The sequence below is a fragment of the Sparus aurata genome, chromosome 24 (genome assembly GCF_900880675.1).
Source record: "Sparus aurata chromosome 24, fSpaAur1.1, whole genome shotgun sequence".
In the NCBI taxonomy this organism is placed as follows: domain Eukaryota; kingdom Metazoa; phylum Chordata; class Actinopteri; order Spariformes; family Sparidae; genus Sparus; species Sparus aurata.
The window spans coordinates 2,552,852-2,838,394 of NC_044210.1; the positions used below are offsets into that span (position 1 = coordinate 2,552,852).

The 285,543-nt window shown below is 41.8% G+C and overlaps 18 protein-coding genes, 1 long non-coding RNA gene and 2 other non-coding genes across 28 annotated transcripts; 8 read left to right on the forward strand and 13 right to left on the reverse strand.

The window, feature by feature from the left end:
- The first annotated feature begins 16,758 nt into the window (after positions 1-16,758).
- pnpla4 (patatin-like phospholipase domain containing 4) lies at positions 16,759-24,546 on the forward strand. Its single transcript, XM_030409315.1, has 7 exons — positions 16,759-16,956; positions 17,731-17,919; positions 19,637-19,731; positions 20,707-20,842; positions 21,209-21,274; positions 21,985-22,137; positions 23,203-24,546. The coding sequence occupies exons 2-7, from the start codon at positions 17,740-17,742 to the stop codon at positions 23,332-23,334; spliced, it is 762 nt and encodes a 253-aa protein (XP_030265175.1). The 5' UTR covers positions 16,759-16,956; positions 17,731-17,739; the 3' UTR covers positions 23,335-24,546.
- A 328-nt stretch (positions 24,547-24,874) lies between these two features.
- Positions 24,875-40,808, reverse strand: sts (steroid sulfatase (microsomal), isozyme S). The gene is made up of 10 exons (XM_030409084.1): positions 40,702-40,808; positions 38,646-38,815; positions 37,225-37,346; positions 36,330-36,452; positions 34,810-35,221; positions 34,445-34,581; positions 31,183-31,320; positions 28,859-29,018; positions 28,456-28,577; positions 24,875-27,736 (listed from the first exon to the last, which is right to left on the reverse strand). Exons 2-10 carry the CDS (start codon positions 38,795-38,797, stop codon positions 27,399-27,401), a joined length of 1,704 nt encoding a protein of 567 aa, XP_030264944.1. The 5' UTR covers positions 38,798-38,815; positions 40,702-40,808; the 3' UTR covers positions 24,875-27,398.
- Positions 40,809-61,405: 20,597 nt separating this feature from the next.
- Positions 61,406-90,056, reverse strand: anos1a (anosmin 1a). Of its 3 annotated transcripts, none has more exons than XM_030409327.1 (14): positions 89,651-90,056; positions 84,065-84,112; positions 74,706-74,771; positions 73,991-74,213; positions 70,693-70,877; positions 70,129-70,258; positions 69,213-69,418; positions 67,560-67,686; positions 66,954-67,061; positions 66,340-66,428; positions 65,925-66,096; positions 65,182-65,405; positions 63,978-64,119; positions 61,406-62,823 (listed from the first exon to the last, which is right to left on the reverse strand). In XM_030409327.1, the coding sequence occupies exons 1-14, from the start codon at positions 89,855-89,857 to the stop codon at positions 62,771-62,773; spliced, it is 1,980 nt and encodes a 659-aa protein (XP_030265187.1). In that variant the 5' UTR covers positions 89,858-90,056; the 3' UTR covers positions 61,406-62,770. The 3 variants fall into 3 exon arrangements, with proteins under 3 accessions (XP_030265187.1, XP_030265186.1, XP_030265188.1); XM_030409326.1 differs by having other exon boundaries at positions 65,182-65,408; XM_030409328.1 differs by lacking the exon at positions 89,651-90,056 and adding an exon at positions 85,318-85,481 and having other exon boundaries at positions 65,182-65,408.
- On the reverse strand, positions 87,088-87,159 carry trnaq-cug (transfer RNA glutamine (anticodon CUG)). Its single transcript has one exon. It is a non-coding gene; the product is annotated as a tRNA-Gln (tRNA).
- trnal-cag (transfer RNA leucine (anticodon CAG)) lies at positions 87,357-87,439 on the reverse strand. The gene has a single exon. It is a non-coding gene; the product is annotated as a tRNA-Leu (tRNA).
- An 11,714-nt stretch (positions 90,057-101,770) lies between the features above and the next one.
- LOC115576781 (uncharacterized) lies at positions 101,771-108,646 on the reverse strand. Its single transcript, XR_003982942.1, has 7 exons — positions 108,577-108,646; positions 107,239-107,329; positions 106,201-106,308; positions 104,446-105,756; positions 103,275-103,347; positions 102,335-102,422; positions 101,771-102,178 (listed from the first exon to the last, which is right to left on the reverse strand). It is a non-coding gene; the product is annotated as an uncharacterized LOC115576781 (long non-coding RNA).
- Positions 108,647-109,742: 1,096 nt separating this feature from the next.
- LOC115577213 (CD59 glycoprotein-like) lies at positions 109,743-119,372 on the reverse strand. The gene is made up of 4 exons (XM_030410166.1): positions 119,358-119,372; positions 119,156-119,225; positions 118,802-118,927; positions 109,743-109,924 (listed from the first exon to the last, which is right to left on the reverse strand). Exons 2-4 carry the CDS (start codon positions 119,202-119,204, stop codon positions 109,818-109,820), a joined length of 282 nt encoding a protein of 93 aa, XP_030266026.1. The 5' UTR covers positions 119,205-119,225; positions 119,358-119,372; the 3' UTR covers positions 109,743-109,817.
- Positions 119,373-122,457: 3,085 nt separating this feature from the next.
- LOC115576985 (rho GTPase-activating protein 1-like) lies at positions 122,458-143,432 on the reverse strand. The gene is made up of 13 exons (XM_030409724.1): positions 143,256-143,432; positions 135,728-135,984; positions 135,536-135,634; positions 134,097-134,184; positions 132,897-133,028; positions 131,867-131,953; positions 130,181-130,279; positions 129,936-130,043; positions 129,699-129,775; positions 129,490-129,567; positions 128,972-129,100; positions 127,746-127,849; positions 122,458-127,641 (listed from the first exon to the last, which is right to left on the reverse strand). The coding sequence occupies exons 2-13, from the start codon at positions 135,846-135,848 to the stop codon at positions 127,474-127,476; spliced, it is 1,290 nt and encodes a 429-aa protein (XP_030265584.1). The 5' UTR covers positions 135,849-135,984; positions 143,256-143,432; the 3' UTR covers positions 122,458-127,473.
- Positions 143,433-144,603: 1,171 nt separating this feature from the next.
- On the forward strand, positions 144,604-149,232 carry arl6ip6 (ADP-ribosylation factor-like 6 interacting protein 6). The gene is made up of 4 exons (XM_030409933.1): positions 144,604-145,132; positions 145,525-145,578; positions 147,014-147,143; positions 147,265-149,232. The coding sequence occupies exons 1-4, from the start codon at positions 144,862-144,864 to the stop codon at positions 147,356-147,358; spliced, it is 549 nt and encodes a 182-aa protein (XP_030265793.1). The 5' UTR covers positions 144,604-144,861; the 3' UTR covers positions 147,359-149,232.
- A 92-nt stretch (positions 149,233-149,324) lies between these two features.
- Positions 149,325-158,041, reverse strand: slc19a2 (solute carrier family 19 member 2). Its single transcript, XM_030409932.1, has 6 exons — positions 157,818-158,041; positions 154,536-155,075; positions 153,925-154,171; positions 153,622-153,814; positions 152,694-152,835; positions 149,325-152,577 (listed from the first exon to the last, which is right to left on the reverse strand). The coding sequence occupies exons 1-6, from the start codon at positions 157,956-157,958 to the stop codon at positions 152,410-152,412; spliced, it is 1,431 nt and encodes a 476-aa protein (XP_030265792.1). The 5' UTR covers positions 157,959-158,041; the 3' UTR covers positions 149,325-152,409.
- A 289-nt stretch (positions 158,042-158,330) lies between these two features.
- atg3 (autophagy related 3) lies at positions 158,331-168,472 on the reverse strand. The gene is made up of 12 exons (XM_030409681.1): positions 168,239-168,472; positions 167,953-167,994; positions 167,769-167,818; positions 166,027-166,097; positions 165,474-165,581; positions 164,294-164,346; positions 162,921-163,008; positions 162,805-162,839; positions 162,572-162,724; positions 162,273-162,400; positions 161,965-162,033; positions 158,331-160,745 (listed from the first exon to the last, which is right to left on the reverse strand). The coding sequence occupies exons 1-12, from the start codon at positions 168,308-168,310 to the stop codon at positions 160,664-160,666; spliced, it is 951 nt and encodes a 316-aa protein (XP_030265541.1). The 5' UTR covers positions 168,311-168,472; the 3' UTR covers positions 158,331-160,663.
- Positions 168,473-168,475: 3 nt separating this feature from the next.
- Positions 168,476-174,923, forward strand: cars2 (cysteinyl-tRNA synthetase 2, mitochondrial). The gene is made up of 15 exons (XM_030409680.1): positions 168,476-168,911; positions 169,519-169,569; positions 169,654-169,771; positions 169,854-169,925; positions 170,051-170,156; positions 170,259-170,339; positions 171,665-171,794; positions 171,957-172,090; positions 172,592-172,659; positions 172,770-172,836; positions 172,966-173,104; positions 173,355-173,478; positions 173,890-173,988; positions 174,109-174,333; positions 174,467-174,923. Exons 1-15 carry the CDS (start codon positions 168,679-168,681, stop codon positions 174,560-174,562), a joined length of 1,743 nt encoding a protein of 580 aa, XP_030265540.1. The 5' UTR covers positions 168,476-168,678; the 3' UTR covers positions 174,563-174,923.
- A 366-nt stretch (positions 174,924-175,289) lies between these two features.
- On the reverse strand, positions 175,290-178,917 carry ddrgk1 (DDRGK domain containing 1). Its single transcript, XM_030409682.1, has 8 exons — positions 178,705-178,917; positions 177,662-177,811; positions 177,121-177,260; positions 176,857-176,958; positions 176,642-176,764; positions 176,508-176,546; positions 176,316-176,421; positions 175,290-175,812 (listed from the first exon to the last, which is right to left on the reverse strand). Exons 1-8 carry the CDS (start codon positions 178,790-178,792, stop codon positions 175,652-175,654), a joined length of 909 nt encoding a protein of 302 aa, XP_030265542.1. The 5' UTR covers positions 178,793-178,917; the 3' UTR covers positions 175,290-175,651.
- An 18,547-nt stretch (positions 178,918-197,464) lies between these two features.
- Positions 197,465-205,227, forward strand: atp1b1b (ATPase Na+/K+ transporting subunit beta 1b). Its single transcript, XM_030409949.1, has 6 exons — positions 197,465-197,719; positions 200,488-200,616; positions 202,296-202,451; positions 202,550-202,734; positions 203,297-203,380; positions 203,513-205,227. Exons 1-6 carry the CDS (start codon positions 197,629-197,631, stop codon positions 203,771-203,773), a joined length of 906 nt encoding a protein of 301 aa, XP_030265809.1. The 5' UTR covers positions 197,465-197,628; the 3' UTR covers positions 203,774-205,227.
- A 10,832-nt stretch (positions 205,228-216,059) lies between these two features.
- Positions 216,060-223,339, forward strand: LOC115576808 (cyclic nucleotide-gated channel cone photoreceptor subunit alpha-like). The gene is made up of 8 exons (XM_030409382.1): positions 216,060-216,315; positions 218,809-218,856; positions 219,013-219,111; positions 219,617-219,673; positions 220,445-220,603; positions 221,021-221,122; positions 221,205-221,311; positions 221,407-223,339. The coding sequence occupies exons 2-8, from the start codon at positions 218,810-218,812 to the stop codon at positions 222,762-222,764; spliced, it is 1,929 nt and encodes a 642-aa protein (XP_030265242.1). The 5' UTR covers positions 216,060-216,315; position 218,809; the 3' UTR covers positions 222,765-223,339.
- Positions 223,340-224,241: 902 nt separating this feature from the next.
- Positions 224,242-238,916, reverse strand: LOC115576994 (ubiquitin-protein ligase E3A). Its single transcript, XM_030409732.1, has 11 exons — positions 238,610-238,916; positions 237,870-237,914; positions 236,068-236,372; positions 234,704-235,956; positions 234,455-234,599; positions 232,431-232,636; positions 232,058-232,222; positions 231,339-231,494; positions 231,167-231,240; positions 230,901-231,044; positions 224,242-229,092 (listed from the first exon to the last, which is right to left on the reverse strand). The coding sequence occupies exons 1-11, from the start codon at positions 238,684-238,686 to the stop codon at positions 228,972-228,974; spliced, it is 2,691 nt and encodes an 896-aa protein (XP_030265592.1). The 5' UTR covers positions 238,687-238,916; the 3' UTR covers positions 224,242-228,971.
- Positions 238,917-242,447: 3,531 nt separating this feature from the next.
- ddx4 (DEAD (Asp-Glu-Ala-Asp) box polypeptide 4) lies at positions 242,448-252,950 on the forward strand. Its single transcript, XM_030409061.1, has 23 exons — positions 242,448-242,591; positions 243,274-243,304; positions 243,416-243,461; positions 243,640-243,687; positions 243,759-243,809; positions 244,397-244,417; positions 244,503-244,565; positions 245,285-245,314; positions 245,418-245,444; positions 247,969-248,010; positions 248,145-248,180; positions 248,254-248,289; positions 248,373-248,411; positions 248,510-248,652; positions 249,092-249,244; positions 249,322-249,476; positions 249,605-249,734; positions 249,817-249,983; positions 250,073-250,218; positions 251,649-251,748; positions 251,821-252,091; positions 252,290-252,397; positions 252,503-252,950. The coding sequence occupies exons 2-23, from the start codon at positions 243,284-243,286 to the stop codon at positions 252,578-252,580; spliced, it is 1,911 nt and encodes a 636-aa protein (XP_030264921.1). The 5' UTR covers positions 242,448-242,591; positions 243,274-243,283; the 3' UTR covers positions 252,581-252,950.
- Positions 252,951-254,217: 1,267 nt separating this feature from the next.
- ccdc14 (coiled-coil domain containing 14) lies at positions 254,218-260,181 on the forward strand. Of its 3 annotated transcripts, none has more exons than XM_030409893.1 (11): positions 254,219-254,431; positions 255,191-255,246; positions 255,370-255,445; positions 255,812-255,884; positions 256,073-256,174; positions 256,340-256,915; positions 257,141-257,273; positions 257,682-257,758; positions 257,887-258,039; positions 259,243-259,345; positions 259,481-260,181. In XM_030409893.1, exons 1-11 carry the CDS (start codon positions 254,408-254,410, stop codon positions 260,031-260,033), a joined length of 1,926 nt encoding a protein of 641 aa, XP_030265753.1. In that variant the 5' UTR covers positions 254,219-254,407; the 3' UTR covers positions 260,034-260,181. The 3 variants fall into 3 exon arrangements, with proteins under 3 accessions (XP_030265755.1, XP_030265753.1, XP_030265754.1); XM_030409894.1 differs by having other exon boundaries at positions 257,685-257,758; XM_030409895.1 differs by lacking the exons at positions 257,141-257,273; positions 257,682-257,758 and having other exon boundaries at positions 254,218-254,431.
- Positions 260,182-260,575: 394 nt separating this feature from the next.
- Positions 260,576-271,341, reverse strand: LOC115577094 (ankyrin repeat domain-containing protein 10-like). Of its 2 annotated transcripts, none has more exons than XM_030409896.1 (6): positions 270,969-271,341; positions 269,797-269,949; positions 268,936-269,027; positions 263,629-263,855; positions 262,430-262,510; positions 260,576-262,307 (listed from the first exon to the last, which is right to left on the reverse strand). In XM_030409896.1, exons 1-6 carry the CDS (start codon positions 271,332-271,334, stop codon positions 261,901-261,903), a joined length of 1,326 nt encoding a protein of 441 aa, XP_030265756.1. In that variant the 5' UTR covers positions 271,335-271,341; the 3' UTR covers positions 260,576-261,900. The 2 variants fall into 2 exon arrangements, with proteins under 2 accessions (XP_030265756.1, XP_030265757.1); XM_030409897.1 differs by having other exon boundaries at positions 260,576-262,304; positions 270,969-271,339.
- On the forward strand, positions 271,276-278,024 carry hsf2bp (heat shock transcription factor 2 binding protein). Of its 3 annotated transcripts, none has more exons than XM_030409901.1 (10): positions 271,276-271,412; positions 271,548-271,656; positions 272,531-272,666; positions 272,906-273,009; positions 273,121-273,270; positions 273,673-273,817; positions 274,012-274,129; positions 274,765-274,868; positions 275,435-275,634; positions 277,782-278,024. In XM_030409901.1, exons 2-10 carry the CDS (start codon positions 271,597-271,599, stop codon positions 277,809-277,811), a joined length of 1,047 nt encoding a protein of 348 aa, XP_030265761.1. In that variant the 5' UTR covers positions 271,276-271,412; positions 271,548-271,596; the 3' UTR covers positions 277,812-278,024. The 3 variants fall into 3 exon arrangements, with proteins under 3 accessions (XP_030265761.1, XP_030265760.1, XP_030265758.1); XM_030409900.1 differs by having other exon boundaries at positions 271,281-271,419; XM_030409898.1 differs by lacking the exon at positions 271,276-271,412 and having other exon boundaries at positions 271,650-271,744.
- A 521-nt stretch (positions 278,025-278,545) lies between these two features.
- On the reverse strand, positions 278,546-281,076 carry cryaa (crystallin, alpha A). The gene is made up of 3 exons (XM_030409610.1): positions 280,544-281,076; positions 279,913-280,035; positions 278,546-279,328 (listed from the first exon to the last, which is right to left on the reverse strand). The coding sequence occupies exons 1-3, from the start codon at positions 280,739-280,741 to the stop codon at positions 279,119-279,121; spliced, it is 531 nt and encodes a 176-aa protein (XP_030265470.1). The 5' UTR covers positions 280,742-281,076; the 3' UTR covers positions 278,546-279,118.
- Between the last annotated feature and the right edge of the window lie 4,467 nt (positions 281,077-285,543).

Here is a 285,543-nt window from a genome sequence, read left to right on the forward strand (position 1 = left end):
GTCTGCAAATCCATCCACCTTGATAAAGCGTGCTCTGCGAGTGTGCAGGGGTCCGACTCGAGTTGTGGAGGATCACTATAGCAACAGCGACTATGGGATGTTTTATGTTGGCTGCAAAATCAGCCCCCTATCCACTGCAGAGATGGATATCGGTAACATCTCTTAGGTAAGTGATTGTATTACAGCGGTTGACGGAACTAAAGCACATCTATTTCAGAGCAAGGTTCTTTGGATTGTGTTAGAGAGCTGAATAACAAGCAGATCCAGGAGCAGCAGATCCAGCAGCTGTAGAGCAACTGCTCCCCCAAATGACAGCAGGTGGTACTACAAGTCTCCTCCCTTCAAGCTCACCCCCCCCCCCCCCCCCCCCCCCGGAGAAATGCTCGCCGTCTCAGAGGACACGCCTACGCATCAGATGTTATTCAGCATGCTCACACACACTCTGCACCTCGTACCCCCACAGACACACACTGAGAGAAACAGCTAACCTGCACAAACACAAACACTCACCCACACAGACAAATGTATGCACCTTACTCATGTCCACAGCTAGCTATATAAAAAAAAAATTACAAAAAAAAAAAAAAAACATGGCAACCAAAAAAAACAAAAACAGTCTTTCTCCTTCCCATCCTCCGATTTTAATGACTGCATGGTCTGGCCCTTTTTTAAGGATGAAGTACCAGCCATTGTCAGCAAACTGGCTGGCTCAATAGATGTTGCTGCCATTGCCTGTGTTCAAAAAGCTTCTTAGAATCAGCCGATGTGAGGGAGAGATTTCACAAAATCAAGTCGTGTTATTAAGTACGCCTAAACATCCTTGCATGGTAAACCTTTAACCTATGTTAGTACTGACAATGGATGTGTTCTGCTGAAATGTTTGATACAAGGGTTGTACACATTAAACTTGGTAAGCCTGCAGTTCACCTGTTTCGTCAAACTCCCTCCTCTACTGTCAGCCGTTCCATTGCACCATACACACACTACCAGACGTGCAGTTGGTGTGATCCCATCTGTGTTGCACAATGCACAATGGCCTGCAGAATGTGACGCTGCAACTTCTGTTTGCAGTTCGGTTCAAGGAAAATGTTCTATTTTTTGGTTCCAGCTAGAAACCAGCCTCTTGGCTGAACTTCTGAATCAATTTACTTTTGGTTGAAATGCTCAGGAAAAGGACTCGCACACACTGTCAACTTCACTTGCAATTAAATTTAATGATAACCACGTTTCGGTACGTCTGTCTGCAGTGTGGCCTGATTGCGTCCACTTGAGTCCTCAACCCTACTTAAGACAGCCTCCCCCCTTGTCGTGTAAGATAACCTGATGAAGGTCTAAGTAAGTTGTTGTCATTAAACTTAATTGCAAGTGAAGTGGACAGTGTGCGGGAGTCTTTATCCATATTTTGTTGGCCTTTGGGTCTTCTCCCACACAGCTGTTAATCTTAAGGTGTGCAAAAGCTGCACTCTGTGAATCCTCGGTTGAAATGCAGACACAGGTGATTTTCTTATGTAAACTAAAAGGGGAAGGTTAGGGTTAGGGTTAGGGTTAGGTTAGTTTCCAGTTAGCTGCACTTCTACTGTGAATATCACCGCAAAAACATCTTCCAAGCCTAAAACATACATATGCTTTTGTTTCTTCCATACATATGTATGGAAGAAACAAAAGTATTTGTATGTAGGAAAGCTCAAGAACTGAAGAATGATTCCTTCAGATTTGCAGGCATGGTAAGCAAAAGAGAATCAAAAAGGGTTTTTCATCAAATGAAACCAAGTTATGAATATTGTCCTGTGAAGTCCATCGCTCACTGCCAACTTCATTTATCAAAAACACAATTTGTTTGACAGAAGACAATATTTTCTATTATTCATGCTAAATGTTGTTGGGTACGCTTGATTTCATCATGTTGCCGCCTACAACATGAAAGTGGCCCCGTTGTTCTTTATTTAATTTCACAACAGGACAGCTACTGGAGTATAACAAGAACTCCCAGTTTGGACGGCCAACTGGCTCTGTCATGTATCTTCACTGCCATGACAGATGCAGCTGTTAATGGCTATCAACATATCAGTCACGATTGGAGCAGATTATTTTCTCTTTGCTAGTGTGTGTATTGATGGGAAGTTGGGTTGCAGGGGGGCCAACTGATTTCCATGGGTTGTGGGGCAAAGTCCAACCATGCAGACGGTTTTAGGCCCAGTCAGACAGAACGCAGTTTTTGCATTGAGAGGATGATGCGAGAGAAAAATGTTGATGAGTTTTGATGATAGAGGGTTTTATAGTCAAAAGAGATCAGATTAATCCTCTTCCATTTTATAGATACATACTGTAGATCCATAGATGAGCTTTATTAATGCCTGATTGCACATCTAATTTTCTTAAAGTAATATAAAGGTAGTGTCATTAATGACACATTATTCTCCAGAGATTGTGATATCATAAAGTAACATTACATTCTAATGATAGTAATTAGGACCATATTATACATTAGCTATATTTAGTCAGTTCACCCAAAACCATAAAGAAATATATTTATTTGTACCGCCTCGGTCATAGCTTTGGTTTATTCGCAGAGGTTTTGCTTTATGCATCTTCAGAGTTCTGTGGCCACCTAACAGTCCTTTTCACCTGCAGACATGATGACATGTGACAGTAGTAAAGCACAAGTTTAATTAATAAAGTGGATGAGGGCTGAGTTCCTTTTTGCTGCTTCAACTTCAGGGCTCTGGTAACTGTCACACTTGCCAGATCTTACTGGGAAAATAGAACAGAGCAGAGCCATTGATGATGTCATTGATAACACCCATGCTAGTCAAAATGTCTGCTGCTGCTGCTGTTACAGTTGAGGTCAATGGGATTGTGTTTGTGCTGCCAACAGCACTGAGAAATTCATGACATCTCCAAACAATATGACAAAATCGGTTCTTATTTCCTTCACCATCACAAAAGAAAGTTTGAATTGTCACTCATCCTGCCCAGATAAGTAAGAATCCAACCCAGTGAAACAGCCAGTCTTCTCACTGATGGTCCTGTTAACATAAGATGAAATAGAGGCACCAGTATTGAATTTAGACCTTAACTGATTTAAATAACCAGTGGAAAGCCAATTTCGGTGTGTTTTAAATTATTTCACTTTGCAGTCTGATTTTGACACGCAATTAAAAATGGTGACTGTCCGTGGAAAACATCTGGTCACCCTATTCTGACGAAAGTCATCAGAAACTCCAGTTACTTCCCTCACATCTTACCTCCTTCTTGGTTTTAAAAGTAGAGTCATAAAGCCTCAGCGTATCTGTGAATTTTTGTTCAGATTAAAACAACAGTATTAGGGCTAATCAGCATGTATTTGCGCCCACTTGTGTCTTGGGTTTATTCAGTCACGGCACCTCTAAGATTTGCTTTGCATTCATATTATTTGTGTATCATTTTAAAAGCTTTGGGCATCTATGATCCGAGCAATCACTTTGGTGAGTACAATGTTCAGAACTGACAGATCTAATAACAACTCAAGTTGTATTAAACATTAGTTTTCCTTGAATACAGAACTGTTGTTAACAGTTTTCATCTGAAGTACTTTAAAGAGAGCAATTTAATCCTGAATAAGGCCCTCACAAAAACAAACACAAATAACAAACACAAATACATAATAAATGTCAACTTCAGTAAACAGACAACAGTGAAACCAATTATACCAAACTCTGTGGCTTTTTATTGTTTTTTGCCTCTATGAGTTATTATAAGCCATGCAGTCCTTATTACACTGAACAGTTGCTGCTATTATAAATTTTGCTTTAAACACAATGATGTGACAGCTAATTAAAGAGAAAATCTCCCACACACAGAATATGTCACGAACTCTTCTGCGGTTAACAACAAGGTTTCTCGGTCAGTGTGTAGAAAAAAAGTCAGTTTTACATTTGTATCAAGCCCACTGACACACAGACACAGTGTAGAAATGCCAGTACTGTATATAAACTGCGAGAGTAAAAAAAAAAAACTCGTCAAGCCAAATGTCATTTTTTTAAAGAAAACTACAACGCTGAGCGGCGGCTTGACTTTTACGGAATAGTGGCCTAACCTTTTCAGGTCAGATTCACAGGGGAATAGAAATAAGTGAGAGAAAGGGTATCTGCATTCTGCTCAGTGTGCCAGTGAGAGGCTGTTCTGCTCTGACAGAGCAATGTCAAAGCTATGTGATGACTCTTAAACCACATCTAAAAATATACTCATTAGATTAGATTCAGCGGAGGAATAAATACAAGAGCAACTACTAGAATTTGACTTTTGGTACAAGCATCGTCATTGTCACACGACCAAGCCTAGCTGAGTTTCTCACCTCTCTTGATAACACAAGGCTAGGACAAAGGTAACATAAATTCCGGTTTCTACATGCTGTATCCCAGGCAACTGCACGTGTATCAGTTTCTTGAAGACGTTTCACCTCTCATCCAAGAGGCTTCTTCAGTTCTAACTAACTAACTGGAGGGGAGTTGCGGGCTTTTAAGCTCTGTGTGGGAGTGTCCTTACAGAGTCATTAAGGACACGTGTGAGCTCTGAGTTTCAGAGTCATGGGGGCCACTTGTGGGCCATTGAACCTAGCCCTAGCAGCCCACATGAAGGTCCAACCAGCCGAGAGCTAGGAGAGCCCAGGTGTGAATGGTTGATAAGCTGTGTGGGGAGGAATCTCAGAACTGCATTGTAGGTGGGTGATAAGTAATGTCGTAGGCCACCTCCTCTATTCAAAGAAGGTTGAATGACTGTTGACCACTCTGCTCTATATTTGGCTTTACATTTAAAATGAACAGTCACAGAGAGTGTAAATATTGTCTTAATCTTAATTTACCTATATCATATATCAGTGTTGTCTTTGAAAAGCTCTGTTTGATGGTGGACAGTAATGGAGAAAGACATGCTCTTCATCACCTGTAGGTTTGAATAAGAGTAGTAATGGTTCTCTTATCGATTGGTTAACTATGCAGGTGAGCCCATCTAGCTCCCAGTGTAAGCTGGGATAGGCTACAGTGAACCCCACAACCCTGTGCAGGCATATGTTGCAGCCTCTCAGGGGCAGCTAACCCTATTAGCACAAAGTTGTTTCAGAGCATCTTTGCAGTGTAATTGTATGCCGGTACATTGTCCAAATGGTGACATCACTTTTAGGAGATTTTCTGATGACAGCACTTTATATAGCCGGGATGTCGCACACCCTGTAACATAACAGTGGAAAGCTGCAAAGAATTATATGTGGCAATATAAAATAGTTTACTACTGACCCAATATTTAAAAAAAAAAAAGAAAAACTCCAACTGGCACCAGATGTCATCTTAAAATCAGAAAGACGTTGGACAGAAGTTACATTTTAGTCAGAAATTAATATCAGGTTAACGTCAAGATAGATTCATCAGACATGAATTCAGTTACATGAATAGAAAAAATAAGAGTGGAGGAGGATTGGCTATGAATGTAGACAAAAACCTGAATTAAATAGTGTTAGAACGTATGACAACTGTGGTGGACAACTTATTAAAGAGTGTAATCATTGAAATCTGCATAGAGAAAAACAAAAATATAATAATTGGTTGCATGTACAGGGCAGGAAACTTTCAGGGACTGGAGGGAGGAAATGTTTTACAAAAATAAGTCGGAAGGTACTTTTTCATTTGTGGGGATTTCAATATTGATCCACATAAACAAAAAATGACTGCTGAATTCATCCACACAATGTACAGAGGAATCAACGAACGTGCTGAAACATGATTTAGTGGCACGACATCGGGAATTATTCTATGAGAAAAAGGATAATGACATTCTTAAGAATCTTCAGATCATTATATGATTCAAATTGTCCCATAAAACAACAGAGCAGAAAACATGAATACAGGGATCATCCATGGATCACCAGGGGATTACAAAACGCCTACAAGAGGGAAAATACAGCATATGAAGATTTCATAAGACAGAGAATTGGAGGGACAGACAATAAATACAAAAAATATATATTTTTAAATATGTTAACTAATATTATAAGGGGATGTAGGAAGGACTACTACTGTGACTGTTGGGCTGCTTTGATTCTGGGCAGTGTTCATTTCTCAGATTCTTTCTCGCTCTATCAGATTTTACAATTACTTTAATTTCCACCTATGCTGGTCCATCATGAACAATATGTAAAATTGCAGGAAACTGGCTTTTAAGTTGCAAAATAATTGGGCAGGGGATGAAAGGCTGCCTGAGCAATGATAGAATAAGACTGACTAATCTTATCACAACAGTCTAATCTTAATGTGAACTATCTGTATGAACATTCTGTCCAGTCCCTTATGCACTGATAATATTTCTCGCATGTTCTCTGGTACAGTCAGAGTAAAGACAGAGAGGCCAACAGGGCAGGGAGAGCAGCTGGCACGGGGGTGATTGAGAAACTGAGCAAATGTCGATAATGACATCACCACCTTTGGTGGAGCTTGGCAGCCCTGCCTTTATGTTGCATGGTTTTCATGTATTCCAAGCTTAAGAAGATGGTATACAGCCCAAATTAGTTATGGGAACAAGAAACAGATTAAACCAATACTAAACCAATACTTCTCCAGCGGTGTAGATGAATGCAACCCTTCATGGCCGCTGCTAGCGACTGGGAGGATGACATGAGAAAGTGGCCAGAAACAACTGACATGTATATCCAATTATTTTGTGCTGTCCCTTCAAGTAGGTGGTGCCAATATAAAAAATAACAAGAGCGCTGAAGCGTACCAGTACCTTCAAAGTGCTAAAGGGGGCTGTAAGTTACTCCAGCAAGTGATAGATACGGTATTTTGGAAGGCTGATGTTCAGCTCCGTCAGTCCAGCCTCAGCAGATAATAAGAACAGAGATAAGAACTTCTCATCCCTCCTCTTATCATGATTCGAGTTTATGGTTCGGGTCTGTCCTCGTGTGTCATGTCTTGGTTTACATTTTCATTACCTCCCTTTGTCTTCTCACCCTTTTTCTGTGTCCCATCAGTTAATCACCCCCTGTGTGTTTAAGTCTGCCTGCTCCTTCCATCATGGTTGCTGGCTTTTGTGCTTGGACTTTGGACTTTATGGACTTTCGTTACAAGCTTTATTCAACAAAGCTCATTTTTTTATTCCTGTACCTGTCCACCTGTGTGTCCTGCGTTTGGCTCCCTTTGTGTTTAACCTTAACACTTATCTGTCTTGTCAACTAGAACATTTCATGCACCATTTGCAAAACATAAAAATAAGCTATTCTTCACCCAGCAGATTCCAAGACAATTTCAGAAGACCAATCCTAAATGAATTATTGAATCAAACTTCATGAATGATTTTGTGACAAAGTAGTACATGTTCTACACATTCCACTGCAGAAAAGTGAGAGCTGGAGAAGTGAATGGAAGTGAAGACTGCCATGATGCACATGTACTTCGTGTATGTGTGTGTAAACATTTGACAGCTGTATATTTAACAAAAAAATCTAATCAAGATGTACTTGTTAGCCTTTTCCAGGCCATTCAAAGTGGTCATATGACCACTCTTGATTACGATCCTCTGTCCTAAACCCAGAGTGTCTTAATGAAATCATTCTGAACTACCTCAGTACTTCAGAAGGAAGCAAATGAACAGATAATAATGTAAACTAGTAAAGAGGCATAGAGTTTGTCTAATCCGGTCTGAATATTGCTCCGGAGTACTGATCTTAAACTGTCCACTGCATGCACTTTAACACGTTCCATGAGCTCTAAGGTGAGTAATACGCTCTTCTTTTGTTTAAGGCCACTTCACCGTTGTAGCTTATTATACAGGCATCCCTGCTCAGCATTTTCAAGCCGACTTGCAATCAATAAAAATATCAGGAGAACGGCTCGCTTTGACTAGGGGCCTAAACAAAACAGTGGAATGGCTAATGTCAGTCTGTGGATGTCTTTCTTGGTATTGATCATTGTTTGTGCTCTGAGGGGACTTGCTACGTGCACTCCCGCTGTGATTGAGCATGGAAATGAAAACAGAGAGAGAGAGAGAGAGAATGCCTCGCGGCCGACTGTTTATAATCAGTTTGTATGTTGTTCAAATTAGTCAGGACATGACATCTGTCTCCTTAGAGACTTGCCTGCCCTGCAGCATACAAGCATGAAATGTTGCTCCCTGTGTTGTGCGTGAAAAGGATCCCCAGTGAATATTCTACGCAACCAGAGAAAATGTGACAGCAGCAGATTGGAAACAAGGCATTTCTCAATCCCCTGCTTTATTTTAAATAAGATTTAGCTCACCCAGACAGCAGCTTTTTACTGACGGAAAACGAATGACGCCGCCGCAATTGTTGAAAATCTCACCTGTAGCGAGGCAATCTTCCAAATGACAAGTCTGTGAGTTTTTCAAGATAAACCTCTCATCCCTGAAATGACTATTGGATTTCAGGGATCAACTTGTTTGTTTGAATCAGCGTAAGAGCATATTTGTAGGGCGAATTCTGAATCAGGTAAACATGATATATGAATGCAAAAACAATACTGAACGTGATCATATGATGGTCTCAAATGATCCCGGCATGCTGCTGGTGGCCGAAGCAACAAATCCCTTTAAAGTAAAAAAAAAAAAGGAAATCTACTATCTTCTCTAGGTGTAGCTTCATGATCACACTAAATGTATATGCCGTAAAGTCACCGATCAGTGTGACAGTGTCTTTCTGTTAAAAAAAAGGTCAATTTGCTCTAACCAAGCAGAAACAAATCTATCTGTCCCCTTCGCTTTAACTTTCAGTCGACACAGAAGCCAACGTAGCCGGACTAGGAGCAGTTGTAGAAGAAATGCAGTGATGAGTTTATTTCTGTAAATCAACCAAAGCTTCCATTATACTTTTCTTTAAGTTATATATGTAACGTTACTTAACTCCAGTACACAGTAAACAGTATAATTTAAATCTACTTAGCCTTCCTCGTCCGAAGACTAGACTGCAGTGGGCTGTCGTGCCCAGATTTTGTTCTTTCCAAGGATGAATTTGTGGAAGTCCCGCGCGGCTCATCTGTAAATTCATCTCAACTTTGATTTCAGCCAGGTTAAATGAGCCCCCGTCTCTCACATCACACCAGACACCTTCATGGTGGAAAAAAAAAAACATTTAGAGTTGGACTATTTCTCAAGATATTGCTCCCTGTGCTGCAGAAGCTCAGGAAGACTGGAAGGAACGGAGGAAGCGGCAAAAATATGGTCAACATTTTTCTGCGCTGCTGTAGTTCCAAAACACTCGACTGAGGTGAGACTACCACTCAGACCCAACATGGCATCAGAGAACCTCTTCTGAGTGTTTTGCACCTAGAATTCTGAGAATTGAAACCAGTGCAGAAGTAACAAAAAACGTTTCTTGAATGGCAACTTGAGGCTGGCTCCAAAAGTGAGACAATCTCTATAAGAGCTGTTGTTAAAATGCCCAGCTTTGCAGCAGAGATAAACCTGTTGGCAGCCTGCTTTAAAAAAACATTTTTGGCCTCTATTCAAGATATATCCCTTGTAACTGTAGGGGCATGAATCTTTATCTAACTCAGTATTTGCTGAACATTATTAGGGGCATTGCTGGTATGAGTAACAGGTACCCACGAGCCGGCTGCTCGGCTTCAGCTCAGCTGATTTCAGTCAGTGAACTTGATCTCCTTGATCTCCTGTGGCTCAGGGGCAGAGCCAGTGTCTTGTTATCAGAAGGTCGAAGGGGTTCCATTCCCCTGCATGTCGAAGTGTGCTTGGGCAAGTTTCTGAACACCAAACTGCTCCTGATGTGCTGGTCGGCAGCTTGCATGGCAGTCAATGCCATCAGTGTATGTATTACTGTAAGTCGCTTTGGACAAAAGCGCCTGCTAAATGTAAATCTCCTGGCTGGATTCATAGTGTGAATGCCTTTTGGTGAATTTTTATTGCAGATATCAGACAAATAATGTGACTTTCGGTGTGGTCAGTTGGATTAATGCCGGGATCAGACTACACGAATTCAGGCCAATCTGAACACATTTGGTCGTGGCTGACCAATTCTGAGCGTCCGATCCGATTTTGAGTGATGCTCCACAACACCCCGACGAAAAGTCTGACATGTCAGAATTTTTTCGTATCTTTTTGTGTAGTTTAAAATCTCCTACGACGTGTTCCCTGATGTGGACCAATAGGGTGACAGAGTGCTCTGATGTGTAAAAGTAGAGGAATGGTTCGTTTAGCTGTGGCAACAATTACCCTACCTTTCTGATGTTTCCTCAACCATGACCGAGTCAAAAAAGAAAAATGTTGATGACATCGATGACCTATAAACCCGGTTAATGGTCAGGGTCATACTTGTAGTGTTGCTAGTTTACGACCAAGACACGGCAACAATTTATGCCACTGTGATGGCTTAATCTGACATGGCGACCATCGTGAACTACATAAATATCAGGTAGTCTGATTCCAGCATAAAAGAGGGAGGGCCAGGCACCTGTGTTTTGCCTGCAAGCTCTGGAGGAGACCAATGTGGGCAGAGCCCAGAGCTGCTCCAGAATCTCGAGGAAAACACCAGGAGCTGAGGAGAGGATTTATGTATAGTAACTCTCTTAATTGACTGCTTAATGGTGAGGAAATGTTTTATTACTTTAGGTACTTAATGACAGTAGCGAAGAGAGGGGGAAAAGGAAGGAAAGGAAAATATTCTTCAGCCGTGATCCTATCACAATCACCACACATCACCACCCCAGTTAAAAAGGCACAGTAAAGGCTCGACTTCCTAAGGAAACTTAAGAGGGCTCAATTCCAGAGGCAAATTCTTGGCATCTTTTACAGAGGAGGGTGGAAACATCACACACATGCATAGGTCTTGCATGGCCCAGGACAGGACAGGTGATTAAAACAACTCATAACATCACTGGTAACCATCTGCAGGAAGAAGACGTCTGCAAACACCTACCAAGAGATACGCAAAAGATACAGAAGCATCCGTTTGCCACTGCAGTGAGACTCCTCGACTCATCCTCCCCGCCCCGTTGTATAAAATCATCTGTTTTTATTTTGTCCTGTTGTGTAGCATAAAGACTAAACTCAGTTACATTTTATAACCCCAGTGTTGTAAAAATGCCTATAAATTAACTTTTACCTTTTCTCTCTCTCTCGAGTCACCACAACTTTATGGAAGTGCTACACTAAAGTGCAATTTAAATGTCAGCTCCATTACCAACTGCGGGCACACAGCAACCCGGCTGCACATAATGCAGTAGAGGAAGTCGGTATGTTAATATTCAAGTTCTCAAAGAAAGTGGGATCTGAGGTTGGTCGATGGGGGCTACAAGAGTGGATCTTAAAAGACAGTAAAGTGGTGATCTTCATGCCGGTTGTACGGCAAGAAAAGTGAAAAGTGGTTGTAGCTGTTTAAGTCCATGTGTGAAAGCGAAAAACAGAAACAGCTCATATGAAGCCAATAGCCACCTTGAATATAGTTATTGACAAAAGCTGTAAGGCAAGCCTGGAGACTGTGTTCGAGTGGAATGTAATGTCATACGGACACGAAACAGAGGCAAAGATGAGAGAGCGCTTCGGAGCTAATAACGATACAAAAGCCCTGGTGTCTGTTCCTCCCAGTTCAGAGATGGATTTTCAGCTTTATTTTTGGAACAAAAGATAAATATTTAATCAGTCTGAAAAACCCACAGTGTGAGGACACAGTGTTGTAACTAGCTTCAAGGTTTTGGCAAGTAGCAATAATTCATAACCATTGCTATTTGATGTCTGTAATGTTATCAGTGAAAAGACGGGGTATTCTGTGCCTGGTAACGCGATGAATATCAGAATTAAACATAAAGTGTGTCCCCGATGAAAGGAGACCCAAAAAGTCTGGACTCTCAAAGAAACTATGTTTTTAATTGAACGGCCTCTGTTGTTTGAGTTACCTTCAGAGACCGACTGTCGAGGGACACTCCTTTTCTTTCTGGTAATAACATGTGGTCTGGTTCAGTTGAACAGTGCCACTGTATCGTATCAAAGCGCCAGATCCTAGCGCGCCTTGCTCTTAAAGGGAACGGGACAGTCTAAACACACCATGCGCCTACACAATTAATACTGAGATCCTATCACAATGTGGAGAGGGTAGGGTCTAATCTGCCTTAGATCGATGTCATTAGCCAGATAACGTGTCTAGAGACCGATCGCTGCTTATACTAGGCGGAGATGGGGGCATGGTTTTTAAACAACGGTTTCTTTCAGGGGTGATAACCTTACAGTGAACAGAAGGAGGGGTGTGCTTCACACTGAGGCTTACAAACTGCCCGGGGCTGTGTGTTGGTCATCTGTTGTGACACGTCCAAATCGAAGCGAAGATTCGGGATGCTGCAGTCTTGTTGTCGGTGGTGAAGTTGTCCAATTACACCAAGAACCCAAAAGTTTTAGCTCTATTCTTTCAAGCACTTGTCCCATTGTAGAAAGCGATTGAGTTTCGACTGGGCCTAAATGTGATACTGTTGGGCTTTTTTTTTTTTTTTTTTCTTCCTCCCCCGCCTGTGTATCCGTTCGAAGAATCACAATTACTGTTTTTCCTCCTTCCTCCTCCTGAAGGATATCCAATTTTCCCCTCCTTACGTAGTTTGTCCTCCATCTTCCAAAGGAGACACAGTAAGATTTCAGAAATTGCCAGAGACGAAACGGGAGTACTGCTCAATCCTGCGATCGATGCATTTGTCCTTCTTTGCACATGTGCCTCAGAATATTAACATATGAACACGGAGACAAAAGTGTGCTGTCACTTCAGCCTGAACTCAGCCTCTGCTCAGATTTAATTCAATCAAGGCCGCCTGTTGTGTATTTGTGCAGCACTCTTTGCTGTGCGTCAGTAACTAATCTTTAATTAGCCTCAAAGGGCCGGAGCTTTGCAAACAGAAATTCTTCAAATACTGAGCCGACATTATGATGAATCGTGTTCCAGTGGTGAGTAATCTCTCTCCTCTCCTCAGCGATATGACAGGTACATGTTTGCGCCGCGTTGATGTGATTGTCCTAATGGCCTTTCAGCGAGCCGTCACCTCTCCCCTCTCATCTGTCACATCCAGTCTGTTTCTGTTTTTCTTTTTCTTTTTTTTCTTTTTTTTTTTCTGTCCTCACACCCACATGCTATCCTTCCATCGCTCCCTCAGCCTCTCAGCTCTGCTTTCAATTTCACTTTGATTTCTCCCCACTATTGCTTCTGCTCCGCATTTCGTTTTTTTTTTTTTTTTTTCCCCCGATCTACAGGAACTATTTGATCTTTTAACAGATTTATTTTATCTGTGCGACCTTGTGATGTCTTTCCAGCACCACTTGTGTGGGGATATAGAGGGGAAAGGTGGAAGGGAGGGGGGGGTTGCCTTTTCCTCAATCTGCCCATAAAAAAAGCCTTTAAGACTTTATCAGCCGGCCCGAGCCCTGAGAAGCATAATTACCCCCACTGTTTCCAGCTAAACACAGAAACACACAGCCCACTCCTCACTGTGGATGTGACTCTGATAATGTTCCCTCCAGCAAGTGCCTCTTAATTATAACTTTGCTCTGGATAATGAGAATGATATCTGAAATTGGACTTCTTCATTTCTTTTATCCTTGAATTTCATGGATTCTGGGCTTACAGTATGTCCCACACATGCGCTTTCATTGCCACAGGCTTTTCCACTGACTAACCCACCAGCTCCTTTATAGAGGGGGATAATTAAATCACAGCTAAATATTAAAGAACGAATGAGTTTTGACCTCTGCTGGTACTTGGACAATGTTGAAGGAGTCGGGGTAAAGTTGCTGCGGTGCATGTGTCATCTGTCCTCGGCTTGTGATTGAAAAAGAAGCTCTGAATAAACCGGCGAGGTCACATCACAGCAGCTATAACATTTTATTTCAAGTGTGTTTCTGAAAAGCTGTCCTACTCTTTTATTTGTTTCATTTAACTCAATCGTATTACCTCCAAGTGTTGCTTCCCTTTAATGAGTTAGCTAGTATGGGTGTTTGGTTGATTGGGGATTTGAATGATATTGCAGCAGCACATTCACTCGTGGAAAAAAAAACAACAAAAAAAAACCCTGCTTTCTTCAATTAATGCGAGTATAACCACGGCTTGGCATACTGAGCTCACCTCAGATTCAACTGGTAATGTGAGAAATTAAGTAGAACTTTGCTTCTGGCAGACCACTCAACTCAAGCCCAGCTCACAATTTTCAGCTGATATCAGCTGATGGCTCAGCTGATTCCCTGTAGGCATCCAATTGGAAAATCTCCGACAGGACACATTATTTAAGCTGCTTTAGGCCCCGATCACACAGGGACTCGTTGTTAAAGGTGCAGTCACTTCAAAAATGATTTGGGGAAGCCTGCCACCCAGGTGAGAAGCAGCATACCCACGGAAAAGAATTGGTTTGTTCATTGCGTTGCCGGCGATGTGTCTCAGTGTGATCGGCGTCTTCTGCTCATTTTTGCTGCTTTCTCTGCTGCTTCCATTGCAGCCCACCTCCACCACAGGTCCTCCTCTCCATGCAGTGCCTGACTTAAGGCCTTTGCACACCAGGTAGATTCTCTTTTTGTCTGAAATGTTGTCACATGTCGTGTCAGTCACGTTTACACATTGACCACGAAACCTTTATCCATCATTCAATTTTTGTGGGACTGGTAGCTGGCAGCGTATCAAACTGGACCACTGACATCCTGACATATACCCGCAAGTTATCAGATGTCTGGATGGACGCGGTATTTCTTTTTGTCAGAGGACCACAAAATCATCTTCACTACTTGATGACGCTGTTTTGTCTTGTTTTGTGAACATTATCCTATCTTACATCATGCTTACATCACAATGACCAGTAGTGGACTGGCTTGAAACCTCTTCATCCTTGTACGGCCGACTGATCTGATAACATGTTGGTGTGCCACCGACAAACTGAAATCACTTTGGATAAAATCATATGCATACAGGGGTACCTTAGACATCATTATATATCACTGACATGAACTGCATGGCTGGATACTGTAAGTCTAGGGGAACTGACCCTTTAAATACTTGTTTTAGTAATCGTAGCACCTGTAAGCTGTTTTTTTCTCTATGCACTTCCTGAATTAAGAGCTGTATATGTTCTATTAGACTTTCTTTGACACCCGGTTGCCCAAAAGTGATCGATCAGAGAGGATCATTCTGGGAATAACAAGAAAAATGAATGTTTCGGGAATTTCACCTCAGTCAGAACATCATCAACAACTCGTCATCGCGAGAGCTCGTCGTGTCGTGACTCATCCCAGACGGTGAGACACTTCTGCCGCATCGAAACCATCAGTGGCGTCTTTGTTGACTCGTCACCAGACAAAATGCATTATCCTCCCTCCATTATTTCAGCAGCCCACAAACACCATTACCTCCTCTGATGGAGTTTCAGCTCTGCTCCTTCTCCACGGTGTGCATCCCACCTAAGCCACTTCGGGCGATGCATAATCATAAGCAACACTAAAGGAGCGGGAAATTTGTGCTGACGTGCCAGGAAAGCAAGGGAGAGCGAAACGCAGAGAATCTATGGGAAAGAAGTGCTGACTGAGGGGTTAGCAGAGGAAGAACTGCACTCCAGGGACACTGCTTTAGGTGGAAAAACGACATGGTAGCTAATAATAAAAGTGCACTCTGCTTTATTATTTTGGTTGTTGTATGCTATCCTGTGGGAGGAGATCCATTACAACTTTTTGGGTTCAAATTATAACCCCTTTGTTCAAACACTCTAAGTATTTAAGATGGTCAGGATCTTCATGCTGGAGAATGTGTGGCTTATTCCACACAAAGAGGCGTGATTTTTCTTGTGTTTTTCGAAGCGGCTGGGGATGAGTGGTGGGTTTTGTGTCAGACAGACCTCGAGTGTTACCTGACACATAAGCTGCCACAGCGACAGACTTTTAATTGGGCTCCCGGGTTTCTGTGAGTTAGTCGGGCACTTAGAGCTTACGTTCTGGATAAGTTGTAATGTATCATCAAGAGGCCGCAACAATTAAAACCCATTGGTCTGATATGTCAAAGGAAACAGGGGTCATTCTTCACATGTACGAAATGACACAGAAACATGTCTCTACTGTATTTGGGCCAACGAAACTGTGACCAAATCTGACACTTATCCTTATGATTAAAGTTAAAAACAGAGATTGCTAAGTAAAATATGCTGTAATCTTGAAAAGTATGTACATTACAGAAATGTCATCATGTACATACTTTATGCTAATGTTGAGAATGCAGCGCTGCAAAGTTTCTTAATAGAACAGAAACAGGCTATTCAGGACTCAGAAACTGGTCTATCACAAAATAGATATCAACAGCATTATGGAGATGTTAATAATCTATAAATCTCTATGGTTTAAAGGGCCAAAACTTAAAACACAAATCATGTCATTATAATCATACATAATTAAATAGTTATTATAACTTATACAATTATATAAAAACAGTTAATTATTTAGTTATTAGTAGTAATAATTATTATTTATTTAAGCATATTTCTATATAACTATATGTTAATATACTCAATTATGTAAACACTTGTGCATTTATATATTTACTTTTGGCACCTAAAAACCCTCCATATTTATAACATTGGACAGGCTGAACTAACACAATGGCTCATTTTCCTGTTAGGCCAGTTAGCCCTGTCCTGAGCCCTCCAGAAACGGAGTCGATACTGTACGTGGTAACAATGAACTGAATTCAGGATTGAAGTAAGGCAGCTCAGGTATTCAAGGGGGAGTTTTATTTTGAAAATCGTGAGCGGAAGCGGTATTGTTTACAGTCCCCGGCCGGCAGCCTCTGTGCTGAGCACTGAGAGGAGCAGCACCGACCGGACCCGGTGGTGCAGTTTAGTAACAAACCCTGACCCATATTTCCTTTTCTCGACCCCAGCTGCTTTACCTCTGTAGCTAACCGTAGACTAAACTCTCCACAATGAGCTGACGCCGGAGGTTTCCTTTGTTGAGACTGCAAACACGGTATGTCCCTTCTTCTCCTCAGCTTGACCAAAGGTTAAATCAGTCACGTTTGCTAGTTGTGTTTTTCTCTGCTGTCCTTCTTGTTTAAATGCTACCGACTGCTATTATTCAATAGCTATTATCGACCTATGTAATATCCACTAGTGTTATAAAAGTCCAGAGAAACCACGCTGTCAGCTCGGCCTGATGTCTCTCTCAGTACACACACACTTTCAGCCACCGGTGAATGTGAGCTGTAAGTACAAGAAGGACATGCTGTGTCTGTGTATGCTTCAGCTGAATCACACAGAACAGTGTGTGCAGAGGTATGATATATTTCATAGGCTTCTATTAAAAAAACACAACCTGAACAAATCATACAAAATGACATTTCACATAACCGTGCAAGGCCTTAAAAATCCTCCAGTATTAGGTAATGGGAGCATATATCATTGCCGCATCATTATTATCATGTTATTATTATTGCTGTTGTTGTCACTGTTATAAATGGTATGAGAGTTTTATCAGGACTAGTTGATTCATTTTGCAGAAACGAGCAGAGATGTTGGTCCCTTTTTTAAAAAACAGCCTCCGCTTCACACCAACGGGTGACAACATTAGGACTAAATGATGACGGCATGGACACAGGACCTCTGTGGGTGTCCTGTGCTCTCCTGGCAGTGGATTGTCCAGCCCTACATCATAATAGATACTCTGAAAGTAAAATGATTCATTGTTATCCAGACCTTTCCCATATGACTGCCGATCTGTGTCGTGTCTTGTGTGTCTGCGCAGGTGTCGAGGATGACAGTTGTGAACCTGTCCTTCGCAGCTTGTGGCTTTTTGGGGATCTACCACCTGGGTGCCATGGAGGCCTTTCTCCGCAATGGGGACAAGCTGCTGGGCTCCCTCAGGGCCTGTGCGGGGGCCTCAGCCGGGGCCCTGGTGGCTGCTGTAATGATCACAGCCCCTGACAAGTTAGAGGTAGAGTGTTCACCTGCTCTGTCAGCCTGCAGAGAGAACAGAAAAGAGTTTATACAGTAATACTGTGGTTAACAAAGTGGGGTCGGGTGAACCTTCAGGGGTCTTTGAGGCATTTTACAGAACGAAATAGGGATAAATTCTTTATATAATTTTGAGAAAAAAAAAATCAGAATGTAACAATTGTAGTCATATTTCACTGTTACCATTATTATCTCCTCTTCTGCAGTGCTGACACTTTTTTGTGAGTGTGGAATTAAAGAATTTGCCAGGCTGAAGTGCCATTCTCAGATATTCAGCATGAAGGATTTGACATCCCAGCTGGAGGACTGACTATCCTCTTACTGTAAGATTTGACACCCACTAGCAAAAAAAAAAATGTATGAAGCAAGATCATAATATTTGGAGAAGACAGGGATAACTTCAATTGAAGTCGAAGTTAAATAGAGATAGAGGATAGAAGAAGATTCTCACTCATCTTGGTCAAGTATGTCCGTCCAGCTGATACTAGAACATTTTAATTAACGTTGCTGCGGGACCTACTGACCAGTCGCGCTTTTTTTAAAGTAATAGCTCAGCGAAAAAGACTTGAAAAATAGGCACATGGGAGAAGTCAGTCTTTCAAAGGGGCTTTCATACCCAAACCATGTTTTCCTAACCCTAACCAAGTATTTCTGTTGCCTGAACTCAACCCAACTGTGACACAAAACTTTAGGAAACTGAAAATGATTAGTGACATTAGTAATGAATAAATAATGAGTGAATAGTGTAAAAATATTAGTGTTCTAAACAGGATACTAACTCTTGAGTGAGCATCATATATTTAACCCATTTAACTGCAGTGGCCTACCGTCCATCGCTGTTCTGATCGGGCACCAAACAGGACAGAAACCAACTACAGCAAACACAGTCCCTAGAATGAATTAGGGCAATTTATGTTTCTAAAAACCACAGAGATGTTGAGTTTTCCTTTTATTTAAGTTGAATTTTAGATTTTATGTTACAAATCAATGCGTTTATAGAGGTTTGAGTCGGGATACGATCATGTTTTGGCTTAAAGTGGCTTGGAATTGTCTCGACTGGTCTCCACAAACAAGGCTTGAAAATGGCGCGAGACGCATTGAAATGATCCAGTGGTGTCGCGCTTGCGGAATGTTGTAATGCCGCCTCGAACAGTGGTCTCTGGCTCGATAGCTGACTTCCAAAACAACCACACACAATAATAGAGGCCGTCACTCAGATGAACAGTCCGATCAGTCATACAGCAACAACCTTCCGTCTTTTTTCTTTTTCTTTTGTTTCTTTTTTATATAGTCTATAAGTAACAATACATATTATTATTATGCTATTATTAATATTTATGTAGTATTAACATCATTTGAATAAGCATCTTATAAGGACTTACGAGCTCACGCTTATTACATGGATGTAATGTGTTACCAACTTGGTATATTGGTGATCATTGTCGCTTTTTATATGTATTTATTTATTCAGCCATCTCTATACCTACTGGTATGTACTATACGTAATAGTTTTTATTTTGACCTATTTTTGTTCTGCTTTGTTGTCCTTGTTTCTCTCAATGGCTGAAAGTGATTTCTGTTGTGACCACACTATCAGTCATTCAAAAAACTGAACATAAAGCGGTTGTATTTGTGTGATATGAGAATGTGGGTGTAACTGAGGGAGGTGTGATTTGTTTTCTTACCTTCTCTTGCAGCACTGTAAAGAGTTCACCTACAGGTTTGCAAGCAACGTGAGGCAACAGAGGTTTGGAGCCGTCACACCAGGATACAACTTCATGCTCACGCTACGGTAATGACTGAGCAGATATCACTGAAACTTTTGTGTGGGTCTAAGCAGTCATGTATGATGCATCACAACTGTAGTGGAATATAAGTTTTGTATAAGAGGTGTCAAATACCACGGCACAAGATTGTGTGATGCAAAACCTTGCAACTGCTCACAAATGAAGTGCAATAACAACCAAATATTATTTGGTGAGCAGTGAAGAAAGTGTGGTACAGTAGGAGCTTGTTCTCTACACATCAGAGCATCACAGTTCTGTCTCATTCCAAGATGATGAGCAGGTTGCATTTAGATACAAGATGCAGTACGCACAAAGTGACATTTCTTAACAATCACTGGATGCATTGCCATCAAATTAAGCACAGACATTCATGTTGCCCTTAAGATGAATTGCAATAACTTTGGTGGTCCTCTGACATTTCATCAGGTCAGAATTTTCCAGGGTTACAGAGAACACAATGAACTATTGTAATATATATATATATATATATATATATATATATTTATATATATATATATATATATATATATATATATATATATATATATATATATATATATACATATATTATATTATATATTGTGTGTATTGCCTTTCAGTCTTAGTCCAGTTCATATATTTGTTTTTTGTCTTCATCAAGACATTCTGGTGTAGGTATTGTATAAACCAGATTAGTTTTCATGGGATTAGGATTTTGCACTTAAATCTACAAAAACACTGGTAAGTTTCATCATCCGCCGTTAACGGTCTTTTCTCTGTTTGTTCGGCCATGATCGTTAACAGTAACGTTAGCAGAGACCAGGACAAAACTATGAAACTAAAAAAAAACCCTAAACTTCATTAGTATTTTGGTGGTCCGGTCTATGTTCAACAGATTGAGTAATATAATTATTACATGTTGCTGTACAAAGCACTGTGTTTATGATGCCTCGTGGAGTTGTTATTATTAAAATGAACATCTGTGTGTGGATACTGTCCAGGGAGGGGATTGAAGAGATTCTGCCTAGCGAGGCTCACAGTCTGGCTACTGACCGCCTCTACGTCTCAATAACGCACTCCAAAAGTGGCAAGAACCACATCGTATCCAGGTTTACCTCCAGGGAGGAGCTCATAAAGGTACACACGTAGCACTGTTCCCTGAAACGTTTATGACTATTTTACATCCTTATTTTCCTTCATTCTACAAACACAGATTTTGTTTTTTATCGCTTTGACCAGAAAATGAGTATAACAAAGTCAACACTTGTGTAATGAATGTCAGTGTACTGTATATCAGCAGTGGCACATATAGGGTTTGACGGCCTAAAAATATAGTCACCGTCTCCCCTTTATGTGACATTTACAGAGGGGATTTGTCATGTTAGTTGTGGACAAGAGAATGAAAATTAATTAATTAAATTAATGAAGGTTCAGTATCCAACTGAATCCTGCTGAAGGGTTGAGTGTTAACTCATTGACTGTCCCCACTTGTAACATCTCCAGGCTCTACTGGCGAGCAGCTATGTGCCTGTCTATGCTGGACTGAAACCAGTGGAATTCAAAGGACAGGTAACGGGCTTATTCACTGTGTTGGAGATATTTACTGTCTAAATCTTTTGCCTAAAGTCAGACGACACACATGATACAATCTGACATGACACAGTAAAACGTTACTGTAAGTTTCCACTGGAAGCATCCTGAGGGAGTTCTGTCTTTTACGACGTTTACACACAAGTTACACACGAAGAGATACTGAATGCAAGTCTAGTATCTTTATAATATATCTGTATCCAAACATGCTTTCTTTTAAGGTCCACTGTGTTAGATTTATGGGGATTTAGTGGCATTAAGTAAATATGAAATTAGCCGAAAGAGAATATGTTATCCAAATGTATGTGTATGCTCACATTCTGCCATATATGTTTCTACAGTAGCCCAGGAAGCAACCAAACCATGGCACTAGAGAGGGCCTTTCAGATATGTGTGTGTCCGTGTGTTTTTTCATAGGGAAGGCTGAGATGAGGGGTGATGTTAGTCCGTCTGTAGTGAAAAATATCTCTTTGGAATCACACTGTGAAAGGAAATGAAAGAAGCTGATTTCACGTTGTCACTGTTGAACTTTTCATGTCAGTGATGAGAACACACTGCTCCGCTTTTCTTCAGAGTTCTCCCAAATGCAAACAGCAAAACTTCTGTGAAAGTCTAACAAAGCAAATCATTTCTAGACATTGTATGACGTGGAGGTCTGGCGGTATCATAGCTTGATTTGGTTTTATTAGAAATGGATCGATGGAGGGTTCACTGACAGCCTGCCCATACTGCCCGTGGGACGAACCATCACCGTGTCTCCCTTTGCTGGAATGCAGGATGTTTGTCCTGTCCACAGAGGGTCCTTCAACACTCAACTCCGACTGGCCAACATGAAAGTAATGGTGGGTGTTGGCACATAATGAATTCTTCCTTCTTTTAAAGGTGCACTATGTTGTTTTTGGAAAGTCATTTTCATCAGATGAGGAAAAATCTTGGATCTTGTAAATGGTAACTGGTGAATCTATATTTTTCTTCAACAAGTCCCATTTGCAGACCCAAACCAACAGTGAAGGCATCCCACTAACAAGTATTGTGTGTATCAGAGCCTGATAAAGCCTCAATCCTCAGTGCCACAGCGCTCCATTGTTGTCCAAAAACTATTCAGAACACATCAGTGAGTCACACTGTTTATTGCTGCGAACACACACTGAAGTTTATTTGACACATTCACTGTCCTGCTGCTGCAAATACTGTCAATCCACAATACACTTGTAATAATTAGTTCCAAGAAAAACTGTTGACAGTGTGCTCTGTGGATTACCCAGAGGAACATGGGAAACTGTTTCTCGAAAAACAAGTTGCTGTTGAAAAGAGTTATTACCAGCCCTGACAGCGTGACTGGTATTGTTATCACCTTCATCGTGTGTGTGTGTGTGTGTGTGTGTCATCATGGTAGAACGAATAGAACACCTATGTTTTAATCACAAATAAGCCTTTAAATGACAAAATAACCTCCCTTCTGTGGTGAGGAAGAGTATTTACAGCCGCTCCTGTGACCACTACACAAGCCAAGCACGTCATCAGTTAAAGGCACTTCAAGCCGGCAGCCCTGTTGTAATGGAAATGCATTTCCCCGGGCTGATGTGCCAAGTCAAACCAAATAGTGCCAGGCCGGCAGATGAAATCGGCGACCACAGAATGGGTTTCGAGTACTTTGCCATGTGTTTAAATGTCTGTATGTCTGTGTGATTTTTGTTAGGTGTGCAGTCAGATCAAAAGGTGAAAAAATACCAGCTGACTGTTGAGGCGACCTCACGAGATACGTTTTTTGTTTTCCATGTCTGCTACTCACTTCTTCAGGGGATTAAATACTTCATGTTGCTTTCTGTTGTTGTCACAGTTCATTTTCAGTCCCAGGTTTTCACGAAGACTTGACTTAAACGTCCTATTTTCTTGGGTTTCCTCAGTTCTCCATGGAGAACATCAAACGTCTCAACCAGGCTCTGTTCCCTCCATCCACCAGCAGCATGCAGTCTTTATGTGATGAAGGTTACAGTGACGCTGTGAGGTTCCTGAGGAGGGAGGCGTGGATGAGCTGACAGTCAGGCTCCCTCATGGAAAGAACTTAAGAAGTACCATTTACAGAAAGCATTTTATTAATTTTAATGTATTTATTTTCTGGTGTGATTTTAGTTTTTCTTCAATAAATAAAAAAAAAAAAAAAAATGAAGACCAAGTGTTCCCATGGAGTTATGTTGTTGAGAAACTTGGATGGAGCAGCTCTGTGTGCACTGACTTGCTGTGAACATCACCTGTGTTGGTTTGTGAAGCAAAAAGACGCTTTTTTTTCCGGGATCAAGGCCTCAGTGTGTATTCGTACAACAGAGCATGGAAGAGTGTGTGTATCATTGTGAGCCTCCATCAGATAAGCGTTATCACACACATTCTGGACCTTTTCCTGTGCTCTATGTGACAGCAGCTGGACATGATGAAAAGCCCTCATGTGAACATGGACTCTTCATCAATTTTCCAGGGAGGCATTTAATTTCCCCCCCACTTGAAGCAGTGGGGGGGAAAAAAAAATATTGGATATCGCAGCACTTCACAGGAAGTCCATGCTGCTGTCACGGATGTTGGAAGCTCCCCCAGGACATGAGGATGGAGAATCGTCTTTGAAGTGCTGGACGGGTTTCTCTGCTGCTGGGTTACTGTTTGATTTCCTCCAGCGTCAGGAGATGTGAGCAGGTTTTCCATCAGTTTTCAGCCAGTTGAACTGCTATGTGAGAGCTGCTCCTCCCGCAGGACAGACTCATATGTTCCAGGGAAACATACAGCCTGCTGCCTCACTGAGAAGAGGCAAATTGATTCAGTGGTACTATCTGCACGCAGCCAGGATGTTAATGCTTAAAAGGCACCAACTGGAACATTAAATAAGACCTTTGTTTAATAGACAGATGGCGGTGTTTTGGATTAATGAGAGACTCTATGAGCATTAACCGGCAGACGGCTGCTGGAGCTGGCGAGCTCTGGAGGAGACAGCAGCGGGCAGATCCGGGACTTCTGGAGCAATAAACACATGGAGTCGAGGAGAGCACAGAGTTTATCTGCTAAACTTTGGGGATTAAAATGTGGATTTATCTCCACTCTTAATTCCGTGCCTACTGAAATCTTATGTAACGTACTGTAATTCTCTCTTACTTGACTACTTAAATAACGGTAGGTACAAGTTGTTGCTCCGTATCTTGTTGCTAATGTATTCTGTCTGTTCGGGAATAAACCCGTGGTCAAACTCACACAAGTAAAAACACAAATGATCACGCGACCCAATTCATGCCAATAATGTGAGCTGAAATTAGCTTCTCTTAACTCACTAGCTTTGTAGCTTCCAGCTAAGTGGGCGTGCTTCAAAAAGTAGCAAAATCATCTTTTTGATGATGACAAACACTGGGAACTGGGGCCTAAGCCCAAATTGTGACACCACTGTTAAAAACCACGTACACCAGGAAAACAAATGATTGAAAAATATAAGCCAGGTTTCTGAAATTAACTGACAACAAAATGTGACTGTAGTCCAAGTGCAAGAATTAATATATATATGCATTCTTTAGAAATAAATCAAGGTTAATGAATGATGGTGGATGGATTTAAAAAAAAAGATTTTATTTGCATTAAGACTTCATAAATGTATTTTGTGCGTTTTTTTTCTGTTTGTGCTTTGAAGCCAACACAAGATGATAAGTCTCACATGGAGCTTGCATGGTACAATATTTATTGCCGTAACAATTAAGCGCTCCAGGCTTAGTTCAAGTCCAAGTGCAACCACAGAGGTAGACCACAGGGCATGGTTGGAAAAGCCATGGAAAAGTAGTACATCTTTGCTTCAGGTGTGTTATCAGCACTAACACCAGAGCATTTCAATTGATACCCAGCCCTTTTTTGACTCACAACAAATTGTGTTACAAAGCATTATACAGTCAAAAGCATCATTTACAAAGAAATATCAACAGTTTAACATCCAAAATTGTTCTTTGTATGTAAACCAAATAAACACAGACACACAAACAGATGTACCAAATTGTGATTCCCCTCTGGTATTACATAATCCCACCTGCTGGTTCTGGTTATGAGGCCCAATTAAGGCACCCCTTAAATTACAGTTTCCACCCGGGGTGAAAGATTCTCCAGCTTTTGTTTTGTTTCAGCTCATCTCGTTGGAAAATTCGCCCTCAGTCATGAAACACTTAAAAAACACTGGTCTGCTGTCTGGAAACAGGCCAGCTAAAAGAGCCCATTTATTAGTGTAATTATTTAAGCTGCTGACTTCACTGTACAGTACTGCCAAACTGCACGCACCTGCAATGTGTTACTACTGTGATAAGCACGTTGAACTCCACTGAATAGCAGAGTGTCAGCTCGTTAAAGTGGATGTTTGAGCTGCACCGAGTCGCTGCAGGAAGACGGTCCAAAGTGTAACCATGTAAAACACTGTAATCAAGGTTAGAGCACTCCTCTTGAATACACGCAGTAAAAGGTGAGTCCGTTGTGGTCCACTGAGGAAGTGAAATCCCCTCGGGCCTGTTTTGTGTAAGAGTCAAACGTGGATGTGTCGCGCTTCTGCCCATGTCTAAACTCATTTTGGGGGGCTGATTATGGCGTGTAACCACTTTACTATCGTAGACGTTCCTGCTGAGCCCAACAAGCTGCTGCACTGCAAAAACAAACCTTAAGGGTTCGGCGAGAAAATGATGTTTAACCCAACAGAATCATAGCTACGTTTTTAATTATTTTCTCCACTGTTTTATGTACGTGCTTTGTGTGGAGGGATGTTCATTGTCCATTAATCTTTAGAGAAAGTTTTAGAGAAAGACATGACTGACTGAGACAGCTGAGTAAAAAGGAGGGAAACCCTCATTGACAATCAGATTTTAGCACAACCTCTGAGCTAATTGTCATGTCGCTGTTAAAACTTCATGCTACTGATCTGACTCCAACTCCACCTGCAGTTTTCGTAAGAACCGGCTGTCTAATGGGCTCATCAGGAATCCCGGGAAGCCTCATTTATAAAAACAGTGTGTAGGATCCACGTTAGAAGTGAGCGGGCACGCAAAAGGCAAAAATGACGTTGCGCAAAAATGAATCGGATCTATAAAACCTCGCAAACGCACGCCTGCAGGCAGTGTTCCCTTTATAAATCACAGTCCACATGGAGATGTGTGCTCATGGACTGAGCGTCATATCCCGTCTCGCTAATCTCACATGATGTAGCTATGCAGAGGCTAGTTTAGTGGCTGAATAACAATAAGTTCTCCAGAGAAATAACGTCAAGCCTTAAAGGTGCACTATGTAGTTTTTGGGGAAGACATTTTCATCAGAAGAGGAACATTTTCATTGACTGACCTTTTTCTGCCTATACAAGCTAAATTAACAAACTCTCTTAATATTCATAACTGAATAAACAAGCTGAACTTCAAGGCTGCACCCATCTGCTGGTAGTATGAATTGGAGTCGGCCAAGTCCTACACATTGCATCTTTAACACCGATAGATAACATAAGGTCACCGCTGACATGACTGCTGAAATCACATGAATTAACAATTTGTTGCTTATTCATCAATCATCATTGTGACCCCTCAAAGTAATAAAAAAACCCAACTTCATTATCTTCCACGTCCGCGTCACAAAGCAGCCTACAATGGAGATATCTCCACACCCCAGGACCCGGGATCATCTTTAATTAATTTAAACATGTTTTACGCAATAATTACTCAAAGTCCTGGTACAAATTACCTCGCAGGCAGGACCTGGCCCCAGGACATCCAATTAAATAGTCGTGTCTTACACCATAAAGACTCAGACATGCTGAAAGTCTGCAGGGGATGAAAGCCCCTTTGAGAAGGTCAGCCATGATCAAGCCGTCGGCCGCACTTTCAGCAGCGATTCCCTTCATCTCCACTGTTACATTTCCTGCCTCTTGTGGAACCGACTACTTTTGCTTTATGACGCCCCCTCACTATAATGACCAGCCTTTAAAGGATTGCCAAAACGCCTCTGAAGATCCAACCTACTATTGAACAAGAGCTCAAACGAACATTTTCCCCCTGGTATTGTTAACCACTGAAATTACCTTCTGTTGTAGCCTAATGGTGCCCTATTCATCCTGCTGCTACTGACAGAGCTGGGTGAGTGTGGAGCGGCAGGGCTGCAGCCAGGGCTTCCACATCACGTTCCACGCGGATAGCTGGCTCTCCACAGGCTTCACCGACCTCTGATGGGTCTCCGCGGCCTCCTCCATCACAGCCAGGATGGCGTTAAAGTCCGGCTCGGTGTCAGGAGTCAGCGGCGTGGTCTCGGATGGGTCCCTCGAGAGATCGAAGAGCAGTGGAGGATGGTGGAAGGTCACGTAGTCCGGCGTGCAGAAGCAGACGTGTGTGTGGAAACAGGCTGTTTCATTCTCTGGGTAGAAGTCTGGTGTGAAGTAAAAGGCTTTCCACACAGAGCTACCTGAAGCAAATACAGGAAACAGATGAAAGCTGCAGCTTTTGTTCCTACAATTAAAAAAAAAGTACTGTTCAGATTTTATGAAGAGAGATAATCTACAATGGTGACATCTGCTATTATCTATTTCAGTGGACAGAAGTTTCACTACCAGAGCGTAATAAAATGCTGCTGCAATGAACCTGACAGGAGCAGAATCATTTTATGAAGTGAGTGTCAAAATCATTTCTGAAAAAATGAATAACAGGACATTTTTTTATTGTTATCTATTACTCTAATAATGAAATTATAGCCAATGAGTCCCCTGTTACAGTAGGTGCCGCTATGCTGCGTAAAGCCGATTTGCTATCCGCCGCAATCACAGCGAGGAGGAAGAGGCGAGGGAGCAGAGTGACAACAGGCACAGATCCAGAGGAAGACAACGCCATTACAATTTGCGATACATGCGGTACAAGTCTGTCTAACACAACAAATGATCATGGCAGCGTATCAAAGGAATACAGAACAGCAGCAGCTAGCTTTGCCACGCTAACAAGATGAGGGCCTATCTTCTATAGATAACCCAAACGCCAAAGCATTTACAGATAACCAGCTCTTTTCTGTGGTCCAAGACTGGCGATTTTGGATTTTGGTTAGAGCTTTGGAATATTAAATCATTCGTGCTCATACACAAGACGCTGTGGAGAGCTCTCCATGCACCCGTGCGGGTGACTGTTTGAACTTACTGTTTTGGGGATGCCATCTGACCGCATTCAGGTAGCTGTTGCAGTAATGGAACAGAAACTCGTGGCTCGACCTTTGAACTTTCTCCTGAAGCAAATCCATGAGGTCATGGCCGTCTATTTCCCTTCAGACAAGAGAGCAGGAATCAGCAGTCAATCACCTCTCTGACAAACACAGCTGCTCATTACTGTGACTGATGAAATCCTCTTATTAACTTTAATACCTCCCTCTTCATTAGCATGTGTCCTCTGATCAGATCCTGGATCTTGCTCACTGTGAGCCCAGATAAACACTCAGGCTCCCCCTGCCTCTCTCTCTCTTTTTAGAATGTGACCTAGATTTCAGGCTCGACTTGTTTTGACTGACATGTGGTAGAAGTGCTGCGTCACCGCTGTGCAGCCTCACCTGTCCTCTGGGACTGAAGCACCGCTCAGGTGTACCACTGTAGGAAACAGGTCCATGTTGCTGGTGGGCTCGTCTACCTGCCTGCCACCGGGGATGTTGCCGGGCCATCGGAGAATTCCTGGGACCCGGATCCCTCCCTCCCAGTTTGTGGACTTCCCTGCTGCTCAGGGGTAAGACAAAAAACACAGAGTCAAGACATTTTTCTCATCCAGCTACCGAATCTTGGCACATGTATGCTCTGGAAGCAGTGCTGCGTTGGTAGCTGAGGGAACAACTCGCTTCTTAGGACTGGTATCTCGCAGACATAAAAGAGCATAGAACACAGTGGCTGCTTTACAAAACTCTCACCGCTCTTTGAGTCCAAACAGAAAGATTACATCAAATCTGAATCCACACTGTAAGCTTTTGTCTGGCAGCCGTTCTCAAAGAGTCTGCTGCAGACTCTCTGAGGACAAACCTGTTCACACTAGTCCGAGGTGAATAAGACAAATAGTCTTATTTCGATTATTTAATAATTCATTTATTTCACTTTACATTATATTTTACTGGTAAACCATTCTTTATAGTTATCCCACTGGGAACTATGCAATTTGGTACTAAACTGATTTTGGTGCAGTTATTTGATTTCTGGAATAATGTCCTTGACAAAAAAAAAAAAAAAACCTGAATAAACATTCATTCATTTTTCAATTTATAATTGGAAACTTTGCCTGCAAATAATTTTCAGTTTTTAATTATCGACTGACCTGCTGTACTCCAACTAAAATTCTCTCAGGGCCCTATTTAAACTTATCCATCATGCATATGGCTCTAAAGTGCACGACGCAGGAGCACTCAAAGTGTGTCCAACTCTATATTGCAAGTTAAACGGTGCATAATCTGGCCGCGAAAAGGGAACACTGTGCAAATGGGTTGTATTCACTCGTAATCAGTCATTGGTGTGTTTTGACCATAACATGTATCAAACCAATCAGAGTGTAATACAGCCTCATCAGTCCTTGTGCTGTACCAAACTCTGCGGCAACAGCACTGACCTGCGTCTTTTTCACTGGTTGCTTGTTAAAGGCGCATTCTGTAGTTTGGGAGAAGAAATTCAAACTCGGAAATGTATTTTATTCATGATATTTATGAGGCATAAATACGTAATAAGTTTGCGTGTCTAGTTTGTTTAGGAATAAAAATTCAGTCACTGAACATCTTCCTCTTCTGATGATCATTTTTTTCCCCAAAGCTACAGGAGGCCCCTTTAAGTTTGTTTGTTGTTTTCAGAAATGTATTTACTGCAATTATATTGAGTTGTTCATGAAAAGTACAGCCTCCCACCTCTAAATCTATAATGTGGGAAAGTAGCCAAGAGCATCTTTTTAATGAAGGGGTGTGACAGTCAGATCTATATTGAGGCTACTGGCTAAAACATGATAATACATGTTTGTATAGATATCAGTTTGCATGACTTACAAATTCCTTGTCTTAATGTGGACTGTGTGCTTAGGTCACTGTGTGTCACTGTGTGAACAGGATCCCCTGGCACCTGAAACATGCAACAGAACTCCACACAGACAGAACCCAGCCACAGGTTCTGACGACCTTGCTGTGAGTTGATAGCGCTAACCGGTGTGAGAAGACACCGTGAGATTCCCTGACATCTTCATCAAAGCTGGCTGGATGCCAACTGCTACCTGGGGCACGAAGGAGCCGAGGCTCCACTAATTGGTGCGTGTAAACCAAGTCATGTGGGCTGCAGTATGGGCGTCGAGGGTGGAGCGTGGGAACGGCTGATTGTGCTTCTGCTGTGAGGATGCGGGTTTGCGAGCTCTGGGGACGAAGCTGTGAGGATGCACTGGTTGATTTATCGTATATGTTTATTTATGTTTCACGGAGGAGCTGGAGCAGAGTGTCTGTTGGAACCTGAAGACCCATGTCGCTATATTCACGGGTGTTTCTATTGACTTGTAAAAGCGTATGCATTTTAAATCGCGATGTGAACACACTCTGGGGCATTCGCATTTGTTGGGCACTGCTGTCTTTGCACATGTGGATACATATGCAAATATACATGTGCATATACATACATATAGGAGGATGCTTCACTGCACTAACTTACTTTTCAGCTGTCTTTTAAAACTATTCAGAGAACGGGCAGATGTTGTAAATGTTGTTTGGGATTTTATACATGCAACAGTTGTATTTGAATGCTCTTTAAATGTGTTAAATATGTATCGTTGCAATAAATGTTTAACACTTGACATACAGTAAGCGCCCTGAAGACGATGAACAGATCAGCATTAAATCTCAAAAGAATTCCCGCTCCTCACGTGCTGTACCTTTAAATATTCCATTCCATCCTCTGTGGACCTCCCCACTGGCGGAGATCTCCTCCAGGTGAGCTCCCTGGTCTGAGGTCAGATAAACCAGAGTGTTTTCGCTCAGTTGGAGTCTGTCCAGAGTCTCCAGGATCTGACCTGAGAACAGACGAAAGAATGCAGTTCAGTCTGTGAGGTTCACAGGCTTTTTGCATCCACATTACATCAGCACTCATCCTCATCCAACTGTGACTCATCCTCCTGTTAACACTGGCTGTGAAAAGAGCCTCTTTTGTGTAAAAAATGCATTCTATTATTTAAATATATCCAGCAAATAATTATCTCCGCCTGGGAGGTTATGTTTTCACATTTGTCAGTTTGTTGGTTGTATGCCAGAACATTCTTTTTTCGCACACCATGAACATTATACTGTCACAGTGAAGTCGATCTTTTGAATATAAAATGTCATCATCATTTCATCATATCCTATCCTAGAGCTTAGCGTAACATTGTGTTGTAATTATCATATGAATTATTGAGAAACGGACAGAGATGTGTTTTGTGAGTTCAGAGTGACCACCACAATCTCACCAGCTCACTCTCAAGTCGACATTCTTGCCTAATTTTAATATTTTTTTAAAAATCACGTTTCCATGAATTTGACGGACAGACAACCAGATAGATGCCTCCGGCCACGGCTATGTCTATGAGTGTGAGTATGAGCAGATTCATATATCTTGTTCATATATATTGGATTTGACTCAATTGTTCCTGAGAGGTGAAACTCCAGGCAGAAAAAAAAAAAAAGTCCTCACTGGCCGCTGCTGCTAAAGCATAATTGCTGTGAGCAGGAGGAAGCGGAGGAGACTCGGATGAGCATATTAACATTTTGATCATCTGAAAGCTTCTTACCTCACAGTAGGGGGACACTTACAAGGATTCAGCGGACTAATAAAGCGGTTTTCGCAATTTAGACTTCAATCCTGTAATGTCCGCAGAACTAAACATCTCAGCAGGAGTAACTCTGACTCTCACCCTTCAATCCTGAGCCCAATATCATGTTTGCATTACAGAGATTGCAGAAAGGGATCAGCTCGTGGTGGCTGTGCACTTCTACAGAGCCTGCGGCCAGCTGGAAATAACATGCCACACATCCACACACAGGAGCTGTGTTTTCCTCTAAAGCTAGCGGTCATCAAATTGTATTCTCATTTTAGTCTACATCCAAACCAACAGCATTAAACTGTGAAGGACAACGTAAAAAAAGGAAACAGTTGCACAAACATATATTTCCAAGCAGTAGTTCTACATCATTATCTAGGCATGATGGGTTTTGTTGTTTTCCCTCCGGGTTTAAATTTGCATATCATGAATCAATAAAGGAGTATGATTCAATCCTGACACTTGGGGCTCATTCAATTAATGGGGACTGTTTGGCCACGGCACATAATACACATCATTTATTATTGCATGCACAGCAATGGCAACCTTGTAGCTGAAACTGAACCAGGAAGTGTTCCTCTGAGTAATACCCCTTTCACACATGACGAAAGACTGACAAAAAAAACACTAATGTACGATCGGCAATTAGTCCCGTGTCAAATGACTCTGCAGTAGTCACAGGCTCCGGCTCTGATTGGCTGTGATGGAAACACAACACCTGGGTTGGTCAGGCGTGACGCTTTGACGCGTGTCGAAGGTTTGACGCGGCAGCTATCTGGCACTTTAGCTGAAATGCTCGGCTGTGTTCACCACCCGGTCGCTAACTGTGTGTGTGCTGGTGGATGCTGAGCAGGTGGTGTACGGGAGATGTACCATTGTTCTTTTCACTGCTGCCTGCTGCCGGTCAGTGAGGTCTCTGACCTTAACCACACAGTAAAGTTGTAGACCATACAACCAAAACAATGTGCTAAAGGAGGCTAAAATGCCCAGAGAGTTGATAGTGATTCTCTTTGGGTTCATCAATACAAGCAACACCTGCCACATCCATTGCTAATGTGAGAGAATAGATTGAGAGAATAGAATAGATTCACACTGAGTTTGCTATCAACCAGTTGCGGGGGGCATGATTGGGCCGCACTTCACATAATGTACACGTAGCATACAGCAACTGCTATTTGGCACATCAAGCAGGAGGTTAAGTCTGCTGTAGTCCCCATGTAGTCTGCATGTGATGTCGGCTGTGGGTCAAACTTAACCATCGGTGCAGCTCAGGATGATGCATCCAGACTGAAAGCTGCTCGATTAAAAAAAAAAAAGAAAACAAACAAAAAAAAAAAAAAGCCAGGAGGAAAAAGGAATTAACGATTCTTCTCCCATTCGGCATGAAACAAAGCAGTTATTGCCCTCTCCCTTTGTGCTGACAACATCCTCCTCAAGCTAAAATAATTGGGGTAATTACACATTCATTAGGAAAACAGCCGCCCACATTCAGACCATTGTGGGTTCTTGCTGCGCGGGAGCCGTCCTTGAGACTGAACAGCAATTAGAGCGGAGAGAAAGTGGCATATTTCAAATGATTTACACAAAAGTGTATAATACTGAAGGACAGGCTGTTATGTTATGTTATTCCAGTTCAGACAAGAAATGTTCACCAACATTGCACCTACACAAAATACCACTGCACTGGAGCCGTACAGGTTGTGTAGTACTAGATGTCTCTGGCCAGTCTTCTGCTGTAAATGTCGTTGCTTTATAAATATTTATTAATCAGAGCACTCACAATAATCACTCAGAAAACAGCTGTCCGTGTTGTGCGGCTCGCTCTCTCTTTCTCTCTCTCTAACTGAATGTCCCTTCACCATCCTGTCATTTTCCCCTCTGTCAGTGGATTGCTACAACAGAGGGAGAAATGAAAATTCAGGCTGAAAGCAGAGGGAACGGAAATTAAAACGATAAGCCCGTTAACTCCGCCTAAATGCATGTATTTGATCTCATTTCAATAAGACATTATCTCTTTGAAACGGCTGGTTTACCTATTCAGGATAGGATAGGAAGTTGGGTCATCTCGTCACGATGGTTTGTTATCGTCCTCACAGAATGAAATTGTATTAATTAATTAAAGCTACTGTGACAAAAAGGTCCATCCTCCTCTCTGCTTTGGCAAACATTTGATAAAACACCACGCCACCTGTTAAGGTCATTTAAGAAGCCTTTTTAAAAAATGCAACATTTAAAACATTGTTTTGTTTTAAGATGTCCCCTTTAGTAGGAACCAGCAGGCGTGGAGCTGATAAAAATGAGGAGGGCGATACTCTCAACCACCCTGGCTCTGCTGACCTACCGACACTCCAGTCCACTTCGTGCACAGCGTCTCCATAGATGCCGTGGCCGCTCGTACCTCTGAACGCTGCTGAAGCAAACATGGCTGTGTGCACTTGGAGGAAAGAGAAAAACAGCAGGAAAGGTCTTGCCGAGTTCCTGGAGAAACAGCAAAAACACTTTACGGGCACTGAAATAAATAAAGTGGAATAAATAATGTGACATTTCATATCAAAGCCTGACCTTCACTGCAGCTTCATGTTGTCATTTTAAGAAACAACTTGTTTTTTCTACTCTCTCAAAGTGCTATGTGTTGCACGGCATAAGAAAAGTTCGAGCATTAAACGAGACCATCAACCATTTCTGATGTGGATCAGGGACATGTACCTCTCTATGAAGTCTACCGCCTCATGAGTCATCCTCTGTGTCAGGTTTTCAGATGCGTACGGCTGCTCCACAACTGTGTGGTCCCTCATGAGAACGCAGTTGAAGTACGGGACAATCTGGATGAATCCTGCTATCAGACCTGCGACCACGCCCGCCAGAGACAGCAGGCTCGCAATCCACCCCCTGCGGATGGTGACGATGCCGCTGTAGTGGAGTAAGGCTGCGGTGACCAGGGCAACACCAAACGTCGTGTACGGTAAATATTTGTGGATCCTGAACACGGTGCCGTGTCCAGGCTGGCAGTCTCGAAGGTTGGTCAAGGGGATACCGAAGAAATAGTCAAAGCCGTGGCTGCTGGGGTGGTGACAGTGGTCGTCACTGCTCTCACAGTTCAGTCCAAGGTGCCATTTTCCTGGGAACAACAGGGAGTATACAAGAACGTACTGTGCTGAAACTGCTTAATGAAGAAGAGCTACTTTTACGACAACAGTACACCCCTTGTCCCTGTCCCTCGATTTTGCATCTAGGGGTAGGGTGCCCTGATTGACCCTCAAAACAGAGATTTTTCAGAGGCACACTTCAAGAGTTATGAGGACTGTCTGTTCTTTCAATAAGGGCATGAAACAATTGCTTCTTGTTTTCCGTTGTTCCGGCAGCTAGCTTGCAAGCTCGTTAGCATTACAATGGTTGGCTCTGATGGCATATGATGCCTGAAATTGAAGTCAGGCAGTGAAGATGCTGCAGGTGGTACCACTTCTAACATAAGTGCAGACTGGCTGGGTAGGAGCATGGATTGCCAATGTTAGCCACTAAGTGCCAAAATGTTACCGGTCAGGTAATGAAGCAAGGTTTTTTTTTTTCCTTGGTTTTTTTGGGTGATTTCAGTTTCATTGATAGTGTGAAGGTTTGAATGAATTGCGAGTGTCCATGTTTTTCCATCTCCATCAGATAAATGGCAAATGACACTAAGGCAATACAGAGTTACACATGAGAAAGTCACCACAGTGGAGGATGGCGTATTCGAAGTGTCCAATCACAACGTAAACACCACCAGCGTCAATTGATTTCATAGGGGGAGATTTCACCCACTACCACTTGTAACTCTGTTCCGAGGGGCAAGGGGATCACTTGATAACGAGTGGTGGGGGTAAAACTTTGAAATGGGATTGGGCCCTAATCTATCTTTTCAAACCCTGCTTCTTTACATCACATCAGAATGAAGGATTTTAAAAGGAGTCATAACTTTGTTCCTGACATACAATTTGCCACATTCAGTTAATAAATGCAGTTGGAAACCTTCAGGATATATCAGAAACATAAAGAACCCTATAAAGTTGCTATGTGCAATCAGAGTCACACTCCATAGCTCCATAACTCCATACATTTTACACATTAAAGTGTGTTCTTAGCTGCATTTTGGGTAATGCTGACGCCAGGTTTTGAAATGGAAGATCAATTTGAGGAGTACAACTAGCGGTGTTAACCTTTAACTCGTGAAATGAGGGATAATTGCTGTGTACCGATAAGAGCTGTCTCGTAGCCCTGTTGTTTGGCAATCTTGGCAAAGGTAACCTCTTGGCTGGGAAGACCTCCAGATGCTGCGGTAAATATAAAGACGCCGGGCCTGTTACTGCCAGCTACACCTGTTACAGAGGGAAAGAACAAAAAGAAAAGAAAGAGTTTAAAGCACATGAAAGTTTATGACTGAAACATGTGAGTGTGGATGTGTCGGCCTCGCTTTAACTCTTCTATCTTTTCTATTCTGCACGTCTCTTCCGACTTCCAGGAGTGCCAGTGCAAAGAGGGCCGTCAGAATTGATTGGCTGGCCCCCGGAGAGGGCGTGGCCAAAGGATTTTTAAAAAAAAGGCCCGCCATCCCTGACATGTTCTCTCTGATGCTGCATCTAAGATACTCTGCTTTTGTGTTAGTTTCCTGTGCTTCTACCAAACACACACACACACACACACACATTACTTATCCAACCAGTGGTGCCTAACATTCCCATTAATCATTGTGCCGTTGTTATGCTTAGTTTAATAAACTCTTTATCTTTCATTAGGGTGTGGACTCATTTGTTGCAAATCCTGAGCTCGGTTTGCTTCTCAGAAAAAAAGAAAAAAGAGACATCATAAACATGTGTCTGAATGCAAAACGACATGAATGTCCACGCCTTAAATAGTTAGGTGTGTGAATACAGTGTGCCGTGTGTGGACTGACCTCATCCAAATCCATCTGTTAAATAATTCAGTCGCTAAATAAATAGCCCGTCTGCCAGAGGTGGGGCAAAAGTCTGTTTGATGTGACAGTGTTTAACGGTTCTATTGGCTGTGGATGACGCCTGCAGGCTAACATAAAGCACCGTGTCAGTCAGTAAAGATTTTTTTATTTTTTTTGCGTAGATGTCTTGAACTGGCCTGATCGTATCGGGTACCGTCCCGTGAGAAACGCCGCCCTGCTGGGAGTGCAGAGGCTCGCTGCGGCGATGTGGTGGGTCAGCTTCACGCCCTCCTGAGCCAGCTGGTCAATATTGGGGGTCCTGCAAATCACATTCATCAGCAGTAAAGGGGTAGGTCCAACATCCAGAGAGACACATGTGAGACTTTTAATCGCAGCAAATGCAATCATTTGACAGGAATAACGTCACGCAAAAAAAACATTTGTAAGATCCATGTTAATATAAAGGCAGCATGTACTCCACGTCAATGAATTGTTTCCCTCGCCCTGGTGGCCTGACTGATCTTCTTAAAGATTGTCAAGAATGTAACTTATTCATGATTGAACGCGTTAGTTAATTATCACTGTTAATGATTACACAACAAGGTGGCGGTGCCAATTAATTTTTGAAAAAAAGTAGAGTTGAGAATGAATAATTGGAAGAATGAATGACAGCTGGCCACCCTTTAGCTAACACCCAGTCGAAGTAAACACCTACACTAATAGCTTGTTCGTCAATTCACATAGGCGTAAATCCCAGGGGGCACTTGGGGGCACGAGACACCCATCAAACAACTTTCTGCACACATGTGACCCCCACGCTGTTCCAACTCCATCCAAGTGGAAACACTGAAAATACATCTCTTTTTAGAGAGGATATGACAATGTTAGCGTATGGGCTCAGGGGTAGAGCCAGCGTCTTGTTATCGGAAGGTCGCTGGTTCGATTCAAAATGTCCTCGGGCAAGATACTGAACCCCGATCTGCCCCTGATGTGCTGGTCGGCACCTTGCATGGAAGCCACCACCATCAGTGTGTGACTGTATGTATGAATTACTGTAAGTCGCTTTGGACAAAAGCGTCTGCTAAATGTAAATGTAGTACATGCTCTCCAAATTGGAGAGTGTTTAAGAATACAATTATTATGGGGATGCCCAACATTTTTGAAAGGTAGTGGTACCTCTGGCTTGGTCATGCATTCATGGCGGACACTGGTGTGGCAGAAAAAGGCAGGTTTTATTCATTAGCTGTGACGATCAGATGTGTTTTTGCCTGCAGGGCCGGTCCAGCTGGAGTCAGGATGCCTGCCTGGAGGCATGAGTATCAGCTATGACTGCCTGAACCCTCCCTAGGCTGATGGTGTATTAAGTGGTGACAAGAACCACAGTCAAACCACAGTTGTTACTCCATATTGTAGAGGAAGGAGGGAAAGAAGATAGCAGGTAAAATAGAGACGGAAATCCAGCGCTTTCAGGTATTCAGCTCGGGAAGTAGCAGCCAGCAGGACTGCAGGTTGCTCTGTGTGAATGGCTGTTCCGTGCGAATCCTCGTCCTAACCCACGGCAGTGAAACTCAACCGCAAGCAATCCAGACTCAGAGAGAGAACGGCGCTACGCTCTTACCTCAGCGTTGTATTGCCGTAGCAGCCCAGGTCTCCAATTCCGAGGTCATCCACCATCATCAGGACAAAATTGGGCTTGCTGCTCTCCTGAAGAGTCACACAGCACACCTCCAAGAGCAGCAGCAGAGAGCGGGGCAGCCACGTAGACTTCATGTTGTCAGAACAAAAGCACTGGGGGGAGACATCACAGCAAATATCTGTGGAGTGTACAGACACGGCAGATTCTCCTATAGCTGCCAAACAGCTTCCACATATCCTGTCGCCTCCTCCCACTCACTGTTGATGCTTGTGAGGGTGGATTAGGTTATTGAACATGCAGGAGAGGTTGATAAAGTTTCCACTACTGGGATACAAAATGAAAACTGTCAATTAAAAATCACATAGAATCTATCCGAAATACAGTCTGGACCTTATTTATGTGATAAATGGCTATTTAGGCTGGAAATGGCTGATTTTTAATATCATTTTTCATCAGGTTTACAGAGTTCCATTTTCATTAGCCATCACTCTTGTGGTCCAATAGCACATTGTGTTAGCTAATCCAAGTTGGCCGTGTTGAAAGGTTAATTGATCATTAGAAACCCTTGTAGAACCACGTCAGCACGGCTGAAAACTGATGTGCTGATTAAAGAAACAATAAAATTGATCTTCCTTAGGCTGGTGGAGCGTCTGGAGCATCAGCATGTGTGGGCTCCACTTCAGCATTTTGAAACCCGTCAGTGTATTTCTGCTCAGAGAAATGAAGGCTATTCAATGTGGGGAATCAAATAGAGAAAGTAGTGTGTACCACTTCCTTTAAAGAACAGTGCAAACTGGTTCTAAGTAGAATACAGATAGAAGTAGGCTGCTCTGGAGTTAATGTCTACAGTCAAGACACAAATCCAGGATGCTGCATGAAATGTCCATAATATCTAATGGAATGTATGGAATATAAGTTTAGGCTTATGTATAGGAAGGTGAAACATAGGAGCCCCCTGCAGTAGTACAACATTACAGAGTGTAACAGTGATGGTAAGTGAGTACATTTACTCAAGTACTGTACAATTATGGAGTACCACTCCACTACATGTTGGCAGCAAATATTGTATTTTTTACTCCGATGTATTCATTTGATAACATTAGTTACTGGTTCCTTTAAGCACAAGTAGCACATTTTTTAATAGTTTTTTTCTGATCGTCTGCAGCCTCTGCGTTTGAACGGGTTTATTTGTAAAGAAACTGAGTTTGATAAATGTGCATGTCCTTCTCATACTAATGATGTGATCATAAGTAGAAATCTGTTTCCTGTTTTCACAGCTCAACAGCACAGTTTCCACACACCTGACCCGTCCTGAAAGCAAATTTCACAATCAAAAGGAAATAAAGAGACCGAGAACTTGATGTGAATTTTGCTTCGGTGATGTTTACACACAGTCAGATTATTAAAAGGGATTCTGATGATCAGACAAATGATTCATATGGTAATCTGATCATCGGCCATGTCAATAATCATTCAACCCATTGTATAAAGCACATATGTGTGAATGCATGTGTAACTTACTCTTACTTGTCCTCATGATACTTAAGTACATTTGTTGGTGGAAAATTTCATTTGAAACTTACGTACATTTAATTTCAGATTCTAGTACTCTTTGTACAAGTAACTTTCACTTTTACCACTGTAATATTTCAGCAGGTTATCTTTACTTTAACTGAAGTATGATGTGATTGTACTTTTTGCAACACAGCAATAGCATATTGTTATTTTGTATTATTATTTGTCACCTATAAATACAATAATGTGTAGTATGAGTACACTTTTTGACATCAATAGAAATAATAAGGATGATTATAATAAAAAAAATGTGTAAAGTCGTTTAATCACCTATCATCAGCCCACAGAACAGGTCTGACCTGATTGGCTGACAGCTTCAGTTGGACTTTGACTTACTGCAGTCACCTGGTTAACATATATAATATATAAAAGCACGGACACCAGGAAGTCATTGCTCTTCATTAGTCCCCAGTAATGGCGTGAGTCGTGTCACCACACTGGTTTAACATGTTCCGTCACTTACCTGAACGCAGACGACGCTCAGGTGTTTGGCTCTCACCTGCAGTCCTTCTCATGACAGGCGCAGCGAAACACATTCAAACTTTCCGGAACACTGAGCTCGTGTGTATGGAACTTGAAAATCTCGCGAGATGCAGTTTGATGCGTCAGGTTCGCCGGGATACAAAACGGCACTTCCGGTTGGGAGTTTCAAAACAAAATGTGAAGGACGGGTGTGACGTCCAGAAGACACATTTATCAAATATATCTATGAACTTAAGTAACTGTGAGGTTATTTGACCACAGGATCCATAAAGCCAAAATATATTATTCATTAAAGGTGGGATACAGCAGTTGCTATAAAAAATATGGCCACATCACAGTTGAGAGGTGGACTGGTTGCCTACATGAAGTTGAGATTAACACAGTATGTTTACTTTTTTTTAATTTTGATTTGATATTTCTATGAACTGTCATCATTCCATCGTTATGATGATCACCGTGAACATCTCTGTGTTTTAATCCCTCAAGGCAGTTCTGCAGCATCGCAGATTTATGGAACGTGTACATGAGACTCTGGGTCTTATCAAATTCACAGCGGGAGAAGCCTCGTGCCTCCGGGAATTAAAGGGGAAATCTATAAATCTGTATAGATTAAAATAAGCCTGCAGATCTAAGACTGCCGCTCTTCTTTGAAGGTGCAGTGTGTTAAGGTTGTAAAGAAAAGTGCAACAAGCTGCAACAGAGCAGAGACACAGACAGAGATGTTTGTACTCTCTCTCTCAGTTATATATATGGATGGATGGATGGATTGATGGATGGAAGGTTGCACCCCAACTCCAGCATCCAGAGGTTGTACACTAAGCGGAAGGAAGGAGGCCAAGGACTAGTCAAAGCCTCCATCCTGGATGACGTCCATGAGTACATAAGGAAGATGGACCAAAGTGATGAACTGCTGAGTGAATACCTCAGGCAACAGTAAGTCAGCGAGGAGAAGGAAAAGCAGGGGAAATATCGAGAAATCCTACCAGTGTCTGGGAACAGCTGGACAGAAAGACAGCACAGAGTCAGGATCATGGCAGAACGGAAACAGGAGCTCAGTACAAAATCGATTGAGGCTGTGGATCTCTTTTCCTCTTGTCTTTAAATGTGGTATTTAAAAAAAAAGATAATAATAAGCACTCAATCTTTCACATCTATCTAGACCTTGATAGTGCTGTAGCTTTTTAATTTCTCATTTATAGTCGTGTCATACTCAGCCTCACCATGTTTTCCATCCACACAAATGTTAGATGTCCTTGCTATTCAATTAGCTTTCTGAAACCTTTTTTTTTTTTTTTTCCTGCACCTGATGTTCTGATGAAATAAGGAGGCAGTGGAAGTGTTGGCAAATACTGGCATCTGTTGTTCGGGTCAAACATTGCAGGAAGATATGAATATCAAACACAAAATCCCTTTAAGACACGAGTGGGGTGGTGTGTGTGTGTGTGTGTGTGTGTGTGTGTGTGTGTGTGTGTGTGTGTGTGTGTGTGTGTGTGTGTAAAAGCCATATACCACGTTGTTGCACTGGCTGCCATGTTCTTTCATAACCGTGAACACACACTGTAGTTTTCTGCTCCACTAACACTCACTATAGCACCAAATGTCAATTAGCTTGCAGCTCAAAATATGACTGTAACGCCATCTTGTCACTTAAATGTTCATTTTAATAATGCAATAGCATAACACACAAACCAAAAAAAAATGAATCAAACAACGAAAAAAAAAAACATCTTCACAACCGACATCCGCACTGACCAGTGAGATCGCAGCTCCAGTGGCTGGCGCTCAGCTGTTCCCCCTGGGGCCGGAAGAGGAAGAATTTTTCTGATACAGCGTGAATGATGTACGGGTGTGTATCCAGATCATACTATGCACTGCTGCCTGTGTGTGTGTGTGTGTGTGTGTGTGCATCTGTTTCTTGAATGAGTGCACTGCGACAAGGCTGACCACTTGATAGCTTGCAGCGCACATAATAGACCATCCGCACTTGACTACACTGCTCTCCATCTGCCATGAATCTAACAGTGGGAAGCGTGTTGAGCAGCCAAGTCACATCCCTGCAGGTTTTCTGCAGCTCCCGTTGGGCATGGCTCTTAAAAACACTGCTCTCTTGTCTGTACTATCTGATGCTTTAAAGCCTTTTTCTTCTTTCAAGGCCTCTTCAAAGACCGCTTGGTTGTCAGCCTTCTCTAACACAAAGGCTGGAGGAGAGAGCCTCCTGCAGGTTGAGTTGTTAGAACACCTACCTGAGAGAAGACTGCATGCCGATAAGAGCCATTTGTTGTGGACCACTTTGAATTAAAACAGCACTATGGGCAACAGGGCATGGCAAATGGCAACACATCAGTCCGGTCATTGGCCTTTACGCTTCAAAGTTTGACGCTGTAGGTACCCATCAAGCATCACTTCTTCAAGCACCTCTCTAGTGCAGTAGAATAGAAGAGGGAGAAAAGACCAGATCCGAACCGACCATGGGGTGGTCGGTCCATGCACTGGACTTTTCTTCCAAAGAGTGTGATCAGTGTCCTGTTTGTGACCAACAATCATTTTGTAAATGTGACATACTTACATCACTTTCATTACATGACGTGATGTAGTTACAAGAGCTGAACATACAGTAGTTAGTTTTACCCAAAGTAGGATCTTTTCCTAAACCTACCCAAGTAGTTTGTGTGTCTGAACCAAACCAAGAACTGTTTGACAGCGTTAATAACTGTCCAAAAGGCGTAATATATCATAATATGTGAGCTGTTTTGAAAGACTAAATGGACATTACATATTACATGTTATTGCTTATTGCTTGGAGTTGACCTTTGATGAACTTTGAACCGCAAAAGTCGCAGCCACAACCAATACCAAAGACATGTCTGTGGTTGACCCCAAAGCAAACCAATTCCATATTCCACACTGGCAGGCAATTTAATTTGCCTTCACTCATGTATATGTGACTGCAGCCCAAGGCCACTGACCAATCTGCCATATTTGACGAGGTGTGAGTGAGAACATCTCTTTTTCTGGGGGACAACCCCCCAGACCCTCACTTGGCTTTCGAAAGCCTCCCTATTTTTTGAGGTCTCAGGTTGGCATGTAAGTTTTTACCTGGATTTCTCTATCTTACCAACCAATAGAGTGGTGTAGGGATGACGTGTTTCTGAAGGCCAACCTGGAAGTTAGCATTGCACTGGTTCCCCTCAATGAAAAGCCTGTTGGATGTTGGATTATTGATGAAAATCTCCGTGGCCAACACAAGATTATGATACTTACACGTTCTGTTCAGCATGTCCTCTTACCCTAACCCTCTCAGGCGAACGCCGCTTTTGTGATTTTTAAAGCGTAAGTTAAATAGCAAGAAGTAAAAAGCTAATTTAAGGCTATAAATGGACTACATTAGGGTTGCATCTCTTAAAAGTCAACCCCACTAAGCATCTTACTACACAATCACTGTACAGGTTTTCTGTAAATTAACCATCTACAAGTTGTAAAGTCAGAGTTAGAATAATTTGCACCTGAAGTGGGCCTGTGCAGATGAACCAGTAAGTAGATGAGTCTCATCCGTATTCAGTGTGATGAAGTTTAATGCCCGTGACAACCTCTGTAGTCTCATTTAGACGCCGCTGCTTTTAAGACACGTAAGCGTTTTATAATTATATTGTGGGACATTTAATGATGTGTTTTATTTTGTAGAACAAAACGTTTAAATATCCCCAGCCTGTGGTAACCGAGGACCTTATTTCAGGCATTTAACCGAAAACCAATTATAAAAACTAATTGACTTTGAGACTCATTTGGACAACACTTTATTATGAGCCTACAGCCAATGTCATTACATTTACTGATATATGATGGACAAAACTGCAAAAATAAGACCCAAGTGGTGAGGTAATGCTTTCAGTTCCTGTCATTCCAATCAGCTTTGCCATTTAAGTACAGAACGTAATACTGTTCAATTGGTGAGGAAACATAGCTTAATCCATTTTTAGAACTCTGAGAGACACTGGATCTGGATTCAGAATTTGATGGAAATAGATTATAATAGTTTTCACTGAAGGCATGAGATGAAATAAAAGGGTAAGGAGACAATCTTTTGACAGTTTGAGGATATTACGACGTATAAATGAACTTCAGCTGCACAGCAGTGATAAGTACATGGAGAGGTAGAGTCTGGGAATTCAGAAAAATACCTTTTTCCTTTCTTTAAGTCAAGAGTAGCTCCGACAGAAAATCCTGCACCATTTAGGGCTTCAGCAGTTCCATCTAAGTGAGGTCAGTGTGTTTGGAGGTCAAAGTTCAAGTGTACCTGGTGGACGAGCACAGCTGTGTACTTAGCTGAGGCAGCAGGTCAAAGCAGAGCATCCCACACAACCCTTCGTGTTTAGGATTCACCTTCACGTCTTCCCCCGGTGTCTTGGTCTCGCTCCACCCTGAAACAGAAGCACCCTAGGGAGGTTGGCATTCTGAACAGGTGCCCAAATCCCAGCGAATAAGTCAGTACAGAGGAGCAGCAGCTCAACACTGAGCTCCACAGATTCTCCTTGTCTCTGCTCAGTGACCGTGACAAACTCGCGGTCACAGGTGAGGATTGGAGGAAAATCAGCCGGTAAATGGAGGGCTTCGCCTCGTGTCTCCCAGCTCTGTTTTCACCAGCACAGACCACCAGCAGAGTTAAAGATGTAATGCGGTTGAGTCTAGCTTTCACTGGATGGAGACCTCACTGAATGTAGTTTATAGAGACTGCACCTTGCCCCCAGTACCTGTAGGCGGTTGTAGTAAGGTGAGCATGAATCAGGGAGCTTTAAATTCATTTCTCTCCCTCGTTTGTTTGTGCAAACAAACTTATTTGACACTCCTCAGTTGCATATGGTGGACCCCACCAACAGAAGATATGCAAATGAATAAACAAACAGAGACGGAGCTATTTTTCACAGCTGCTTATCATTTGTGTTATTTACAGTTCAGCAGTTTTTGATGAAATAACCTGAGAGGTAAATGTGAGGGTGCTGCAGTGCCACCAGCAGGGTGCAGTGTTGTTAAGCACTCCCAAAGGGAATTTAGAGCGTCAGTCACAGGGTCAGCAGGCAGTAATTTGATGTTGGGCAGTACTGCAGGAGTAATGCTTTGTTTGACCTAAAACAAAGGTCACTTCACAGTGTGATGTCATTAGGCAGCTCTTATTGTATTCATAGTCCTGGATTTAAACATTTACAATATAAATGAGGTAATAATAAAAAAAACTCAGAAATATGTGTTTCCATTACTGAATGGTCCCAAAAACACTGTTTAAAGCAAGAGAGGTGGCAGGATCCGCCACATTTAAACTACGTCAAACAGTGTAAATTGTGTTTAGAGTTTGTTTATTTAGTTTGTTTAGGCATTTAAAAGTCTATCAATAAAGACTTTTCTTTATGACCAAAACTACATAGTGCACCTTTAAAAAGCAATGTGTCCTCTCACCAGGGAGGTCCATGGACAGATTTCAGGTTTTTACATTGTACACTTTAGAGCGTTCAGCAGACACTTTTGTCCAAAGTGACTTAAGATGAAAATGATTTTTGTGCACCCAGTGAAGGAACGCTGAAATGCAAAGTTTAAGCTGTATCTTCATCGCTGGTGTTCCAGGTTCGTACCAGCAGTCAGCACTGAGTTGTATTTTTAATTGCATTGCTTGTTATTTGATCTCAGTGACACCAGCCACAGTGTTCACTCTTTTACAGCTGTGTCACATCTGTATTAAAGGGTAACGCCACTCATTTCTACACGCGTGTTAACAGCTCTTGGGGAGCACCACTGCATATGTGAAAAAATGTAGTATATAGACCTTTTACGGCTCCAGAAGAAGCTGCCTGAGATCTGATAAAACGCCTCCAGTCATGTCACTCAGCATCTAAGTTGCATTGTGGGTAATGTAGCAGTCCGCTGGTCTAACACTCCACTCCTATACCACAGTTTGAACTCAAAATCTATAAAGTAGAAACAGAGACATCACCTGTTGTTTTCTTCCTTTTCAAAACCTGGTGCCAAAAATCTTCTTTTTTTTTTCATTCACGCCTAATTCAGGAGACCCTTAAGCGCATGTGAAGGCATAATGGCAAGAAAGCAGGAAAAGCTGATGGCTTTGAGGTCGAGAGAGGAGAAGAGAGCGTGCATCCTGGAGAGTGAACAGCCTGTTAGATGAAGAGCTTGCGGGCGACACCGCACAACTCCTATAATGTTCCGATCTCTTTGAGGGAACAGTGTGTGTTCGTTACACCAGCTGCCTTTCTGTTGTACGTCAGAACATCACTGGCACCCATCAACCGGGCACCAGCACCACCCACCACAGCCACAGTCTGTTTACCCTATTGCCATCTGGCAAAAGTACAGACCACTGCCACTACCTTGAACAATTCGCTCAATCTCGTTCTGCAGTAAAAATGACTGATAAATGAACCTTTAACCTTTAACCGCGTAGTAAATATCCGTCTGATCTCAGCGGAAAACTAATATCCAGTGCAATCACGCTCAAACCTAAAACGTGAAAATATTTTGTTCTTGAAGTTTCATACACCTGAATAGTCAAACACCCACTCAGTATGAAAATCCAACCCCTGCTGACAACATTAAAGCACCAATGTTGCAGAAGGCATTTCACACACATTAGGATGCAAATTTCAGCCCAATAACACTGAGGACATCTATTCTTTGCACACAGCGTTTTATTGCAATCCAACACAGTCGGATCATAAAAATCATAACAACAGGTTATTACTTAAAGGAATCAGTACTTTTCAAATGTTCCTGGCACTTTTGGAGTCAACAAACACGGGGCGTAACAGGATAAGAACATAGCACACATACATGGAATACTTGAGTCGATACTTATACAGAACAAAGGCTACAAACATGATGCATATTATTTTCTGCTTTTTGCTTTGATGAACCACCAGCAGATGGCTGATGGCTTTGATTTCCCACAGAGCTAAATCAAACACTCTATTAAACCTTAATGGAGTTATGAGACAGCATTCCTGTGTGTATATACATTATAGAGTGTGTGCATGTGTGTGCGCTGTACACACACACACACACACACACACACAAACTCCAGGTCAGAGCCATGAAAGGCATCTGCCCCCTGAGGCAGTTTGGAAGATCTGTACGGCTCTGACGGCAGAATTGGGGCAGAGTGTGCATGTGACAGCGGGGAGATGCAGATGAACGTGCACGTGAGTCAATACAGCACTGCAGTAACATAAAAAGAACGCACACAAAAACACAAATACAAATGAAAGAGACTTGATCAAAACTCCTGACCCCCGGGTTTTCAGTCGTGCAGAGAGACACAGTTTGAATGCCGCTGTACAAAGAAACTTGACTGAAGAGAACAGATCTATTAGGACTGAAAATACATTGCTTTTGACTCCGAAATTAAAGACAGTAAATCTGCGCAATGATTTGTTTCCTCTGATCGCGGTGATGGCGTGTTTATTTGAATTTCATTCAGAGTTGTATCTGCGTGTGTCTGCTGATTGCGGAGATCACAGGAGGCAGCTGAAATCAAACTAATTAGCTGGATGTTCAGTACTGGCATTCTGACACGCTCCACATGTTGATTTCATTTGACTGTCGGAAGGACATGCAAAGGTTGGGAGCATTCATTTAGCGGCTCAGTTCTCTGGCCAGCACTCATGGAGTTCATTGTCTGCAGTGGATTTTCACGATGTAACCAGTTTTACAGTTATAGTGGTGATCCTGCAACACATCACTCCCTGTGCAGCCAAGGGCGGTTTTAAAGTGTTAGACATCAGCTGGCATCACTGATGTGTGGCATTTTATTGAGGGAATTAGTGATGCAGCCACAGATTTTCATTGTTGGTTGTAATATTCAAGAAACGAAAATGACACGCCTATTTAACGTATTCACCGTCTAGGATGTTTTCCCCTTTTATTCTTTTTTTTTTTTTTTTTAATGAATCATGGTTAACACACAAAAGATATACAAAACAAAAAATATATAAAAATAAGACTCTTTAATGTTAAATTGTGTTAAATATGTGATTACATAAGTATTCACCACCTTAAAGTCAGTATTTAATAGATGCACCTTTGGCTACAATTACAGCACTGAGTCTTTGTGGGTAGGTCTGGACGCTACAACTATACTTCTTTCTTCTCAGCTCTGTCAGGCTGCACAGGGATCGGGCATGAACTGCCCTTTTCACGTCCAGCAGTAATTTCTCTATTGAATGGAGGTCTGGGCTTCTACTGGGCCGCTCCAGAACATTCACCTTGCTGTTTTCAAACTATTTCTGTGCAGCTTTCGCTCTACGCTTCGGGTCATTGTCTTGCTTGACAATAAATCTTCTCCCAAGTCGTAGTTATCTTGCAGACTGAATCGGGTTGTCCTCCAGGACTTCCCTACATTTTGCTGCATTTATTTTACCCTCTACCTTTACAAGCCTTCTGCTGCTGAGAATCATCCCACAGCATGATGCTGCCACCACCATGCTTCACGGCTTCATGGTGTGTTTGTGGTGATGTGCAGTGTTTGGTGTCTGCAAAACATAGTGTCTTGTCTCATGGCCAAAAAGCTCAGTTTTTGTCTCATCAGACCAAAGAAACTGTCTTCCAGCTGACCTTGGAGTCTCCCTCATGTCTTTGGGTGAACACTAGTTGAGATTCTCTTCTTCAACAGTGGCTTTCTCTTTGTCACTCGCTCAAGAAGCTCTGACTGGTGAAGAACCCAGGCAACAGTTGTTGTGTTCATAGTTTCCCCCATCTCACCTACTGAAGATGTTAACTCCTTCAGAGTAGTCACAGGTGTCTTGGTGGCCTCCCTCACTAGTCTCCTTCTGGCACAGTCACTCAGTTTGTGAGGTCGGCCTGCTCTAGGCAGGTTTACACATGTGCCATATTCCTTCCATTCCTTAATGATGGATTTATCTAAACTCCAGGTGACGTTTAGTGACTTGGACATGTTTTTGTATCCATCCCCTGAATTATACCTGTTTCAATAACCTTTTCACAGAGTTGCTTGGAGTGTTAGAATCACTTGAGACACATTCACTGCACTCAGTTGATCTCCATTTTCAAACGGCTGGACCTCTGTTGAATTAGGTGGGTCCCTTTAAAGAGGGGGAATACTTACAAAATCACATATTTTACATCATATATTTTCAATGAATTAACATTACTTTATACATCTGTTTTCACTTTGACATTAAAGAGTTTTTTGTTTCTTTGTATTGTTTTTGTATATTGACCATGATTCTGTTTCTAAAAGGAATCAAAGGGGAAAATATCCGAGTGGGTGAATACTTTATATAGGCACTCTATGCATGCTGCTGCTGCTGTGCAGGGTGATGGTTACTATGAAAAGGCATCAGGACCAGTTGATATCAATATACAAACCTCAAACTTGCATCCATTTATTAGCTATACCTGCTTCTCCTTTGGGGGTTCCCATCAGTGCTGGAGCTCAGTCCAGCTAAAATTGGCCGGAAGCGAGATACTCTCTCGAGGGTCGCCAGTCAGTCACAGGGCTGACTCATAGACCCAAACAGCCATTTAAGGTACAAGGCAAAAGGTTCATTTTTAGATCTATTCTATTCTACTCACGTGTTTATTCACACTCACAGTCACACCTAGTGGCAATTAAGAGGTGCAAATTAACTAGCCTGCATGTGTTTGGACTGTTGGAGGAAGCTGGAGAACCCAGTGAAAACATTTTCTGACAGTTCCTCGCAAACTGTAATTACTATTGGAAAATTAGTATAAGGAATTTATAGGAGACAGGGTTATATAATAACATTATGTCTTGTTTGTTTGTTACTGTTAATCAGCCTAGTACCATCTGTGCTTGTTGCTTTGTCTTTTCCCCTAATTATTCTTCTTTCCATTTCTTCTTCTCGCCCATCCTGCCTCCTGCCCCTCCTTTTGCCTTTCTTTCTTCTGTCTTCTTCCTTCCTCCATACTATGTTTTTTCCGTCCTTTCACCACTGATCCGACTCTTAAAAACTAAACTTTCCTCTTACTTTTACGATTAATAAGTAAGTATTCTGCATTCAAATGACGACTAAACCTTGGTCATATATGTTGTTGAGTTGTGTACTGCCATTATCTCAAATGGTTCCAACAATGGTCAAACCCAGAAAAACCCATTTGTTTATTTAAGGTATGATGTGTTTCATTTGGTTGTGTCTCTCTATACCTCCAAGGGCAGACGTGCCCAGCCCTCACCACACAACCCTCGCCTAATGTCACAGTGACGTGACCTAAAGGAGCCTGCTACTGGAGGTTAACCATAACAAGATTTTCAGGGCATGTTCATTTGAAGCTTTCATGTTGTGCTATTTAGTACCTATATTTTTGTTCAGAGCAGATGTCTAACTTTTGCCAGTGCTCTCAGGTTGGATTAGATAGAGCCAGCATAACTCACAGCTTCACACATTGTTCAAAACTTATAAACGACTGCTGAGCCTGTCAAAATAGATGCTACTCCCTCAAGTGAGAAACTCATGGATTCATACTCTAGATTTAGTTTGATTTTCAATGTTACCCAAACTGAAGTTAAACAGTATGAATACAATAGTTTTGAGTTGCCTAACAGACACTCCACCAGCCATGCAAACACAATAATAAAAACGCCAGCCTCCTCCTGGTGCTACATCCCTCTATACAAGTTAATGTGTGTGAATAAATGCATGGAAGAAACGCCCTAAAAAACTGATGAAACAATGGGAATTATGGCCGATCGGCTGAGTAGTCAATGAAGACCACGAGAGGGAGGCTGTCATTGTCTGTATTTCTTTCCATAATTGCAGCTTTTGTTGGAGAAGCAGAGACTTTTTAACACTCTATTTCTCTCTTTTTGCATTTTGGACTATTGTGTTATCATGCCAGTTTGAGTTCTGACTTTATTCGACTTCTTCACATTTACAACTGCAGTTGCCTCACTAGGGTAATGTGCTACTAAGCACACATACCATATAAGCCCACTTGCACCTGATGAGTCAGTAAATACCATACATGTTTTGCTGTGTGATGTTTCTCCCAATTAAAGGGCATGTTACGTAAATAACACTCTTTATGTAAGCCAAACAGATTTGTCAATTTTGAATTAAAGTCTGCTGATCCCAAAATAAGTTGTAAAAAAAATCTGCACATATATTTGGTATTTGCTCATCTCTTATCACAATTTAACTGATTTATGTTTTAAATAAGACGAATAAGAAGATTACATTAAAAGATTACCTGAATTATGTACCTTATTTTATCTCACCAATTACAGTAGCTACACAGTATATGATCCATTGGACTGACACAAAGCATGATAAGCAGGTATAGAATGTATTATATTTTGTTTCGGCCTGCCGTCAGTGAGCATCTAAGGGCACAGATGGTTTTGGCCCAGGGCACATGGGGCCCCACATAAAGCTCTGTTTGACCCTTAAATGGATACGGCAAGGCAAACAAGCTTAATAGTATAGCCCCATTCAGACACAAGTGCTTTATGGAGATATTGAAATGCATTTAAATAAGACGCTAAAGCATAAAAAGAAAAAAAAATTGCATTTAATAAAAACAAAAACCAAAATAAGTAGTTAAAGATAAAAATGCAATTTAGTAGTGGTAGTACTCATCTATATCACTGACAACACAATCAATAGGTATTTATATGGTAGATACATTTATCATCATTTAAACACATTTCAACTTGATACCCATCCAGACCCAAATAAATTCTCTCTCACATCGTAGGGGTCCCTCAAGAGTCTTCCATGCATGCAGTGCACATGGCGTACACTAAAGACACCATTGCGTTCTCTGTCAGATCCTGCAGTACACACACTGTGCTGGGATCTCCCCCTCAAATCCCTATGTGGAATGTAAAATAAATCTCACACTTCACAGATGTGTCATTTCTGAAATTAGCTTGCAGCTCTCTTGAAGACAGAGGAAAGATGGCCCGCTGATCTCTGCGTTGACTTGCCCACCGGCCTGCCTCGTGCACTCACGTGTAAATGGCTGCTAAGCGCTCTGAGAACCATTCCTTTAGCTCTGATTCAGCTGTGCTCTGTGAGACGTGTTGACTCTGCACCTCGGAGGGGAGGAAGCTGGGGAAGCATGTGTGAGTGAAACACAGCCTGAGGATGGATCGGAACATATTAACACCTAATGGTGGAGAAAACCACTTCATCATTCCACTCAGCATGTGAATTGATGGGCTTTGCATCCGCTGCTCCGATGTGATCTGTGTCTATGTAATTCATGTTGTCTGTGTCTAGTCAGAGTGGGCTGTCCTGATTATGCAGTAATCCGCTGAATATTGACAGTAGTGTTTCTCCTGCTGGCCCAGCTCACAACTTCCTTCTTGGCCCATTGGCTTTGCATTGTCACCGATTCAAATTGCTTTCCCTCGGCTTGAGAAAAGATTTGCAAATATTAAACCTCTGTGGATCAAAAACTCAAAACAGAAAAAGTCATAATCAAACTTTTTTGTTGTATGAAGTCTCATGCCAACCCTTTCACAGATGTCTCTTCTGTAAGGATGCTCTATGGGCTTTTTGGGGTGAAGGGTTTTTTTTTGGTTTTTTTTTACCAAGTGGCCACTGGGGAAAATTGGGATCAAACGCTCAGTGGCACCCCTGTAGGGGTTAAATAATACAGCCAAAGTGCTAATTAGCTACTGAGTTGCTTCCTTTTATTATATAATTATGTTAAGTGTCTTTGAGTATCGTCAAAAATACTATGTAATGAACTCAATTCAACTGTGTTATATGTACACAAAACACCTGATCCAACCTGAGGACAACAAAATGAAACAAAACACAAAATGAACACAAGAGAGGAAAAGGAACTAAGAGTGATAATATAGTAATAGCAAAAAAATAATGACAGCAATGATAATATATCATTACTGCTTTCCCAGCATTAATAATAAGAACTATGGCAGGAATATATGTAGTCTGTTGCTATCATATTGTAACAGCACCAACAGCAGTGACAACAACAGAATAATAATAGCACTGAAGGCACAGTTATGATTTGACACAGAATTAGACACAGCTGAAGGCTAATGAGTCAAAGTGTGTTCTAAGATGATAGAATAATGGAATAATCTGCCCCTGTCAGCCTATTAGAATGCCGGCAGTACTTAGCTCTACACTGCTCAAAACACAGCCTTGCAGAGCTGCGAGCAGGGCTACAGACACATCATCATTACATTTAATGATTTACTGTTAAACTGCGAATAGGTCTTTGATGATCACAGTAAATATTGTTTCATTAAGACTGCCATTCTAAATGCTGGAAGTGAATTGAGGTTTTACCAATAATATCTGCAGCTGATCATTAAGCACTGATGATGTGTCATATGTCAATAAAAACTCTCCCCCCTCAAGCAGAGCTGTGTGGTGTGAGTGGTGTGTCAGAAATATCAATAACCCCTAATCATCATCCATCATCCATGTGGAGGAGCCAGTGAGCTTTTCATCGGAGACTGAAAGACAACAATAACATGGCTTGGCATGTTTGCCTTTTTAGATTTGATGGAAATTACATTAGTCATGGTGAGGGCTGATGAGACCTGCACAGCCATGATGCGAGCCAGCTAAAAGGCTCTAATCCCACCAATACAGCCCAAGGAAGGCTAAATGAAGCGGACAGCTTGTAATTTAGACCTACAGGAGAACACGGCATTAGCATTTTTCGAAGAGAGAACCTGGGAAATGAGGGCAGCTGTCTCTACCCTCTTGACAGTGCTGATGCATTCACAACCAACATGGGGCTGCCTGTGTTTTATCAGTGAGGAGGCTCATGTGCAAACACATGTAGGTGCATAATTCAGCCAAGTGTGATGGTATGGCAGGTTTCCACAGATGAAGGTGTGCTTGATTAATTACCTTATCATTATCTATAGGCACACATCATTGAATCGAAGCATTTCATGACTCCAGTCGGCACTCTGCGCTCCAGTAGGGGTTGTTACTGTATATAGTGAAAGTATGTAAATGACATCACTCAAGAATGATGTTTTCCTAACCCTAACTAAGTTTCTTTTCTTGCCTAATCCCAAACAAGTACTTTTTTTGCCTAAATACAGTAAAAGTGCAGAACATCAATGGTACCATCTACAGAACATGAAGTGGGATGTCTACACAGAGCCAAGGGATACTAAAAGACAACATCCACCGAAGCCACAGTCTGTTTACCCTGCTGTCATCTGGCAAAAGATGCAGAAGTAAAGCTGCTGTACCACCAGACTACAGAGCAGCTTCACTCCCCAGGCAGTGAGACTCCTCAATTCAGCATCACGTTGCATATAACTTATTAGTGTTAACACAACTGAGGAGACCTTCACGTGCAAAACTGACCCTAGAGGGGTGTGTAGAGTGACATAATTTGAAGCTTAACTGACCAAGCTCCTGAATTTAAGTAGTTGGGAGTGAAAACGTGCTGGGATATAGTTTGGAAAACAATTGGCAAATTTAGAGCTATTTAAGTCAAAGTCATGCTATTAAGAGCATGACTTTGACACTTCTGCAGACATCACCGTAGTACTTCAGAGCGTTTTCAAAGGGCAGGGACTGCGGTGCAAATCAGCCTGAGATGGATCTATTTCAGTGTGAGTCTCCCTTTGTGAGGCTTCTTCACTCACAGAGCAAATGATTCTGTGGATCCCAGAGGACCTGTAGCCGAGTAGGATAAGCCACGGAACACAAATCAGCATTAGGAAAAACCGCCAGGCAGCACTTCTTCAAAGACCCCATCATTTGTATCTTGGGGGGATAACTGCATCGCAACTGTGGCGTGTTCTTACATGTGTAGGGGTGCACATTATCACACGCATGCGATTGCACTCCTCTTTGTAAGCGCTCCACACACTCCTAGCTGTTTTTCACAGTCCATCTGCTTAACACTTCAGCCTGTGTGGAGGAAGCAGCTGGTGAGAAGGATGTGAAATAAAGAATTGTGCTACCATTTATTTAAGTTTTTCTCTTCAGAGTGTCTTTCCTAGTGCAATGACGGCGAGCCGGAGGGCCAGCAAAGTTGTAAAACCTTTTCTTCTGTTATCACTATGAATAAAAATGACACAAAAAGTATAATTTCGAGGGTGACAAAACACTCGACTAGAATATGCTGTCTCCTCAGCTAGGAGATCCGGTAATGCAGTGGAATCAATAGCCATCATCTAATGAATAGGCTACAACAACACTGGCCTGCATTTATATGAGGTACCACGCACAGATCAATGAATCCAAGGTTGTAATCAGCGCTGTGACTTACTCCGCTGACCATGGGCTCACACAATGCCTCCGGTCGAGGCAAGCATGGCTCTTTGTTCGAGCTCTGAACAAAAGCCGCTCCGCCTCTGTGTCACCTGGAGGACGTGCGAATGGCGAGGAGACGTTTGTCTCTGCAGCCACACAGCTCACGCAGCAATGTAATATTGACAGCAATACACACTGACAGAGGTCAGGATTCATTCACGGTGTGTTACCTTGAGCCCAACCACTGCGCTGCCAATACCTCTGGTTTCTATTATATATCATCGAGGGCCTTATTAGTAAGCTGGTGCATGCACTGTAGCAGGATGAGTCATTTCTGTATCGAACTTCTGATCTTAGTCTCTTTCCGCCCCGACAGCTGAGTTAATCATTTTTGACAGTGTATTTCACACCCAACAGGAGAGAAGGACTAGAAGATGTAATTCTATTGTTTTACTCTAATATCTGACAGGACTTTGTTTGTATTGGAATATCTGGAAAGTAATACAATTATCATTTTAAACTGCACAGAAAAATTACACTAAAAATATATATCTGAATAAACTGACTTCATGTAATTCTAATGTGAAAGGTGTTACTTGACAACACGTTCTCACGCAAATCATGTTAAATGTGGCAGCTGGGTCAGTGGCCTTAAGCTTCAAACTGTTCAAAACTATTCAATTATTTAAAAAAATGTACTGATTAAACTCTGCTGTAGCTTCAGAAAGGCTAAATGACAACAGCATAAGGGTGCATGTCCATAAAGTGTGTTTGTCTGACGGGTGGAGTGCTGGAATGAAAGTGCTTGTGCAGTGAGAGAGAAAAAATGTACATGGTTGTCAGCCCAAAGGTTACTATTTCAAAATGAAAGCATACATAACAATTACATCTGTCATAGGAACGAACAAGCAGACCACCATGATCGGCACCAGGATTTTTTTCTCAGCCGGTGCTAGGGGGGAGCTTGACAACACGTGGGGCGATAAGAAAATAGTCGATTTCAGTGATAAACATGCGTCCTGCTGGGCACTGGTGATAATGTTACAAATGAAATGCCTTCACGACAACAGAAATGAAGAGAATGATCTCCACAGTGCAGCCACAACAAGAAACGTTTATCTTGTGCCTGTCCACTGTGCATACATAGTGTAAAACAAGCTGGCCATCATCACAATCTTTGTTTTTCAAAAATATGTGCCGGCCAAGACCGGAGGACGGTATATAGTACATGCATCTCATGTACCATCCAGACTCATATTAGTACGACTGGATCAGAGTGTAGTGTAGATCCTGGTGGTGCCATACTCATGTCATCAACACTTATAGCAGGAATAACTTTTAGCATGTTTGCTATCTTGTTTTATCATGTTAGCATGATTACATGCCAGAATCCCAGAAAAAAAAAAAAAGATGTCCTCAGGTAGATGTCAAAGTAGTGAGCACAAAAACACTTGAATAGAATGAATTGAACAGAAATGGAATGAACGTTTGAATGAAAATGTTTCTTGAGTTTCAAGAAAAGAAGAAAAAAACATCAGCACACTACTGGCTTTATTTAATGTGGATATGACTGGAACTATACACATAAAAAACAATTCCTGTTATGTTCCCATGTTACAGTGGTAAACTTTGATTATTCTAGTATAAATGTCCCAAGTGTCAGTTCCCCCGCTATTTTGTTTCTAGCGTTGAGCTGTCTGCAGCCTGGCCTTGGATGTCCACACACTGAACTAACGATCAGTATACATTCACGATGTAAAGACTGGTCCCGTCCGACTAGTCTTACCTCAGTGTGTTGAGGATATTGTGTTGGAGAGCACTCCACAGGGCAGGGCACATTCCATCAAATTAGATTTGAAAATTCCATTTTCATTACAAGGTCTTCATGCTCATTTGGAGCCAAGAATTCATTATCAAATATCTGTGTCCTGCTTTGTCCTTGTAAACTGCTCATACCACTACTAAATAAGTAAAGACAGACACAGGACATTAGCGTCGAGGCAGGCTGCGTGTCACATAATCAATAAAATCATGATGTGTAGAGCACTAAAATATTCCTTGCGGCTTTACAAGAGCTGGAGCACCGTTTTGGATGTTGTTGTCATTAATTTTGGTTGTCCACATGATCACGAAGGACTAAATGAATGCTTTCGAGAGAAAGGAGGGATGTGTGAATGTCTCCAACAGATGTGTGCGATTAGATTGAAGTACAGAGTCATAATCAGAAGAATGCATTTCTAACAAACATATAGACATAAAACATTCCGCTCTGCCCCATGCTGGTCCCGGCGCAGCGGGTCGCCATCTCATTCCCATTCCTTTAAATGCGCGTTTCACACGGTCCATTTCAAGGAAAAAACACACCGCCTTTGATGTTTAACACATCAAATATCACATTTTTTTTTTCATCTAGAATGAGTCCTCTCGACCAAGGCCAACTTCTGTGAGTGTTTGGGGAGGGGGGCACTTCTGAGCACTCCGAGCTCACAGCATGCATGAGATGTCGTGCAATTTTGGAAAACACCAAGTGCGATCTGCACCCTCTGCGGCGCACAATCATTTAAGGATGCAGAAAATGAAACGCACATTTTCTAAGTAGGTGACCCGAAAAAGTTACCGCAAACATGTGAAACACCCACAAGTCTGGTACCGTTTGTTAATTCATATCTGACTTCACGACTGAAGTCGTAAAACTGCTATTGTGCTTCATGCAGGACTTTGGAGAGCCATTATTTACTTATGTTTTTTAAAAACAGATTGGCCTGAACACCGCTGGGGCAACGGAGGGGCTCGAATGGTTTCATCAAAATAGTTCCTCATCCACATTGCCTTTATGTGCTCCATGGGTCATTAACGTGTTTTATGCAGAGGACAACGATCCTGTAGTCTCTGTAATAGGGGTTGTTTTTTTCCCACACAATCACAATCAACCACATGACGGGACCAACATGTCAGTTTCAAGAAACACAGAATACACAGGATCATGGTGACTAGAATTATCGAGTTGCATTCAATTATTTTTGAGTATTTTCTAGAGTCTTGCCCCCAAGTGTTAAATTATTAAAAAAATAAATATCAAACTGCAGGGCATTCTTCAGGGCTGAAAAAAGACACAACATTCATCTGCTTTTTTGGTTACAATCATATTTAACTCTCAGACTTGGCAATTGCACAGCTGTTTTTATAGCATGAGTTGTACTCAGCATGACGAGTAAACTGATCTTCATTTGTAATATTGGTGAACTGCGCCTTTAAAGGAAACATATATCATCATTTCACTTCTCTTTGTACTTCACCTATTCTCTCCTCAGAGTGGTTTTAACGTAATAAAGAATATCTGTTCTTGTGTGCTTTATTCTGCTCTCCTCCTCCTGTCACAGTGGTAAACATATTTAGTCTTGCTGGGGAAAAACCTTGAAATGGTCATAAATCCTGCGTAAAGATGTGTTTTTATGCTTCAGGCTAATCTATTTCTTATCCAAATAGACTCCCTGCACTGTGTGCCTGCATGCAGGCTCCTCCTGCAGAACATTCATCCTCTGTCATGTTGGAGGCAAGTGTTTCAGATGATACTTCATCATGGAGACGCACTACATCTGAGCTTCATTATCATATGCAGAGCATTAGGGAGACTAAACATAGCTGCTCCTGGCACTCTGATATGGTGATCTGAGTACAACAGCGGCTATGGACTATCTTCTCTATGTCTGAGGGAGGCACACAAAAACTGTTTGTGTGGAAGGTGGTATTAACATGTCTTGCCAGCACCTGTGACACATGCATGCACCGTGAAAAAGACCATAAGCGTGTGAATATGAGGAATGAGGTGTGATGCAATCATTGCTTAGCCTTGAGAGTTTCTCAGTAGTGTGTGTGTGTGTGTGTGTGTGTGTGTGTGTGTGTGTGTGTGTGTGTCAAAAGGCACACATCCGTACTGGCTCGCACTATACCCCTGGGGGCTTCTTCAAAACCTTTTGTTTGCGCACCAACTCGAGAATAATGGAGGTAGAATTACAGTGCAGACCTTTGTTTTCTCATGGCTTTGCTTCTCCCCACAGGAATACAGCTCAGTTACACCATCATTATAAATTGTCTCAACAGACATAGGTCACTGCCAGATAGTGGAGGAAAATGCTGATGAGGGAGCGGCGAGAGAAAAAAGATCAAATAATAAGAAATTAGCTGGAGGCACCATCTCACGATTGTCTGTCTCCACCATATATGAGTGAAGACAGATGGATTTTAATAAAAGGTATTAAGTGTCATTTTTAGCAAATGGTATTTATCATTAAATAGGCATGTATGATCTGAGTGAATAACATGCTATCTTTACTTAGAGACTAGTTTTGCAGGAGTACAGAGACCTGACAGAGAGCTTCATCACATTCTGCACTGCCCATCCACCTGAAGGTCAATGTCAACGCAACCAATCAGCCTGTGGTTGTCTACGATGTTTCAGATATGTTGTCAAACAGACGCTTCAAATGCTAAAATGTGGCTGTTTCACACACATCCTCAACCCGATACTACAGGAGATTTCTTCAATCGGCACGGTTTCGACGTGGACACCCAAGATAGTGTCACCCATTCAGCATCCTTCCACATGTGAAATACAGTCAGTATTGTAGAACATCATGATGAAGCTCTTCTTGTTTGTCGTGATTAGGAACTGAATGATGGATTGTGAAAGCGCTTTGTAACTCTGCTATATAAATAAAGTTTATTATTGACCATTGTCCACGTGGATGTTTTCCCCTCACGTTCACAACAATGGGATGGACATGAGAAATCTAATGACGCAATCCACTGCGTGTTGGAGGTTGATATTTCCAAGCATTTCCAATCTGATTCCGTCCCGGTGCATCTGCTCGGTGCAGTGAATATAGCAGCTGATTTAACACATTAACACACTTAAAAGGGGCACTATGTAGTTTTGGAGAAGAAATTCAAAGTCAGATTTCAATATTTACAATATTAACGAGGTAACAAAACCTCTCAGAAATATTTATTTATCCCATGAGTGAAGAACTAAGCTGTTCTCAGAGGAAGATAAGGTCCCCAGAACACTGTTTGAAATTAGAAAAGCAGCAGAGTCTGTGAAAAACAATGAAGATCTTTTTGCTCTGGTTAAAATGTCTTGCGCAAAACTACAGAGCGCACCTTTAAATAAGCCCCAGCAGCAAGCTCACAAAGACTTCTATCAGGCACAAATCAAAGCCCCCCTCACCCCGGGAACAAACCTCACTCCAAGCTGAGGTCAAAGGTTTGCAGCCCCTGCGGGCGATTAAGCCAAATTTGGAAAATAATTCCCTCAAGGTGTTTGTAAGATTGCACTGGAGAAAAGCGATGGAGAGATTACCAGACAGACAACACATGAACATGACGCCTCTTAGCCACAGCAGCCGGCGCAGAGGCACCAATACAGAGCCGTACACATACTGACATGGAATTTATCTTTACTTACAAAACATCTTTGTACAGGGTCTCTAGAGGTTTACAAAAGGCTGAGCACACATACAGTACAGGTGTATTATGTTACAGTAGACACTCATCCAGACACAAATACCACAACTAATAAATACAAACATTTTATACAGAATTTACAAAGTACAGGGAGCTACATGTCTTTCTTTTTAAACAACAAAAGTCATCCGAGAGGATCAGTTGCAGGAAATATTGTTTCGGGTTTTAAAATAGACTGAAGGTACCATTCAATGACACTGACGACAATTTTTGGGTGTTTGCATGCAATTCCATCTATAGGAGTTTGTGGTTATACAGCAGGGAATTAGGGCTGGGTATCAAACCTAAATACCAGCACTGAATTCTTTGATCGGAAAGAAATAGTCATTTTCCTAATTTATACTTAAAAAAGTCACAGGTGAGGCCGCCACACCAGTGACCACTGTTTAAGACTGTTTCAACATTTGTAAGAGTGAAACCACTGCACTTCCCAACCAAATTTTTGGGTGATAAGAAAACAACTTTTTATGTGAAAATATCATTTTTCTCATTCTCAAGGTTTTGGGTCCAAACTTTGGGTCATGTATTGACACTATTTTTACTCCAAAAAGCGTTCTGACCATACCCAGCCCTACAGGTCATAAAGTGGTATAGCTATTGTGTCTACATGCTAGCATGATTTACACCCACATATCACAAAAAGTGCCGAGTTGTATCTCTCAGCTGGGAGTCAAAGGGAAGAACAACTTCTTAAACTGGTGCATTTTGCATAAAGCTTTTTTTAGAGCAATGTAGTGAATGGACTAAAGTGTAAATCCTAGTGCGTGTCTGATCTGCTATGTTATTGAATTACTATATCTTAAGGTCATATTAACTGTGAAATCCCTGTATTGCTATTGTAAATCAACAAGGCCACAGAGAATGATTAGCAGCCTGTGAAAGTATTCGTGCTGTCGCTGTGAGACTGTGTTCCAGTTTCGTGGCAGGATAGCCTTTATAACTTTAGTTAGAGTATGTTGTTTGCTATAATTGAAAAGCGTATAAATCTGTGATTTGTCATGTAAAGTAGTCCAGAAGTGATTTTCTTGACAGTGTGAAATCACGTTTAGAGGCCAGTAAAGGCTGCCAATCATGTCGGTGGATTCATTGATTTTGAATTGCTACATTATGGATAGCAGCCTTAACAATAAAAGCTCGGTCCACTGTAAGATATTGCCGGGGGAGAAATCAATCATGAAGCTGGTGAAGCTGCACTTGTCATTAGTTATCACTGCTCTATGGATTCTTGATCATCCTGAGTTTGGGGAACTTGGTTCATGCAGGCTGATTGGCTGTCTGGGCTCAGTGCCTCTCAATGATTGGTTGTTTATGATGATACTTCCTCAGCCTGGGTCCTGAATGAGGAGAGAGAAGACATTGGTTGCCATCAGTTTATCTTCGAGCATTAATGTATTCCTTATAAAGGTGGAGAAGAAACTTTGTAAGCAAGACAGCAAAAGCAGAAGGTTTCAGCCCAATCCATTTACATTTTTTACCCCTACCTATCATGTTTTTCTCAGGTGCTCCCTTGCCCCTCAGAGTTACAAAGGGTAGTGGTTGAAATCTCCCAGAGTTGTCCAACAGCAACAACTTAAACAAAGCTAACGTGAGTGTGAGGGAGATGTCAATCAAGCTCAAAATACCCACACAGTCCTGAGAAGAGGTCTAATCAGTTATGATATGTGACAACACCCATGTGGGTGGAACATGTCTGTGTAGGAGCTTTAAAATAGACAAGAAAAAAATCAGCTGTATTCCTGTGTGTTTCAGTGATCCATAGCTGCTCATCATTTTAACAGTTACAGTGAGAAGACGAGGGAGAAGCACCCAGTCTTTCACATACGGACGCACCATCATCCACACCTGCAGGCTATGTAGAGTGTTTAACAGGGGGGCAATAGGTGTTGTTGGGGGAACCTACAATATTTTCAGTTTACAATATGTGCATATATAGGCGATGCACAGCACTACTTAATGCAGGATGCTGACCATATCAAGCAATTTTCTAATATGCACTGTGAGATCAATAAAGACAATAAAAATCATAATTAAAATTAGATTAAATTAGACTGAACAAATGTCACCCTATGTCAACCCTTCAGGCAGTTGGCTCAAAGAATAAAGGGCAACTGCTGCTCTTTGGTAGGAGTTGGTAGTATCATTGGCTGTAGCAAGCTACCGTTAGCACAGGTACCTCTGGAGCTAAATGCCCTATTAGCTAACTGTTCTGCCTGGACCGCTACTTCAGACTGCAGGGGGAGTCACAGCGGGTCAGACTGTTCCCTTTTGCGGTACAAAGTGGTATTAAAAGACAAGATGGGCTGGAACTTGCTAGTTAGCGTGCTAACTTCAATAATCATCTCTGGAACACAATACATAGACGTCTTTGATATGTCCACACTGCTGTTTTTACTTACTTACTAAAAGTTTGATTCATGCACCCTGGTCTCCTTTGACTTGTTCAGAACTTGTTCAGAATAAAACATCTTTAATTTATCTCATTCCTTACTGTGCTTCAGGGTGCTTTTGTGTTCTGGAGTCTGGAAGGTCCGGCTGGTTGCAGGACCTTCCCCCTCTGCTGTGATGGCCTGGACCTCCAGCCTGTACAGACTGAGAGGGTGCAGGCCTGACACCACCAGAATATTACCATCCTGAGAGAGAGGAGACAGGACAGACAGTGAGAGAAGGCAGAAGACAAAGTTTAAAATGCTCAAGGTGTGTGAAATTGAGGGGGAGATGCAGGCTAAAGGTTTTAAAAGTGTTTGTCAGCTCAGTGGACCCTGAGATCTGCCTCCAGGAATACTAGAAATCCGACTCAGATATGCATTGAAACTCACAGAAAAGTTGCACAGTGGAAAGCTGCACCAAGAAGACAATTACAGGGAAAATGGTATATTTGGACTGCTAGTCCTGAATAAATGATACGTTTTTAACCACTCGTTTCAGCCTGTTACACAAAGATTTAGCTGACTATTCACATATGAAACATTTGGACCAGCCAGAAAACACGGGTTTTTAAAAAAAATCAAGATACAATGTAGATTTTTAAAAAGTATTTTCACTGTACAGTCTTTGAAATTGGTGATACAGTACTTTGTACTACTAGTTGAATTTATTTATTATATTATTAGTTTTTGTCGATATTTGTAAAACCAGAAGATGACACGATGTTCTATAAATTGCGATGGTGTCTTGTAATCCCATGTGAGATGGGCCACCCTCACATTTTAGGGTCATAGGCCATGACTCCAAAGACAGAAAGACAGAAAACACACCAAAAGGTAACTCTCAAAAAATTATTTGAATAATGTGTTTTATATTATTTGGTTTGGTTTTTGTCAATTTAATAATTCAGCTGGTCAATTATACAGTATTTATAGTAGTTAATACATAACTATTTCCAAACATAAGGATGTAAATTTGTTGTAAATGTTTTTAAAACACTTCCTTATGAAGCTAGGAGTATGATTCTAGTCCAAATTTTGATGTTATGCTTCTGCTGTGAGTAATGGCTGCTCATTGATTTGTTTTTTAAGCAGGATTGTGGTTATGGTCTGAGATTCCAAGACAAAGATACAGAGGTCATGACCTCCATGAAACTATGACCCTGTCTTTAAATCATGTACGTCAGATGTTGTACCATCAGTGGGTATACTGAGCCTATAGCCAAACATGAACCAAACTCAACATTTATAGTTTATAACATCACTGACCGGGGGGAGGATCTGGGACTGGGAGATGAGGCTGTGAGGCAACTTGTTCTTGTTGTGGCGGTTGGTGGGGATGACCTCCGCCCAGGTCACCTGATAACCAGTCAACTGCTGGTGCCGCAAGACCGTGGACAAATCCCAGCTAAAGATGGCTGTCAAGTTGCCGCCCCGGACCTCAAAGGACGCCGTCAGGTTGACTGGCTTCACCAGGACCTTCTGAGGGGACACTGCTGAAGGAAAGCAGAGCTGGAGGTTAAATAAAGACAGGTGGTAGCATGGCGAACAAGTTCTTATAGCATGTTCATGATATACAAGGGGTAAGTATGTAGTGAATCGGATGATGGTTCTCAAGAAATTCAAAGCCTGGACGGATGGATGGACAGACAGACACAGATACACAGCCAGGCAGAGACTTTATATCTTATAGATAGATGTCAGATTAGAGTGGTGTAGCGATGACATGTTCTTTAAGGCTAACCCTGAAGTTAGCATTGCCCTGGTACCCACAACAAAAAGCCAGTGGGATTTTTGAATCGGACTTTGGAATATAGCTGAGGTAATTTATAATATGACTTTGATTCTAAACCACCTCGGTGACGCTGCTTTGTGAAAGCAGTGAAATCAAGAGATCAAGTAAATGAAATGGAATTTGCAGGAAAAGTCTTGAAAGTGACCAAGTGAGCAGAAATCCATAAATCAAATAATCCATCTCTTTGACATGATCATGTAGTTTCGTGTGGTCTCACCTTTTTCTCCAGGACAGGTGATGGGTTTTGGACTCTTGGCCTGGATGGCAGCACAGGAGGGAGTGAAGAACATGGTGCTTTCTGCCAGAGGATGAACCTTCTTGCTGACTGGCTGCAGAAGGACTTTATACTTACAGGAGAATAGCAAGCCCTGCAGGCTGACAAAGCTCTCCTAGATCAGACAAAGACAGGAAATTATCATTACATTACATTTAGTCCGTGCATGATGGCTGATTCTCAAAATGCCGGATCCAAGATTATTATTATTATTATTATAAAGTCCCGTTATATAGCAAACAAGGCAACAGTATGTTCACCCATCAAATGTCCAAAACAAAATACAGAGAATTTATTTATGTCTGGTATCACATGCTTATAACTATTTTCCAATGACGGTGTTGTTATAATAGGTTACCTGTGTGCTGGTCTTCTCCATGGGTCTGGTCTGGTTGTGACTACAATGCTCTGGTCCCCACTGGATTCTGTAGGATTCAACTGAAGGATCTGTACAAACAACAAGAGCATAAAACACTGTCCTGTAACAGCAGCTCGACAACAATGAATGGATTACCACCGTCTGTTTCCCCTATGTATGTGTTTTTTTCTCTATGCTAAATACCAAACACCATAATACACATTTGTCGGAAGCTGAATGTGCTACTTCTGTCTTTGCCAGAAGAAAATTCGAGTTGAGCAATTACATTTTTTTTTTACCTTTATCTAACCCCAGCTTAAATGAAGGTTTACAGTGCCCATTTTTCAGCACTTTAACCAATGGCCCCACCTCGTTAACCTCATGAACTCTTACACCTATATGTCGGTCCATTTAATAAATAATAAATGAATACTGTCCAACTCCAAGATATATTTAATCCAAGTACAGGTCCATTTGTATCCATTTGACGCAATGATGAAAACAGGTTTTACAGTGTGTGTCAGAGGAAGACCAATTGTATGCACCATTAATCTTGATGGCAGACACTCATATAAGCTCATGTAAATACTGTGTGCGTGTACACTGGTACATACCCGTGCTGGTCTGCCAGTAAACGTGAACCTGGAGTTGTCCGTCCTGGTAGAACGGTGTCCCCACATCCAGAATGTCACCTGTAGGGGCTTTTGGAGCAGCACTGGTGGCTTCAAAACAGATAAAATACGATTCAACTTCAATGGTTGGGAACTGGTCTAGGTCACAGTATAGTCAGCTAATACAGAGAATTAAATACCCCCATTTACAACTTAAAAGAGTAAGGAGAAAAAAATGGATATTCCAAATTATATTGTTTAAGAAATATACAAGAAAGAAACTGGAGCTCATGGAAGTTAAGGTTGCGTTTGGGTGGAGTGAAGTTCTGATATATGGAGGATCAGACATTTAACATCCTAGTAGGAGGAGGTCTTTTAGATATTCAGTTCCCAATGGTACTTGAAAAAACATGAATTAAAGTCTAAAAGATCATACAAATGCATTTAAAAAAAAACCCAGAGGAAACATTTAGTGGGAGGGATAAACACTTCAACATGGTGTTTTGAAGTATGAAGCCTTTGTGCAAACGAGAAGACACGTTCTTCTCCTGCAAATCCGAACAAAAGTAAAAGGCTAAATTACAAAACGAACGACGTATAAAGACTTACAGCGCTGTGTGGTGAAGTGGAGGATGGCTCGGGGTCCTTTGAGCTGATTTTGTCCCCAGTAGGACACAGCCTGGACCTCCACACTGTAGCTCCTGTTAGACCGCATGCTGTCCAGCTCCACCTGGCTCTGAACACACACATAAACACAGACACATTTTAACTTGTGTCTCTACAGAACAGCACAAGCACACCAACATCAGAGGTCCAGTGGAGTACAGAGTCATGAACCAACGACATAGGTCTTTACAATACAAAACATACAGCACAACCCGGTTCTGAGATGCTATCCAAGAGCTATATTTATTGGCAAACACTGATTTGGACTCTTCATTGACCACAACAACATCTGGTGTGTTGGCAGGAAGAGGTATCTGTGCTACAACGATGGAACATTGGACACAGGAAAGCTTGTGCGTTCTCACTGAGGGTAGAAAATGTTTTGATGTGTCCTTAGTTATGGGGTCCACATCCTGTCGTGATGTGTACACTCCTCTGTAAGCGTAACAGCCGTTCAAGATGTGTGACGGAGTTTCAGTAGCACACACACACACACACACACACACAATGGAATAGAATAGAAAATGAGACTCAAGCTACCCATTTTAAAATCATCCAAAAAATCCATTCTCGGTCTTTGGACACAACTGAAATCTTCATTGCCTGCCTTTTTATTTTTCTTGCAGCATCTTCCACAAGCCCTGAAAATAGCAGCCAGCCAAGTAGTGCTAAAGGCCATGTGCCAGTATGTATTCCCAACTAGTCCATCCTACCTGCCACCATCCCTTGATGTCAGATCTCAGAGACTGAACATGCTAGCGTGCGTCTGCAACAAAGCATCAAGATGAATTATGTTGGCCTATGAAGATCTTTCCCACCTCAGTGGTGCATGCAAGGGTTATTTTTAACAATCGCCTCAAGGTCTGAGTCTGAGTCGGATTCTTATTATAGTCTTATTTCACAATGGGATGTGATTACATTGTTTACAAAAAAAAACTATTTAATATATAATATTAAATATTTCTTTTGGTAATATTTCTTTTTGTAATCACATTTCAGTTGAGTATGTCAGAGTATGCCAAGTACTACAGGACCCATGAGCCTCAGAGGTCACTGTTGTGTTAAGGAACAAAATCTAATTCTGTTGCTAAAAATCTAAAATTGAAAAATGAAAACTGAGTCAAATTCATTTAGTCAAATCAAATGTATTCAGCAATTTGTATTACCCTACAAAATACTGATTGTGCGCTAACAAGCTTTTAAGATGACACAGCAGTGCTGGAAGAGTGTTCTGCACCTTTTCACTTTCACAAAGCAGCCGATTTTGTGTATTTTGATCTCAGGTTGGTGTTATTGTCTGTACTGATGATTCAGCAGGGACAGCTCAATGCCCACCTAAATGATGGACGTGTTCAAACAGCTCCAGTATTCAAAGGATCTATCATTTTTAAAGCCAGTATGTCAGGTTTGGCATCAGGGATGCGTATTAATTGAATATGAAAAATACTCCTACTAGCGCTCTTTGACTTGTTACAGATATTCATATGAAGCTGGGTCTATAGGACCTGCTGCACACATGCTGTTAGAAGACAGTTAGAATAAGATGAAGGCTGGCATTAACAAGCATCCTTACACCATTTTCCTGTCAGTCCTCACCTCTCTGACTGTCTTCCTCCTCTTGGTCAGAGATGAAGCAGAGGGCTGTCCGACTGCAGTCCAGCTCCAGCTGACCTTGTAGTGGTGGACGGGAACGTCCAGGTCGGCAGGCATGCTCCACTGAAGCCTGGCAGACACCACCCTGCCAGGGCCGAAGCTCATGTTGGCCACTCTCAGCTCAGTGGGAGCTGGAGGGTTGGAGGGGTCTGAAGGTGAGGGGAGGGTGGAGGGGTTTGACATGCGGTCACGGAGTAATATCACATACTAATGCTGAGATAATCATTTGCATTTGGTAATTCAATGAAACCCTCCACTCATAGACAGGTTGTTTTTTTTGACACTATCTAGCTTTTCAAAAACCGGAGGCATCATCAAATTAAAGGAAAACGTAACATTTTCATTTTCTAAAAGTCAAAATAAATGCAGTTATATACGACACACAGTCTCAATCAAGCAATATGCGATTGAAACTTACTTTAAGTTACGTAAGCTATGTTATTGAACTTGCATGCTCATTTTAACCAGAGCCACAATGTTTTCCGGAAACCTTATCAAGTCGTTTTTTGTGCCTAAAGCTAACAAAACTGTGACCATTTAACAACGCTCACAGGTCAGATCTCACCAGATGCTCACTCGACTGCAGAGCCCTGCGCATGCAAAACTGATTCTATAAAGGGGTACAGCGTCATAGCTTGAATACCATCCAGCCTGTGATTGGTTGCTTTTCCCTAAAATGATGCAGATGGTCATTCCTAGACTCTATGCTCGACTCATCTGCCATTTTGCAACATTTGGCCTAGTGTCTGAACAGCCATTTTTGCAGCACTCCTAAGTATTTTGGGGTGACATTTAGAATCGTCTGTGCATTTAAGGATCACACACGGAAACACACACATAAAGAGTGTGTCTGTCTGACCTCTGCTGTGGTGGATGTGTCTGCTGGGCGTGGTGAACCCTCTGGTCCCGTGGGTGTTGACGGCTGCCACTCTGAACTGGTACCAACGACCTGGACGGATATCGGCCAGCTTCACTCCCTGCTCCGTGGTCTGTGAGGGATCAGGTGAAGGTGTTGGAGGGAGCAAGACAAGCCGTAAATCCACAGTCTCAGGAAAAAATAATACACTCATCAGTAAAAGGACCAACAGATGAAGTGAATAGCACGGGGGTAAGGTTTTGAGTTACTTTACCCCCGATGGCAGTTGCCCTCGAGCAGAACAAAGTGCCCTGCCACATCCCAGGAACTGCTCAGGAATTGCCTGGGGCACATGAGAAATGGCCTCCGAGTTCCCCCGATCCCAATCCAATCGGGCATTCATGGGACGTGGCGGCAAACTAGCATTAGCAGTGACTTTCAAAAGTGCTTCGGTCCTAGTCTTTTGAACTACCCCTAAGATTGTATAGGTTCTGTAGGAAAAGTCTTCAAAACCGGGCACTTTTTTCACGTCTAGTTTACACCGTATATTGTGTGCAGTGAGCTAACCTGTGCGACCACCTGCCAGGAGGTGGCACTGTCCTCGCTGGGCTGGATGCCAAAGTTCCACCTCCTCTGCAGGATGTAGACGACGGGCTCGGCTGAGATGTTGAAGCGGGACGACCAGCGGACCTCCAGCTGACCAGAGGAGAGTTCCTCAAAGCCCAGCTCCTTCCGCGGCTTCAGAGGAGCACCTGGAGACCAAACCATGTTATCGAACCATTAAATACACATGCACCAGAAATAGATCAGAATAAAATCGAAGGGATTTGTGAGAGACAGTAGATACATTATTTACCTACTTTTGACATTTGCATGATGATGCAACACTGCTTAGAATACATTTATACTTTACAGGCCAAACAGACTGATTGGGAAAAAACTGTTTAAATCAGATGATCTCTGCAGATGTAGGCAGAGATATATCGGATGTTATATAAAAGCCTGGTGAGGAAGCAAACCGGCGCGTCCGTCAAACTCAGACACCAGCATCTACTTTAATTCTAAGCAAATAAGTCCCAGCAGAGAGGACAGGAGTTCTCAGTCAGGTCAGCCGACGTCCCTCAGGGCAGCAGGGATATACAGCGCTGCTGTGTGCTGCTTGGTGAAAAGGCAAAATGAGTTTCCTCACATTAATCCCCTCCCTCCTATCCTGTGTGTTACCACCGGTGAGGCCTGAACATACTGCCGCCGGCTCACAGAATCTGTTTTTTTCCTCAGCTCTCTTTGATCCTTCTTCCGACAATGGAGGCCTAAGTAGGGCAAACTCCACCTGACTCAGACTCACAGCAGCACACCGTTGGTTCGCAGGAGACTTTTCACCTGGAATTACCTCATTCATCTGGGTACAGGCCCAAGGGAGGCTGGGATAACATCTCTCTCCGACCGACAAGAAATGTATGAGCGTTTAAGTGTGTGTCACAGTAATCGATGCTTATTAATAATGATAATTAGAATACAGCATCACTCTTTCAGGTGATTATCCCTAAATCATACATGCCGGACGTTTAATGTTCTGTGATTGGCTTAAAATCGGTGTTTTAGTGGTTTTATCACATATGTCTTTCTCTGGATCTCACTTCTACATATCAGGCCCATCAAAGGCGAGACATTTAGTTTGCAGGTTTCATAGTGGCATTTAAGATTTTGTCAATTCCTAGAGTAGGATAAAAAGTATTGATGACTCATCCTGCACTAACACTTTGTTCATTTTTATGATCCTGCCATGGATTTATAAAAAAAATCTTCTGGTATTCCCTCTGATGTCTTCCTGCTTATCTGCCTCAAGACGGGACAGATAGCTGGAGTAACTGCTGACTACTGCTAACCAGCAGCTCCTCTGTCTTGTTCTGTCCTGGTCCAGCTGTGTCTGACGGTGGGTAACATACAGTCATTGCTATTGGGTATTGTAAACGCCAATCCATATCTGCAAGAAGTCCGTTCCTAGTTAACTGTTTTTTTTTTTTTTTAGAGGAAACATAAATATGCAGAAGCAAAAAAGTGCTCCACCAAATGTTCAGTTGGTCACTTTAGCTGTTGCTCACAGATCCCAAATTTAACTTTGAATTTTTAACGCAGCAGCCCTGAGGATGAGTCCTGAGCTCCACCAAATCTGTCTGGACATCTCTCTATAAAAGCAAGGAATCTCTGTCTGTCTGTCTGTCTGTGTATGTATTTGTTCCTCAAATATCTCTGCGGATCAGGATCAGACTGACCTGAGAGTTTCAACATGGCTGCTGCGTGGTTCAAGGGTGTGCGACTTCGCATTTGTTTGGACTGCAATGATACAGTTAATAAATTATTTCATAAATGCTTTACAAATTCCGCGAGCATTGTCCACCGGAGCCACCACAGTCACGTGCGCACCAGAGCCAATCACTGCAGAGCTCAAACCCACGACATACCTTAAGAAACAAGCGGATTTATACCTGCAGCGGCGCGAGCTGGATCGGGATTTTGCCCGCGGTTCGGTCCCGTTCTGTTCTGTTCTGTGCATCTAAACTGACTGCTGTAGCTAATGAGAGTAAACGAGTCTGTTCAGGTCTGAGGAGATCCGGAAACGCGCGGACAACAAAGTGGAATCGTAATCTGTGGGTGTTCGTGTGTAGATAGCTAAATATCCCTGACGTCCCACCTTCAAACACAGCCTCATTTGGCCATCCATGAAAAAGCTCCTTAACCTCCCACTTTTTTATAGGAATAAATTTTTCTTACGGGCACTGCACTAGTTTTTATTAAAAAGGGAAAAGGCAAATGTCTTTTTTGAGAGCGAAAATATGTTATACTTTCACTCCATTTTCTTGTTACCTCTCACAATTACGTCTGAGAATATTTGCAGTAGTGGCCTAATCCTGCTTATGGAAGTGGACAGAGGATAGGATAAAGGCTGATACTCTGGATATAAATGAATTCATGTTTGTTTCTGTTTTTTATTTATGTTTATTGGACGTTCAACACAGACACAGACACAGACTTTTCAGCTTTTGCAAAAAAGGGGGAGTAGAATCATGGATTTTAAATGTACAGTATGAATTTCCCTGCAGAATTATCTGAACAACTATAACTTGGAAATCCAACGACCGATGTATATAGATATAAAGCATTTCTAAAAAAAAAAAAAAAAACATTATCTAAACTGTCAAGGGGTCAAGCTCATGATAGGGTCAATGCTATTGCATTTATCTTAGCATTGGGATCCTGGCCTTCAGAAAACTTGGATGACGCCACATGTAATCTGGCGTTTTGGTTGTTTTTTTTCACTCTTCAGCTACTTCAGTTGTTTTGGAGAATGCAGGGCTGTTTTGCTGTGAAGTTCCAGAAAATGTTTTTTTTTGGATGACGAAAACTCCAACCAACTTTCCATAAGTGTAGGGGGCAAGTAATATTTGTGCAAACTTGTGCTTTAATGAGTATAAGTATTTCTTTTTCTCCTTCGAGTCCTTGGCCTCCACAAGTTCGTTTCATCTGTCTGCTGGAAGTTCTCTTGACTTCCCCTCTTCATTCTGTATGCCTTGTACTTATAATGTATTCAGCTTCTCTTCCATGAGCTTCTAGCTGCAAAGTGTATCGGTCGAGTCTGGGCTTGTGCTGTTTTTCTTGACCTTATCAAAAACTATTTTTAACCAATTAGTTTTTCGTGCCCAGACCTAACAAAACCTCAACCACAGAAGTCATATACAGGATTAAGTCACATCAATCCTGTGCTGGAATCATTGCTTACCCGCTGTAGTGCAGCTTAAATGGAACAATTAACTTGGCCTCACTAGATCATTGGCATGCTATCACATGTCGGTCCTGCTCTACTCACCCCTGTAGAGGTCTTTGGGAGACTGGCAGGTGTGGCCACAGCCGTTGGAGCAGCATTTCTTCTGGGCGGAGCACTCTCGGTCGTTGTCGCAGCTCTCCACGCAGGCCGCCGCAAAGCCGCTGGCTCTCTCCGGAGGTGGACAGATGCCCTGCTTCACCTCCAACACCGACTGGAGGAACTCGCAGCTGGTCACACACTCCCAGTGCTTTTTGGGAAACACTCGCTGGATGGGTTGGAGAAAACCAATAAACTTATTTTATCTTTAACTGTTTCTAATTTGAATTTTGGACTAGTTTTGCCTTCAGGGCTGTTAATATCATGCTTTGATTTACTCATTAAGAATATTCTACAGAAGGCTGGGATGGCTGAATGAATAAGTGTTTATGTTCACCGTTTTTTTTTATTACTGTTTACAAATGTGCAAACGTAGTTGCATGTGAATGCTTGGAATATAATATGCTCTATGAAGAGCACAGAGATACAATGAACATACAGTATCATGTGAAATGATACAACTTGACCAACCCTGATCCCAGCTCATGTCATACACGTATTTGATCACTGAAAATGTGTGTGTGTGTGTGTGTGTGTGTGTGTGTGTGTGTGTGTGTGTGTGTGTGTGTGTGTGTGTGTGTGTGCGCGCGCGCAGCCATCTAGTCTGGGCCACCCCTGACTCTGCACAAAGCACACCGTTTGACTATGTGTTGCAGCGTACCTCACACATCTCTCTGCAATTGCTTTTCCTCTTCATCTCCCAGGAGTCTTTGCAGGGCTCCAGGCACTGTGGAAGTGAAAAAAGTGTGAACAATGACATCGATTACAGTCAGATATGAACAAGATCCTAATCTGTAAATGGCACAAAAACTGCTTTTCAATGTATTTAATGAGTTCTCTTATTATATCTGCTCCTGGCAGTGGTTTATGTTTGGACACCTTGATGTTGGTTAAATGTTTCAATATCTTCTGTCAATATTTGATCAATGTCACCATCTTTCTTTCTCAAACATGAGCCAAAATATGTTATTTGCTTGAAGCTAACACAGGACACAGGCGAGGCCTTAGCTAAGATTTTAGTAATACTGAGGTCATCGTTGGTACTCCTTGGCTCAGCACACACACTATTGTGAACACCAAAAATGACCATATTGGAAGAATACTTAAAGGTGCAATATGTTAACTATATGCAAATTGTAATTTCTTATTGCAATGTTTACCTGAAAGCTGCCAAAGTTTTAGACAGTCTTTGTACATTTGATCAAAAAACGATATGTTTCATCAAAGAATGTAATTTTAAAAGAAGTAATCCCAGGGACATGAGCTCAGTGTCCTCAGTGGTGGCACCAGTACAGTCCTGTACATGTACTCTGTTCTCTAGTGTAAAAGTCCTGCGCTTTATAATGTACATGTATCCACACTGTATGACTTCTGTCTACAATTGTTGCACTTTTAAATTGGAAAAATCACTGTACCAAGTTGTAATTGCATTTCCTCCAAAAACATATCTGGGGAAAGCAAATAGCAGTATTTTATCATATTTTGTCACAAAGCAGTTGAATGAATTGTTTCAACAGTCTGACATGTTGCTGACTTATCTTTTTTGCCGTATTATCCAGAGTCAATAAGAGCGCAGGTCTAATCTGAAATGGATGGTGTTACAATATGTGTGAGGGAAAGGTAACGAATGTTGTCCTGCGTTCTGAGGCCGTTTCTGGAGCATGTCACCAATTAACAGCTTCGTCCTCTGTACCATAAAGCTGGATCCTGCCCTGGTAGGCAGAGGCAGCCCAGGGGAGCGAGTGCACACTGATTGTAATTTCATGCTATAGTGAGAAACAGTTGGGAAGAGAGCAATGTACAGAAGTATCCCAAGGACGCGGCAAGTTGTCTGAAAGTTAGAGAAGCGCTGTAGACTGTGAACAAACTTCAGTTTACTCAGAATGTAAGTACTCATGTCTGTACGTTTTGAAAAGATAAGACATATACTATATAACACGTAATCAAAGCTCTAGGATCAGTCCTTCACAAACACAAACTCCCCTCTCCTTTCCCTCCAAGGCTCCAGATTCCTTGAAAGAAATGTTTCTGTCGAAGGCACACCGAGCTCAATCTTTCAAAAATCATGATCCAGTCACGCTCCACCAACACCGATGTGATCAATAAAACACAGTTTGCCTCGCACATTTTCCAAAGCTTTACCGTGTTTTTATGTCCACACAGTGTGCCAGACCTTCTAGGTTGCTGTTAGCATGAAAGTCAACTCACACAGACTTGGAACTTGTTTGAATTCTGTGTGTATCATTCATCTTGTTGTAGTTGTGGAAGTTACACTGCAGTTATATTAAGGTTATGTGGCAAACCAATTTGTACTTATCAAAGCATCACCGAACAGCAGCGAGAGCTCTTCCTCGACAACGTTGGTGAGTTAGTGTCAGAGCTTTTGAAAACGTCCCTCACAAAAGGAGCCACTGCAGCACACAGTAGGCTAGTTTAAGATAATCTGCATTTATGCCAAGTGTAACTTGGGTGATGGTGGTGGATTTGAGGGCGTCATACATTTGGATATCTGTTCCCATCTTTGAGAAATGTACAGTAAGCTGTGTGAAACAATTAAGACAGCAACTTATTGATTGTATTCATTGCCAGAAAAGGCACCCGGAGGTGAAGAGACGCGCCGGAATTGACAGGGGTGGCCATCATGAGGTCAATAAATACACTCAACACAAGCAGTCATTCGATCGGGTAGTTTGCTAACAAACATCTAGGAAATGGGCCCTTGTCTGTTTTTGGGCCCGACTGAGCATCGGTGACAAAAATCACTGACTGGCTGTTCAGGTAAAACGTATCAGTGCAAAAAAGTTTCTCCTCTGCCTCTTTTTATCAGACATAGAAACAGCTATATTAGCGAGAGCGGCGTCATAAATGCTGCTTAATCATATCAACAGTTTGCATATCCACAGAGAGGCGTTTCCTTTCATGCAGGTGCAGAACGTCAAAGCTTGTTGGTCGTAGTCTTTGGCAGTAGTCTCTGGTGTGATCAAGTGCAGCTTTTTGGCAGGGCGCAGGAGACACGAGGCCACGCAACAGTGAGCCTCGACGCTGCTCCTTCTCTCATGTCAGTGTGGTGTGTCAGGGCCTTTAATCATACCTATTTGAAATTAAACTCTTCTTGCTTCAACTTCGACTGGTGACATATATATGAGTGCAGTTCTCCAGTTCAGTGAAGGATTGTCAGCAACCATTTTAGATGCATTCACTTTTAGTTTGACCTCCAAATAGATACTAAAAGGAGTCAGATACTGCCGGCGTGTTTACAATCTGTCTGAGGGCTCTACTTTTGTCACAGCCAAGTGATCAAAGACGAGCGCTCCCAGCACGGCACATCAGGGAGATCTCAGCATAGGTGCAGTGCAGCCGGAGCAGCGCTCCAACACTTTTTTTCGCCAAGTGAGGAAATCAAATGTTGACAGTTGCAAAGTCCCAGAAGTGTTAAAGTGATGAATTGCTAAAACGACTACGTATGTTTTGTTTTCAACATAGCAAAATCTTCTCGTCAGCGAGCTGAACAGCTGTGGATGCGCTGCTCATTACATTATGTGATATACATGAAACGAGATGGGGACGTGCAGTATTCTGTACTCTGTGTGCCAGGCTGAGGGGCTGCATTTCACCCGACCTACATAAGTAGTGTGCTCATTTTTATTTTTGGAATAGCTAAAAAGGTAAGAGTTTATGATGTTGCTGTAATAAGCAAACAAGTGCGTGCACCCCTGCGTGCCCCGCATGTGCGCATGCACTCAAACGCACCTGCATGTCTTAGGTGTGTTTCAGTGTTTACACAAATGCACTACACACCTGGTTCTGAGCTATCAGGCACACCTGTAGCACACTTGAGAACAGGGCAGGATCAGAAAAAAATACATGGTAATACATTATGATTTAGGTGGGCGTGGCAATCACGGCCAATCAAATTCACTACCTTTGTCATCTTTACACTCAGGGCTGTCCACACTATGAAGCACTGACACTTTGTGAATCTGGGACCTGAGTTTCTAACCATAAGAAGAGTTACTAGTCTGTAAACTGACCCTATTCCACACATTATTACCCAGGGTTTTAATGTTTCACAGTCACACAGTCTAAAATGCTGTTTCAGGCTGTTCGAGTGTCTACAGTAGCCAGTGATGTGCACCACTTCAAGACAAGAGTGGAGAGGAGAAAAACAGTAGCTGCCAAGTGGACTACAGTGCAGTGCACGTGGAGCACAGCTCTACAGCTCTTCCTGCTATGTAATGAAGACTCCCTGAAGCATGTCTGATCGCTCTGTGCCAGGCCTGCCACCTCCCATCTCCCCTTTCTGGTCTCCACAGGAGAACTTGTCCACTAATCCAGACTGACGTTCCTACCCTCGTGCCATTCCCAGCGTCACCTCAGCGTCAGTTAGTTTTACGCTCCATTTCGAGCTTAAATCAAGCATTCCATTCCAATACCGCAAATAAAGCTGACTGGAGGGAACTTTCTGATGTGGTTGAGAGGGATTTGAGAAAGCACCTTGGTCCCACTTTGGTGAAGACAACAGATATTTTTGTCTCGGCTGCGGAGTTTAGCACCAGATTGGAGCTGGTTTGCGATCCAAGCTGTTCTTTAGGTCACAGAATGTGACTTGTGTTTACTTGGCTGTAATGCAAAGCCGTGTGTGTGTGCATGTGAATGTGTGTCTGTGTGAATTTGTGTGTGTGTGTGTGTGTAATCTGGCAGTTGGTGCGCACTACTCCTCCATGACCAACCAGAGATAATGGAGCGGACAACTTCTCTGCTGACCGTGCAAAACGCTTTTCTTTTGGTGCTTGACAATGTTTGATTCGCTGCCCAGACAAACCCCTCGGAGAGCAAACAGGCTCAGTTTGTCTCTGGCTTCCTGTTTCAACAACTCACACTGCTTTTGAAAGTGTTCCAGACCTTTCAAACAGCCCAAGACGAAACCTCAGCTTCTCCCAAGAAACAAAATGCAGGCAAATTGTTTCACAAGTTCTTTGATTCATTTGAAAATGTGAGTGCGTGGAGGAGTGAAAGAAAAAGGATGTCTGGCTCTCAGTCAAACATTAAAACAGGGCTGTAGGGAGTATTGAAGTCTACTAATGGCTGCCAAGTGCTTCTGAAAGAAGGTTGTTACAACAAGCTCAATGCCAATTGTCTAGGTTGTGAACTAAGACACCAGTGTCAGTGAATACACACGATGACCCTGCATGGCTCCAATGCTACAGTAGTGCCATCTTAAGCTCTTTTCAAAGAGCTGAATTGAACCGGACTGTGTGGGAGTGTGTTGCTAATCAACTCTGGCACTTGCAAATGGCTGTCTGCCTGGAGGAGATAGTGACAGAAGGATTAACAAGCACTCATTACCACCGGGGTCCGTGAGGACGACACGGGGCCAAATGGTCACGAGCCAAAGTGACGGGCTGTCTCAACGCAACGAGCTTCAACAAGCTTCCCATCAGGAGTGTCTGAGCTCCGGAGCTGGACGGAGACGTATCAATACTTGCACTGCCACACAACGAAAAGTTACGTCTCAAACAAGGCGTCAGGAGCACTTCGAAATTTAAACCTTGATCGCCCACACCTGCCTCACCCTTTGTGTAAGACTACACAGGACAAAAAAAACTAAACTAAACAAAAAAACCTCACTGAGCCTTGTACAAATAAAAAAAAACTTTTTTGGCAGACTGTCTTAAATATTCCATAATAATCTATTATTACCCATCATTTTAACTGTTTTACTTCAAATGATGATAAGATAACCTATTTATTGGCATTTAATTTTATTTATTTTTTTAAACACATTATATTAACATGTAATATAGGTAACAAACTCAGCCTCAACAATATGCATTTATAATGAAGGAATGAAGAGGAACAGAGAAACCGACCATGCAGTCACTTCTCATGTCACACATACACGAAGCAGATGGTTATTAAACCCAGCGATTATTGCCTCTTTCAGCCAAATATGAACGATATACATTCACAGAATCAGACAACTAAGATTAGATAATGAACCAACCATTAACAAGCAGAACTTAATTGACATCATTGATGTGCCGACACCTTGTCTGAACTCATATCCTCCTCCTGGTCTTAATGGGTTTAAACTGGGTGCTTGCTTGAGTGTAATCAAGAGCAAGGACATCGTCGCAGAAGTGACTATCATTATTGTGTCTTTGCCGCAGACAGACGACCACTAATGGCCATTTTAATTATTTTTTTAACTCACACTCTGCTGCCACGCTGGAGGCTGGAATTACCAGCACCATCTCCGCCAGAGGTTTTGAAGTCAACCCTGCAAGCACTCGCCTGAAAGAAATCCAGCACACGCTGCTTGTGCACCAGGAGGGCAGCTGCACCCCTCTGCGACCAGCGTTAGTCTTAATATGAGTTTGAATCTGTCAAAATGATGGACTGCCTTAATATTTTCCAGTGACTTTTAAAAAAATCAGTCAGCGATGGAAAATATTCAGTTAAAGTGACCTCACGACCCCTAACACGTGCTTATCTAGCTGCTACGTCCACGGGCGTATTACAGAAACGTAGTGCTCAACCAGCACCTGCGCTCAAAACACCTGCTCTCGTTGTTTTAAGACAGGCATGTAGTCACCTGAGTACGGGCTGGGATTTTGTTGTCAGTTGTTAAAAGTGACAGAATCTCCGTAATTTTGTGTTATTTCATTTACAATTCAAGTAACTTTATGTTCACTTTATCTGTTATTTTATCTCCTAATGTAGCTGACTCTGATTTTACATCAAACACAGATCACGTCAGTGGTTTAAACAGTTTGCAAATGGAAAAAAGATCCAACATATTTCATATATCATGAATGATCCATCATTAGTCAAGGCAGCCGACCATTGCTTAAAGAAATGAATTAAAATGTGCATCCCTAATGCATATAATGGCGTGCATTCATACATCAGACAGATTTTCGCGTGAGAAATGACAGAAATAGTTGCGTCAGATAGAGGAGAGAGTTGTAGAGAGTCTCCTCTCTCCCCTCTGCACAGCCGGCCGATCGATGAGTGAGCCAATCAGAAAGCTGTTCCGACAGAAATGTTCCGACATAGCCCTGGGAACTGGACGTAAGCAGCAGACGAAAAAAAAATGGTGGGTCGAGCCAGAATATCTTCACATCTAACTTGACTGTGTTGAGTTTGAATAAAATGTGCTTTGAGATGAGTTAACAAGGCAATTAATTGAGCTTTAGTTCAGTGAGAGGTCAGCTTGTGCTCAGAAGGTGCGCAATTGTATTTTTCTGTTTAATAAGGAAATATTTGTGTAAAAATAGCTTCTATCTTGACAGTTTGTGAGCTACTTTTATTCACCATTAGACAAAGTAGTTCACTCACTCACATCTCCCAGCTGAAAGTACAGAGGCCATAAGACTATTATCACAAAGTGGGAGCCTATTAAAAGATGTGACTAGCTGAGGGTAGCTCGTTAGCATGCCAACTAAAGTAGACAGATTTGACAGAAGGTTAAAAAAGTTGTCTCATCACACTCCGTTGAGTTCATGTTTTAAATGTTTCTAAAATTCGGGCCATATCTTCCATACTGCACCTTTAAAGGGTAAGCACGCCATTCAAGCGTACAGATAATGGTGATTAGGGTGAATCGACCTTTTACATTTTCCAAAGCCATTTAATGCAGCCGATCGTGTGCATTCAGACCAGCCCAGACGCAAAACAAACGCTGCGCCTGAGCAAAGCTACAGCCGCAGCCCTGACAGAATCAGGCTCCAGCTTCCGTTAATAACGCCGGCCTTTGATCAAGAAGCTGCAGGAGAGATGAAAGAGGTGTGAATTCAGCAGTGATACTTCAGAGAGCACCTGTCGAGGCGGAGCAGCTCGGACCGCTCTCACCAACGACTGCATTTAACGCTCCGCCGCCGCGCATTGATGAAAACTTAAGTGCGCAGAGGACCGAGCTGCTTGGGAGTAAATTGCACTCGCACTGGCTTTTAGAGGAATGCATTGATTGCACATCACACTGTAAGAGCCTCTCATTTCACAATTAACCACCATTAAACAGGAGTGTAATTTGGAGGGCTCTCCAAACTAAAAGCCACTAAAGGCTAACACCGCTCGGTACTCAGACATCATGGACTGGATCCAACTCCATGTCTCGTGTGAAGGACAGTTTTTGGTTAAATATGGACAGTGCTGAACTTTTTTCATGGACATCAGACAAGAAGACATGGTGAAATGTATATATTTTTTAAGATGGGTGGTAATGGGAAATAGTGGCATCAGCAATTTCAGCATTTTTCAATACTTTCCATGACTTGGATTTCTTATGACTTTTGAAGTGCCCTCAGGCCCTCACATCAAATGTGCTGACTGTGTTGACTTTTTTATAACGACGAAATGATCCTTCATCTGCTTAACTATATCTGTACAATAAACAACCAGACAGGAATGCACCACATAAAAACAAAGAACACCTTGCTTTCTCAAAGTGAAACAGATCCGGTAATGAATAGGAAAGCCGTTATTCCCCCCCCCCCCCCCCCCCCATTTTTCTTGTTGCATCTGTATTGATCACAAGGGAGGAGATGCATATGTGAAGTCAGCGGGGACCGATGCTTAAGACCCGAGGCTTCACACTTAATAAAAATATTACAACCATTTTATTCATTCACATTTCTATATTCACATATCCTCAGGGAGGATCGAGTACGAAACTCCACTGAAACACCAATCAAAGGCACATCTACTGATAAAAAGCACTGCAGACGATGCACACCGCAGGTAATAGACTGAAGCAGCTCTTTATATCATGAACTAATTCACGGTGCAATGAAAACATTTTCTCCCTGTGATCGTTCATTAAAAGCGGGCCGGATAACTCACTGCAGAAGCGCTTAATAATGCAGCCGGGGAGACGTCTAATGCGCTAACGTGTCATCACAATTACCCATCACCGGGATCGCATGGTTACCAAAGTGAGAGGCTGCTAAGGCCTGTTAATATCTCCATGGCTCGACAAGGAGACGATATTCCTCATGGGGGCTTTTAAATATCAAAAAAAAGAAAAAAGAAACACTGAGGCTAAGCAGTCACACAAGCGGATGTGAAATACAATCATGCGAGCGTGATTTCATGAAAGATGCGCGACGTTTTATAATATGAACATTATATCATAGGTGGGAGCGCTGCAAGTGTGTATTCCGTCTATTACTGTGTGCCCCCTTCATGAGTGTTGATGTATGAGCGGGAAAGCGGAGATTTATGGGACATCAGAGAACAAACAGGCAGGCTGGGTGATGAATGGTGGAGCTGGGAAATGGGTAATAACCACTACAGCACAGCAGCATGCATCAGGACATACAGTACATGCACACACATATACAGCACGCTGTCACTGGTCTGCATGCGGTGTGATTTATCGCCAAACAAACATGCACACATACTAAAAAGGGGGAACACGCGCCTGCCAACAGGTTCACACAATGTGCACACACGCAAAGGCAGAGTGATTTATTACACTGGAAAGTCCCATGTGTCTCCCTGGGGTGCTGCAACCTTTATAATAACTTATTTTTTGTACGTTTTAATATTGGATCCAAAAACAATAAAATGACCAACACAATTAAAAAACATATATAGATTTTTTTTAGAAGTACCAGTTTTTGAAAAAGGAAGAAGAATGAGTGGAATTAAAAAAAAATATCTCTGTTTCTGCTGCATCGATTTTAATCTCCGTCCATAATGAGTCCAACGGTGCTGCAGGGGTGCAATAATACACCAGAGGGTCCGCTTTTCAAAACCTGGCGCCTGCATTACCCACAATGCAACCTAACTAACCATCTTTGACACCAGTGGCGGCAATTTACCAGATACCGCGCAGTTTCCTCTGGGGCTTTATACTTTTTTTCAAATATGCAGTATAACTCCCCGAACACCTCTAAACACACTTTATTGTGTAAAATTGGTGACGTCACCCTTTAAGAGAGGTATTCCTTAATGAACATCACAAATAATCCCCACTGGCTCTACTGTGTGAGAGTTCATGCACAGGTTACCTACCTTTGCGCACTGTTTGTGATTATGACACCAGCCCAAGGATCCATTATTCTGTAAGAGAAGCAAAGAAGACAAATGAATAAAATCGGTCTAACTGAATTAAGTGCAGAGGAATATATTTTAATGCCCTAATCACGGTGCTGTCAAAGCTCCGAGGCACGCCATGTAATCACCGTTTGTCAGGAGAACATCACAGAGCTCCAGAGTTCACGGCGCAAACTGTTGTTTTTTCACTATGTAGACAAATGACTGTTTTTTTCCTCCAGTTTGTTGGAGGAAAACCTAACTTGATGTCCTTCACGGCTTCCTGCTGTGAGCCCGAGGCCATTTGCTGAAAAATAATGAGTGCAGATCCAGATCACTTGTCAAGTCACATGAGGCAGTGCTATAATAGATGGGTGTTTTTTTTTTCAATGTGACTTGAGAGGCAGCCTGGTATCTGATCAGCACTCCTTTTTTCTAATGTCTTGGATTTGTTAAGGTGTTAAATAAACACACTACAGTGTATATCTGACCTGAGCAGTACAAATCTATGAAAAAAATGATTGACTTTCTGCACCTCTGCCGCCATTATTTCTCTAGTGTGATTCTTTGTGTTTGCTTGAAGGACTGTTTCTCCCAGGGAACCTTAAACACAAGGGAGGGTCATTATGTCACCGAATCTTGCTTTGGTGCCAGACTGTGGTCTCAGCCGTATTAAAGGTCAATGGGTGATGCATGGAGAAACACATTAAAACTTAAAATATCTACGTTGCACGAGTTCTGATGAAGAAATACCTCCAGAAATGTAAAGAATGCACTTCAGAGAGAAGGTTAATGGCAATTTTTTTTTTTTTTTTCCAAATGATTAACAGGGCTGATAACATTGTGACCAAACACGGCAGGTCCAAACAATTATCGCTGATGAGACCGCAATTACACTGTGGAAAAAGAGCCTTTCCCAAAGTCCAGGGACAAACAACAAAAAATCAGTGGTTAACCTAGACTTTTCTTCAGAAGTCATACGACGTAGATATGTTGGGTTTCGGTGTGTTTCTCCATGTTTTTCCTGCCGTTGTAGTTGCTGCGCCGGCTCTTTATTTATACCATTTACTGATTTTCCTCATGTTCGGTCACCTGTGTTTAACATCATTTTCCCATGTGCCTCGGGATCGCCTTATCTGCCTGCACATTCCCAGCTCAGCACCTTTCTACCATCTTCTCCTCGCCTCCTCAATTCTCAGTATGAATATACAACTTTCTTACTGCATCATTACCTGCATCTGTGTCTGCATTTAGGTTCTCATTGTGACAAAAATACACAAAACAACAATGTGTTGGTCTGTCCCGACTCTCAGTGCAAATACAGAAAAGGCCCACTACTTTCCTAATGCAGCTGGTAACAGTAGTTTTTTAGCAAATGCTACTCAAACAGGAGGATATGGTGCATCTGTTGGGTACCAGTGCAGTGTTGTAAGTGGTGTTCCGAGGGGCTCCCTGCACAGCATGCTTCGGACGTTTCCCTGGCCTCACACACCTGATTCAAATGAATGGGTCGCTATCAGGAGCGTGATGATGAGCTCGGTTATTTGAATCAGGTGTGTTGGCGCTCATGTCTGAGTGCATAAACGCTGACTTATGGATGTGTTTAAAAAAAGGAATGTGGAGCTGAAAAGACAACTGTGCAAAACTAAGTTGCGTTCATATAACATCATCAGACTCATACTTTATCTAATGTGTTTACTAGATAGGGCCGTCTCTCATTATCTCATCAATAGGGCCACTTAGCTCCAAGGCCAACTGAGCTTCTTGCTAGGAGCAGCTTGTCAATACAGACAAAGAAAGCAATGCAGAGAGTAGTGGGTTATGGTAAGAAGTTACGCTGCCCCCTATTGTTCAGGAGCTCCCTTGGATTTCTGGCCATTTCTTACAAATGACTTCAAACGTCCCTCCACCAGCCCTGAACTGCCTCTGAAGGTTGGCTGTATTGTCAGTACATTGTGCCAAATCTACAAATCTCTCATTTTTCAACTGTCACTGAAAATTCTCTTTTATTATGTAATTTATTTTTCTTGTCAGACTTAACATTTGGTCAGCATTTTGAATATAAAACAGAAATCATCATTCAGACTGAAGCACCTTGGGATTGCAGACGGTTGTAGTGTTGGTGGTTTTCTGACAGAGTCGTGAGCGTGTGGCCTTTCAAACACTGACATTTGTCCCGTCGATAAGTAAATAGAGCGTTATTGATGGAGGGCTCAGTTAAATTGTCTCCTCTGGGGTTGGATATTAGCAAAGTGAAGGGGTGCTCTGCTCTCTGAATTCCTTCGAGACTAACTGAGCTGCACAGAAAATCATTTCACTATGCTTCAGTGGAGCTGCTCAGAAAATATAGTGTCTGACCAGGCAGCCCCCAGCAGTGGTAATGATATATGGCCGCTGGGGCTGATCAGTCGCCAATTGATAATGACTAGTAATCCCTTTTTAACTGTTTATAACTACTCTAAAAGTGGCATGAAAAACAGCAGACACAGAGAGGAGAGGCATGGAATAACTGCACAAACTGGAATAACCGTGCATACTTTTTTCCCCACCCAACATAGAAATACACCAAAATGCGGGACTGCCCTGTACAAATCAGCAATAACGAAGTGACTTTAGCGAGCTAATTAAGTAGCGAGGCATCAGCGAACTGGACATTATTGTTTGTTGTCAAAAAACGTGCCACAGTACATTGAAACGGCAGTGGCATCTTATAACACTCATATTAACTTTGGAATGTTTTACATTTTTCTTTAATACATTGTAAAAAATGGCAGTAGATTCTATGGTAAAAAAAAAAAAAAGAAAAACTACACCAGAAAAGAAATGGGTTAAATATGATGTGCAAAAAATATACAACTCCTTCATCCACTATCATATATGGAATCTAACATCTCTGGGGTTGATTGGAAGACAGAGAACACCTGGTCGTATCAGGACTTAAATAACTGGAACAACCTCGCTTACAGCCTGAATGCCCACCAAGCCCTGTAACAGTCAAAACCAGGTCCCACCGAGATTTGAACTCGGATCACTGGATTCAGAGTCCAGAGTGCTAACCATTACACCATGGAACCTCTGAAGAGCACCCATGGACTGCTATGCAATCTGATTTTCTGTCTTCCTCGTGTATAACAAAGAAGTTCCAGTTCCACAGAAAACGCTAACGTTACTTGGTTGGCTTAATGGTCACAGTCAGCAGCAGCTGTGGGAAATGCATGATAGCGCCTTGTTTTTTTTGTTGGAAGAAACCATTCCAGTGAGAAACCCTAGATGTCAGAAGTGGGATTCGAACCCACGCCTCCAGGGGAGACTGCGACCTGAACGCAGCGCCTTAGACCGCTCGGCCATCCTGACGTAAAAACTATAGTTTTTTCAGGGGAAATTGCAAAACGCATGCGCAGATGGTACAGTACATCTGCCATCAAGTCATACATTGCAGCAACTCTGCTTTCACATGTCAATGCTCAACTATTACAGTATTGCAGCCTCATCCAGTAAAGAGCTGCGTCGACAACACATGCAGGCACACATTCCTGGTAGATTCCTTTGTAGTCTATCTAATCAAGTGTGTTACAGAAAAATCTCTGCAGGGCCGTGTAGCCTGACACATCACCCGACCCTTCTATCCCAACAAAACTCAAAACACCCTACCATCAGACGTGAACGCACATGACAGAGTGGTAGGGTAAGGGGATGTATTGGGATTGGGCGAGCGTCGGCAAAATATATGGACGGAGTTTGAGGGAGTGCAAACCCTGTTCACCTTCTCACCTCCAGACATCTGGGCAATCACAGAGTGGAGTGGGCGAAGGTGAAACTGTTGGTGAAGGAAAGAGATCAAAACTTTTGCACGCAGCCTCCCTGACTACATGACTACAGATGACGGTTACAGGTGTCATGTCATGCTCGTCTATCCAAGATATTGCGGAAAAGGCACCATTTACTCGTCCAAACCGTTGCTGTAATAAGGAGAGCGCAAACAGTGTCCATTTCACTTCGCTCTGCGGCGATCCAACAGACTTGACTCTCCTCAGTAAATACAGTTATTATTTAAACTTCCGGTGATGGAGCAGAAGCGCTCTGTCAGTCTCGCACATCTGACATCACCGCAGCTACCTGTCCTCTCCCTGCAGAGGAGGATCTGATTCACTCACTCTGATCACTAGGGGGCTGATTGCAAGAGTAAACGCTCCTCTGAATGGCAGGTGTTTATGAGCAGCAGAGGATAGTGTTGTAATCAGGGCCCTGGGGCTGGACTACAGTGTGTGATCCAACAGATGCCTGTGGGTCAGAAAAATATTTCAATTTATGTCATCATTATTACAGTTTACTTTTAATTTTGTGTAGTTTTGTCATGAAAAAATGACATTTTCTCAGTTTTCATTGACTAAAGTACTTAAAACTGGCTTCACATGGTCTCTTAAACCCTGTTCCAATCAGGAATCATATGGCATTTGTTAAAATACTTTTTTTTACAACATGGCAAATTAATATAGCAGCATCACAGGCGTGCTGCTCATGCTGACAGATTATCTGTGGTAGGATGGAGGGTGGGAGGGACAACTGGAAATCAACACTGACCCTATCCCATCAGTCAGAGGGTTGGAGGGAGGATCAGAGTCATTGGCTGACCTGGATACACCCCGAACCCATCCCATCCCCGTCCATGAGGGCAACGTGAGAAGCGTTTCACACTACAGCAGTCAGTGATCCGAGATCAATGCTGCACAGAACCATCACTGACTGACTGCATTAGATACTGCACGTCTGAGGTGTAGTCCTTACAGCAGTCAGTGGAGCTAAAAGCTAAAGATTATCATGACAGCCCCACTGAGGCAGTCATGAATTAGTCTGATTTCTTTCTCTCTTTTTTTTGGCGGACTGGACACATCATTCTGTGCAGTTATCATCGGTCTAAGTGAGCGCACAGGGATGCTGTCCCCATCACTCCAAAGCCTGGAGCATTGTGTCCGAGAGGAGGGCTCTCTGAACAATATAATCAGGATAACAAATCTCACGGGCTGCTGTGGTCACTCAAAAAGTCTTAACAAGGACATGTACTCTGTATGAAACACGTGAGTGAGTGAGTGAGAATCATTTCAGGTGTGCAAACAGTTAAGACATGAAATCCCATGTTGGAATTCCACCTGAAAAAGTTACACATGTGTATTTGTTAAGTTGTTGCCAGTAGTTAAACTAGATATTTAATCTATTTAAAACTATTTAGACAACCAAATTATTGTATTAAGTATATCTGGCAGTGTGGAGAGGCGGTCAGGTGAAATGAAAGTTTAGAGTGAGGCCTGGAAATAACGTGACAACACAAAAAAGCTGCATAATACTGTACTACCATTACCACACACAAAAAAGAACCGAAACTAATATAGCAGCCAAAAAGTTTAAAAGAGAAAAAAAAAACACTTGCATGTACTTTGTATTCATAAACGTCACACTTGGCCCTCAAATGTGCTGCTTTTTATCATTTTTTATGGCTCTGAAGAAAGTTAAAAGTTAAATACATTAGAAAGCGTCACCACATGTGTGTGTGAGTGAGCGGCTCCTTACCTGCTGCGGTGTGGACAGCGCCGCCACGCTGTGCAGGCTGAGGCACCGCGACGCGCACCTCGCCCTGGAGACCGTCTCCGACCAGGTCTCCTCATCATCACCACCATCAGCATCACCGTGCTGCCTCCTGGAGCACACACCGCAGCCGGAGAGGACGATAATCCACAGAGACAGGCTCGTCATGACACCGCTGCTCGTGGCCAGCATCGTTTCTTCCCCCGTCGTTCAGGAGAGAGGGGCTGTGAAAACAAGGGGATGCGGTGGGGGAGTAAACTGATGGAAGTCCACTTTAACAAGAACTATTATAGCCAAGGGAGGAGCTAGAGGAAATCTAGGCGTCCACACACAGGCAGGGTCAGGATGCTGAGAGGTTTTAAATCCAGTCGGCGGAGCTGTCAGTTCACTGAACTCACAGCTTGTGCAGCTTAAACTCTCGATACATGGAAAGGAAAAATCAATGACCGAGAGGAATGTTTGCTCAGAGTCAAAGCAGCCCAGTTTCAATTGAATTTATCAGTTTGATCATCAAATAAAGACAGAAAAAAAAAAGAAAAAAACAGGATGATCAGAAAAATGCTGAATATCAGATCTAATAATCTGCCAGACTGGTAATTGACGAATTTATTGTATACAGCATATTACATGTAAACATGTACACTTTTACCTGAACCTTTGATACTTCTGATATCAGATCACTGAAGTACTATTCGTCTGACTGGCTTTCTCTTTTACCAAATTAATAAATGAACTTTTGGGTACTTTTTACCATGAATACTCTTACTTCAAGGCAGGACTAGAAACCTTTTTGGTACCATAAGCATGAATTCATTAAGGGCACTTTACAGCAACATTTTGTCACTTTTTAACCTTAAAACAACAGCTTCAAAAGCATTTTGATGGCAGAGAGTCTTGTAACAGGGTGGATGGTGTCTCCGCCACTTGTCTGTGGGGGGCGCCAAATTACACAAAGTGCCAATTTCTGCATAACGTTGCTTTTTTGTTCTTTGTACAGTGTATTTATGAAGTAAGTGAATGTAACAAAAGTATGTTGCTCAAAATGGCCCCTACATATACAGTACTCTTGTTACAATGAGAGTTTTTGTCGGGACCCAAGTGCAGAGAACGGAAACAGGAAGTTAGTGAGTAAAGGATTCAATCTGCAAACGGTGCTCTCTGTATGGTAATGTGGATGAGAAGACCGGTTATGAGTCAGTTAAATAACCCAAACCAAGCTCATTTTCACTGGCTAATCATCAATTTGCGGGCCTTAATTGACGCAAAATCTGCTAACTTTGCCTTAGTGATTTCACAACGCGTGCACCATCAACCAGGGCTTCTTCTGTCAGAGGTGAAGCAGACATGTTTAGGGCCTGACTTTCGTATCGTGAGGTGGAGGTGATGGTGTTGGAGCTACAACTGTAGGACAGCTGCCAAGCCAGTCAATGCATATTGCCAACATGTATTCTGGTGATTGGGTTGGGCAGAGGGAATCTTGATATTGATGCACAATAGATATAAGACGCTGTACCCATACTGCCCATCTTTACTGTTCTGTGTCCTCACATTTGAACCCAACCCAAACCTAATGCAACGTGATGGGCCAGGCTGGACACGTCAACTGAAATCGTGCTTTCTCTTTTTAGGAAAGATCTAGTGTAGAAATAAGTGTGAGTGATATTGAAAGGTAACTGATCATAAGTGATGGACCTACTGTCTGTGATGGGGCTTTGTGTCCTGGGTTTTGTTATTCCCGAGACGATGATTTGAACTCAACACAGAGGCTATTTTTTCCCATTCCGGCACAAACATCCATTCAGATAACATTACACAAAACTGTGTCGGTCCCGAGGCGGCTTCCGACGTGAAATACAGAAAGCTACTCTCTCTGGCTGTCTGAGTTAGACAGTAACAAGGGGGCTGAGCTGTACTTTAGTACACACGCTGAAATAAATGTGAAGTAGAAGTACATGGAAGGGTTGTGGCTGATCCCTGACCCCTGACAGGTGTCTCTATTGCAGGATTTGAAATAAGAGACATTTTTCATCCTCTGCAATGTGCAAAGGGTTTTGCCACCAATTCATCCTTTGAAGGCTGTATTGCAAAATCCCGGTGTAATAAGGTCCATGAATTTCATCAACGGCTTCAAAAAGTCGGTGAAAAAACTAGTTTTGAACATCTTTTCTGCGCTGACCCGAGCCATTTCATAAACATATTTTCAACAGGGAAATGTTCACTGGGAAGATTTGTAGAGTGATCTTTGTTTGAATATGATTTGTAAATATCACCTTTTTTTTTTCTTTCTTCATCCATCCTGAAACATTCATTAGGAATGTTTAGGAGCCCATAATGGAAGTACAACCTGCCATCACAAGGAAACTGGAATGATGTGACATCAACTGTGAGCATATTCTGAATGTGCTTCCATGGTATAAGCAATACTTGTTATGTTTTAATAGTTCATAAGATTTATAGCATCTATCCAGTGGTTTTGATTTCCTTTAAGGAGAAGTTTATGTGGGCGAATTGAGTTGTTTTAAAGAGACAGGTGGAACTTTTTTCCAGTAGAGTGAGAGTGTTCTCTTTTTAGCACAACTCATTTCAGGAGGATACAGGCGATGTATTTTCCAGGGAATTCCAGCTGTAGTGTTCACTAGTAGCTGCAAAACAACAGCTTTTTATGGACTCCTCTATTAAAGTAACCACAAACATATCTCGCATAAGCAGGAAGGGCACCGCTGCTTTCCTTGCCCAGGGACAGGAGAAAACATGACGTGTCGGAAACTCTGAAGAGATCCTCCTCGGGTTGTTGGTTCTCTCATGCCTGGCACAAGGGGCCCCGCTTGTGCTGCAGGAGCATCCTGCGGTGTTAACGAGATGCCTATTTTTCCCAGCCGCATCGCATTCATAAACACACACACTCATACTTGTTGTGCTCTCTCTCAGGTTTTATAGTACTGTGTCTTTGGCCTAATGAGCCTTTGCAGCTGAGAGTTTTTACCTCTCTGATTCAGAGTCAGGTTCATTACACCGCTACATGGTCCGTCTCATGTACTAGAAGGCAATAAGGTGTTCTCAGAATCCAATAGAATTGGACCCAATTGCGAACGTGTTTTGACCCAACTGACTGAATCCTTCTCAGTTTACTCACTGGAGGAACTAACAAGGAGCCCACAACTAAAATCCCTGCAGTGCTCTCTGTTTTGCTTTGCGTCTGCTTGGGGTATCCCTGAAATATGCAGCGAGCGAAGTGAGTGTCTCCAGATCTGTGTGGAGCTGATGCTCTGGTGGTCCACCCACAACAGGAAGAAGGAAATCCCTGGGAGCTCCCCGCTGCGGGCGTGACTTACCGTTTCGCAAATAAAAACAACAAACTATGACAGTGTAATTGACTCATCGTGTGTGCAGCTGTGTATGGCAGTTTGCTGGGGCTAATATTGGCCTTTTTTCCATAATGTCAAAAACAGTTCAACCAGGAAAGAGACAAGTAAACATGAATGCAGAGTCTTTATTTGATTGAGAAAAAAAAACTTTGGTGTTAATTGGATGGATCTGTCCAAGAGAGCACTGTAAATATTAGCCAATCAGAGATCTCCCCTGGGACCAACTGACAGACCCTTGACACTGGTGATGGCTAACTGTTGGAAGGGGAAAGTTAGGAAGCAACAGACATTTTACAGTTTCATTTGCTCACTGACCCTTTTTCCCCTCAGCATTTCCAACCTCTATACTGATTTTGATTATTGTTTAAAATAAAACCTTTAAGTTACTCTAATACTCACGTCTCTGCCTATTTAGTAATGAGCCTTTGTCCGCTTTTATTTCCCAATCTATCTGCAAGGTTCAAAGATTTCTTTGGGGTTGAAAGTCCTTTGTTGGCGTTGTACAACTTCCTGCTTGAACATCTGATGAAAGCTTCGCTTTGATTGAGGCTCCTTTTTATTCACAGTAACTAATTCAGGGAGGGAAAAACCTGAAGTAAATGGTTGTAAAAACATAACAAATCCAGACTCTTCCATGCCAGTCTGAGGAATCACCAGTGAGAATAATCTGCAATGATCTTACCATAGCCCCTGACTGCAGATCAAGTGTCCCATCTGTGAAAATAAAATGACTGAAATGATTAGCAAACTATTAAATGAAATGGACAACTGGGGGTCAGGCTGGCAAAGCAAGGGGAAATCCATGACTGCTGTGCCCACTTCACTGGAGATCCCCAGTCTCCACCACAACATCCCAGATCAAGCTACGAAGCATGTTCTGAGACGACAGACTTCAGCAGGACGTGGAGAGGACTCTGTGTTTACGTCAGTGATGCTAGGTGCTTACATGCAGTCACAGTGGATCACAGTGTTTATCTGATGTCGAACTTTTAATGTAAAGATGCCGACCATATTATCATCAGTATCTTGTTGCTACTCTTTACATTTACTCTGACATGAATAAAAAAATTATACTTTTGAACCTTGACAGTGACCAGAGCTCAACCCAACTAAACACCTAACACCTATGGGAGAATGCTATTTATCACTCCTGTTCTAGCACATTTAATCAGACGAGAGCTGTGATTGGTCAGATTGGGCTGTTTATGTTTTCTCATGTGTTTTTTTTTCTTCTTTCTTATTTGTATAAAGTTTTCTTGGAATCTTCTTGTTGTTGTTTTTTTGCCTGCTTTTTTTTTTTTTTTGGTTGGATTTAGGGACATTTTCTAACTTTCTGTTAGTCCTGCATTTGGGTCTTTTTTATATATATTGTTTTATTAAACCATGAGATATTGCTTAAAAATCAAATTTGGGGGGAAACATGTTCAGAATGACCACAATAGATTAAGATCACCATTCATTTAAAAAGAAGAAAAAAAAAAAGATTTTAAAAAGTTCCATGAAAAGTGACATCAAACAAGTTTTTAGAGCAAATCACCACATCAATAAGACTGTGAAAAAATGAAGACTATTACATTATTCAAATTGAATGTGGGTCTCACTGATGACAGCAACAGACAAACATGTATTTTCCTTGCATAACTAAAAGAAGAGTCCATGTGGAGTTTTGTCTCAAGTGTAGCTCATACATTCAGAATGCATCAAAATGTCCCATACACCACTGTGAACAGCACGAGGATAGTCATGTACCATTTGCTTAATAGTGCTCCTACACTGACACTCTGACATGTAGACACCCTCCTCATTGCTCTCACTGATGGTGCAAATGCTGTTTTGGATCCTTTTCAATCAAGACAAGATGAAATGGAGAAAAGGCCTGCGGTGAAACCATTCTGTTCATAACTATAACAAAGACACTACCAACACGCCAAAGAGGTAGGCAGATGTGTTACTGCCATGGCAACATTAAAGGCATACACCACCCAGTTATCTAAATATGTCAACCGTGTTCTCACTTTGCAAAAAGTTGAATAGAAAAACATTTCACATCATCTTGTTCTACATTCCATAATGGAGATCCTGTGCCACCAATACCAGAATGAATGAATGAATAAGGTAGGGCTCTAGCTAGCATTCATTCATAGATGCTTGACACAATCCAATTCAAATTCAGAAATTGTGTTGGAAAGAAATTCTTCTAGACATGAAAATGGGAAATATATTGTAATACTTACAAATACAGCTAAAAGGGATTTATTCATGATCCAACCAACTCCTCTGTGGTTTTCACCTCTTTTGTGGGGCAGGGGTCAGCCTCCTAACACATTGCTGGAGTGTCAATCTATTGCCATATGCACAGCTGAAGAAACAAGTTTCCTTTACAATAAAATTCTTTATTTGCCCTCCACTCTGAATGCCGTTCAACAGTTAAATACTAGAAACAAAGTAAAAAAATATGGGAAACAATAACAATAATATATAAAACATACAGAAGAGTGTACAATGTACAATATGAAACTCTTTAGCTTCATAATATAATATTTAACTTGAGTGAGTGAGTGCAATGTTATTGTAAATGACTGAAATGATAGACGGAGCTATTAAATTAAGACCAGTTTTTAGTCTCTTTTTAAATGACACATGAATATCAGATAAGAATCAGCCCAGGCGAATATCTGTTTTGGGATCTGCCTAAAAATCCACAGGAATTCAAGTCTGTTGTGGATTTCCCCCCACGTGTTTTCCATTGCTTCAGCCGATGCTCATACGTATGCACGTGTCTTCCTCTCGGCATGTGTGCTGGAATCCCGGTTTTTCGTTGTGGGGTCCTCCGGGGCTCCACACAGACAGCTGAATGGTGTTTCCACACTGCTCCCAGGCACTTGTTACAGAAGGGAACCCCACTTAATGGGATACACCTCTTAATAGAGGAGGTTGCTCATCCCCTGTGGTTTTACTGAGTGTGGGGGAGAGGAGGCGAGTCCACATTCTGGGGGTTTCTCACCAGCAACAGATCTGATGGAAGATTGTTTATATATTATACAATCACAGGATAATCTGTTTAGATGGTTGCACGTGAGGAAACAGCTTCAGGTCATGATTCAGTAGGAAATTACAGGTAAGTTGTTCATAGTTCTTTGGTTGAAAGAAATAGTTTTGCTCTAACATCAGTTTATTTCCACCTTAAATGTCAGTAAAGTATTTCCACACTGTTAAAAAAAACAAACTTGTCCTTAGTCCTGAGGCGTTCACAGGTCAGATGGGATGTGTACTCCCTCCAGCTCTGCCCCGGGGTCTCCTCCCCACCGGAACGTGCCCTGAATACCTCCACAGAGAGGTGGTGTGATCAGATGCTTCAACCACCCTCAACAAGATCCTTTCACTCCAAATGAGAGGTTGGTCTGTCACAGGCTGCTTCTGGATATCTAAGCTCTTCTCCCATTCTATCAAGAAGAGCCCCCCGGACCCAACTGAATACCTCCAGTCCTTCTGCTCCAGTCACTTCTCATAGAAGGCAGTCATTTTAATTACTGTTAAGACTTCTAAATGTATCAAATTGTATTAAGATGCATATACCAACAACCGGAAATGGGCACAAATGCATCATCTTCCAAATTACAAATACTTGTGTACTTATTTGATGCCAGTTGTTGAATATGACAGACTGGAGCTTCATATGTTCTTTAACTCCTTATGTAGCATACTCTGATTTTGCGTCAATAAAATGAATCAAGTCAGTAATTGACTTATTTTCCTAATGGAAAAATGTCAAACATATTTTACATATTATTATTGATTAACAGATGATCTGTTGTTACGGCAGCTAAATAAGAAATTGCAAAAGCTGTGCACCCCCTTGACAAACCCTGTCTTTTAGAGTGACATTTCTGCACTACTAATTTGCAACAGTAAATATAGTGAATGTCACAGAGGTGATATTATTCGTATTAACATAGTGAGAAAACATTTGAACAAACATTTCTGCAAAGTTCAACGCATTATACAAATATCTGCAAACGTCTGTTTCATTTGTTTTTCCCTCAGTATCCTTTTCTGCCTGATAAAGCTGGATTAACCCATGATTAAAATTCATTTCAAATTAAAACCTTCCCCATTTTTTCCCATTTTTCCCTATTAATTGTTTAGCTATCTTTTGGTATAACACAAATACCTTTAAAATGCATTACCATTTGCCACTTTATTAATGCTGGGGTTGGTAATATTGTAGAAACCAGCACCAGAAAGTTTGGAAAGTATCCAATGGAAAAATCCCACCTCCTTCCTCTAGGCTTCCGTCAGAAACACATGAAAATGCACTGCCTGATGATCTGACTCTTAACTGACACAATTATATAAACACAGGCGTACCTCCGTCTGAAAAGACTACCCGGGATGACAGTTATTCCGTACTGCTGTCGGTATGTGCTTTGTGCTAAGTGGGTTAACCGCTGAATGAGGCTGCTGCCGCAGCAGCTCTGTTCTCTGGCTCTGGTGTTGTGTGTTTTGTGCTTCTGGGTTAGCTTTGAACGACAGGCCCAGGGGCTGTTTATTGGGAGTACATCATTGTCATCATGAACTGTATCCAACTAGAGGTACATGATATCTCAAGAAAACACCTATCATCATCAGCATGACAGAAAAGCATTTAGCTTTAGCGATATAGCATCTATGTGGCCTTGTGGATGATTTTCTACAGATGTAACAGTCCTGAAATAAATCCAACCATCATGAAGGTTAGAAAGAGGTAATGATTCCACTTTTTGATCAATTTAGAAGATGTAGTTTGTGTTTCTGCTTCTGTTTAACTGTATTGCATTATACTGAGAGGAGTTTCGGTTATCTAACCTACCCTCAATGATATATAGTAAATGAGGTGGCTGAGTACAAGTCCAGATTTCAGGCCCATCCAGAATTTGTGGCGGGACATGAAAAAGGCTCCTCACTCATAATCCCCATGTAACCTGACAGAGCTGTTTTGCAATGAAAAGAGGAAGAAGAAAAAAAGCAATGTCCAGATGTGCAAAGCTGATAAAGTCCTATGCACACAGACTGGAGGCTGCAGCTGCTGGCAAAGGAGCGTTTACTTTATATACTGAGTTAGAGGGGACAAAAATTCTCTGCAAACAAATATATTATATTTGTTATTAATTTAGTTGGTTTTAAAGAGACCTGTTTCATGTTGACATTAAAGGGTCTTTTTTCTGTTGATTGAAATAAAAAAAGCTACACCAAGGAAGTCTTTCTCTTCTGGAGAGGTGGCCCTTGCATCAAACTGTTGGTCTATGCAGAAGAAAACTCTATTTCAAATTGGTGCCACATGACCAGAGAAAACAGAGGAAAGTGGCTGTGGTATTTCCTTTTGCTTAAAAAGGTAGAAGACAAACAAGATCCAGAATGCACTGCGCTGCACCAAACAAACATTTTCTGAAAACATCATAGGTTGTAGTTTAGTCAGCTTCTGTTTTCACAATACAGGAACAGTACAGTTCACAAACTTTCTCTATTGTAGCTAAACAGTGAACCCAAAAACTGTTTCTGAAAACATTTTAGCAGAAATAGGCAGTGAAGCAACAGAATCTAGGTTTATGATTTTGTTGTTTGAAAGGTTCAAATGTTAAAATTCAATGTGGATTGAATGAACGCTGAGGGAGTGATTGTGTCTACTCTTTTATAATCCCTTTTTAAAGTTAACCTTGGTGTGATAATACATCAAAAACAATATCTGCCTTATATGAAAATAAAATCATTTTGAAGAAGACATATAATATTAAAAATGTATTCCCTTCTTCTTTTACATAAGTCGACTTATGAATACTAATACTCACCTAGCAAGGACAACCAGCACACTTAGTCTGCTGCATCTGAGCCCACAGTCTCTCCCGGTAGCATGTTCATAAAAAACCTGTCTGTCCTAAAACAGCCATAACTTAACAACAGGGACAATATGACATGAAATGTCATATGAAAACATATAAAAATGCAGCATGGATACAGTCACTAGGTGTGTCCATTGTCCATTAGCAGTGTATGTGAAGTTTCTGCGTCACCACTTGTCTATGCTGAATATTGGACCAGGACTTGCCTCCAAACTCTTGGTGACAAATCACGCCTCTTAGAATCAGATCTTCAGTGAGCATAGTGAAAATGTGAATGTGAAAACAGCCTTCTGGTGTTCAAATTCTTGTGCATACATCATTCTGCACCATGAAGCTCATACATTCAACTGTAGGACAAATATGATAAACATATTTTGACCAGAGGGGGCATTTAAAATGTCCTTCGCATCGAGTATAGCTGAGTTAAAACATCAATATCATGTTCAGATAGAGGGTTAGGGTTACTGGTGGGCTTAAGGGTTGGGGTGAGAGTACATCTAGGTACCAGTAAAAGGAAATGCCTGTATGTCTTTCATTTACCTTCCTTCTTTTTTGAATTTTGCAGAGTTAAAATGTCAACATCATTCTCATATACAATTTAGGATTAGGGTTGTGGTTGGGATTAAAGTCAATCCAGACATCAATTTCAGTAAATGTCCGTCAGATTTCAGTCCTCTTCCCTTTTTTCTATGTAGAATTTAGGATTAGGGTTGTGGTTGGGATTAAAGTCAATCCAGACATCAATTTCAGTAAATGTCCGTCAGATTTCAGTCCTCTTCCCTTTTTTCTATGTAGAATTTAGGGTTAGGGTTGGGCTTTTGGGTTAGGGTTACAGTAAATCTAGACGTTTTTAGGATTTCATTCCCTTCCTTCCTTTCATGAAGCTTTGCATTTGTTCAAGACTGAATCAAACGCCCCAGCTGTAATCAGCTGTCAGTCGGCCGATTGGATTGTGAGCTGACCAATCAGTCACAAACCAAGCAGAAACATGACTCCCTCCTCGCCACCGCCCCATCACCCAGCTTTCTAGTTTAGAGTCACAATAAAAAAAAGACTGCATTTGTTGGCTTGCTTAACTTCCTCCTATACCTGGGGGGTTTTCTGCATTGCGCTCCCCGTTCTGGCCTAGCATGCTCCTCGATCAATTCAGTGAGCAGTGAACCTAAAGTATTGGTAAAAGCAAGAGTAGAAGTAGTAGTAGAGGTAGAGGTAGGCAAGTAGTGGAAGTAGTTTTAATGGAAGTGGTATCAAAAGCTGTCATAGTAGTTGTTATAGCTGGTAGTTCTTCTATTTGATCACATATCACACAATGATGGAAGAGGGACTCTGCATTTAACCCATCCTGCGGGAGCAGTGAGCAGCTATAGCGCCTGGGGACCAAATCCAGATTGAAGCCAGTGCCTTGGTTCAGAGCACCGCCTGGAGAATTAACCTGGTGTGCGAATGTTTTGATAGCGGGGGGGGACACCTGGCTGCTTGCCGCCAGAATTTTTTGGCTCAATATTAACATCGGAGCTTATGAGAGGATTTGAGGTGCTCTTGCCGCTTGGAAGCTTATACAGCCAAGAGTATAAATCAATTTAATTCCATAGTTACATCCTTGGGGCCAACATAAAAGCTACTGCTAGTGTGATTATTACTTGAAAAATTGAAAACTGTGGGATGATAATCAAGATTAAGAAGACGGTGACAACATCACCACATTATTATGGACCTTCTGCACTACACACCCATTTTGAAATCCAAAACAGACAGAAAATTACCCAAAACTAATTTCCAACCTATGAAATTGACCATTTAGGCCAGTAAAGTCTCTACTCTGGTGATGCATTAAACTTTTAATCACTTTTCTGTGTTAAGATATGGTGAGGCAACAAGGCCCCAAGAGGAGGTGGGCTTTTTTTTTTTGTTTGCGAGAAAGGTTTGGTGAATTGCTACATATGGAAGAATCCATAATAATACGTATGGCGAATAATAGTTAGTGTGCCATGTGGTTTTTGTACTTTAGGCACTAAATGACATGGACAGCACTCAAACTGTCAGTCTTCTAACTGGCAACCAAGCACCTATTTAGCCACTACAGCCACAGTGTCAGGAATGGGTGAAACCTCATTTCCTCAGCGTGTGAAGTTTGCCCTAGAAATCATCAAAGATGTAATGCTGTAAGCGCAATGTCTTATTTTTCTTATTTGTATAAACATGGTGATATCCTGGAAACTTCTTGTCAGCAGTACACAGACTATCTAGTTTTATGTTTATGACATTTAAAACTAAATAAATGACATGCGTTGAAACCACGTCATGGTACAGACCACGTTTCACCTTCCAATGCGATATGACTTCACATGGATCACTATCTCTTTCAACCCACAAATGAAGAAATTATCTAAATAAATAGTTGTTAACATATTGTCTTACTGATCTAAGTCCTTTCGTACTCAAAAGTTTTCACTTATATCCATGTGTTAATGAAAAGTTTAGCGTTGCTTAAAGACACAGTGTGACCCTTTTACTGACTTTCTACAAGTTCTGCACGTCTGGCAGGAACTGTATCTCGTTTACATACTGAATAATGTACAATAGCCTCTGGATCCTTGATTTCTTTCACAAGTGACAAGCCAAGCCGTCAGCTGGCGAGGCGTGCAGGCTGAGAGCCGAGGCCCACACAAAGGAGAACACATCTATCTCTATTTCTGCTGATCTTTACCTGTGACGGAAAAAATGTGGCGAATTTGCATACGTTCTGCTCAATAGATAATCCATTATTAAACTGTAGGTGAAATGACTTGTCTTTCATAAATGATAAGCCTCGCCACTTGTAATTCAAATTCATCATATGAGTAAGAGAGATATGAAAATGTCACTCAATTTCATTATTTGTCTTTTAATAATGCTCTTTAAAAACACACACACACACACACACATGCAGCAGCGGCCACAGTGAATGTTTCTTGTGAATGTTCTCCACAGTGCCCTACTGCCATCTTGTGTCAGAAGGTGGTTGTGGCTGTGAGATCATAGCTGAGTGCAAATGCCAATTGTGTTTTTAAATCCATTCAAAGCAATCCAACACTTCGATTTACATGATAGCAGCGCAACAGCAATGAAAACACCCAGAACAGTAGACATCTGTGATCATAAGGCCCGAGGGTGAGGGTAAGGTGAAGACGCTCAGTTGCAGAGGTCAGTGCTGCAGCATGTCGCAAACGCGCCAGGTGTTTGCTGGAAGCCCTGACACACCGCCATGTTCATGCACTGACGGAAGGAATTGCCTAGAGGAAGACAAAAGGGATTATTCAAACTCAGCGCGAGGGGTTACATGATCATTTTATATTTTGTTTTGTTCCCTGTTTTTATCACACGGTGCCATGGCTGGATTAAAGGACAGATTCACATTTTCTAAAGTCTGCATCCACAGGAGGACTTACTCAGCGCGCCTGTTAAAACGACGGCACCACACGCGTTAGCTGATCCTGAACAGGTCTGGGTGCCGGTTGGCACGCAGAGGCTGCTCCCCTTCGAGAAACAGAAGTTACACTTCAGTGCCTCGCCTAGGAACAGCACACACACACATACACACACAAACGCACACACATATTACCACCTAGGAAATCATCACAAATTAAAACACACACCTGTGGAACGTACCGAGGCAAAGAAGATAGTGGATGGAAATAAATAATGAAAAGAAGAGGTTGTCTGTAGGCTGGTTCATGGAGGCAGGAGAGTTTGTTCTTTCTCTATTTTTGAGAGGATATCCAAACAAATGTAAATGAAGAAATGCTTCAAATAAGTTCTGATTAAAATGTTTGAACAGTGACACCTGCAGCCAGGACAGGGCAGGTGTTGGAGGACAGGCTCCTGTTATCCCATTATATAAGTTAAATAGAATATAATTACTGTATTGATCCCAGACTGGGAAATTATTTTATGATAATTAAATGTATTCATTTAATGCAGCCAACTTGTTTTTAATTTGATATTGCCAAAAACACATCAAATAGTCCTCCCTACCCAGTAAACAAGACTGCTATATTTATTTTACATGGGTGCTATTATACTCAGGAAAGTAACTGATTCATAAGTATTATAATGTACAGATAATGTACAGCTTTTAAGCACATCATTAAAAAAATGTTGGGTTTTTTTCACAATTAGGCTTTTTTGTGTGTCCAAATGTTATTTTCCCAACAATTATGTTTGCATTTTGTCATTAGCTGGACAGATATGCTTTAGCCAGCACGGCTGGACGCAAGCTGGTTGCAATCACTGGATTTAAAAGAGTGAAATAGCCCTTTTACTAAATCATTTCATCTGTGTGCGTCTCTTGGCTTGTATTGTATATGAAAAGAATAAAAACACACGTACCTGGACACAGGGTCAGCATGAGAAGGACGGCACACACTGCAGCTCTCATTTTCTGAGAAGAATTTGGATCTTTCTGTAAAAATATAAAAAAAACAATGATTATAAAAGCAGTGCAAGCAGTCAAATATGATCATCATTTATGTGTTTTGTTAGCTGGCGACACATTTCCTCAGTGAGCTGTACAATCTGTACAGTGATTCCCAGTGTTTAGGGATGCATTAACTCCTCAGCTTAGATTGCTCACTTACGCTGCAAAAGCAACAGTATTCAGTCATATTTGGGTAAAAACCATCCAAATGCATTATGACAAATCCAGCATACATCATCCTGCTGCCAGCATTATTCAACAGAGCACCAAATGTGGATAAATCTCCCACTTAAAGTCCTTGACAAATGTAATATTGACTATTGTATAGACAGGAATCAGGATAGGCAACACGTTAAAAAACAATGTTTGTCTGAAAATCCTGCCTGACCTCTTCTACAGTGCACTGCAGTGCTGCAAGCCACCTTTACTACACTAATTATTCACAAGACAGCAAGGGGTCATAGGAATAGAACACAACGAACACGTGTTTTCTATTTTCTGGTCAGCACAGTCCGACAGCCATTTTTCCCAGGAAGTCAGGCCATCTCCATCCGCGAGCATGGCGACCATTACATGTACTTTGAGCCAAACTGTGATGTTTCCCTAACCCTAACCAAGTGTTTTTGTTGTGCCTGAACCTAACAAGAGCATAAGCACAGGGTTGTGTGACGGAAGAGAGAAAGAAAGAATTCGACCTAAAGAAATGTCCAGTTTGAACTAATCCGTGGTTTTGAAGAAACATACTTGGCTGACATTTATTCTGGCGGCTGGGTTGCACCATCTGAAATCCGAGCATCCTACAACCTTTGTATACTAGTAAGGAAGAAACCATCAGGTTTAAACTTGCCCACTCGAAGACCCTTTTTATCAGCATGACTGGTTTAATAATCAGCTGCTGTAGCTGCACCTTCAGGGCTTGAAATAACTGTACAAAATATTAAGACAGCCTTTGTAAAGAAAGTAAGGTTAACAATATAGTCATAACATCACAAAGTATGCAATTGATAATCCGGTTCTTGGAAAAGGAGAGCATTAGTCTAATGAATAAAGGTTAAAAAACATATGATGGGGTTTGGTTCTTACCTTTGCGCTCAACTGTGATTCCGACACAAGCGTGTGTCCTTTTATCCACCAGCAAACTTCTGCTTTCACACTCGACTCTTTGTTTTAAAATGGTTGTGCAATCAAACACAAGACCTGCTCCGTCTGTTCTGAAGGCTGTGATTGGTCGCCACTGACTGCAAAATAACAGAATTTCCAGCTGTGGCGCAAAAGAGGAATCTACAAGGAATGTCGTAATCACTGACTGGCTGATCACCTGAGAGAGTCTTTGTCTATTCTATCTGAAAAGATAAGAGGTCTTTCATTTTAGTCTGAACTGGACTTTGAGATAGTTCTTGTGAAGTGTAAACATGAACCACATTGTTTCTCTAAACCGTGGCCATCTCGTCTGTAGCATGGTGAAGAAATGTTGCTGTGTGCAGATCAGAAGGAAAAGAGGAACTGGTGTAGACTTCTGTCCACCAGCTCAGAATCTCTGTTTCTGTTTCATTTCTCATGCGGTATTGCATGTTCAGAGATAAACTTACATATTTTTCAACTTCTTATCTTAAACTTGGTTGGGAAACAGAGTGAGGTGAGCTGAGGCTGAGGCTTTGGAGGGTTAAAAATAGGAGCAGGGCTAACGTTTGACCCAGACGCTTGCTTCAGGATACAAGATGACAATTAGATGTCTGTATCTGCTTATGTCATATGGCAAAACAAAATGAATAGAATAAAGTGGCCGAATACATTACTACTTTAGACCTCACTATATTTCAGGGGAAATATTGCACTTTGTACTCCACCACGTTGATTAGATAGAGTTAGCAGTGACTCTTTAGTTTCAGAAATGATATGGTAAGCTAAAGATATACCATGCTATAACTTTGAATGCATGGCCTTACTTGCATGCACTATATTTACGTAGCATTACATCATTGGTGAGTTAAAGTATTTCTAACACCACTGCGTAGTAGCTATGTAAATACAGGCTGCAGACTACCAAACTGTGATGCCATTCACATAAAACTTGGACAGTGTCTTTTCAATAAAACACCACAAATGGTCTGAGTTGTCTTTGATGTGATTTATTTTGTTTGTTTGTTTGTGTTGCAATTCTTTGTGTAGTTTCTTTTTTTTTTTTTTTTTATCAAATTGAAAGGCCAGGCATGGTATACGATTTCCAATTAGTCTATAATTGAGTTCCGTCTTCAGAAGGTTGAGACCAGCACCTATCAGATCACAATCCGTCATTGCACAGGTCTCTGTGTTGACACGTGTCAACCGAACAGCCCATGAGCAGATAGTAACCTCTATCTGATCTCATCATGCACCTCTCGACATATTTGTTGTCTGCAGAGAACAGAAGAACAATGTGAAAATTAAGAAAAAAGAAAAAAAAAACACTTGGCACACATGTTGCATTACATGACACTACACAAGTATGTCAAGCCTCCTAATTTCCTTTTATGCTGAGGTACCGTTGAGCTAGTTTATGCTGGACAGGGCAATCATTTTCAAGAAGGCACTATAAATGGAATAAGGTAAAGATTACTTGGATTTAAATGATTACTGAAAACACATTTTCAAATTATTTTTAAGAATTAGTTCAGAATTTCGGTAAATGCGCTTATTTGTCTTTCTTTCTGGGAGTGTGACGAGAGGACTGACATCAGTCTCACGTTGGTGTGATAAACACAGGTCTGGAGTCAGGGCATCTCCGTAAAGATTACAAATGAGGAAGCAGCTAGCCTGACTAGTGCCCAGACATCATTGCAAAAAGGCTTTGTCACATACACGGAGCTGGACAGATGATAGTGGCGCAGACGTCATTGCTCCGCCAGCAGGTTTCCTCTCTGGTGCTGCACCCTCTACGGTAACAGCTGTTGCACTTCAGAGCCTCTGCTGAAAAACAAATACATATAGCATGTATATATACATATTGATACAGCAGTTACACATTTACCATTATGGAAAACGAAGAGCCAGATTTTAAATGCATTTTTTATCTTGAATGGTGCTGACTGTGTTCACCAGGAAAATGGCAGCATTGCTAGTAAATCATTTAAACACTTTGGATGACCAATGTTTGCATTTTCCTGACATACGTTCTTTTGTGGGTTTGGGACAGATAACTGATGTCAAAAACAAAGGTGAAAGTAGTGTGGCATTGTTACAGAGCCACAAAACCTCTCAGGAAGGGCAGCTGGTGAGGATGGATGGGTGGGATGACTTTACCACTATTTACTTCCTGTCTACTACCAACAGGCAATGTTGGGTTCTTTTAACCACAATCTCTATCTTAACATATTCTTACTCAGGTTAGCATCCTAAATAAACCAAACCTTAACTATAGAGACCCTCAGTTGCAATTAAATGGTGTTTTAAACGTGACTTAAAAAAAAAGGCAATTTGAACAAGTGGTTAAATAAAACTGAAGAGGTTGGGACTCATCTACTCACTAGTCTTTACAAACAGACTGTAAATTCAAACTTTCTTACTCTAACCTAGCAACCTGTAGATTGATCAATTTATGGAAAGGTGTGTATTGTACATGAGTAGTTAGACACATCGTGGTGATGGCTTTAGCCTCTTGGTTGAGGGAACAAAGGTGATGCTAACTTGTGCTTATTTGTGAAAGTCATAGTTTTGGAAGGCAATAACAATTTATGTATTTAGTGTGAAGAAATTGCTGATACTGGTTTATGTGCCATCATGATGGATCAATGTCAGACTTGAGATAATTGGTTCTTGAGGCTTGTAAAAAAAAACCTCATGCCTTTGAGCCATAAAAAGGTCCAAAACAAATTAAGCCAGTGTACAAAGCAGACATACCACAGCTGAAGCAGATGATCAAGAGGACGATGGCACTATGGAAGGCTTTCATTTTTGTCTCCTCTTCGAGAGTCGATCACTGTAAAAGACGCTGCAAATATACATCATTTAGTTTGAGTTTGTGGAAAGTCTACTGTATGTACACCACAATCATTCCACTGCAAAACTAGAAAAGATCAAGTGAAGAGATGAGGGTGACCCTTAAAAAGGTTTAAGCTACTACCCAGTTAGGTTAATTAATGGAGGAGTTCAGTCTCCCACCCTGGGGAAAGAAGCAGTATTATTATCTGATTGTGAGTGGATGTGTTTAAACATCTCAGCCATCTGTAGTTTGTAGTAATATGTTGATAATTCTCAGTCATCCAGGTCATGGTAATTCTAAGTGCTGTATCTTAGGCAACTGGACCTGTTTCAGTTTCTTGAAGACGTTCCACCTCTCGTCCAAGAGGCTTCTTCGGCTCTTAATGAGTCTGTAAGGACACTCCCACGCAGAGATTAAAAGCCTGCAACTCCCCTTCAGTTAGTTAGAACTGAGTAAGCCTCTTGGGTGAGAGGTGAGACGTGTTCAAGAAACTTAAAACAAGTCCAGTTGCCTACGATACAGCACTCACAAGTTTGTACCAATGCCCAAGTTCTAATAGATGGCAGTAGCTACATATGAGGTAACGTTATTGGGGGTCCTATTAAGTGGAAATGTCTTGAACTTGAGCAGATTTTCAAACTAGCAGATTTTGAAGTACTGGTATGTGGAGGAATATTTAGTATAGGAAGGTGTCGGGAACTTTGCCTGATTTTATCTCTGTTTTAAATATGCATGGAGCACCATCGACACAAAAACAGGACCAATGATGCATCGATGCATATAAGTGAGAAAGTTGAACTGCCAGGTGTTTCAGCTAGCATGCTACGAAAATAAGACAAACAATGGCATCTAACTTTTCATTTGGAGAAAAATGTATAAAGGTGTACTACACACATCGATCAGTTAGCTAATTCGCTCATGCTAACTTTCTGTAGCACACAGTGTATTTGGTCTGTCGGAAATCCAGCTCTAGAGTTGAAATCTTTCAACTTACTTTAGGCATATTCAGGATCATTAAACCCTGCGATCTCTACAGCTGGCCTGATGCTGCTGACACTAGCCTAAAACCGAATTATAACGAGGAACATCTCGGTTTGAGATTTCAAAAAGATAAATATATGAAGGTTTCCTCTGCAGAGAACACTGTAAACTTACTGAAAGACACTACTGCTCCCTAGGAGTTATCTCTCTGTTCTCTCTTTTCGCTCAGGCTTCTCTGTGCTGGACCAATCCCTGGACCTGTCTCGCTCTCTTACCTGGTTGTCGGTTCCAGATGTTGTGGGTCTGGTTCTTTGTCCTGTTGTCTCAGTCTCTCTTTATATGTTGGTTTGTTTGGTGTCCCCGGACTTTGCCTCTTGTGTGTTTGTGGCTCTGCCCCTTCCAAGAGGGTCAGGTCAAAGTGGCTCATGATACATTTGATGGTAAGTTGCTTGACATCCTCCCGGATACATATTTGTCATACATGTTTACAATCTCAATTATTTTGTCATCCTGGTTGTCTGTACTGTTATTTTCCTTTATTGGTCCCCCACACAGGTGGAGAGCTGACCGCCATCTACTGCAGATAATACACGGATAAGTACCTCATGCAACCTCACATCGGAAGACCCATCCCTTTAAGATCATAATCGAGCCGGATGGTAAGTGAGACCCCTGCACTGTAAAAACAACTTTTTAAAAACAAAAAAACAGCCTAGTGTCCAGCAGCAAAGTTCTCGTTAATCCTGTTTATTTAGGCAACGGTGAAATGTTGGCTGATCTGTCGACACACATTACAACATGCTGTTTATTGGCAAGACATGACTGTTAAGCAATGGGGCCTCATTTATCAAAATAGACTTATGATCAGCTTTGATCTTTAAAGGTCAAGAATTGACGTTGGTGATGCTGCTGCTGGTGTTGAAGGATTATTGCTGTTCATTTAACAACGTGCAGCGGCAACAAACTCTCAAGCTGCGTGTTTGGCTTTGTTTGTTTGTTCACCCACTATTTAGTCCACTGGATAATACATGTGCCTGACTTCAATTGTGGATTATGTTGCTCTGTCATAAATTCAAAAGGTAGTCCTGGAGCAACATTAATCATGATAATCCCGGAAATGAACTTTTTAGTTTACAACATATATGTTTATATGTTTATATATATGCATGGCCTTTACTAATCCTCCTTTCCTTTACTACCTCACACCTAAAGTGCAAGGCAATCAGGAAATCACTTGAATGAAAAGCAGGTACTGCCTCCACACTCTGCCTGCGTATGCATTTGTGATGACAGGCCTTTTTTTCCCCACTGATGCATATATGAGTTATGACGAGATAGCCAGAGTGTATCAGGCTAAATTTGATTTTAATCTCTATCTCTGGCACTATATGAGGTTAATTATTTCATTTCATATCTGTCAGGAAAAATAAAGATGAACACGGACTCTTCCATCTTTTTTATATTGTAACTGTGCTTTTATTTGGGTCACATAAAGTATTTCATAGTAAGGTGGAGCTTATTTGTTGCAGCCATCCCAGTTGCAGCAGCTGACCTTCAGACCCTGAGTGAATGCCAGCTTCAGACACTCCGCCATCTTGAAGCAAGACTTGTGGAAAGTGTTCTCTGTGGAAATAAACAAATGTTATATCATTCTTCCTCCTAGAGGATGTCATACTGGGTTTCTTCCAACAATCTTTCTGAAAATCTGGGACATTTCTGTGTGAACTGTTGGTTAAAGGGGTCTAGGGTTGTTTAACATGTTAGTGAAACATGTCCTGCTATTAAATGGAGTTTCATCACCATTAAATATTATAAATTTATTAGCAGCGTACATCACCATGTCACACTGTTTCCCTGTTTCATCTTTTCAGAGAAACTAACCCTCTGGTACAAAAATGTGATGGTAAGTTGCTTGACATCCTCCCATACATATTTGTCATACATGTTTACCGTCTCTATTATTTTGTCATCCTGGTCGTCTGTACTGTTATTTTCCTTTATTGGTCCCCCACACAGGTGGAGAGCTGACTGTCATCTACTGCAGGTAATACACTGATAAGTACCTCATACAACCCCACATCAGAAGACCCATCCCTTTAAGATCATAATTGAGCCTGATGGTTAATGAGACCCCTGCACTGTAAAAGCACTGATTTTGACATTGGTGGGGACATAGCCAGTCACCCACCACCACCATGCGCCGCCACCAGGGGAGGAAAATTGTACGCGTTGTTGACAGACGAGGAGGCTGTGTAATAACATGTCTGAACTTTACCTCAGTCATAGTGCATTACATTACATTATAGTGCAAACCACTGCATTAAACTTTGCATTACACATAGATTAACAACAGCTGTCTACAGCTGGACCAGTTTCCTTAGAAACAGACCACATTATATAATGAACCACTCTCTATGACTGCATGTGAAAATATGCAGGCAGGCCACATCACATTTATAAAGTTCATAATTACACATTTTATATTTTTGTGTTAAAAAATATTGGTGTGGACATTTCAGCCATCATTTGAGATTGGTATGGACACGTCTATACGGTCCATATGGTCTATACGCAATTCTACGCCTATAAGAACCAAAAAACTATTTACACTACTGCACTCCAAAGGACCACTTGAGTCTCCTCAGTAGAACCAGTCTGCTCATTATTCCAGCTTCAGGTTTTTGGTTATTCATACAACACAGTTAGAAACAGCCCTTCAACAGAGTGTTTCTGTAGTTACGGCGCGGTCACATCACACAGGCACTGCACAGCTTGTGGACATAGAAATGTTATGTCCACCTGCCACATGTATAAGGTACTTGCCTGCAGGCTCAAATTTCAGGGGTGGAGGGGGGAGCCAAGATGGCATCGTGAGCGGGAGTTTTCGAATGTCGTCCTCCGAAGATATTGTTGTATGTGACTGTATTACTTGAAACTCAATGAAACCGACGATTCCCCAGACCCATTTTGTTTAGTTTATACAAAAGGTGTTCTACAGGCGCTATTTCCTCTCTCGCGTGACAGAGCTAGGCTCCGCCGACATGGCTGAATTCATGGATAATGACTCCTCAACTGAAGCTTTGCCTTTAACCGCTAGCAAAAGCCCTCCTTCCAAATTAAGAGCAACTGACAACGGCGACTCGGCAACTCGTGTCATCCTGGAAAGGCTCTCATCCATCGAAAAAACGTCTCAAGCTACTGCCAGAGCGATGGATGCTCTCACAGCTACAGTGCACTCTCTGCTAAACCAGGTAACCACCCACTGCCAGAGAATACAGAAATTTGACGTGGAGACAGAGAAGCTGCTAAAAGAAAACCTTCAACTGAAGATAAAACTGGATGATATGCAGCGTCACGGCAGACTGTGGAATCTAAAAATACATGGACTGAATAAGGAAAACGGGGAGGACATAAGACAAATCACAATAAACGTTCTCTCCAAAGTGGCACCACAAATTAGCGACAAGATGGCACTCGCCGTGGACATCGTCCATCGCTTGGGCACTGTGAAAAAGATTGGCTCTCCTCGCACAGTCATCATCAGATTCACCATGTGATTCAACCGAGACATCATCTGGCAGGAAGCAAAGAACTCCGGGTGTCTGCGCGACAACAATCTCTGCATCAAAGAGGCCTTAACCCCCGAGGATGCAGCTGCCAGAGAGAAACTGTGGCCTTTGGTGAAAAAGGTCAGAGAGGAGGGGAAGAGAGCATCATTCAGAGGACCCTTCGCTTACATTGAAGGAAAGAAGGTCGACTGCTTGGAGGTGAAATGAAATCAATACGGTTAAAAATAGAAACGGTTGTTATTGTTATGACTTCATTATCATCTATGTCATGGGCTTGTCTTTCCTCATTTCATACCTTAACATACTTGCAGAGGCTTTGATCTCATTTGACTTGTTCTTTCTGAATAGACTTATGCAATATTTGATTATTCGTTCTTATATTCAACAGACCCACTGCTCGCCTACACTCTGATAACCTTTTGTTCGATACTGTTCTACGGGTCACTTAATGGTCACTGCTGCCACGTTTTTGGGGCGGCATAGTTCATCTATCACTATCACTAAGCTTTCTAGTCTTAGTACTAGTACATTTTTTGCTGTTTGTCTGTCCCTTCTTTTGTCTATTTCTTCTGAAAGGTCATGCAGAATTTTGAGTTCAACTCACTTAATATTGTCTCCTTAAATGTGAGAGGTCTAAGAGACTCAACAAAAAGAAAACTTTTTTTATTTTGTAAACACACTGAAGCAGATATGATTTTTCTACAAGAGACTGACTCTGGTGAAACCAATTGCACATTTTGCAAGTCACAATGGGGAAATTCTGTTTTCTTTGACCATGGCACAAACCACTCTGCTGGTGTTGTGATTTTACTCCACAAGGTTAGAGGTGACATTATTGACTCGGTTACTTCCAGCCTCATAGACCGATTCCTCCCTCGTGTATCCCGGGGCTCTAAAACAAATGGTATAATCTCTTCCTTATGAAACCAATTATCTGTAGTAGATGCTTGGCGTTTCTTTAATGACAACATGCAGGATTTTACTTGGTGCAATGGCTCCAAGACCCTTAGATCTAGAATAGACTTTTTTTCTTATGTCACACCCAGTCACACCCTCTCCTGCAGTATCTAAAAAGTGTCTGTCATCTTCATGCTCCTCTAACTGACCCTAAATTGATATCTCTTAAGTTGTTAACTTCTGATTCATCTAATGGATGCCGTGGTTACTGGAAATTTAACACTTGGCTTTTAGATGATTCGACTTGTCATAGAATGTCTGTCTGAGTGTTTTGATTCTGATGCAGAATCATCATATGGGAGCAAATGGGAACTATTCAAGTTTAAGGTTCGAGGGCTTGCTATCAAACACAGCAAGGAGCTGAAAAGAAACAGACTTCTTAAAGAATCTACCCTCATGCTAAAACTTGATGGTCTCTTAAAAAAGGTATTCACTCTGATGAAGAATTAATGGAATAAAAAAAAACTCAATTTGAACTTGATTAATTATATACTGATTTAGCCAACGGTTCTCCAGAGCTAAGTGGACTGAGGAAGGTGAAAAAAAAGTTGCTATTTTTTTGCTCTTGAAAAGAGAAATTATAAAGGTAAATCTTGTCTGTCTGCCTTAAATATCAATAATACCTTGTGTAAAGACCCTGCTCAAATATCTGACTTCATCTCTTTGTTTTATGAAAACCTTTACAAATCTGAGTTTCAGGAAGTGTGTAACCATGCTCCTGTTATTACAGAATGATTTCAAGTCCTTATGTGATGCAGAGCTCACAACTACTGAATTAAATAATGCTCTGAAATCTATGAAAAAAAGCACAGCACCAGGCATAGATGGTCTTCCGGTTGAATTCTATGTACGCTTTTGAAACTTTTCAGAGAAACCCATCTTCAATTTATTCAAAGAATGTCTTAGAAAAGAGGAAATGGTGACCTCTATGAAACAGGGAGTTATCTCCTTAATATCTAAATCTGAGAAAGACCCTCAGTATATAGATAACTGGCATCCCATAAGTTTACTAACTACTGAATACAAATTACTTGCCCTAATATTTGCAAATAGATTGAACAAATGTTTGGATCGCCTCATCAATGAAACACAGACAGGTTTCATGAAGGGTTGTCATATAAGCTGCAATACAAGACTGGCTCTAGGTTTGGTTGATTATGCTGAGTCTATTGACTCGGACGCCATTATCCTATTTCTGGATTTTTGCAAAGCCTTTGACACTGTAGAACACAGATTTCTCTTTGCCTCCCTGGAGATGTTTGGCTTTGGTTCTAATTTTATCTCTGCTATCAAAATGTTGTATAAAGACATCAACAGCTGCATTATTATTGACCATAACACTTCCAAAAGATTTTGTATCCACAGAGGTGTTCGACAGGGATGCCCCATCTCTCCTTTTCTTTTTATTCTGGTGGTGGAGCTAATGTCTATTAGTATTCTGAATAACACTCTTATGCAAGGCATCTCCATTTTTAATAAGGAAATTACAATCTCTTAGCTTGCTGATGACACTACACTGTTTCTGAAAGATAAGGATCAAATTCCTTTGGCTCTTAAATCCATCGAATATTTTTCCCAAGCCTCTGGTCTACATTTAAATTTGAATAAATGTGAAATTCTCTGCCCTCATAAATCAAACGACCAGGTAATATGTGGTATACCTGCTAAAGATTCTGTCAAAAATGTGGGTATTCACATCTGTAAAAACCCAATTATACGCCAAAATCTTAATTTTCTTCCTAGGTCAAACTTAACAAAGAGTATCCTTAACAACTGGCTTCAAAGTGATCTCTCTATCATTGGCAGAGTTCTTCTCTCCAAAGCAGAAGGTCTCCCTCGCTTTGTATATCCAGCTTTATCTTTGTACTCCTCCGATTCCACCAGTAAAGATATTAATGACACCTTTTTGAACTTTATATGGCGTAACAAACAACACCGATTAAAAAAATCTGTTCTTTCAAATAACAGGTCTGAAGGGGGTCTCGAAGTTATCAACTTTGTTGACATCAAAAACACCTTCAAAATTAATTGTTTGAGAAGATGCTTGAAGACTCCTTATGGTATTTCATTCCCTGCAATATCTTTCAAAAATGCAGTGGTTACAGTTTTCACAGACAAGCTCTCTTAGCATGGAATCTTCTTTATGTTCATAACTTTTCCCCTCATAAAGCCCTGCTATGGAATAACAGAGACATCACAATAAAAAACAAATCTATCTTTCTTCCCTCCTGGCATTCAAAGGGCATATCTTTCATTATTGATTTATTTGATAAACATGGTAACCTCCTCTCTTAAAATGATTTTCTCAGCACTTTTGAATTTCCTATTAGATGTAAAGAATTTAGTCTTGTACGCCAGGCAATTCCTTCTGGTACCATACAGCTGATGAAATATCATCTCTCACACAGCACAAGTGCAAGAATTGACTCCAAACTAATAATTGATGGTCGCCCTCTCCTGGATAAAAAATGTAATCATAAATTCATAAGGAATGCTATCCGTGCTAAAAATGAATGTTCTCCAAGAGGGAACTTCTTCTGGGATGAGTTAATTGATGATATTGACTGGAAGAAAGCATGGTTACTGCTTATGGATATGGATAGTAAATGTGTCTTCTGTGATTTGGAGGAATCTATTGCTCATGCATTTTGTGAATGTAATGTTGTGCATGATTTTTGGATGGACTTGAGAAACCATTTATCTGACTTTCTTAGTGTCTCATACCTGTTCACCAAAAGAGATGTTCTTTGTTATTTTATTCACTGTAACAAATCTGTTGAGTTTGTAACCAATTTCTTCATTCTCTCTTGTAAGTTCTGTATACACAAACACAGATTTTCCAAAGCTAAGCCGAAGTTTAATTGTTTCTACTTGAATTCGACTATCTTCTTAAGTCTCTCAAAATTGTAAAAGACAATAAACTATTTCTTCAATATTTCTGAACTATTTCTTCAGTATTATGACAGCCTGGTGAATGTATAACCTTAATTTCTATCTAATAACTATATGATTTCTTTTCCTTATTATCAGTGAATGCACAGACTTTATGTAATTTATATTCTCTGCGTGACCAATGTATGTACCTTTTTTTTATTTCTGTTAGTTTTTACTATTATTATTTCTCCTGATTAGTTCTTTGTTTCATGACATTTCTGTTTCATGAAATCTCTTTTTGTCTGACCTAATGATTGTAATGTTCCTCAATTGTCAATAAAGTGTGAGAAAGCAAGAAAAAAATCAAACAAAAATAAAAATTAAATATTGATCATTGATTGCTAAAATGTTTAAATAGACACTTTTTCCAAATTTTGTCAAAGTCTTCAAAATAAGTTCTCATACAAGTCTTCACAAGTAAACAGTTGAAAAAAAGGCTGTGACAACTGATTGTACAATTAAGGACCTTTCAGCTGAGAGTGATCATCCACCATTCAACAGCACTCTAAGTACCCGGCTGTCAGCCAGAGCCAGCATCATGCTCTATGTGCATGACACCAGCCTCCGCAGACAGCCTGTAGAGTACTTCCGCCTCTTCAGTTGTTATGCACAGGCGTGCCTGTTTACCGGATTACGTTTTCATCCCCAGAGAGACACAATGTCGTCAGACATAAGGCACAGAACTGTCGTATGGATGATGCTAGAGGTCCACTCATGGTGGCAACTTCCTGCTACACAGTCACAACCAGTAGGGGAGACTGGAGTAAGATGAGCCATTTTTCATATTTAGGATCACTACATCAAGGCAATCATTGTTTTGACACTAACTAATACATCTGCATATATTTCAGGATGTTGTGTATCCCTTCAAACAAACAGAATGAGTGCAAACATAAGTGTTTCGATAATATAGCATGTCCAAAAAAAAGTGGTGTCGAGGCACAATTTACCCCGTGATGGGTTAAGTTGAGCATAGGAGCAGGGTAAGTTGAGCCGTATCCCTACTCCCCCCCCCCCCCCAAGATGAGCCATTTTTCATATTTAGGATAACAACATCAAGGCAATCATTGTTTTGACACTAACTAATACATCTGCATATATTTCAGGATGTTGTGCATCCCTTCAAACAAACAGAATGAGTGCAAACATAAGTGTTTCGATAATATAGCATGTCCAAAAAAAGTGGTGTCGTGGCACAACTTACCCCGTGATGGGTTAAGTTGAGCATAGGAGCAGGGTAAGTTGAGCCGTATCCCTACTCACTACCATTTTGACTTTATTAGTCCCCACAGCTAAAATGGTGCACTTTTATGCTAGGTTTATGACCTCATGTTGTAGCTCATAGATACCACAATTGATGTGAGAAACAAATTTAAAATTATCTATTTTGGTCTTAACACAATTCTCATGACACTTATGAGACTAAGTTCACTTTCAAGAGTGAAAAATGTTTTTTTGGAAATAAATGTCGAACCACTTTACCCATGTGGTTCTTACCTTCACAGACTCCATGAAATGATGCCTTCCTCCTAAATATTTGGTCACATGATCAATGTTTTCCCAGAAACAAGGGATGGCTCAACTTATCCTTTGGCTCAACTTACCCCAGTCTCCCCTACTCCCTCACCACACAATTTTCACATTTGAAATTGCTCTACTTTTCTAATGATTGGCCTCCATTTGGCTGAGATGGCCTAAAAAGAATTCTCCTCAAGTATCCATAGAACGTGCACTTTTTAAATTCCAACCTGTGATTGCTCGCAGTTGTGGATCTTATTTTTAGCATTTTATCACAAAACATCCCGTGTCATGATGATGATGATTTATTTTGGATATTGTTGTGAATATTTGTTTTCAATATTAATATTATTATTGGTCAGTCATGTTCTGATAGGTGAAGCGGGCTATAGCCTAAAGCACAGTCATTCAAGCCAAAGCATGAGGCGCCTGTCATCCTGCTACTGTCACATATCTTTGTAACAAGTGTTTGAAAATTACATATGTACAGATATTGTGTGTATATTGGCAAATACTGTATATATACTATTTATATATCAATATTTTTATATTTATAAATGTGTCTACGGTAGAGCTGCTCACAAGTTTGAGACTGGACATTACTGGAGAATGAACAAGCAAACACGTTCATCATTTTTTATGTTCGATGGAACTCTAACAGCCTACATATTACTCATGCTTATCATACATACCAAGAACTTCCACTCCACAACTATCATAACAACTGTAGTGGAAAGTGATTTCATTATGATCACTTTCAGAATTTTAATGAATGATTAGAAACACTGACACCCAAGATCAGACCTAATATTTTCAAAGTTAATTCTAAGTTTTGGAGTCTCAACACATTTTTTTGTTTTGTTCTGACTCTGATGCAGGAAGTTCAGTAATCAGAACTGGACTGGTGATCAAGTGAATGTGCCACACAAAGCACAAAGGTAGGTTGTAGATTCTAAAACACAAGAGGTCTCCTGGAAATAATGGTCCTGTGTGAACCATAGAGCCCTAATATTTTTGTTTAGTAAACCTAACCAAACTGTGACAGGAAATTGATGATGCAAGGGAGGTAATAAGGGATACAAAATAAATAAAGACATAAGTCAACAGTATAATAAAAGTTCTAAATGGAGTTTCCTTGGTGACAGTCTGACATATTCAAATCCATTCACTTAATATTCAGGCAAAACTTTGTCTAATGAACTGTCAAACTGTCTTCTTAGAATGATTCCAGGCCAAACATGACTGAACTTGGACTGCTCATTGCTACATTTGTGTTGCATCACGTTCGATTGTATAACTGCGTTGTGAAATAAATTACCAAACGAATTACATGGAAAAGAAAAAAGCAAAGACAATTCCATCTGCTGCACATTTCATATCCTCTTTAAATTATGACTTTCCTTTCAAATGTTTTTTACAATTACAAATTATAATGTTGGTCAAAATGCTTTTTTTGGTTTGACTTTAACATAAATGACAGGGAGTGGGTCCTAACCTGACTGACACAATCCACAGCACTCACCATGAGGGGCAGGGTAGGTAATTTTGGCACAGGCATCCATCTCTGGGGGACAGGTTTCCACAGTCTCTGCACAGTTTCCAGAGTCGGGGGCCTCGCGGACACAGTTGTTACACTGCAGGGCCTCACCTACAACACATGGAGACACACAGGACACAGGCTGCAGAGCAAAGACCAAATACAAACTGTGAAACATAAAAGTTCAAATACGTCAAGATGAGAATCAGAGACTTAAGGTCATCATTTCTTGACAATTCATCAACCTGTCAGGATTAAACAAGAATTGATTGATTTTGGTCTTAATGTTCATCAATACACAGCTAATATGAACATAACAACTCAAAAAACAGTATTCACCATAGGTGACTGCCGCCAGGAGCAGGAGAGCGAATGCAAAGACCTTCATTTTGTGTTTGTCTGCTGAAGTCTGCAGAGGAAATAAATCAAATAAATAGCTGAATGAAGATGAGACTTTCTGTAGTGAGATTCCATAGTTATTTTTATGAATATTTTATTTTTAAAAATAAATTATGCATGAGAGTCATGGTCACCAACATACCTTTCTGAACCTGTGCAGGTTGCTGTGTGACTCTCATCTGCCTCCTCTCTCCTTGTATACCATTCATCACATTGGCACATCACTGATAAAGTTCACTGCGGTGGGAAAGTGTCCATATTGCTGGAAACGTTTCAAGCGGAATTTACAGTATGTCTTCCAAAATGGAGCATGTGAAGGAAAATTAAACCGAAGCAGGAAAGTATATGTTTCATGATTTATAAATTAAAGCTTTTGTTACCAGAATAACATTGTTTAATATAGGAACTGCATACGTATAATGAAGACTATTGTCAAGTCCGTAATGCTGCACTACATTACAAACACTATATTCATTTGGCATGAATGTTATTTGTACCTTTAACTGTCATCCACTGCCTGCCTCTTCTGCAATACATTTATGTACATGTGTAAAGTGTGGATGAGTTTAAGTTTAGACCAGTTGTTCTGTTCTGGGCTTTGTTCTGCTGAGCAAAAAAATAAAAGATATCTATATCTATATCTAAATCCACTTGATCTTTTCATCAATTTTTGGAGATCTGCATTAAATTACACACTCATAGGTACCAGCCACCTATGCCTGATTTTTGTTCATCAAGATCAATTCATTATTCCCTGAGATATAATGGAAAATGTCAAAGAAAGTGAGAAAAAGTTTCTGGATCCATCCATTTTTCAGGATCCACACCTAAAGTTAATGGGATCTGTTCCGGGCCAAGACCCATCCTCCATCCAAGTAGAGTGGAATTTTTTTCAGAAGTTTTTACATTGTGCTCCTGCTAATAAGCATTGTGGGTAATTGATGCATCTGTAAGATGTTGCTGAAGGTTCTCTATCATCCAGGTCATGGTTACTCTAAGTGCTGTATCGTAGGCAACTGGACGTGTTTCAGTGTCTTGAAGATGTTTCACCTCTCATCCATGAGGCTTCTTCATTTCTAACTAACTGGAGGGGAGTTGCAGGATTTTGAACTCTGTGTGGGAGTGTCCTTACAGAGTCGTTAAGGACAGTCTGAGCTCTGAGTTTCAGAGTCATTAGGGCTTTGGGTCATTGACCCAGCGGGCCTTCATGTGGGTTACTTAGGCTAGGTGAGCCCAGGTGTGAATGGTTGTTAAGCTGTCTGGGAAGGAGGAAAGTCAGTACTGCATTGTAGGTGAGTGAGATATTACATGCTCAAGAACTTCCAAACTGACATGGAGGATGTATAATGAACACAGCAGATGTCTAATGATGAGCCCATCTAATGTTGACTGCCGTTAAACAAAGTGGTGAACAGGTAACACTGCAGATAAATGTGATGTAAACACCCTGGCAGTCTCTGCAGCTGGCACTGGCACCGTGTTGTTTAAAACAACTCAACATTTAGATTAGAAAACTACGGAAGAGGATTAGGGCCACACATGAATTTTTTTTGTAGTTCTGACTTTAAAGTCAGAATTCTGAGATTAAAGTCAGAATTCTGAGAAAAAAGTCAGAATTCTGAGATTAAAGTCAGAATTCTGAGAAAAAAGTCAGAATTCTGAGATTAAAGTCAGAATTCTGACTTTTTTCTCAGAATTCTGAGATTAAAGTCAGAATTCTGACTTTTTTCTCAGAATTCTGAGATTAAAGTCAGAATTCTGACTTTAAAGTCAGAATTCTGAGATTAAAGTCAGAATTCTGAGAAAAAAGTCAGAATTCTGAGAATAAAGTCAGAAGTCTGCACATGTAAATTTTTTTTGAGTTCTGACTTTAATCTCAGAATTCTGAGAAAAAAGTCAGAATTCTGAGAAAAAAGTCAGAATTCTGAGAAAAAAGTCAGAATTCTGACTTTAATCTCAGAATTCTGACTTTTTTCTCAGAATTCTGACTTTTTTCTCAGAATTCTGACTTTAAAGTCAGAACTAAAAAAAAAATTCACATGTGGCCCTAATCCTCTTCCGTAGAAAACTGAGTGTGTCAGGAGTCTTTTTTTTCCCCCACGGATCAACATATGAGCGGCAGGGTGGCTGAGCTCAGCATCTAAATGAAACAAGCATTTCCGTCATTATTCTCAGCAGATTCTCACCTTATTGCAGCTACACTATTCATCCCACAGACACTTCATACTAACCATAATTGATAAATGGTAAATGGTTAATAGTTGTTGGTAAATTAAATTCTCTGTTAACCACTTATCAAGCGATTGTAAGGGTTATATGTAAGGATATACATCCAGCCTTTCCTCATCAAAAAAGACCACAAAGACCAACTGTGAAAACAGCTTATTATGACCAATATTTGTTTCTTGTTAGATGGCAACCTCTAGTGGCTGTAGTAATTACTATGCAAAAGAGGAAGTCAGTTGAAGTAGTATAGAGAGTGGCAAAGTGCACTCAGCAAGGAGGTCAGGGATGGATGCTTGGTCAAACGAACACAGAACTTTCACCTGGGAGACCGTTTGTGTCCAGTGTGAAACCAAAATTCACCTGAGACGTTTTAACTCACTAAATGTAAAGTTGCGTCCAGTGCATTAGGTAACTGAGGTTGATAGACACGTTTGAAGTAAAATTGCAAAGTTATTGGTTATCATAAGACAAACGATGATGTTTCCTTATACTTAACCGCGTAGTTTTAGTATCTAAACCTTAACCAAATTGCAACCATACAATCCCATAGTTGCTGGTATGCAGCAAAAGTCATGTTGTTTTGGGAGTCACTGGCAGTCTGTTGTAATAAAAGCATTATAAATAGCAACTGCACAATAAACAATTGCACTGTTAATGGCTGATTAAGCGTGTTATCGTTTGTTAGAAACAGCTAATGAGCTCTGAGTTGTCGTCTCAGCACACATCAGCGCTGCCGTGTCAAACGGGCACGCAGCAGATCGCTGCAGCAGCCTGCTGAGTCAGCTGCTCCCACCAAGGCTGTGAATGTAACAGGTGCACTACAGTACAGCAGACTACTTAGTAAATATTACCCAACAATCTGGAATATTTCTGCACAGTTGCTTTGGAGTAAAGAGATAAGTCTGAACATTAATCCAAAGATCTGATGCTTCTCACACAGCTGAGTCAGGAAGCGTTAGCAAGATTCTGAAGCCATAAGCATGGCTTTATCATGTTGACAGTAAGTAAACCCAAGCTTTCATTCACTATTTGTTTATTGGTTGCACACATTGATATTACAGTATATTACCATTACATCATACATATATAAGACCAAGTTCCACAACATATTATAATCAAAAGATGAAAAAGAAAAAGAGTTAAGAAAATAAGATCACTAAGTATCAACAAATCAGCATGGAAACCAAATCATTTCTCCCACAGAGAAATGTTGTTTCACTGTCACTATGACTATAACAGTTACAGTACTAAGATCCATAGATTAGACGGGGCTGTAAATGATCAGCAGAGTTGAGGAAAAACATTGTTATAGAAATTAAACTGTACTTGGTTGAAAATGCAGATACATTAAACACAGCGGACACTGAGTCAGATTTTGTAGCGGAGAGAGAATTTGGTTGTGCAACACTTTCATATTCCTGAAACAACAGCCGATCCCAGTCAAAGCGACAGGGATGGTATGATTGACTATATCTGCGAATTAGAAATCATTTGGTCATTATTAAAGTGACAGATTTCTCAGGGGCTCCAGAAATGATAATGTAGTAAAAGAAGATTATGTGGACATGCCGAATTTGAAAAGCTTCTCAGTTCAATCCGAGAATCCTGAGACTACAGACAGATATAAAACATTTTGATAATCAAGGATTTAATCAAAAATAAATCTGACTTTAATCCTCATTTAAATCTTGTATTTAATGTCAAACTCAGTTTTTAATCTTTGTGATTTTACTCAATCACAGACAAATAAAGATTAAATACAGAACTCATACTTTAACGAAGCTTTTGTAATGATGGATTTCATATTTATGAGGTAACATTTCTCAAAACTGTGATCATCCATGACAGCTGAGCTGTGTTCAACAAGTCGAGTTTGGACAGGAGCTCCATCGTCCCCCATTGTGTTTTCTGTTCAACACAATGTCTGTCTGTCACCACGCCGTCAAAGCTTTGTTGAACGCACCTCGCATTGTTTTTTTTTAATCTATGGCAGACGGGCACACTGGCACTTTGATGGCTAATCACATGATCACTTGGAGAAAACACATAAGGCACGAGCATGCACAAACTCACACACACAAACACACACACACACACACACATATACAGGCATACAAATTGCTGCTGTCAAATGAAAAAAATTGCATCTCCAAGACAGAAAGAAGAACTGGCTTGGATTCAGGTTATTTCTGATGTTTTTTCAATGAGATTTTGAATGTGTTTTGATATAATGGTTGTACAACTTTGTTTTTACATCAAATATTAAAATTCACTAAAATTGGAATCACTATGTTTTCACCTGACAACAATTATACACACGCACACACACATGCAGACACACGTAACCTCGCACACACACACACACACACACACACACACATCTCAAATGACATTAGCCCTAGTTTTAAATTTTTTCAACTCGATATTTAAATCCCAACATTTAGACATATTCTGTCTCTTTAAATGTACTGGGTCCAGCCAAGTTAGCATTTACACACATACACACACCCATATATATACCAATAGCATGTCAATCACCATGGCATTGACATGATTCAGAGTTACAACAGGTAAACATTTGAGATTTCTTTTTTTTTTTTTTTTTTTTTGCTTTCAGCTTCAGTCGAGCTCAATCTCTGATCTTTTGGTGCTTTTCAGTCACATCATATTAAGGATCATAGCAACATTACTCTATATTTACCTACTGATATTTATTTGGCCATTGACAAAAAGGAAAGGAGAAAAAAAAAGACTGATTCAATAGCGTATTTTGGCTAGATGTCTTCACCAAACAAATACATACAATACCTGGTAACAAGTATCAGTCCAAAGTACGCTGAGCTGCTTAACACAAAATAATCATTCTTATTTTACACTGAACAGAATGCTTAAGGTGAGCTGAATTTGGAGACAAAAAAATAAATAAATGAAAAAGTTATTTCAATTAAGGCTTTGGGAACTTATTGACCAACATAAAGCTTGAAGATAAACCACAGAGTACAGATAATGACAACAGCAGAAATACTATTTGGCCTGGGAATTAACAGAGAACAATACAAGAAAAGAAAACGATAGAACAAATCATGAAAAGCACAGTTTGACATGTTGAAAAATACGCTGATTCTATTTACATATCCTTTTTTTTTTTTTGCCAAAATTTTAACCCGAGTTCAGGATGCTATTAGTGTGTGTTAGTGATAGTGTAGCTACAGTGGGTCTACATGGAGATTTACCAACAGTGACACAAAACCTTCTACTAACCCTGGACTACTTGCTGCCCAGAAAGCTATCCTGAGTATCACTCCTGTCAGCGTAAGGGGTTCAGAACCTTTCTGGCCTTTGACCCTTGACCAGACAAACCCCTTTTTTTTTTTTTTTTTTTAATAAAAAGGGGAGTGATCCAAGATTGGAGCTTAGCCAGAAAAATCAACACAATAACAAGCACCTTTCTCTCCTCTTTAGGCAACATGATTGGCTGCTGTCTGACTGATAGAATATGTATCTGTTGGCAGGAAAATGACGAGCTGATTGGCTGGCACTATTTCATAACATAATGTTTATTCTTTGGGTGTAGGGAGGAGGGCTAAAAGGCTACATGAGTCAGAGCTGAATAGCACGTATATTTTTTGATGTGCAGGGTCAGAGTCAGACTTGTCTCCATCAATCTAACTGTGGCAGATTTAAAGACCTGATTCTAATCTAATCTGTATTTTTTTTTGCTAGAAAATGCACAGCCTGTTGTGGATTATCATTTAAAGACCCTAAAGACAGGACAGAAAAATCAGAAAAAATACAACTTGGACAAACTCCATTAGTGGTATAAGTCAACAAAAGATATAAATATAACTAATGTCACAACAGTATCCATACTTGTAACTTGTTTAAGGGATATTCTCTGCTATGTGAGGGAGGAATCTAAATAAATAAAGACACTTGTTGCTTTTATGCGTAGGAGCTGCCCAGTGGTGGAGGGAGAACACACAGGGGCCAGCAGTCGTATTTGCAGTTTACACCATGTAAACAAGCAGTTCAGGCTGGTTTTGATAAGGGCGTGTAAAAACTATGCAAAAAAGTATAAAAAATAAATTCAGTAGATGTATCAGAGGAACATACGCCATCAGAAAGAAAAGCTAAGGCTAGCTCCAAGGCTAGAACAGGACCCCAACCCTCTACCTCTCGCTCTTCAACAGGAATCTCCCCTTAAAGACAAGACAAACCAACCTTCATGATCGATTAAACCTCAATAAAAATCATTTCTGATCAATATTCTAACCGTGCCAACGTAGAAATATTAACAAAAACAGGCTGTTTAGGTTACTTTTAAAAGACTATGTCCCGAAACAATGAGAATCCCTCTCTGTCCTCTGAGTTCCTGTTGCCATAAAGCCCATTGGATGCTCTGGCTGCCTGATTGGCAAAAGCGGAATGCCAAGATAATTAAATGAAGGCCCTGGGTACTTCCGGTGAACAGCTTTACTAATATTAGACTTCACCATATGGAGTTGTATCAGTTGTTTATCCCGTACCATTAAAAAAAAAAAAAAAACCCAGCTACTCAGATCTGCTACCATGAGACATGACAAAATCACAGTTTCTATAATGACAAAGACTTTAGTCAATAATAATGCTGTGACAGGGAAAACGTCTGGAAGTCCCGAGATAATATCATTTATACAATATTAAATGTCCATTAGAGTAAGGAGAGAGCTATAAAGAATCATACATAATCTATCAGGATATAGCACAGTATATTACAGAGCTGTTAGTCAGTCTGACACCTACACCAGGTCCAGATCCAGCACTCGTTCAATCCACATGCACAGCTGTGTCTGGGCTCTAACACTTCATTACCTGCTATTCTACTGTTTACTTTAATCACAGCATTTCATAGATTGTCAACATGTGGTACCAAGTTCACCGTTCGCGAGTTAACCTGAGACTTTCATGGAGATCACGCCTCCATTCTCTTCATACGTCCTCTCTTTAGTTTGGGTTCATAATTACAGAGGGGACGTTTGGTGAGTGCGCCGCTTCATTATCTGTGGTTATTTTTCAATATGCATTATCTCCCCTCTCTTTCTTCCTCTCTGTCTCTTTCTGTCTTGTTGTGAAAGCTGGAGGCCAGGTTTTTTTTGTCTTTTGGCACTAAATAGAAAACAGCACAGAGACTGACTGACGACGGCACAGGACAGATATACAGAGAAAGACTGGGGACGTCTAAGTCCAACTGCTATTAATCTCCCTATAGAGATGACAGATGATAACCAGACTGTGCTCAGGTTGGGCCTGGGACACACTAAAATACAAGTATTAACACCAGCAGTTAGGAATGGAACATCTGAAGGGTTTGTTAGGTGTAAAGGGATTGTGGAAGAGCCACAGCATTTTGCTTGTATTGAGGCCAGCGATTGTGTGAGACTAACTCTGTATTCACACAGGGACCAACGTGATCAATGAATATGTTGCTTGGGAACCAGTGTGAATGGGTGGTAAGTTAAACCAGCAACAGACAACTTTTCTTTACATAAACCCAGCTTTCACTATGCTGCTCACCCTGCCACTGGTAAAGATTTTTTGGAAAGTTGTCTATTTCCGCTTTAACTACTCACTGGCTGTTTAATTTGTACTCTGTATGGGTTGTACTCAGCTGTAATAAAAACACGCGTATCATTTCCGTCAACATACATTTAAGCTATGAGTCAGATGGAGATGGAAATGGAAATGCGGCCAGAAGCTAGCAGTACCAATTGACAACAAGACACTGTTAACTGGCCAATCGCAATGCAAAGACTGGCGGAGGACAAATGAAATGTAATTGGTCCACAGGATCTTTATAGGATCTTATATGGTGTTTTAACGGAAAAAGCATACAAAGGTGACAAAGGCTTGTCTAAGTGCTGTTGTTGAAGAAGTACCCCGAGGAAGCTCCTGATTGGTCGGGAGCGGGGCTGATCTCAAGACTAAATGCTGTGGGGGGGGCAGGCGGGGTGTCAGAGGTGTTTCTGAGTGGAAGAGAGACTGCAGGCTGGAATTTAGGTGAAGACCAGATGCTGCTGATCCAGCAGGGTTCTGGTGAAGTTGTTGATTGGCCCAATGGCGCTGAGTGACATGGCATTGTCCCGACCCCAGAGCAGGTTAGGACCAAAGACCACAGCCAGGTTACTGTTGGTCATCTTATTCACTTCACTGTTGGCTGATACCTAAACACACACATGGACACACACAGACACAGGGCACAGGTTACCGTCGGTTACAGACGGACTGATGTGAAGTTTCCGGAAGGTAATTAGTGTGTCAGCTGTACCTGGGCCAGGAATGTGATGAGGTATCGCAGTGATGCGTAGTTTTCCTCTGGCAGTGACTCTACCAGTGTCTTCATAATTGTTGCCTGGCTGTCACTGGATACAGCTGAAAGTCACCAAGCACAAACACCACTGTGAATTAGTGTTCCTTTAGGAGCACAGGACATGTAGTCATTCAGTACATTCACAAGTGCACAAGAGACCCACTGGGAGGAATCAGGTTGTTGCAGTAAATCTGCATAGAAAGCGCAGCGGACCAGGGATAAACACTGACATTTTTAAATGTATTCAAGTGATACACCATGCAAATTCCTGAGTTTCTTTTCCTATGTGTGTAATGTGTGTGTAAGAGGTTTGTTGGCGCAGTGGGAGGACGAGCTCTGTGGTGAGAGTATGCGCAGTTTTTCCTTTACAGCACCAACACATCTGAATCCAATAAAGAAAAAAAAAAGTATATGGTCTATAATAATGTTACAGGCAGGGGGTCCACAGTAGTTGTCATAAAAACACTCTTTATTCATTGTGGCTAGGAGATCTGCTTAATTTCTAGACAATGTAACTGTAGCAGCACCAGAATAATAATGTGTAGTCGATTTTTCAGCTGTGGAAACTGACAAACTCACATTGAAGACAGCTGTGACTCAAGTGGAGATCATACACTTCACTCAAGAACTACAGAATTCCATCTAGTGAATATGAAAAAAAGAGTTTCACCTTTCTCTCACTCACACATGTTATTCCTCTGTCCTTTCTTCACGTCCTTAACTGTGGTAATACCCCAACTAAATCAACTAACCCTGTGTAAGGCAATCTACAGTTTTTGATATGGTGACGAGGCATTAGGGAGATCAACCACAGCAGGGAACCAGGCTGATGGTATTACAGCCCAGAGTACGCCAGCAATTGCTTCATTCGTAATTACATTATATCATTTTCTGATGATTAAGTTGAGGTGGAAAGTTTTTCTTAAATTTCTGAATTTCTGTTTTAAGGGTCACGTTACTTGCAATTTTAAAAAACTATTTTCTGAAGGGTTTTCTTTCATTTAAGAGTTATTTCACTGACACTAAGCGGAGGATTAAAATGTTGGAGTTATGACCGATTGACCCTTCCTTCTCTTTTTGTTCCTCAAACTGGCGTAGTTTCCATATAATTCTATACAGAAAGAAAGTCTCCAGTAGTTCTAATATCGAAAAAAAAAAGAATGGTTTTGATTGTTCAAACATACAGGCGAAGTTGACGATGTCGTTGTAGAGCTGGTAGGTCAGCAGAGGCTCAGGTAGTTCCCTCAGGAATGTCTTCAGAATCACAGCAGCCAAGTGGACGTCTTCAGTCTCTCTGAAATCCACTGTGGCACCTGAAAAAACACACAGAATAAAATCAGAATTCTTATTTTATTTTTTTTCCCTTAAAACATCACAACCACTGTGTGGTAAGATATCTTTCAAATCCTTCCTGTAGAAAAAAAACAGGACCTTGATGAAAAATGTGTATTTAGGTGGCTTGTATTGGTGGCTTTAGGACAATTTGACGCAATGCTAAATACAAATAGTTTTATCACATCACAGTTGTCTGCCTGTTGCTGTTTCAGAGCTGTGGGTCTAACACTGGTCTTATCGAGTGGTTAACTACATCTCTGGTAGACAACTATATTCCAGGCCAGATAAGATTGGGAGCAGCACTGGAGACCAGTATGTTCTACCAGAGTTCTACCAGCACACTCACTAATAACAATGTGCCATTTACCTGAGTTATATTTGAGCTGGACCTCCTTCACCAGAGTCACGTTGGCAGACCGTCTGAAAATCCCCTCAATCTCCAAACCTGACACACAAAACACACACAAAACACAGAGGAAGGCCGTTCTGAATGAGAGAATGATTTATTCCGTGAACTGAAGTCAAAGTCGATTAGTGCATTATGTTTGTGTTTCCACCAGCACAAGAAAACAGTACCTTGCTCTGTGAGGAAGGTAATGGTGTCTCTCATCACCACAGGAACACAGTCACCATCTGGACTCCTCTGTCTGAGCCTGACACACAAAACAGCCGATATCGTTAGAAGCTGACTGGGGTTTTACCATCTAGCCTTCACGCCCTTAACAATTAGATCAAATGTTTCTATATGCACTGAAGGCAGTGCAGTCTGCTAAAGCGCACCTCAGACAGACCAGCAGAGATTTAGTGACTTACAATGCAAGTGGCACACCAAACATCTGGTTGGGCAGGGGAGGGCTGCGAGGAGGAGACATGGGAGGCTGGGCGGTTGGTTTCAGAGACGCTCTCAACTTGTTGTCGTACCTGACACGGAAACAAGGTGAGATTGGAGCAGCGGTGAATGTGACGGGCCCAAATGTTTGACCAAACGCACACAAGGTGAACAAAAGGGAATCAAATGAAAATGTCTATTGTGTATAATTTCCATCAGTAGCTCTCACTCTTTGACACGGGCAGGAATTATCAGCTGCTCACACTTCACCACATCCTCCAACTCACTCAGGTAGCTCACATAGTTGATCTTCCTGCCAAACTTAAAACTACAAAGAGAGAGAGAGAGAGAGAAAGAAGATCAGCTTCAAATGATAGCCCTGATTATACTTATTTCAGGATCTGCTGCATTCACATTCTTGAGGGTTGAATATTCTCTTTTAACTCTGTTATCATAACACTGAAGATAAAATACAACTGGTTAGAAAGTAAAGGGACAGCAGAAATGATGCAGAGAGCTTTAAAATAATCACTCGTAACTGTATCAAAGTATTTGTCTATCTGATCCTCAAATGAATTTAAGACAGTTCGCTGTCGTCTTAGTGGACCTTGAATGCATTTGTGAGACTTGTCGTAGTTTTCTACAGCTTGATGTTACTAGAGCCTTGTCTTAGTGATTTCACTTATCAGGCCACAAAATCTGTGCCAGCCACCAGCCAAATGATGCTAAACTATGCAAGCTGCTGTAATGCTGTACAGTAGGGCTGGGCAATATGGTCTTCAGATTAAAAAAACTACATCTTGATAGTTTTAAATCTACTCAGGTGTACTACATAAATGCGAGGACATTGCAACAAAATCAAATACCACATCCTTTTTTACTACAAATATCAATATAGATATTGCAAAACAATATTGTTGGGATGACTACTGGTACTCAGACAAAATATTAACACAATGAGATTTGTGATAAATAATCATCAGCCATGTGGATCTAATAACAAAGTAAGGAAAGACAAGTATTAGAGCTAGTAAGACAATACCCAGTCTCATATTAGAACAATATATTATTCATGTATTGCCCTGCCCCACAGTACTGCATGTCAGTGCCTATGTCAGTGTGACTGACTACCAGACAAAAGATGGTTTTATCAGGGACGATCCAAATATCCAGCATAACATCATTTATTTCACATGCAGCAATTAACAATAGCCAACCGCCTTATGTTAAAAAGATAACCGGCACTACCAGGGCCAGAATTACACACTATCAATGTGATACTTTTTATAAAATGGAGTAACTAAGTGGTTGCTGCGTGCATGCACACAGCAGCAGAGCAGCAGAGAGCACAGCGCTAATAACAGGGTGCAGGATGTGATCTAAAATTAGATGCAACCACTTTCTTTTGTATCGATCCTATGCACACTGGTGTTAATACTTTAAACAAGACTTAGTATCTGGCTGACTGCAGGTTCTGTGTAGGTTTGTTCAACATCAATCCTCATATCATTTAACTACACATTAGTCATCATGCACAACAGCTTGGATGTTGTGATGTTCGCAATACCAATCCTAACAAATTTCATTATTGTTCACAAACCAACCTACGACCAGCTAAAACATCTGGGCCACTTTCACCAGGAGTCATTTTCACCAAATTTGGTCTTTTGAATGATTTGAAACAGGATGAAAGATTCATTTCGGTGAAATGGTGGGGCCACACTGAAACTGAAATGCTTTACCCAGGAATTTTGTCCCATCTGAACATGCATTTCAAGTATGAAACGATAATGGCTTAAACTGAAAAAAAAATGATGATTGAATTGTTTAATTATTCAATCATAACATCATAGCAAAAGCAGGTGTTGGATAGCCCTTATATCCGTCAGTTTGGTAAGTTGACATAAAAGAGAACCTGATAATTGGTTTGAAGAGGATCAGCAGAGTCTTGATGAACATGGTGGGATGGACGATATACAGAGCCTTGATGTTCTTCTTATACCTGAAATCACATACACATGGCAATCAGAAACATGCTAAATGTATTGTACAGATGATAAGCATAACATCTTTGGAGCAGTGCATGTGGTTTTGTGGTGTTATTCACGTTTTTACCACTAGAGGGTGCCCTTTTTACAGGAGTCTGCAGTGTTTTCATTTTTACTCATTCCCCAAACTTGGGCTGCCTTGTTAACCTAAATAAAAATGATCACTTATTTAACATCACTGTGACACTCAGATTGATGCACCAATAAATCAACTGAAAGTGCTTGTTTTGTTTATTTCTAAAAACATTTAGTTTTTCTCTTTACTGTATTTGTGCCGTTAGAGTTTTCCTTACACATAGAAAAAAAAATGTTCTACTCCTTCCCGTAAATCCTCAACTAGTCATTCCTGTTTTAATCTCACAAGTGCAACAAGAGCAAATGGTAGGTCTTGCACACACTGACTGTGTAGGCGTCCACCGGCTATTTTGGTAGATTGAAGGGCGTGGTGATTAAAATATAAACTCTCGCGTGACTAATGTGATCACTCTGAAACAGCTGAGCCAATCACAGCAGCAGCAGCTCAACAGATGAGAGATGCTTCGCCAGATGATCGTGTTGCTGTCTGGATACTGAGGAGAGGCGAGAAGTGAACACACGACATCATAGATCTGCAGCCAGAAGCAGTTAATCAGTACAATCATGAGGAGTATTCCGCAAATGGATTTATCGGATTGAGTATTTAAAAGAAAAAAATCCACATTCTTAACATCAATTTTATGCCAATATAAACACATCTACTGGCTGAAGAAGTGTGATGATTAAGTTAGATTTTGTTATGTTTTGAGCATTACTGCTGCAAATTTGTGTATTGTGTTGTGCGTGCTTTGAATTAAGGCCAGACTAAGGCGGTTGTATCAGTAATGCTGTGCACATGCGCAGTGATGTTATTAAGCTTACTTTCTGTCAAACTCCCTGTACGCATCTCGTAGCCAACTCAGAGATGGTTTGTTTTCACTCGTCAGGCCATGATGGAAATAGATCAGTGTGTAGTCACTTTCAACATACTGATCCAGTGTTCCTTTCAGATACCTGCAAAAAAAAAATATCCATTGTCATTTAAATAGATTTAAAGTGTGTATATCCACTGCACTCAATATTCTGGTCCAGATTAACCAATAAACCACATTTACAGAGAAAGGAAAACCTGAAGTAACACTGTTCTTCACTTCTCAGAGGTCATGAGAGGCTTAAGAACAGTTCCCTTTCAGACTTCTGAGAAACATACTCTGCTTCATACTTGGTCATACGGATGTGTTCTTGTTAGCCAACAGGCAAAAATGTAGACTGTGCGACCGCAATATCCTTTAATGCATATGGCCTCCGTTTGCCCACTGAAATGTCCGGTCACTCTCAGTAGTCAGGCAGCTAATGAATGCAAAAATGTTTATACAGAAAAACAGGGGAGCGATCTTAACAATTCTATGTCGAAGTCAACACAAAGGTGCACATGGAGGGGGTTCGACAGAGATGAGACATATTCATCAGACAGATGTTTCAGTGAACCCATCTGATATCTTTAAACGTTTTTTACTTCTGCTTTACTTTTGCTCCTGCAATGATGCAATGAAGTGCTTGTGGCTGGTAAATCAAACATTTTCACCCCTTTATTTTGCTACAAACTGCTTGAACAGTTAAAAACTGGATTAGGACACTCCAGCAAAAAAATCTTCAGTGTATTGCAGCTGCATTTAAAAACACTGAATTCCCCACTCTGTGGCTTCTTACCATCAGCACATCAGCAGGAACATTTACACAGCACACAATAGGTATACAGTCTAGAAGAGCAAAATACTGCATGCAAGAACAAACATCCCATGAGCTTCCAGTATTCAGGCTTAAATGATGAATTTGAAATGTAAATCCTGAATATTCCATTTGGTGGATACCAACCTGTTGCTGCGTAAAAGAAAATGTGTAAATTCAATTAGTAGAATTCACTCCCCACCAGAGACCTCCGCTTAACACTTGAATGAAAACTTAAAAGGAGAAATGTAAATACCCCACACTTGAATGACCAATTAGGGGAGTGTTATTCCATAACGAAGAAAAAACTGCCGTTTTAATAATCCCACCTTGCCATAAATCATTAGTACTTACATCAGCAGCTTGTGATGGTCCAGCTGGTGATGTGGAGGCATCCTGCAGGCATTGAACACTATCACCTTCCTGCCAAAGTTATCATCACCTACAGACACACACATTATTAAATTACTTTCACAGTATCACATATCAAAATACCTATTCATCCTCTCACCTGTAGTGCTTCTTAAATAGCAACACAGGTGAGAGGGAACGTATGTAAAATATGCATAACCTCACCTTCACGGCCCACTGAGGGTGCCAGCAAACTTCCGGTTTAGTGCCTGGCTTACTTGAATAGAGATAAAATGATATAATCTTGCGGCTGTTCTAGACTTTCCACATTTTATTAGGCTAAATGGCTTGAATTTTGCAGGGTTTGTGATGTTTAAAAAAAAAGATCTACCACTTGACAGCCATTCCTTCCACAATGTAAGCTTATGGGAAATAGTCTTTTTTTGGGTCCAAGTGCATAACGTGATGTCGGAATTACACAGTCCGACCACTTATTCCTCAGGGCTTGAGCCAGCTACTCCACAGAATTGTCACACTCTAAAAAGTCCCTGTGGAAATAAGCACTACATAATACTACTGGTCCACCTATCCCTCACAGTAGCCAGAAAGTAGATAGCCTCATATCAATCAACAATCAAATGGCAAAAGTTCAGGAAAAAGTTAATATGGTTTGCTTTGAAACTCTGTGATAATTAGTCACAGAAGACACTGTATATCAGATCTAACACTATGGAGTTATTGTACCAATAACAAAGACCAGCAGAAGACAACCGAGTTTCAGGCTGGATTATCCAGTGTCTGCTGCTTGCTTATTGGAGGGAAAAAGTAAGAAGTTATGATTTAAGGATGAAAACTTTTAAAATCATTCCTAAATTATGCTAATTATCGTAAACGACTATATTGGTTTAAGAAAGTTAACAAAACATGACAAGAAGTCCAAATTCAGCAGATCTAATGAAAGAATACGACAGATCTAAAAATCTAAATCAAATTTCTCTAATGTGTGTCCAACATGGATTTTGCAACCAAAAATCAGCACATTAAAAACTTGAAAATGGCACCTAGTCCTTCTTGGCACCACCTTATAATTTCCAAAATGCTATTTTTTTAAGACACAAGATGTCTTATACATGACATGTCTCCGTGAATGTGCACTTGAGGCTGAAGCTTCCATATCAAGTGTGTATGGCGAATATTGGACCAGGGTGGGCGTCCAAACCTGTTTGAGATGTCACAAATCATCAATCACGCTCGCAGGCCCGTCACTTAAAATGGCAGTTTCCACGAGCGCAGTGAAAACATTATACTTTCAGCAAGAAATGTGAAAACTGTGCACATCCATCATTCTCTGTACTGCAGCTCATGCATTCAACTGCAGGAAGGAGGGGGACTTTAACTATTGATTTTTTTTTCAAACACAGGTTTGTGATTGGAGGACTGACCTGCCACTTCAATGATCTGATGCCGTGCGATGTCATAGAAGGGATGGTCCCAGGGCAGGTGGGGAGAGCCAGCATCGAAGCGCTGGGAGAGGTCCGTCTCTGAAACACACCCATATGCGTCCCAATGTTTATTTATTAAGGGCTATACTCTTGAATTACAATATAGTATGGAATATGATGAATCCCTCTCACCTGACTTGCTGAGAGTAGACTCATCTGCAGGCCACTGCTGGTCCTCTATTGTGGCCAGCTTCAGCTGTCCTAACTGGGTCGCAGGGTCTTCGCCCAAATCTACCAGCAGCTCCGAAGACATCACACACACACTGCAGAACGCTGCTAAACACACCTACTCACACACACTGCACAGTGATGTCTCAGGTACACACACACGCATACACACACTGCCACACACACAAAGCTGCAACTTCCACAGAGTAGTGGCCAGAATCCTGCAGGGGGTCAGAGACACATCAGGTCAGATGGGATTGAACACATCTGAACTACTGCTGAAAGGATTGACAGATCATGCATAAAGTATGATTTTATAATAAATTGGTTGAAGCTACTCAAATGTCAGGTTTTTCTGCTTTTCTCTGTTTTAAAACAGTGTTGTCAATTGAATATCTCGGGGCTTCAAAACGTTCGTTGGACATGTTATCAATGGAAAATCCCACTGAGTATCCAAAACCAAAATTGATTCATCCCATAGCAACTAGTGTGTGGATCAACAGCTGTGCCTTTGGCTCAGTCAGGAGGGACAGTTGCCATCTACTGATCAGAAGTTTGGTGTTTTGATTCCAGACCCCTGCAGTCGACATGTCGTGTCCTTGGGCTGGATATGGAACCCAAATTGCTCCCAATGGCTGTTCCATAGGTGTGTGAGTGTTGAGCGTGTTGCATCTTGTATGGTAGTCTCTGCCATCACTGGATAAATGTGTGTGTACATGCAGGTTAATGCAGGCTCATGTTGTACAGCCCTTTGAGTGGTCGTTAATAGTGATGCATGATATATATCGGACCAGTAAATGATCAGCTATCTATCATCAACGGTGAAATTAAAACCAATACTAAGGGGCCGATAATGCCTAATTTTAAGTGACTAAGCCAGCACGACATCTACACACTTCGATACAGAAAGTGATGGTATGCACCTTTTAAACTCCATTTATGATCCACTAATAAACACTGCTGAAGAATGAGAAGGGGAAGAAGAACAAGTGCAGCATGGTGTTGTTATGCTCATGAAGTCGAGCTGCTGCAGCTAGTTAGAGACGAACATGTCATCACCAGTGTGGGCGGCTTTTCTTATTAAAAGGTAACGCACACAAAGGGATTTAATGCAGTGCTGATCACTGTCAGCAGTTTGGTAAGCTGCCTTTCTTACCATCAAGTGTGCATAAAAGGACAGGTTACAAAGCTCTTGACTAATCAGATTGGCCATTAGAAGTAGATAATTATTGATTATCAGTTTGGGCTGAAAAAAATCCATATTGTGCATGCTAATCGGTAAGACAAAGAGAAGACAAAGACAAGTGCGATTTAACACTGAATCTTGACTGTCTTACTCCTCTGTGCCACATGTCTCCATTCTCATCCAAAAAAACATATCAGTACGCTGCGCTGTTGCCCTGGGTGACATGTTCCATTTCATTGCAAAGAACAAGACCAGTGTATTGGAAATATCTGCTGCGTTAGTAGAGTGGAGTTAGATTAGTCCAGGGTCCAAGTGTAGAATCAAACAGAAATGTAGGTATCAGTTCAGTTCAGCAGGTGCTTGTTAACCAGCTTCGTGTTGATATCTAGGTGGGAACCTTCAAGGTAACACCTGGTGATAACCCTAATGTTTAACAGAACTCTCTTACTACCTGAGGTTACTCATAGCCATTTTCAATACATTCTCTGAGTCCCATTAACTGCAAGATGCTGCTAAGATGACGAGCGCACGTTCAAAATACTCCCTCCAGCAGCCCCAACACAGACTGTGGAACTGCTTCAATTCAATGACTGCTTCCTCTTCTCACATATTCATTCTCTCCCCAATTTCTATACTCAAGCTTCCTCTTTTATCTCCCAACCCCCACTTATTTACACAGCTTTCTCTCTCTCTGTCACACGCACACACACACACACACACAGTGCCCCTCTTCTCTCTCTAGTATGTGATGTTATACTAGCTGACAGCATGTTGCTTTAAATAAATATCGCTACTAACCAACAAACACAGTCAGCCCGTTGCAGCTGACCGACTGCACACACACACAGACAGTGAAACTCAGCTGTTGGTGCACAGTCAGACTGTTTTTCAGCCAGCAAGAAGCTGTTACGGAGGACACTGGGTAGGATTTTGGTTGATGTGGACGGTAACGGTTCCTCTTTCCTTGGCTGAGCCGGTGAACACAGTCCCTTTGTGCTCACACAGCAGGTCAGCCAGTATAGGTCACAGAAGAAGGTCGAAGACACACCGCCTGACTGTGGCCACTGATGTCATCTATGGACGTGACTGGATTTGCTTGCTCCATGATTTATGTCCAAAACGGACACATGTAAGAACCAGCAGCACACGTGACTGTTTCACATGTGCTGCGGCAATTTAAAGCAACTATGCTTGACAAGACTAGATAAGCACTCTAGTTCCAGTGACATTTCATCTTCAGCATCTTCATCCATGAATGGAGCTGGCTGAGGTGTCATCATGTGACCATAGTGTAGAACATGGATCATGTGATAAGTGGTCATATGTGGGTGGAGGCAACATCAGCAGTCCGTACACACCCGACCAGGAACACTCACAGCATCCAAAGGGGATGAGATCATAGGCCTTTATCAATCCACTTAACATGAATCCAGGTAAATGACAGCCTCTGTGCTGTATCATTAGCTACATCAACAATTAAACTGAAGAATCCCATTAGATTGTTATTGTTGGACACCATGTCAGTGCTCCAGCAGATGACTAATGACTGATTCATTTAATGATTTACAAAAAATGTCAACATTCACAGATTCAAACTCATCATTTGTAATCAAGACATGTAATGATGCAGCCTCGGCATTTCACTACTGGCTTGGACAGTCTTTCCCCATTTCATGACATTCTGAAGCACAATTAACAAATAAATGAAAGAAACCATAACAAACAAACAACTTTTAGCTGCATCCCTAATTAATGTCTCTGACTATTGTCTAAAACAAGAAGCCAGGAAAGAAAAAACAGAATGTCCCACATTCAGTTTGCGTATTTTGTTTCAACAAAGTTGGGGCATTTCTTATTTACTAGATGATTAATTGAATCTTAATATTACAGTTGATTAGTTTGACCTTGTCAAATAGTCCACTGGAATGCAGGACTGTGTGCTGCCTATGAAAATAAAATAACTGATTTTTTCTCAGTTAGTATAGTCACAATCTAACCATTCCAGTATCTCCAATTTAGCATTTACAACAGTCGGGTCATTAATCAGGCAGTAAAAACAGTCCACTTGCTTCCTCCAGGATAGATAACAGTGAAGCAGCGCAGCATCCTGTTCTGCCCTGCCCTGCCCAGCCCAGCCAGGTACAACACCTATCTGCAGGTATCATGTTGTCATCCCATGTTTGAGGATCATGTTGCAATATAGCCCTGCACACACACGTACACACACACACACAGTTTAGAGAAGGATGCATCAGCAAAGGCACCCTGCCCCCTTCATTCCTCCTCTCTATCACAGCACTGCAGAGCAGCAGAGGAAAGCAGCTTAGGGGTTGGGAAGTGGTTCCCAGGAAATAATGGCAGGAAAACTATACGTCTAAGAAAAGCCGCAAGAATTACTCTGTTCCTGTTGCCGCAGTGTTAAAAGAAAAGGCAAGAGAAGTGGAACTGTACTGTGGTTATCACTGATTATGTCACTGTCCTCTCGCATGTTTTAATGTGGCGTTGCTGCTTCAATAGACAGTGTAGAACCTCTCATTATCGCAAATAACAGAGATGTGCAGAGGCGGGCCACATTATGAACGCAATAGCCAAGAACAGAAAACGGCGAAGGGGCAAACTCTCTCTAGCCAGGAGATGGAGTTGTCACAAGCTGAAATAGAGCAGCTTAAAGCAATGTTGCAGGCTCCACCTCCCCCACCCAGCTCAGCAGTTGCCTTGGTTTTGGGTAAGGATGAGGATGATGTCATGGCTTCGCTTTTCTAACACGGTCAAGTGTATCGGTATGCCATCCATCCATTCAGTCTGCCCCTGGCTCCTCAAATGTTTACAATGCATGAGCGCAAATCGAATTTTATCCAAAAAAGCAGTTTGTTTACACAGGAGGTTCGAGGTCTCTGCCAGTGGGGATGTTCGTCTTGGCTCAGACCAAGTAAGGCTGAAGATTGTGACAACAGAAGCCTTGCATCATTATTGGTAGCAGAAGGGGTCAGTCCAGAGGGTGTGAAGTCCTTAATGAAGAAGACAGCACATCAGTGTCCCCGAGCTTCAGACTGTCCACTTGGAGCTGAAGGACTTACTTGATGTGCTTCAGGATTGAGATCACTCACGGGGCTCTCTTGATCCCCCTGATGGCACCCACGCCTCACAGGGTGAGGTGTTAAACCACAGGGTCCTCCGTTTGGTCCTCTCAGGTGGCCATCAATAATATGCTTCTTCTAACTCCAAATGTCTCAGTCTGTTGGAAGGGGATCTTAGCAACCTTTCAGTGAGAATAGTCCTCCTGTTCAAGCTGACCTTAAATACAAGGGGGTCCTCCCATGCAGATGGAGTATGGAACATGTTAGGCTGTGTTCTCCTTGTGGTACAGGTACAAGCATTTTGACCCAGTCTCCTGCAGCTGCAGGACATGCTGCAGTACTTGCAGTAAGTCGACTGTGAAGAATGCAGGAAGATACGGTGTAACACTGCCTGGACAGGAACTTTTTATTTCTCTTGTCAACATTCAACTGGTTGGTAAAAATTCTGCAAATGGTGGGAAAAGCCCACATTGACTCTCTCAAATCATGTGAAATGTGAAGCTGGAACCATAGAATATTTTCATATTTATAATGACAATTATCAAAATAGTTGCCAAGGAAATTGACCAGAGCCACACAGACCCTGCATACATTAAACTGAGACATACATGTGCTCTACATATGGGGTTAGTGTCAAAGAAAAATGCATCTTGTATTTGGGGATATAATGGGTTTTATCCAAATGCCAAAGGTGAGCCTCGGGACATTTTACAGCCTCTGCTGTCACTCTGTGTAACATTAATGTATCTTTAATATCACAATCAAGATCCTATCCGTAAGGTTAACCCCAACAATGGAGTATAAGATCCATGGTAAGAGACAGCAAACCAGTTTGTTATTAAGGATTTAAACGCATTATTATTATTATTGTCATAGTAAAAAAAAAAATTGGCGATCATCCCTTCATTAATATGATACGATTGGCTGTCACCAAAAACCTATAAGCAGCTGTTGACTCTGCAGCTTTTCTTTCAACAACACATAACATTTGTTGTTGACGTTACTCAGGGACTTTTTTACAGTTCTGCTTCTCTGTCATGTCCAACTCTGGCAGTGGCCATGGTGACAGGTTGTAAAGGTGCAGCAGCAGGCTACCGGTAAGCTATGCTGTGTCCTGTTTGAAGTGGTTTTTTTTCCCTTCGTACACGAGCCAGACACACGCCAGTAGGCCAGGGTGGAGATGGAAAACAATGCTTTGATTTCGATGACTGAAACAGAGGGGAGTGGGGAACTGTGGGGAGTGTCACTATTGGGGATCTGTGCATAGCACAGTTAGCGTACTGAAATAACTTGTACTGCCACTGGATGTTAAAAATGTTAAAATTTCACACAAAAAGCCCTGCAATGCCAGCTTTTGGCCAAAGAGGTTAGAAAATACACAGTTTTCCACTATTTAAGCCAGTGCTCCAGACTAATGGCCAATCAGGATGATAAAAAATGTGTTTGGGAAAAAAACAGAGAGCGACCCTTGGCCTCTATATGACAAAGGGGATTTTTTTACTGTACTGTCGCTTTGCAAATGACCACCTGAAAGAGCACTTTCCACAACGGAGCATATCTCCTCATGCTGTTACCATAGCTATGTCATTCTCTGCAGTGTTTGTTACTATCTCTAGCTGGCTACTTGACCAGACCTGTGAAACTATGACACAGAGCTGATGGAGCTAACAGCTAAAAACAGCCAGACTGAGAGTTTCTGTTCAGAGGAACAGGAAGTCTTAATCAGTGAAGTGCAGATCAATATGACAAGATAACAACAGAAGTCTGCAGCTAATCTAAAAAGTACTTCAGCCGAGAACAGTTCGGAGGTAAAAGGACTTTGAGTGACCTTTCACGTTTTCCAGGTTGATGCACAGTAATTTTATTTTGTGCAATTTAAGACAATGAAAAAGCATTTTGGAGCTAGGCCGGAGTTACCATCTGATAATTTCAGTTTGATCTGTTGGAGGCACTTCAAGCTTCAGACTATACTTCACTATACAACATTCAGTTTTGGGGCCTAAACATAACTAGTCTGAGGTAGTATCATGTAGTAGTGGTTGTCTTGCAGCTACGAGTCTGCAGATAGACCTGCATGACCTTTTGGGCAATGATGGCCAATGAATGGCCGAGGGCATCGCTTAAGAACACCGACTAGTCACGAGCCTGCTTTGTTGACCTTTAGGTCACCACTGCCTTCCTGTTGAGAAATAATTCTGCACATATTTGTTTTTTATTTAAGTATTTATGTTTCATTGTAACTCTGACAGTTCCAATGGAAGATGTAGCCTCAAGTCCAACACATATGAAGCGGACTGAAAGCTCCACAGGCCACTATATGCTACACCAGGCTACTGTTTTTATCTTATGCCCAACAAAATACAGTGGCCCTGAAGTGCAAATCACAAAGCAGATAGGAAAACAAAACAGAAAATAGGTAAATGGAGCCTAATTTAATCCATCTTCAACTGTTCACTGGACACACTGTCGAACATAAAGCTATCAACTTGATACAAAATGATAACTGGCACAGAAAAAAGGTGCATCAGTACAATAAAGTCACCTCTGATAGTAAGTATGTAAGAGCATTAATGTATGCCGACATGTCGACGGTAACTTTCTGATTAGGGGTCATTTGATAAATTATGTTTAAAAGAAATGCGAGAGACAAGAAAGCCAGGTGACATTAAATTGGTAGTTACTGAAGTGGAGTTTGGAAAATCGCTCTCCACACAGGAGGCTCCATTGGAGCTAACACATCTAGCCACTGATGTGTCCGCTGATAAAAGCAACAAGTGAGCAGTCAGGTAAACGCGTTCCTTTTACCTATTTCAACAAAGTTAGGTAGCTAAAGGAAACTTAAAGTATCTCATCTGTTGCTTTAGAAAAGCTAAACCAGGCGAACTTATCAAGCTTAACAGACAAATATGACAGAGCTAAAACACATTAGCAAATTGCCTTAGCAAGCTAGTATGGTTCATTTAGCAATATTTATGCATGTTAACACACGAACGTTTTAAACGAGCGGGTTCATGCTGTGAGGAAATTCTTCCTAAAAAGAAAGACTGACGTTACGCTTTAACAGACCATGTCACCGCAGTGTAATAGACCACAACAAATTAGCCCCTTGATACCGCTGTGACTAAGAGCACACGTCCACCAAAGTCTCGCCCTACCGCTGTGCTCCTGCCTTAATAGCTGAGTTTCATGCTAAAGCATCCAAGTTACCGCACAATCATATTTAATTTACCGTAATCGTATAGTTCCTTTGTGGTCACCCGTTGGGCTGTGTGGCGTCTGTAGGTGCTGTAGACTCGGTCGGCGTTGTTGACAGCTAAGATCTGCGTCAACACCTCTTCCGGTTTCCTATTTTTCAGAATAAACGTAACATATATCTCCCTTATGTTCTTTCTTCTTCGTTGGTGTGGCGGTCTCCTTATGTTGTACCGCACTTGTCAAAATAAAAGCTTTCATAAGTTACGTGCGCCCCCTCGTGATCTTGGAGGGAAATTACAGCTGCAGAAGACGCAGTGTGAAGTCACCTGAAGGAATCTGTCTCCAGCTCTAAGCTTTCATTCTGTTATTAGATCGTGCTTTTTTTCCGTAGATTACTTAATTTTACACGTTAATCTTTTTTCAGCTTTAAAATTAAGTTAGATATCACAAAGATCTGCTCTCTAACATGGGCCCAGTGTAGGGCTTTCCAAGTGCACCCAATGAGTAAAGTTGTTATTTTGATAGAGCAACGAATATAAAGGAAGGAAAAGAAATGCACATTGAAGGGGCAGAGATAACAAGTTCAACACGAACACATTCAAAAATTGTGCATGTTGAAAAACTGGCTTGAATCGGTGACTGGTTTTCTATTGGGTCACCATTTCCTGAAATTGTCTGTGACTGTAGAGGACATACAATGGAAATAAGACTCTCAGCGGGAATGCCGTTTATCTAAACTCTAACTCAAATCCAAATAGATGAGAACACTAATTAATGTGACTGTGGCTCCTTAGCAAACATCAGCTCATAGCTTTATTAACATGAAGAATACCCTGTAATTCAGTGTAGAGAAAATGAAGACTGGGACTGATTATCAATGTTATACTACTCACTGAAGTTCTGCCACCTAAAATTGACAGAGACTCAGATCCTCACACATATTGTAGATAGATAGATAGATAGATAGATAGATAGATAGATAGATAGATAGATAGATAGATAGATAGATAGATAGACAGACAGACAGACAGACAAATCCTTAAGCAGTTATAAAATTAGATTAAATACTGAGCTAAGTGGAACATAAGGTGCAAGAGAATAAGACAGCTAGATATAGAGAGATAAGATACAGAGATAGCCTAATAATTTAAAGTGCAATACATTATGTATGTGTTTTTGAGTGATTGCTATAAAGTCTGATGGGAACCAGGTAGGAATGATTTCCTGTGCAGTTCCTTTAGGCAGCAGGGTAGCTGGTAGACCTGGATCATGTGGGGGTTCTGTCCCCCCCTGTCCCCCCTGTGATTTACGCCCATGCTCTTGTTAAAAGAAATCCTGCTGTAGCGCTGCTTCCCTTGGCAGAATTAAAGAAACCCTCTGGGAATTTCGTGATATTACAGACCTTGTCCTGTAGTAAATGTTTGACACTGGCTTAACTACAAAGAAGAAGAAAAATAAAACTACACCGACGGAACTGCCTGTGGGACAATCTTGTGTGCGGAAGTGCGACGCGCAGTGAGTCCCGCCTGCAGCAGTTCCTGGTAGGACCACTCTGAACTCAGCCCTGTGTTACTGTAACTTACACACCACACAGGTTGTCCCATGGTACGTCAACGACGTACTATTCCAAGTGCAGCAGGATGCCGAGGAGCGCGACAGACAGGGACGGCTTAGGACAAAGTTACGGTCGCTCATATTCGTCCGAGGAGATGGACCGAGGGGCTACCGAATATCACCCAGTCAGCCCCGGGAGGACAGCCGTGTCGGGGGAGGGAGACGGAGGGAGGCCGGCCACCACCACCCGGAGAGGTCCCTCACATTGGCCCGCCGTCGTGCTGTCGGTGCTGGGCTCTGCGGTGGCCGTGGCCGCTGTCGGCTGTTTCTGTGCCCTCGTCTACCCGATACTCAAAGGTAAAGCAAGTGTGTGTGTGTGTGTGTGTCAGCCTTACATGTTGCCACCTTCTGCTGCCAACCTGACATTTGACTTGGCACTCAAGATGGGAACCTCCATATGTCATATTTTGGATGTAAACAATGCTGAATATTTACAGATTACCTCATGAACTGCTTTACACTCACAGTAAATTAGAGCCCTACAATAATATTGTGCTTGTACATAAAGATACTAGCCTATGTACGCCTGTTATTTCATTCTCTGTCTGATAAATGAAGTGACCATTGAGCCAGATGGGAGTCAGCACTGCTTCTTGTAAAGTCCTCCCTCCCTGATCCCTGAGTGAGCAGGCTGTAGTGTTACTGCTGTACATGTTGTCAGTACTCACACTGGTTGATGGCTGTTTCAGAGCTGCGGGCGCAGAGAGTGAGAGGACAGGATGGGACTGAAGAGAGGATGCTGGGTGAGTGAATGTCCATCGCTCATTTTGTCCAAGAGTCACCGTTGATGTCCACTTTATTTACACTCATCAAAATGCATACACACACCAAACTTTTGTTTTTACTCCCATTTCTCACAAATCCAATACATGTATGGGATAAACACATTGTCTCCCACAGGTTGTAAAAAGTTGAAATACTGATAGCTGAAATATGTAGTCATCATTCATTTACTAGAATGGCACTCAGTAGAACACATACGTCCACTAAAGACCAACAGTTACATTTTGTACTCTCCAATAAATACCAGGCATCTAAATACAAACCATTTTTTCATCAATATCCATACATTATTCCCAGAGAAATTAAATGAAAATGTCAAACAGCCTCACAGTGTTAAAGAAAGTGAGGAAAATGTCAAAATATCAGTATCAATATCAATTACGAATGTTATAAGTGCAGCGGTAGATACCGATTTAGACTGAGAGGAGACTGTAAGCACATGCTTCAACTTTTCAAAAGAACGGTTGCACAAAGAAAACCTCAATGTGAAAGGTATAGGGCTGCAAAAACAGCTGTTTATATCATCAATTAATCTGCACATTATTGCCTCAGTTAATTGATTAATTGTTTTGTCTCTAAGATGTCAGTTAATAATGCAACATTAAAAAAGAAAAAACCATTCAGTTAGCTACTTGACCAGAAGCTGGAGCCAGAGTTAAACACAGAGGTGCATAGAAAATGACTTTAAAGGAAAAGTTCACCAAAAAATTAAAAATGCAGTTATTATCTCCTCTCCCCCAGGCTGACAGTAAGTCAGGGGAAGTTTCATAGTCCACAAACATTTTTGGGAGCTTCACAGCAGAACAGAGTTGCAGCATTCTCCTAAACAACTGAAGTGGCTGGGGACTAACATGAAATGGCTCCATACAGCTTGTCCAGTGTACCCCAAGTCTCTGATAGCCTTGAAATCCCAAATTGATTTGGAAAGATTCTATATATGCGCTTGCCATGCAACATCCACTTCTGATGGGGGGCACGCTAATATTTTTAGCTTCGCAGCTACAGGGAAGACATAAGGCTTCAAAAGGCTGCAGTTAAAATCTTCCAGAAACTCTTGTTACAATAGACGAGCGCATGGAACCATTTAGTAATTGTTTTAAGGTTTTGAAACAAGCTCCCAATTACTGTAGTTGTTAGAATGTTGCAACACTGTGAAGCTCCAGAAATGGTTCACGATTTGTCTGTCTGCATGGGGCAGAGGAGATACTGACTGAATGTTCCTTTAATCTATAAATTGATACATACAAAGGTATTTTTGATATGGCCAATATATCACTTAACTGTTTGTTACATTAGTAACAACAGCATGTACTCGTACCCTAATACTAACACTGTGTGTGTGTGTGTGTGTGTGTGTGTGTGTGTGTGTGTGTGTGTGTGTGTGTGCGTGTGCAGGTTTCTCGAGTATCCTGGTGCTGTCAGTAATAGTAGGATGTGTCAGCTGTGTCTTCTCATGGACTCTCACCTACCTGAACTCAAACCAGCCTGGCAGGGTGGTCCCAACACTGACCCTGGCCCACTTCAGGTAACACATCACGTCTCACCTGTACATCTACCTTTACGGCAACTTGTGACTTGACTAGGAGACTTTTGCCGATGATGTCAGCATGGTAAAAACTGGAATCTGCGTGCTTGTTGTCTTCTAGAGATGCATCCGGCCACGGGTTCCACTTGGGCTACGGCGTCGCTGTCCTTAACGGCATCATGGCCTTGCTCACCGTCATTTGGAGCCTCACCTGACACACACCGACACACACATCCTCAGTAGAAATGCTGAGTTGCACAAGCACCTGATACTCGGCAGTGACCATTATTTAACAGTGTAAAGACATCTAATTATCTATTATTCTTTTTTTAAGTTTCTAACTGAACTTTAGTCATAGTGGACCAGCAGAAACAGAGTTAAGTTGTGATGTGTATTACATTTTTCAATTATGCTTCAGGTGTTTTGTATCCAAACAATTAGACTGTAGCCAAAAGGACAACATCCTCTTTCTTTTCTGTCATCAGTCCCATGCAAGTCTTTTTTTTTCTTCTGCATCTTCTTATGTGCAGAACTGCAGTGATTTTATATTCTGCTGTTAGCGCCATTGAAACGGGTGTAACCCCACAGCAGCACACTGACTGAAGACATCCTGTATAGACACTGATGAAGGACTAAAGCTGCTGCTGTGGAGATGAGGTTAACAACAAGAAGTGATTATTTTCCCAGGGAGACTAGTCAGCCAAGTGTGGTGCATTCTAATCAATGAAAAGACATTTTGAGTAAACTGAATAAATAAACTGACCTTAAAGGACAATATCATTTTATACTGTTTCACTTTGTTTCTATGTGGCGGACCCTGCCACTGTCCGACTTCAAACAGTGTTCTGGGGGCCTTATGTCTCCCTGTAGATGGCAGCCTTCTCTCATGTTAGACTCATCAGCCTGCCATCACTGCTCACCACTGAGGAGCTCATGAATTTGACACCACTTTTATTTACCATTCATATATACTGTCTTACTTAACTTCATCTCCGAGCTCAGAGATGAACTTTTAAATAGTCATTTCAACTGGTCAGCTTGCTGCTGATGCAAGATGTGTTTGCCAGTGCAAAGACGGATAGAGATTTGTTCAGAAGTTGACAAAGTTTAGGGTTTGAATTGTGACGTGACTGGACCTTATAGACTGACATATAATTACATCTCGGTGTTGGACCAATCAGACGTGACCATACACATGGTGTTATTCCATGTAAGCTATTTAAATCACCTCAGCCCATAATATTTGAGTTTATGTATGACCAGTTTTCCTATTAATCTGTGGGGAGAGATACTTTCATGCCTTTTTTTTTTTTTACTGTGACCTTATAATTTTTACGGTTATCATGAAGTGTAAAAACAACCCACCACTGGGCCTGGCTCGACATGAGTTCTCAGCCAGGACAACACGATGTGAGCCAAACGCCGGATCAGGATTACAGACAAAATGCTACAAGTGAAATGTTAGACTTTTAGTGCGAGGAAGGTGGAAAGAGAGTGTTTCAGGGGGTGCAGAACTGGACAGGAACATGCCAGGGTGTATTTAAACCTTGTAGTCTCTGAGGTGTTGTCAGATCTGTGGTCAGGGGGGCCAACAACCCTGATGGAGAGCTTTTAACAGCCAGGTTCTATCTGGAGAAGTGTTCTGCTGGCTGACACCATGCCCTTCTTCACTGTTTTCAGGATTCTGCTGACCATCATTTTGGTAGTTTAATAAGCCCATTGTCTTGCTTGTACAACCTTCGGTGTGTTATAAAAACTACATTATTTGCATTTTAAATGAGTAGCCAGGCTAGCAGCATTCCTCCAGGATTGACAACATGGGTCGGCCTACCAATTTGGTTCACACGATGGATTTGAACATAATTTGGTGCAGGAATTCTTGGATTCTAGATGGCGAGTCCGGATTATGAGTTAAATACATGAAATATTAGCAGGATTGACTTGAAATCTGGTTCTGACATTCCTGTTCCCCTCAGGATGAATTGTAATAACTTTGGCGATCCTCTGACTTCTCATCCAGTGTCATCATCAGGTCGACATTTTCATTTGCCAAGTACTTCAGTTCATGATTAAATGCCCGCAGAACTAATGATATTACCATGAGCCTCTGCTTTACTTTGGGTATTGTAATTATTAGCATGTTTATATTGTGACTGAGCAAGCATACACAGAACAGAAACATTGAAAAGTGATGTCATCTCTTTATTTAAAAGATATACAGTACAGTTGTAACAAGAAAAACAGAACAAAAATACAGAGTTGTTGTCTCTATGCAATAATTATCACAAAGAAATCAGAACGTTTTGCCAAAGAATCCTGTTTTTTGTGTTATGTATGACTGTTTTTTCAAACTGCCACAGAAGTTGATGGGTCACTGTTTAGTCATAGATCCATCATAACACAACTAACATGTTTGGCAGGTGACTACACACACACACACAGAATGTCATGTAAGACCAAGTATAAAAATAGTGCAAAGAATCTAACGGAAGTAAAGAATTAACATATTTACACGAAGCCTAGCTCTCATACAACTCGCTACAGGTCAGGTGTGATGTCAAAAGAAATGAATGCACAGAATATAGGATACATAGCACTCTGTGGCAAAGGAGGAGAGGCACCATTTCACACAGCAAAGGCCAACTGTAAAATCCGTCCTTATCAAGTCTTCATAATTGTGTCATCCAAAATTACTAATAAGTGCTCAGATAAATAACAGTGATACTCAAATTCAGTGTTTGACATGTATTTGCAGCGCTGAGTTAATGAACCTAATATTTGGAAATTCTTAATGTGCATACAAGCATCTAAAAGATGACTAACACAGATGATGATTAACAATGATTAACACAGATTATAATAGATTAACTGACATTAAATCAAGTTCGACATTCATTCAAGCTATTTGGTTTGCTTGTTTATTGGATGTTCAAATGACATCATTTGTCACAAATTGTCATAAGCACAAAGAGACTAGAACATTTTACATTTTAGGGCATTTAGAAGACACTTTTGTCCAAAGTGACTTACAGTACCGGTAATTCATACATACATTCATACACTAATGGCGGTGGCTGCCATGCAAGGTCCGGACCACGCACATCAGGGCAGTTGGGAATTAGATATCTTGCCAAAGGACACTTCGACATACAGACCAGGGGAATCAAACCAGCGACCTTCCGTTAACAAGACGCTGGCTCTTCCCCTGTGCCACAGCCGCACTACCTTTGGCAGATATATACATGTGGTCAACACAACCACTGACCTCCAATCTGCTTCATCTATCAAAGTGTTTCAGTCTTTTTTTTTCTCTTATTAAAAGACAAATTGTATCCACTTTATCTTGTGATTGTACTGCAGAGCAAATAAGGTATTCTTTATTTAAGAGCTAAAGTTAGCAAAAGTTGCTACTCCACCACCGTTGTCAGTTTATTTGTATTGATATTAAGAGAGACATTAACTCGTTCATGATATTAATGAAAACTAGAGGCTGGCACAGAGCCTGGCTGATTTTTTCAGTACTAGTACTGTGTGTAGGTGACATAAAACATTTGGTCAGTAAAAAAAAGGAATAGGCATTATAAAACTTTGGCTAACGGATAGCATTTATAAGAGCCTTCATCCAGAACGCTTTACAATTTACGGCTCATTCACCCATTCACACACAGAGAAGGCACAGGCTACCGTGCGTGGTGCTAGCCAACCAGCGCCAGCAGTTTTTGGGTTCAGTTTCTTGCCCTCCATTCTTTTTCAAATTTTTTTTATATCATCAGTTTTGCACTCGGTGTCATGTTCCACCATTACGATGAACACACACACTTTCACATATTTTGACTAATTTTCACACACACTCTCCTGCTAACCAAAATGCTTAATGAAGCTGCAAACCACAGATAAGTCAGAGGTTGACATTTTTACTAGCCGTGGCATACCACGTTCACATTACAAAATAAATAAAAGTATTAAACTCCACGTATTAACGGATTCAAATATTGATTATTTTGGTCTTTTCATTGGATTTGTTGACAGCAACAAACTAAAACTCTTAACAAGATCGCACATTTGTCTTTTGATGACGAAGCAGCTGAAGGTACCTTTGCACTTTTAAGGCACTTTGTCCAAAGCCACTAACGGATCATTTAGCTTTAAAAAAGAATCTTGTATGGAATATAATTATATAGAAAGAAGCAGCCTAACCATGGCAAACATGGTGCAAGTGTAACATTTCAAGCTTCAACAGCATTGTGTTCATTAAAGACAGGTTATTAATAAGCCTTGATACTGATACTGTTTATCAGTGCTAATACTTATCAATGATGCAAAACACAATATATATATAAAAATACAAACATCTTTTTGGCTGGTGTATGTAACACAGACAGGACTGCTGTCCTGAGAAGGAAACATTCTTTGTGTTTTTCAGCTTTTGACATCAAATCGAATGTGCTCGCACTATGACACAAAGGCTGATGCAGCCAGCTACATTGTTGCCGAGTTGCCATTGAAAGTTAAGACCAGCTCAACTTTAATTTGTAGCACATCTAGCAGCACTAAGTGTCATTTCAAACTTCACATCGCCGGCTTCCATTGAAAGGAATGACTCACAGCCTGTTGCTTTGTCACCAGTAGTCTGAAGACCGTAAGGCATCAACTTCAATAAGTTGGGGGGAGAGACATTTACAAATCTGAACATTTGTAAAATTGTGCGACTTACAGTAGACGAAGCATTCTCTATGATCAGCAAAGTGTGGTCAAATGATTAGAATTCAAAGTGAAAGTGGTCCTTGATGAGTGAACCTGCTCATTGTTTTGATTATACTCAGATTATACTCAGTAACTCAGTCTCAGTGCCATCATCAAGTGCTTTTAGTCATAAAATAAGTCACCTGTAGCAGCAGACAGCTGTTTTCAGGGAACCAACTGTAATAACCCACTGTAATGTGCTTGTTTTAGTAAACAGTCTGTTTTCCACACCAGCTCATCTCCATGAGTGCTGGATGTGCAAGTGTAACACATTACTCATAACAACAATACAATGATAATACATCAAGGCTGAGTGTCAGTTCCTTCTAGAGGAACATCAAAGTGGATGATTACAGCTAGAAGCATTTTAATAAGTTTATATTCAGCTTCTCCCCTCTACTGTGTCACTTAAAACTTTGACACAATAAAGAAACTGAGGCTGAAGGGATAACTGAAGCTCACTTTGTGGAGTCCATGTGCTCACTCACCTCTGCTGCTTCAGCATGTGAGAATCTAAACAATATTACGCGCTATCAGCAGCAGCACTGATTGGAGGAGAGTCTGACTCTGTTTCTGCTGGGCTGTTGGCCAGGACCTCCTGCTTGGAGCGCCTCCTGGAGGCCACTTTGTAAAGTCCAGCGATGAGGAAGATCAACGAGATGACGGCAAAGTAGCCACCGTAGATGAAAAACTGAAGGAAGCATACAAGACAGCGGTCATTAAAAGGAACACAGGAACAGCATAGGTGCTCCATGTATGTTGTCATGGGCAACAAGCGAGTGGGTGCGGCTCGTTGTACTTCCTCACCTGAGTGAAGACATCGAGGCCGAGGCCAGCGGAGTCCACCACCACCACAGTGAGCAGAGACTGCAGCAGCAGAGCCATGAAGGTGTTCACTCCAAACACCAGGGCATAGCGCTGCATGTTGAGACTGGCTGCGATCTGATATCTGATGGGTCAGAGTGCACACAACAGGATAACTCCGTGAATCACTGTAATGGTGGAAGGTTTAGATTTGTAGAACAGTCTCTTCTTGTTTTTGCACAGCAGTTTGGCAATGGACAGCAATAAAGACAGCACTTGCAAAACTTGTAATGAAAGTTTAGTGTTTAAAAATGCTGACATTCAATTCCTCCTACGACCTACGGCCCCAGCTGAAGTATAAACAGAGAACTGAGATCCAGAGAGAAACCAAAACACTAGTTTAAGATCAAGTTTAGTTGTTGTTGGGGTGGTGATTCCCACACTTTTCAAACCAAAGCACACAGAGATACCTGGAGATGAACGTGCTTCTTCTTGTGGACCTCTCATCAACAGCTGGGTTAGTCTGAACAAACAGTGATGTTCAAAACTTAACTTCAGTTAGGGGAAACCTTCACTCTTCCCTTTTCAATTCACAGTTGGTGATCCGTGAAAGCAGGATCTGTCTCTAAAACTGTACTCTACAGTTTGCAAACACAAAGGCTGACTAACCTAAGATTTACTTCTACTGCTTAATTTACAGTTGTCTGAATGTGCCAGCACACAAAAGGGGCCAGCACTGAACAAACCTTTCCCATACCATGATTCTGTTTTAAGAGCTTCTTCAATCCATTAACTGTAAAAAAAAAAAAAAAGAGTGGACCGAGCCACAATGTCGTCACCTACAGCGGTGTGTTTGTTAGCTTGTTAGCGGTTGTCGGCTGGTCTTGTTCGTAACTGCTGACCGCTCCATCAACCTTACGTCGTTACTTACGTGGCCACGGTGATCAGCAGCATGTATGTGGCTCTGAAGAGGATGTACGAGGCGTAACACATCCAGATGTTCCGCACCATGTCCATGACAAACACACACACAGCCATCAGCAGGGAGAGGACGCACAATACCAGCTCCCCCCACAGAGCCCAGCACACAGGCAGGTAGCCCACCAGCAGAGCTGCCAGGGCCCCTGTGGACCAGCACAGCACAACACAACTGTTAGAAATACGGTTCAGTCATACATTCAAATTCAACCGTTTAGTATATAAAACCTGATTAAACCTTCAGCGGCACTCTCACCTAGTAGCATAGACAATGTCTCTACGTAGCCGTTGTAGATTTCAAAGTCGTGGGATGGACGAATGTTCTCCCACAATGCTTGAGCGTAGTTGACGATCTGGAAGTGGCCGCAGGTGGCCAGAGCCCACCACAGCGACCACGCCAGCAGAGGGCGACATCTGTAGCACTGCAGGAAGTCATCGAACAACATCCGCAACACGTCCACAAGACCCCTGCTGTCACCTCTGTTCCCCGAGGGCCCAGATTTCTGCATGGAGAACAGTTTTGTGAAACTAATAAGGGAAATTTCCATTTTTCGTTTTTTACTGTTGACTCACTGAAGGCAGGTTTTTTTTTGGTTGTTGAACTCTGGAATCTTTATTTTTGGTGATTATTTTTTAAACTTGTCTGACCCCAATCTGCAGAGGTTTTGTAAAATACCTGTTTTTTAAGAAAATGGAAAAAATAATTATCAGGGCATAACACCAATAATTTGCTGATTTTTCCAAATCCAGGTGCGATAGGCAATAGCAAGCACCATTAGTGCTGAAAAAAAATGTTTGAATTGAAATTCAAAGCAAACCTGGGATTTGGAGTGTCATAACTTCCTAGCCATGAAGCTTGTCACTCACCGTGGAGGCTTCCTGGGTGTTCAGTGGCACTTTCTCCAGCATGGTGGTGCTGTTGCTCCGCGGCCTCTCCTCCACTGCTCCTGGACTCTTGTGAAAGAACAAGCTCTTCTTGGCCGTGGGCAGAAACCAGGGAGCAACAAAGGCCACCGAGGCCGACGTCAGCGAGATAATGACGAGGTGGCGCAGCTGAATTTTGGCCACAGAGAACAGGAGCTGACCGATCAGAGAACCAGCAGCTAAGCCAAACAGAGTAATGCTCCGGCAGTAACCAGTCACTCTCTGGTAGTGTGCCGGCTCCACCACGCTGTAGATGTAGGAGAAGTAGGCCACATCCGAGGCCGTGGCCAGCCCAAAGAAAAACTCCAGGAGCTGCATGGCCAGGAGGCCTTGTGCCTTCAGCAGCATAACATGGGTCACTATTAAGCTGGTGGCCTGTAGAATCAACACAGGCTTATAGCAGAGGTAGTCAGTGGCCAGGAAGATGGGAAACAGCAACACCAGGTAGGAATAGGTCCATATTGGGTAGATTTCATTGACGACCTGCAGGTAACAGATGATATACCAAAAGTTCACAAAAGCATGCATATCCAAGCATATTTACCACTAGGTACTGAACAGAAGCAAAAGTTGGTCATAAAAAATAGAGTTTGCACATTAGAAGATGATCCCATGGACATGTATCACCTCCATGCATGATGTTTAGGCACAACCCATCCTGAGTGAGCCGATCACAAGTTGTCAGCTCCAAGTCTGTCAGTTCACAACTTGCATCAAGACGTCTCTTGAACGACGGCTTGTGATCGGATACCGCTTACCCACTCTGTGTGCCAATAAACACGAGCATCACTGGGACCAACAGATGTGCTTTTACAAGGTAATTTGGGTCAGCCAGCTTTTTGCTGAAATATGCAATTGACCATGGCAGAAATGCATTATTTAGCATTGGAGAAGAACGCTGGTGTTTTGGATTGAGAGCAGCAGACTTTTTTCAACTACCCAACCTGACCGGCTGGGTCCGCCCCAGGGAGTTAATAGAGTTCGGATAAGAATCATGCTAATCCAGCCTGGTTTGAAGGCTGCTCCTGGCATATGCCCGGTCACAGGGAAAGGAAAGTAGACAAATGGAACTTAGGCTAGCCATTCCTTTAGAAGCCTGTCTCTACTACAACATCTTGGCTCAAACTGTTGCACCTCATAGACAACGTTTAACAGTTCATAAACGTTACCCTAACTCAACAACTCATAACATTTTTGAAGAGAGTCTGGGACTTTCTCCACAGCCCTCAAGCAACAGAGACATTGCCTATTCTGGTGAGAGTTTACTGTATTTGTAAACTCAACAACTCTCAAAATGATGCCATCTGTTAATGGAGACTGGGGATATTGTGGTCACTGATTTGAAGATCAGATTAGATGCATTTAGCCAGAGACACATGTGAGGACATACTTCTAAAAGAATGTGATCACATGTGGCCCAGAACACCTCTGCATGTGGCCTGAGATATTGGATCTCAAGGGGGCATTCAGCAACTTCAAGCTGTCAACTTCCAATCGGATCACTCGGCGACGTTGTTACCAGGGCTGAACGGCATTAATTACATGACAACTAATCACCACAGCCAGTGTTAGAGCCTAGATTTTGCGCTTAAATCTGCTTTGTCTGGAAATTATGGTTTTAATATGTACAAACTCAATGACCCAAGTACGATTCCCATCCTAAGTACATGGGGCAATTCAGGGCAAAAACAGATTTATCACTGCTTCACTGACATTTTAAAATCTGATGGAGGCAATTACCTTTGGATTAACCAGAAATTACCACTTTTCAAGAGGGATTATTCTGTTTTTGGCATTTAACGGTCTGTTGCTGGAGCTAGACTGACAAAGCAGACCAAATAAAAGTAATGAGCAGTCCTATTATTATGAAGCACTCCATGACACATTACCATGAATGCTATAATGATATAAATGTGAATCTTAAAATGGATTTGGGTATGTAGGTCAAAAAATGTAAATTGTCACAACACATTGAGTGCCTCAGCACACAGCCTGCAGACAGAAGTACAGACCAAGGCGGTATTACTGAGGTTTAATTAACATGATCCTCAGGTTGTCTCAGATTCCCTGTCAGACTGCCAAGCGGTGCCACTGAAGTTCCATTACAGCCATGCTGGACAGCCAGACGTTGTTACCTTTAATTGCAGAGGAAAAATGTTAAGTGTGGGGAAGCTGTGAGAACACTTTCCTGCTCTGACACAAGCAGCTGCAGTGGTGGCGTAACAAGAGAACATAGCCTGTGTCTCAACAAGTGCCTGACATGGTGAGACAGCCACACCGTTAACAGAAACAACTTTAAAACGTTGCCATTTTTTAAAATTATTTCAATTGAATTTGTGCACAAAAACTTGTACAGCAACATCTTTAACCAGTAATGGTGTCTCCGTTACTCTGATTCATTTACAGAACATGCTGTCAGTGGATTCGTAAGGACCATCTTTTTTCTTTTGGTACAAAGAAGTTGAAGTTTGCGAGGATAGGATATTTACTGGCACTCTGAAACATGAAGCCGAACTCTCCTGAACTACTGCTTGGAAGTATTGCAAGCGTGCGTTCTGATTTAATGCCATATGAGCATTAAGTCTAAGATGTGCTGTCGGGGCTTCACTCTCATAGACACTGAGAAGAGTGAATCACAGTGAGTGCATACAAACTGTATATGACTGATCCAACAGCAAAGCCTCGTACAATCTTGCTGTCAATATTTGTGAATTGTCAAGCAGGGTTTGTCAAACTATGACTTCTGTTTAATTTGAACTTTAAGAGCCGTCTTAAATATTATAACAAATACATATTATATAATATCAGAATCAGCTTTATTGGCCAAGTGTGCGTACACAATATACACACAGTCTTTTGTGTATAGTAGTATATTGGGAAAAAACTAACATTTACTAACACAAGTACATAATGTCTGTCTATGAGTCAGGTGTTTCTGTAAGTGTCAAACGTTACAAATAGTGCATGATAAAAAACAATGTGCATATATTATGTAGGGACTCAGGAGGTTACAGGGTTTACGAACAGGGACCTTGTGACTATAAGATTAAGACCCACAGGCTGTTTTGTCATTCTGTTGCTGAGGTAATGGTCACATTTGTGCAGAAGAAACAAAATAATAATTTCTCTCACATGTTTATTAACGTTACGTCAGAAGTTCAAATATGACGCAAGGTCTTTTACACATTGACGCGCTAGCTCTTTAGCCCGGGCAAGCTAACTCACCTGGGTTTCTGTCAGGTTCTTGTCCGGTCCCATTAGGTACGCGGTGAGGAAAGGTTCCGACGGTCTCAGGTTGGAGAAGAAGCCGTACACGCAGAGCAGGAGAGTGGGGTACAACACAGACATGTTGGACTCGCGCCGCATGACCTCCACACACCGTTTACTAAAGCATTCTGAGGGCTTCTTCTGCTGGTGATCACATCAGCCGGCTGTTGGACAGCCTTCAGGGACACTACCGCCCCCAGCTGGTCAAAATGTGTAACAGCAGAAGAGGGGATGAGACAAAAGTTCTCCTAAAAAATAAAAGCTTTTCCTTTTGAGGTGTTTGTCTTGTTTTCTCTTTTTAATTGGAATAATAAAAAAAAAACATAATTTGGATTTATAAAAATGGCATATCTTTTTGTCGTTTATGTACCTCTACATAAGCTCTGAGTTAAGACACACCTAAGAGGATTTTAGATCATAGCTCTCACCACGCACAAAATCCCTCCCCAGTGAATAAATACAAAAATAGCATTTCTTTGCAATATTTGGGATCTCTTTATTGATAAATTTACATTACTTCAAAATGTTCAAGTGTTACCACTGAGCAAATTACATCAGGGGACTGGACCAGCAGGAAGTAGAGAGAATATTTTACCGAACCAACAACAAGGAAAGTAGAGCGAGTATTACTGAAGCAGATACTTTATTTAGTTGTGTAAGTACTGTCAGAAACAGGATACTGAAATGAGCCAAAGATAGTTTATAGTGCAGATTCTTCCAGAAATTCACTGAAGGATTCATTGAAGTGAATCCAGAGGCATGTGACAACAAAAGTAGTTCTCCAGTTGTTTTGCTAAAAAGCTGCACAACAGAGTTCACAGCCGACCTTCACGTAGCTCTTAGACACAACAATACATCGAGCTTGTAGAAGCAAGACAAATTGAAAAAAGTCAAGGTTCTGACACAAGCTGCAGAGGGGAGGGAAATGTCCAAAGTTGAAATACAACACAGAAACCATATAAACCAAGCACAGGAACCATTGGTAAATGAAAGGGTCTGGATATCAACACATTCAGAGAATGAAGCGTTAAGACAAAGTGGCATAAAGAGCTGATTTACAATAATGAGGTTCAGCAATGAGTCCTGCAAAGTGCTTTAGAATGGAAGCAATACCAACCACTGCAGTGACGTATAGGGATAATATCAGTAATAGTCAAGAAGCTCCTGTCAGTGCTGCAGTCAGGTACAGAGACGTTTGAGAAAGTGATGTTTGTGAGAACACATACATCTCCCACCGATAGCTGTCCGATTCCAAATCCCCACATATGAAATATTTTCTTCTTAATATTTTTTTAAGCTGTACTAGAACCGATGTGCTAAATAGCCGACATACACAGTAAGAGGTTAGCTGGTGAACACAGTGGAGCGTTTAGCAGTATGAGAGACAAATATTTAGCTCAGGAGTGGACCAAACAGCCAGTGAATATTGGATTTACATTCATCAGGTGCGAGTAATAAAATGACGGTCAATGTTGCTCTGTGTTTGCTGGATGTGTTAATAGGCAACGGTTTGTTAACATGTTAGCCAACAATCTAACAATTTTATGAGGGATAAAAAGTCAATGTCTAGTTTACACCTTTTCCTGCTGAGTGGCCCAAACATTACTCAACGCAGCTTCCATGTCTGTGCCACTAATACTGCAGGCAGGACTGTTGTCCAGACCCCCTCTCACTCTTACTAATGTAAGGAGCTGACAACTCTGCACAGTAAGGGGTTATTTATTTTCAGAAGTGGACTACTACATTTGAAACCGTGAAGAAACAGTGAAGCAGTATGGAATGGTATGGAAGATGATTGAAACCACCATTTGAGCGCAGACTATTTTTCAGAATCCTGAATTCTTTTAAATAAATATTCTGACTTGATTTCATTTTTTTCAGGAAAAAATTCAGACTTTTGACTGTAAACCCAAACCTCTGGCTTTTCCCCCAAAACTCTGTCTTTTGTCTCAGAATTCTGACCTTTTTTTTAAAAAAAGAAAAAAAAAGTCAGAATTCGGAGTCTGAGAAAAAAGGCCCAATTTTTCACTTTAAACTCGGTGGGGGAAAAAAATTTAGAATTCAGAGAAAACCTCAAAACTCAGATTATTTTTCTTTTTGCAGTGGCCCTGACCCTCTTCCATAGAATGGGGTGAGTAACAGCACTGAAATCTTCTGAACAATAACTTTATGAACGCTCACCACATTGTGGTCACAACATTAAACCTGTAGAGAAACATCAGGATAACAGTCTAACTTTGGGGATGAAGCCTCATTTGCAGTCTCTTCCAGAGTCAGATGAAAAGACAGATATCAGTTGCAGTTCTGGTTGTCTAGTACAGAGATACATTAGCACACTGGAAGTAGGGGAAACCATTAGCCAGCATTGATACAAGAGAAAATAAACACAATTCCATCATTTGAGCTGTTCGCTAGCAGACTAGTTAGAAATAAATCCAAATGTGTCGTTTTAGATTTCTGTTTTTCGCAGGTAAGTTCTGAGTTTAACCTGGGCATAGCTAGGCTAGCAGCAGTTCTACAGACCACATCCATCTCTGTACTGGACAGGCATACATTAAACTGATATTCATTTTCTTATCTGACTCTGGGTTTCCCAAAATGTCAGACTGTTCCTTCAACAGACAGTTTTGTCACAAACCTCCAACATTCGCAAAGTCCTGCACACTCAGAAAGTGTCTCAGATCAACACAAACACTCCACAAACTGCTTGTAATCAGATCAGACCAGATATAATCTCAACACAGAGGCAGAAGAGCTGATCTTTCCCATGGACACGTTGCATTAGCAGAGGCAGATTTATGAAGCTACATGGTGAAGTGTCTCGTGTAGTCATACTCTATTGTGGGAATGACAGCCTGGACAAACTTGAGGAAAATCAGAAGGTACCTGAAAGTCTCATTTAAGGAAAACACACAGTAAAAAGTTATCAGACGCACAACATGACAGTGCAACATTGGGGAAATAACTGGGGCACACATAAGTTAATGTACTCAGGGTTTTCTCTAATATAGCTAATTAAATACAGAATCAATCAAGGCAAACGTCCCATATTGTCATAGATCAGTCCTGGTTCATTTGTTACATTATTCTCAACAGTTCAATGCAATACTAAGATATAAGAGGCAATATAAACAGTATTTAAAAATCTTAGGCTATAAAATGTATATCATCATACTGACCGGTCTTTTAGTTTAGAGTATCATTTTTATTTCTTAGTTTGCATTTATTCAATAGGTGTAAAAGTGGATATTTTGCCCTGAAGGTGACGCTAGAGGAAAGGTCTCGTATCACTAACTTTCTGACTATGAACATTCATAACAAATAACATCTAAGGGAGTTGCTGCAATATCTTCCAGTGGTTAAATGGTCAGAAAGATGTAATATCACAATCCTCGGGCCCGACACAAGCAAACAAACTCACAGATTTTTGTGACATTAACCATTAGAGGCACAAAGTCTGGTGTCACTGCAAGCTGGGTTTCCACTAAGACAAAACCAGTTTATCTGATTTGACTATAGGTAAAAAAGCACAAAACTAAACATGTTCTGCTGCTTAAATTGTAGTATGGTTTCAGGAGATGCTGTTGGAGCTGCTGGTCAAGAAAAACCTGCCAGAGGACCGAGGAGGAAACAGATCACTGCAGCAGATTTCACACCTGCTTATCCAGGAAGTTAACTTTCATCACAATGATCAGTCTGCCAAAAGTGCATACATTCCATTTTTTTGTCCCATATTTCCTGAACAGGAAGACTTTAAACCAGGTTGTCTACAGGTATCACACACTTCATTTGTCTTCTTTTTTAAAAAAAAACTTTTTTGAAAACCAAATTTAAGGCTGATGTTTGAAGAAATCATCTTTTTGATGACGTGGTAGGTTTAAAGAATTACCCTAATGCTAACCCTATTTAAGAACTTTTCATGTCTAATATTTATAACATTTAAAATACAACTTGAGACTTTTTATAGACCTGCTGACATCCTGTTTAACATACTGTACAAAAATTAAGCATCTTTAGCTCTGCAACACCTCAGAACATGAAACATGATTGTTGTATATTGCATATAGATGTGGACATGGAACAGTTTATTACCATGAAAGGATACATGTGCACTCCTAGCTCTCCTCCCCCTTCTGCCACAGTCTCAATGATCTTTTTCATCACTTCAGCATGTCTGAAAACACAGATTAGATCAGCCAAGGATTCTTATTAAAGCCTCTGTGAAAAGACTCAAATAACACCTTCAACACACAGATACAAAGAGCATTCTTTCATTTATTTCTGCACAGAGAGTGTTGTAACAGCTTGAACCAACAGAAATAGGTGATTTTCTTGTGATAATGATGACAGTATTGCTCTTAAATCCCACTCGCATGTGTGCTTAGGTTTTTTCCGCCCATTTGTCTTTCTCACCTGCAGGGGTGGACAGAGCACATGGCAGGTGGAGGAAGGTGGGGGTGGTTCTCAATGGTGACTGTCTTCTTCACATGATCCTGGCTGATGTCCTCGTACATCTGCTCTACAGTCAGTGGTTGCCTGTCCTGAGAAACACCACAGCAGCTTGATGAGCCGATGGTTTATCAGTGTGCCTATGAGGGTTTATCTTTCAGCCTTTCTCTAGTTCTCAAACATCAGCTTTAAGCAAAACAATATAAACTTGAACAGATAAAAACATCCATGCTTATACAGTGCCGTTTTGGGAAGGTGCATACTTCGTCGTATCCAAACAGCCAGAGTCGAGGGGTCTGGTAGTATTTATCATATGTGATGTACAGGTCATATGTTCTAGTCTGGAGGATGGCATCCTCGCTCCCAGGCTCTGCTTTGGCTTTAGTTTCCACCATTTTACTGGTGTCAAGGGTCGCCTAGACACAGGGGGAAAAAAAGTGTAAGTGTAACTGATATTAGATAACACAAGAAATCTGCCACACTTTGAGCCGTCTACCTCATCTGTTTCCAACAGGCCACTTTCCTCATATTCTGAAAAGACAGCATTAAGGACAACATGAGTTCAAGTACAGGTTCAAGTCATTGCTCAGTTACAGTTGGGATATATAATACCTTCCATATCTGCTGCTTCTCCATCTTCATCATCATCGTCGTCATCGTCATCACAACGTGCTGCAGATTTAGCATTCATATTCTTGTCCTAGAGGAATTAAACATTAAAAGGGATCTATTTGAAACTGCACAGGAGTGGGTGCTGATCTTTTAAAGGGTAAATCCACAAATTGTACACATTAAAGTGTGTTTACAGGTTTTACTGCATTTGTTAAAGCAGTATAAAGCCTTTTGTGGCTCCAGAGGAAGCTACATGTAAGCAGGTTATTTGCCTCCAGTGATGTTACTCAGTGGCTAAGTTGCATTGTTGCTAATGTAGGCACCAGCAGGAAAAGCAGGAAGAATGAGTGGAATAAAGTAGGCCATATTTCTGGTTCGACTATATCAATGATCAAAATGTTATCATAAGTTTTAACTGTTGTTAGTCCAACAGTGTTATAGAAGTGCAATATTAGACAGGTAGACTGCTTTTAAAAACCTGGTACTTACAATACCAACAATGCAAACTTAGCCACTGAAAGACATCACTGAAGGCAATTATCACATTACATGCAGCTTCTTCTGAAGCCACAAAGGACTTCAATTTGTAAAACTGGTGAAGTTAACCAATTATACCTTAAGAGGCACACAATGAAATCCAAAACCTGAACCCTGGCACATTAGCCTGACATTGCCTGCCTTAGTGAAAACTGTTACATGCTCCCCCTCTGCTGGCCAGGACGTGCCACTGTGGCTGATGCTTGGCCTCAAGCCTTTTCAGGTGATAGCAGCCTGGCTGATTATGAATAACTTATAAGAGGGGGTAGGGCATTAGTCTCTGTCTCTCTCTCTCTTACTCCATTTCACCTGACCACAGATGCAGTCAGTCAGTCTGGAGGCTGGCTGGGGTATTATGTTTTGTGATATGTTTATCTGATGGGTGCAGTAGTCTAGTTTTCATGGCTTTGTTTCAGTTAGGTTTAGTTGTTTCCTTCTTCCTTGTTAGGGTAGACGGTTAGCCCCCAGCTCTGACGGCCCCAGTCAGTTTGTTTGTTTGATTGATTGTTAAGGGTTTTTTCCTTTTGTTTGGTCACTTTTCAGTTAATTACTTATCTTCCTTTAAACTGCAGCATGCTTGACTGTCTTAAGTCATACCTCATTTGGAGTGTCTCTTGTAGGGGCTCGTAACAAAAACCACGAGTGGCAATTGTTAAAACTTTTTTTTTCTTATTTAGGTGAACTAACCCTTTCAGGTTGAGTGACTTTTTATAAGTCATACACACATATTTATTATACCTTTTTATTCTTGTATTACACAACAGATTACATTTGGAATTTTTTGATTTCTCAGTTCATTCTCAACATGAAAACCAACTAAAAACCATGAAGCATACCTTATTATTGTCCAGTGAAATTTCCCGTACAGCATCTGTGACTCCTAACACACCTGTTGAAACACATCAGTCTGTCATCTTTACTGAAACTATATGATGATCTTATTTATTTTTTGATCTGATCTATGACCTGGTAAGAACCGGAACTGATAAGCACATGGTTTTAGAACCAGTCAGCTCTAACTGGTATCCAACTCAAAGTAAGACCTGCTACAAAGTGCACTGAAGAAACTCAAACTCCATTAAATTAGGTAGTGTATATGCAATATTCTGTCAATCATGATGTGATAACCTGAGGTATTAGTGGATATATGTGGTCATCTAGACCCTGCTGGTAAGGTTTTTTACTCCTCTGACCTTGACAGTAGAAAATGATCACAGCTGTGATGTGTAGTAGAGTTTTTACTGTACTTTCAAGAGCAAACACTCAGCAAATAAAAGTTACAGTATATGTGGGTCATTCCATAACATCTCACCAAGAATTCAGTAGTTGATATTGTGAAATAATATGTGTGTATTGAGCAAAGGAATTAAGATGAAGTAGTATTTGTCCAGACACAGGCAACAGGATGTCACCATTTAGTACACAACAAACCAAACCATTATGAGCTGTAACTTCCCAATTTTGAAAAACAGGCACAACAGGTATCAAACAAAGATAAACAAATCTCAACACAGTGGAAATATCTACCATGAAATAAAACCACTGGATGTAATAATACAAAGGACTTCAATTTGTAAAACTGGTGAAGTTAACAAATTATACCTTAACAGCCACTGAAGAGTACATAAAAATCAGCTATTTTACAAAAAGTATTAAATGATGGAGTAATATAACATCTTTAATTTTCTTTATATGCCTGCAATGGAAATTAACAAGGGGAAAGACAATTATAGAGGATATGAAAATAAACCTTGTTGGGAAATATATAAAGTCTAGTCAGGTATCTTCAAAAGATATTAATAAATTGGGGCCAGCTAAAGGATTTTGCAAGATTTCATCAATTTTAATAATTTTTACATTAACAACTAGGTGAGTTGTAATGGTATGACCATGTACAAGTCGTACATATTCACTGCAACCCCACCTGCATATCAATCCAACCTACTGGGTTTCTGAAAACCCTCAGGGTTAATGATATACTGCATAAAATCTATGGGTGTTTAGATGGTTTCCAACCTGAGTTGTGGTAAGTGTCCACCCAGCCCCCGTCTCCATCATCCTCCTCTATGATGGCTTCCAGCTCATCTGAATACTCCATCTGTTTACAGCGCTTGTAGCAGGGAACTGCAAGACAGTAAATACAGTGTCAACACACAAACCAGGGGTATAAAAAAAAAGGACAGATCTGACCTAAGTTAACCGGTAATGAGGTTTTCATGTTCACAAGGTATACACAACAATCATGGTCTTTTATGGTGATTTTTCAGACAAATAAAATACAATTTATTGAAGGTCATTCAGCTATGTTCCCACTCAAAATACGTTACACTTCCTTCTAAATGTGCTTCTCTTTTTATAAAAAAAAAATTGTATTGTATCACACAGCAAATCAAATTAAGTCAGACCCATGGAATTTACAGAGTTGCTTAATTAGGGACTTTTTTCACTTTATTAGGAACCAGAGAACTGTTCATAAATTGCTCATGTGACAAAGTCTGTAGCTTAGCTGAGACCAAAAAGGGAAAACTGTCAAATGACCGACAGTCTCCACTTCAAATCCAGCTCTTACCATTGCGTGTCAAGAGAAACTGCTTGTCCGGGGGCAAATATGGCTTCACCTTGACCTCTTCCCCTGAGGCCCTGAAGAGAGATTAAATCATGAACATAAAAACATGTAATTTAATATTAGGCTATGCATTTTGTGTTCATTATGCTGTTATTGTCCCAAATGTCCTTAAAGAATCAATTCCACATTAATTTTAGGTTTAATAAACCAGTGTTTTAGGTTCCAATATCTTGGAGGAGGAACAAACGCTGACAGACTAGAAGGTAATGTATTTATTACCACTTAGATGCCAGGAATCACAAGGCCTCTCTCTCACACACACACACACACAACACACGCAACACACGTGCACACACACACACACACACACACACACACAGACACACCAAGAAATCAGTATAGTGATTAATAGATATCTAAAAAAAAAAAAAATTTAAAAAACAATAAGAAAAGCATTATTTCTTTAATTACTTTCTCAGTTGTTGATAATGTGCCAAAAGCTGGCATGGACAGTAAAACAGTGTGAAGCAACTTTGGTTTTCTTCAAGGACAGTATTGCACCATACAGGGAAACTCAACAAGAAAAGAGAAGTGAGCTTATTAAAGATTCAAGAGCCACAAAAGGTAAGCTACTGGTAAGTCTTTTCGGAAGTTACCCAGTGTCTCAATTGATGGCGTAAGCAATCTCAAAGTGCAAGCTGATATTAGCACCGGCAGTAAGGTAGCAGTACAATTACAACCGAAAGTAACAACAGGAGTAACATTATTACTACGAGCAATCACTCTGACAACTTTGTCATAAGATCAGCAATTTAACAGGAATTGCATTTCTTTTATTTATACTTTCCTCCAATTAGTTATATGAACCTCATCTTGGTGGTGCAAGGTAATTAGGTAACACTTTAAGATAACAATTAATATTAAATGGTACATGTATAGTTTAAGTTCAGTTAATAGATATTCCACTGGACAATGGACTGCCTCATAAACTGTTTGTTGATCAGTCATAAAGATATGATGAAGTTGATCAGTTGCAACTTTACAATGACAATCCAATTAAGGATTTACAGATGAATTACACAGTATTCATTAACCATTTACAAAGCATTAGGAATATTAGCTGCAACCTCACAATTAGCAATGAACAGTGAAACGACTAAAGTTAAAGTGATTTCAACTATAAATTTACCATTTATTATTGATAGTTATTATAAAATGTTATTGATAATTACCTAAACCAAGTACTACCAACTTTGAGATATTACATACATATATGTATGTATGTATGTATGTATGTATACACAGTATACAACACACAGTATACACATTTTTGGAATGCCACAAAAATTACTTCATAAATGCTACAACCTTGACAACATAAATCACAGTATTTTTCAACCATACATCACAATATCAGTGTTGTGATAATGCTGTAGAGATGACTAGTGGTAATATGTACAGGAGGAGATTTTTGATAAATAACCATCAGTAATGTGGATAAAATGGCTAAGGGGTTAACAAGTAGAACAGTAAGGTAAGTTCAGAAAACTACATCGCTTTAATGTTGCTTTTACGACCAGGGGAAGAAAACACTGACACCATATCACAATATAACCAGATCTAGAATCCAAGACGATATATACAGTCTCATATCACAAAAAACATATTATATTGATATATATTCCCCAGCCCTAGTATTAGGGGGGACTTATATATCTGTGATTAAGCTGCAAACGGACACTTACCATTTCCATGTGGGACAATGGTGAACCAAGTGATCTCCAGCTGCTACAAACTGAAATACAAAAAAAGGAAGTATGAACTACAGGATATATGATATGACATGATTTAGAATATTTAACTAAGGTAAAATAAAAAATACAAACACAGTACCCAAGATGTATGGGCTTTTAACAGGTATATTCTCACCTCTTCTGGTGTAATGACTCCAGTCTCTTTGAATTTCGATTCCTGTGATAAATAAGTCAAATGAGTATGTTAGAGGGGTTTCATGAGCACTAAGTGCGCATTTACCACAACTGTGCAAATGTATTCGTGAAGGGTCGATATTCCATGAACGTTACGTTTACTAGCGTGCATCTAATTCTCGCTTAAAATAGCAAGTAAGCAACTAGCTGCTAGCTGTTCATGTGTTTATGACACCTCAAAGTAGCCAACACCTATCAACAAGCTAGCTCCTGGAATCTAAGTTTACCTTCAACACTGGAGTGAGAAACTCGGCCACCCCGAGAGCCGTGCCTTTCACTGTGTTTATGACGTTCTGCATCGCGTAGAAGTCCCTTTGGATAAAACGTGAGCCTTTTCTAAACCCGTTCTGTCAAAAAAAAAATACAATTATTTTGACATAGCTACTAAAGCAGAGCACCAGCAGGAGCAGATCACATGATACGTCTGAACACTTCCGGCATTGTAGTCTCACGAGAAGTGGAGAGGTGACATGAGCGTGCACGGAGTGGGTGAAATAACGCGTAGCCTGATGGTTATTAAAGGGTTTCCGTTTCTGTTTAATAAGCTAACGCGCGAGCATGCAGTGTATATACCACAGATGTGTGGTTTGTATGTTTGATGTGCGAGTGGAGTAGCTAGGCTAAGCTCGCGGTGCGTTCACTGCCCTCGTACAGAGTGAGGGTCACTATGTGGAGGCACTCGGTGAGGTCGGTGTTGGGGAAGGCGCAGGTCTTCCACGGGGTTCGCAGCGCAGCTCGGTCTGTCAACGCTGTCAGAAGCAGACTGAGTGGATCCTGTTGCGGTGTGTCAGGGAAGACGTGGATCAGACCCGGCGGGTTTGACACGGGTTTGAAGACCTTCAACAGCCTGACCAAACAGAAAGAACCTCTCATTCTGGCAAGAGAGGGGGTAGCTACCTGGTATGGAATATTGTTAAAGGATTGGTATACTATATTAGGGCTGGGCCATATATGAACATTATATATTTTTTAAGGTGGCATCACAGTAAAGTCATGTCATTTTATTAACTGAGCAGATTGCTCTTCCTGTTCCAGTGATTGCCTTTACCCAATTAGTTGTTCTATCCTGTGGGCACTTTGCTATTTGTTAGTAGGCCCCCTGTTAAAAAGTGGCATCTCGGATTCATGGACATGGTTTTCATCCTTTTTATCCACGTCTTACTAAAAAACTGGCTCTAATGGTTCTTTTGCTTCTTGTGTCTTGGGCCATGGTCCAACAACCAGAAAGTTGTGAGCAAAATGACCAAATGAATCCCCCTCGTTAACAATAGGGAATGCATTTTGAACGTTTTTCAAAGCAGGGGGTTGCCATCCCCCCTCACACCCCCCCTCAAAGCACATAATGAGTTTATCCCATTAACTCTTATCTCATTGTGTTGATATTTGGTAAAAGTACTAATAGTCATCCCAACAATTTTGTCGCAATATCAATATCAGTGGCCCAGCTCTACACCTGATGCATCCATGGCTGCACAGTAACACAGTATTGTAATGTGTTGTGTCTCAGGTACAGCTGTGGACCCACCGTGTACGACCATGCCCACCTGGGTCACGCATGGTACTGACATCAACACTTACACTTAACGTACGAGCCAAAGGTTGTTAGAATGTGTCTGAGCTGAACTGCTTTTTCTCGTCACAGCTCGTACGTCAGGTTCGATATCCTGCAGAGGATTCTGACCAAGATGTTTGGGATCACCGTCATCCACGCCATGGTCATCACGGACATCGATGACAAAATCATCAAAAGGAGTTGGGAGGTAAGATATCGAGAGTGCTGACACGTGACTTTTGATTTTATTTGCATGGCTGAAAACACCGTTTCTTCCCCTCGTTTGACAGGAGAACGTTTCCCCGACCATCATATCTTCAACGTATGAGGATGAATTCAAGAAGGATATGTTGTCATTAAAGGTTTGGATACCAAAGCTAATGTATTTTTCCATTTTAGTTTCAGATTGAATGTGCGGCCTACTATCAAGGCTCACACTGATGTTACATTGTTTATCTATAAACATGTCTTTGTCATTGTTTTTGAGGTGATTCCTCCCGCAGTGTATCTAAGAGTCACGGACAATGTGCATCATATTGTCGCGTTCATCGAGAGGATCATTCAAAACGGGCACGCCTATGCCACAAAGGAAGGTGAATATTTGGGAGGTCATGAGTGTTATTTCTCTTATGAAGTAGTGGCTTTATCCCCACAGTGTCTGAGTCATCATTTATGAAAAGCTGTTGTGGTTGCAGGTGATGTGTTTTTTGACATCCGGTCCATCGGTGATCGTTATGGCAAGTTTGGGGGAGCTGCGGACTCTCAGGGAGAACCTTGTAAGTGTTTCTGTCTGCTTCAGCTAGTTTCAGTCATTGCGTTTACTGGACCGACCTTTGTGAGCTTTACCAGTTCTGAGAGACATTTTTCGGAGGTATGATGGTGATTATATTCCCCGTTCAGATTTCTCTACCTCAATATGTTCAGTCTCAAGTGTCAAGCCGTAAAGGAGAACATGAATAACTCTGCCTAGAACTTCTTTTAATAACAAAACTTGTTTTCATAGTTGTAGCAGCAGCTCTAAAACCATAACATAATGACAGGATTTACTTCACGTTTTTGTTTTGATTTCTTACACTTTCATTGTCATCAATCAGAGCTCTGGCCATTAAAGAAAAACGCCGTCCAAAAATGTAAAGTCAGTCATTATCAACCCACCCCAACGTAAGATGGAAAGTCGGAAAGTTTCATAGTCCACGAAACACTTTGGAGGCTTCACAGCATTGTTGCGTTCTCCTTATCTACTGAGGTAGCTGGGGACTTGTTTTAATACCAGAAAAAAAAACATAAAAATGGATCCATACAGCTAATCCAAGTCTCTGAAAACTCCAAGATCTCAAATGGATTTGAAAAGACATTATTTACTCTAAAGCACAACCTATATATTGGTTGGCCAAAGTAACTGGACTGGCTTATCACACATATAAGGCATCGGCATAAAAGTTGCATTCAAAAATGTAAAACCTGTGATGCAGAACAGATGTGAAAATATAAAATTCCCCTCGAAGTTTATTGTTTTCGCCATTTCAGCCAATCAAGTTTACTGGTAAACTGTAAAATATCCTGCCTCTGTTACATGTCTTTGTTACAAGTTTTTGCTCACCACATTTGAGGGATCACTGCAAAAGATGTGTGTGTATCAGCTGATTTATCAGTATCAGAATTTCTTAAAATTGGCACCATCCCAGATATCAAGTATCATCTGGGCTCTTATTTACAGCCTTAATACCCTACGCTGAGCTTGCTCACCCACTTCAGACAGGTGCACACCAAAACTTTTAGCTTAGCAGAAACCATTAAGAGTCCACCTTTAAAAACAATGGTGTAAATAATATCTTTTCAAATCATTTTAGGATCTCAGGGCCTCCAGAGTCATGGATTTTGACAAGCTGTACGGAGCTATTTCATGTTTTTTTTTCAGTCACCAGCTACCCCGGTTGCTAAAACGCTCTTTTACTATTTTTAGGTGAATTCAACCTTTTAAATGTTGTGAAATGGGGCTTTTTGAGACCCATCCACAGTGATAACAGGCACTGCTGGTATTGTAATAGACTGACTATATGTAATAGTAACTAACTGAAAACAAACTATACAATTTCTCAAGGGAGCACAAATAAACGGGACGCAAGGGATTTTGCTCTTTGGAAGCCATCCAAACCTCAGGAACCATACTGGGAGTCTCCGTGGGGCAGAGGAAGACCTGGCTGGCATATTGAATGCTCTACCATCGCTAGGTTTGGATTCAAACAACCTGTCTGCTTCATTTACTATTAGTCTGTGTGTTAGTCATTGTCATGGTGTTTGTGATGTCTGGACAAAATGTGCAGTTGTATAACAGGTCAGTATGGACTCTTGGAAGTCGTGATGTAGTTTTGCTGCGTCTGTGCTGCTTTCAGCTCTGTGTTTGGGAGTCAGCTGGATATCCACTCTGGAGGCATTGACCTGGCATTTCCTCACCATGAGAATGAGGTTGCTCAGAGTGAAGCCTATCACCAGTGTGGCCAGTGGGCAAACTACTTCCTCCACTCAGGTAAACCTCGCTAAAGTTCTAATAAATCACACTGGAACAGGCTTTTAAACATTGATGTATCATGTTAATTCTGTCTGGTGGGTGAAGGGTCATCAGAAAGACTCGTTTGTACCTGGCTTTAAAATATAATCAGCATCTAAATACTCATTAGAAATAGTAATAGTAATAAATACTCAATAAATCTCATTTACTGGATATCAGAGAGGAAATGATTGGAAACACTGTGCTTTTATTTTGAAGAAAGTCTTCAATTCTGTGTTTAACACCATGGAAAAGCACTTCAATTATTACTATTCAGTAACTCGAAATAATACCTCGCCTGCTAATTTTCTTTTTGTTTTGAATTATGTCCCTGTCCTCTGTTTTCATTTAAACCTTTGTGTGAACTCTGAACACCGCTGCACAGCTCTGCACATGTCAGGCGGCTTCCTCTCTGAACATCGCAGCTGTTAGTGTTTCTGTTTTTGAATACTTGCACCTGATTGGCTGTTATTGTTTCAGGGCACTTGCACCTGAAAGGAAGCGCAGAGAAAATGTCCAAGTCTTTAAAGAACTACATTACCATCAAGGTAAAGTCATCAGGAATTATTCGTCATTGAGCCACTGAATAAATTCCGGTGTTTCCCATAGCGTGTGATGGATTTCTGAAAATAATCTTTGTCCTTTTGTCTGCCATCAGGATTTCCTGCAGTCTTACTCTGCCAATGAATTCAGGATGTTTTGTCTTTTGGCCAAATACAGATCAGGTGAGGAAATTCATGAAGTTGCTCTTTTTCTTTTTCTTTTTTTACTTCTTGCGCACTGATGGCAGTGAGATGTTGAGTCATCAGCAGTGAGTAGAGGAACATCCATGATTTACCGTGGTGTCTCCACAGCTGTTGACTACAGCGACAGCAGCATGTCGCAGGCTCGGACCTCTCTGGGAACCATCTCCACCTTCATCCACGACGCTCAGGCCTACCTAAAGGGTCAGCTGCAGTGTTTGCCTGTACAGGAAGCCTTTCTCTGGGAGAGGTAACAGTCCGATCTATTCATCCATGCTGTCATGCATCTTCTTGATCTAGTATGGATAGCGGCTAACCCGTGCACCTGCGTATCCAAAGCACATCATTTTGAGAATAAGGTTGTGCGTGTGTTGGCTCGGACTTTGCCTCTGCGGAACGTCTTATTCTTTCAAGTTACTAAAATGAATTCAAATAGGTTGATATTCACTGTATTTGTGTTTCATCCGACTGCTAGAACTTGTCCTCTCGTGTTCCTTCAGATTGGCTGAGACTAAATCCAGCGTGGTGAAAGCACTGGCAGAAGACTTTGACACCCCGCGAGCCGTCGGTGCTTTGATGAATATGGTGTATCATGGAAACTGTCAGCTCCAGCCTGTGTCTGAGGTAAAAGACTGCATGAACACAAACAGGCTGCGCTTCTTCCTCGTTTAGAACAAGCCTTACCAGCAGTGGGGCGAGGATGTAACGTAGAAAGGATATGGGGTGGTACTCACTTCACTGATCACATCTGTGAGTTTTTAAATACAGATTGTTCTTTTGTTTACAGAGCGGTTATCCTGTAAATTCAGCATGACTTTTGCATATGTAAAATTGTGTTTTGACTAATTGATTGGCATCCTCGGGCCAGAAGCAGGGAAATCACTTCTTTGAGGGTGATCGGTGGCATTTGAAACGATTCAGAGATTTGAATATCAGTAACACAGAGTGTAGAGATGGGTGGATGATGAAGCGTCAGAGCTTGTTTCACTCCTGTGAAGCACACCGTTTCAATTCAGTGTCGTGTTGTCTGCTCAGTCTGACGGAGCGGCCCGGAGTCCTGCGGTGTTTGCAGCGATGATCAGCTACATCCGAGACGTCCTGGATGTGTTCGGGATCGATCTGCTGCACAGTAAGGTAAGAACTTCAGAGACATTTTTGACTTTTTTTTTTTTAGATTCTCAACTGGCAGCAGGACGGTGTACATGGGATTAAAAACAACTTTTCTCCAACATGTCCTGACCCCTGCTGTCCTAGCCTGCGCAGGAGGCTGGCGGAGCGAGTCACGGTGGAAACCTGGAGGGTGTGGTGGAGCAGCTGACTCGTTTCAGAAGCGAAGTTCGAGCGTTCGCACTCGCTCGCCAAGACGCTCCAACCAGTGGATCCACCAGTAAACCTGGACTTTTCAAAGAAAGAATCCCTCTCCTCAAAGCCTGTGACACCCTCAGAGATGGCCTGGCACCGTTTGGTGTGCTGATAAAGGTAAGGCTAGGTTGGTTCACATCGAAATAAAGACACAGTCTAATTTGGATGAAGTGGTTACACTACATTGATGTCAGATATTACACTTTACTGGGAGACTTGACTTATTTAAGTTATTTATTCATGTTTTCAGGACAGAGGAGCGACCTCGACTTGGGAGATAACTCAAGGGAAACCGAGTGAGAGGGGACAGAGCGTCCAGAACAAAGACCAGGAGACGTCCAGCTGAGATCCGCTTCAGCCTTTGAGACTGACTCTTAATCTTAAACTTTGGGGACTCAATTGAACTTTGTCAACAGAAAGACTTGAGGAAAACAGGAGACCAAATCATCATGAAACTAACTATAGGACAAAAGCCTGATGTGCCTGTCGTCAGCGTATGAACTCTCACACTCCTTGTTTCATAAGTCATAAGTTGGCATATTGAAGATTGAAGATGACCTGAACTGTGATTATGCAGTACAAGATTGTGTAATTAACTTTTGATGTGCTTCACCAAGCTACATTCACTCAGAAAATATACAGAGTAATTATTTGATGATAAATAATATGTCATATGACAAATAAATGATTCATGATGGAGTGCTGGAGATGAATTGAGGAGGAGGTAAGATGCTGCTGTGTGGTCTGGTGATACAGCAAGGAGGTGGAGATGTGGTCTCCCTTTTATAAACTATTGTTATTTGAAGTTGCTCCCCATTAGCGCAGCAGAGACGAGGCACTCGAGGACGATCCTCAAGTCTCATCTATTGGACTGTCGCAGGAAATTCGACCATCTTTCACAAAGAACCATGCCGCAGTCCAGCAGCTTTAAACTTTAAAAAATTGTCCACAGCCTCGTAGGCAACTGAGAGATGTGGAAGGTCGTATTTTTCCTGTGACATTATAATCCACTCACATATTCATACATGTAAATTGATACAAATGTAACATACAGCCCCTTTTAAATATGCAAATGACGTCTAAATGTTTATTTTGGATGTTTTCTATCCACAATGTTATGGGGGCAAAATTGCATAATGATCTGGGCATCAAACAATTGTGTTCTCACCTGACTTAATTACTACACTCTATCCTCTTGCAGCTCCTGTGTGACATAATCTCAATAATAATCTCAAGTCACAGGAAACAAGACCAAAAAATATGAATCTCAAACTTGAATTTTCTCACATATTTACTTTTTTCTTCACAACAATGCAAAGTCACTGTTGCCATGTTGAAGGGCTTGATAATTTAATGTCATACACAGTCCAGTATGTGCTTATCACCAGCAGCTGAGTGAAATGGTCACACAGCTTGGAGTCATGAAACGTGTCTGTCAGGCGGTGCTGCGGCTCTCAGGCATCAGGTTGATCAGGGAGTTGCTGGCCTGAGCCAGTTCTGTGATGGACACTCTCCCTCTCTGTCTGATGAACCGAGCCACTGAGTCCAGCTCCTCTGGAGTGATGGAGATGAACTTCCCTCTGTCATCAATCACTCCTGCAAGTAACATACAGCATGTTATATCATACAGGATACAGTAGTAATATATGAAGATTCCTGATGTCACAATGATAGATATACTATTCAATCACTTTATTACAAAAATTATCTATACACACATATTTGTATTTCTGAGTCTACTGCTCCAAACTCTAAGTGTTTATCACTTCTGTCACTTTCTGCTTTTCCACTTGCTTAAATGTTGTTGCTTATGCTTAGGCCCCCAAATAATACTTGTTTCCATCTGTCAACAATCTGTAAATTTGGACTTCTTAAGCGGCTTATTTGTGTCCTTCGCCATTTCTCCTCAAAACTAAACTGGCCTTTTATACGCCAACTCAGACTAGTCAGACAGCTCGTGCACGTGCATACAATTTCAGGATGACTGACATGTATGAGGAAAAGACAGATGGATGCATGTTTCCTGTTTCTCTTGTGTACACAAATTTCTACAACTACATATACAGAGTTTAATACACTTGGCCCCTGGTCACACTCACCTGTGAGGGAGCCTTCAGCCAACAGGTCCTGCAGTCTGTTAATAGCATCCTGTGTCCTCATTCCAAAATGAGAAGCCAAGTCCTCCAAGAGGACCACCTTAGAGCTCTGCAAGGCAGACGAGGGATTGTTTAATACACTGTGTTAAGATGCTTCAGCACAGTTTGGAGTTTGTAGCGTGTGTCTGCTCTCACCTCGATGTGCTGGATGAATTCTTGCAGCAGGTTGCGTGACTAAGAGTAGAGAAGACATACACCGTGAATATTTAAAATGCATGTGACAGAGAAACTGGAATGTTATAATGATGGGAGCTCATCAGAAATCGGACCTGGTCTTCAGTGAGCTGCTCCTCCTCTCCCTGGTCTTCTACGACAAAGGACGCTTTGAGTTTTAAGTACTCCTCCTCCTCCCGCCTGTCCTGCTCCTCTTTGGCTCGGCGCTCGTCCTCCTCCTGAATAAACACCAGCACATAGTCTCAGCATCTACTCGTATGAACACACAGGGAGGAGCCAGCTGCCAAGAGGTGTGAGTGGAGTGTGTGACCTGTCGCTGTTCCAGGAGTCGCTCTCTCTCATCCTCCTGACGTCTCTCCTGCTCTCTGAGCTCCTGCATCTTCTTCCTCTCCTCTCTCTCCTCCAACTCCGCCTGTTTTAGGGGTTTTAAAACATCAATAAGAATCAGTAGGATGTTGATAACCACTGCTTACTGATACACTGCTGAAAATAAACTACTTCATTTTGTTACTTTTCCAATGTGACTACATACTCGAAGCCAGCTCACAATCAGTGAGCAGTGTGGACCTCTCACCTCTCTCTGGGCTTTCTTGGCCTGTTTCTCCTCCAGCTTCTTCTGCTTCTTGGCTCCAACTTTGGCTGCTGGGAGGGAATTCTGCTGCTGCTGCTGCTGCTGCTGCTCGACCTCTTCTTCCTCCTCCTCAGGCTCGTCCTCTGAAATCAACAGCACACTTGTTACACGTTTAACGTCACACATTATATTATACAAACAACAAGACCTTTACTATTGACATATGAAAGTTGACTCTTAAGAGTAATAAGACCTTTTTTTCTTCAATGATTGGAAAACTGTACAAAGGAACCCCATAGCCATCAGTTGTTTTGGTTCCATTTATTCTAAATTTTCCCTCAATTCACTCATTTCATACATTTTTGAATAAGGAGTGGCTCCTGTCAGCAGTCAAACACAGGCTAGGCAGAGGCTTATTATGAAATATGAAACAGGGTTTATGCAAGAATGTTCCACATTTTAAAGCTCATGTGATGACATTATCTCAATTACATAAATTAACAGCTTACTAAAATCAAGTAAAGTTAGTAGCAAATGTGTTTACCAGGTTCGACAGCTTCTCTCTGTGGTCGTCGGTTGGCCATCAAATTACCAAGGTTCCTCCTCCTGCGGGGCATACCGGCTCCTCGCTCCTCTGCTGCTGGCTGAGGGGGCCTGGCCGCCCGGACAACATCCCTCTGCTGCTCCTCATCAGCTGAACATAAAGAAGGCATAAAAACATATCACACTATGTCTGTGCAACCTCCATCTTCCTTTATCCCTTTGTAGAATTAGAAGTGAGAAGTTATTCAACCACTCAGTGAAGTTTACTGTTTCAGTGTACTGATATCAAGTTAATTTAAAATATACTGACTTCATTACGTACACGTCTTTGTCACAGGTGTTTGTTAACCACGTTTGAGGGATATTTCCACAAATGTGTATTTACATATACACTACTCAATATTACTTATGGATGTTGGGATATTTTAGTGTTTTCACTTGATTGTTTATTGTGTGACATGTCTGAATTTATGTTTTGTAAATATGTTCGACACATTTTATTTGACTTTCATTTCATTGCATAGATATCCCAATATCCCTAACTACTTTTGAGAAGTGTATATCCTGTGTATTGGTCCCACAAATCCAATATCGATCAGGTTCTGCTTTATGCTACTTTTTCACATAATGCTCCAGAACTCCCCAAGACCTGTAAGCACACTTTAATGTGTTCAATTGCTGGAGTTACCCTTTAATTTAGGACTTAACCAGCAACATAGGAAATAACACCAGTTGACATGGTCCAGTGGAGCCTCCGTAGTTATTGATGGACTGACAGCTGCTAACATTTCTAGAAGTTGTGCCATAAAAAAAACTGAAGCTGAACCTTGCCTCACCGCTGTCCTCTTTATACTCATACAGAACATATTATATTATATATAATTTTATAACATATTATTTTATAATATAAAATACACAATAATGTCATTATATGTGCAACCTTACATAGCTCATGTTAAAGAAACACCTGGATAAACACTGCTAACAGTTAAGTTAACATTAGCTAGCCAACAAACGTCTGACGTTAGCTCCCAGGCTCCTTACCTTCCTGTGTTTTCCTTCGCACCTTCAACGCAAACAAAATCAGGACAATGAGGATAGCAGCAGCTATCAGATACAGCGCTATATCCATAGCTGTTCTGAAATTCTACCTTTTACTAAACAGAGTTATTGTACACGTCTCCCTTAATATCAAAGTCCTGTTGTGGACCGGGGAGGCCGTGTTGTTGTTCTTCCTCTTATGATTTTCCGGCAGGCTGTTCACTGTATAGCGTAGTGCTGCCCTCCACAGGCTGGGGTGTGTTACTGCTGCAGTATTTGAGACGGGCTAGTTGAATGAAGAGACTTGAATGCTCTGCCATAGAGTTAGAAATACACGATTTTTCCTTGCAATGACAAAAGTATTCACATTTTCCCAACTAAACCCTCAGTTCACCAGTTTCCCCTTACAGAGATTCTTGAGCCAATGTGTCAGAAATGCAATTTCCTTAAATCCCTGAGTGCCTGGTATCCTCATTTTAGATGTGGTAGTTGCAAAAAGCATAGCCTATACTGTTCACAAAAGCTTCTGAAGTTTGTATTAATCTTAATAAAGAGCAAAAATAATAAATAAAAAGTGCATTAAAGGTTAACAACAGCATAATAGATGTGTTTGTAATACTGTTATGAACAATTACGCTACAAAAAACAAAATAAGACTTTTTTTAACATTCTATAGCAGTCTTTAAACTGTAAACAAGTGACTGTATTTGCCTCTAAATGTCTCATGATATAACAATAAACATGTTTAACACATAATGTTGTTAAGCATCTGTTTCCTATCAAATAACATTTAGTACAAAGACCTTAATATAAGGCATTCCCCTATTTTATCTATAAGAGTTTTCCACATTAACATTTCATCCATTCACACACCTAGACATTTTAAGACCTTCAACACTTTCTAAGGGACACTCAGATTCAAAACAGGAGGATGTTTCATTGAACAAGCTTTCCCTCTTCCTGCAGATGGCGTCATTATCCACAAATAAAGACTTCCCAAAACCTTGCTGAGCATTTTTGGAAAGATGTGATTTATCATTACACTAAAAAGGTCTGGACTAATGATGGAAGCCTTGGGGTGTACTATATTCAATGTCAACTGTTTCAGAACAGAGCTCCTCCAGCTGTCATTAGAACAGACCTGTGAGTGACGAAATCCCTCTTTCACTGAAACATTCTGCCTCCATCATGGTGTTTAATAAGCCCTCCTCTTCTAGTGACTTTGAATAATGACCATCCTGGAGTCCTAACACACGTATCTGCCTTTTCCTTATAATGTTACAGCCTCAGCACATCCACCGTCAGAACTGCTTGGATGTCCTTACAACTTTTCTAGACATTATCAATTCCAGGCCACATCTGTCTTACTGGTGTTTTCTGGACCTTGTGTCCTCCAAATGTCCTCCAACATTTCCTTTGTGCGTTCTTAGCAGTGTTTCTCGCACACGTTCTGCATTTGTGTTGTATCTGTATTCAACAGCTTTGGCCCGAGGAGGGTTTTTTCACAAAATTCCCAAAGTTTCTCTTTCCCTCCCTCGCTGCCTTATCACAGTCCTTCCTCCTGCATGGAACAATAACAAGATCTTCGGGGGCCTCTCTGTAAAGCATAGACTCTGAAGCCACCTTTAAAATCGTTGCGATTAAAGAATCATTGTGCTCGTCAATTGAGCCAGTGCAATAGAAAACGTGTCATTCAGCTTTGGCAAAATCAAATGTCTGAGGCAGACATCTTCAAAATTCTGTGTGTTTTAGAGCAAACAGAGAAACTGTGAAACTTCAAAATATACAGTACCTTGAAGACATGCTATTTTCAGCAGCATTTTGGTTCTTCATCAGCATTTTTATGGTTATAACATGTTTTTGGGTATGGCATTTTTGCTGATTCATGATCTCATTCAGCAAGCCAAGCAGTTTGTCCTGTTTCCAGGTAACATGCAGTGCAGTTTGGCACTCGCTAGGTGGCAGACACGCCGCCTCTGCGGGCAGCACGTCGGCTGCCGTCACACTAATACTGTAAGTCTATGTATGTGTGAAAGGCCTGCAAGAAACATCCTCTCTCTTCCCCTCTCTCTCTCTCTCACACACACACACACACACACACACACACACACACACACACAAACAGACTTCATCCATCAAGCCAGAAGGAAGGTCACATTCACAGCACTGTGCTCCTCATAATAAATCACAAACTGAAGGCATCATCCACTTCTCCATAGTGGTAGTACTAAATCTAAATGCTGAAACTACTGTACTGTACTAATGCAAATAATACAAATGATATACTTATATATATATATTTATATATTGAGGCTGAGGAGTCCTGGGTGAGGTCGTCGCTACACACCATGTGGCTGTTAAATAATGGAATAGAAGGAAGTCTATTTTTAGTGGGAGTTGTTCCACTATTGTTGCAGATTCTGTTTGTGATCTTCGCTGAAATGATCCAATACTCTTCGGAAAAATTCACTTATGGCTCTTCATCTTGTGTTTTTCCCTCCTGCAGCTGTGGTACAAGAGGTACACAGAAAGAAAATCTATGATTGGTATAAAACTATGTAAACATTAATCATATGTATTTTTGATACATATACAGTTAAACTTCACTCAAGGTCAGCTTACTTGCCACTTACTTCAAGAGCTGGCACCAACACATTCTGATAGTGTAGAGTCACCTGTGTTTGGTAAGAGATGTGTGTACAAATGTAAAGTTCGACTGAGAGGAGGCAAGCAGCGCTGATGTGTTTGATAAGAGCACATCCTTTGGGTTTCAGGTGCAAACTGGCGAACACGCTGTAAGAGTGTAATGAGTTCATCACGACACATGATGTCTCCATGCGGGACAGTGAAGTGCAGTGAACTCATTCTGTTCTCGTGCAGCAGGAGCTGAAAGAATGTCCCAGTCAGCAGTTTTAGTTTTTTTTTTTCCTCAGTCGGAGAACAGCCGTAAGAACGGGAGAGAAGAGCGCAAAGGAAAAGTGAGGACGAGCTAATCGTTTAATCCCCTCTCCCACTGAAGGATGTGAGGCTCTGCTGGGTGTGACGGTACTTTTCCGTCACCGGTGACATCTGGAGGACGCAGCCTCCTTCTGGAGCACCCACTGCAATCTGACACCCTCTCGCCCTGTCTTTTTTTTTTTTCTTCTGTGTACACGTGTGTGTTCTGTCCTGTACATGGAAATGTTTTGTTGCTACTCATAACACATTGCATGTGGGTAAAAAGTCTGTGTGTGTGTGTGTGTGTGCATGTGTGTGTGTGTGTGTGGCTGCAGGAGCTCTACTCCAGTGATGGCAATGACAGTGCAGTACGTCCTCAGACTCCTGCTTGAGCAGACACGAGACGAGAAGCTGTGGGGTGAAAGTGATGACTTTAACTCATCGCACCCCTGCTCTGCGTTGTGTTTTGCTGTATATATATCACTGCCTGCAGATAAGCATGAATGTTTCCGGCCAGTGCCCTGATTCTCATTACTATCTACCTGGCTGATGCTTTCTTACGGTATGAAAAGAACGCGCGCACGGCAAAGACAGTCTAAAGTTGAAGGTGAGCATTCGAAGGGCACCACAACTGCGGCAGTCCTCATTTCCTGGTTTGCTGCTCAGGTGATCTACAGGGGGGAGGAGACTGCTGAATCTCTTCTCGTGGGATGCCCTTGCAGAGGAAGACTGCAATATACAGAGAAGTAGTTACGGGAACACGACTGATGTCTCTTGTTTCTACGTCAAACCTCCAGAGGTCAGTGTGGCCCTCGGTCTCATGTGAAGGGAGCAGAGCCAGTTCAGCAGACGGTGCAGGTGTAGTACTATGGATGTAGTCATGCAGACATAAAGAGGAAGTAGTAGTAAGGAGGGGGCTGGACAGGGAGGCAGGAAAGAGGAAGACAGGAAGAGCTGCAATGTTCTGGCGGGGACAAGGTGACTCCTCTGCAGGACAGATCGGTTCACGAGCGCGCAAAGTCCACGCACCTGCAGAGTCAGAGGGGATGTTTATGTCACGGCTGACACACAGGTTCGAGGATGAAGCGCTCATGAACTTATTCAGACATTTCCTGGCAACACGAAATGGTCAGACAATTCACAAAGTCAGTACATTTAGTGCTCTGTTCTATATTTCGAATTGATTGGCAGCGGGTGACAGAATCTCGATATGATCCTGCTATACACTGCAGCTCGGTGTGTTCCAGTCTGTCTGAATTAAACTACACAGCAATGCATGTCAAGACTCAAACATAACAGTGAGTTATATGAGATTGTTGGGCCTTAAAGGGAATGATCCCACTGGCAAGTATTGTGTGTATCCAGAGTATGTCATATACTCTTCCTCTGGGACACAGAGCTCCATTGTTTCCCAACATCTATTAAAAACACAATAAGCCTCACTGTTGTACTGAGTGACATGTCTTTTCGCTACTACTGCTTTGTACTTACCAGAACACCAAATGTGGACTAATCTTCGGCTGAAAATAGTCCCTAACAAAGTAGTCCTCCTGTTTGATTAGCATTTGATTAAAAGCTGAAGCGGACAGTTATATTAGGAAATGAATAAGCCGTTTTCAAAAAATGACAAAAATAGACATTTGTGAGCTTTTAAAGACATCTTCAGTAGGAGCCGGTTGGTTTGGAAGTGATGTCATGTTCGCTCGGATCTGCTAAACGTGGCTGAGCTGAGCCCAACTGCCTCCCATCACCTCAGTTCCCATTCCAGGCAAACTGTAGTACTCACAGCTAACTGTGCCGACAGACATGTACCCGTGGCTAACAGAGCCATGAGCTAATAAGCTAACAAACTATTCTAACTCTGACTTTACAACTTGTCTATTGCTTAATTTGCAGAAAACGTGTGCAGGAATTGTGTTATAAGACGCTTAGCGGGGGTGACGTTTAAATCATGCTTCGAAAGTGGTGTTCATCTGAGAGGATTGTCTTGCTGAACATAACGTATAAGTATCATGAACTTGTGTTTGTCACAGAGATTATTTTCTGCAGCAATTCAGGTTCCAATTCAAATGTCTCGTAGGCTTTTTTGTCAAAGGGAACCACTGCGACGCTAACTTCAGGACCAGCCTTCAAAAATGCACCATTGCTTTTTAAATAGTATGGAGTTTAGGACATGATAAGCCTAGCTTAGCATATAGACTCAATGCAGGGTGGAACAGCTAGCCCAACTGTCCAAAGTTGGAAAAATGAATCTACCACAAGACGGCTGAGGCTGCAAGTGACGATTCTCTCCGACCAACCAGTAATCTACTGTGTAGCTGTAATAACAGGACATTATTGGTTGGTTTTATTTGTTCGAAACCTTTGAAATAATCATTCTTGTGTGTCAGGAACTGAGCTGAACCCAAACGGAGTGCAGCTTTGTAGCACACTGCCACCACCACTGTCTGTAAGAGATACAAATATAGGAAAAATGGATAGGAAGGGATGGATCGTGTTGAATGTCTCAAGTTCAGACGCTTAGCGGGGGCTGAACCCTCTGTTTCACACCATTCTAACTACTTTCTTTGGACTCTCACCATGACTGAGAGAAAAACTGCAACACCCTCAAAATGATATGCACGGTCCCTGACTCAGTACTGCTTCTCAAGGTAAACCTCTGATCCAAATACTCTACATGCTACAGGCAATACACTCTGTATTTGCTTTGGGCATTTTTGTTTCTGCCCGTATTCATTTCCTGCAATATTGAACAAAAATAACTAACGCTTCCTCCACCCCTTCTTGGACGTGTCTTTGCTGTATCGTTTCATGTCACACAGGAACCTTTCAGCGCTGTGGCTCCCTGTTTTTAGAAGATTACATTATGAGATGCTTAGGAAACACTCCTATTGTCTGCCTGTCTGTGGTCTCCAGATAAATGACGTCGAAGGACCACATGGCCTCGCCGGAGATAAAAGCCGAAGGTTTACTGCAGCGCGATGGAGAAACATTATGAGCTTGGTTTCAAAAGCCTCACCACAAACATTCAGTCACAGCAGATTAGTCAGAGCGCGCTGGGAACTTTCCTCTTCCCTCATGCACACATGAAACATGGACAGACCGTAGCATGCTTGATGCGAGCTTAGCCCTGAAGACACACATTGGCTGTACATGCAGTGGTGTGAAAGGTTTTCTGATCCTTTACTTAAGCAAGAGTATTAATACCCCCTGAGAAAATGACCCACTACAAGTCAAAAACGTATTCAAGTAATATGATTCAAATGTACTTCAAGTGTTAAAGGTAAAAATACTCACAGTTCAGTAAAATGTGTTTTCCTGCTGTAGATGTTTAAGGTTGAGCTCAGTTAAACTACTATATGTACTGTTGGGTAGTCTCATCTAAGGCAATGCATCATATTCCATAAAGTCAGCTAAGCTCAGTAAGCTCGTGCAAGAGGGTTTTAAAGAGTTCAGCTAGTTTAAAATGTATTGATCTTAAGTTGCAGGAGAATTTTCCCAACCCATAAAAAAATTCAGTTTATCAAAATAAACTGGACTGAACTGGACTTTGAGTCTGAGGAGTAACTCATAACTAAAGCTGCCAGGCTTCAAAGGTAGTGAAATGAATATCATTTAGTAAAGTAGCGGTACCTTGAAGTTGTGCGGTGAATACATGTACTCACTTACTTTCCTTCATTGAGTATAATTGCTGTGTATGTAAACATGCTGCGTGGTCACCTCTCTATTATTCATGAAGTATTCCAACTTTTTCTCTATGATACAGATTTGGATACGTCTGTATACATTGAGTATGGATTGAATACCAGAGCTTCTTTCCTCCCCAAATTAAAAATCTGCACACCTGACTGCGTTGAGGTCAGTGGGGTCAGTTCTCTACTATCTATAATCTACTCCCCCCACACTGATGTGGTTTTGTAGTCCACATAACATCTCTGGAGCATCACAGCTAATCAGCGTTGCAGCAGAGAAAAACATAAAATGGTTCCATACAACTTGTACGGTGTAATCCACAGCAAGGTCCGTGCTAACACTCGTCTCTCAGCAGCTGCAGTGAAGATTTCAGCTTAAAGAGGGTGTAAATAAAAGCATCTCAAAAATAATGTGGCTTCCAGGGACTTGGATCACGTCTGACAAACTGTAATTACAAGCTATAATTTATGTTGTTGGGGGGATGTTTTGTTTTTTTTAATGTCCTGGTCTAAAGTAAACAGTGTGTAAAGTGAGCTCATGTGTTATCACAAGCCCGAAGTTTGTTGTCATGACCCAACTGGCATAATGACACCAGAGCCTCGCTCATTCAGACTCTGTTTAACCCGTACCGGGCACCAAAAGAGAAAATCACAGCCTCTGCTGCTTCAATTGACCATTATTTTATAATAGTCTGTCTCCTGTGAGTCACCATAAGGTTTAGGAGTAGAGAATACTAAATCATTGTATTGCACGTCCGATGACTGATCCAACTACGGGCGGACATTTTCTCCAGGAGGCGGGTGGGAGGAGACAGGTGAAGGGCAGGCAGGAGGGAGACTGCTTTCCTCTAAAAACAGACTTTGTTGACGTTGTGTGCAACTGACTGGTGATCCGTAACAATCAGCCTGTTGTCGTCACAGGAGCCGACGACGCCTACTACTACTCCGATTCATCTACAACTCCTCTGTTGGGTAAACACGGAGCTAGATATAGCGCGAGTACCAAGTCCAGTTAGAACCTCGCTGATGGTTCAGCATGTCCAACCTGGCGCCCTCTTCCCTGTGACTGCCTGCAGAGAGTCCAGCTCAAGTGCTCCTTTAATCATTGATCAGCCTTTCTGACTTTCTTTCAGAGCTTGTTAGCAATGGCTCGTTCTTCAGCTCCAACCACGACAATATAAAAGATGGCACTCGATGCCACCTCAGACTGGTTGCAGACATTACGCCTGAGCCTCCGCAGGTAGTAAAGCCTATAGTTACAGTCATAGCATTGCATTCCCTCCCGATTAGAGATATATGGTCATGAAAGCAGAGGAGAAATTCAAGGTATATGGTAAAAAAAAAAAGTATTTGAGGTGTATGATCTGCTGCCTTCCACTTCTCCCTTTTCATTTTCATTTTTCCGGCTGTGGAGGTGATGGGCTGGGCTTGGAGCGGAGGATGGTTTGCAGGGTCAGTTCAGCAGTGTGGGGGTTGAGGAGCCGGGGGGAGGAGGCACAGCCGTCGGATCGATCAAAACACAGGTTCAGCCCATCATAAAGCCCTCATGCACTTCATATCACTGTCGGATTCCATTAAGTGGCATTTGATGCAGGTTATTTCAGATGGATGCCACGAAAACTTAGGTTGTGCTTGCCTCACTGTAAAACATTTCACCATGTTTGTCATAGTAAGAAACTATATTGCGCTCAGGATTGTATGTAAATGAGTGCTGGAGGACTCTCTGATTTACAGCTTAATATCCCCTTATCATCCCTGCAGTTAGTCTGTTAATGGTTGTGTGTTTTATATGACTGCGGATCAGGTCAGCTGTGAGAGGGTGTGTTGTGCTACACTCACCTTGTGCTTGAAGGACATCATGGCTGCACTTGGACACACAGTGTTTCCTTTGTCTCTCATGTTCAGTCAGTTGTTCTGGTCTACCTTTCAGCAGGTGTTAATATGCGGTCCCACAGCACTGTAGGCCTCCTGCAGACAGACTGAGGACTGGGATTACTCTTTATTACCTGTGTGAGGCAGAGAGGAAACACCCCCAATCAATGTTGTGAAGTCAAGGTTAGGGCTCCATAACCCACCCACGGTCCCCAGTCAATGAAATGGGGATTTTTTTATTTTTTATTTTTTTTTCTTTTTCACAAATTTCCTTCAGGCTTTAACATGGAACAAAAAAATCATAAACAGGAAACTTAATTAAAACCAAAAACCAAAATAGAACAAAAAATGATCTGTGAATAGCAGTATAACTGTCCCGAACACGTTTTTTAAACATATAGCATTACCTTTACCTCTCAGTTTGCATACACCGCCTGTATAGATGTGTCACCGCTCCCCCAGTCACTGGAGAGGTTAATGTCCCACACTGTTGCATAAACTAGTGCTTGAAAATAGTCTTTGTTTTATCATTGTTAGCATATTTGCAGTATCACTGTGCATTTACTATTCAAAAACAAGGCCGCTGACCAAGCTGCCTTATGTGACGAGCTGGGAGTGAGAACGTGTTGTCCTCACCCCATTTACCATTAATGGACATTTCTACTGATTGGGTAACACGCTTTTAAAAAGAGTCATCGGACTTATTTGGGGTAGCCTATTTATTTACAGTAATCTCCCTGGAACTAGGCTAAATAACACAAAAAAAAAATATGATAGCCATTGAAAACATGCCAAATTCCCAGAGAGAGTTTTTTTTGTGGAAGAAAAGAGGTCTGGACTTTGCCACTGCAGTCTTCCTGCGGAATCTTGATATAATTAAAATAACTGAAAACCTAGCTCAAACTGTGCACAGGCAGAAAGCATTCAAAGGTTAAGGTTCAGGAAGAGCTTTAAAGTTGCAGACAGAGCTCAAAACCTGGCAACAACAGAAAGAGAACAACATTGTTGAGACGCTGTCGTTGGTCAACAGACAGCTCCGACACTAAGTGCTGCTGAAACCACAGTCATCTGACTTTGGGTGAAAACTGCAAACAAGCACGTTTTCAAAAAAAAGCAGAACCTTTCTCTTTGAAACAAGTCCGAACTGAGACCGAGCACTGGGCCTTTACCTTAAATAGACGGGTTTCATAACCTCTATAGCGTGAAGCTAAATTGCTCCTAGTTCAAAGAGACGTAGTCTGATTCCGTAGATCAGGTTATCTTCCTGGCTCAAATATTAACCATCACATGAATTATTGGAAGGAATGAGTGGTAAACTTTGTACTGGGGTAAGCGGCAGCTAAATATGAGTGAGATGTGGATTAATTTGTAACTAGCGCAAAGTTTCGCAAGAGCGTATGTTTCACCACAGCATCAGGAGTGGCCCGGTCAGGATGTGTGATCTGCATGGAACAGGTTTGGAGCTCGGTGACAGCTCCAAACAAGAGGGAAAAACAATGAAAGTTTAATAGGGAGGGTGTTCGTTACACGGCGGACACCAGCAGCTGGCCGTATTCTATTCTGCTGTGGGCCGTATGGAAGACGCAGACGCTGTGGGCGGATTACCAGCCTACTGTGTGTACTGTATAGAACACAAATCCTGGCTTCATTTAGTTTGGTTTGCCCTTTTATTTGAATGTTTATCACGCGGGAAAACACACCTCCACATTCCACCCTGCACACACTCTGCCTCTCACTGTAACGTTCTCTCTTCAGGGCGATTACTACTTTACGTCCAATTTATTCTCAAGAACGCATATTGATGACAGTGAAGGATCTGATGAAATGTAAGCAGCCCTATCTAGTTCCCACCTTCACTCCTGTCGTGACATCATATCCTGCCTTCAGGGTGGGGTAGGGTGACAAAGTCCTGCAAAGAAAAAAAAAAAAAACATTCACCTGCGTGTCGGCAACAGAGCGACACAAACGCAGGCAAATCAGTAACACAGAGAGAAACGTGCTCACACCGTCTGTGCTTTTGGGGCTACAGTGTTTTCTCTGATCATCTCCAAGAGTCTAAAATGTGTTCATGTATCTATTCAGTGCGCTCGTGTTTAGTGTGCAGGCTGGATTACAGCTGTGCCACTGGATAGCGAAACCCGTGTTTGATTCCAAAACTGTTCGGACAGTGTGTGCTCATAAACCCTGCCGATCCTCACTGCGTCTGCAGCAAAGTGAACCTCATCGTGGCTGAGTAGATGGTTGCACAATCCTCTTCAGATGCTTTTTCGCCTTTTGTTCAGAGACATCAGTCTGACCGCTGGCTTGGTACAGAAACTTTTTCCTCCTTGAATTTTCATTCGCTTAGGCTTTTCTCAGCGCGCTCGTCCAGGTTGGGTATGCCGCTTGTGCTCAACACTCAGATTTACTTCTTAAGAAAGCTATAGCTCCCTACAGTTCAGAGGACGGTGCAACAATATGGTCGGTCTTTTAATGACAGATACTGGGATGCTTCATGTAGGTGTATGAGTGGCAGGCCCCTGGGATTGTGCGCTAGAACGAAGAGGAACAGAGGATGCGTTTCTTTATGCTGATGAAGAAGAAGTCTTACTGAATTTCAGGCACACAATGAACATTTGGACACTGTTGACTCGAGCTTCAATGGAGTGTAAAAATCAATGAAGCACGGTGATTTTTTTACACTAACCACCAAGATCAGGGTTGGATTTTAACCTCCGTTATGACTAGTTTAACTTGAAACGATCCTGTCTCGTATTTCATTGTTTGCAAAAGTAGAACTGCTCGTCTTCTCTCCGTTCGCTTCTCTTGTGAAAGTGTGAGGTTCCGGACGTTAGGCTTCAGGTTGAACAGGTTAAATGTGACCACGGATTATTTTCACAACTCTTACACATTAACCAGCGCCTTTGAGAGAGGACATTTAAACTTTCCATAATGATCCCTTGTCAATTATTGACCTCTGGGGCATTATGGTGTGGCCTTGGATTGCGACTGACAAAAGGACTTCAAACACCACGTCTGGCACAGTTAAAGAGAGGAGAGAGAGAGAGAGAAAGAGAGAGAGAGAGAGACTATCAATGGCCTGTGTTTATCTGAAAATATTACTGTGTTACTACTGTTTGGGTAATGTGTACCCTTTACCCTCAATCTGAACTCACACAAGAAGAAACAAATATAGGTCTCATTAACAGTTTTTACTCTGGCAAACCTCTGGAGTCCATCTTCGGCATGCACACACAGATGGGCCTCACTAACCCCTCAATAACACGCATACTGATTCAAATTAAGTTGAATTCTCTGTTTACCTTTTAAACTATAAAGCATGTAAAAGGCAGGGACGCACATCGACTGTATAATCATTTCCGATTAAGAATGTGTTTTGGGCACGACAACGGATGGGCCGGAGTTGGTTTGTGTGTGTTCCAGTCTGGGTCAGATTGGCCTTGACAGATAAAATCCAAAGCTGTCTGATTTGTAGAGCATCTAATCTTGAGTCTTCCAATCCAGTCACTGTCTGTCTTTCTCATTAAGATCTTTTAACACATATTTTTCACATTAAGTTAGCTTCCTTTTACAAAGTTCCCTCCGTAGGTTAGCCTCAACGGTCCTAAACGCCTCTCCATGCAGGATCACACCAAACTGCTCTGTTTTTTCATCCTTCTTGACCTTTTCAGCACAAATGTCAGCGCATATTTCACAAGCTGCTGGTGGCCATCATGTTTGTTTTGGTACAAGAACAGGCGACAGTTGGTTCTTGCAGGATCGGCAGGGTTATCTGCCAGCAGAGCTCAACTCTTATTGACGCATTAAGATACAGACTCACACCTTATTGGTTTTGGAGTTTTCTTGGGACTTGTTGATGATAAGGAACATCCAGAAATCAATATCAGACTGATGCTGCATGGGTCCAACTCTTTCTTTAGTTTACTCTATGTTGGCTGAAAACAAACCACAGCCAGAGAATCCAGCTCCATCCTTCCGCTCTACACGCTTGCGCAAACGCCATGCACCCACAACAAGACATACTATGTCACTCTTGTCAGTGTTTCACCTATAAACAACAGCACGGTACAGTCCGCTAGGGTGCACGATATGGTCAAGGTCAGGAGTTTTGTCTGTGGACACAGATTCCTGTCTGAAACGTGATCCTGTTGGATTCTGTCTATATTCTCAATTATAGCTATCTACTGTGCTTGTACATGAAGTAAAATCACAAATCAGAAGGTGGTTGAGGCTCAGGGGTAGAGCCAGCGTCTTGTTATCAGAATGTTGCTGGTTTGATTCCCCTGGTCTGCATGTTGAAGCGTCCTTGGGCAAGATACTGAACCCCAAACTGCTCCTGATGTGCTGGTTGACACCTTAAATGGCCGCCACCACCATCAGCATATGAATGTATGTGTGAGAAATGTGTGAGAAAATGGTAATTATGGTTACACCAATATGACTTGACCACAGCATTAAGATACAGACATGAGACTGATATTGTCTCACTCACTATTTCTTCAATAATAAATACATTTTAAATACACTGTGAAATGTGAAAGCAATGTAGGGACAGTGGTAGAATGTGTTGCTGGAGCGCCAGTGATCAGGCTCAGCTCGTTCATTCATCTGCGAAACTGAAAGGAAGCCAACGGGAAATAGAAAGTTATAACCCACACCTCTTGAATTAATTAGTAATTAACCTCTGTGACCCTCCCAGGCACATCAGTGAGTTTTACAACCTAATGTTACGTTGTGTTCAAACGCACCTATTTGACATTGTAAAGGAGGTGGTCAAGTTTCCAATATTTCATGTAGAATATTTGGGAAATAATAATAATAATAATAATAATAATAATAATAATAATAATAATAAAGACCTGCAGAATTTCTCTGTTGGAATGAAACCAAATAATCATCCTCATCCTAATCCGCAGCACCTAAATTAAGAGGAGTTATGTCATTAATTCATGCCTGTGCTACAGGCCATCACAAAGCCTTCTGGGCTGCGTCTGCCTATCAGTGCTCAACACAACCAGCCTGCAAGCCTCTGCTTTACATGTCCTGTGCACTCTCTGGGCTATTTATACATTTTAATACACACCCACAAGGTACCCTTTAGCATCTGTATGGGATGCGCCAAGCTTTCAACTAACTCCTGAGTAAAAGACGTCAGTGGCAATAATAGATGCTCAGAGCAAGTCAGGTGATGTACTGCAAGTAACGCAGAAGTCCATGAAGGGAGGAAGTCAGGGAAAAGATGGGTAAAACACAAGACTTTCACTGAGCAGACCACTGTTCATGTTCCATCTGTGTGAAACCAAAGTTAACACTGACTTATTTCAACCTGCATACGTGAGTTATAGGATCTTAACTCGTGGTGAGGTGACGTGTAACGAAACGCAACTTTATCTCAATTAACCTCGAGTTTTTAAATCAAAAGCAAGAAATTTACAAACTTTTTATTACCTCATCTTTCACCAAACGGTTGCACCAACTGTAGGCTACCCCATAATATCACAATATTTATCATAATAGAGAACTGAATAGGGCTGATGTTACAGATTGTCCTTATTATACTGACTTTACATCTTCTTCCCTTGTGTGTGTTTCAGGCCGTACTGTACTAGTAATGAGTTGTTGCTGACATTTCGATTAGCCACAACTGTACTTTGTGTTTGTTGCTAAATGCCAGCACGCTAACACACTAAACAAAGATGTGTACATAGTAAACAATATACAGGCTACAGATCAGTATGCTAGCGTTGTCATTGTGCGTATGCTAGCATGTTGACATTAGCAACTCATTTTCCAGAATGTCTTTCGGGGGATATCGCAGGAATCGCGCTAGATGGGCTGAAGCGTGCAAAATCACCCAGCTTATAAAGTTATTAAGCCACTGAGATGAGATCGGGTCGGAGCTTATCAGATATCTAAACAGTCTTGTGTGTAAATGGAGGCATGCGACCTGCGCAGGCCTCAAACAGGAAGATTCACTTTCACCTTGAGTCCACCCTCCTCCACACACCCTCACGCAGTATAGCCTACATGTTTATTGTGTACACAAGACGACAAAAGGCAGCAGTTGTCTGGGTGTGGTCGCTGTCAGACGTGGCCGTATCATTAGGAAGATGGTAGGCTTTAGCTCACCGGCTGCTCCACAAACCCTGCCTCTGTGATTCCAGCCTGATGGTTACCTTCACATTAGTGCCATCACATAAACACAGGAAATGAGCATTGTAGTCGTGCAAATTATGACCAATTCTGGATCACGACAAGTATACAGCAGCAGCTAGGTTCTCAGCAATTATCAGAGCTTGTCTCGTCGTGTTTGGGCAGCAGGTAGGCTGCTACTGTGACTGAGATACTGTTTTTACTCCAAAATTAGTGTGTATGTGCACGTTTTTTTAATGCAGGTAAACCTGCTTAAAATAGGCAATTGTCTTGCCAGTTGGTGAGTTTGCCCTTTTGGAGTCAGGGTTATTTTTTGCCAGTCTCTTTCGATTACAACTTGGACTGAACCATGTTCAAGCGCTGCGGATGGAAACATGCCGGTGTTCTTAACTGAAATGTGCATGCATTATCGCACTGCACCGGACAAGGGGCAAAGCATTTGAACGGCTTCCAGGGTGTTGTGTTATCACAGCTGGAGCCAATAAACGCCTGTGACTGCTGCAGCGTCATTTGTCCAGGGAATAAATGCAGATTGTACTCTTTTCCACTGTAGACAAAAGCCAGATGTAAGCTGGTGTTAGTGGGTTCTTTGTTCAGCGTGAAAGACGCAGAAAAATACTTTTTTTCTTGCAGCTATTGTAGCACTCCACCAACCTGCCACTCTGAGCTAAGTAACAGCCAATGGATACATAAATGTAATTGTGATGCCACTCCAACTGTCTTGGAGGCTTCCTTGGCAACCGTAGCAGCCAGTTGGCTGACATGGGAGACTTGTCAAGTGATTAAATTCACCTCTGCACATAATATCCAAACACTGGCCAAAATATTCTGTCTGTCTGTCTGTCTGTCTGTCCCTTCCTACAGCTAGAATCCACCTGCACCACTGTCTTTTGGTGTGACAAATGGTTTGAGTTGACTTCTGTTTTTAACTGACAGTAGACAAGTTTTCTGCTTCAGTGAATAATTATGAAGTAAATATTGATTGCACACTGTAATTGGTGTAGAATAATCACACCATCAACATTTACATTGGCTCCCTATGAACCTCTCTATCAGTACATAGTTTTGCCTGCCAATGGGAATGCGGTTACCGGGGAGAAGGAAGGTTGACTGGCGATCCATCTGTACTACACATCAAATGACTTCTAATCAATATTATTTTCTCATATAGGCACTTGAGAAAAAAAATGCAATTATAATAGGATACTTGTTTTTTTGTCAAATGTATTTTGTAGGAACTCCAGTGATGAATGAATTGTGTTTGTCTTCAGTGTAAAAACAATATTTATCTTTAAATATCCACTGAGCTGTTTAGCAGCTGGATCTTCCTCCAGTATAACCTCACAGCAAACAGCTAAAGGGTAAATCTGGTGTTGTGTTTTGCCGACAAATCTCGTGAAAAGACCAAAACCATCATTGTGTTAGTCCGTCTCTCTGTACTTTCAAACGTCCCTCCCGTGTCTGTGGCTCTCAGGTCCAAGCCCACTGATTACGCCTTGCAACATAAACCCTTAATGACAGGTCTAAATCAGCTGGTCGGTGTACTTTGGAACAAATGGGACACAAACAGGAGGAAATAGTACATTTGTTGTGGACTAGTTTACATTTGGAGCAGGACAGTGTGCAATTGAGTCAAAGTGGTGACATGGAGGAGCATATCACCCACTGCAACAGTATCACTGATGTGTTTTAATGCTTTGGATACACACATACTTACACATACACATACATACTGGCACATTCATTGTTGCCTTGAGTCCCAAGGCAAAATTGATCATAGCTCTCCCGAGTAGGCACACTCATGGGAAAAGCCTGCCTTCATACAGAAGGAAGACGCGATGACATTTTCAAACTGGTGCTTGTAGACTTGTAGAAAGGTGTGACATCACTGTGAGCAGGAAGTCCAGTGAGTCATGTCTTCATGATGGACAACAACCAGTGATTTGACCCCTCCAGTCCTTCAGGTGACATTTGAAGGTCATCATGCCCATGTGTGTGTGTGTGTGTGTGTGTGTGTGTGTGTAATCCCGACCGCTCGCACCTACACGCGCATGTTTTGTATTCAAACAAATGTATACTGCTCAAGAAGCCCAGATGGCAGCACATTGCTGAGCAATTTCACACATGCATGCATGAACACACACATTACACACAGCTCACACAGACAGGCAAGAATGTGAAGTTGAAGGATGTACATTCATGTGTATAGGCATTCTAGGTGTGAGTGTGTGTGTGTGTGTGTGTGTGTGTGTGTGTGTGTGTGTGTGTGTGTACTGGGTGGGTGAGGGGCACATTCTACTAACTTCTTGCCAATCAAACCTATATTTTGAAATTAATTCAGGTCAAACATTCAAAAGGTTCTTTTTTTTCTGTGAGGAAGACGATAAATGAATAGACAGAAGAAGACAGGAGACTGGGGTCACCGCGTGGCCCCCGTGACTGCCAGCAGAAATGCCCTTGAAGCCAGCTTTAGAGAGGGGTTTAGATGCAGAAGTCAGGATATATATACAGGTTTCAACTATGTGTATACTTGGCAATGCTGTGTAACTAGAGCTTATTATCCCTGTGGTGTGTGTGGTGTGTGTGTGTGTGTGTGTGTAGGGGGGGGTGTCTGTAGGGAGGGGTCCGCTGCACACAACAACACAGGACACCCACCAAGTTAAACTGGGCGCAGATACACAGGCCTCAGCTAAATGAACTCCGTTCTGTCAGTGAAGGGGATAAAGTGACTGTATTGTGTGCTCCGTAATGAGTGTTTTAGAGCAACATACTTCATTCAGAATTGTAGGTTGGCGCACTGTAATCTGGCACTCTGCGTGCGCCTCGTTGTAATTGTCGGCATGCAGTGACTTAACCTGAACAGTCATGCTGAATTACAAGCCCTAAGCCGCACATGGACATCCATTAGACCTGTAAAGGTCACATTTTGATTCACACTCGAACTTATATCTCCACAGAACCAACCCAAGAAAAGATATTAACTACTAGGATGTTGCTTTGCTATCGGCAACAGAAAAGGGGCGAGGGTTCAGCTGGGACTGTATCAGCTACAACCCGCTGTTATGCTGAAGCTTGTGAGATAAGGACAAATCTGGACTCACATGCAAAAAACTACCATCCAGCTAGTACTCTAAAGTTTAGGTTTGACCTGTGTGTGCGGCATTGTTGTTAAAAAGCTGAAACCTCCTTGTCTCGCTGCTCAGGGGTCTCTCCTGGACATGTAGCCTGCCTTCTGCTGACCAAAACCAGCTTCACAGCGAGGCTCCAACGAGCTAATTGTCCCTTTGTGTAAATCTGTGACACTCTACAAACCTGTGAGATGGATGCATTTCCTGGACTATCTCAGGCTGAGTTTCATCCCACTTATCGGCACTCACTATTCATGACAAGCGGCTGATGGACAACTCAAAAAGGGGTGCTGTTGGAGGAGGAGGGGGGGGGGGGGGGGGGGGGGGGGGGGGGGGTGACTCAATGAGGGGGCAGGTGTGTGTGAAGGATTAGGTGATCCAGGCGTCCAGGACGACAGATATTTGCTGTGTGTCTAGCAGAAACCCTGACAGACACAATAGATCCGTGAACCTGCCACGAAACTGATCAGTGACACCCGGGGGTGCTCTGTTTATGGGTGGGCGTTTTGAGGAATTGTTCTTTTGTTTAGCAAACTTTGCACAATGCACCACAACACTGCATGCAATGTCATGTGATGTATAGGCATGCTCAGTATTTGAAGGTGAGATAGATAGATAGATAGATAGATAGATAGATAGATAGATAGATAGATAGATAGATAGATTGGTTGATTGATTGATTGATTGATTGATTGATTGATTGATTGATTGATATGTATCACATCTTCTGACCGACAACTTGTAGTGGCTGGTGATTCCGTTCTAATAATATCCCTGCTATCTGAAGACAGCACATAACTTGGTACCTGCACACACACCTCTGCAGAGCTCAGCCGGGACAGTGCTCAGCGTCTGCATCTATAGGTTTGCTGTCCGTCTACCTGACGTCAGAGTTACGCACGGCGTCCCCGCTCTCCTAATTGGCCCGGCGGCGTTCCACCCTCCTACTAGGTAACTTGTCAAGAGTTTTTGCGGGCGGAGCCGAGGATGAACGGTTTATATTGGGGAGCCTTCCAACGCACGGAGCTGGGTTCCTCTGCGACGGGGGCTAGGCACTTGGTGAGGGAGTCCGCCGAGTAGAAAATCGAGTAAAGGAACAACCTTTACGGGACATAAAAAGAAAAAAGAAAAAAAAGAAATCCAAAATGCCTTCCAACAAGGACGATGGCGGGTGGAAGAGTTTTCTGTGGAATTCGGAGAAGGGGGAGGTGATGGGTCGGACCGGAGGCAGCTGGTGTGAGTATCTTCGCGGTTCAGTTGGTGCCCGGCGCGCACTCACGGTAGCCGGAGAGCGCGCAGCCGGCCGCCTCGTGTTTCCACACCGCCACCTGTTTGATTTGACTTTGCAGCATTCAGTGACGAACCCGGCATCTCGATCCGGTGGTTCTCCGTTGAACTGATTAAACACCCGTGTGGCGATGGCTGAAACAAGCGCATGATATGTGTGGATTTGCTCGTTCGAGTAACGGAATCCCAAGTTGTGATTGTACATTCAGAGAGTGTAGACGCTGCGGTGCGCTGCGCTGCGCTGCGGTGCAAAGTGGAGAGGCTAGATAACCATCGGACCCGTGTCTGGTCCACACTGGCTGTTTCGTTGTAGAGAAACGTCAAGTTGTCTAGCAGGTTGGCCAGTCAAAGGGTTAAAAATGCATCATTGTCCAAGGTGAGTCAAGGTGATGGGGGGACCTGCTCGGAAGTGGAGAGAGACAGAGGGGGAGGGTATCGATCTGTGTCGGGTTCCCGGTGATCAGATGTCACTGTAATCTAACGAACAATACGACTGATTAACTTGTTCGACCTTTCTTCTCCTGTTTCCCCCCCGGCAGCGCCAGTGCGCATGTCCTTGTCCCTCCTCTCAATGTCACTCAGCTTCCCGGTCCCGTCCGGACTCTTTAACACCTGCCTTACAAATACTGCTTCAGTGACATGATGTCTGGGAGCTGCAGGGAGCTCCAGCTGAGCGAGGCTGCTGTGCCTCGTGTGACGTTCAGGGGAGCTCAGACATGTCCTTCTGAGGTCATCTGAAAATGCTGATGCATTTGGGAAGTGTGCCATGCGCAGTGCTGTGCTGAAGGTTGGGATGAAAGGACATCCAGGGGTGGGATAGGGGATAGGGATAGGGGACCACCTCTGCAAACAAGTTTGAACTGTGAGATGACAAATATTGTCACTTGTGTCTCCTGTTTTACCGTCAGAGGAATGTCAGGAGTGAGTCACCTGCAGCTGAGATAAGGTGAAATTGATCCCCGTGAATGTGAGGTTTACAGCACCCAGAGGACACGAGCTTTGATGGGACGTCCTTGCATCTAACCAGCTCCAGTGATGTGTCATGTATTAACTGGTCGGTGCCGTCGTGACCTTTTGACATTGCCTCATGCAGCAAAAAAAAAAAAAAAAACCCCACTCGACTGGGTGAATGTATAGCTCGCTGGCCTCAAGGGTTAACTCGAGCCGTGCCATGTTTATTGCTCCACAGTGCAGATTATACGCTCGCAACCTTTGTCACCCGCAGTTCCACAGCATCTTCATGCTGGAAATATTCCCGGGACTTCCTGTAAGGCTGTGAAGACAATGACTGCCACTGTTGGGATTGTTTCTTCATCAATGCTGGCTTTGTCGCTCCTTACATTCAGAGTGGAGACACAAGCTCTGCTGGCATGTCCGCGTCTCAAATGGACACATCCTCTGAGCTGAAGCAGTCTGATGTGAGACGGCTTCATGTCGAGCAGACTGATGTGGAGGACTTTGAGTTTGAACACTGTGTGTGTCTGTGCTGGGGAATTAAATGTAGTTTGCAGTCATTTAATTTGACTCTATGAAGTATTGAACTCCTTTGGAAGTTTTCACATCACTTTTGTCTTCAGACAAATCCATCGCAGCAGCGCCCCTAGTTAACCCGTCTGAAAGTTCCATCTTTGTACCTGTCTCTTTAAGCCCCCCCCCCCCCCTTCCAGAAAGCCAGGTCTGCTCCGATTGGTTATTTCTCTCACGTCTGAGCTATCAGCATTGCCGGTGTTTTTGCAAACTCGGCAGTGCTGAGGGCGGCGACTGTGATTGTGCCGTCAGCCGTCTCAAAGGCCCGACGGCTCGTTTTAAAGGCACAGCTCGTGAATACAGATCACACAAACTCACAGTATGACAGTATTAAAAGAGCAGCTACACCTGCTTTAAAAGCACAACAGATGAGGAGAATCTCACTTCAGTAGAGGCGGCAGTTTCAACGTGAGGGTGCTTTTCATGATGCTAATGCGCCCCCCCCTCCCCTCCCCCCTCCTCTCACCCGCGTCAGAGCTCCTCCCAGTGAGGGTTTCAGATACGAGACAGGACACATTTCCTACAGATGTCTCCTTTGTCCGGACAACACCATATATCAGATTTGATGATCTGCCCACTGCAGTTTTTCCTCCTTTTGTCTCTGCACAGCCACTGGACTAGATTTGGGATCCTCGCTGTAGCTTAATGGCCAAAACTCCTCATTGTCAACACAGCCATCTGAGTGGTCTCCCTCATCGGCTCACCTCACAGACAGTGTTTGCAGACGGTTACTCTGTTAAGTAAATGCAAGTCTGTCCAACAGCCCGGCGGTGTGTCACCGGTCCCACCTTAATTACACACAGGTGATCTCAGACTTTTTATGTGACTTCTGAAAACCACTGACCATGCCAGTGGTGGCTGGACCAAAGGGGGAGGATCGTTGGCAGTTGTGGGAACTCGGTTTATTTTTGTTTACTTTTGATTTGAAAGTGGGGTTTTTTTCCGGTGTAAAAAAGAAAAAGGTGGGAGGAAAAAGCGGTCATAGTTTCAGTTGCGTAATTGTTATCAGTTGCTGCATCGTTTCTCAGTAGTAATGTAACCTGAGTCCTGTAAAGTGAACCTGTTTGTACAGAATGAATACCTCCGTCTGTCACTCTTTGGCCTTTTTCATGTCCGTTTGGAGAACTCATTGCTATGAATATCAGCTGTACAGCTGCACTGACACGTTGCTTTTTCTTTCTCCACTGCAGTCAAAATTATAGTGTTCTATATCATCTTCTACGGGTGCCTGGCGGGGATCTTCATCGGAACCATCCAAGCCTTGCTGCTCACCCTGAGCGCCTACAAGCCCACCTGGCAGGACAGAGTTGCACCCCCTGGTAAGAGGCGACACACACTTCCTGTCTTGTCGGGATGCTAGCACGCAGGTCTGCCTCTCGAGTCTAAAGGTCACACAAACTGTGAGTTTGTGTGATCTGCTCTGAAAGAAAAACCCAGAACAGTCAGCTAAGTAACAGTCAAATAAGTAGAGTGGCAGACGGGGTGACGTCATGCTTAGAAGAGGGTCTTCTTAAATAAAAATGGCTGCTAACCCTTCCTGAATAGGTCCGTGGGATGAGTGTGTGTTGATTTAGATGAGCTGTGACCTCTTGATGGTTACTCAGTGACCGTGTTGACACGACGGGATTGTTTTTCATGACGGTCACCGGTGGAAAACACGTGTGAGACATTGTGGTGAAGAGTATTATTATTATTATTATGTATGACATGGAGTTCAAAACAAGGTCATGTGTGTCTCTGAGGACAAATATAAAAGTCTGCAAGATGCAATTTCTTGGATCTAAATAGATTTGACCCCGCCCTGAAAATGAATTGTAATAAGGCGCAATTAAGTGATTAAGTACAATTTTTAAAGGAACAGTTCACTTAAAAAGAATAGAATTCAGTGAAATGCATTATTCGTTCACCTCCACGTTCGAATGGAAAGTTTTGCAGCCCGCAAAACATTTCTGGAGCTTCGCAGCGAAACGGATGCTAAATAAGTGAAGTGGCTGGGGACTTGTTTTATAGAGAGAAAAAACAACCGGAGGGAAAAATAAAAAACAACCTAAGAATGGCTTGGCAGCTTGTCCACTTAAGTCCCTTGAAGCCCTGAGTGGGGTCAGGCTTACCGAACACTTTAGACTAACTTAAGTCTTTTTATATATTTTATTCTACTGACTGCAGTAGTACAGGTGTTCTGCTGACCCGGGCCACAGGCATCATGGCTGCATATTGTTTTGGAAATGAACTCTTCCTATGCGATCGTATCATAGTCCCAGTGCGGTGCCTACGCTGACAGAAGCCCACCCCTGTGTACACACAGCCGCCTGGTTTTCCATGGAGGAGAAGGCCAGCTGGGCTTTACCAGGCATGAAGACCGAATACCAAGAATACAGTTACCTCAACAACTGTTGAGTGGACAAAATGAGGGCGGGTGGCCTCCAGCTTCTGTCTGACTGCTTGTTTGAGCTCCGCAGTCAGCCCGTAGATGTTAAACAGGAGGTGCACCGAGGTTCATTTGAGGTCATCCAAACACAGTTGTGTTACAGGGAAATCTGCTGTCAATGACCGGATCTGTGGTCAGCTGTCTAGAGTTGACACAGCGTTCTATACGTGCAGCTGATAGATAAAGTTTAAAACGACACACATCAGCAGTTGGAATGCGTGGTGTCGCCGAGCTAAAGGGACCAGTCCGACATTTTAAAGAAGCCACTTATTTGAGTCACGTGAGATCTATCAGTTTCATCAGAGACACCGCAGCTCCGGACCACATTCGGTCTATTCAGCTAATCTTAGCACAAAGACTGAAAGCGGGGAGGAAACAGTATCTGTACCCAGGATGCACGGACATGACACTGATAATTCATCATCTCGTCTAATCTGCAGATGCTGGCGAAAAAAATGTCACAGTAACTCTGAGACAGCTAAGCTCAAATGTCTAGTTTTCTGATATTTTTTTCCTCATATTTAAGATAAACTGTCTATAACGAGCTGGTGGTCCATTGTCCCCCCTCAGGCCTTACACACACCCCAAAATCAGACAAAGCTGAAGTGGCCTTCAACCTCAACGACGTGGAGACCTACGTGCCTTACACCAAGGCCTTGAAGGAGTTCCTGACCAAGTACGACGATGAATTCCAGAGGGACCAGATGAAGTTTGAGGACTGCGGAGGTAGGTTTTACCACCATGTCTCGCTGGAATCTTCCTGCTTTGCTGCAGAAACGATTATATCCCCCCCTCCCTAAAACAACCCTCCCCTCCCCCTGCAGATGAGCCTGGAGAGTACAAGAACCGCGGCGACTTGGAGAGCGACGTGGGCGTCAGGAAGGCCTGCCGCTTCCCCAGGTCCCTGCTGGGACCCTGCTCCGGCATCGAGGACCGCGAGTTTGGCTTCAAGGACGGCAAGCCCTGCTTCATCGTGAAGCTCAACAGGATTGTCAACTTCCGTCCAAAGGTAATTTCAAACGAATACGTTTTTCAGCTGCTCGTTCTTTCAGTGCCCCATTTTTCCACCTGGCATTTTACCTGCTGTCTCTGGTTACATCATCTGGATCGTGACATCGTTTCGCGGATGTCTGCCCGCATTGGGATCAGATCTCAGTCTTCAAGTCGGATCACTGCTGCTAGCTTCCGTAGCCCTCAAGAAACGCTCCAAATAAGTACTGTGCATATTCTATGCACTCTTTTTCGGTGATCTTTTCGGTTTTTGGCTGGAGAGCTCGTTCAGAGTGTGCCCAAACTGTACAGATGTAATTTACAGCTGCTGAGATCTGATCACAGCGAGAGCCAGAGACCTTTCGGCTGCAGTCCAGGCAGTCCAATCGAAATGGGTTCCAAGTGCCTGTACCCCTGTATTCACATGGGCTGTGTACGGAGCCAGATACAGATGGCACATTAGGACCAGGTAGAAGTGGGATCCCTGCATGAAACACTAGTCTGTAGGGAAAAGTAATCTCTAGGATCTGCTGAAGCATTGGGCTCCCGTCCACCTCTTAACTTAACGTCTTCTTGTTTAGCCTCCTGCCTCTAACGAAAGCATCCCCGAAGAGGCTCAACCCAAGGTGCAACCCAACATCATCCCTATCCACTGCACCAACAAGGTACACGCTTTTCTTCTCTTTTTTTTTTGCTGGTTGCTTATTACAATAAACCCGTCCTAGTTCTTTGAAACACGTGTGCTCGTTTTGTCTTCTCATACATTTTCATTGGTTTCCTTCTCTTGCTCCTTCCAGAAAGAGGAGGACGCCGGTAAAATCGGGGAGATCAAGTACTACGGTATCGGCGGCGGCTTCCCCCTGCAGTATTACCCCTACTACGGCAAGCTGCTGCACCCTCAGTACTTGCAGCCGCTGGTGGCGCTACAGTTCACCAACCTGACCCTGAACACTGAATTGCGCATCGAGTGCAAAGTGTACGGCGAGAACATACACTACAGCGAAAAGGACCGCTACCAGGGACGCTTTGACGTCAAGATCCAGGTTAACAGTTTATGACGGAAATCAGGACCATAGCACTTTCCCTGACCGCCCCTCCCCTCTACAACCCCCTCTGTCCTTAACCAAGTACCAATCTGATGTAGGAGATGATAGGTGAGGGGGTTTAGGCTGTAGCGGTTAAGTCAATCACAACTAGTCTTGAAATGAATATATGAGAGAGGAAAAAAAAAAAAAAAACCTGCTAGGGGACCGATGCGTAATCAGTCTGCTTTCATCACTAGCTTCCACACTTCTGTCTAGCATTAGAATGTAATTTAGAGGAAAAGTAGCGATAGGCCTAATAAGATATTTATTCTGCTGTAAATGAGACTTTTCCACAAGCCATGGGACATTTGTTCATTGATGACTGTAAAGTTAAAATTCCATCTCTGACGTGTAGCGAGCTGTGTTTTGTCCCCTCTGCGTATCGCTGCCTCGCGTGGTTTCAGTAGATATTTTTTGGGAGTGTGCAGTAGTCGCAAAAACCCGGTCCTTCCAAAACCTCGCCGTTCCTTTTTTATTTTCTTCTGCGGGCAAGCTTTAGCAGCTCTAGGCACGTGTGTGTCAGACACGAACGCACACTCCTACTTACTTAATGATTTGAAATGAATTCGACATGGTACACTCTTCTGATCTGCGTAAGGAAAAGGCTGCACTCCAGGGAACTTCTTTCCTCTTTTTATTTGTCTTTTTTTTTCCATCTGATCGCGGGAGACTCTTCTTACTTTGCCTTTTTTTTCCTTTATGTGCTTTTTGTTAATCACTTAAACGTGTGAAGGGGTTTTATTACTTGGTTTTCATGCCTTTTACTTTTGATTTTTGCCTTGAATGTAGTAGAGTTGTGTGTCCAGCCTGTTAGACACTGGCCTGCTGTAAGTGCATCGGTGCTAACTGGAGATTTGAAGAAGGAACTTTTTTTTTTTTGTTTTGTTTCTTTTTGCTGGATTCATCGCAGCGTCGTGGTGTAGCTCTCTGAATGTTTTAGCCATTAAACATGGTGGAAGAATTTTATATTTATGCAGTTTGTTTCTTTGCAGAATATTGTAATGTATAAATGCAATACCAAAGTGACGAGTTGAGGAGAGTCTTTATCGGAAGCAATGCAGTACTCGTTTTTAGGATCTCATCATGTTAAGTGCTAAAGTCAATGTCTCGCCTTGCAATCTCTAATAGCTGACTCTTGATTTGGGTTTTAGCCATGACTGTAGTTAGGTATACAATGAACAAATACCAGGCAGTTTAATTCCACGATGACCTGATGTTCATGCATTTAAAAAGAAAAAAAATAAAAGATACGAGTTCTACTAGAGCTCGGTGGCTTTAGATGACACATGATGTTGGCTTTAATATCAGGATCTGGTGTTGATGTGAAACACTCGACTGGATCTTAAACGTTGTTCAACTTTCCATCAGTTCATCCGACTTTGTCATTTAATCGAAGATGGAAGCAAATAAAACCATAATGGACCTTTCTCGTGTGTTTTTGTCTTTTTTATCATGACATTCTGACAAGTCTACGTCCTGACGCACGACATTTGATCATGGCGTATTTATCTGGTGCCTTCCCCAAGTGTACACTGGGCGGAGGATAACAGATTTTCTCAGGCTGCCTTAGAAAGCAAGAATGTCCAACTTTTCTGTTCTAGTTCAGAGTTGTCTGGAACGCAGAGAGAGAATTCCCCCATATTTACTGTGTATCTAAAATGTTCCCATGACATGGGCTGATGCTGCTTTGTGCAAACAATCCCAGAATGCCGTGCTCCACATTTTTTTTTTTTTAAACAGTTACAATAATTAAATTCTAGCTATTATTCACTGTGGCTGACTAACTGGTACTATTCATAAACAAACCCCTTACCACAGTAAAGCCCCTGGTACTGATGAGTCGTGTTTTGATTAGCCAACTAAACATGCGACTAGTGCTGATCAGTCTATATTTGGGTCTTGTATCACATACATCATTAGTATTTGTAATTATATCCAAGTTTGACCAGAAATCATAGACCAACACCCAGATGACTGCAACAAAAAAACACGGAAGAATTAAGGTTGTTTTAAAAGAAAAGGTCATTTATTGTAAACCTGCAATGTATAGATATTGAAAAGCAGCAGATACTGTATGTAACATATTTAAAAAGTTACTTAGCTGAACGAACTGTTTGAACATAAAAACTCAAGTAGCCTTTAATTGAAATCTGCTGTTAATTTAACAAAGAATTAGCAGAGATTTTTTTTAAATGTCAGAAATTATGATATTTGTGTACCAGAAATGTAGATTTGTCTCTTTTCCTCATCTTGTTAACTATCTTATGGCCTCTGAGTTATATCCTGCAACACTATGGTGCCCCCACAGTTAAGAAAAACTAAACTGTCCTTGTAAGCTCATCGCTTTCTTTTTAATTCTGGCCATTTCTTACAAATAACATCTAAAAAGAGGTGAGCGTTTGAAGATACGGCTTAGTGAAACTCCACAGTTGAGTTTCTAATTCTTTTGCGATGAGCTGTGAAAAAACCCCAGAGTGAAACTCTGGTCAACATGGCTGTGTGTCAGACTGTACACACAGTTTTCTCTCGACAGCCCTACATCGACCCAATGACAAGCAGAGACTCATGAAGCAGCACTCATCAAAATGAATACATTTGAATGTACTATAAATACTCCGTACATCTGTTTAACTCCTAGCTGACCCTCTCTTTTGACCTTGGAGATGAATGAATGAATGAATGATTGAATGAACTGTTGTTGGCTTGGGAGGAGGAGTGCAGTGACTGGACGATTTCTGTTACCGTTCAGTCATTCAGCTCTCGGTGTGCAGGGCAGGAGGAGGCTGCTGGATCAGTTGCAGACACATGGCTCTGTAATTACAGGAGGAAGCCACCGTGTAGTAGCTGACAGAGGGATGTTGTTTCAGGCACCACCAGAGAGCAGGTATTAAGTCACCGGGAGCCACGGGGGCCAGCAGAGGCACCCGAGCAGGCCAACAGCAGTAAACTTAGTAAACCAGGTTCTCTCTGTGTTCATCTTTTGTAATGTGAGCCAAATCAATGAGCCAAACGTTTCAAAGTGAGGAAAAACTCCCCCCCAAAAAAACCCTGGTAGCAGGCGGAAGACATGGAGGAAACCTGAGGAAGAGACATGCAATAGATGGCGTGAGGCCAGAACCGGATGTGGCGATTGGACTTTTGGTAGCCAACAATGATCTGTGGGACATACTTAAGGCAGAAGACTTCCCAAACTGTATACATGGAACAAATACTGTGATAATCTGCACATATTTTAGGTGGAACAGGTCGCTGCATGTGTAGATGACGGCTAAAGATCCACATGACTTTAAATTGAACTAATAACATTTAACAACAGTAAATTTAAGACTGTTTTGCCTGTACGTAACACTTACATGTGCCTGTAAGTCTCCAACCATCCATGAATGAAGTAAATGAACGAACCAAAGACGAAGAAGGCGTGGAAATATAAGAGGAGAGATTCAGAGGCGGGTAGGTAGTGTGTGCACAGGGCTCCTGATAACAATAAGTAGGGAAGTCGATCGCGTCATGGCGTCAAGACATGTCGTCTCCACTGCACACCGAGGGACCGACTTCAACCCACCACAACCACCCCTGACCCCCTGGGAACCTGCTGGCTCAGTGTCTTCCATTATGGATAATTCGCCCTCTGCTCACAGAACACGAGGGCATATGATCGATTGATTTCAGAGTTGTTTAGATCAAAAAGCAACAAGTCATGACACATAAGAATCATGACTGACGTATGTTAAACACACATGGTTACACACATTTCAACTATTTCTAAGTTGCCTGAATATATATGTGTGTTGTTTCATGAGATATAACTTAAGTGGCCAGTTCCCTCAGTGATCCTGTGTTCATGTCAGCAGCGGTCGAGAGCAACAAATCACACCGACTCAAGTCCTGTCGATCAGAGGATCCCAACACGGACCAGGCACGTGCCAGAATGTTTCTGGCGGCCTTAGGGGCTTAAACAGTCAAATGTTTTAACTGTCTTACTTGTATTTAATTGTATTTACACTTTTACATAAATAAATTCAAATATATTCTAAATTGCCTTAAAAATGTCAGCGTTGGGATCCCTGGATGCTCCTCCAACCCATACCCTGCTGTAAGATGCGTCCAGGGCTCCAGCTCATCTGCCAACACACATCAAATCACACCTGCAGAGCAAACACAAGCAAACCAGCCCCTTAGCAACAAGCCAGGCCCATCACAGATGTCGCAGGAGTACGCTGAGCAGGAGTTATCCAGTCTCCCACACTGTTGGGTGGCTCCACCTTGCTGAAGACACCACAGCCCCGTGCTGGCAGTAGAAGGTGACTGGAGCAGAGCTGAGAAAACACTGCTACACTAACAGAAGTGGAACGCACTGAAGAAACACAAGTCGTCCACTTCAGGGTATGACAATAAACACTTGTGAGCAGGGTCACAGTCACACCGCATAATCAGACGAGATGGAGGCAGGGAGCAGTGTGACCCCTATCTCCTCCACACACTGTCGACCATCACAAGGTCATCTTTACTGATTACACTTTATCATGTGACATACACACACACACACACTGCTGTCAGGTGGAGGGGCGGGGCTCCTCCGTCTGCAGACAGAGCGGAGGTGTCTGTCATCTCGACTCCGATAGCCCTGTCCCTGTCACACTCTGATATCACGCACATGATTAACTGCAGCTCGCGGGAACACACATTGATATTTACTCTGTTTCTTGCTATTTAATATTTCTTTACCCCGCTGCTATCTGACAACAGATACAGAAGTACCAGCAGACTACAGAGCAGCTTCTTACCTCAGACTGTGAGACTCCTGAACTCATCCTCAACACTCCACCATGAAAATGTATATGTATTTTAGGGAATTACAACAGAAATCTTGTATTAAATGTATCTGGACTCTTGAATATATACAGTGTATATTGTATATCCGCCATGGACCAACCCCTTCACTCGGATTCTTTTTTTTTTCTACCAAATAAAAGATGCCTACCAAAACTATGATTAACATAATCCCAGTGTAGCATTTATATAATCTTCTTAAACCTTTACAGGTCATTTATTTATAACTCTGAGATCCCACTCAGTTCAATTTATGTAAAGCTTTCTCTTCAGTGATGAAATTAAACGCGGCTTCAAATTTGAATAATCATTTTTATCCAATCTGCTCAATAAGTCCTGTGTGTGTCTTCTCTGAGACGCAGAGGTAACATATACAGTACATATAACCTCTGAACATACCCAAACACAAGAGGGCAGCATTGTGATGTGTGTGAAGAGGAGGGAGGCTCAGAATCTCCAGGAGGTCAAGGATTTTCAAACCCATGACAAACTCATTACATTAGGAAAACAAGGTCCCCAGAACACGGTTTAAAGCTAGAAAGGTGGCAGGGTCCGCCAAATATAAACAAAGTAAAACAGTGTGCAGTTGTGTTGTCTTTAAGGTCAGCTTGTTTATTCAGTCATGAAAACAAAGACAGTTTGTTTGTCAGCCAGAAAAAAAATCAGCCAATGAAGATCGTTCTCTTCTGATTTAAAGTCCTTCCCTAAAATTGCATAGTACCCCTTTAACTGACATTTTTTATAAGGTGAAAAGGAACTTGCTTTGGTGAGTTACCATTACGCGAAACAACAAAGACCTCAACATGTCAAATGTCCACAGTATAACATGTGCAACATCCCCACAGGGATGCTATCAGCACCACGAGGTCAAAGCACAGAGCGTCTCCCTCTGTTGAACATGTTGATCACAGGACAAATGTAACGTCACAGCCCGTCCCCGCTCAGCTCCGGCGTTTCCACCCTGTCAGCTGTTTGAGGGCATTGCCCTGGTGATAACTTTTTCATTTTACACACCGATGATGAGCCCTCGAAGGCACCATTAGTTTCATATCTGTGCCGCTGCGTCGTCTCATTTGTGGAGGTGAACTGAGCTGACCCGGGGTGCAGCAGGTGACTGACGCAGTGGAGGATTGAGAGGTGGGGGTCTGCAGGAGCAGGCGTGACACACTGCCCCTGTGGGGACGCAGATGGAGCTGCCACTGAGGCTGTAACGAGTGTAATTGGTGTGTTGGACCGTTGCTAGCTGTCAGCAGCTTGTTAATACATCTGCAGTGCTGGGAATGGATAACACATTGTTGTCGCAGCTTGATCTACCGATATGAGCCAACAGCATTCAGTCCTGATCCTGGGTTTGCACAACAGCTGACTGTTGACTCATTCACAAATAACTAACAGCTAGCATAAATGGACTTGATCTCTTGAATTTTTCTCACCTGTTTGCACATACTGTTGTATTAGAAGACCCAATGTTTTTCTAAGGAGAGCTGCTTTAGGTCGCATGGTTAGCAGCAGTGAGTCATTCCGTGTTCATTCAATGAGCAATGCAACCCGGGAGACGCTGGAGACGACATGCTGAATCCAGAGCAGCTCGGCAATTACAAATGCACACGGGGACAGTGATTATCTGTGGAACACCTCCAGTATTGTGAAATGAGTGCTGGAGCCTGGGGACCTGCTCCAACAGATCTGATCCCTGCAGGAGAGACTCTCTGAGGCTGCAGACGGAGCAGCTCACCTTAATTCATCACATGTGACGAAGCGAATGTGAGAGGTGATCTGTACTTTTCGCTCTACGCTAAACGCACTTTTTACCTCCATGAGCGCTGAGGTATTAAACACGTGTAATACATGACTAGTATGAAGGCAAGCTCTGCATGAGTTGTGTTGTGTGGCAAGACATATTGCATATGCATGGCATATTTTTGAGTCACTTTCTTGGCAGCCGCCTAAAAATCTGCCAAGCAATTTCCTTGACATCTGTCTTGACGTCCTCTGAATATCAAGTGACTGACAAACACCTCCGTGGGGGCTGGATTCTGGGATTAAGCGTCAGCAATTTGAAACCAGAACTTAGGTGAACCACCTTTGTGTCAGTTAGGCTGTAAAGACAACTAGGAGCTAGGAGCAGTTCCTGTGATGGTAATCAAGGCTCTGCTCTCAACTTCCTCCATGTAGAGATTGGCCACTATTGGAGACACCGGTGAGACCATGGCCCAGCCGGACTTCTGTCTGTAGAAACCTCCACTGTAATGGAAGTAGGTGGTCATCAGACAGAGGTCCAGTAAGGCGCTGATGTGGTCTGGGGGAAGTTGGTTCTGCTGGACAGAGTGCTGTCCTGTTGCAGGCGTTTCTTCACCACCTTAAACTGAAAAATGGAGTTGTCTACGATACAGTATTGATTGAGAACCTTTGTTAATATGTCTGACAAAGCTTCTCTCTGTCTTTTGGCCTCAGACTTTGGGATTCACTCAAAATGTCAATAATAGTGTGTACGGTGACACCATTGCCAGTGTTGACGAGAGGAGGTCAGCGCTGTTCTCGTGCAACACATGTCCGAGGATGTCGGGCAGAAGAAAGGTGGAAGACATTAGAAGCTATTTCACCAAACAAAGTGGAAGTCACCTGAGGAAAATAGTCCCCCTCATAGGCTGCCGCTAATGAATGCAAAACATTGTTTACAACCGTTTTGTCTCACTCTTAATGGCGATTGGCGATTCTATCTGCCGAGGGATTTCACCATAGTGATTGTAGCTGTTGTTTACATAACTCCTAGCGCACATGCTAAAGCTAATGCTAACGAGGCACTTGGAGGGCTACATGATGCCATCAGTGAGCTCATGAATAAACACCCGGACCGCTTAGTAGTAGTGGCAGGGGCTTTCAACAACACAAGTCTAAAGGCTGTTTTCCCCAAGTTTAAACAAGTTGTTGACTTCCAAACCAGGGCAGAGAGCATGCTGGACCTGGTGTATACAAACTCCCCAGATGCTTACAAGGCAACGCCATGCCCCCACCTCGGCCGCTCTGATCATCTATCTGTCATGCTGGTGCCTGATTACAAACCACTACTGAAGCGCAGCAGGCCAGTGAAAAAACAAATCAGGACCTGGCCTGAGGGGGCAGAATCAGCACTTCAGGACTGTTTCATGCACACCGACTGGGAGGTTTTTAAGACAGCAGCCTCTCAGGGGGATCAGATAGACATTGACGAGTACGCTGAGGTGGTAACCAGCTACATTGCAAAGTGCACAGACGATGTCACTGTAATTAAGACTTTCACTGCACGTGGCAACCGCAAACCCTGGATGACTACAGGGGTGCGCTCACTGCTGACAGTCCAAGATGCAGCCTTCATTGCAGGAGATATGACTGCTCTCCGCTCAGCCAGGTCTGCGCTCTCAAAGGGAATCAAGGCTGCGAAAGGCACCTTTGCAGAGAAAAACCAGGGACACTTCTGCGACATAGGAAACACCAGGTAGATGGTGCAGGGAGTCCAAGCTCTGACTGATTACAAGTCCAGGCAGGAGGTCAGCGACGATGATGCTTCTCTTCCAGACAGGCTCAACAACTTCTTTGCACACTTTGAAGCACCAAACTCGACAACCAGAGGGAGGGCAGGTCCTTCTCCACCATCTATCGGGCCAGCCTTCACCATCAACACAGCTGACACACGCAGGACCTTAACCAGGGTCAATCCACGGAGAGCGGGAGGCCCAGATAACATGTGTGCTCAGAACCTGTGCTGGTGAGCTAGCAGATGTCCTGAATGACATCTTCAACATCTCCCTCAGTCAGGCCATCATCCCCAGATGCTTCAAAACATCCACTATAATACAAGTAGCAAAGAAATCCGTTGTATCCCTTCTGAACGACTACCGCCCTGTCGCACTGACACCAATTGTTTTGAGCGGCTTGTCAAACCACACATCACAACCAGCCTCTCTGCATCACATGACCCATATCAGTTTGCTTATCGTCCCAACCGCTCCACAGAGGATGCAATATCCACCACATTGCACTCAGTCATCACTCATCTGGACCAGAAAGACACCTACACCAGAATCCTCAGCATTTTATACCATCATCCCCCAGAGACTAATGGAGAAACTCTTCCTAATCGGCCTGAACACCGCCACATGTCTCTGGATCCGGGACTTTCTGACGGAGAGACCTCAGTCTGTCCGTGTCGGAAATAACACTTCCAACTCCATCCCGCTGAGCACAGGATCTCCTCAGGGCTGTGTAACCAGTCCATTGTTGTTTACACTGCTAACACATGACTGTGCATCCAGACACGAGGGGAACCAGATCATCAAGTTCGCCGATGACACCGCAGTGGCGGGACTAATTCATAGAAATGAGGAATCAATGTACAGAGAAGAAGTTAAACACCTAGAGGGTTGGTGCAGAGAAAAAAATCCTGTGCTCAATGTGGACAAAACAAAGGAGATGATCATAGACTTCCAGAGGTCACAGCCCGAGCACGCTCCTCTCAGCATCAGTGGCCGCACAGTGGAGACAGTGGAGAACATCAAGTTCCTCGGAGTGCAGATCTCGCAGGACCTAAGCTGGAATAGAAACACCTCATGGATCAGAGATTGTATTTCCTGAGGAAGCTGAAACAAGCCTCTCTCCCCATCAGCATCCTCAGGACTTTCTACAGTGGTGTGGTGGAGAGCGTTCTGACATATTGTATCTCAACGTGGTGCTCCAGCTGCAGTATGTCGAACAAAAAAGCCCTGCAGAGAATAGTTAGAGGAGCTGAGAGGGTCATCAGAGTTTCCTTCCCCTTTGTCCAAGAACTCTTCCTAAGCCTCTGCAGGAGCAGAGCACTGAACATCACCCTCTCCACACATTCTTTGAACTGCTCCCATCAGGAAAACAGTTCCGGAGTCATAAAGGCCGAACTAACAGACTTATTAACAGCTTCCTTCCACAAGCTGTAAGATTGATGAACTGCTGATCTGGAGCATGTGCACTGATGCACTTCACAAGCCACAGTCATAGTTTTATTTTTAAATGGTTATATTTATATATTGTGTGTTATTTATTATCTTCTGTTATTGATCCTGGACAAACGTAATCTCATTTTTGTTGTGCTGCTTTGTTGGTACAACAAAATGACAATAAAGCTTTGATTGATTTATTGATTGATTGATTTGATTGATCAGGTGACAGAGGAACCCCGGCCAGGTTGTAGCTCATATAGGGAAGACTCGGCGCTACAGGTCAATTTGACATGATGCTATACTAAATGTTTTACTGCATATGTTTGACTGCTTATGTACAGTAAGTAATGCATCGCACACAGTTAATGTCAGGCTGGCGTCACGTGTTATTTCATTAGGGTGCTGCAGCAGTCTTGCCTGGATGTAGGCCTAGTTCGGGGAGAGGCCAGGTGGAGTTACAGGTGAGACCTCAACATAGGCTGTAACACTGTAATGGAATTCAAATGTGCATTTGTTTTTACACAAAATATAAAATGTGTAATTATGAACTTTATAAATGTGATGTGGCCTGCCTGCATATTTTCACATGCAGTCATGGAGAGTGGTTCATTATATAATGTGGTCTGTTTCTAAGGAAACTGGTCCAGCTGTAGACAGCTGTTGTTAATCTATGTATAATGCAAAGTTTAATGCAGTGGTTTGCACTTTAATGTAATGTAATGCACTATGACTGAGGTAAAGTTCAGACATGTTATTACCCAGCCTCCTCGTCTGTCATTAGTGTCATTACACTGCTTAACAACGTATACAATGTTCCTCCCCTGGCGGCGGCACATGGTGGTGGTGGTGGGTGACTGGCTATGTCCTCACCAATGTCAAAATCAAACCTACACCCTTGGTGATGACTGGGCAGTAACAGATTTCCCACATTACCAGGTGTTCGTGTGAATTGTGATCCATCACTTCTCCTCCTGTCTACTCACCAAGAAGCATCAACAGATTAACTCTAATCTCATTTACAGCAGCTAATCTGACTCTGCTGGGCAGCTGCACTCCAACCTCACCGGGGAACTCGGAGCACCGGGGTAGTGTTGTTGTTTATATCGCTAGCTTCAGTCCAGGACAGGCCACCCGGGCTAGGTGGTTAGCATGTTAACTTCAGTCAATATCTATGCAACACAATACATAGATGTCATAATGTCAAACCTGTGTGTGTAGTGCAGCAGGCCACATTTGTCCGAAGGGAAGAAAACATATCAACAGACATGAATAATAATGTTTCCAACATTGTAAATCTGTGTAAATTAGAACATCTACAACATTTCCTTTTGAAGAAGTTTATGGAGAAAGATTGCGTGTAGAATAACTTTCAAGACATCTCTAAAAATGATGTAGTATATTGAAATATACATCTTAAAGTTGTTTTATGGTTGATTTTTAAGATTTATTCTGTTTAAAATCTTCCAAACATATTTTCTGAACTAAGCTGAACAATCAGTATGACCAGAATAAATAATAAAAAGATCATAAGAATCTGTATTTTTACATCGAACTATATGCATATAATGCAGTGTGTGCTCAGTGACAGCAGGTATATTTGATCTATAGGCAAGAAACCCATAAAACCAACCAAAAAAAACATCAACAGAGCTGAGGAAGAAGAGCATAGGACCAGCTGATGAGCCATGTTTGTACCTTTATTGAAGCGACCACTCTCACTTTCACAGTAGTGAGGATTCTCTGAGCTCCCAGCTGTCACAACGCCGAGCTCAGAGTCCAGGTGGCTGATGGGAGCAGGGGGAAGCGGCGCTGAGATTAGCTAAGGCTGCTTGGGGGATTGTCCTGCTCCTCTCTTAGGTGGAGGTGGAGTCTGATGTCTCACTTTAGCTATCCACACACTAAGAGGATTAGCTCAGACTGGAAGAGAAATAAATATAGAGGTGGCTCGGACCCCAATCAGTCCTGTTTATCTGCCAAGTTATAACTAAACATAACTTATAACACAATGGAAACGATATTTCACAACGCAGGAACAAAACATGCTCATAAAATAATACCTTCAGCCAAAAATGGAAACTCTGTCACTGTCTAGTCACCATCAAGTCGATGGGAAGTCGGATGAAGTTCCGTAGTCCACAAAACATTTCTTAGGCTTCACAACAAAACTGCTCTGCAACATTCTCCTCAACAACTAAATCGCTGGAGACTTGTTATATAACAAATGTTGGGCTAAAATGGGCATAATCCAAGACCCCTGAAGCCCCTGGGTCCCAGAATGATTTGGAAGTACAATCAATTCCACTGAATCCTACACGCTGGATGTTCAAATCATGTCATGTCATGGCATTGATATACTGTGTCACCAAGTGTGCCCACTCATGCTGGCTGATTTTCAGGTAGACAATGATTATATCATCCCTCCTCCTTCACCTCCACCTCCACCTCCTCCCCCTCCCTTATCCTCCGTTGGGAGGTGGTGCAGAGTGGATGAGCAGAAAGAAGATCCCATCCGCAGAAAAGCATGAGTGTACTTTGCTCCTGTGACTTGTGTTAGAGGGCAGAATTGAAATCTTCCACAGCAGGATCTTTATATCTGGACATGTGTCGTCGGCTCTGCTGCCCATCTCGTGTTTGATGTGACTGAGGAAGGAACGTACGAGGTGAAAGATGGGATTCATTCAGAGCTCACCCTGACCTATCGTCACTAAACTGCGTATCATCATCACTAAGATCCAGGTAAACTAAGTTCACACTGTAGATAGTCGTAGATACAGATTGTATGAAAAGAATACTCTGAAGTCCCGAGCTTAACAAGTCACACCGGGTTGAAAAATCTAATTTTAGCCGGTGTAATCTGGGAGAGGATTTGAGTTAACAGTGCTAAAGAAGAAACGTGCTGAGCTAATGGGACTACACTCAAACAGAAGCTGTTTTACTGTCTGTATATATATAAAAAAAACAATGCTGAATCTTCCTTTGCTCAGCTCAAAAACTACCAGGTTTGGGTTTTGTAAAGATGAAGTCTTGTCTTAAAATACCTGATTTGGTCACCACAAACACACAGCTCGTAGAAGTGTCCAGTACAGTCATGCTAACAACTGTTGATCTCAAAAACTCCCAGCCTTGTCGCCTGCCACTCCACTCCACGGACCCTCTTCCACCTCGTGATTTAGGGTCAGGTCATAAACGTGTAATGTGAACTTGACGACATGTAATGCTGAAATGTCACAATGGTATGAATGGGATGTTCAAGTGCCAGCGTATCAGTATTTTACCTGTTGAGTGGCTGGTTGGTTATGGTAACCACATGCAATACAACACACTCATGTTTACATTCTGCAATTAAAAATTTACCAATAATTATCAAGTTTTGTAACGGGCATTAAATGGGACTTCTTTTGAAAGTAAATAACGTCTTGAAAATGTTCCCTCAACTTTGACTGCTGCTCATCCTATTACCTTACAAACGGCTGACTAACACTTACAATGTGTCGGCCCTGTCTGGGGAATTGGCATGCTTTTGGGGCTAGCCCTAATAAACACATTCCCAGCTGGACTGAGGCCCAGCTATCATTATTTGAAGTCCTAATTGATTTAAACACATTGGAGTAGCTTGTCTTGGCCATGGTTGTCATGGCTGTGATGGCAGCAGACCTCACAAAGCAGCCCTTTTCCTTTTGCTAGGATTTAGCCATCTTGATGCCAGGGCTCACCTCCCCACATGCAACCACGTTTCCCAAGTTGGGTTATCTTACCTTGTGAACGAAGCGTCTGTACAACAGTGGATACTTTTTTTTTGCGTCACAACCCCTGCTAAATGAATCGTGTCACAGTCTTAATTCGAGCCACGCGATAAAATTGTGTTATCCCCTGTTCAAGCTCAAACTGGGCTTCTTTGGCTTCAAAGTGCCACTGAGCAGCTTTCATAGGAATAAACAGGGCTCTGCCTCCAACACTGTGTCCAGATTTCATGAAACATGCTTGGTTATAGACAATTGTGATTGGTTTGAAGAAGTGCAGACAAGCCAGAGCATTTTTTCACTATGAATATCAGAAACAAGGGGAGTTGCAAGGCACACCACAGTGTTTATGTGTTTTAGGTGACTAACAAGAAAAACAGGGTTATTTATGGTTATATCTGATATATATAACACCAATACATGGTGGATTCAAAGTTAACTAAACTTTAGTTAATTGGTATTTCACTATATCGATGAAATGCTTTATAAACAATTTATCAGGCTATTGATTAAGTGACAACTGATGTTTGTTATACTTGGCTATGGCTATGGCCAATATAAAGTTAAAACTGTTGCACTTTATACAAACTTTCAAAATTGCTTAAGAAATGGTTTAAAACGCATTTCATTGTTTGTGTCTCAGTTGAACTTGTGTTCATTTGTCATAATTTGAATAAACACAACTTCATTATGAAGGTGCATCATAGGAGCATGATACCTAGGAGAGTGAACTATTAAGGCTCTAAAACTACACTTTGAGACAAGGTTCCTCTACATGACATGGCCAAGACATGATCTAATATTGCCAGACGCACATTAGCTAAGTGATGCAGTCATAGATTTATAAGAAGAACTGGATTCTGAAGGGACAGATAACGCCTATTATGTCCAATGACAAGTGCTTGCCTGGTGTATACACCAAACAGCTATATAGGTTTACTTCCTGGTTTAGCAGCCCACTGAATGTGCACTGTAGTGTTTCTCCTGCTGGCCCTGCACACAAGTTTATTTTTTTGGCCCTGAGGAAAGTCATAAAAATTTAGGCCAGGAATAAAAAATGAATAAATGAAACAGTCAAAATTAACCTCTGTTTGCACTTCATGTTTTTATGGACGTGTCTTTTATATTGGTGCTGTAAGGTTCAAGGTTAATTGATTAATTAATTTATTACAACTCTGTTAACTCCGCTGTTAACATGGGCACTAAAGGGGAGTTTATGGCACACCCAATGACACGAGCAATTTCACAACAGCCATCGCGTTCTCTTTTGAAATCTATAATTGTCAAAATGCTTATACCACGGAGGAAAAGAGAAAATCACTAGAAACAAATGAAAATAATAAACCAGGTAAAATCTGTTGAAAAATGTTGATGTCAACCACAGACTAAGGCCTTCTCGTTTGCATTAGTCAAGAAACATGGACTCATGCTTAACACCTGTGCCTTTTTTGTGACTGTGAGCTCATTCTGTCCTTCTTCATACCTCCAGGATGATGGAGAGCGAGACATCTACCGTAGGAACAGGACGGCTGTCCAGGTGAGCCTCACTAATGACTCTGTGCTTGCACTTCAATGTAGAGCCAAAAGGGTGTACTTTTATTGAAACAAATCCCCTGTGCATGATCTACTGGTGTTATCGTGTCCACCTTATCTGCTGATAAACAAATACGGTCATTTTGATGTCTGTTCCAAGGTTGTCACACATGATGCACCTTGGAAGGAGCAGTGTCGGCCCTTCAGAGTCCGGCCTCAGCGGCCAGAACACAGAGGAGAACATGAGGAGCGGGAGCAGGTGAGCCCAACACCCATCAACCACGTCTCACACCTTGGAGGACCACACTGGTGGTGGACAGTGGGTGTCAGAAGGTTAAAGAGGCACTCAGATGTTCTGGGAAATGGGTTTGTTTAAAGGAAAACCCAAACTGGCAAAAGACAGAGATATTAAAACTTCCCAGAAATGTATTTACTGAGTTGTTAAACATGTGTACTAGAAGCAGTTGGAACTACTAGCATTAGGAAGACCCAAACAAGTGGACACTGTCAGATAGTCTCTCCTGGAAGACACTCACAGTGTTTCACACAGCTGCTCGCATAAAGATTGGCAGACGTAGTTGAAACCCTGGCTCCTTTCTCAGCTTTCACAGTTGAACGTCCACTGTTTGCAGTGGGTGTCAATGTCTGATCGTCAGTATCAGAAGGTTGCAGAAGTTGTCTGCTGTTGACTCCTATCCTGCAATTGAGTTCATATATGTCGTGGTCACAGATAAATTTTTTAAAATTCATTTGTTCCTTTCCAGTGATGGTCGGGGGCCGCTGGCTGCACAGAACATGAACAACTCTAACAACAATGACGGGTAAGATGAAATACGGATGTCCTTAAACCCACTACGAAACACTATACACTACTTTTAGACACAAAAGAGAATGCAGACGACGATGTATGCCAGATATAAATGTATGACAGATCTCTTGGCATCACTTAATATCCACATTCAATATCTCAAATATTTTTGAAATATTTTTTTATGGGCCAAAAGATTTCGTTAGTTGTAAGCTTTGACCTCATAGTGGTGTCAGAGTGACGGTCACGGGATCACCAGTGCTGTTACGCAACACACAGTGTATCAGCAGCAAGTTTTCAGGTATTCTGTTGAGTGGCATTCAAATAGTCCAATGGGTCAGTGAAGGAGCTCAGCCTGCTCTGCTTTGATTGTGACAGTTCCTGGAGTACAGTGAACACAACACCGCGTGCCTCATTTATAAATCTAAGAAGATTTTTTGTTATACATGAGTCCAACCTCACTGAGTCAGCCATCAGTGAGGACGTACGCCCCTGACCACCAAGAAGAGGGAAGTCCACATTCATATTCATAATGTTCATGTTAAAAACAGGCATGACGTGAAAAAACTGATCACATAGGTGATAGCAGTTAAAGTCAGCGATGATGCAGTGCTCAGTGCTCTTGGGCTGCTCCTCATTTCAACACCTGCAATGTACATGTGGTACTGCAGTAACCTGACTGTACGGTCTCACGGCGCCCCCCTCGGGCCCTGTGATACTACTGCATGACATCAAGTCGAAATAATGTCTACCTCAACTGCCTCTTGTTTCTGGATATTCACAGCAAAAAAGATGACAAGAAGGATGATAAGAAAGACGACAAAAAGGACGACAAGAAGGATGACAAGAAAGACGACAAGAAAGACGTCAAAAAGGACGAGAAGAAGGATGACAAGAAAGATGACAAGAAGGATGATAAAAAAGATGCTAAAAAAGAAGAGCCGTGAGTGCCACTGTATTCTCAAATGGAAATGTTCTAGACTCTACACACCAGATATATTCAGGAATAAAATTCTGAAGTTGAACTTGAATGATCATGTTTAGACATATTTCTATGTACCTAGTGTGATCAAGTTAAAGAATGATCACCCTAATCTATCCAATTGTGCAAAAATCACATTTTCATGACAACTGACTCTAACCTTTGCCCAGAGTGAATCTTTTCTAAACTGGATCATATTAGACAGAAGTGTTCAGGACAAACAGGACAGGACATACTGAAGGTTGACATTCTTTAACACTAATACACATGTAATACTTGAATCTCAGAACTGCTACCAACAACCTTTGACAGTGCTGTATTTTTCTGGGTATGAACATGCTTGTTAACAAAAAAAAAACCCTTCCCTTTCTCATTCAGAAAAGAGGTGTGGATCATGGACCCCAACACGGACACATACTATTACTGGCTGTGCACGATAGCAATCCCAGTATTCTACAACCTGATGTTGCTGCCAGCCAGGTCTGAATTTATGGCATTTTGTATTTCCCTCTTTACCTTACCGTTGTTTCGGGGTCATTATCATGGTTTTGCTTCCCTCTAGGGCTTGTTTTAATGAACTGCAGTCTACGAATACAACACTGTGGATAGTTTTGGACTACCTATCAGATTTCTTCTTCTATCTTGACACCTTTGTGAGAGCGAGGACAGGTCAGTGTCACAAAATGTGCTTAATGTGTGCAGTTTATGACTACAGGGAACTTTGTGTATGTGATAATGCCAATCTTATTCTAATGTGTCAACAGGTTTCCTGGAGCAAGGGCTGCTTGTAAAGGATGAAAAGGTGCTGAAAGAAAAGTACATAAAGACACGGCAGTTTAAATTAGACGTCCTGTCGATATTTCCAACTGACATCATATTCTTCCACATTGGAATCAACAACCCAGAGTGGAGGTTCAACCGTCTCTTTAGGTTAGGCCGACTCTTTGAGTTCTTTGACCGGACTGAAACGCGAACCAATTTCCCCAACATCTTCCGAATTGCTAATCTTGTACTTTACATCATCATCATTATCCACTGGAACGGTTGCCTCTACTTTGCCATCTCCAAAGTGCTCGGCTTTGGCTCAGACACATGGGTTTATCCATCCGGGAAGAATCCAGAATATGATCGCCTGGCCAGGCAGTACATCTACTGCTTTTACTGGTCCACCCTTACCCTGACCACTATTGGTGAGACACCACCCCCAGTCCGGGACATTGAATACTTTTTTGTGGTCGCTGACTTCCTCACTGGGGTTCTAATCTTTGCTACAATTGTTGGCAATGTCGGTGCCATGATTTCCAACATGAATGCTGGACGTGTAGAGTTCCAGGCTAAGATTGACTCTATCAAGCAGTACATGCAATTTCGAAAGGTCACTAAAGACCTGGAGGCAAGGGTAGTGAAGTGGTTCGACTACCTGTGGACAGAGGAGAAAACCTGCGATGAGAAGCTGGTGCTGAAGAACCTACCTGACAAACTAAAGGCTGAGATAGCCATCAACGTACATTTAGAGACCCTAAGAAAAGTCCGCATCTTTCAAGATTGTGAAGCAGGTTTGCTTATTGAGTTAGTCCTAAAGCTTCAGCCTCAAGTTTTCAGTCCTGGCGACTATATCTGTAAGAAGGGAGACATTGGCAGGGAAATGTATATCATTAAAGAAGGAAAGCTGGCTGTCGTAGCAGATGATGGAGTTACCCAGTTCGTGGTCCTCAGTGATGGGGCATACTTTGGAGAAATCAGCATCCTCGGTATCAAGGGCAGTAAGGCAGGAAACAGAAGAACAGCCAACATCCGAAGTGTGGGCTACTCTGATCTTTTTGCCCTATCCAAAGACGATCTGATGGAGGCGCTCTTTGAGTACCCTGATGCTAAAGTTGCACTGGAGGAGAAGGGAAAGGCCATCCTGATGAAAGATAATCTCATAGATGAGTCGCTGGTCGCTGCGGTTGACGCCAAAGACTTGGAGAATAAGGTCGACCAGGTTGAAGCCAGTTTGGAAATCATGTCAGCCAAATTTCGAAAGATGGCAGCCCAGTATGAATCATCTCAGCGTAAACTCAAGCAACGGCTTAGTAACATGTCGAATGAGGTCCGAACCCTCAAGTTCGACAATGAGTAGAGCCTAGCTAATGCCAGGCTTGGGGACTTCTCCACTTCAAGACATTTGTTCTGAGGTCATCCAACGATACTGTAGGACTCATCGTACACACAAAATGGCTTATGTCTAGCTGATGGACAGTGGCTTTTACAATTCATCTTGTATTGATATAACAGCTGCTTTTTTGTGTGATGCCAATTGAGAAATGTGTCCTAACTCTTTCTATTTCAAAAAGAATCTGCAAAATGATCTTTAATATCACGACCAATTTCCCTAGATCTTCTAAAAATGTAAAATACATTCTTCTCCTCGCACTAACCCAACAATAAAAATGTGCATGTACGTGATAAAATGTATGACACTTTTTCATTTTAATTTCTGATATTTGTAGCGTGATTTTTCAAGCAACACTATTACCAGAAGCTGTGTTCCCCAGGTTTGTTTTTCCAAGACCTGTTTGAAATAAACAGATTTGAAGAGACCGTAATCACAAAATAAGCTTTATGCAGCTCTGCAATTCTTCTGCTGATGATAGAAAATGTTCTGTTGTATTTTTCTTTTTCAAATGTTCATAATAAAAGTTGCGTGAGTCTCAAGACCCCCTTTTTCTGTTTCCATCTATGAAGCAGACACAGATTAAAAGTCAGTCAGGAAGTTTAGGAAGTAAACGTATGTAGTGAAAGGTAGTCACATGTTTCGTTTGATATGGTGTGTAGCAGGTAAGTTTGTTCAATTGCTTGAAAAATGTGCAGAATTAAGCATGAGGACTACCTTCCATTTACTTTATATTCAGCTGTAGTCTTTAACACGTGCACAGGGCCCAACTTATTCGCGTGTCGATATACTTAGCCACCTTGGTCAGTGACTAACCTGGATCCACTATCGGGTATATTCCAGTGTATTTCCATTCAGTAGCATAAAAGTAGTTTTTTAGCAATGTCTGCGTGGGTACAAGTATTAGATATCCCTCAAAGATGAATCCTAATGACCAGTAAGCGCCTGACTTTTCATCTAGTCAGTTTTCCCCTAACCAGGGTTAATATTCTAACATATTTTCGATGGATTGACACACAATTTTGTGGAGACACTGAAATGTCTCTACAGCTACTGGATGAGCTGCTATGAAATGTGGTACACAGTATCTATGTCCTCCCTCAGGATAAACTGTCATAATTCATGTGGAATAATTCCAGAGGCTTTTCATTTAACTACAAAATATTAGAATGCTAACATGCTAAGTAGGTGACCACTATCAACATTAGACTCCTTGAGAGAGCCATTAAACACTGAAAGTAGGCCAAAAAAGGTTCTTAGCATGACTTCAAATTCATGACATTCATATTTGAGCGTACTGAGCAGAGAGACAGAGGAAATGTCAGAGGATGTTCCGTACCTACAATCATTCTATATACACAGCAACGTGGTGTGAACATGGGTGTGATTCATTTTCATCAAAAAGGACCTGTGGACTCAAATCAGGATTGATTGTAAGGCAATACAAGTTTGGAAAAAAGCAGTCATCTTTATTTAGCATGTTTTTCACAACACTGGATACTTTTAGCCTTTCATCGGTTTGTATCTAGAATGTAACTGTGGAGTCAAACCAATCGACGAAAACCGTTTTCCCTTTCCAAGATCAGGTTGACCTCTCACCTTTTACCTTCACTAGGCTCTAGAGCCCTTTCACATGTCCAGGTGAGCAGCATCTTCAGCATTACAAAACAGAGGTACAGAGTAATGTTAAACAGCTGAAACCAGACCTAGGCTCAATAACAGTTGTAATTAATCCTTTGTTTTAACCTGCACAGAGTTCCATGTGATTGAGGTGTACTGCAGTATAACAATGCCAGCTAAGTCATTAATTGCACAAACATACTGTACGCTGTAGTGACTCTCAAACACTGACCAGTTAGTCCACATTTTCAGGCACTCTTTGTACTGTCTATAAAGTGTCTCCAATTAAGGCTAAAACAAGCAATGACAGGTGTTCTCCAACATCATTTTGCCCAGGTCTGGCTGAAACCATGAAGATGGGAAAGCAGGAGCAATGGAACAGAAAGAATGGCTCAGGGTTGTTGTGCACTGCTGCGGTCTGAGCACTGTGGTTTAGTGGCATTTTGTGGGTACCATCATGCTCACAGGCTGAGCAGTGTTTCAAAAAGTCAGATAGTCCTCTTGCAGACACATCACTAGGACAGCAGGAACCTCATGGTTAGACACACCAGTGTCTTGAGTAAGAAGTCACACATTCCACCTCCAACAACCACCACTCACGTGCCCATGACAATACACACACACACACACCACACACACACGCGCCACACACACACACACACACACACACACACATCCCCATCTGCTCTGAACAACTTGTCAGGTACCGTCACCAGACTGTAAAGCTTTGAATGCATCAATTCAGTTAACCTTTTCTACCGTTTCACTTCTAGTCAACAAAGATACATTAGGTCGGTAATAGGAACGTCTTTTTTTTTTTTTTTTTTAAATATTTCAGGTCAGATTTCAACATCTCTTGGTTTTCATCAGGGAATAGAGACAGTTCAGGTGTAATAATGCTGGCTGTTGAGAATAAGGTGTAAGAGAATAAAAGATTACATGACAGTAAGATGGTTGTATATGGGGAAACGATCTGATTATAGGCATTGGTGTTGTTCCTGGAACATTAAAATTAATGTCGCTCCGGGGACCATCATTGCAACTGATCAGTCACATTTTTATGATGTCATAGCTTTGCAAACCCGGCGAAAGACCAGAAAGATAAACACTTGGGAGAACTGGTTTGGGGTTTTTAGACCCAAGCCATTTTTGCCTAAACCTAAACAAACTGACAGAAAACTACAAAAATGATTCAAACTTAGTGTAAAAGTAAAATGGCAACAGTTTAATAATTTGTTACGAACAGGACAGGAACTTTCTTTGAAAAACGACCATACTATAGTCGATTATCGACTATAAAAGCAGCTTATCACCGCCCATATTTATGTTTTTTGTTTGGAAGAGACCAGCTTTAGTACACGGTCCAGATGAAAAACGGTGGAATTTGGGATTACGTGGCAATCCAGGAACAACAACAGGAAAGCTATGACTTTACAACAGTGTGACTGGTCAGTTGCAATGATTGTGTATGATGTTCTGGGAACAACACAAATACTGCAATATCAGACAAACTGTAAATGGAAACCTGTGAACAAACACAGAGAGTTAACTCCCCCTGTGTATGACCAGTTGTAGGTCACACAATGACACCTAAACTAGCTCCATTTACCAATTACTACTGAGACTTGGTTGAAAGTTCAAAAAGTTAGCAAGTTATGAGGCTATTTTGACATCAATTCTGTACTATTTAATACCAAATTTGAAGATGAGAGGAAACTGTTAATACAGCCAAATAGCAGTGTGTATGGTTAACTATGAGTGGTAAAACAAGCTTTTGTCTTCAGTTATCACAACCACTTATCTGGAGGCAAAACAAAAGGTACATGTTAAAGAATCCATGTGTTGACAAGTTAAAGTGTATATGCTTCAGTGCTAAAATGTCTCTTCTGGTAGTCAGGTTAGGTTAAAGGTTATGATAATCTCACTTGGACAGAATGAAAGCAAACAAAAAGTACAATGTGATGGTTAATAAAACTCCAATTAGTTTCAAGAGTTTGCCGTATAATTCTCATTTTGAAATTGAAATGACTGGACACCCAACGGATGCATGGAATGGTAGAAAGAATTCAATTTCTTAAACACAGCATATGGTTTGTGGTAAGGGTTATGGTTAGGGTGGCTTTTGCAGGCCTCCTTATTGGAGTCACCCATCTGTAAATGTGTACAATGCAGCAAACTGTTAAAAGTTACATTTTGTTTACACTTCAAATAAGTGGTCTCAATAATCGGGTTAAGCTTCAGATGCATTCAAAGCCTGTCAGGTAGTCTGATGACTTGTGCTGCTTGCCCTAATGCAGGATGAGTTCTAAAATTAAAAAGGCTCATGTCCAAAACACCTAAACAGGACCCAGGTTGTTAAAAAACAACTGTACCAGTGAACTGAGTCTGTGTGCAAGAACATCATGCTTTACAGATACAGCCTATTCAACTGAACGATAACAGAACTCTCTCTCAAAAAAAGAAAGAAGCTTTTCCTGTTCTGTGGGGGGATTATTTTACAGTTGATTATCCAATTAATGCTGTTGAACAGAAAGTGGTTACACCTGTTTTTATTGTGACAGATCCAAATATAAATCGGATCACAGTGGTGTGTCCATACAGTACTGTCTGCCCGAGAGTCAGAGAAGACGATTAATATCCATGTTAGGGGTACATAGGTTCAAGACATGTTGAGCCTTTCTTAGAACGGAGACTGGAAACAGTGGGACGGGGTCAGCCTCACCTTTCAACATGCTTTGACCTATAAGATATCATATGACAGCTACAGAGTTTTTGAAAGGTGGACTATCTGTTGCACAGAGCTGGGTTGATTGTTTCTGCCTGCTTCCAGTCTATGGGAGACACTCTGGATGCAATCGCGATGAAATTTAAGTTCATCCTCTCATTTGATGGAAGATATGATAGATAACACACGCATCTCTCAAAATGTCAATGTTCTCTTAAATGTTTGTTAACAAATATCAGTGCGATCAGACCAAATAACAGCTTCACACTGATATTGTTTTCCACTGTGGGTCTAACGGCGTAAGAAGGGACTTGTTAGGAACATATCAGGGTTTTTTTTAAAGGCTCTGAGGCTTCTGGACTGACCGACCCTGGGTTGCAGCTTTGACAAAACAATCAGCTTGTTCAGATTGTGCTAAGACTTTTGTCCTTCCTTTGCCCAGTGTACGATTACAGCCAGCGCACCCACAAGGAGATCTGGCATGGCACTGTTTATTTAAACACTTAGACATGTCAGGTCATGGTGTGGGGTCAGATGATACATGTTGTATTTAAAAGACAGGCGTAACCACAGCCAGAGACTTCGGTCCAATGGACTAAAGATTTACAGTGACAATGAAAAGGTCTCCTTCATCAGTAACACACTGCCTTCTTGACTACATGTGGAGGTTCCATATAAACTTGGATTATATTGAACAGAGACTCTGCAGTGTGAGCTGTCTATTGATACAAGACTAAGCCAGATACAACAACACAAAGTGCTTACTGGGGTTTCACCTATCAACTGCCTGTACAGGTTGGCACAAGAAGAGCTCTATGTCCGCGTTGGAGAACATCACCAGTGACTGGTCTACATGCGTACATCCTCCAAAACGTGCACAACACGGTATTGTAGTTCCAACCGCACTGATATATAAATACTGTTTTTTATTTTAGAATTGTTAACACAGGAAGACATGGAAATAAAATGCTTCAAACAATCATGGCGACCTGTGGCCAAAAAACAAACATTCTGAGAATGTCTAAGTGCACTTACACAGCTCTGACAAGATTTTAATCTAACCTGCGGTGTCACCCCCACCCTCCCCAAAAAGGAAAAAAGGCCCAAAAACAAAAATGAAAAAACAGCTACTTCATAACGTGCCATTTTTTGACCAAAAGACAGTAACTTTCCAGATGCTTACCTTGATCAAAAATGGACTTGGTAGAAACAATAGCCGCTGACAGTGAGTGGAATGGTCAGTGAGAGCTCTTTGTGGGGAACGTAATATTTTGGAGTAAAGACTACTCTAAGATTAGATTTCCTCTGTCAATGGTCTGTGAACAGAAGTTCAGGGCTGCTCTAACACAGTTTTGTTCAATAAATGGGGTTTATATTGACATGCTAATGCGTCTTCCCAAATTTCCATTTACATATCATATTTATCCTCCCATTTCCCCAAGTAGGGAATCTATCACAACAGGCAGGCATGAAAAATAACCCATTTTAACCTTAAAATAAATAATAAGGAAAATGATCCTCTCTGTACATAGAAAAACCGATGGGGAGGCTGCAGCACATTCACATCATGTGGATGTGGGGGTGGTTACTTTGATCAGGAGGTCTCTGTGCTTACACTGACTGATGTGGGATGATGCAGGCACAGTAAAGGAACTACTACAATGCTCTATTGGAACCATTTCTCTTCTTTCAGTATTGACTTGCATTTCCTCCAAACATACTCTGGTCTGTCTTTTGTCACCTTTTAGATTGTGTCTGATAAAGGGCGGGGCAGGGTTTGATGGGCTTTCTGAGAAGGAGTCCGTTTGCTGTGTGTTTGTAGCAGGGGCTCAGAGCATGCCAAACCCTTTGGCATAGGTAATGGCTTTCAGCAGTCTCTCCCTCAGCTTCTCCTTGCTGCTGTATTCAGGCAGCAGCAGCACATTAAAGCAAGTGTGAGACGTCGGTAACCTGCCAAGACAAAACAGCACACAGCTAGTCAGTTTTCCTCCGTCCAACTATCACACACAGATCAGCATCAAACAGAACACACTGAAGATGCAGTTCACCCAAAAATGAAAATTCACGACAAACCACAACAAAACATTGTTGCAGCATACTCCTAAACCCAGTCTGTAGAAGCCCAGAGATCCCACTGTTGATGCACAGCCAAGCTCAAGCATCCATTGAAGACTTCACCTGACTTTCCACTGGCATGAGAGGAATTTTCATTTTGGGTGAACTTTTCTTTCAAGAAACTTCATCAACATAAAGGCTGGGTGCGAAGATGGGTGCAATCTGACCCATAAGCACTGAGTACTAACTAGTAACTAGATGTTGCCTAGTCTTCCTAGGCAATGACAAGATGGTCTTTAGTCAAATCCATGAGGCTGATGAAGTTAAACATTAAATATATTGTCTTTGTCATAGAGGTTGACTGATAGTGTATTTTTAAAGACCAATATATAACGAACCAAACAGCTGACTGTATATATTCCCTGGGTAACGAGGATCCTAAAGTGTGCAATTTCATTCCATGAATGGATGGATAGTTACTTGGCTGGATTATTTGGGAGACAGAGCGCCACATTGGTTAAGTACAGTATCAAGTAATGTAACATTAACAGAAAGACTTCTGTTCCTGCCTGCCTGGCTCCCTTCAGTGTCCTGTCCCTATCATGGACAAGGTGATGCTGTCACATTATATATCTGAGACGAGATAAACTGAAAACGGGTCAGATGAGAGAGGTCTGTCTATGTGAGAGTAGATATGACTTGAATGCTACACTTGTCAGCCTCCGGTCAAATCCGCTGTTCCAACGTTTAACATAACTGCCGGGGCCACAAAGATTTAACGTTAGCCCATATATTCCCTTTCACCAGAGTAATGCGTGGAAGGGATTTCATGGAGTGGAGAATTACTTTATGATGTAAATGTACAGTAGTTACCTGTCTGTGTCAGTTTGTTCAGTCAATAGCCCTTTTTAGATAGAAAAGGCGGCACATTTGCTCCAAGGTAAGGATGGCAATGTGCCGGCCTGTCTTTTTAAAACGGAGGCGTGATATTCCTCCTTTTCCAAAGCCGCCTCTGAGGTAGGCGTAAACATGTGACGTGACGTGAAGCTCGAAGTTGGGCTGTGAACGGTGACAACGAAAATGACTTCAAAATAAGAGCTTTACATTGCACCCCATTGGAGTTTAGACCTGGGTTCTTAGCGGGGGGGGGGGGGGGCTTTTAATTTGAAAGTAGCGACCGGTCTTAGCTTGCCGACACAACAACAAGCTAACACAACAGCTACAGAGACCGAGGAGACGTCAGCAAGTGATGGACTGACTGCTGTGATCAGCTGTTTCTTGGTTTTAAAACTCCCCGGCTGTGGTTCGCACAACAGTGCAGGTCATTGACACCTCCTCCCACCTCAGACAGAGGCCGGCACATTGACGCCTCGTTTTTAGATAGCAGGCGAGGCGGAAATAAGTTTACCCTCCGAGGCGGAAAATCGGCGGACCAAAACAGACCCACAATTTGCCGCCCTCTGTCTAAAACCGCGGACCGAGCCGCCAAAAGGACGGGCAGATTGGCGGCTTGGTGCCCTGTCTAAAAACGGCTAATAATTATAGTTTGTGAAAAGGTCCTATTGACAGTGTACTGTTTGCATTTGAATTTTCTGTATGTAAAAAAGGATTAGCTAATTATTACATAATGTTTTTACTGATGTTTTTCAGTGTCACACCATTTTTGTAATCAGCGTTGTAGAAATAAAGGCTCACAAGCTCACCTGTCTGTGTCAGGGCCATTCTTGGCAATAATCATCTTCAGCTTGCCCAGCCCACCCACAGGTGCTCTGTCAGTGCCAGTGGTGAACTGCAGAAAGAGACGCTTCTGCTCCTCACCAAACGAGTGCAACGTCTCCCAAAACTCCCTTCAATGCAAATAAAAACACACCGGACAGTTAAGAGTGTGCAGAGTACGCATTTCAAAATACAATGGATGTAATAATATCTATACCAATCCCCTCATCAGAGAGCATCCACAGTGTCTTACTTGATGATTCGAGAATCTCTGTTGTAACCTCCATCATACTCTGTTGTCTCTTCAAGTGCTAGGAAGTCCAGGTTCTGCAGTGCGTGACAAAGACAAAACAATGATTGGAAATTAAATACATTTCTAATTTAAATTGGGAAAATGTAAAATGTTTGGTGGAAACAAATCTCACTCTGCTTCCACAGATCAGGAGCTCAATTTCTTCTGGTCTGAAGAGATATTTGAGCGGCGACTCGTTGGTGACCATGTGGAAGCCTCTCCTGAACGCTTTGAACTGCTTCTCCACACTTTTGTTCAGCATGTACTCTGCATACTGGGCCACAAACTCCTGCACAAACACACATCAACAGGGACTGTTACTATCAAATGTTTAAATAATAAATGCCAACTCTGATCCCCACTTATGCTATTGGAAAGTAGCTTCGAAGATAGCTTAATCTTTAATTAAATAACACAGTTTGTTCCTTCACAACTGAAAATGCCGCAATGTCAATACAATACAAATGAATGGAATTAAAGCTCATCACAAAAAATGTCTTACCAGAAAAAAAGCACTTTATTTATAAAGCACTTTATTTGAAGGTGTGTTCATAAGACTGACATTACACTGTCATAAACATGAAAGAATCCTTATGAATGTTTATAGCTGTTGTCAAACTGTCCTTCGGTCAATTAACCCAAATCCAATTAAAAATGACATCATTAAATCTTAACAAACTCGATCAGTATGGGATGGGTAAAATTGGTCAGATGATTTGTTGACAGAACAGTAATGGTTTGCTTCGCCACAGTCGAAGTACTACCGCCACGCCAAAAATAAGAATGAACAACTCAAGACCTCAAGAAAAAGACTTAATAGTTAAATATGCCTTCCATCTTCTGTTGGCTCACCTTTCTGTTTTCATTTGTGACTGGAATCTTGTCCCCATTTTCCCTTAAATCGTACATGAGTGGGTTCCCAAACAGGTCTGTCTGGGAAATCTGGAAAGTGATCATCATGTCGTCTTCAACGCTGCCCTCATAGTCTAGCAGCTCCGTCAGGCTCTGGTACAGAACCTATGCAACACAGTCAGATCATATGTAGCATTGCTTATCAAGTGACAAAAATGGCTGTTCGGAAAAGTAAACTTCCAAATCCACAAAATTTGGTACTTTATAGGCATCTCATTAATTTAAGGTTACTGATATTAGCATTGCTATGTTAAACCCAGCCCTATTAGCTATCCAACTAAAGAATTAGAACATTTAGTGAGGCAGTTCTTACCGGGTTGGCATCAGCCAAGTCCCTGAAAGTTCCTTTCTTGCCCATGAGCTTCCTGTACACCACCATAGGAAAGTGGACATCCAGGATACAGTTGTTATAGATGGCCAGACCAAGAACAATGCCAATCAGAGTGTACTGTCCCTCATTTTCAAAGGATGATGCGTTGAACCAAAACAGTTTGGTGCGCTCGTCATATGTGAACATGCCTGCAGGTGGAATAGATGACACAGGGAAAGTGTTAATACACACACACACACACACACACACACACACACACACACACAAACACAAACACACACACACACTACAAAAACACTTGCAAGAAACTTCAAGTTCCAAGAGACAAAGTTAAACAATTTACATACAAGTTTAAGACTTTCTGTAAAGCAACAAACCTTCCTGGGCGGGGAACAAAGAGCAGGATTTCCCCAGAATAAGACATTAATAATCAACAGCAGAGAAGAACCCCACTATTACTACCAAGACTTGCAGGAGGACCTGACAAAGAAATACAAATACAGTACTGACTATATGAAAGACACTAATGAATCCTGAAGCTTTTTCAGGAGCAAAGCTGTGATGTGTGTTAATGCTTTTTAAAATATCTTTCCACCCGTCTCTGTCAAGCAGTCTGTGAACATCATTCAGCTGGTGCCGAGTTTGAAGATTGAAGATAAAGATATGGTAAAGTATCCGTTGTCAGTGGTTTGTAGTGCACAAGTGCAACTCTCAACAGAGATGTCTCACTCCTTAACTTCGGTTATTAGCATTCGAAAAAATATGTGTCCAATTCAGAATATCATTTAGTAAGACTTATTAAAACAAGTTTAACGTCTTCTGGATGAAGTCTGATGATCTGCTACTGTCTACTTTTCCCTGTTTTTCCATGCATGGAAAAACAGAAAGACAGACACAGGTCCTGGTGATGTGAAAAGACTCAAACGCTTTATTTTAGCAAGATGTGTTAAATCTGCGTGTATGTGTCGGTTGTGGTGTAGAAGTGTGATGAAAGCCCAGCGTATCAAACCAATAGGGAGACATTAAGGGCTGGGCGATCTCGAACTGGGATCAGGATTAAATTTATGCTGATTTCAGTGATATGCCTGGTACATTTTTACTCGATATGGATAGATCCAAGCTGGCTTACTTCCGGTTTAGCGCCCAGCTAATTTAAATGGGGATTGAATAATTTTATTGGGCTACCCTTTAAACAGAATGGCTCAAATTCTGACCACTTATAAACCGTGTAGTTTCTTCATACTTGAGTCATTATTGTCTTCAAACTGGCAGCATGATCAAATTTTATAACGTGATAAATATCGATCAATATGGGGGGGGAATCAGGATTATATTTTATGCCATATCGCCCAAGTCCAGGGAAACATGGTGAATATTCAAGTTTGCGGTTGTTTTGTCTCCTCTGAAGTTGGACACCTGCACAGAAATGACTCTTCAGAGACATGTTTCACCCTCTGGTTTACATCTTTGTGGAGATGGATTGATAAGCTCCAGCGAAACACACATCAAAGCTTTGCAAGAACTACTTGAAGACCAAAGAAGACCAAGAAGTCCTGACTGCAATGGATTTCCACATTCCAGTCACCTGACTGCAATCCCGCTGCACAATGCATATGACTGCAACAACGCTCACCCAGCCACCACACCACTGTAGCACTCAAACAGAAAATGAAAGTATGTTCAAGGTGAATTTTTATAACTGTCCAGTGTAAATTTCCTCTACATTTTAAAAGAGTTACTTCCTGTTCAACCTTGACATGATAATACTCACAGTTTCAGGGGGCAATGAAATCGTTGTTGCACATGAAATTTCAGGTCCTAGTCCTGCAATGCTATATAGAATGCTATTGAAAAGCCAAGTCCTTGCTGAACCATATCGCAATTAATATGGTTAAAACAACCAATTTAGCTGCTGAGATATGGCTAATCAAGTGCGTTTCCTACTCATATAATACACTTTGCAAAATAAATGCTAGTTGTTGCGTGTTTGCATGTTTCTTATTTACCAATATCTGGGTTGAAGATCTCCTCCACCACCAGCTGAAAGAACTCTTTGGAAACACCTCCTTCATCAACACCTTGCTCTCCTTCAAACTCCACATACAGCTGCTTCTTCAAGTCTGCAGGATTCTCCATCGCAATCATTTCCAGCTACAGAAACACAAGAAAAATTGATCAGTGCAATGTGTCAGATTAAACAAAATGTCTTGGAAAAAGAGAATTCAGTGTCATGTATTGAACTAGCACACACATACCCTGACCAGAGCATCATCAATGATGTGGTCTCGGCGCACTTTGAGTCTCAGGTAGGGGTTGAGCTGCTGACCCTGCACCAAGCTGTAGAGCACAGTAATACGCCTCTCACTGTACATGCGGATGCGGTTGTCGTAGTAAAGACCCAGGTTCTTGGTGACAGCATTCAGGATGAAGGGGCAGGTCATAAAGGAGAACTTGTTTTCAGTTTCAACCTTAAAGAATGTGTAGTCCTTGTCCATTTCCAGCACCTCGTTCAGAGGCTCATTGACAAACTCCTCAAAGGGAATGAGTGGCCGCCTACAATCGTTAGTTCGGATCCCCAACTCCGTCTCCAGAGGGTCCACCCGAGGGCCCTTCTTGTTCCGCCGCTCCTCGCCCAGAAGCTCCTGCAGGGTGAGCTCGCTGGACTCTGGGATGGGCTCCTCATCCTCTTCCTCGTTGTGCTCCATGTCGAGGTCGCCACCCAGCACGTTTGCATAGTAGACGATCTTCAAGCACTTGGTGGACGCCACCACAGCATCATCATCGTTGACCAGGTTGCGGCTGTTGAACTCGTTGCTGATCACCTTGTACGTAATGAGCTGCTGGAAGGTCTCCACCATGCGCCGGATCTGCTCGGCACTGTAATGGGACCACAAGCGCGCAAGCTTGGCCTGAGCTGCCAGTGGGAGTTTGCTCATGGCCTTGCAGAACTGTGGGAGTGCTATCTCCAGGTACTCTGGGCTGTGGAGGTTACTGTTTTCCATCACTATTACAAACAGGTTCAGGTAGTTCTGGTCTCGTGAATACACATTGTGGTACGTTAGGTCACACTCTACGTTGGGTGAGAGGTAGACCAGTGCATTCAGGAAGGCGGCTTCTATCTTTTCATTGGACAGCAGGCGCTCATAGACCCGCCGCACTGCTTCTATGTCCACCGACACCTCATCAGGGGCAAGCTTTTGGACATCATTTTCCCCTGAGGAGCCCTCTCCGAGCCTTGATGATGAAGAGGAGGCGGGGGAATCCTCCTCCATGGCTGTAGCAGAGCAGGCAGCTGCCTCTTTCTCATCCTCATCCTTGTCCTCATCCTTACCTTGAAGGGACTTGAGCTCCTCCTTGGTGTGTGGTTTGGACCTCCGGAAACTCTGCACCAGGCCCTCAGCACTGGAGAACACTCGACCTATTACCCTGATCAGAGGTGAGTAATCTTCCTTCTCTCCACAGATGTCCAAGATCTCATAGACTTTCTCCTCCGTCAGGTAATTTACATCTACATACGGAATCAACAAGGTTAAAAGTAAAAGGGAAAACAGTGTATTCTGCTCTTTGTCTCTCACCAGCACAACAATGTGTAAATTCTGAGTGTCTGGCATCAACTCACCTTTGAAATTATCCCGTACAGAGTGGACATCTTTATGGTTCATCTTCCTGTTGCTGCAGGCTGAGTTGCTGTGAGCACTGCTCTCCAGGTAGGCGGAGGCAGTGCCTTTCTTTGAGGGGTGGGGGTCACATAGCTTCGCGTTAACCTTGTAGAGCTCCAAGGCTTTGACCGCTGCTGCGTTGTTATCCATGCGGTTGAAGCCAACTGATGAGGCACACCATGAGTTGGAGCACGACTCATTCCCACAGCCCTCCGTTAACTGGTGGTAATAGCGCTCTATTAGATGTTTGGCAGCTGCTCGCTTCCTGCATTCAGAGGTTAGACACAACAGGTTATGAGTATTTCATGAATCCAATTTATTCTTCATTAACAGCAGTTAGTACAATATGGGATGAATGGGAGAGATCAGAATGACTCCCATTATAACAGTGTTATAATGTGAGTGCTCATTTTATTGGAAAACTCAAGAGAGTTGTATGACTGTGTGCTGGTGGTTATTTAGGTGTTAAAATGAGAGGACAAAAGCAATATGTTGCCATTAAATTGAAATCCATAAAATGTGTGTTTAATTGGTTTAAGTTAAGGAGGCAAAATATGTATCGGGTTGAGATATTTTCTGCACGATATTGAGAAATGTATCTTATTGGCTTTTTATTGATACTGGTGAAACAGATAACAGATACGATAGCAGATAAATAGAGCCAATAATATTAAGCCAAATGGCTTTCATAAGCCTAACAAGCACACCATGTACAAAGTCCAATAAAGTATGTGGCTGTTTGCACCTTTAAAGTCTCCTACAATAAACACAAGAAGAACATGATGAGGAAGAAGACAATTAACAAGTTAAGATATGCTATTCAAAATATATAAAAAAACGTGAAATTATCTGTGATCTTGTCGGCAATAACTATCGATTATCATATTGTGATGCCCTAGTTCAAGTGACCTTTCAAGCACTTTAATATTAACAAGTTGCCAATACAGACATAATAGAGCTCTAGGAAAAATAGGACTTTTTAGGCTGTGTAGATGTTGCAGACCGGAACAATAACTCCCACATGAGATGACTGCTGGAAGGGAGCAGCACCAATACTGAAATCAATCTCGTACTGATATGTCAGATTTACTAACATAAACAAAAACAACAGCATAAAAATACACCCGATGCTTTCTTGGGCATGGAAAGTTCATATCTGAGCTTTTGAATAGTAATTTCACATTAAACATATTTAATTCAATGTCTAATCAAAGAATGCCACTGGTTTCACAGCTTCAACCGTATCTATCATGCTGATGAAGACCATTTGCTATTAGAGATCGAGCCATGCTCCTGAAATTAGATTTATGTACCGGTAGTTTTGGAGAAGAAATCCTATAATACAAACTCAGAAATATTTCACGACTGAATTAACAAGCAGAGGAAAATAAAGTCCCCAGAACACTGCTTGAAGCTGGAAAGGTGGCAGGGTCCGCCACATATAAATTATAATGAAAGATGAAGAAGTGTAAAACAGGAAGCGATTGTGTTGCCCTTTAAGGCCTGTTTGTTAATTCAGTCATGATATCAAAAGATTCTTTATTTAGTATGTTTAGGCATTAAACTCGTCATAACATTGTTATATCAACCACAATCAGAGCTCTGACAGCAGGGAATGAAAACAGAAGAGCACATAGACAGGCTTGACTGGGCTGAAGTAACGTTGGAGAAGGGCAGATTTCAATCCATGGTCAGAGGCACACCTACGTGCAAAACTGTAAAAAAAAAAAAAAAAAAGAAAGAAAAAAAATGTTTTACTTACATTCGGCTTGCTTCTGGGTTTTCTATTTCAGGCTCCTCGTAATCTCTAATTGAACAAACAAACAATGACGATAAGAACTTCAGCAAAGGTCACGATGTGCTGCATTGACATGATAATTACAAGCCATACTGTATTCCCTCTGATGGCTGCATCAGAGACTCTGGGACAATATTAGGGCATGTTTTTGATTCAGATATTGCGTATGCCTTGAGGACGACATAAGACGACACGCTTGTTAAATAGCAACATTGGAGTCGGTGCCTTGCAGCTAGAAGCAGCCTGGCTTGCCTTACAGTGATTAGGGTCACAGTCAGTGTATTCTGCTACAGGAGTAGCGTTAGCTATAGTTAATAAAGGCTGTTGCTGCATGTCAAAACAGCGTTTAGCAAGAAAGCTCCACTCAGTCTGAGAGGTGCACTTGATCTAATCAAGCAGAAGACATGTCAGAGACCTGGGCATCCTGACGCTGACTTAGCAAGCTAATATAGCATAAACTGGCTAGTCCGCTGGCCTAAGTTCAACCAACGTTATTATTAATGCAGAATCACGTTTGCAAAGTACTAAAAAAAATCATTTTTTAAACCGACCTATGCTTGCAATACAATTTGCCTAAATATGCTGATAAAAACAACAGAACAATAGCATCCACACAGCTTCCAGCAACAGCTAGCTGGCTATCACTCCCAGTGTTCCTCCTAGCATCCCCGGCATCCCCGGCTCTTTCCTCTACGCGTCCCCACCTATATGGTCCTTCTGCGGGGCTCGTCTCGGCCTGTGGTGGCGCACACTCACAGTCCTCCTTCTCGTCGGAATTCATACGAGACTTTATCCTCAGTTGTTTGTTATCCTGTTGCTGTTTGTGAATGTGTCAAGTCCTCCACAGACAGGTTCAACAGCACGATGGTTTAGGCGTCAACGAGCAGCGACGAAGGATTTTCTATTCAAAACTTCATTCACGGCCTTCCTACTGCAGGCTCTTTCCTCTGCCTGACGTTCACAGCCATCTTGACTTCAACATCAACCCACGTCCCACAATGCACTGCGTTGTAGCTGCAAGACCTGCTGGAATGGATCATAATTTTACAAGGAACTGGACTCACCATATTCATTATTAAAATAAATATATATATTTGTAATGTCATATTGGGGTGAGCAGAGGTTCGGTTAAATTCGGGACTGTCCCGAATTACGACCAGTTTTTCTGACCCTCCTGTTTTTCACAAAAAATACACTAAACTTTTGATTTGTTTAGTTAGTTATAGCCTAGTTAACATTGAATAGTGTGAAAATATGCTCAGGCTATTTTATGATGATAGAGATTAGCGAAAGTGATCTGAATAACAAAATAATCATCTAATAGCATATTTGCTACTCAACATGACTCTGGAAACAAAGGGCCAAACGAATACTGTTTGAAACTAGAAAGGTGGCGGGGTCCGCCAAATAGAAACAAAGTAAAAGAGTGTGTAACTGTGTTGTCTTTAAGGTCAGTTTGTTTATTCAGTTTTTTCAGTCATGAAAACAAAGGGAGTTTGTTTATTTAGTATGTTCAGGCATAATCAGTCAAAGAAGATCTTTCTCTTCTGATTACGATTTATTTCCAAATCTGCATGGTGCGCAGATTTGAAGAGCTGTTTTTTATATATATATGTATATAATAAAGTAAATTAGAACTGATATTTTTTGGTTATGCTTGAATATGTTCTACACCATTAGACAATCACAAAACTGATCTTGAATTGTTGCAACAACACTTTATCAATCTGGCATCATCAGTGGCCGTGGTCTGCCTTTGCAGGAAGCCTGTACAATACAAACATGCTATGTTCAGTGGCATATAATATTACATTTCTCAAGTCAAAGGCTGTCAATGCAGTTGAAATAAGTTAACAGCCTTTACCACTGTATCATAATTTTTTTCTTCATTCATGCTCTAATGTAATCAGCACCTTCTTCTTCAAGTCTCAGGCTTATACACTCTTGGGCCCAAGACACCCATGGGATCACCTAGCCGACGGTACTGTCTTTAAGAAGCCGAGGCCCGGGTGCCTTTTAGCTTAGTGGGTAGAGCAGGCGTCCCATGTACAGAGGGTTTGCCCTCGCTGCAGCAGCCCCGGGTTCGAGTCCCAGCCTGGGGCCCCTTGCTGCGTGTCTCTCCTCCTCTCTCTCTCAACCTGTTTCCTGTCATGTCTTCAACTGTCCTGTTGATAAAGCCAAAGGCCAAAAAAAATATACAAGAAAAGAAAAGGAGCTGGGACCCACTCATTACTCCAAGGCAAAGGTGGTAGCATCATATGAAACTACACAACCTCAGGCATCCATGTCCTGCTAGTCTGTCTATAATAGTGCTAAATAAGACTCCAGAATGAGGCTACATTTCAGCGAGGGAAAGACTGGCAGACCTGTTCTCAAAGTGTTCTTTTGACCTCTCACCTCAAGAAATATAAATGAAAAGGGCTCTCTGAGTAATCACGACCCTCTCATTTATTGGTACACCCACTTTATGATAATAATCCCATGCAGTTTTATGGCAAAAACCATGCAATTTCTTTCATGCAGTGTAAATGTATTATTTCTACCCAATGCCATATGGTGTATTTAAATAATTCTGCATACTGGAATCATTAAACTGTCTTGAAAGTACATAAGTCTGTTATGACTGGGAAGCTCACATGCTTAGGTATTCAATGATATGTTTGAAGGTGTGTATCTTTTTAAAAGAAATGCATATACCCATTAAATTCTAACTTTAAATGTAAATAAGGCCTAAAATGGTTTATAGAACCATCACTGGAGTGAGTTTACAGTTTTATGTTAGTCGACTAGAGCATCTAGCAAAAAGTAGCACATTACATTGGATCTGTTGTGCGGCAGGGAGTCCATGGAAGTTCTCGTCATGGGAGTGGGAGTGGGCAAACACTCAAGCAGCAGAGTTCTTAATCGTCATTCAAGACTGTGATGATGTACCATCAATAATGCAGTTGCAGTAGTCTGGAGGTCTGGATGTGATGGATTAATGGATCACCGTTTCAGCAGCAGTGAATCTTTTAGTTTCACCGATGTGTAGTCTCCTGCAGACTCCAGTGTTCTCCCAGACCATGAGGGAACTACATCCTAACCACACCAGTCCTCACTTCAACTTAATAGTTTTTTTTGTCTGTTAAGAAAACGAAGAAAAAAGATGCCACACACAAGTGAAGTGCTTGGGTGTAGAGATGCAGAGACATGCAATAACACAGAGTGGGGTGGGTCCTGGACCTGCTCACTGTCAGGTCTTTAGCTACACACAACAGCAAGTCATACTGAGATAGTGACTGTGTGTTTTACATCTATTCCACATGATGTTTTGTTTTAAATCATGAGGCTAAGGCATTGTAACAATATCAACAACATCAACCCTTTAACCTAATGCCGATTTGCAGAGGACCACAATGCATGATGAATGAAGTGGAAACAAAAAATGTAACCTATAGACAACATACTGAGAATGTTATCTGAGGGTCTTTAGTGAAACCTTTAAAGAACCTTGAAAGAACATTTCCTAAAGGTTTAAATAACCTCCAGACAACCTTCAGGGAACATTTGCAGTTTGAAGCTGTCTACGGGATGCACTTGTCATAAACTTAAAGATTTATGCTGTAATTTTTTTAATATTCTCACCTAAGTTGTAGAAAGGTCTTGGAACAACTGTGTTGGTGAAGGTTCTCAGTCATCCAGGACATGGTAATTCTAAGGGCTGTATCATAGTATTGCACTGCTGTGCCCTCTTCTGGAGATTGTTGGACTGCCAGTCAAACCTCTTGCCTTGGAAATCTTCCCATCTCAGCATGCAAGGCTGGAGGATGTGATGATTTCCATAAGCCTTGAAATACTTAAATATGCACTTAAAGGATGCAATGACAATTTCACTAAGAAATGGCATCCTTTTATGTCAGCAGCTTGACTGTGTTGCTGAATGTTTGGTCAAATGTGTTAGTTTAGCCTACCGGGCCCTCTATTGTCCTTCTAACTGGTGAACTTGAGTTTCACAGTTACATTGCTGTGGTAAAGTTAAATAATTTAGATTAATTGAACATTTAGGCTGCCTATAGGTGGAAGGATGAGTGGGTGGTTGAGTTTGCTCGGATTTTGAAGCTTTCATGTTGTTTGGTACTGTTTCTTTTTTTCAACAGTAGTAAATGGAATTACTGGACCTTAAGACCTTTGAGCAAGAGGAGATACACTTCTCCATGAATACAAAAAAGAAATAGATGTATGAAAAGCAAAAATGTGCATAAAAATTCAAGTGTCTGGACTCACAATATCTAGGAGAGCCCTTTATTCATGTCTCCCTGGCGAGCTGTCCCTAATACTTAGTAACTGAGGTTGGCAGCCCTAAATTTGATGATGGCATACAGGGAATATGGCAACAAAAGGCAATATTTGACTGAGGTTAAATAAAAAAAAACATAGCATACTGACTGGTGAGGGCAGCAGAACAAATAAGCAGTCAATGAAAAAGCAACAGCCCTGCCTCCATCATCTGAATCTAAAATCTAAATTTACCTAGTTTTTTTTATCCCCCTCCCCCCCAAAAATAAAAAAAGTCCAGTTGGGCGGGAAATCAGCGGAACTGGCAACCCTAGCGAGCTGCTCCGTATGCAGAGTGCACGCGGCTCCTGAGTGTCTTGACAAAGCAGAGCTGCACGACGACGGAGTTAAACGCTGAATTCTACCTGAGAAGTAAGTTAACAGTCCACGGTATCTTTATGCTAGTAATTTTTATAAATGCTGCCAACAAAGACAATTATAATAGACCAGCGCGGATATTATTGTCATTTACACGTTTTATTCAACTATAACCGCACAATTAAGTTTGGCTAGCATGAAAGTGCTTATGCAACACGTGTCAGGTTTCGCCCGTGGCCGTCACCTTCCAAAGCTAGGTTGTGCTGTCTTTCCAAGCGCTATGCTCCAACTGAATAACGTTAAATATAATTTTTTTGAGTTGCTAGTGAATCAGTGCTAGGTGATTAAGTTTGTAAGGATGGAGAACCTTTCATGGTCAATTCAAGCACTAACTAACAGCACCATATCGTTACTTATACCACGGTGTCCGACTAACTTGGCCCGCGTATTAAATTTGGTCATGTAGCTACCGTTAGCTCATTAACTAGCTAGCAATAAGCAGCCATAAGCACGAGGTCGGAGGTTCACGTGTCTTAACTCACGCAGGTGTTCGACCGATAGCGGCTGGTCTAAAGGTCTCGAAAGGTTAAATGGATTATTTGTGAACAAATGGCACTTTAATGAGTTTTCAAATAAAGTGTACGCTGTTTTAGTCAGGTTTATGTTTTAATTATTTGACCCGCTTCTGCAGCATGAGGTAGCAAGCAAGTGTTTGACTTTTTTTTCCCCCCCCCAGGTGGAACAAAATGGACGAATGGGAGGAAGAGGTAAGCTAGTGTAGTCGAAGCGCCAAGAAAGGCGAGTATTTTGCTCTTTCTCCTTCCTGTCACGGAGCAACACTTAACACCTGTTTTTTTTACATGTACCCCTCTTCACAGGGAACTGCTAGCACTACCACATTTACCAGCCATAGCTCAAGTAATGGTATGTATAATGCTGTGCATGATCTAGTGATTTGACCCTGCGTTTTGAAGCTTTTCTGTCGGTGTTTAATATGTGAAATTGATTATCGTGCCCTTTAACAGTGGGTGTAAGGCAGTTAGAATGATTGGCTAACTCTGTTAAGATGATGCACTATTGGAAATGAACTCCTTGTTTTCAGGCACTCAAGGAGACTCCCTCAATACTGATGGTGGTGAATTCGGACGTGGTAAGTTTTGGAAAAAATTACTAATGACTGTCTCTTGGCTAGAAGACACTGATTTTCTGTTTTCTCTCCAGGTCGTGGTGGAAGAGGCAGAGGACGAGGATTTAAAGGCTCATTTTCCTCAGGTTCTCATTGGTCTCATATTATACAAGTGATGAAATGATTGTTAGTTGAGTGACTAAACATGTATCGATGACAAGATTCTTTGTTGTTTGAAAAAATGGCTTTCAGTTGGATGTTGTCACTTTTTCCCCCTTGTGATAACTTTTGATGTGACGGTTTACTAACTAAAGAACACTTAAAGCTGCAAATGATCAGTTGGCATCAGTAAATTAAAGCAGTGTTGTCAAATATTCATATTGAATTATATTGTATTGTAGATTTGAAGCTCTGCATTTTCTACAGTATTGATACACCCATACTGACAGCGAGTTGGCACACAAAACTAAAGCCTTGTTTTATTCATCATTAAAATATGTCAAATGTTTTATGCCCTCAGTGTTGTCAAATTTGTATTGAATATCAATATTTGCCAAGGTTTTGTATGGCATTTATAACTTCTGGCAACGTGACAACACTCAGAGGGCTCACTTCTACTCCAAATTGCATCACCTAAGTAGCAGTTTAAACTAATGCTTAGTAGGGAAGAAGTTGATTTCCATGGTCATTAAAGAAGGAATCTAACATGTCTCCTCTTCCGTTTGTTTTGTAGATGCTGACGAGAGAGGAAATTGTAAGAACTGACAGTATTTTTTGAAAGCAATTTTTAGCAATTTTTCTGTCTTGGTGCTACTTATCTTACAATTTTTGTTTTATAGCTGGGGAAAACTGGAACAATACAGGTGGAGAACGAGGAGGTTTCAGAGGTAGAGGAGGCAGAGGTGAGACGTTGACTGAATTACTCACCCATCCACACGTTGTTATTGTTTGACGACCGATGTCAGTGTATGAAGTGTGATGGTATATACATATTGTAGGGTATCTGACTAATTTATTTAGAGCTGAACAAAAGCTAGTTTGTAGTAAATGTTCAGATTTGTTTAGATGTCTCAACCACAGTCCTGTCTATTCTTTAACTTAGGTCAACTTAGTTATCATTGTTCTCAGCTGTCATCCTAATTTCTGTGTAAATGCTGAACGCAATGAAAAAATTCCAATCAAATTGCCTCATTGATACAGACAGATTGTGATGTCTACCTGTAGACAAGGGGCGATCAAATTATTAGTGGCTGATATTATTGGCTGTAAGGTGAGAAAAGTAGGTTGTCATTCTAATTTTGGGATTGAAGCTGATAATTTGGTGGACTGTACAACCAACTCATCATACACCTGTTGAGTAATGAACTTGTGGTTATTATGAACACAACATTTTCATATCAGTCTCTCTACTTAAAAGGGTTCAGACAAAAGAATACACTCCATAAAACCTATTGTGAATATCAAACTCTAGTCCCTTGTCTTGAGGGTGGCTTTTGAAACTTTTCAAACCACAAGCCTCCTGGATGAGACAGGTGGGCTGAATACAAGAGTAGTTCATCATTATGCAGTCACCTATTAAAACCGTCGAACAATTACAACATATTTACATGTGTGTTACCAGGGCGTGGCAGAGGATTTCGCAGTGAAACTGGTAAGATTATAACATGTTGGGGTTTGAGAGCAGGAATCTGGTCTGCTCTGGGTATATCTGACCTACACATACTGACTTTACGTGAACTACCTTGAACCTACAGGAGATGGCGATGACTCACGTGAAAATGGTAGGCGTTTATTTTATTTACTTTTGCTTTTTCTCTCTCCAGAATAGAAACGCACATTTTGTTGTTGTCATTAGTTTGACTGTTACTCACCTGAAGTTTTAATTTTCCACAAGGAAATGCTTTTTCTACTGTATGAGTTTTTGTATTCCAATATGATATTTTGTAAATGGGATGAGATGGGCTGCATTTCAATTCAGTTTGATTTAAAGGACATATTTGAGTATTTTGTATTAGTGTTGTCACGATACTAAAATTATGACTTTGGTACGATACCTGCCTAATATATCTTGATGCCGATACTGAAACGATACCACGGCCGAAAACTAATCAAAAATGACAGAATGTGGAACTTAAAATGATTTATTTCTTTTTATTAATTAAAACACTTACACTTAAAGTAAAAAGAATATATATATTTTTGTAAAAGCTGCTGAGCTTTATAGCTTCTGTATCCAAGAAGACAAGTGTCTTGTCTTTTATTCAGCATGAAATAATGAACATCAATGGCATTAACTGTAAGTCTGGCAATTCATAAAGTAAGATAATACTTTATTCGTCCCACAAAAGGGCAATTTGCATTTCATGTTGATAAAGTTCAAACCCTGGATTATTAGCCTTCAAACTACATTAGTGCACTAAAGTACAACACAAATGACCCAGACCTGGTGGAGGTCTGTGCTCTTATGAGACCATTTTCTAATGATATAAATTACAATATATACTATAAATTAATGACAAAAATGTACATGCTATGATTATATTACTAGTACTGATTTACTAAAAATGGATAATTTATAAGTGGTGTTGTTGATCAGCATACTTGTGAACACCAGCGCATGTTATGGTAAAGTTTGTTACCAGTGTGAACGTTGCGTTTGTTGGAACCACATCGGACTGTTAAACAGTTAGCATTACCTCAGACTGCCTCGTGCAACTCTGATGGTGAAAAGAGTTTGCTTGTCACAAAAAAAACTCTTGACTTACATCCGGGGGATATTTGTTATCTACCGTAGAAGTCTGCAGGTCTGTCAGCTAGATATTTCACCAAGTTGGATGTGCTGGCTCCCTAGGTCATTACGGGTTATCGTTTACAGACAGGCTGCGTGGTGTCTGTGGGCTTGCCCTTACTGTTGGCAACGTAAGCGAAATATTTCCATATTTCGCTCCGTGCATCTGCTTTTTCAACAAGCCTAGGACAGTCGGCAGGAGTACCCTTGCCACTTTCAGTCATATTTGTTTCTGCGACTGTCTTTCACCGTGAAACCACGCCCACTCTGGCTGCAGGCAGAGAGAAGCTGCACACACACGCTGCCCGTTGTCACACAAAGTTCAAAAAGTACTGATACTAAAAACTTGAAAAAGTATTGTTTTTAACGGCTGGGTACTGTGGTACCTTTCTAGTGTCGGTTTACCGTGCAACACTATTTTGTATTGCAGGGTTCGTACGGGTGCTTGAAATCCTTGAAAGTGCTTGAATTTCAATGTTGCATTTTTAAGGTCTGAAAAGTGCTTGGATTTTAGTTTAAGTGCTTGAAAGTGCTTGACATCATAACTCTGTGTCTTGGCAAAATTGTGATCAGACTGGATAGTTTGCTTAGTACAAGGAGAAAAAAAATCAGTGTGTATCGTCACACATGCAGCCTGGTAGCAATAGAGAAGGATGTTCTGAGGAGAACGTGAATTTGATGCAGTTTGGACTGATATGTTCAGTATTAATAAACTTTGATGAATAAGTGAACAGCTTGAAAAAGTTTATGTCAAAAAAGAAAATTACAGGGTGTTCTCAGGTCTCTCCTTGTCTCGGTGCAAGTGTGCCTGAAGAACGCCAAGTGGCTTCCCTTCTTTTGGATAAAACTTTGAGTTCTCCTTTAATTTCTAAAGTTTTTGCTATTATGAAACATCATTTTAGATGTATACAGCATAATACAATGTATATAATTGTGATAAAAAATGAAAAAAAAAATCATGAGTATATATTTTCCTGTAGATATGTATTTTACCCCAGCAATAAGGTACTGGAAAAGTTTGAAAATGACCCTTAAAAGTGCTTGAAAAGTGCTTGAATTTGACCTTGAAAAAATGTGTGCGAACCCTGGTATTGGTATTTTGCTGTGTAGAAAAGATGAATGTAATTTGTATCAAAACATAGCTGCCCAGCTGCATTTCAAGTTGCAGTTAATTCAGTCAGTAAACTGTCGCTATGTTTTTGAAGAAACCACCCAGCATGCAGCCCTCAATTTGCAGCCTCTCATCTCCAAGATCTTCCATTTAGCCACTTAAAATCTATGATTTGGGAGATTAGTAAAGCTAATAAAGGTCAGAACCATTTTGCGGCTCCTAAATGGCTAAAACGTATTGATTTGTATGCAGTGTATTTTTAAATTGCTTCTATTTTAATGAAATACATTTTTTCTCACACCGGTAATGCTGTATTATATTTTGATACGCTTGAGGAGCTTGTTGGAGAGCTAAATTATTACAAGTTTGTAACAAGATGATTATTGATGCCCATCTCTCTGAACAGGGTTTAGGGGAGGAAGTCGAGGAAGAGGAGGTTTCAGATCAGGTATTACTTAAATGAATCCTGTTATAGTGAAGCAGAACAGCTTTTACAAAATGCAAATACATTTATTGCTATTTAAGAAGTCCAATCTTAATTTGGAATGTGAAGAGTAAATCATTAATGGTTTAATGTTTTAGGTGGTGACGAAGGTGGCAGAGGAGGCTTTGGAGGAGGTAAATTGGCATTCATTTAACATTTTTGCATGACTCATTATTTCATGTGTTAATGTTGAGTTTGTTGTTGCAGGCTATCGGGGAAAAGATGAGGAGCTCTTTACTCAACGTCAGTGTATATAGCTCCTGATTTTAGCCATTCAGTTAGGATTTGAAACCGTTCACTGTGGTTGACAGTTGTTTCTGATACAGGGGAAGATAAAGATAATAAAGATGCAGGCGAGGATGAAAGTAAGTCACTGAACTGTTGAATGTAAATGAATATAACAGTACTGTAATGAAACTGCTTCCATTCTGGCAACACGAACAATATCTGTTCCTTCCTGCAGGACCAAGGGTCACGTATGTTCCCCCAACCCTCCCTGAAGATGAAGACTCCATTTTTGCCCACTATGAGACAGGAATCAACTTTGACAAGTATGATGACATCATGGTGGATGTCAGTGGAACCAATCCACCACAGGCCATCATGGTAAGAAGTCATTAATGAAGTGAATAAATGAATAAGATGAAAAAATTGTTTGCTCTGTGGCTGATGTGTACAGTGAGATGTAATGGAAAGAAATGAAATGGCAACAGGCTTATAGAAGCATAACATGGCATCAACACACTGTCGCCATCCTCAGCAGAATACAACTGAACTCCGAATAAACATTGTTCCTAAATGATTGGGGATGGATAATGGATCGTCGAACTTTTAGGTTTTGCCCGACAAGGTGTCATCTCACTGGGATGTCTCTGTAGAAGATCTGTAGACTGAATTAATGTACCCATGTCAGTAACATGGCTAGGGTAAAAATGGCAAGAAATGTTAATGGTTCTTGGAAGTTGGTGTATGTTTTAGCTGATTTATAAGTGATGGATGATCTGCTGAGTTAGCAGTTGAACTTTTTTTTTCTTTTTTTCTTTAGACATTTGATGAGGCAAGATTGTGCGAGTCCCTGAGAAAAACTGTCAGCAAGTCTGGATATGTGAAGCCAACCCCTGTGCAAAAGCATGGCATCCCAATCATCTCTGCTGGCAGAGATCTCATGGCCTGTGCCCAGACTGGATCTGGTAAAACGGTGAGATGAGAGAGAGTCAACGAGTGACCTGTAAGTTTGCTTGTGGACAGAGATTAACTGTACCTTCCTCCCTCCAGGCTGCATTCCTGCTCCCTATTCTGCAGCAGTTGATGGCTGACGGTGTGGCAGCCAGTTCCTTCAGTGAGCTGCAGGAGCCTGAAGCAATCATTGTTGCCCCTACTAGAGAGCTCATCAACCAGATTTACCTGGAGGCCAGGAAGTTCGCCTATGGGTATGTTTTAAACTGAGACATTGACAAAGAGTTATTTAACCCATTAAGATGTCAAATACACTTAATACAGATGCCATGTATGAAATTGCACACATCTCCTGGCCTCTGATCTTTCCTAATTGTTGTAGGACATGTGTGCGTCCAGTAGTAGTGTATGGTGGAGTCAGCACTGGACATCAAATCAGAGAAATCTGTAGGGGATGCAATGTGCTTTGTGGAACTCCCGGGAGACTGTTGGATATGATCGGAAGAGGAAAGGTGGGTCTTATCAGTTACTTGATGTTTACATCAGAGTTGAACAGTAAAAGGCTTAAATATGTAACCATATGGTGTGCTCTAGATTGGGCTGACTAAACTGCGGTACTTTGTGCTGGATGAGGCTGACCGGATGTTGGATATGGGTTTTGAGCCTGACATGCGCCGCTTGGTGGGTTCCCCGGGAATGCCTTCCAAAGAGAACCGTCAGACTTTGATGTTCAGCGCTACCTACCCTGATGACATCCAAAGGTCTGCTGCTTAATCTACCTAATGCAGATGAGCACAACTGTCCCACAAGGGAGCTTGGCATGTATAAATATGGAAGCATGTTTTTACAGGATGGCGGCTGACTTTCTCAAGACGGACTATTTGTTCCTGGCTGTCGGTGTGGTGGGCGCAGCCTGCAGTGATGTGGAGCAGACATTTGTCCAGGTCACCAAGTTCTCCAAGAGGGAGCAGCTTCTTGACCTCCTCAAAACAACAGGTACCTCTCTATCACTCATTCACACTTTTTCCCTTTTCACATACACTCAACATGATCTCCACAGAGAAGGCTTGCCTTTTCGCAGCATTTTTGTTATTCAGACTGAATCAAGGAGTGCCAGTGTAAAGCTGCACCAGTGTAAAGTAAGTATGTATCCACCGACTGTTGATGATCATATGGATGCTTATATAATGTGTTGTAAATGAGATCCTGACCCACCATGCATTGTGGAAAGTGAGTTATATTTTTTTTGCCCTAAATTGGAATAATCACCATCAGTAAACAGCGGATCCTGCCTGGCTCTCACTCGTGGGGAGGGATGCTGTTTTGGGGGAAAATTTCACTGAAGCTGTGATTATTATTTTTTTTCAATACAAGTTGTCAGAGACGGTAACCACAACACAATAAGTGACAAAGACATGGTGAGTTAAAGTTTTTTGCTCTAGATCGCATCACATAATCATTGCAGTCGACTGCAGGAAGGAGCGTCTTCCTGCCGTGACGAAGAGTTACTAGGACAGACGGGATGATGGAGGCTTTTCCACTATAGCTGCAGTGCTACTTTTCCTCATAAGCTGCCAAAGACACTACCAGTTACCACATCACTAGCCGCATTCACACTGGAGTTTGGATGTGGCTTTAGTATGCCAATTCTCCATCTCAGTTTGAATCTCTCGGAGGCGGTGAGGAGTGAAATTTCACTCTGGCGCTGATACGCCTCTGGAGGTAGTATCAGGGCCGTATTATTGGTGAACTGAACCAGTGTGAACGGATAAGCTGGCTTCGTGTATCGAGAGCGTGTTAACGGGACGGCCGGTTAACTACACGTTCCTTCACTCAATTTAATACAGAGAAATGTCCCACAAAGCAACGTTACATGACCAAACAAAAGTAACATAGTAACATAGTCTTTGGCAAGCGGCTGTCCTCCCGCCCATCCTACCGACTCTTCATCACATTTCTGCCCGAAAAAACTGCGTCTGTCACCGGCAAACAACTTTAACTCACCAAGTGTTTTGTGATGAAACTAAATCACTGCAAAGGTCAGTCCTCTCGACCGAGACTTTAGTGAACTTTCCCCCAGAAAACCACCTCCGTCCCCGCAAGTGAGGGAGTCAGATTGACAGGGGGACACCGGGGGAAACACCTTGAAAACACACGTCATCATGACGTGTACCGTCACACCTCTTTAGGAGCCGCAGCGCTGGCTTTCTGTGTGAATTCACTGCGTTTCTTCTTTAAGGCAGAGATGCTTTGCTCTGTGTAAATCACCATCGGCGGAGAATTGGCTTACAAACTGGTTTTGTTGACGAATGCAAACGTGGCTAAATCCTTGATTCCACCTTTGATGTCGAAGGTCAAGATCGTGATGTAATTTCGATTGATTTCCGACTTACACCCCTAATTTTGATGACTGGTGCTGGTTGCAGGAACGGAGCGTACCATGGTGTTTGTTGAGACCAAGAGGCAAGCTGATTTTATTGCCACCTACTTGTGCCAGGAGAAGGTTCCAACTACCAGCATTCATGGGTAAGTGATGTGTCCAGAATTCTATAACTTGACTCAGTTTCAATGCAGATAGTCACGTGTTTTGTCTTACAGTGACCGTGAGCAGCGGGAGCGAGAGCAGGCTCTGGCAGACTTTCGCTCTGGCAAGTGTCCAGTCATGGTGGCGACCTCTGTAGCTGCCCGTGGACTGGATATTCCAGATGTACAGCATGTGGTGAACTTTGACCTCCCCAAAGAAATTGACGAATATGTTCACCGTATCGGGAGAACCGGCCGTTGTGGTAACACTGGAAGGGCGGTGTCTTTCTATGACCCAGATAATGATGCTCAGCTGGCTCGCTCCCTGGTAACAATCTTGTCGAAGGTAAGAGAGCTTTCTGCCGGAGAAAGACATCTGATAACACAACTTTATAATCTTATTCACTCTGAACATTTTAACCAATAAGTACAATTATTAAATCTCAGTCTGCGCACACTCATTGTCATTTAAAGTGTAGGCATTGTCTGTCATAAGAAGGACTGAATGCATAGTCAGTAGCTCATTGTTGACTGGGATTGGCAGGCCCAGCAAGAAGTGCCCTCATGGTTAGAGGAGTCTGCATTTAGCGGTCCTGGAAGCACAGGCTTCAACCCCTCAGGGAAGACCTTTGCATCTACAGACAACAGGAAGGTAACTGGATTGATTTTCTGATTTATGGTGGCTTGGTTTTTTCCCCCCACCGGAAACTGATTTGAGTCTAACTACCTGTCTTCACTGTGTCCTCATGGTCCACAGGGAGGATCTTTCCAAGAAAACGGTGGGCAGAGCCAGCCGGCTGCTCAGACTGCAGCTGATGATGAAGAGTGGGAATAAGGAGAATATTTGAGCCACGCAGCTACACAGAATTTACTTGAGTTAATTTTCTTTTCATATGTTCAGCTTGTTGTAGTTTTATCACAATGTTTTGGTTTGAAGGAAAAACTAGTTTGTCTAAGGCCTGACAATGTTAAAAATGTCAAGAGAGAAGTTACATGGAGAAACCAGGTGTTCTGTAGCATGTGACAACTTAATCGGTCTACACAGTGCATCATATTGTGGATAGTTTTATGTTTTGTTTTTTTTAATCGTTACCTTTTTATTTAAAGTTTATAAAGAAAACAATTCTGACCCTGAACAAAAGTCGAAACTTGAGAATGTCATTCCAATTCTAAATCACCAATAAATATTTGTTCAAAAAAGCCTACATTTATTGTCAAATGTGTTAAATGTAATGTTTAGTACTTGGTAATAATAATGTATCTTATTTGCACTATTGAAGTCCATCAGACAAATGTATAAGAGCAGTTGTATCTGTTGCACAGACATGCACATGGTGCCAGCAGGGACGTATCACTGACCTGTGGGAGTAAACTAAATGCACTTGCCAAAGCCTTGTTTTTATTAAGGAGCTTGTACTTTGTAAAGAAACAGAACACAACACATCTACAAAAATAAAAAAATGTATTCAATGCATTTAGTCAGTACTGTTCATGGAGAAATGCAGATAAAGGTATGCAGTGTCATATAAGTGAAATTGGCTAATTTAGCAATCTCAAACATATTATGTACCAATGATTCTAATCCAGTATAGATTATTCTGAAGTGGGTCGTTCTGCATCATGCATTCTTTTCCCATTGGTATTCATGTATGTTTTTGATGCTAATACTTGTGTATTTTAGTTTATTTGGAATTGCAGGACTTGAACTTGAAACAGTATCTCTACACTGCTGTCTTTAAGCTGACTATAAATGATCACAGTATAATCTGACGTGTCTTCAAATGAAAAGCAATGTTGTATCCCAAGGGACACAGTTCCAGTAAGAGCAGGGCTGTCCAAGGTGGGGCCCACAGACCAAAGGTGGCCAGCCATAAGGTCCAATCTGGCACACTAGATGTTTGTAGAGAAGCTTGGGTTTATGGAAGGTACAACTTATATTTGAATATGTAGAACCCCTAATTAACTCACTTTTATAATCTTAGTGTCATTAAGCATCTTAATGATGTTTGCATATGGCCCTCCAATCATTTCATTGTTGGCCCTTCAAGGTGAACAGGTTGGGCTCCATGACTGTTACAATACTTTTCATATTTAAGAGTTGACATAGTTTTCAAATAGTTTCGGATCTAAACATTACATGTCAGTTGGAACCAATGAGAACTAAACTACAGAAAACAACAAATCCGAACAGATCGTGCCTCTGAGCTGCCTTGGGTAGTCTCCATAGCAACCATGAATGAGGCACATGGGTATTGTAGTTTTAATGTTGGATAAATGAAACTGAATGAGATAACGTAGTTATCAAATAAAAATGTTTTTCTAATTAGTGAAAATAGCATGACTTCCTGATTGTACCTTTCTCCACGCAGACCTGATCTGTTTCTGGGGTTAATATGTTTTTCACAACTGCAGTTATGACCCGTGTTCTACTCACTATGAGTGAAGAACTACTTCTGGTCCTGCAGCTCCGCCCACAATGTGCGTGGCTCTAAGTGTGTCCGTGTTTTTTATTGGTCAGCTCCTTGCTTCCCGTTTCAAACTTCTGTTACGACCGGAAACTGCAGAGATGCGAGCACGAAGGAAACAACTTAAATCAAACAGCTAAAGTCCAAGAAGACAGAAAGAACGGCGACTTTCACCTGGCTGCAGGCAGTCTTTAACCATGAGAGGAGCAGCTAAAAGCAAGGTAAGACCGAATTAAGTCTTAATGTGACGGAACACGTAACTAAGACACCAAACAGGCTGCTGGCCACTGTCATTCGACCTGCTGGAGTTACTCCACAGAGACATCCTGTGATTCATAGAGAAGAAGACCTGTCATGTCAGTTTTGTTCCTCAGCTAAAATGACGAGTTTCCTATTTCAATACATCAACAAAAAAATGGCTAAAAATTCATACACTCCTTGAACGTGTGTAAAAATATCTGAGCTCTGTGCATTCAGCTGCCTGTACCTGTCAGACTGACGTTACAGATGTACAGGAGCACTGTGCAGTTCAGGAGAAGAAATGTGAACTCAGGATTTGAATGTTTACAGTGTGAGTAAGGTAATGACACAATCTCATTTCTATAAGTGAATGAACAAGCAGTGCACCTGTAACATGACTAAATGAGAGTTCTGTATCTAACCCCCTTTATGTTATGTCAGGAGCTAAATATTTGGTCCAATTGCAGTTTATTACAATAATATTTGTCCATTGAGAATTTTTATAAAAAGGATCACATAACTTCTCCTCACCAGCAGAATAAAATACAGTAGTAGTTTCTGAGGTTCTTACAGAAATGAACACAAATGAATGAAACACACTGTAATTTCACTCTGAAAATAAAACTAGTATTTAAGTGGTATCCTGCTGTACGCGGATAACACTGTATCTGTGATAGGCCAGTTGTCAGCCAGCAGATATACTGGTCAGCGTTCACTTGTGACTGTTGGTTGGATCGCAGGTGGTGTCATCAGGGAGGCTGACGGGAAGAGTCAAAGTGCAGCCTGCTAGACGACAGTGAGTACACCATCCCTCACTCATCTTTCCTGTCAAAAAACCCTTCACACTGTACACTTCTCATTCCATAAGCACTCTGTGGGCTCTTATGCTGTGCTGTCCTCCTCTAACTTGTATCATTAGAGTGACTCCAAATCCAGCACCAGCAGCCTGCCTGGAGCCGGCCTACTCTCTCTACTCCACAGACTCTGAGGACCAGGTAAGGAACACAGCTAATTGTGATCAGTAGGATTTTCTTTTTGAGCAGCACAGTGATGCAGCAGTAGTTTCAGTGGACTGATATTGACCGTGTGCTACAGGAATCATTGATTGGACAGTGTGAAAGCTTGCGTACTTGCATACAATTTCTCACTTGAACATCTGGCCGACAAAGGTTCAACCTTGTTAGTTGGTAGTGCAGGGCCCCAGACTAACTTCTACACTGCTTGTTTTTCATTGTTGTGCACCAGCAAACTGTGGGAGTGTCACATCCGTTTTCTAATAAAAGCAATGTTGAATACATGTGGATTTAATTCAAGTGGAAGTGAATGTGTCTGATTCTCGCGGTTGTGTTCTGTTCTCTCAGGTCACCTCTCTCCATCACGGTCTGGACCGGTGTGCCGCCCTGCTCAGTGGCATCCTTCAGGCCGAGAAACCAGGTTAGATGATTCTCCTCACACAGAGCAGTACATAGATCATTACTACTAATGCTGAAGCAGGAGAGAAAAGACATCAATAACAAATGTCACAAACCTTTAATCAAGCAAAGACACCAGCCATCATCTGGTTCCAACGTCTCCACTATTTTTCCATGTTATATTCATCAATGTCATTTTGTGTACTGAAGCCTTGCCAAGCCTTCCCAGAGCGGTGGCGGCTAAAGCAGCCAAGTCAAGACCATGTACCTCACTGGGGAAGAAGCCCATCAAGAAACAACCTACACTGACAGGTAAAATATTGGTTATTTACATGCACTGATGCGTAGCCTATAGCTGAGAATTTACAGCGATTCAGTCAAGAATAAGAACATGCAGGAGTGACAGTGGTTGTTGGAGAAGATGGGTGCAACACCCTTCTAATGCTGCTACATTTTCCCTTCCATCTCCACCTCCAGCTCAGAAGAGCCGTCAGTCAGTCCTGCATGGTCCAGGCAGCACAACTCCACGCACCACACATCAGTCTGCTGTTTCACCTGCACACGTGGGAGTGAAGCTCCATCCACCTCAGAAACAAGCTCCCACCCTGCTGCGCTCTCCCTCACCACCGTCAAACTCCCAAACGCTGCGGCATCCATCTCCCACCCAGCCCCCACCTCAGACCTCCCCGTCTCCATCCCAGCCCCAGACCCCCGTCCCCCCACACCTCCCTGTTGCTGACTGCCAGCCCACCGTTCAAACTCCACAAGCACACTGTAAGGCAGGGTGTGATAGAGAAGAGGACGACTTTGTTCCCGTGAGAGACACCGATACCCAAAGCACCGCCACAGATGCACACACAGCTGTGAGAAACACACACCCACACACACACACCTGTACCGTGAAGCTGTCAGATATGCAGCTGGAGCACGGAGCGGCTGATGAAGTCCCCCAGGACAAACACAGCAGGGAGGACAGCAGTGCAGAAACACAAGTGAAAGTGAGGACAGTCCAGTTTCTGCTGGGAGAACTCAGAGCTCTGATCGTTGGACAAGGTGAGCTCAGTGTGTCTCAGATGTCTGTCATACAGGGAACTATGGAAACACTTTGAAACGCCTTTTTTTTGCACTTCTCAGCTTCTTTCTTCTTTCAGCTTACAGTGCTGAATTCCCCCTGTGCTGTGTGGCATGAAGACACTGTTAACTCTGGTGTGTGTGTGTGTGTGTGTGTGTGTGTGTGTGTGTGTGTGTGTGTGTGTGTGTGTGTGTGTGTGTGTGTAGGCAGCGTAGCAGAGAGGCTGCTCTGTCATCTGGAGCAGACCATTGCCTCACCACTGATCACTGTCGGATGTTCAAACATTCACACCGAACCAGACCTGCCATCACTGCACAGCCAGAACAGTCAGCTCCACAGGTCACACACACACACACCTACACACACACACACACACACACACACACACACACACACACACACACACACACACTCACATAATGGTAGACAGTGTGATACGTATCTCAGTTTGGGTGTCACGGCTCAATATGAGTTTGGTAAAACGGGTATAAAAGCAACAAAAAATGTATAAGGCTAGGTATATTTTTAGTAGTATTTTTATGCAGGGCTGATATAAAAGCGTATGTTAATGTGATGTTAATACCAGTTTTAGTTTGTGTTTGTTAGTTGTTTTGTTGTTTAGTGGCCACTGGTAAAGAGCTTCTACTGGAGGTACAGTACTGCCACCTTGTGTGTTGGAGTGTGGATCAGAGTGGTCACACTGTCACCCACTGGCATATACTTCCAAATGATTACATTGTGTTCCAGCAGTGGGAGGATTCTGTTGGAGGAGAGGGAGAAAGCAGAGAGCCAGACGAACAGGGAGACACTCTGTAGTTTAGAAGGTAAAGTGCATGTGTGTGTGTGTGTATGTGCGTGCGTGTGTGTCAGTGTGTGTGTACATGTGGCTCTCTGTGAAGTTCACCACCAGGACTAAAGGAACGTGAAGTCTGAACCATGTTTCTCTCCACAGTGTCGGCTCTGCAGGAGGAGCTCACCACAGCTCAGACCCGGCTGCAGGAACTGCAGGACGACCTCACCAGTGCAAAACAACTACATAAAGCCCTGGAGGACACACAGAGCCAGCTGAGAGACAGGGACGCAGAGATTGCACTCATCAAGACAGGTTCCCATTTCTGTCTGCTGTCTTGCTGCTCAAACGTGTCTTCTTCACCAGTATGCTGAATATATAAAACAGTGCATCAGCAGAATAAATAGTTTTTAACATGGGCACACGGAGCAGTGAAAGATAAAAAACTGATGAAAATATCTACTGATTGGAACTTTTTATAGATGAAAATTAAACCTGAAACTTACAGCAGATCTAACTTTAATGGAACATTAATCAGCATCATTAATTAAATATGAACAAAAACACAGAAAAAAATTCAATTTTAATTTCAAGATAAATAGAATGCAGTCTGAAGTTTGAAAATGAATTACAGTTTTTACATGAATCAATTTACAGTTTGTGTGTGTGTGTGTGTGTGTGTGTGGTCTGGACAGTTCTCTAATGCAGCCATTCTCAAACTCAAACTAAATATTAAGTATTTCCCTAAAAATACATGAAGAAACTTGCTTGTTTTTATCAGTTCTGATTACTTTTAAAAGTAAATAGTAAATGGTTATTTCATAATTAGCTGCCCAACTGAAAATCAATATATATTTTTTAAATGGCCTGTCGCGGTCCACTGCAGAACTTTTAATTGGAAGGGTGTGTTCCAATGAATCATTCATTCTAATGAATTCATGTCATATGGTGCATGAGATAAAAACTGGAATCCAAAATCAGCCGCTCATTTATTTTGTTTTAACTGGCAATATTTTGTAACCACTTGTGAAAACTTATCCCACAAAACAAGATCCACAACATGATCTATCTGTGTGCTCAACCTTCTTTTCAAGCTGTGCCACCATGAGGCCGGTAGTGACGTCTCTGCAGCTGTCTACTTCACGGCTGATTTAGTCGTAGCTAAACCTAAATGGCCACTGTACCATACAGTCATGGTAGAGGGCCGTCTGGCTCGGCTGTTTGTTAAAGCTTCCAAGTGAAACAAGCAGACTCAGTCTGTGTTGTGGTGTTTTGTCCTTTTAATCACCTGCCACCGTGGCCTCAACAGGAAATCACCAGCATTCAACAGGTGGTGTGCGCTCATTTCCAACCATGGATTTATCTCTACAGTTCTTATTACTTATCTGCCTACATATACACTGGTGCTGACAGACCTGTGATAATGCATATTTTATTAGAAAGACAACAATTAAGAAATTGGTGGGCTTATTACATTGTCTGTCTGTCTGTCTGTCTTCTGTCTGTCTGTCTGTCTAGACTTGGAAGCCACTAGAAGAAGGTTGCTGGACAGTGAAAGGGAGAAGAGTGAGTTGACCTTACTTGCCCAGCAGAGACTGCAAGAGATAGGACACCTTAACAGGTAGGCCTGTGTGTGTGTGTGTGTGTGTGTGTGTTTGTGGGGGAGTATTAGTGAGTAAAGGAATTGTGAATGTAGCACATCTCTGAGAAGTTCACCATTAAGCTCACTCCCATTTCTCTCCTCTGCGTGTTTCAGGACTCTTCAGAGTCAGACTACCACAGATGTGCCTGTGGTTGGTGACAGCTCAGTGTCTCGGCTAACAAAACAACATTTCGACCAACACCAGCACCGACGGGATCCAGCAGAGCGCCCCGCTGACTGCATCACCCAGTACCTGATGTCTCTGGGTCAGCTGGAGCCCACACACTCAGGGCTTGAGTGTGTGGCTGCAGAGAGAGAAGGAAATGCACAGGAGCAAAGGAAGCTGGCCTCAGTCCAGCTGAAAGACACACTACTACATGCTGATGTCAGATCTCAGCGAGGTGACAAACCTGCAGAGACTTCAGCCCATCATCAGAACACTCATGTCGTCCAGTCACATGGTTTAGATAAAGTCCAGTCGGGAGGGCCACCGCTGAACTCAACACTGTCCCAGTGTGACGTGGAGTCTGTATGGTCTGATATGAGCACACGGTCAGATTCCACCTTTGACACCAGAGCTGAGGTAGCGTTCAGAGATGGCCTGTCAGCGCTGGATGCTAGCATAGCCAGTTTGCAGAGGACAATTCAGCTGGATCTCAGAAGGTGATTTGCACTGAGCTTCACTTTGCATCTTTTATATGATCTAATATATACATTGTGTTTTCATGGGATATGTTGTAATGCATGCTGCATGTTACCCTGTTTGGTTATTTTAATGTTATCCTTAAGATTGGAAATAAAGACTTTTAAGATTTCTTCTTGTTGTGGAGGCAAAAGTCTAAGCCACCGGGGAGTGTATTTGACGTGGGGGGTGTACAATGTCTACAACAGAGTTAGGCTGGTTTCTGTATGTCAGTTAACTTAAGTTGATGACACCTGACTTGTTTTTTCTTTATTTAATGCAGCACAAATAGGGTTTAGTCAGGAACAATGGAGAAAATCAAACTGTCAGGAAGACTGAATCCTTGAAGGACAAGAAAATGTGATACTGCTTTACTTTATATCTGGCGGCCCCTGCCAGTTATGGAGTTTGTATAATAACTGCATTAATATTGTTAATATTACAATTGTGAGTTACATTTTTTTCCTCCAAAAACTACATATTGCCCCTGTAAAGGTTTGATTAAAAAACAAAACAAAAAAACCTCATCATTTTTACAAAATTGCAAAACGTGTTTTAATTGTAAAAGAGGCAAAAACCAGAACAAGTATAAAAACAGTTGTCAGTTTTTGGCACACAGTGAACATTCCCACACAGCTATACAAAAAGAGGCAGCATGTGTTCAGCACACCGTATTAATGTTACAATACTCTGAAAAGATTCCCATAAAGCCTACAGTATGCTATAAAATTACAGTACAGCTCTGAATAAGGACACTCGTCTGCTCTACAATATAAATAACAGGATTTCAATTATAAGCAACACAAACCCACAACATATTCCCTTTGGTAGCACAGGGTTAACAAGGCGTATTCACTGCTAATGCAGTTGCTCTTCCCCGCTAAAGGACGGCAGATCGGGCCAACACACACCTGTACTACTGTCCACGCAAACACATCATAAAATGCAGCCTGACGGCATTTAGAAAGTGCAAAACCAGCCGGCAGTAGACCAACAGAGAGGAAGAAAACTGTTTCTCTACATTCCACCTTGGGGAGGATGAATGGACATTCCAAGGTGACCAAGGGAGTTTAGGAAAGTAACGGGACGCTGGCCTGTCACACTGACAGATCGTCATCAAGCCACACCTCCAGCTGATCATTTTAGAGAAATTGAAATTATGTTTGTTATTATGATGGCAAAACAGTCTTTTACAATGCAATATGAGCAGCCAGGATGTTTCTGAGCCAAGAAGTCATAAATCTGACCCCAATTTAACATAAATCCAAAATACTGTAGCCTGAAAGGAGCATTCTGGCATTTTGAGAAAAGTGCTGCGTTACTCAGAATTATATTCATCTGGACAGCTAAAAGCTAATCCATCTGCCACTATGAACATTATTGTTTGTCTATACACATCAGTGTTTAAATTTGGCCCCTCCAGTACAGAGATACTGTAGTTCTGGATTAGGTTCTGGATCTGTTGTTTGCAAAATAGCCCCCACTACACTTTAGAATAAAATTAGCAGGTTCTTTTTTTTTTCATGTGGTACTGGATGAGCCCACAGACTTGAGTACTCCCTGATAACTGATCCAGCAAGTATATTCTATAGTATAGAAATATCCAATCTTTGCTTATTTAGGTCATATTGAGGCATCAGTATTAAAATCACACTGTTTCGTAACCGTTAGAAACTGATGGTTGTTTAATCAAACTGGATTAAATGTGTCCTGGCTGTCTGTCGTAGTGACTCTGGATTTGGCAGCAAACTATTAATTTCCCGAAACAACAGATTGTTCTTTGAAGCAAGTAAAGAGAAAGCGTCTCAGAGAGCAATTGTCCTCGGTCTGCAGCAGGCTGGTTGGGAGGTCTTTACGAGCCGTGGTACAGGTGGATGGTGCTGGCCACAGCCTGCTTGTATCTGTGCTCAGCCTGGTTACTGCTGCTGTAGTCGCGGCAGCTGCTGTCACTCAGCTCCTCCGCCGTGTCTCCAAAGCCATGGTAGTGTCCGTAATGCAGGAAGTCCCTGCAGTCTGCTCCCATCAGCCCCCACCAGGCCGGCCGGTGGGACACACAGCTGCTGGGACTGCCGGTTAGATGCAGTGAGCCACACATGTCGCCAAAGGAGTGCTGAGCTGGCGCTGCTGCCTGCTGATTGGCAGGAGAGGAGGACGGTGAGGAGAGGCTTCTGGCTTCAGGGTCATCGTGGTCAGCGTAAGGCAGTACGTGATGATGGCCGTTGGTGGCGGCTTTGGTGTCATCTGCTTTAAAACATTCTGCTTAAAAGCAAAGTGTGAAAGTTAATTTCTTAGAGAACAGATCATGCGACACTCTGCTTAATCATTCTTTTAATATTTTCGACATAACACTTTATTTTATCAGCACAAAAGTTCAGTCTCACCTGAGCTGAGGTCCTGTGTAGCCTCCATGTTCATATTCTCCGAATCATCAGCTCCACAGCTCTGCATCTGCACCAACACATCTGCAGCAGGAGACAGGGAGAATGATACAGAACTCTGATTATAACTCACATCACCCACTGTCCTTAGTCCATATCTTCAATGGGATTTTTGTTTCAATTGTTTTAACATTAGTCAAACAATTACAGGAAATTATATCAGATTTTGATTACATAAATACTAAGTAGGTTGTATTTGAATATTATTTAAAACTGACAAATTAAAAACAGTCTCTAAAGAGGGTCTTTAGTGATTTTAGAGGTCACTGTAGGAGAGGGTGAGACGAGGTATTTAGTTGTTTGGAATTTGCCACCTCACCACAGGATGCCACTGAAACTTCATATGGGCAGCTGAGAGTATGATGAATAGCATCATATCCAAAATGTGATGTACGCTAGGAGCTAAACTGCATTGCTTTGAGTTTGCATGTGTGCGTGCCTACTGGGACACACATTCAGTATCTACACAGACGTATGAATGATGAAGCTGAAAAACAACCCTGACCTCCTAAAAAGGTAGTGAAATGTTAATAACAACAGCAATGATATGAAATTCCTTTAACCTACATTTAATTGAACGCAGCAGAAAGACAACATATGTCATGTTCAAACTCAGTTTTGTAAATACACTCATTCTGAGTTTGATGCCTGCTACATGTTGGGACAGGGGCACGTTTACGATCCTCTGTCACTGTTTGCTGCTGAAGCTGGTCCTGAGTTCCAGACACCAGACGCCTGTTCAGTGACCTGCCCTAACTACAGTCAAATATTCTGGCGCCAGTTGCCGTTCCTGACCCCCTGCCTCGCTGCTGGCTCGCGGAGTGGTCTCCACTTCCAGAGCTGCTCTGCTAATCTAGTCATCCTCCTGCCCCATGTCCAAGGCAGTCCGGTTTCGTTGCCAGCCTCCAGAGCTGCTTTGCGAGCGTCCAGGCCTTAATCCAGAGTTGCTCCACCCTTCGGCCCGGCCTCCTGGTCTCCCTTCAGATCTGCTCAGAACATCTGTCTTGCCAGGATGTCCACCTCAGTGGACTGGCCAGTCCTCTTATAGCACCCCCTAAATCCCACCTCCAGCCCCCATCCACCCTCTTGGCAAATTTTTTATACAAGACAGAAAAATGCTTAGAAAAAACACCATGTCTTACTCTCAGCTCTCCTGGCTTTCTTCATGTGCCCAGTGTCCGTGGCAGTCAGCAGCCTCTTCCTGCTGAGCAGGTCCTGACCACATGGGACTCCATTTCCATTCTGTACTCCATTGACATGTCCACTGAGCTGCGGTTGCTTCTGGGTTTTGGAGATGAAGCGGAAACAGTCCTGGAAGCCGTGAGCGTGGGCCAGGTCCGCTGCTGTCTGTCCACTGGCGTTCCTTAAACTGAACCAGAAGATGGCAGGCTGAGACAAACTGACTACTTCCAGTTAGACAGTGTAACAGTCTGACTGCATCCTGCTCTGATCAATGACTGACTTAAGGCTGAACTATCAAAGAAAAGCCTGAACGTAAGAGGGCTTTAAGATTGCAGGGAGAGCTCATCAGGACCCATCAGCAGGGTTGGGTTGTGTTCACTACACTATAAGAACTGATGGAATATGCTGACAGATGTTTTAGATGGCACTTCATGCCCTGGCCCTGGCTTTGTATTACAAATGAGTGTGTTGATGAGAGTGTTGTCCTGACTTGCTGAGACTTGGTGCAAGGGTAATGTAGTGTTGCTCTTTCTCTCTATATTTAGCACTGATTGATCTAATGTGAATCTGTACTGAGTAGTAGCAATGTAAATTGGTCAGTGCAGTGCTAGGGGTAACTGATTATCAGCCCTGGCCCAAAATACCCAAGTAAAATACCTGAAATTGTACTGATGAAGAGTACTTGAGTAAATTGTACTTTGGTTCATTCCATCACTGTTTGTTTGAAATGTTAACACAAAGATTTTCATTGTTACTGCAAATAAATATCGACCCCAAATATCGGTTTTCAGTGTCCTTGATTGTATCTGTATCGGCCATCAAAAAGCCATATGGGTCGGTCCCCTAGTCAGCACCCAACCCCACCCATCTTCAGGGACCAGAAGAGCCAACAAACAATCAAATGAAGCTCTCACCAACAGGGAAACATTTCCTAAATGTTGTTGGGTCTGGACAATCTCCCCCTGCAACGCATTCATTAAGCTAAATCGATAAAATCTTACTGGCTGGTAAAATTCAAAAGATAAAAAAAAATAATAATAATGATTTAAAGCTAACAACAGAAGATCTATTTCACATCGATCTACAGCTTAAACAGTCTTAATGTCACATTTACTGAAATGTTAGTTGGGTCTCTTTAGGTCTACCTCTTCTGTATCTCCCTCAATACCAGACAAAATTAAATGAGCAGTAGCATTTTTGTCAAATTTTGGCACTGGGGCTGGGCTGACCAAAATTGAGATTTGAGGGTTAAGACAATCTGATACCAATTTATCAGCAATATTGATTATTTTTTACTTAATATCTGATTACTTATTAGCTAACCTATACACAACATCAATATATTACCGTGATGATATTGGACGTTCTGGCTCATGGCACTCTGTGATCATAACTTTTGAGTGCTAACATACATGATGCTTTAGTTGCAACTGACTGATGTTATCTTAAACCTGTTTCTTTAGGATAACTTAGCTATTTAGAGGGGTTTAGTTATTACATCCCTCTGTGACATGGTTCTTAGCTCTAAACACAACCCTGGTATTTTCTGTCCATACTTAAGGCCTATCAACTAACATACATGCTGCTATATGTTGTGTCTGTAATGAGCTAGTATTAGCCAATATATCAATTCCAGCAATTTATTGATACATGTATTTTGTCTGGTGCAACAGTATTAGACACTGGTATTCCTGCACAGTTTCACTTTCAATCTTCCATTTCCTATGTTGACCTTGTGTTCTGTTTGAGTGACAAAAAAGTAAATAACTTAATTGAAGCTTTTTTGAGCCTTTAACCACATCTCAGAGCTTTCACCGCAATGGATCAGTCCTCACGTGATACGCTCCACACACTGTATGACTAGCTGTAATTTAACGACCACAATAAGGTCAAGACAAGAGAGCACCTGAGCCAGTGAGACTTGCTGATGAAGACTGAGATGCAGATGACAGCTCGACAAAAACTAGTATGTGAAGTTCTGAGTTGGGATCTTTTGTCACATTTTCCGTACAATATGTTTGAATGCTTTTATTAGTTTAGTTTTGTTTTATGTTTTATTCGTTATTATCTCCAGCAAGAGTCCTGAATCTCAGAACATGTGAGTCTGCAGCAGAAACTGTTGAAACAACACTTCCCAGACTGTGCAGGCCTGTGTAGGAACCCTGAAGAAATGACCACAAAGGTTATTCAAATCCTTCATTCTTCACAATTATCTATTCATCGTCTACTCTTCGCCTTGCCTTCTACTGCAGCACAAAAATCCTTCAGCATGATGTAAGAAATCAGTTAGTTGGAGGCTAAACATGCAGGTCTAGACATCACTATTATCATCAGTGCTCTCTCAGAATTGAAAGCAATCACTGCAGGAAATACCTCGCCAGTTTGAACAACTGTAAGATGCTCGATGATGCACATGTGGCAGATTCTGCAGTGCCTATTGGACTGCTCCCTCTTTCTGGGATTACTCAAGAAAATCGTGTTCAAACTGAATAGCTGCAAAACATCAGAATGTGCAGGGTGTCTCATGGTTATCTCTTCTTTACATAATATAGCATATGATCCAAAAGCACATCTAAATATGGAGTTCAGAACTAAACATTTGTTAGAAACACAAGTTTCACTGCTGCCGTGAAACTCCATTAAGCTGAAAAGCTCATGATGTATTTACTGAAGTTCAAATCAATCAAAGCAATCTGATTGATTGATTTCTATGTTGTAATCATATTTTTAATTTCTATGCATTTTGTTATTTTTTCTCATTTTAAATACTAGAATTTGGTAATGCTGCATTTTACAGGTCCAGAAGTGTCATGGTTAGTATGCGGTAAGTAAAATATTAGATATTTATCCTTACTTTGCCCCTCAATTACCACAATAATTACCTAAAATGTAATGACAATAAGCCAACGTTATTTAATCATATTATTCAGCTATTTTCCACCAAGCAGTTAATAAATAACTGGTACATTTCCAGGAAACTTCCAATTGGTTTCTGCTTTACCTCTGCTGACAGTTTCTGTCTAACTTCCCCTCAGCAGGCCACTAAATTGAAGTTAGACAGAAACTAGTTGGAAATTAAAATGGCATGATCAACAGAAGTTAAGCAGAGACCTGGTCAAAGTTTTCTGGAAATTTATAAACGAAAGTACCAGATATTTATTGACATCTTATAGAAAATAAGAACATCTTATTATTTATCATGCTGGGGACATTTTCAATACATTTTGAGGTGATTATTGAGGTAATTTGAAGTGCTACCTGAATTGTTTTTTTTTTTTTTTATAACAAATCACTTTTACACCAAACTGCACAAAATCCTATTGGTTTTATGGTGTTAAATAATCAGAAACAATTGAAATATTTTGTAAAGTAGTTAGCAATAGAATTCTTAGATTCATTGGGAATTTCGATAAACACACTAAATGTCTATAAATGTATTCTATTTGTCAGTGTACAACACATAAATAGAAACACATGAGCTTTTCCACTTTTGCATTTAGTCAACATTCTGTTAGACTATCTCTATCATTTTACATTTCAGAGCATTTTACCGGTGCAACCGTTGTCCAAAATTTAAAGACACAAATAAATTAATTGACATATCCATCACATCAGCTGGTTTGGAAGAGAACTGCCGATGTAACATCTGGACTATTCTTCTACAGCAATTCCTGGAATTTGGGAAGAGTTTATTAATTGAAGTATGTTTTTGTACACTACAAAAACATCTTGTCAAGTCATTTACCGTATTACAGATTGAGTTAGTTCTGTCAGCGGGGTGAGATAAATCCACATGTTCTCAGTGCAGTTTCCCTTTTTCAAGAAACTCTCGGGGAAAGATGTCAGTGCTTTACATAAAACAGAATACAAGTCTGTTCACACTTACAGGAATGTGTCATGTCACACTGTGTGAGATGGTCTAATAAAATCTTGGTGTCAGTCTGTGTCAGATTATATAACATCTATTTTAAGGGCATGTCATTTTGTGCGATGATCAAGATGTTAATCTTCGGAATTCAGCAGTTTGTTTCTTTACTTGTAACGCGATGAACAATATTCATTTAAGATAACACAGATTGTTCTCTGGCAAAAAAAAAGGCAAACACAGTAAATCAAAACAACCCTAAAATTATCCCAAGACTTGAAGACTTTTGACTTGCAGAGTATAAAATGTAATCCTGATGATTCTCTGATAGAGTATCTCAGGATAATACAGACTTTGGAAGAGACATTTTCCATTGAATATCTTTCTATTTAAAGATAGATACTCCAAAGTTCTCAAGCATCTGTTCAAATCCTCAAATCTTCTCTCAGCTTGCTACTGACATTTTACCTCAACCAATTTTTTCAGTTTCAAAACATCCACTCAACAGTAAGCTGGTAGGAAATACAGGCTATTGTGAACGTGATGGACTCTAACTAAATCTGGACGTGATTTTTTTCTCCACTTGCCATGTCTTTTAACGGTTATAGTCATTATGAAACATGCGTACCAAACTGTCGATGACCATAAGACAGATGTAACATAACCAGCAAGGCCTGTTCTCTCCCAAACAGCTGATGTGAACACGCTGAGAGTTAACGACTACAGAAAATACACCACAGCAGCAGAGCTTCTACAATGTTAGGAAATATTTCAGAGTTTTAAGGTGTAATTTATAAAATATGGCCAGAATTAGAGGGTAGCTCCAAAGAGATTTTATTTTCTCTTGTGTCATGTTTGTCATCACAAATGCACTGAAAACAGCAGAAAGTAGCAGATGATATACCTCATCAGACTACATGGAGAAGATGTTGAACTAATAATTAATAAGCCATGATGAATAATATTCTCAATTGGACATGTTGTTTTTTCTAGCTGGTGCTAGCTGGTTGGCATGCTAACTTCCATAGACATCTCTGCAACACAGTACATAGACATCTTATGTAACATCAACACTGTTTTTCATTCACACTCTGTTGATAGTTAATTTTTTCGATGTCTTAAACTAAAAGTCTGGCCATATCTTACAAATTACTCCTTCAAAGAATCAAATGAAGTGCATATGACCCATGCTGTTGTCACCTTTACATTGCTGATCCCACTATGCACAATAAACAGAGTGGGAGGCTGTGATTATCATTACCAAGCCTGGTGAGAGGATTTTGGCCTAGTGACAAAGGAGGACTTGAGCTGGGAGATGTGTAGCTGCTGCTGTGCTTCACACTCAGCATGACAGCGCTGTGCGCTGGGGTGCAGCACAGGGGTCGGACAGTAGGATACTTACTGTGATTTGGCACCTGCTATCAACAGCACCTGGATACACTCCAAGCTACCTGAACGAGCTGCCTTGTGGATGGGAGCCTCACCTAGAAAATCCTGAAGACACAATACAGGTTATAATATACATATGTAATGTAATAAACGTTCTGTTTCATGTCTATAGAGAGCAAAGACAAAATATATTCTCAATGATATCCAGCGTTATTCATTTTAAGTTAATCCACTGCATGTTACTGCATCAAACCTGCCACTGGTGGAAAGTAACACAATACATTTACTCTAGAACAGTACTAAAGTCGAATTTCATGTAATCATACTTTAATATTTCTGCCACCTTATACTTCTATTCAACTACATTTAAGCGAGACAGAGCACTTTTCCTATCAGTATGTTTATTTGACACTTCAGCTGCAGGCTGCACTGTGTCTTGGCTTTGCCAGAAAGCTGCTTAAGTCCAACCTCAGTATCAGGCTAACTCTCCTTAAGGAGGAGCTCAGCTTGCCATCTGACAAGAAGCTCAAACAAACAGACCACCGCAAGATGTCGAACTGAGAGATACAGGAGATCACTAAATCCCCTTTGTGCACACTGATTTAACATTTGTCATCTGTATTTATTTAAAATTGAGCTATTTTGAAAATTATTAGTCTATTGTAAATTATTTGTTCTATTTATTATTAATGTTTAATTGCAAAAAAAAAACATATATATATCCAGTACTCCAGCAGGCTTGTCTAAAGACTTGATTCATCCACATTTCCACCCATCTCTGGATTCAAATATGACAGATCAGATGTGACACATTTTAGAGATAATCGCTCAGTGTTACATCTGGCTACAGTGCTGCTGAAGGTGGCAGACTGACCTGCCTGTCGACGTCAGCTCCAGCCTGAGTCAGCCACACCAGACACTGAGGATGTCCTCCAAATGCTGCCGTGTGTGTTGGTGTCTGGTTGAAGCGGCTAGTCGCGGTGTTCACCTCACAACCCAGCTGCACCAAGCGCACCACACACTCCAGCTGCATGCAAGGAAACACATAAACACATACAGAGAACAGAACAGCTGTAAGCAAAGAATCACAAACACAATGTGCTGTTCATAGATTGGACTGGTTCCTCCTGGTGTGCACTTTGAAATAACATTTTTAGCTGATTTTAATATAAAATGTGCCCGGTTTAGAGTTATGTGTTTTTACAAGTAACTCGTGGCTTTCATATTCATCCTTTGAGGTATTAAAGCAACCCTCAGTGAAAAGTGTCATCAGACAACTGACACCTAACTGTGCCTTCATCCTAACTTACTGCAGAATTTCCAGGAATGATTGGGGCACGTTTTCATACAGAAACATGTTTCACGATGTAACATATGGTTGTGCTGAAGTTATTTCTTAGGTGGAAGCTGTGAGGACGCTGACTCATGTTGGCATGGACTGAAAACTTGAATGTTTACATTATCATCATAAACCAGGGCGTTACTCTCCCCCCAACCCAGTCCCGCTTAGTCCCGCCCTACCATGATGTGATTGGCTACATTGTCATTTTTTTTTCTTAGCGCTTGTTTGGCGCCCGAATAGCCATTGGCTCCACTGGAACCAATAGAAGTGCTGCTAGCGTTACGTTATCTATTTATTCATTTTTTTTTTTCAAGCGACACAACTTTATTTAGCTGTAACAACACTGTAACTGTAACGTTATGTACAACACAGATGGCGGGTGGTTAGACTCCACTAGCAACACTTTTTTGGAGCGAAATATCAGCCTTCTGAAAAGGTTCATGGTCGTCGCTTCGTTCCACCGACATGTTATGGCTAAAAAGTATCATGACAATAGTCAGAGAAGCCCTGACTCAAGTTTACCGCAACTCATTCAAGTTATCTGCCGTCACTGTATATAATGCTGGATTTTATCTGTCGTATAACGTCACTGTACATAATGCTGGATTAATATCTCCGCAAAATACCAAACACCATTAAGACTAATGGCTTTACTTGGTGGCTAAATCTCTTAATCTAGCTAGTAACTTAATCCCTAGCCGTACCTGTCCGTAGTGAGCAGCCCAGTGTATGGGAGCCCATCCGTAGCAGGAGTCTTCAACTGTCAGCTGCGCCTGATTCGAGAGCTGCTGTAACAGAGAAACCAGAGCTCCAACATCTCCATCCCGACAGGCGCGGTGTATTGGAAACCGGCTCATAAACTCCTCGTCGCGGGATAAACCGGGTTCGAGTCGCACAGACATGAGTGAACTATAAAAGTTGCAGACACAAACGTTATCTCCAGTTTTCCCGGTCCAACACACAGCAGACTTTAAAGGTTCAAACACAAAGGAAGAGGGGATAAGCCAGCATCCCCGACTGGATATTCGCAAAACCCGGCCTGGAGTCTGGCAGGGAGACTGAGAGCGCATCAGGCAGAGAACTCCTTTTTTACTCGGTTTTGGCTAACCACCGCTCAGGAAGAACATCCACCGTTGCGCCCTCTTGAGGTCGGAGGTATTATAACAAGACTTATTATGTTGGGCAGAATAACTTCGGGCTCGTTTAACTAATTCTTCTCTGATGCTATGTTTGAGGGACACGTATGTTACCTTACCTCTGCATTAATGCTGACATTTCCACAGTGAAAGTAGAAACAACAGCAGAAGTTGACGACTTGACACCGACCACAAGATGTCAGCCTCCTTATTAGGCGGGAAATCGCGGGCTCTGCCTCTGAGTCATGGAGCAAAGGTAAAGGCAGAGAAACATGCAGCTGCTCACCACAGAGCCTGACAGACACATGCTCAAGGTGGACCTGTCATTACGAGACAGCAACAAGGTTTAATGCAAATTAAGCAATATTATTGTTCAGTTAGTTTCCCATTCATAGCTTCTAATATGGCAGGGAGAGTTAGAAAATACCGGTTAAACATCACCCGGAAACTTCTTGAGTTGATTTCTTACATTGACAGATACATTCTGTATAACAAGTTCTGTGAAAACGCATTTTAACACGCAAATTAGGCATTTATTTGCGAGTGAAAAAAGCCGGAGTCTCTTTGAAACACTTCTTGAACATGAATAATCTCTATAGCTTAATCTATTTAATAATGACGAGTGTAGACATTTATATAGTATATAGTTATATATCCATTTATAGCGCTTTTTCTGTCTTTTGACCACTCCAAGTGCACTTCTTGGACACATTCACGTTCACCCACACACGTTCATACACTGATGCAGTTTGGGGTTCAGTATCTTGCCAGGGATTCGAACCAGCCAGACAAAGTCTTCACTGCTGTAGCTCAGGAGCTACAGCAGTGAAGACTTTGTCTGGCTGGTTCGAATCCCTGGCAAGATACTGAACCCCAAACTGCATCAGTGTATGAACGTGTTGTCATCGTGTGATCACTCTGCTCCTGCGAGGTTGCAATAGAAACTGCATTTTGCATTTGCATTTTCTATTTCTTTCTTTTTTCATGTTTCATGTTAGGAGCTCTCTCAAGGGCTAAGATGCTTTGTGAATAACTTGTCTTTACTATGACCTAGTCTTAACTAAATGAAAACATACATTTTCTGAGAATTTCATAACTAGGAGCAATGACATGTATCTTTTTTCTTTCAGGATGCTTTTGTCAGAGTGAGGAAAAGAGATCTGGAGAAGTTGACCACAGAAGTCATGCAGCTGAGGGAGTTTCTGCCCAGAGTCCTAAATGGAGACCTGATTAAAATGCTACACAAAGCTCAAGCAGCTCAGACAAGTATGCTTCCATTTAAAATTAAACTTGTGACAGAAAACACTTAAAGGTTTTTGACCAGTTTGCTGAGAGGCTGTGATTTAGGGTCACCCTGATATGTTGCTGTCTACTGAGTTGATTTATTTCACGACCAGTGGAGCTGGATTTTTATTCTTGTTCATCTTGTTATCATCAGTTCACCCTTTCTCACCCGACCCCTGTGTCCAGTGACATGTGATGAGGTTATGTGTGTGCATGTGTAGTGAAGGAGCACCTTGTGCAGGAACAGGAGCAGTTGCAACAGCAGTGTCTGCATCTTCAGGCCAGACTGGATGCAGTGCAGACCGAATGTCAGAAAGAGAGAGAGGTGAGTGAGGACAGGCAAGAAGAGAGCCGTAGAGCCATGCAGATAGCTTTTCCTCCTTCAATGAACTCAACAACGGGAATAACATTGAAAGATTATCCTTCATGTGTGTAGGAGAAGCTGCTGTTACGTGAGCAGCTATGGCAGAGCGGAACACAGCTGCAGCAGCAGGCAGACTTCTGCTCTGGTTTGGGATCTGCAACCTGTAGCCTGCTATGGAGTAGCTCTGCCAGGGAGCACACAGTCTCACAGTGGCTGGCTGATGTGAGTCATCTGCACAAGGCTGTCTGTGTGTGTGTGTTTCTTAAATAGTCCAAATGACACTCATGCTTGATTGTAAACTCTCAAAGTGTCATATAAAATATTGACATCATTTGGGCACAGCTAGTTATGCTGGGCAACAGGTGTTGGACAGAAAAGCAGATGACACGGGAGGAAGCAGAATATCTTACATATCTTACAAGCTTACATGCAGAACAGTTGGCAGGCACACAGGCAAGTAGACGGGCAGGTTGATAGGTAGGTAGGTTCACAGAAAAATGGATGTTTAAGGAGGTCGGAATGTGACTGGATGGACGGACCAGGATGCACACTGATATGATTGTATTCGAGTTTTACCGTGTGTGTGTGTGTGTGTGTGTGTGTGTGTGTGTGTGTGTGGTGCAGGGGAAGCTGCAGTCTTTCCTGTCAGTAGCTGCTCAGACCCTGGAGAGCTTTGTCAGGTCCCTGGATGAGGATGTGAAAACTCAAACTGAGGACCACACCTCCCAGGAGCACCAGTTTGTGCTGGCTTTGGCTGGAACTATTACGAGTGAGTTCACAGCTTCCATATCACATTGGTGTATTCACACACACTTGAAGATTTATATTTCGCACCACTTTTATGTTGGTCTATCAAGAGAGTATTCTGTGCATCAGTAACTTTCATACAATTGAGCCTATTAAATGTGTCAACAATTTAAAGTCATTGATGTCAGCTGTAGAATACCTCCTGTCATCAATCAGACATAGCAGCGGTAACTTGTGGGCGGGACTTCCTATCCAGCTCAGCTCATGTTCTACTGGACACTCTGATGAAACTTCTGGAGCTGATGAAGCCCGGTGTCTTTCCCAAACTGAAAGTGTACGTGGAGCTGTGGTAGAATGCGTAACACAATCTATTTGTATTTTCATTGTTAGTCTGAACACATTCTGAGATATAGAAATGTAGATTTAACCAAATACTGAACATCAAGTTGCATCTTATCTTATCATCTGATCCATAAATCATCATAAATTGACAAGACTAGATCTTCTGCACGCAACATTATTTTCAGTTTTAGTCGTTCACATTACTTAAAACGTATTTATATTGTATTATTTGACTTAGTTAGTTTGTAACCTTGACCTGAAATGTGTAGACCCTTGAGCTAATTTATTTTAATCAAATTGATTTTGAAGCTGTTATTTCAAGGTAAAATGTTCCTTTAATGACCTGATGTCTGAAATTAAAACATCATAACTGTAATTGTCCAACAGTGTTGGACACAAAAGCTCATTTAACCAGAGTAAAGGCATATGACCAGCCAGCATTTATGTGTGTTTATTTATGTGTTCATCCGCTGTTTACTGATTATACAAATCTCAAATGAATGAACCTATGCAGGTAGATTCTGTCATGCATGCTAGTATTTAGATGTGGGCAGGAGGTGTCAGTGTTGTGCTTCTGTAGGACACGTAAGTGTTTAAGTATACTGACTGTGCTCATGTTTGCTGCAGGTTGATGCTGATGGCTCTGTATAATGTCAGCATCAGTGTTAAAGGGCTGAAGTACATCAGTGAAAATCCAGGACTCCTGCCTCTCATCTGGACTCTGCTGGATGGTAGGGAGACCATCAGGAGACACAAGATGCATTTAGAACAACTCGACTTTGTCACAAATTTCAAGACACACACACACACACACACACACACACGCACGCCGATGTTACATTAGCTATCTATGGTAAAATACGTCTGTGTAAAACAATGAAAGGTTGTGATAAACAGTTGGGGGCAAATATTTCCATCCAATATGCTTACATTTTATAACTTATTGTGGCCAATTAACAATGCTGATGCTGATATATGCAGTGGTTTTTGAGTTCCAGTCCTATTTTACACCTGTAGCAGAAAAATGACTACAGTTATGTGGTAAAACATTTAATGGAATGTCTTTGCACTGATTTCAACTGAGCATATGTCAAAAAGAATTAGCAAATGTTCACACTGTCTTTTGTTTATGTTGCACAAAGTGTCTCAGCTCTTTGGAATTGGAGGTGTACATGAAGATTCACTGAATTTAACTTATCACAACTCATATTGTTATTATGGATGGAAACTATGCGTATTATGTCCACTGTAGATCAGTGTCTAGGTATCAGCTTCACACTCTCTGTTTGTCTGACAGATGGAGACTGGGAGGTGTGTCTGCACACTTTGCGTCTCCTGCAGTCAGTGTTGTTGGAGGAGGATGTGTTGCTCCTGCTGGGTTCTTCTCTGCTTGATCCGGACCTCCAGGCTCGTGTCAGCCGACTCACCACCACAGTGCAGCCCAGCTTGAGACTAGCTGCCCAGCAGACCCTGGAGGACCTGCAGTCCTTCCAACAGGTACCACAGTTACAATATGTCTTGACACATGCAGCCACTTCACTTCATTCATTTTCCATGCAGGAGAGTACGTTTGTTTACCTGCGTTAGAATACACAGACAGTGGTCCAACTGTGATGCAGCATGAGCAAAGTTCTTTTAACGAGAAGGAGGGCTTCATTTTTCTTCATCCCCACATGTTGTATTTTGCTGCAGTGCCAGTAATAAAAGGGAATTGCCAGTAACCTGTGCAGCTGCCTGTGGGCCATCCTTCAATCTTGCACACTGTTGAATTTAGAATTCATTAGTGTGCATTCAATTAGTGGCACTGATCACACAAGACTCTACCTCCTGTGGCTCAGGAGGTAAAAAGGGTTGTTGACTAATCAGAGGGCCAATGCTTCGATCCCCTGCTACTCCAGTCTGGATGTAGAAGTGTCCTTGTTCAAGGAGTGTGTTAGTGTCTGAATGGGCAAGCATAGAAATATTGTGTGGTGCTTTGGACAGAAAGTGTTGTGTTGCTCATGTTCTTTCTGGTTCCCTCTCCCCGTGTGTGTCTGCTCTGTTGATTTTCTTCCTTAGCAGTACATTTTATGAAGTCACCCAAAGTACAGACCTAGTGTTATGGACTCGTGATTCCACTGTTACAACAGTAGGTGAGCCCTTGTGTGGAGGAAGCTAGTATAGCTTATTATGTAGCATTTTGAAAGTATAATAACCAACATGGTTATCAGAATGATATCGTAACAACCAGGTGTTCTTAAAAGTAGGGATGGGAGGATATGAGATGTTATCCCTGATCTGTTTAATCAAACACATTCCTTGAATTTGTGGAATTTCCATTTTCAGGAATCATGAATCAGAATAATCCTAAAAAATGATCCCACGCTGTTATTTTATGGGGGAGAATGCTGAGAAATACAGGGGCATGGTCAGATATCAGTATGTTTTAGTGGAAGCTACTGCAGAGGAAGTGACAGTGACGGATAAGAAATAAATCTAGTCTTGACAGTGTGCCATAAGGAGATGAGTGAAAGGTGTAATCTCTAGTAAAACGGTAAAGCAATCAACAGACGCTGATAAATCCTCCGTCCTTACAAAGGTCCTGTAAGGCTGTGGCTGACCTATTTGTCTGAGAGCAGGCTGGTCAAGGGACCTTACAAAGATTTAATAAAGTTTTTCTAATGAAAGGTCTTAAAAAGTATTATATTATCTCAAATTCAGATTCAATGGATCTTTTTTTTGGTCACATTACTGCCAATCTGACCTGTAAGCACCACTACATCAGAGAGGATTGAGGTAGAGGTTATACTAAATGTTTTATCCTATCTTAAAGTTGCCATGTGAAAACAAGATTATTATAGATTACAACAAAGCAAGGCACTGCAGATGGAGAATGATAGTTGTTTTTGTAATGTTTAATGTTTTTAAATTGAAAACTCTTAGAATGGCCTATCTTGAAATGTTGAAGACAGTCAGAATGGATTTACCTCTTATTGTGTTCAGTAGTTTTTGTGTATTCCTGCTGACAAATCAACCAACAAATGAACATGGGTGAAAATATAACTCCTTCGGGGGAGATAATAATAAAACGATGTAGGCTGAATTCCATTTAGCTGCCTTAGTTACAGGTTCCTTGGAAAATCAGGACAACATGAATATGTAAATATTGTTAATTTCAAGTTTAACTACACGGTCTCTCCCAATTCGCTGAAAAGTCCATTCTTAGTGTCTCTGACCTGAAGGCTTCCAGTGTCCACATCACACTTAAATAAGGGGCTTATTTGACACCGGTTTGGTCCTAACTAGTTGTTATATCAGAATTCCTGCTGGTACATCCAGGTGTTTAACTAAGATTTAATGTGAGCAGAAAGAACCCTCCCCCTTCAGCAGGTGATTATGAACAACTACCAGGCACAGGCATCATTCTGCACAGCGAGGCTCGAACATTGAAGAGCCAATAAGATAATCACATTTTTTTAAAGGAGGGGAAAAGGCTTTTTGTCAGGACTGCAAAGTGTGATACTTGTGGCCAGTCCTTAGAGCTTAATACTTTTGTTTTTCATTTAGAAAAATCAGACAACAAATATTAATTTTGAATATTGTAAGCTGAAAATTGTTTTGACAGTGTGAGTGTGATTGAATATACAATGCTTGTGTGTTTGCAGGGTCAGGGATGTAAAACCAGCAGCATCTGATGTGGATACAGGATCTCCACTCCAGTGCTCCACCTCTGTTAACGTTCTTCTTTTCACATTTGACCTCCTAAACGTTTGAGCCCTCAGATTTGTTCACATTATTTGTGTAATGATTAGTTTGTTTCCTCCCTAAAGTTAATATGATAATACAGGTTTGTAAAAGACACATTAAAGTGCTTTGTAAAGTGCATTAAAGATGTTTGTACACTTTCAGAGCACTGTCTGTCTGTTTTACTTTAGTCAGTATCATAATCAATTTGCCAAGAAGGTTTTCAACATTGAAGGAATTTGCCTGAGAATCTTGGCATATAATAGTCACAATAGACAGAGAGAAGAATCAGACAGAAACTGGTTAGAATTGTCATGACCAGCTAAAATTAAGCAGAAACCCACTGCAAGTATCTAGAAATATGTTAAAGAAATAAACAGCAGTTTATAAGCTGCTTGATGGAAAAAAGCAGAATATTATTATTAAATAGTGTAGGGGTCATTTTTAAAAAAGATTTTGAGGCAATTATTGTGGTAATTTGGGGGTAATTTTAAAGAAATGTCTAATATGTGACCACCTACTGACCATGGAGTTTCCAGACCTATAAGACCTAAAGTTTTACCCCTCAGGGATACACACATTCTGTAACACTGTTTGTAAATGCAGCTTTTTTGGCAGATGAGAAGGAACCAAGGCTTCCCTGCACTTGATGTGAAGAGCAGAAATAAATCCTCACAGGAGTTGCTTTTGGTTAATTGTACAGCTTTATTGTATGTTTCTCTAGTATGGACCTCTCATTAATGAGCCATGAACAAGGCCTAGATTACAGAACAGTATATGTTTCAGACAAGAGAGGAGAGGGTTCAAAGAGTCAGCACAAGAATGGAAGTAGCCAGGGCCTCAGAGAACTTCACTGATGGGAAATCTGGGACGAGCCACGTGTGCCATCTACCACCAAGCTTGACCCCAGCAATCTGTACTGTCAGAGGGCTCGCTCTGACACAGATCAACAACAATCACAATGAAGCATCAGGTCGTGTTAATGTCTCGTCCTTCGATGGGTTTTCTCCTTAAAAAGTCCAGCCGCCCCTCACTTAACCATCCTCACTGGGAGAGTTTCGATTAATCTCAAACAACGATACTAATGTGCGCTAAGAAGAAACTACAGAGGAGAAAGTGAAGTGAGGAGGACACAGATATCCTCTAAGGGAAAGGGAGAAGAAGAAGCCAAAGGGTGGAGGATAGAGATTCTGTGGTCATCCATCCCTGTCGATGCAGGCTATAGGAGGGCCGGGCGCCTTCCAGCATCGCTCGGCCTCTAGGAGGACGCAGCAGCGTTGGGCTTGTCGTCGCGGGTGACAGGGATGCTGCGCTCGCTGCGGCCGGATTCAATCCCGCCCATGGCCTTTGGCCCGGTCAGAGTCAGCAGACCATCAGTTGACAGGTTGCAGGTGATTGATGATTGGTCAACACTTGCGGGGAGGCGATAGCGGCGGTGAAATTCACGAGAAATGTATCCGTGGTCATCCTGAAAAGCAACAGAATTAACAGCGGGTAATGAAAACAGTATACTCAAAAAATCTCATAGATGAACTTCAAAATGACATAACTATAATGAACCAGGATTCAGATGCTTTGTAGCTGAACAAAACATGTACGAAACTCATGGAATTGCTTCATGATGTTGAAGAAAGTGGGTAATTATAAAGTTATAATAATGAACTGTATCTAACTTTATCTAAAGATTGTACTCCCATGCCAGTACAATCTTTAGCTTCAAAACCTTGAATTATTCTACACTTTTCACTACAAGTGTACTAACCAGACACAGTTTGGTGGAAGGGCAGTAGGTGTTGTGATGGTATGTCAGTATGTCAGATAAGTCAGAGTGTAACTGCTTAAAGGTAATAAAGAGGCATGATTTGATGCTCAACAGAATTATTCTAAGTGGGGGCTCTATACGTTTTCTACTTTTTCTAAGACAGCTTTTTAGCCATTGGTCTGGGAAATGAACTCAAACCAACAGACACCCCTTTCTGTTTCTACACACACGTTGACTTCATGCCGTTTTTTAAAAGAGATGTGTTATAAGACAAGTATCAGGATCACTACCTGTCTTTCTCCATGCTTGCCCTGGATCTCCACGTAGTCATCGCAGATCCTCACGCTGAGGTCATCAGGAGAGAAGTGCTTGACGTCCAGGTAGACTGTGAACTTATCCCTGTCGGACCTCACCTGCAGGACAGAAACCAACATAGAGACGGTCGACCATAGCCTTTTCAAAAAACATTAGAGATTCGACCTCATGAAATGTCCATTCCTGAACTTTTGGAGAAGTTGTGTTTAGCACAGTAGACATTATGTCTAGATGTAAAGCCACTAACTCAAGATTCTCTGAAACAAACCTGATTCAGGATAAAAGACAAGGAGGTTTAATAACTGATCAAAGATCAGCACTGTGGATGACGAAAGTGGGAGAACAGTATCATGACCATCACAAGTATTGATACATTTACAATACATTTACTGCTACCTTGAATAATATTGTAACTGATGTTAAAATGAGCATTGGATTTATCCTACCATCACTAAAAACATATTTTTGAACACATTTCTTCACTATGTCTGTTCTCCCTATTCTCCCTCTCTGTTTGCATAAAAGTTAAGCCAATCTACATATTTCTCCGAAGGCTCTTAGTGTGCTTCCTGACAGGCAGTAGAGTCTAGAGTCTGGTCTTGTTACCTCAGAAATGCCGGAGCCGGAGGAATCCAAAAAGCTGCGGAACAGCGACTGTCTGTAATAAGGGCTGATGGTGGAGGCGGTGTAGGGGAAGAGGTCGTAGTCGAACATGCCCTCTCCAAAAAACTGGTCGAAGAGTCGGGCAGGGTAGGCAGAGCTCATGGCACGTCTGAACCAGGGGTGCTGGATGGCAATATCCATAGTGATTGGTCGAGCTCAGCTTGGCTTGGCTAAGGGTGGCAGATGTACCTGCTCAGCTCCAGCAGGTGATGGAAGCGAAGTGAGGAAGGATGGAGAGAACAGAAATCTGATGACAAGCAACGAGTGAAGAATGTTTCCAGAGTGCTTTGTCCTCTGCTCTACCGCTGCCTCCTCTTTATATACCTGAGAGCCAGAAAGAGGGGCTTTAGCCACGATCCCTCTGGAATGGCATTATCTCATGGTAGGTTGGGCCCTGTCAGCAGAATCAGGGTCGAGGATGGGGGGGCACTGCTGGGTCCAGACCCTGGTGCGACCCAGTTCCAGCCACACACCAGACACCCGGGGCTGCCAAAACAAACCCTGCTGGAGAGAGAGGAGAGGGGAGGAGGGCATGACAGAGACAATGAGGTCAGGAAGCAAACTAAAGACACTGAGGGATTTTACCTGAATGATAATGCATCAAACAGATACACACATATCTGTTCTGTCAGTCAGTCAGTGACATAATGCTGCCTTATTGTTTCTGCCTGTGTAGATGACGGAGGGCGGACTTCGAAATAATGCTGCCGAGGGACAATGGAGCAACAGCAACACAGGCGGATTAGAGGAGATGGATTTGGGGTGTATACCAGCATATCACTTATGTAGATTAATCAAGATGAAGTGATAGCAGCGTTAAAAATAGACTACGGAGAAAGAGGAATCATAATTATTGTTTGGAAAAGCAGAAACGGAAATAGTTTACTATCTGGTCCAATCGAAGGGCCAATAGGAGGACATCTTGCTGCCCACCTTATAATATTTAATTCACTTAATTGTTCAATATTGAGACAGCATCTGATTTAACTCAAGTCACTAAGGAACTGTTAAAAGGCAATTTTGAAGTTAATCACAGAGAAGCTGTTTTTAACAGTTGTTCAAGGTGTTGGCCCTCAACAACTGTCATGATGTTTCCCAGTCTGGATGAAGCCCTTTTTTCTGCTACATAAGAAACAAACAAAAAAGCTAAGGGAACCCAATTCAGGTTTTAAAATCTTTACTGATGAACATTGTACAATTTTTGCAGAACAAAATGACGTAATGGAAACGGTCAATGGAAACCAAAATCATCAACCCATTTAGGGCTGGAATCAAAATCATGAGTCGGCTGATGGTGTCCTGGGGGATCTCCTCCCAGACCTGGATCAGGGCATCAGTGAGCTCCTGGACAGTCGGTGGATTTAGGTCAGGGGAACAAGAGAGCCAGTCAGTAGCAATAGCTCTCTTGGGAATGTCAATAACGCTGCAAAGTGCTGGGCTGTGAGAACAGGTCCGACTAGAGGGCATCGGGCCCTCATGCCACCCTCATGGAGTCTGTTCCTGACAGTTTGGTCAGAAAGGGCTCTGGCAGTGCTCCTCAGGTTCCTCCTTGCATGAAGGAGAAAGTACTGGTCCTGAAAGTGGGTACCAAAGATGTTCTGGGCAGTTTTAATCACCCGCTATAGAGCCCTCCTGTCCTGGGCTGTGCACTAACCATGCTGGTTTGAGATATTTCCAGACAGGATGCTTGTTATCGCTCCGCTGTAAAGGTTGGTGAGAACTCAGCTTTCTCAAGTCTCCTTAAGCAGTAGAGCCTTCTCTGTGCTTTTTTTTCTTATCAGAGTGGTGATGTGCGATGACCATTTTTGTCCATGTATTTCGGAATAAGGTTGACCACATCAGTAAAGATGCCCCATGAAAAATAACCTACCAGCCAACTTGCAACACAATGAACCTTACAGATAGCCATGTAAGTGGTGGGCCCCTAAGGTGTCCCCATGTCATTCCCTTGGGTCCATCTTCACAGAGGTCCCGTGCTGTAAGCATGTGCTTACTTTCATCTTGTCTAGATTAGTAATTTCGATACATTTAGTTTCTGAATGTTTGAAACCGTTTCAGTCCTCATTTCTCACAAAACTGATACCCAGGTACCAGCTGCTCTTTCTCACTCTCTCTTTTCTGCACCAGTGAGTTGACCCTCATACTGCATGCTGCCCACGTAGCGCTGCCTCCTCTCACCCACTCAAAGTGCTGTCTTCCTATCACTCATCTCGTACGCTACGTGTTGTTATGGTGCCGGCTCATCAAACATGGCAAGCACAGAGCCTCTGTGACTGCTGCCGACCGATAGTTTACCAAATGAGCCAAGATTTTGGTTAGTCTGATTCATTTTCAAATTGAGTTGGTTCCATAAAGCAGTTTCAATCTAGTTTAAGCTCATATGCTATGGTAAGCTGTGGTGGGGAACTAACCTAGTTTGAGGCAGGCTGACTGCCGTTGAGTTGTTGTTTGACTCTTTCTGACTTGTTTAACTGTTGGACTTAAATCCCCACTTTTCTTAGTGAAATACTTTGCATGTCATATGATATTATTTCTCAAGGTTTTGTATCAAAGTTAGATATTCCATTATAATGACGCAAAAAATCTAAATGGCTTTTTAGGGCTTTTATAGAGCCTTGCAGAGGAGTGATACGTGAAGTGACCTTGTTGAAAGGTGCTTTACAAAAGTGATTCATTCATCCTTAAACATCGCAGTCCATATTGTCCTAGTGTTTTACTACTGAATGCAGACTGTTAGGGATGCACAACCTAAACAGGCCTTTTACAACAAATATATACATTACATAAATACAATGATGTAGAAATGACAAACACTTTTACAACATAATGCAACTAAAGACAAAGGTCAAAGTTTACAGCAAAGAGTAAATTCTAATGTAGGGTCACTTCCCATGTCTGTTGTTCCAACACCAGTGGCTTCCCGCCACCTGCATTAGTGTAATCCCACAGGGCTTTGGCCAGCCAGCACAGGGGCTTAGCCGCTTCATGCACCCACAGGCCAAGAGCAACTGGGCCAGGCAGCCGGGGTTGGGGCTGTTTCAGGTTCAGTTTGGGGAGGTTGTCGGGGTTTGGGGTTGCTAGCTGCCGCAGACCGGACGTAAATGCCATTAGACTGGCTGCAGTTCAGCAGAGTCAGCATTCTGGGTTTTTATCAATGGGGCAGACAATGCCTGCTGCTCTGTGTTTCCACAGCTCTGAAAAGCTGTTTTGGCCGACAATTTGGCAACCTGGCGCGGTGGACTTGGTCAAATTCATTCACTGATTTTTGCTTTTCATAAAGAGAGAGGGAAACTTTAGTATATAGCACCAAACCCATCTAAAAGTAGGTTTAAAAGGCTGTCATGTCTCTATGTGTGTCAGCTCTAGGCATTTTAACAATTGATCTTGATGGAAGCAAGTTAAACCAGAAGGAAGGAGTCCAGTAGGATGACTTGGGCTTCCTGTGTGGCTCTGACTTGAGTGGTAAAGATTATTTCAATGTATAAGTGACTTAATGCCAGTTATATGACATCCAGCTGTGACCTCCCCTTCTGTATGTTCTCACATCTGTTTCTTACAAAAACCTGTCTCCTTTGAAACAACGATCATACACCTCTGGTGGAACTTTTTGCTCAGAACGAGGAATGTGTTTTTTGTCCCCCCCTTGCGTGATAGAAATCTACCGGTGTGTATGGGCAGAAGACACAATAACACCAACTGAAAACCGTTTCATTGTACATGTGTGTTCCTTTATGACAGACTTCTTATTCAGCGTCTCCAGTGGCACGAGAAGAACATTACATGCGTTATAGGGACAAGATACGATGGAACAACAAACTTGAACTGAAATCAGTAGTGATGAAGCAGGTTCAGATATAGTGGAGATGACAGGTATGGCTTTAAAATAATAGACATATGAATTTAAAGTAAACTATGTATTTGATTCTCTCTGCACTCCAGTCACCTTTAAGAGAGGCTGAATACTGCCGCCCCCTGCTGGACGGACATCATTATCACGTCCCTCACCTTTTAAACTCTGAACTTCCCTGAGCTAGATGTGCACCCTAAAGAATAAAACTGGAACTACTCTACCGGTGCCTACCACCTCCGGTACGCGCGAACATTCGAAAGAAACAGTGGCATTTTGAAAAAAAAAAAACAACTGGTCTCGGCGTGAGTATCTGTCAACCTAAAATTGAGACAGGATCGCTTTAAAAGTCTGCCAACATAATGTTGCTTTAATGTCAAAGACAAGATTCATGGTTATTTGTCACATATACAGCATACAATACCATCTGCAGTGAACGCCCCCCCAAGGATTAGTTTATAGCTAGTAATACAAAGAGAAGAAGAAAATAAAGGAAAAAGGAAATCGTACCAACATATAGAGATTATGCTTACTCTCATGATACCACCATCTAAAAGGAGAACAAAATTAGGAATACTTCTGGGTGCTTGCACGTCATCATATTCTGTGATCTTTCTAGCGTTCGATTCAGGCCCAGTGGCTAGGAGGAGAGCTGTAGGTGGATGCATCCCTGGTGGTATCCTGGATCCAGAGGAAGCTGCATGTTAGAAGAAGTGCGTGGTAGCACACCTGAGACCGCTATGCCTTGCGTTGGTTTTCTGTGAGCTATGTGACCGTGATGCATAAGAGATTAAAAGATTTTGCCCCTGCTCTTTTTTTTTTCCAGCCAGGAAGACAATCGCAATTCTGAATGATGGGTCATAAAAGCTAAGAATATGAGCTGATAAGAGTCTAAAAATACATTCAAGAAGTGGATGCATTATTTGGCAGAACACGTTTGAACAGCCCTAACATACGAGCTGGTAACAGTGTTTCACCCTTCAATATCTGAGAGGAAACTTATAAGGTGGATGTCCTGTTTGGTAATAAAGAAATTGATCCACCTGTTTTTTAACCAGGAAGACGATCGCATATATCAAATTATGAATGTTAAGTC

Bases quoted from the DNA above. Each gene is read 5' to 3' on its own strand.
- pnpla4 (XM_030409315.1), top strand. From the start codon at position 17,740: ATGACAGTTGTGAACCTGTCCTTCGCAGCTTGTGGCTTTTTGGGGATC. The intron at 19,732-20,706 runs GTAATGACTGAG...GATACTGTCCAG, and splicing joins AACTTCATGCTCACGCTACG to GGAGGGGATTGAAGAGATTC. The intron at 20,843-21,208 runs GTACACACGTAG...TAACATCTCCAG, and splicing joins CCAGGGAGGAGCTCATAAAG to GCTCTACTGGCGAGCAGCTA.
- sts (XM_030409084.1), bottom strand. From the start codon at position 38,797: ATGAAGTCTACGTGGCTGCCCCGCTCTCTGCTGCTGCTCTTGGAGGTG. The intron at 37,347-38,645 runs GTAAGAGCGTAG...TGTGATTTGCAG, and splicing joins TACGGCAATACAACGCTGAG to GACCCCCAATATTGACCAGC. The intron at 28,578-28,858 runs GTGAGGCTGCAC...TCTTGTCTGAAG, and splicing joins GCTTCAGTCCCAGAGGACAG to GGAAATAGACGGCCATGACC.
- anos1a (XM_030409326.1), bottom strand. From the start codon at position 89,857: ATGCTGGCCACGAGCAGCGGTGTCATGACGAGCCTGTCTCTGTGGATT. The intron at 70,259-70,692 runs GTTAGCTCACTG...GATCCCTCACAG, and splicing joins CCTGGCAGGTGGTCGCACAG to ACCACGGAGCAGGGAGTGAA. The intron at 66,097-66,339 runs GTAACCTATTAT...TGTCTGATCTAG, and splicing joins TGGAGAAGACCAGCACACAG to GAGAGCTTTGTCAGCCTGCA.
- LOC115577213 (XM_030410166.1), bottom strand. From the start codon at position 119,204: ATGAAGGTCTTTGCATTCGCTCTCCTGCTCCTGGCGGCAGTCACCTAT. The intron at 118,928-119,155 runs GTGAATACTGTT...CATGTGTTGTAG, and splicing joins CCTGGCGGCAGTCACCTATG to GTGAGGCCCTGCAGTGTAAC. The intron at 109,925-118,801 runs GTGAGTGCTGTG...TTATTTCCACAG, and splicing joins TACCTACCCTGCCCCTCATG to AGAACACTTTCCACAAGTCT.
- LOC115576985 (XM_030409724.1), bottom strand. From the start codon at position 135,848: ATGTCTTCGGAGCTGCTGGTAGATTTGGGCGAAGACCCTGCGACCCAG. The intron at 130,280-131,866 runs GTTCTCTTTTAT...CTCTCTTTGTAG, and splicing joins CTCTTCAAACCAATTATCAG to TTTTAAGTTTGGCAGGAAGA. The intron at 129,776-129,935 runs GTAAGTCACTAA...TTTGTGTGTCAG, and splicing joins TTTGGTGTGCCACTTGCATT to GCTCAGACAGAGGAGTCCAG.
- arl6ip6 (XM_030409933.1), top strand. From the start codon at position 144,862: ATGCCGAGGAGCGCGACAGACAGGGACGGCTTAGGACAAAGTTACGGT. The intron at 145,133-145,524 runs GTAAAGCAAGTG...TGGCTGTTTCAG, and splicing joins CGTCTACCCGATACTCAAAG to AGCTGCGGGCGCAGAGAGTG. The intron at 145,579-147,013 runs GTGAGTGAATGT...GTGCGTGTGCAG, and splicing joins GACTGAAGAGAGGATGCTGG to GTTTCTCGAGTATCCTGGTG.
- slc19a2 (XM_030409932.1), bottom strand. From the start codon at position 157,958: ATGCGGCGCGAGTCCAACATGTCTGTGTTGTACCCCACTCTCCTGCTC. The intron at 155,076-157,817 runs GTGAGTTAGCTT...TGTTACCTGCAG, and splicing joins AGAACCTGACAGAAACCCAG to GTCGTCAATGAAATCTACCC. The intron at 152,578-152,693 runs GTGAGGAAGTAC...TGCTTCCTTCAG, and splicing joins GCCTCGATGTCTTCACTCAG to TTTTTCATCTACGGTGGCTA.
- atg3 (XM_030409681.1), bottom strand. From the start codon at position 168,310: ATGCAGAACGTCATAAACACAGTGAAAGGCACGGCTCTCGGGGTGGCC. The intron at 162,725-162,804 runs GTAGACGGCTCA...CCCTGTGTCTAG, and splicing joins GCCTGTTGGAAACAGATGAG to GCGACCCTTGACACCAGTAA. The intron at 162,034-162,272 runs GTGAGAAAGACA...CTGTGTTTTCAG, and splicing joins TGCTCTGTCCACCCCTGCAG to ACATGCTGAAGTGATGAAAA.
- cars2 (XM_030409680.1), top strand. From the start codon at position 168,679: ATGTGGAGGCACTCGGTGAGGTCGGTGTTGGGGAAGGCGCAGGTCTTC. The intron at 173,105-173,354 runs GTAACAGTCCGA...GTGTTCCTTCAG, and splicing joins GAAGCCTTTCTCTGGGAGAG to ATTGGCTGAGACTAAATCCA. The intron at 173,479-173,889 runs GTAAAAGACTGC...TTGTCTGCTCAG, and splicing joins AGCTCCAGCCTGTGTCTGAG to TCTGACGGAGCGGCCCGGAG.
- ddrgk1 (XM_030409682.1), bottom strand. From the start codon at position 178,792: ATGGATATAGCGCTGTATCTGATAGCTGCTGCTATCCTCATTGTCCTG. The intron at 177,812-178,704 runs GTAAGGAGCCTG...CTTTATGTTCAG, and splicing joins GCGAAGGAAAACACAGGAAG to CTGATGAGGAGCAGCAGAGG. The intron at 176,959-177,120 runs GTGAGAGGTCCA...CCCCTAAAACAG, and splicing joins CCAAGAAAGCCCAGAGAGAG to GCGGAGTTGGAGGAGAGAGA.
- atp1b1b (XM_030409949.1), top strand. From the start codon at position 197,629: ATGCCTTCCAACAAGGACGATGGCGGGTGGAAGAGTTTTCTGTGGAAT. The intron at 197,720-200,487 runs GTGAGTATCTTC...TCTCCACTGCAG, and splicing joins TCGGACCGGAGGCAGCTGGT to TCAAAATTATAGTGTTCTAT. The intron at 202,452-202,549 runs GTAGGTTTTACC...CTCCCCCTGCAG, and splicing joins GAAGTTTGAGGACTGCGGAG to ATGAGCCTGGAGAGTACAAG.
- LOC115576808 (XM_030409382.1), top strand. From the start codon at position 218,810: ATGATGGAGAGCGAGACATCTACCGTAGGAACAGGACGGCTGTCCAG. The intron at 219,112-219,616 runs GTGAGCCCAACA...GTTCCTTTCCAG, and splicing joins AACATGAGGAGCGGGAGCAG to TGATGGTCGGGGGCCGCTGG. The intron at 220,604-221,020 runs GTGAGTGCCACT...TTTCTCATTCAG, and splicing joins GATGCTAAAAAAGAAGAGCC to AAAAGAGGTGTGGATCATGG.
- LOC115576994 (XM_030409732.1), bottom strand. From the start codon at position 238,686: ATGAATTCCGACGAGAAGGAGGACTGTGAGTGTGCGCCACCACAGGCC. The intron at 232,223-232,430 runs GTAAGAACTGCC...TGTGTTGCATAG, and splicing joins ACTTGGCTGATGCCAACCCG to GTTCTGTACCAGAGCCTGAC. The intron at 231,241-231,338 runs GTGAGATTTGTT...CACGCACTGCAG, and splicing joins TCCTGATCTGTGGAAGCAGA to AACCTGGACTTCCTAGCACT.
- ddx4 (XM_030409061.1), top strand. From the start codon at position 243,284: ATGGACGAATGGGAGGAAGAG. The intron at 243,810-244,396 runs GTTCTCATTGGT...TTTGTTTTGTAG, and splicing joins TAAAGGCTCATTTTCCTCAG to ATGCTGACGAGAGAGGAAAT. The intron at 249,245-249,321 runs GTGAGATGAGAG...TCCTCCCTCCAG, and splicing joins AGACTGGATCTGGTAAAACG to GCTGCATTCCTGCTCCCTAT.
- ccdc14 (XM_030409893.1), top strand. From the start codon at position 254,408: ATGAGAGGAGCAGCTAAAAGCAAG. The intron at 254,432-255,190 runs GTAAGACCGAAT...GTTGGATCGCAG, and splicing joins GAGGAGCAGCTAAAAGCAAG to GTGGTGTCATCAGGGAGGCT. The intron at 255,247-255,369 runs GTGAGTACACCA...TTGTATCATTAG, and splicing joins GTGCAGCCTGCTAGACGACA to AGTGACTCCAAATCCAGCAC.
- LOC115577094 (XM_030409896.1), bottom strand. From the start codon at position 271,334: ATGCGCTCTCAGTCTCCCTGCCAGACTCCAGGCCGGGTTTTGCGAATA. The intron at 263,856-268,935 runs GTAAGTATCCTA...CTTCTGGTTCAG, and splicing joins ATAGCAGGTGCCAAATCACA to TTTAAGGAACGCCAGTGGAC. The intron at 262,308-262,429 runs GTGAGACTGAAC...TTTGCTTTTAAG, and splicing joins TACACAGGACCTCAGCTCAG to CAGAATGTTTTAAAGCAGAT.
- hsf2bp (XM_030409898.1), top strand. From the start codon at position 271,673: ATGCAGCTGCTCACCACAGAGCCTGACAGACACATGCTCAAGGTGGAC. The intron at 273,271-273,672 runs GTGAGTCATCTG...TGTGTGGTGCAG, and splicing joins TCTCACAGTGGCTGGCTGAT to GGGAAGCTGCAGTCTTTCCT. The intron at 273,818-274,011 runs GTGAGTTCACAG...GTCATCAATCAG, and splicing joins TTTGGCTGGAACTATTACGA to ACATAGCAGCGGTAACTTGT.
- cryaa (XM_030409610.1), bottom strand. From the start codon at position 280,741: ATGGATATTGCCATCCAGCACCCCTGGTTCAGACGTGCCATGAGCTCT. The intron at 280,036-280,543 runs GTAACAAGACCA...TCTGTCCTGCAG, and splicing joins CCGGCTCCGGCATTTCTGAG to GTGAGGTCCGACAGGGATAA. The intron at 279,329-279,912 runs GTAGTGATCCTG...GTTGCTTTTCAG, and splicing joins GCAAGCATGGAGAAAGACAG to GATGACCACGGATACATTTC.